Source organism: Perissodus microlepis, chromosome 20 (genome assembly GCF_051167445.1).
Source record: "Perissodus microlepis isolate ML-2025 ecotype Zambia chromosome 20, ASM5116744v1, whole genome shotgun sequence".
Taxonomy (NCBI): Eukaryota; Metazoa; Chordata; class Actinopteri; order Cichliformes; family Cichlidae; genus Perissodus; species Perissodus microlepis.
The window spans coordinates 5,965,806-6,191,689 of NC_140480.1; the positions used below are offsets into that span (position 1 = coordinate 5,965,806).

General features: G+C 40.4%; 13 protein-coding genes across 28 annotated transcripts; 7 read left to right on the forward strand and 6 right to left on the reverse strand.

Annotated features, from left to right (window-relative positions):
• Positions 1–2,789: 2,789 nt before the first annotated feature.
• On the reverse strand, positions 2,790–24,939 carry LOC146363935 (N-terminal EF-hand calcium-binding protein 1-like). Its single transcript, XM_084917104.1, has 12 exons — positions 24,635–24,939; positions 19,774–19,798; positions 13,490–13,598; positions 11,933–11,958; positions 11,556–11,653; positions 7,187–7,445; positions 6,988–7,067; positions 6,068–6,121; positions 5,856–5,968; positions 5,617–5,694; positions 5,375–5,466; positions 2,790–3,967 (listed from the first exon to the last, which is right to left on the reverse strand). Exons 1-12 carry the CDS (start codon positions 24,749–24,751, stop codon positions 3,939–3,941), a joined length of 1,080 nt encoding a protein of 359 aa, XP_084773230.1. The 5' UTR covers positions 24,752–24,939; the 3' UTR covers positions 2,790–3,938.
• Positions 24,940–26,841: 1,902 nt separating this feature from the next.
• LOC146363936 (5-aminolevulinate synthase, erythroid-specific, mitochondrial-like) lies at positions 26,842–33,655 on the forward strand. Its single transcript, XM_084917096.1, has 10 exons — positions 26,842–26,991; positions 27,988–28,342; positions 28,479–28,571; positions 28,710–28,932; positions 29,919–30,103; positions 30,212–30,391; positions 31,249–31,413; positions 32,233–32,501; positions 32,987–33,149; positions 33,411–33,655. Exons 2-10 carry the CDS (start codon positions 28,009–28,011, stop codon positions 33,572–33,574), a joined length of 1,776 nt encoding a protein of 591 aa, XP_084773222.1. The 5' UTR covers positions 26,842–26,991; positions 27,988–28,008; the 3' UTR covers positions 33,575–33,655.
• Positions 33,367–43,302, reverse strand: ttc34 (tetratricopeptide repeat domain 34). Of its 2 annotated transcripts, XM_084917092.1 has the most exons (8): positions 42,940–43,302; positions 39,488–41,234; positions 39,097–39,319; positions 38,449–38,641; positions 36,654–36,820; positions 35,562–35,835; positions 35,173–35,387; positions 33,367–34,821 (listed from the first exon to the last, which is right to left on the reverse strand). In XM_084917092.1, exons 2-8 carry the CDS (start codon positions 41,203–41,205, stop codon positions 34,276–34,278), a joined length of 3,336 nt encoding a protein of 1,111 aa, XP_084773218.1. In that variant the 5' UTR covers positions 41,206–41,234; positions 42,940–43,302; the 3' UTR covers positions 33,367–34,275. The 2 variants fall into 2 exon arrangements, with proteins under 2 accessions (XP_084773218.1, XP_084773219.1); XM_084917093.1 differs by having other exon boundaries at positions 39,488–43,302.
• Positions 43,303–44,369: 1,067 nt separating this feature from the next.
• On the reverse strand, positions 44,370–56,988 carry LOC146363938 (tumor necrosis factor receptor superfamily member 1A). Its single transcript, XM_084917103.1, has 11 exons — positions 56,737–56,988; positions 54,888–54,984; positions 54,656–54,781; positions 53,846–53,971; positions 53,680–53,716; positions 51,965–52,038; positions 51,355–51,480; positions 50,997–51,143; positions 50,302–50,339; positions 49,976–50,084; positions 44,370–46,152 (listed from the first exon to the last, which is right to left on the reverse strand). The coding sequence occupies exons 1-11, from the start codon at positions 56,749–56,751 to the stop codon at positions 45,812–45,814; spliced, it is 1,236 nt and encodes a 411-aa protein (XP_084773229.1). The 5' UTR covers positions 56,752–56,988; the 3' UTR covers positions 44,370–45,811.
• An 11,021-nt stretch (positions 56,989–68,009) lies between these two features.
• On the reverse strand, positions 68,010–71,805 carry LOC146363939 (zinc finger MYM-type protein 1-like). The gene has a single exon (XM_084917095.1). It carries the CDS (start codon positions 70,648–70,650, stop codon positions 68,248–68,250), a length of 2,403 nt encoding a protein of 800 aa, XP_084773221.1. The 5' UTR covers positions 70,651–71,805; the 3' UTR covers positions 68,010–68,247.
• A 1,468-nt stretch (positions 71,806–73,273) lies between these two features.
• LOC146363940 (tumor necrosis factor receptor superfamily member 23-like) lies at positions 73,274–80,051 on the reverse strand. Its single transcript, XM_084917105.1, has 5 exons — positions 76,698–80,051; positions 76,010–76,106; positions 75,791–75,916; positions 74,452–74,580; positions 73,274–74,325 (listed from the first exon to the last, which is right to left on the reverse strand). Exons 1-5 carry the CDS (start codon positions 76,710–76,712, stop codon positions 74,258–74,260), a joined length of 435 nt encoding a protein of 144 aa, XP_084773231.1. The 5' UTR covers positions 76,713–80,051; the 3' UTR covers positions 73,274–74,257.
• A 258-nt stretch (positions 80,052–80,309) lies between these two features.
• On the forward strand, positions 80,310–92,104 carry znf362b (zinc finger protein 362b). 4 transcript variants are annotated; one of them, XM_084917098.1, is made up of 9 exons: positions 80,310–80,429; positions 82,624–82,687; positions 83,365–83,623; positions 84,064–84,168; positions 84,371–84,689; positions 86,211–86,435; positions 86,768–86,846; positions 86,967–87,125; positions 89,876–92,104. In XM_084917098.1, the coding sequence occupies exons 2-9, from the start codon at positions 82,625–82,627 to the stop codon at positions 89,990–89,992; spliced, it is 1,326 nt and encodes a 441-aa protein (XP_084773224.1). In that variant the 5' UTR covers positions 80,310–80,429; position 82,624; the 3' UTR covers positions 89,993–92,104. The 4 variants fall into 4 exon arrangements, with proteins under 4 accessions (XP_084773224.1, XP_084773225.1, XP_084773227.1 ...); XM_084917099.1 differs by having other exon boundaries at positions 83,392–83,623; XM_084917101.1 differs by lacking the exon at positions 80,310–80,429 and adding an exon at positions 80,514–81,290.
• A 4,535-nt stretch (positions 92,105–96,639) lies between these two features.
• On the forward strand, positions 96,640–99,284 carry emp3b (epithelial membrane protein 3b (MAM blood group)). Its single transcript, XM_084916416.1, has 5 exons — positions 96,640–96,754; positions 97,711–97,798; positions 97,890–97,992; positions 98,087–98,227; positions 98,776–99,284. The coding sequence occupies exons 2-5, from the start codon at positions 97,721–97,723 to the stop codon at positions 98,937–98,939; spliced, it is 486 nt and encodes a 161-aa protein (XP_084772542.1). The 5' UTR covers positions 96,640–96,754; positions 97,711–97,720; the 3' UTR covers positions 98,940–99,284.
• Positions 99,285–99,377: 93 nt separating this feature from the next.
• zmynd12 (zinc finger, MYND-type containing 12) lies at positions 99,378–106,368 on the forward strand. Its single transcript, XM_084916414.1, has 8 exons — positions 99,378–99,625; positions 101,148–101,277; positions 101,642–101,813; positions 101,904–102,073; positions 103,197–103,319; positions 103,395–103,482; positions 104,027–104,172; positions 105,986–106,368. The coding sequence occupies exons 1-8, from the start codon at positions 99,498–99,500 to the stop codon at positions 106,127–106,129; spliced, it is 1,101 nt and encodes a 366-aa protein (XP_084772540.1). The 5' UTR covers positions 99,378–99,497; the 3' UTR covers positions 106,130–106,368.
• Positions 106,369–107,766: 1,398 nt separating this feature from the next.
• On the reverse strand, positions 107,767–123,702 carry rimkla (ribosomal modification protein rimK like family member A). Its single transcript, XM_084916413.1, has 5 exons — positions 122,922–123,702; positions 115,135–115,365; positions 113,372–113,458; positions 111,372–111,575; positions 107,767–110,716 (listed from the first exon to the last, which is right to left on the reverse strand). Exons 1-5 carry the CDS (start codon positions 123,082–123,084, stop codon positions 110,196–110,198), a joined length of 1,206 nt encoding a protein of 401 aa, XP_084772539.1. The 5' UTR covers positions 123,085–123,702; the 3' UTR covers positions 107,767–110,195.
• A 3,416-nt stretch (positions 123,703–127,118) lies between these two features.
• Positions 127,119–196,326, forward strand: LOC146363945 (forkhead box protein J3-like). Of its 7 annotated transcripts, none has more exons than XM_084917052.1 (14): positions 127,119–127,520; positions 128,552–128,587; positions 136,455–136,578; positions 136,898–137,387; positions 159,255–159,329; positions 164,046–164,129; positions 172,161–172,262; positions 175,072–175,230; positions 181,482–181,698; positions 184,292–184,549; positions 187,096–187,197; positions 191,911–192,183; positions 192,926–193,054; positions 194,505–196,326. In XM_084917052.1, the coding sequence occupies exons 4-14, from the start codon at positions 137,019–137,021 to the stop codon at positions 194,621–194,623; spliced, it is 1,887 nt and encodes a 628-aa protein (XP_084773178.1). In that variant the 5' UTR covers positions 127,119–127,520; positions 128,552–128,587; positions 136,455–136,578; positions 136,898–137,018; the 3' UTR covers positions 194,624–196,326. The 7 variants fall into 7 exon arrangements, with proteins under 7 accessions (XP_084773178.1, XP_084773179.1, XP_084773177.1 ...); XM_084917053.1 differs by having other exon boundaries at positions 136,458–136,578; XM_084917051.1 differs by lacking the exon at positions 128,552–128,587.
• Positions 196,327–196,421: 95 nt separating this feature from the next.
• pdpn (podoplanin) lies at positions 196,422–207,987 on the forward strand. Of its 3 annotated transcripts, none has more exons than XM_084917691.1 (5): positions 196,422–198,133; positions 204,826–205,287; positions 205,402–205,510; positions 205,810–205,852; positions 206,493–207,987. In XM_084917691.1, exons 1-5 carry the CDS (start codon positions 198,070–198,072, stop codon positions 206,547–206,549), a joined length of 735 nt encoding a protein of 244 aa, XP_084773817.1. In that variant the 5' UTR covers positions 196,422–198,069; the 3' UTR covers positions 206,550–207,987. The 3 variants fall into 3 exon arrangements, with proteins under 3 accessions (XP_084773817.1, XP_084773818.1, XP_084773819.1); XM_084917692.1 differs by having other exon boundaries at positions 204,826–205,260; positions 206,493–207,986; XM_084917693.1 differs by lacking the exon at positions 205,810–205,852.
• A 6,463-nt stretch (positions 207,988–214,450) lies between these two features.
• prdm2a (PR domain containing 2, with ZNF domain a) lies at positions 214,451–223,228 on the forward strand. 4 transcript variants are annotated; one of them, XM_084917606.1, is made up of 4 exons: positions 214,451–214,576; positions 215,974–216,036; positions 216,747–221,026; positions 221,111–223,228. In XM_084917606.1, exon 3 carries the CDS (start codon positions 216,813–216,815, stop codon positions 220,992–220,994), a length of 4,182 nt encoding a protein of 1,393 aa, XP_084773732.1. In that variant the 5' UTR covers positions 214,451–214,576; positions 215,974–216,036; positions 216,747–216,812; the 3' UTR covers positions 220,995–221,026; positions 221,111–223,228. The 4 variants fall into 4 exon arrangements, with proteins under 4 accessions (XP_084773732.1, XP_084773735.1, XP_084773734.1 ...); XM_084917608.1 differs by having other exon boundaries at positions 214,467–214,580; XM_084917607.1 differs by lacking the exon at positions 214,451–214,576 and adding an exon at positions 214,607–214,951.
• Positions 223,229–225,884: the final 2,656 nt, after the last annotated feature.

Sequence of the window (225,884 nt, forward strand, 5' to 3'; positions counted from 1 at the left end):
TTATGTATGTTGCATTTAGAGCACAGTTGTTATTTTTGGCATTTCTGTACTGACAGCACCGTAAAATAGAGATGTCCACAAACATTTGGATATTTCCTCTATCTCATAATGTTTCATTCGAAAGGTTTCATGTCCTGTTTCTTTACTCATTTATTTTCCTCCTGTCTTCATCACTAATTTTTCCCATATTTTCATCCCTCTAACACTTCAGAGCACAACCACCTCCAGCTGCCATCACCCGCTGGCTTTCCTCTCTGTTTCACATTTCTCTTCATGATGCTTTTCATGAGCCCTCCTCCACCAAAAGCTCTCACATTTCCCTCCGATAACCCCGCTCAGCCTCTGGAAGATAATGATGTTCCAAATTGGATTTACTTTGCCGCCCCCTTTCTTCTTCTCTTCAGTGCTGTACTGTGTTTTTACCATTTTTTTCTCCCAGTTTTTCATATAATATGTCTGTGAGCGAGTGGGCTTTTCACTGCGGTGCTCTGGGCTCTCGCTTCCTCTTGAACTGCTCCATTACTGTGAGGGTGCTCTTGTATATTTTGTCTAGGCAAACTGTCCAGCTTGTGACTCAGTATATAATTAACACACTGTGATGCTGCCTCTATTTCCACCCCAAAAAATACAATCACAAATATCTGAAGGTAATTTTTAAGTGATGTGAAGCTTTGTTAGACAGATGTAATTATATGCTTCCAGGATTGTCTCCACTGGCATCTCTGTGGTTGCAAAGCCCTTTAGCAACCCAATATACACACTCCGCTGCTTGCAGTGAAGATTAATGATTATGATGTATAAAATGAAATAGCTCTGACTTAAACCTAATCACGTTGTGTTTTGCAGCTCCACAGCACTGAAAAGAGAAAAAAAAATCCAAAAAGCTACATGGCTTTTGTGTTTATGAGCCGCTATCCTCCTCCGTCTTTGTTTGTGTCATCTGCTTCTAATGTAAATGTGTGACCAATGAAAGTAGGCAGTAGAGCCCATCTGATAAGACAGATCAAACGCCTTCTAATTCCAGAAATATATCATCTGCCCTGGGCTGTCAGTAATCCCTCCTTGATCAGCCGTCACTAAGCAGGCCTGGAAACAGCAACATGATATGTAACTGTATCCATTTCTGTATTCTCTCCTTCCTTCTGTTATGCTACAGCTTAGCAGACGTCTGCCCACTGGTCTGTGAGCATATGCGTGTCGAATATGAAGGACTCAGAGATCAGGCTTTCTACTTGACTTTGCTTTCTTTCAGCCTCACCGCTTCTTGACAGTTGACCCTGATTTTCCTCTGCCAGTCTGTCCCAGTCCCTTCTCGTCATGTCTCCTTAGCCTGTTTATCCTTCATCTGGTGCTCAACAGTTTTCCCCACTAATTTTTTAATGATATGCATGCACAGACACTTGCAAATAAGCTCCTAATTGATCAAATGACTGTGTAGTGACACTCGGGCACATTAGCGTCATAGATGGTCTGCTAATGGTTGCCAAACATCACAAACAGAATTCATTTACAGGCAATTAAAGCACTTCCCGACTTGCCTACTTTTGCGTCTGCAGTACTGTCTAATAGATATTTGTTATCTTTTGCACAATTCACACATGGAAATTTTTAAAAGACCATTAATGTGCTTTATATAGGTTTCTGTGGAAACTGAAATCCATGCTGCCTGAGTTTATGTCTGAATTCATGCCTTACAGACACAGTTGAACATATATATATAGGCCACATAGCTGGTGGTTGTTCTGTCCCTTGCATCTTGCAGAAGTCTTGCAGTCACCGGGGAGAAAAATAGCAGCAGGGAAGGACTGTGGCGTGAGCTCTGAAGTGAAAGAACGATTTCTTTCCAGCTGTAAAGGACCTCCTGGCGTCACCGTCTTCCTTTCCTATAGTTTAAATCAAAAAAGGAACCTTTGCTTTTTCTCAGGAAGCAGACATCGGGTTTCATCCCATCCACCAGCAGGGCATAAGATTCATATTTTATTATAATCATGTGAGAAACTCAGACTTAATGTACAAGCCTTCATTTCTTACAAATGATCTGAGTAATGCTATCATGAGAGACAACGTGCTACAATGAACCTTCTCAAAGCCAACCTATGGATAATAAGTGTAATGCAATAAAACAGTGTCAGCTCTCAAAGGAAATCCTCCAGTGTGAGGTTTATTGTACATATCTTAAGCTTAATGATGATTAGCTCTCGAACACAAAGTGCAAAAGAATCCACAACTTAAACAGCTTATTTGCTGTACGAGTCCAATGCGACCTGCTACGCGCTCTGACGAATGAAAATAGACGGTGAATGAGAGCTATTAGCTGCTTGGTGCAAAGTTGGGGCTTAAACTTCCCAGGTTGTTTCAGGTTGTGCGCCGGGGGAGGGATTTTAAAGAGTAAGAATGAGCTAATTGCCCCAGTTTCAGTGTGAGGTGGGCTTGAAATTGCTCCGCTGCTTTGTAGACGTTTCTCAAAGGTTCTGGCTGCAGATATGACAAGCTTACATTTAAAAGATATTTCAGTCTGTCAGTCTTACTCAGGCGCGGAGAATGTAAATAATTTCCTCTTTTTTCCCCGTTTCTTTGATGGCTTTCTCATATGAATTCTAATGAAATGTAATGCTGAAAGTCTTATTTTTTTTTTTCCATTTTAAGAGCAAAGAAGAAGCTTTTATTTGCTTCTTAGGCTGTATAACACAATGGAAGGACACCTTGAGATAAAAATATATAGTGTTCGATACATGGAGTGTGCAATAACAAGCTATAATATTGACCCTTAAATGACGCCTCTCTCCATGTCAGCAACATGTCAAACTTTAATTCATGCCGAAAACAAACATAGCATCCACATAACAACTGTACAATCTACACAAAAGAAATGAGAAACACTTCAAATGAAAGATCCAGCACATTCGTTCCTCACATTATCAAAATGTAACGTACCGAATGTCTGAATATACATTTACCAGTGATTTACAACAACTACCTACAACCTACAGCTTTCAATAATTACTGTACACGGTTCAATACACAGAACAGATCCTGCCTAATTTCTGTACTCAAAATATAAACTTATATTTGTTTGTACTGTACCATTAAACTCTTCAGATTACATACTGCAAATGTAAAATAATGGCTTTTATGTTTTATATCTAGAGTACTGCTCCTAGGCGCAGCTCGACGCCTGTTATTTCTATATTTTCAATAAACAATCTACTATAAGTATCAGTTCTTCACAATAAGGTCCATTTTTTTCTAAAGTGCAGGAGTGACACAGATGATCAGATTTCTAGATGCAGACTGTGACTGATAATTAACTATTTAATGGCTTGTCTACACCATAAGCAAAATGAGCGCTTGGTAGCAAAAGCTTTGAGGGAGACAGCAAAGCACAATACCAGAGAGAGAGAACAAAAGGGGAGGTTAACCCTACCACGATGTCTGTTTTCATCTGTACTGAGGGACAGGTGTTGAGCATTGATGGGTAGGATCAGTTATTGGTCATATGTTGACAATTATAGCTACTCTAATATGAAGCTTTGAGTGGAAAAAAAGAAAACTAGCACTGAGAAATAAGACATCATGCAAATATATTCTTTTTTCTCTCTTTTTTTTTTTTAAATATTTGTTAGTCTATTAAATCAGCAGCAGGAAATGTGCCCGCACTGTGAAATGACCATCAGCACAGATCCTGATCACACAATAAAACGTTGCATCGCCTCAGTTCTTTCTTTCCAAGGTTTAGGTTTGTTTCACTGTGGACTGATTTAACTGACCTGCTGTCTTTTTTGTTAGAACCTTGCAGCATAGCTTCGCTGAAACAATCCTGGTCATGCCATTAGGAAAAAGTTAATATCAAATAACGAACAAAAAAAAAAGAAGACGCGATTGTACAATCGCCTTGTTCTCCTGCTTTCAGGGTGTAGGTTAACAGCAGCTCCGCTCCATCAGTTGTTGTTCATAATCCACCAAGAGGCTGTCAAATGAAGCAATAATTAGACGTCAGTGCTTTATAGCCTCTGCACGAGCTAAACGCATAAGCGATGGCAACAGAAAGAGAAGCTTACAATTCATGATCTAATATGGCATGGGGTAATTTACATATTAAAGCGCCAATGATTGGTTTTATTGCCATCGGAGGGCAGCAGAAACAAGCTGCAAACACAATAACAACGTGGCCAACTTGTTAACGAATAATTGGCTGCCAGCACATGCAGAGTAATAATTTGTAGTCCTGTTTCAGTTCGGTTAAGGGTAGCATTGACTCTGCTTTCACCTCTGTTAAACCTGTGCAGGATACAGACAGTGATTATGTGAGATTTCTTTTAAGGAAAACATGGATAAATAAAATAGGAACTACAATGTTGGATGGTGATCATTATCAGACTTCTTTCAAATACTTCAATACTTAATGAGATACATTGTTGACAAATATTATTATACATGAATTACCTTAACTCTACAATTTTCTACAAAAAGAAGAATTAAGCTGATGGACAGAAAGCCTGCATTAACTATGTGGACCTAAGTATCAATATTTTTACATAAGTCAGTGCTTATTTTTTAGACTCAAAATTTAACTACGAATAATTGATGATTAAGAATAATTATCAATTGCTAAGCTTAATTGGTTCATAAATCAGTTCTTAAAACGATTCATTAATGGCTCAGTCACACTAGAGAAAAACCTGAGGTTTCCCAGTGATTGCACTTAATTTTTTTTCATATTTGGAAACTGATTGCAAATACTTGCAGTGGACCGTAGACTGCAGGGTGACACCACAGGTCACCTTGAGGGAGGCCGTCTGTCTCCAAACAACTGTGGCCCAACTTGGACTGACTGCAATCACTCTCAGACAGATTGGCAACGGCTTCCAAATAATTGCTGTCTAGATTTCCAACAAGCTTCCATCAGTCTGAGTCAGTCAGCACCAATAAAAACAACTCATCTTCAACATGCATCTTTGCAATAGGGGACTTGTAGTAGTAGTTAATGTTAATTTCTCTTTAATGTGACTTTCTGGTTGTGTAGATAGCGACAGAATGAAACAGAACTGCCAATTTATCACAGTTAATCGTATTATCACAAATTGCATGCAACTGTCAAGTCGGTCCCATTCAATTGCAAATTTAATTGCAGACTGACTCTACCTCATTGCTTTTTTTTTTCCCCACTATCTTGACACAACAAAGTTGCTTTGAAGACAGCGGTTGAGCTAGTCCCTGTCTACAAAGCGACCAAAATCACAAGTTGATTGCGGATGGTTGCAGTAATTTTTAATTCCTCTAATGTGACTGTGCCATAAATAATTTGTGATTTCTGTTTATTGAATGAGCAGCTTTCAATGAGCTGCAATAATCAATTTGTTGTTTTGTTGTGTACCTGGGAGAAGCATGGTCGAGACCATTTCTGGCTCTTCCAGCGAGTCAATAACGCAGCCCTGGAAGGTCTTACTGATGGACGACTGCAGGTAGCTGACAGGAAGAAGGGATGAAAAGGATGAGACTGCCAATTTGCACCCAACAAGGCAGCAACACTTTAAAGTGAGTTTGTGAGCAGCTCAGTGTGCTGATCGAATTTCACTTGAGCACTGAAATTCTCAAAAGACATCCTCGAGTTCCTACCTCATCCAGGAGAGACGGTCCTGCCAAAATTCATACATGATGAAGCATGATCTGTCTGGCAAGTTCTGGACTGACACGCTAGAAATAAAAGGAGACAGAGTGAGAGAGGGAGAGAGAGAGAGAAAAGAGGGCAGTGGGGTTATCCCATGTCTGGGAAAATTGAAGCAATTTAAAGCAGCTGCATCAAATCACAGAGAGATCCTGAGGCAAACGGCACAGAGGCAGATAAAAGGACATACTGCAGGTTGTTTGGCTGGATGGTAGTGGCATCTGTGTAGATTTTGAGAGCTTGCTGAAACTGCTCCACGTCTCTCTCCTTCACAGACATTTGTCTCTGGACCAGAAGTATGTTCTAGCAGAAATATTAAAGTGGCATCAGTGTTTTACATGCATATACATATAGTATCTATGTGTATATAGTAAATCTGTATTTGGCACACACTAGACTCACTGATTTATATGTCCCTGCCAATGTGTCTTCTTTGAGAGGTTCAAGATGTGGACTCTGAAAATGGGGTCATAAATATTTCAGTCAGCCACGAGCAGAACGAGAACCAGCAGCAGAAATGGCTCAGCCTCCAGTTACAGCCTGTCACAAACCATTGGCTTCCACAAGGAAGAGATCACCATGTTCATATTAACCCTCCTCCAGCCCTCACTTGTTCATTTTCTTATCTTGGGTTTGCAGACAAGAATTTAGTACATGTTAACATGCTATTTTAACATCCCCGAAGCACTGACATCTGTCCTACCTATATTATCACATGACAATTTAAATTCTAAATGAACTCTCACACCTCCAATCAAAATAATGGCTTCCTATTGCAAACTATAAGTAATTCGAAACCTTTACTTAAGCACCATTGGCTGTGAATTTAATCAGTGTTCTCCCTGATTGGAGCCCAACACATTATATATGTATTCTCAGGCTGATGTATTATGCATGCTTTCCATTGTGGGTGCAGAGTCGCTCGGGTCTGCGCTTTCTACAAACTGACTCCTCTGTCAACAAGTATCTTATGCTTCAAGCAAAATTCTTTATTTGCAAACACACAGTAGGCCTTGAATGGTGTGCTCAACATTTCTATATGTAACAGCTAAGCCTGTGGTGAACTTTGATCCTCCCAAAAGCAGACAAAGCCTTAATGCATCTTACACTCTCTCTACCCAGCTTAGCTTCATACAGTTTATTGTTCTCTTAGGTTCAAAGCAAACCGATAAATCAAGATTTAGTGGAACATTTTATTTGCTTTCCCTCTGAGTTGATTCTGCTGTCAAAAATAAAATGCTAAAAATAAACCCATGACACAAGATATCAAGCACATCTTTTGAAAAATGGAAGAAAGTGACAAAAACTTCCGTTACACAAACCTCACACTCCATCTTGTCTATGAGCTGCTCCAGCTGGTTGATCTGGGAGCCCCAGTGGTTGTCTGGCTCCACACTGACCCCTGATACCAGAAACATAACATCAGCCCAGCCCACGGAGATGACAGTTCAATCTTATTTTTTTAATCAAACTTTAAGAGAATGACCTCACACATCCTATTCCCGTTTCCCTGAAAAGTACCTGTGGTGAGCATGCCAGAGTAAGGGTCTGTCGGGGAGAGACACATGTTCTTCTGGATGCGTCGACCAGGCCTTTTGGCCATCCTCTGGATGGGCAGGTCAGCGGGCTTCTTCACTATCCTCCGTCCTGTGCAGCCCTGGTCGTGAACAGCCTCCATAGCACAATCCAGCGATGACTGAAGGGACTGCAGCTGGGTGGTGGTTTCCCTCAGCAGGAAGCGTGTCACAAACTGACCCAACACTGACGAGCCCTGATACTCCTTCAAATACAAACGAAGAAAAGGAATCAGCTGTGATAGAAGTATCATTTGTGAAACAACTGTTACCGTAGTCCAACAATTTTTTATTTGGTCTGCTCCACTGTTGTAATAGCTGGTTCAGCCAATTCAGTTTTTATCTGAACTGGTAAGCATTGAAAATTGCTTCTTTAACTATAGAATGCAATTTCTAGAGAAACAGCACTGAGCCTGTTTTTCTGCAGGGCGTGGTTTGTGGCTTGCTGCTAAAAAAGTTAGAGGTACACAGTTTGGCCAGAAAAGCTGAAGGGAGAAAGCATCTCAAAAATTGTCCAGCAATTTTATTAGGCCATAGCTCTACCTAATAAAGTGGCCACACATGCGCTTAGTAAAAGTGGCAGCAGTGAATGTAAGAAAATAGGCCATAGGTGTACCTAATAAAGTCAGAAGAGGTGTACTTAATAATGTGGCAAAAGGGGTACCCTATAAAGTGGCTGGCCATAATTATCAGGTTAGGCCATGACCTAATAAAAATAGGTTGCCGGGTAAACTATTCGTCTGAGAAAGACTTGAGTGTGTGCTTGAAAACACATGAAATATTTCTACCCATCACAGAGAGACATAATATTCAAAGTCTTATCCAATCACAGTGAGAGACGAGATTTACATTAGCCTGTCAAACGATAATAGACCAACGAAGCAGCTCATCAAGTGTCCCTGCAGTGAGTAACCATGGCGATGGCATGAGTCTGAGTAACCAGAGGAATCTGCGTTAATCTGTGCCGAGTTTCACGCAGCACTACTCGATCAATTAGTCCACTCTAACTCTCTCAGTCGGTGGCTCCAACTTTTAGTGGTTACACATTCACTGAACAAGCAAAAGCCCAGTTTGCAAACCCCTAAAAGATTTGTGTCAGGAAGTGTATCCAGTGTAGAAATCTGCAAATATATGGAGCTACACGCTGTGACGATTGCTTGTGAAAAAGAAGCAGCCAAAAGCAGCGTTTGGGGATTTTTTTTTGCAACTATGTTTTTAAATGATTAATAAGCTCTCACCCACCACTGAGCCAGTTTAGTGTGAGAGCTGTGTTTCTATGACAAACCAGATCTGTGCTGAGTAATATGAAAACATCATTTAGCCAACAACAACATATAGTGGGATGTGTTGCTTTGCAGCTATCTCACCAATAATGTAGCCTGGGGCTGATTTTCAGACATCTCTCTGAGCACTGTGAGCTTTAGGGCAGTGTCTGCTGCATTTTAGAAATCTATAAATCTTTTCAAGCTCACTTTTTGAACACAATGACCCTCAACACACTGACCATCGCACTGTGCCGTTTCCAAATTGAATTCAGGAGAAGTGACAGCGAGACATGATAAATGTTGGCCAGTCTTGTTCAAATCCGTGTTTCTGTACGCATGATTTATCGGCAGAAGACGAGCTGTGCTGCACAAGTAACCTCTGTCTTTTTTTCTGTTTTTCCTTTTTGATGAGCAGACAGATGAGCTGCAACGCCACAGTGGATGTGTTCTTTTCACCCCAGGAGATGGTAAAAATGATAAAAATAGCTGTACAATTAGTAATATGTTTGGTGTAGCAATTTATTAAGTAACCCTCGTCGTAGGGAGGGCTGAAAAACGCCTCGCCTTTTCAGGGAAAAGAAAGCTTTTTGACCAACTTGAAATATGAAAAATGCATGAGCTATAAGCACGTGTGATGCAGAGAAGAGAGATGAAAAGCCAGAAAGCAAGGCTGCGCTGAAGATGAGAGATGTAGAGAGAGAGAAAGCCGAATATCCTCCCGAGTGAATAATAAACCTGGATACTGAAAGAGGAAGAGCAAAAGAAAGAAATGCAGTCATGTGGTTGTGGTGCATTTGCGCGACGTCACGTCAGTTGGACAGCTGCGGGGTTTGTCAGCCTTAGTTACTGTCATCTACACTCCACTACTGCCCAAGCACAGTCATCAGTCACTGCAGAAGCTCCAGTGAAAATAACCTCCTGTAACCGCAAAAAGCAGCCTCATTATAAGTCTGAGTCCACGTCCATTCATACTCCACCTGATTCTCATCGTTTGCCAAATACAAAATAAATATTCACCAGTCGGCTTAACATAAAGGGCTACTCGAGATCAGTACAGACTGAGCTAAGCTATCGATTAAGTCTTAGTGGAAGTTCTCTGTTGCTGTTCTCCAGTGTGCCCGCCTAACACAACAGGATTACAGCCCTACTTGTCAGGGCAGGACAATTAAATCCCTGCTACATCTCTTGCAATATTAAGCGTGCTGTTCTGCTCGAGCAGGTCTCAAAATAAGATTTTATAACTCTCTAATTAGCATGTTTCACAGTCCAAGGCTACTGTTTCTGTGAGATACTGTTTCTCTTTATCTGAAGGCACCATTCTACTTTGGGGTAGAAGTATGTGAACGAGCCAATATAAAGCAATACTGGTTGCTAGATATGAAATAATGGTGTTAAAAACAAAAACAATGAAGAAATAATGTGCATTTTAATGCTGCAGCTCACTGATGTGTTTGTAAAAAACCTAGACAGGTGGATGAACACACAGCAAGCATTATAATTCATATTTAACTGTTTCACAGTATCTTTGCCTGTGTGCTCTGTTAATTAGTTAGTTTACAACTCATTGCATGTTTTCATAATTAAATTGATTATTTTAGCCATTTTAAAACTGTCATTTTAAGCCATCTGAGCCAATCATGTGTCAAGGATGTTGTTTTTTTTTTTTTTTTTATTTAAACTTAGTACTGCCCTTCAATTTGTAAAATCCAGGTCACAGTAGCATATGTGATTTGCCTCTGCCTTTTCTTTCTTTGCCTCCTCCATATGTGTCTTCTCCGCCTCCAGTATTTCTGCACTTGCTTCAGCATCTTTTCCTGACATTCATTATCTTGATGGTCCATCATATTCTCATTGCAGATCTTTCCTTCCATTCCTCACTTGTCGATTTTCCTATTTCAGATTTTTATTTTGTCGCTTCATTTTTTTGTAGACTGTCTCCTTCCACCTTCTTTTTTATTTATTTAGGCTGTATTTAGTCTTAGCTCCATTCTTCTGCACCACATTTTCTCTCTCTGCTATCTCTTTTCAGAGGTTCTTCTCCTGAGAGCTGCATTTTGCCATCAAAGCCTTTCAGTGAGCCTGGCAGAGAGACGCTCCTTCTCATGCACCAGTTCCTGTATTTTACCGTCCCTATGCCTGAGCTGGTCCTTCACTTCCTTTACCTCCTGCTGGTATTTTCTTGATAGATTTTCTCTGTGTGCCTCCAGCTGTGCACAAATAAGTGCACACATTAATATTCCCATCAGCCTCAGCTTTACTTTCTGTTTTATACTAGTTAGACACTTCAGCCATGGTCATATATGTACAGCACCGGCCACTTTATTAGATACGCTGTTCAACTGTTCATTATTGCAAATATTTAACCAGCCAATCACATGGATGCAACTCGCTGCATTTAGGCATGCATTCTGATGCAAAGAGAGCATCAAAATGGAGAAAAAGGCGAGTAAAGTGACTTTGATTATAGCATAATTATTGGTGCCAGGCAGGCTATTTCAGAAACAGCTGATTTACCTGAGAGCTTGACAGTCGCCAGCTCTCAACCCAACAGAGCACCTTTGTGATGTGTTGTAACAAGAAGTATCATGGATTCAGTTCTTTACATCATTAATATTTATATATTCATCTGTGTGGCCATCTTTAATAAGTACACCAACTCTAATTTGACCATCTGCAAATGAGGTCAAAATGTTGAGGTTGCATGAAAACTGCTTTACTCCCACCTTGCTGGTTACCCAGGTGATTTACAACATCAACAGCTGCCATGTTTATCACGTCTTGTAAGAGAAAGCATCTTTTAAAGGTCTTTGAGCTCATGTTTGAAAATGTACTGTCAGAGTCACTCACGATGGGAAATATTCACTGCAACAACACACTGATCGCAAAGACCGTGGCAGCGTTTTAAACTGACAGCTGAGACAGTAACAGGAAAGTTTTAACACATCAAAGGATCAAGGATGCTTATGGATTACTGGAAAGATATTGTGCTGTTTATATGTCTTGGCATGCAAAAATCCACACAGCACAGGGGTGAAAGGAACCATAACCAACCTCTTTAGTTTTATCCATGGCCTTCAGAATGGCCACATTCAGCTTTTCCAGAGCAGACAGGACGTTGACGTATTCTCCCAGGTGTGGAGTGAAGTACTCTGGAATGGGAGAAGACCTGTTACTTATTATAATCTGGTTCGTGTTGGACTAGCACAACATAAGTAGTGCTTTTCACAAGAGGATCAGTATCTGGCAACAAATCAGTCAGCAACACTGATGCACACACATCTTTGAGTTATTGTCACTATCAGACCAACATCAACAGCTAAAAGCATCAAAACTTCCCCCGGTAACGATACACACAGTTAAAGTGATCTAATGCACCACATGAATTTTAAAGTAAAGTCGGTAAAATAAAATAAATAAAAGATAGTTACCGGAGAGTTTGTCTATGTCCAGGTTGCTGTGAGGGAGTCACAAAGAGACAAAAGAACCATGTTAATGAAACTTGTCTATCACGCTAAGGCCTCGACTCTTCCTGTCAAAGACCACAAAGACTCTTTTTTTAATGGAGTTTGCATGTTTTTCCCATTCGCCTGAGTTCACTCCAGGTACTCTGACTTCTTCCTACATTGTAAAGTATGGTAGGAGCTGATGTTAATTCAAATAGTAGTTGGTCTCATCGTGTGCAAGTCCTTTGATGCACTGGCATCTTATACATTCTATACATGGAGTTTCTGTCGTTTCTTCTACTGAGACAGACATACTCTACAGCAGCGGTCCCCAACCTTTTTTGCGCCACGGACCGGTTTATGCCCGACAATATTTTCACGGACCGGCCTTTAAGGTGTCGCGGATAAATACAACAAAATAAAACTAGTACCGGTACCGAAAAAAAGAAAATTTATTCATAACACACGTGAAAAGACCCAGGAAAACCGAGTAAACGATAAAAACGATAACAAAATAACGCTGAAAACCGATAAAAACCCTGAAAACTATACATTTCACACCTGAGCCTCAACTCTCGCGGCCCGGTACCAAACGACTCACGGACCGGTACCGGTCCGAGGCCCGGGGGTTGGGGACCGCTGCTCTACAGGAAGCTTTTTGAAGGACCAACTGTTTTTGTTGAATGGTTCTGGTTACCATCTTGGTGAGCAGTTGGAGCTTTGGCACAGGGTGTAAACATGGTGACACCTCACTTAAGACGCTTAGTTTAAAAGCTCTCGGTGTGTGACTCTTACAGTTTGCGCAAAATCACTACTCCTCTTAATCATCTCTTAACCACAGACACGATAAACATACCTGTAGATTCTGACACTCTAAGATAATTAATACTGAACAAAAATAGATTAACTGCCCACTGTTAGTAAATGTTATAAAAACACCAGGAATAAAGCAAAATACTCCTCATATTTATATATAGCTGTCCATAGATTCGTAACTATGCTGAAAACAGAAAAAGCTGTTATCTCATTCAGTCACCTTTCACGGATGGTTATCTGATTGTGTAACCTTATAAAACATTTTCTTTTGTCATAATTTGTTATAAATTTGATAATTTAGCGTTTCATTGCGATGCTGTGCAACCCTCTTGCTAACAGTATAGCAATGAAGTTGAGTAGCATAGATTAAACCACCTGAAATGTCTTCACTGTGATTGGTTGGCATATAAGTGATGCCAACAGCACAGAGCTTCCATCACTATTGTTCTCTCAGACACAAAAAAAGGTTTCTTGGGTGTTTTTATACCAACAGGCATTTTACAGGTGAATGTTTATATATCTTACAGACATATCTTTGCTAATGAGCTAATCAAGCAGGCTGCTGAAAGCCCTCTGACTTTCACACAAGAATTAAGGCTTTATGAAATATTAGCATCATATTATTTGAAGCGCAGTATTGACATTTCACTGCCAGACAGCAGGAAAGCAGGAGGGGCTACAGATGGCAGCAGAATTGGAGGACATCCAAAAGGAAGACCAGCTTACTCTGTCTGCTGCCTGTCGATGGAGTAATACAGCTCCTGCATCTGCTCATCAGTGAGGATGCCATCGGTGAAATATGACTGGAACTCCTCCAAGTTCAGCTTCCCATCATCTGAAAGGAGAGATGCTTGTGAAAGTTACACCTAGCTGAAGCCTCAGTGTTTCAGCATCTGAATGAAGAGTTTGCCTGTAATCGAGTGTAAAAGAACAAAGACACTTTGTCTCTGTGATGCAAACAAATTACTGATGAACTCAGAGGTGTTACTGCAAAAAAATACTTCTGATGAACTGCCCTAGTCCTAAATTCTGTCTTGGTTTACTGTAATGTAACCCTAAAAAGATGGTAAAACTTCCCCTTAACTATTGTTACAATAAATCATCAGGTTTTATTCTTTTAATACTGATAAGAGCTGGATTTCCAACTCCAGAGTAATAATAATCTAACTGAGCACCAGATTTTCTGTTCAAAAGTTGACTATTAACACTGTCTGATTTCTTCACTGAAACGAGAGAAGAAAATTGGCAAGCCAATGTACCCGCTGTTTCAAGTTCTGCAACAGTTCATTTCCATCACTCCAGTTTCTGGACAATCATCACATGAGCACAGTTTGTAACCAGTCTGATACCAACATGTTCAGCATCTGATGCCTTGTGCCGCACAGCTTGCAGGGTCCAGACCTAACCAGTAACAAGAAGTAAACGCAGAGCTCACAAACACCACCACCAACTTCTTTCTGTAGGCGCTGAAACCTTCAGAGACCCACATGCCAGCCCTCGCTCACAGCCCTGAGCCAGAAGTAAATCATGTCATATTTTGACTTCGCATCAGCTCGCGCTGTGGATAATTCTGGACACGATCCACTTGCGGGAAAGTCCTCCCAGCAAAATGTATCATCACTGAACATTTGTTGCAGTGTGGCTAAATAAACGCCAGCTGGAAGATGAAGCTATTAAAGGAGAAAGAATCGCAGTGAATTTCTCAAACTTTCCCTGTTAAAAAAAAAAAAAAAAAAAAATCTCCACAAGATGTGGGAGTAAACACAATCTGTTGCACCTCTGAATCACTCTCCAGCCTTCTCCATCGGAGTTGCTTTGGGTTTGAGATTCACACCACATTAAGGCGGCCGAGTGCAGTGCAGTTCAGATGGCGCATTATGCAAGTGCAGCTTTAAAGATCAAAGCGGCAGTGGTATAACGGCTGATTTCCTGGCTCTCCGCAGTGTTTATCTAGCAAACTAATAGAGTATATTCATGTACTTCATCTACAGGACTCCTGACCTGCGCTCAGTTTCACTATTTAATGGGCAAAAATGAGATCTAAAGATACTAAGTAATTATAACTGATAGCTCTTTTAGTTGTCCCCCCAGAAAGGATAATCAAAGGAAAGCATGGGAGAAAGTACTGGATTGGTGCATCTGGAATAATATTAGTTGATCATATCAGTGACAAATTGCTGTTTCCACCTTCAGGTGTTTGATAATTTAAAAAACGACTACAAAATAGACTTCATAATTACAGATATTCTAAATGTACATGCATGTATTTCTCAAACTATAAATACATGCTGTAAATTCAACATAAAAACATAGCAGGCTATGACAGCAGTCTGCATATTTTCCTCCATAACACCCAGGAGCGTGCACAAAATGCACAGCGGTGCATTGCACTAATGCACAACACAAACGTCTTTCTCTGAGGCTGCACACTGTGAGAGCGGCCAAATTTCCTCTCAAGAGAATACTGTGAGTTATTTTATTATGAAGCTCGTGCAACACTTTTTCACACCGTTTAGGGTGGATCTATCTTATCATGAACGTGACTTTGTTGTAATGTGTCTTCATTCTACTGTTAGTTAAAGCTGGCTAATGTCACCTCTAAGACAGAGATTTTATTAAAAACTATTCCTGTTTTGCGTCAGTTTATTCCAGGGCTTTTCGACAAACTAATGTCAATAAACACCTCCACAGGGAAATTTAAAGAGCTACTAAGACAGCTGCAAAATCTCATGACAGAAGCAAAGCAGCTCGCTGGCTTTAATTGTCTCACTTCACACTGACTAAAACTGCAGCTCTAACTGCAACCTAAACGACACGATCGCCCCCGTACTGAAGAGCATTTCTTTCCAGGAACACTTCCCTTGAGGAAATCCTGAACCTAAAAGGGCTAAGACTGCAGCACTGCTAAAAATTCATAAAGCCCATCGGTGAGAACAGGCCGGAGATAAAAACATCCTGTATGTGTTGCCTCAAAGAGCAAGTGTATGAAATCGATTACCAATCAGCAGAGGAGCGGAAAAATGAGTGCGCAGCAATATTTCCCAAAGTTCATTTCCAACCATGAATGCCAAACAATGCCAACAACAGCGGGTTTATGATATCTTTAGACTATGAATTATTGGTCATTTATTACTAAATAGACTAACTGATAGTTAATTGCAGACCTACTAGTTTATTGAATTTGTTGATAGTGATTTTTGACTACATTTGCATCTCACAAACTGATACAAAGGTGATGTAGCGATGCAGCGAGCGCGGCATCACTTTTGCACATCCCTGCAATTCTGCTGCTCTTGGCACCTGTCTCTCTGCTCCAGCACCAAATGCCTTAACAATTAGACAACTGCAAAAGATCATGTATGTGCAGCCAAAACCTTACAAAACACCCTCAGATATCAGCCTTTTTCATATTTTTTTAATCTACTAAATGCATTTGAAACTTGGTTTTGAAATACAAAAAGAACAAACCAACAACAAAAGGAAAAATGAATGAAAAGAAGCGTAGAGAAAAATCCCTGGGTTGAGAATACACCTCATCATATAGAGCACATCTCCATGAGTTGATTTGTTTTTTCATCTCAGGACCTAATTGCTGATTTGTGCTTTTCATGCCTGTTATTGTTTTTTTCCTGGTGATAAAAGTGAAACAAATTAGATTGCTAAATTTTCATTTTCACATTGCTGCATCCTTGAATGCACATCTCATCTCAGTCTGCAGTCACAAACATGTTAGGGGCTAATCTCAGCAAACAGCCTGTAGATTAAAAGCATTTAGCATCTACTTCATATTTGTTCAGTTGCATTTTTGGTCTATTAAAAATGTAATTCCTGATTACAATAGCAAAGAGGAGTGTAGTGGGCTGGCAGACAGCCCTCATTAAAATCCACAGTACAAGAAGTATATCATGGCAGCCTACTCAGCACTGATTGGAAGGCGGTGTGACAAAGTGGAGGAGCAGTTGTAATTCTCTCCATTTGTCCCATATGTGTTTACCTTTTTTTTTTTTGCACATTGTACACATTATTCTGTTTCTATGTATTTGCTATGATTTGCTATTTGTCAAGCAACATTGCTTCACTCACTAGCCCGGGTTTGTTTGTGTAAGCGTTTTGTTGCCGGCAAATCAAACATTCTGCAAATTAAGACAAATACTAAGTTATGTTTCTTTATACTTTATTATGTTACAGATTAAGTCATTTGTTCATACTTACTTTGTTTGTCTTTTCAGTCATCATGAGGGTCAGGTGTGGGGAAACGCCTGCCTGGCATTTCCTCATTTTAAAGTCCTGATCATGTCACACATGACATCATCATGTCATGTCATGTCATGTCGTTTTGTTAAGTTACATTAAATTAAGTTCACTATAAATTGCTCACCTTGGAAACCTAAAATGTCTGCATAGTCTGCTTCCCTACCACCTTCCTTGACGTTCGAGTCTGACTACTTCACAGGCGGCACTTTCCTCTTCAGTGCACAGCTCAGTGAGTTTGAGGAAATAAGAGCCAAGCAGAGTTTAGCTGCAAAATGAAGATAACGAACACAAGAATGCAGCAAAGTTTTCATTCTTTCTACAAAGAGTGTGAGCGCCGGGGCGTGTCAGGCTGAAAACACAAACCATGAGGAGCAGACCTGAACCGTCACAAAATGCTGTCACTGCACTATACATTTTTATGCTCATTAACTTCATTTTCTGAAGAAAAAAAAGGCAGAATTTTTGTAGTTGCACTAGCACAGTGAATTTTAATTCACATATTTAAGTGCAGACATTCAGCTTTAATTCAAGGTGTTTAACAGGGTTTTGCATTTACTTTTAAGAATTGCAGTTATTTTTATTCACAGTCCCCTATTTTTGGAGGGTCTAAACTAATTGGACATGCAAATTTTGAATTTAAGGGCTGATTTTATAACTAGGATGAAAATGCCTCGCAGAGAATGACTGCCTGACTGTCATCACATACCATGGACATCATCAAATGCTGTGTTTCTTCCCTTGACATACTCTGCTAGGTCTTTACTGCAGCAGCCTTTAGTTGCTGCTTGTGTTTGGGTCTCTCTGTATTCATTTTGTATTTGATAACTGAACTGAACTGACTCTGCCTTTGAAGTATATCCCATTTCTTTTTCTTGAGAAACTCTTTGGTTGCTTTTGCAGTATGCTTTTGGGTTGTTATCCTTTTGGACTGTGAAGAGCTGAATGATCAGTTTTACAACATTTGAATGAATGAATCTGAGGAGAGTATAGCCCTGTACACTTCACAGTTCATCCTGCTACTTCTATCAGCAGCTACATCGTCACTTAACGCCAGTGATCCACTGGCAGTCATTCACACCACACCATAACATTGCCTACACCGTATTTGACAGATGGTGTGGTATGCTTCATGAGCTCTTTCTTCATCATTCTGGTACGAGTTAACCTTGGTTTCTTCTGTCTAAAGATTTTTTTTCCAGAACTGTGCAGGCTTTTCTAGAAGTTTAAGTCTAAGTTCTTTACGTAGATGTTTTTTTGTTTTTTGGGGGGCAACCAACCAACAGGGGGTAAAGTTGTTTTTAGTATCCAAGGAAATAATTCTGTCATCATGCACTTTACTTGTCTTCTGTGGTCTTTCAGTCTGAACTGGTCAGTTAATTGGTTCCTTGAATAAATGTACCAGATTACAGATTTGGCCGCTTCTAAAATTTTTACCTAATAGGGTTGTATTGGGGGGGGCTTAGTTACAGTGAAAAGCCACTTACGATATTATGTCATGAAACTCCTCCATGAGCCTCTGGACATGGGGGATTGTGCATTAAATTGGCTGCAGTTCCCAAATAATTGATGCATATTTCTTGTTCAACCCCTTGAATAGAAGCTTAAAGTCTGCACTTCACATATTGAATATTTTATTTGTAATTCACTCTGGTAGTGAACAGAAGAACTACAAAAATTAGGTCTCTGTCCAACAAATTATGGACCTTACTGTACGTTCCCACCTTTGCTGCCTTCCAGCTGCTATGCTCTTCACTTATTATCACCTAACATTCAGCCTCAAAGAAGAAAAATCCACCCACCCTTTATTTCTATTTTCATAACAGACCCAAAGAAAAAAATTCATCTTTTATGTGCCAATTTATAATTCACAAACTGAAGGGCTGTTTTCACATCTCAGTATCTTCACACGAGCTGTGGGGCACCCCAGAAAACCTCTGCTCATGGCGGCACGTTGCATCATTAATCCTGCTCTTATGCAACACGTTCAACGTCCTCCGGAGGGAACCGATCAGAGTCCGTAGATACTCTACACGCATTAATAACTCAACACTTTTGCATTTTACATTCCATTAAATGGAGATGCAGCGCATGAATACAAAATTGAGAACAGAAACATTTCCCTGTTTCTCAGCTGTGTTTTTCAAGCAACACTAAATTCTCTGCGTTCTCCTAGGACACAGTTATGTAGCAAATTCCCTTTGAAGTAAAGAGGTGAAACTGCATTGCTTTAATCAAGCGAAACAGGGACACGTTTACGCAGTGAAAATATTAAATTCACATTTATTGCAATTCTCAGGTGAGTTTGCACCACTCGAAGTCAAAATGTGTTTTCTACAAAGGAGAGCAGAACCAGCCAAGGCAACAGTTTTTCTATAGTTAGATCATTTGCATATGCATTACCTCACAATATGTGTTATTTATATCCATGAATATCACTGAGATGAGCAGTGCATTGCTGCTGGCAATGCACTGATATAAACAATGCTTTTAGGGTGAACCGTAGGAGTTCATCCTGTCAAATCCAATCCCATCACAAAACCAAAAAATGAATAAAAATGCAGCTGGACCTGACCCCAGTTATTCAAATCCTCTGCATCTCACAAGGATGGCGATACAATTAAATGATTAAATGGAAGAATAAGTTCCACCAAGGCCACTGTCTGAATGAAGCCACCAAAGCTACATCCACCAACAAAATTTTAATTGAGTTTTAATTAACCGTTTAATCCAATTAGATTTGCATTTTGCTTACTCACCGTTTTTGTCTGCACGGCGTAAAATCTGCAAGAAAAGAGAAAAGTTGTGTTTAGGTGTTAAGGTCCGCAAGCACAAAATTTTAACACGGGCAATTGAGATGTGTAGCACTAGGCTGACATTAACCGACACAAGGATTTTTGTATTTTGAAGCCATCCAGTGAGAAGTTAAAGATGTATGAGGCAATTTATTTGTGTGAGATGAAACTTAGCCCATTCTTCTCTTTCTGTATGATCAGCAAAATGTTTAAGGGGAGATGTAATTTCCTCATTTCAATAGCAAAAGAGACATGAAATATCTCAGGAAATGCAATACTGACATTTGTGTGGCGCCCAGAGGAGTTTCAGAGTGAAACCTTTCATGCTCTTTTTTCCTCCGCAGGAGCTGTCATGCTTACAGTTTTGTGAAAAGACTGCAGAAGCAACACTCCTTTATAGTCACTATTTATACCATGAATAGTAATCCTTCTTATCTTAAGCCTTATCATCAATAACACCAAATCTTTTTTTGCTAATCAGTTACCGTGTGTGGATCAATAGAGTCCAGTGTCTGACGGATTAACCGCATCATTACACTGGAGTGGTGAAGCCGCATCAAGCTGTCACTTTTCAAGCACATCGGAGTGTGAAGGCTTCAATACACTCTGCTGACATTGAGCATTTAAACAGAATCCCTCCTCCATTGAAGACACACTGTACTGTGCAAAAGTCCCAAGCTTCACTTCTTCTTTTTAGCATTGAAATATGTGCAACCACACACGGAAATACAACATACAAGGAAAACACAGAGTGCACAGTTCTAATAGCTTGAAAATCAATATTTGGTATGACCACCATTAATAATAATCAATACACCCTAAACTCTCTTAGACAAGCTTTCTCGTAGCCTTCAGGAATAGTTCTCCAGGCTTTGAAAGTGCTGTTTTTAAAATTCAGTCACAGAGCAGATAATCAGTAAGCAGGCAATCTTTGGTACATCCCCGAAAAAGGTCTAGGGGGTGAGGAGAGGCAACATAAAAGTGGAAAGAGGTCAGTTTGAAACGTTTTACCGCTGAGAGGTTAACAGAGGGAAGCATCAAGCATACTTAGCTTCAGGGAGACCCAAGGCCAACACAACAAACAAAACAGCTCTAACTTAAAGCGAAACTTAGCCAAACAAAAAGACTACACTTCAACTTCCTATCACCCGAGGAAAAACAGGGGAAAAGGGTGGATATTAAAAAAATGGCAGCTCTCCCCTATAAGCTTCCTCCAGGCACTGTAACAGAAGGTAAACAAAGGTCAAACCAGCTGCAGTTTACAATCGACATCAAGCTAGCCAGCCAGAGTCCGAAGTGTCTCTAACAATCAACAGTTTCAACTGTATGACCATGAAGGGTTTGGACATGGTGTGTGCTGGATAGTTTAAGGTTCCCTTGTAAATATCTTGCATTTATTTTGAATCAGACTTAAAGTCATGTTTATGTGTGATAAGAGATTTTTGAATTTAAGCAAAAGCAGGCTGTAGATTTGCAATGGCCAGATCATGAGAGGACCCAGCTACATAATAAATTATGTCATCTATATAAAATTGCATAAAATTGTATAAAATATTGTATAAAATTCTGTCTCCCTATGCTCTCTCCTTTTCTCCTCACCCCAATTGGGTATGGCAGCTACTCCCTGAGCATGCTTGTACCAGAGGTTTCTTCCTGCTAAAAGGGAGTTTTTCCTTCCCACTGTCACCAAACACTTGCTTATATGGGGGAAGTGTGGTTGTTGGGGTTTCTTTCTAATATTCTAGGATCTTGACCTTACAATATAAAGTGTCTTGAGGGCACTGTTGTTGTGAATGGCTGCAATATAAACAGAGAACTGGACTGAATTGAGTTTTCTGAAGTGGCAGAAACAATATTGTTTTTGCAGCTCTGAATATTTAGTGGAGGATATATAGACTCAGAGATGCTTTTTTTGTTACACAAAAAAAGTCCAGTAGAACTGTAGGGGTGATAAAAAAAAAAAAGCCTTGCAAATATCTGACTTCCTAGTTATGTGCCGATTTTCAAAACAGGTTTTTTTTAAAGAAGGGACGGAGGCAGACGTTTTGAAGGCTTTCCAGAGATATTTGTGTAAAAGTAAATCAGATTTGGCTTTTCTAATGAGTCTAATACAATACATGCATACTTTGTACTAAAAATGTTGCCAATCAGATTGATGGTTTTTGCCAACTTCCAGACTGCATCTGAAGCATTTTCTTTAGATCAAAACTAAAGAAAATGGAACAAAATGCTTAAAGATGGAATTAAAAATATATCCTATGCTAAGCTGTCTGTTATGTGTAGACACAGGACTGGTTCATGCCTTGAGCAGGGTGCCTTTTATATGCTCAAATGAGTCACAGGTCAGTGCTGGGTGACTTAAAAAACAAACAAACTAAATTCCTCTGAAAAATGTTGGGTACAAGGACTGGACTGAAAAACCAGGAGAAATTTTGCTCAACACCACATTTAAAAAATTACAAGAAGGTCTGGCTCATTGGCAGGAAAATATTAAAAAATGAGGGGTGTCTCAAGACTTTTGCACAGCATGCACACAACAAAAACTGTACTCACGATTCAATCCAGTGAGACCACATAAGGGCAATGCTTGAACAAGCATTGAACAAATCATGTATTTGCATTTATTATTGTTGAGTGTAATACCAACAAAATCATGTTGTTACATTGTGTTTTCATCAATAGGTACACTGTAGTGCCTTACATCAAAACAAGAATGTAACAGGGACAAAGCATAATACAGACCTGATGTTCACTAATGATGACATGTCATTAGCTGACTGGCTAAAGGGTTACTTGTGATAAAGCTAAGATGGCATAAGGACTTGAATACAGGTCTGATGAAGTACAAGAGCTAAGATTTACTGCCCTTCTGTGGGAGGCTGGTGGAGTCGATGGTGGTGTTGTTATCCCACAGAGCCAATGAAGACATTCTAAAAGTAGCAGCATGGATGCTACTCAGTTAAAAAAAAATCAGTCACTGCAGTAAGCTGGTAAGTGAGTCCTTAGTAAACTACAGAGAGTTACATCTTCTTATCTCTATGACATCCATTACACGGACAGCACTGAAAATAATTATTATATCAAAAAGACTAAAAAAGAGAAAACTCGGGAATGTGAAAGATTGAAGTCTGAGTCTGTTAAACAGAGTCCTTCAGTGTATCTAATTAAATAGACAAATGGTATAAAACACAAAAAGCTCCCTGAAGCCAAACGGAGCTGTGAAGTGACTGTGCAGAAAATGAAAAGCATAGATTTAAAAGTAACATATTACGCTAATTTCTGACATTTTCTTTTAGCCATGCATTATTAAACCTTCAAAATAATCCGTATTTCTCTTATAGTGGATCTTGATGCTGCACCTCATGACCTCATGATTCAAATGCTTGTCCATGTTAATTATGAACATACATGCCTGGAGTAGTAATCAAGTATATTAACATGGCAGAAAATAAGGAAAAGCTTACAGGATCTCTTACTACAGATGTAAGTGTGTGTAACAGCATTAATTATTTGTGTGGAAGACAGTAAATAAAAAGAGGGGACTCACTGCAGGTTAATGACATGCTATTTGGAGCAGGGATGTATAGAGATCATGACAGTAAACAGAGAAAAGATGCTTTAAAATGAGATCCAACTCTTATTTCCTACAACTAGAATACATGTCATTCATAAGCCTCAGCATTAGCAATGCCCACCACTTGGCTGCCACCTGGAAACACATCTGGGCACTGATTTGAGCAGTTATTTTAATGCTTAGTCTCAATGAAGTGTAATTTCAAGTGAGCCAAATCTAATCAAAAATACTTTTGTTAATGCAAGTTAACACAGGTGTGTGTTAATGCAGGCTTTAACCGCCTTTTCCCCTCTGAAAGCTTTACTTCTGCCACTGTCTTAGATTTTCATTTCAGAATTGCTGAGTCCCATGTCTCTGTTATTATATCTCTCATACTGGGTTCATTAAAGAAAACGCCTACTTGGAGGTAACGCAGTGCTGGCTCGAGAGAATGGCCGCTAACTGCGTTTAAACCAATCGTGCACTCGCTGCAGTCTGATTTCCCCGTTGCTGGCCAATGATCTGCCTTGAGGAAAGTGAATTTAATTTGCAGCCTGCTGTCAGAAAGTCTAACACTGGGAAATGATGCTGCTAATTCGCTGTCTTCTTATTTGTGGCTAACTACGGAGTCATTGTGGCACAAAACACAAAGCATTTCTTTAAGCAGCTTAGCTGGGGCACATTTCTGTAGTAGGATATTGTAATTTCCAGAGTTAGTAATTAAAAATGTAGGATCTTTTTACTTGTGAAAGGCATTTTTAATTATTATTTTCAGAGTGAGGGGGAAATCATATCATGCAGTAATAACATATTTGATCTAGTGCATGACCCTTAATATTTTGTTAGAAATTTGAAATAAAAAGGCTGCACTGCATTTCTTAGCAGGTAAAATGTCAGTCCCATCAAAGAAAATATGTCAGATTGCTTCGTCCGGGATATCTGTGTTTTGTAATTGACGCAATGATGGGCATGCATTCACCTTTCTTACATAATAGTGCTGCTGCCAAACTCACACGTGAATAGTAGACTGGCATGCATTAATTCAGTATGAACCAAAGAGAAGAATGAAGAACAGTGGATTACTCATCCTGCGCTTTTGTTAAACGACCCCCAGAAGGTGGACACGAGCAGAACACGTCCAAATGCAATCACACACAAGACTACTGAGAAAAATACGTTTTTTTAAAAAAAAAAAGATGTATTATTAAGAAATGACATATGTGTTTCTTTTAAAAAAAATCTTCCAACTATAAAAACACACAATGTACTTACATCCTGAAATAAGGAGATCCCTTGATTGCGCTTGTGGTCAAGCTCCTGCCGCTTTCTCAAGTGTTCGTGCTTGGCAGACTGAAGACACATGGTGATGAGCTCTGTGCAGGCCAGCATCTTGCTGCTTCCCTTCAAAATTTGATGCTTTTTCGTCTTCTTCTTGTTGGTGTCTTATGGAGAGGTTGCCCTTGCCAGGGAGGATGATGATGCTGGTCCTGTGATCCAGTCAGGGATGAGCTCAACCCTGCCTGCTGCCCTCTGCCTGCAGCCCGCCGCCTGCGCGTCTACGGCACCAGAAAAACTCCGCCTCTACACGACCCCGAAGCAGCGATTCATAAAAGTCCGAGGAATGCATCATCTCCACCTGCTGGTGAGAGTGCACAGACGCTGTCACGTGATCGGGTAATTATAGGCTGGCTGAAGGAGGATAAAGAGAGAAAAAACAAAAAAAGAAGCTCCTGATATATTGATTTATTACTCGCGCTGTGATCAGTGATGCGTTTAAGAGAAGTGAAGAAGAGAGTCCAGGCAGGGTGGAGAGTACTGTCGTGGTAGAGGTGGGGTATGTGACAGAAGGATGGCAGCAAGAGCTTTTCACTCTTGCTGAGACCTGCTAGATGTGTGGTTTGGTGGAGACGGTGGCTCTAAAAAAAGACAGAACGCAGAGGTGGAGGCGGCAGAGTCAAGGTTTCCATTGGGGGTGACCGGGATGGAGAGAAATAGAGATGAGTAAGCTGGGACAGCTCAGGTTGAGCGGTTTGGAGAGAAAGTTCGAGAGGCAAGGTTGAGATGGTTGGGACCATCTTAACTAAAACTAAACTTAAAACTAAATCTGAAAAAAAAGTTAGTTAACTAAAATAAAAATAGGAGGTAGAGTTTTGAAAAAATCTAACTAAAACGGTAAAATTTGGAAAACAAACTAAACTCATATTAAATTACAGAGGAAATCTGCTTAGTTAGTATTTGTTAGTTTAGTTTAAACATTTTTTTCTAATGACAACTTGCCTGATGAGGCATTGATGGAGGTGTTTACTGAGACTTTGGATGTCTACAAGAAACTGTCAGCAGTTAATGGACTCTATTGTTGTTTATTATGAAATATTCTCTATGTAGTTCTTAGTTTGTTTAGTCTTTACTTTTTCATCTTATATTTCCTTATTATTTTGAACCTTTGTTTCTTAGTTGAATTTGCTGTTAGTATTAGAGCTTATTAGTTCCTTTCATCACTTTGTCCCCATTTCAGGTTTATTACAGTCTGTGTTTACAGTCTGTCTACAGAGTCTCCATTTGGGTCATCTCATTCAACAGTTTCCGACTATAATCAGTATGAATTGAATGCTCCAATTATGTTTTTAAATAAACCTTTTAAGTGGCAGTGCAGTGCCGTTGTAAAGTAAGAAATGCCACAATTATTTGTGCTGTTTATGCTCTAGGTAGCCCTTAACACACTTTTAATGCAATCAGCCAAAATTATAATATTTCCAAAGCCTTAAATACACCAAAACCTTTCCTATAGCCAAACCATTGTTTTTATTTGTGTTCTGTAAAGTCTCTTTATAGTCACGATGGAGATAATAACACTAGCTCCCAGAGTATAAACACCCAAAAATACAAGTATTTAAAGGAAAATTCAATACATTTGCAAGTAGAGCAAATAATTTGTGAACATTTATTTTCTCTAACCTTCATCTGTTCTGTACTGTGCTGTACTGTATAAACTGTTTCTGTGTGAATACATTACAGTATCACAGAGACAACTTTTGCTAGGTTTTTAAAAAAAAAAAAAACATATAAAACTGTATGTATAATGAACATTCATAAAGAAACATTAATCATACAATGTCCTCATTTCTCTGTTAAAGTAAAACACAAAGAGCCAAAAGAACCTGATAGTGTGGTTTATTATAGGAGATGGCATTGCTTTCTATATTGGTAGAAAATTGCAGTGTGACTTGAACATGACATCATGTCATCTGATAATTTAGGCTCATCATCTGCGGTATCTTCATGCACTCTTTGTTGTGGTGTAATAGATCTCATATTCACAAGCTGTGGAACATGAAGATATTGAGATTGTTACCGCAAACTTGTTCTCACCATTATTTTAAGTGGCAGTGCGTGCCACAACACAGCGTGTGCCGATAGGAACCCTATCAGCGTCTTTGCACCTCCCACAAGCACAAACAACACCCTTTTGTGGCCCCCCCCCCCAAAGCTGAGATCCCCACGACACCTCTGATGGGTGGGAACTGAGCTGATTGCATAATGCTCCTCAACATCTGACCAATAACTGTTGACACTTACTGACCCTCTGCCTATTTGCTGTTTGGAAGTTCGTCCTCAGTGCAGGTCAACAGGTGAGCTTTCTTCATTATTAACCCTGCTCCAATCAATTATAGTCATTGTTTTTATTTTATTTTTGTTGTAATTGTAGATGTTTGATTTAAATATTCTTAACTGAGATAAAAACATCTGGTGTGGATACTCCATCATTAATAAATAAATGAGGATGTATTCATTTTTTGTTGGTTAGCTGCCTTCTTCTTCTTGTTGCTTTGTGTGTCAGTATTTAAATGTATTTAAAGTAATTAACCAAACAATCATAAAGTGAAAAGATAATCTGACCTACTTTTGTGGTTTAAATGGAAGTAGCAGTTAAAGATAACATCAGACTTAAAGAGAAAACCCAGACTTCACAACAACTGCTTCCCACACTATTTCTGCTGACTACAAAAATAATGTGGGAAATCATAGAACCTGTTCCGGTAGCCAACTAAACTACACATACAGGTGCTCACCAGCAAATTACAATATACATCAGTATATTTGTATGGTAGAGTGTGCTTTAGCGAGTATTTTTCCTGAGTCTGAAAAACTTTTCGGACTCAGGAAATAATGGCCATTAACCAAAAAGAAACGTCTGTTTTATCGGATTATTTGAAAGCTTCCATGGTAATCAGACTCAGCTGATGATGCAAGTAAGGGTAGCTCTTACGTGCCTGCAGAGTTAAGATAAGCGGCTGCTCCATGCCGCACCCAGGAGGAGGCACCTACTGCTTTCTAAGCTGAGCCATTACCAGTCAAGTTGCCATTACCAGTTAACATCATTTTGCATTTTTGCATTTTTTGCATTTTTTGCATTTTTTGCATGTTAAGCTAAGGCATGAGCTTTAGATCATTTGTGAAGGGAGTTAGGGAATTACCATATTGTATTTGACTAAAACAGGCTATTTTTACCTAAAGTAATTAAATAAATAAATCTGGGTTGTATCACAGAGACTCTATGCTATGTAATTTATAACCTTCACCCACGTAAGGCAAAATCTTCTGTCCCATCTTCTGTCTTAACCCAGAGTAAGAACAGCTTCAGTATCATGGCTGCCTTCCTCCATCACTGCCCCTTCCTCAAGTTGGCTCCAAAGCCGGCTTTAAGGAGAACCGGAGCCGCCTTGCTGTCTCTTGCGAATCACTGCCCCCTCATCACTCGTCAGATCACCGTGAGCGGCCCGGGCTCTCTGGAAGCCAAGCTGAACGTCTCGGCCCACAAACCCCAGGATCAACAGCTTCCCACAGCTGAACAAAGGAGGCTCTTTGCTCAAACTGCTACTCAGGTGGCTGTGTCCGTATCAAAGGGATGCCCTTTTGTCAGCTCCCAGATTGGAATGGTCCGAGCCAGCCCTGAAGTACAGGAGGATGTCCAAGAAAGTGGTAGGAATTAAGTACCTGCAGCGATGCTGCCATCAGAGTAGCAGAATTTGAGCTTTAATAGAAGAAAATCTGACGAATTACAAAAATAGGGGACAAATATTTATAAATTTGACACAATCACACTCCTCTCTGACAGGTTTGATGGCTTCTCTGAAAGGTGTAAAGGATTCTGCGTGCCCAACTTCAGCTCAACCCAACACTGTTACCCACCTCCTCAAAGACAACATGGGTATGTTATACAAATAAAAGGGCTTTACCCCTCCAGTCATTTCATTGTAATATTCTGTGGTAAATATTCAGCAATAAAAAGCTGTCTATTGAATGCTGTAGAGTAACTGAAGCCCAGTCAAAACTATTCTTCCCACAGCTGGCCCCAGCTATGACTATGATCAGTTCTTCATGGAGAAGATTGCTGTGAAAAAGAAGGACCACACATACAGAGTCTTCAAGACAGTGAACAGGAGTGCTGAGGTCTTCCCGTTTGCTGAGGATTACTCCATTTCTGGGCGGGAAGGCTCCCAGGTGTCCGTCTGGTGCAGCAACGACTATCTAGGAATGAGTCGGCACCCACGGGTCCTCAGCGCCATCAGGTAACAGGACCCAGCAAATATCATGTCTTTGTAAGCTTGCAAAGGCATGTCTAATTATTTTGGGTGTTTTCATGCTATGAAAATGACAAACCACGTAGACACTGTGTTTATAAAATATATGATATTAATAATAAATGTTAAAGGTGCAATGAGGAAGTCAAAATGTGAATGTTGTACTCAAGCAGTCAGGCATGTATTTGGTAGTCAAGTCATGGGTCTGAGCAAAATTTGCTGACAGGTTTGAAAATTTGTACAAATATGATAGACTTTTCACGTGGCTCAAAATTTTAATCTATGCATTACTTGGTTTTGGACCACATATCTGCAGATACTGTTTGGATTTGAGTAATTAATTATCCTTACGCCGATACAAAGCAGTAGACTGGCTTGGGTAATCTTATGTTTAAATTGCATCATTCTTGCAAGAAGTGAAACCAAATAAACTCAAAGGACTCGAGAATTTGATGGAAAAACATAAGCATACTGGGCATAGTGTAGAAGATATGCGATTTACTTCAGTTTAATGCAGTTTTATTTATCTATTTTAAGGTATGGTTATAGAGAGAAAACCCCAACAATCAGAAGGCTCCCTTTGAGCAAGCATTTGGCAACAGTGGGAAAGAAAAACTCCCTTTTAACAGGAAGAAACTGCCAGCAGAATCAGACTCCGAGATTTCCATTTGCAATGACTGGTTAATGGTGAGGGGCAGAAGACAGGCTGTAGAAGAGAGACAGAGATGAATAATAACTAATGACTGAATGCAAAGTGGTGTGTAAACACACAGAGAGTGGAAAGAGGTGAGTGAAGAAGAAACACTCAGGGTCACCTGATCCACCCCGGACTATAAACTTTATCAAAAAGGAACATTTCAACCCTACTCTTAAAAACAGAGAGTGTGTCTGTCTCGCAAGTCGAAACAGGGAGCTGGTTTCATTGTTTTGTATCTGGGCTTGATGTTGTACCTTTTTGTTGTGGATGTCCACAGAGATGCTCTGGACAAGCATGGTGCAGGAGCTGGTGGGACGAGGAACATTTCAGGCACCAGCAACTTCCATGTGTCTCTGGAGAAGGAGCTTGCCGAGCTACACCAGAAAGATGCAGCGTTGGTCTTCTCCTCCTGCTTTGTGGCAAATGACTCCACCCTCTTCACTCTGGCTAAGATGCTGCCAGGTAAATAATTACCTGAACATTAAAAATCAATGTTAACTATTTATTAGTTATTTAGCAGTTAGCAGTTGTTTTTTATTTGTTTAATGATCTATTCACTGTTTTGTACAGGGTGCGAGATCTACTCCGATGCTGGGAACCACGCATCCATGATTCAGGGCATCAGGAACAGCGGAGCCAAGCGTTTCATCTTCCGCCACAATGACAGTCGACACCTGGAGGAACTGCTCCAACGCTCAGACCCTACGACACCAAAAATAGTGGCGTTTGAGACTGTGCACTCAATGGACGGTGAGAACCACGAAGTCAAATGTTTGAAAAAGCACTTTTTGGAAACGAGACTCTTATTTTTCCATTATCTCTTTCTCTCAAGCTGCTTCAGGGGGTCATCAGCTGGAATTATAATACCTTGAAGGAGTTCCCTTCTAAGCAGATGCTGGGTGCACCTCCTTTAAAAAAGTTCAACAATTATCACCAGTATAAGTTTAGAAATTATATTTGATAAAGAGTAAACCAGAGGAGGAGTATTGTATTGTTCTCAGCTCAGTTTTTTTCAGCATATTACACCAGTGACAGCTCCATAAAGCACGAGCTGATCATACTTTTAAAAGCAAAAACTGATATTAATCATGTTTTTTTTAATTCTTTTATGTGTTCTTTTATGTTTTAAATATTTGTTTCCAAAATCTGTGAGAATAACTCACCACATACTTCTTAATCACACATTTTGGATGCGGTGGTTGACAAATTAAAGGAAAAACACCCATCCTTTGACCCTCTACAGTTGAGGGATCTGGTGTCTCTTTTTCGTAAAGTTGCTGTGAGTGATTAATTATTCTTTGCTTAAACATTTTTCTCCAAAAGGGAGTGACCTCTTTATCAATGAAAACTCCCCCGTCTACAGTGCACTAGTCACTGAATGGTTTTATGACTCCGAAGATTACATAAGTCATAAACCATGGCCTTGAGATTCACCAGTTTTCAACCAAATTTAGCATCTTTGTGAAATTTTGGGCTAACATGTTCTCCACCTCCATCATGAAAACATCAGATCAAGGATTAGCTATTGGAAAAGTTGTGCTTTTTCCTTCAGTATGTCACCTGTTTTAGACCCTGTTGTTCACCTAAACACCGTTCTAATTTTTCAGGTGCCATATGTCCTCTGGAAGAGCTGTGCGATGTAGCCCATCGTTACGGAGCGCTGACATTTGTTGATGAGGTTCATGCCGTGGGCCTGTACGGAGCCCACGGAGCTGGAGTGGGCGAGAGAGACAACATTATGCACAAGATTGACATTGTTTCTGGAACCTTAGGTGAGTTATCCACTTCTCTCACACCAGCAGTTTTGTCCTTTTATCTTGAGCATAAGCGGGACAAGGTAAACAGCTTCAAACTCTCACAGGCTCTGCTACTGGCCCAACTCCCATTTACAGCCTCTGCTGCAGTAACTGTCACTGTCGCATTGCCAACAAAGGAGCAATAACTTTTAACAGCCATGATACTGCTCCCCTGTTGGTTCAATAAGGTCAGGAGAGAAGTGAGCTCTCATCACAGGAAGCAGAGGTTTTATCAGCTGAGCGTCAGTTCTACTCCCTCTCTGGCTGTTCTGATAAAACTGTCCACAGGCAGGCTGCGTGGTTGAAACTTGATGCAAGGCTTTTGGTAGAAATCCTTGTGAATTAATCCTGGATTACAACATCAGACTTTTTCAAAGTCTGGTTACAACAGTTCACATGACAGTAAATGAAAAAAATAATGATGAAACTTAACTAAGAAACTGATACAAATTGACATGGGAGTGTTTTAGCTGGTGTATTAGAAATATTAAAATTCATTTGATTCAGACTTGATACATTTTGTGTAAATTTTTTATGCAGTCTGCTTTTTTCAATGTTTATATATTGGTGTCACAATAATCATATTTTTACAATAAAAATGTAAATAACTTAATAAAAATATTATTTATTAAAATCCCTGTAATAAATTTACACCTGTGAAATGTATTAATGTAGAAATAATAACGTTATACAAAATGGCAATGTAAGAAAAAAAAAGTATGTCATTTTTATTTACACTTAATAAATGCTCTCCCCACCACTTTACATAGAATCTGTCATTTGTTACTATTTCAGGTAAAGCCTTTGGCTGTGTGGGAGGCTACATCGCCAGCAGCGCTGCCCTGGTGGACACAGTGCGCTCCTACGCAGCCGGCTTCATCTTCACAACGGCCCTTCCCCCGATGGTCCTGGCCGGAGCGCTGGAGTCTGTGCGGGTCTTGAAAAGTGAAGAGGGGCAGGCGCTCCGCAGAGCCCACCAGAGGAATGTCAAACACATGAGGCAGCTGCTCATGGATAAAGGCCTACCGGTGGTCAACTGCCCCAGCCACATCATCCCCATTCGGGTAAAAAGATTTAGCACAGCTAAATGGACACTGGATTACAGCCACCGCTATTTCAGTATCACTTGTTAGTTAAACCTGATTTTACTTATTATATATATTATAATACTTATTCATTTTATAAACCTAGAAAGTACAACGTAGGTCAGATGAAGTCGGGAGGGTAACACAGACTTAGTTATAGTCTTTAATCGTGATTAAATTGCACAAATAAGTAAACAATTAAGTAAACTGAGTCTTTAAATTTTATAATAGGCTTGAACAACTGCATACCACTTTATTTAATTAGTTTAGAATTTTTTATTATTTTTAACAGATTGAAATTTTGAGTAGAACTAACCAATTAAGCAGCCCATAATTATCCCAGAGATCTAATCTAGACTCCACAGGCTGAGTAAAATGAGTCATCCATGTATGCACTACCTAACTGTGCAGAATAAAAGTTTCTCCTAAATGACACGTGCCATCTTTTATGATTTATTTTCCAGGTGGGCAACGCTGAGCTGAACACCAAGGTGTGTGACATCCTTCTGGAGAGGCACAACATCTACGTACAGGCCATCAACTACCCCACAGTGCCTCGTGGTGAGGAGCTGCTGAGACTGGCTCCATCTCCTCATCACAACCCCAAAATGATGGAGTACTTTGTGGGTGAGTGTAAGGCCACTTGCTGTAATTAGGTCAGAGGTGTTCTGCTAAATATCTGGCAAAATATGGGGATAATGGCCAGTGCAAATGCTTTCCCACAAGACAATGTGGATCTCTTGACATTGACCTGCTCCCCTAAATGACCGTGTTCTGTGGGGAGCTTAAAAAATGGCACGTGCTAGAATAATCAGACCAGAACTTTTAAACGAAAATAAATATCAACATTTAACTGTTTATTCTTACAAACACTTTTATCATTCGCAGGGAAACTGGTGGATGTTTGGCAGGAAGCAGGTCTTCTGCTCAATGGCCCGGCGACCGCTTCCTGCACCTTCTGTGACCGCCCACTGCACTTTGACCTCATGAGTGAGTGGGAGAAGTCCTACTTTGGCAATATGGAACCACAATACATTACTGTGTATGCATAATACCACAGTGAATGTTTCATCTCAGCTACATGAGCAGTATATGCATAAATCTAATGCTATATACATCATACAATGCAAAAAGTCCAAGAGTAGAGGCACAGTGAAAACTACTTGTGTTTTTACATTATGTTTTATTCTCCAATGGCAGCAGTGTGAACTAAATTTCAGTATTTATAGTCACATGTACTTCTGCGTGCTAAATTGTGTTTGCCACCATGGATATGATTAAAGATTTGTCTTCATTTGAAAAGCATAAAACCTGCACACTTGGCACTTTCTTAAATCACTTATCTAGGTGTGACAGCATTGAACGCTGAATGATTTTGCTTATACATTATGGTAGCATAGTTATTGTTTTTTGTGATTATCATTACATTGCTAATGTTTTATGTCATAAGTGTTTGTGGTGTTAAATATTAAGTCACTTACTCCTCTTATAATAAATATTTTGCTTTGATGTAATCATAAAGACACTGATGTTAATCCTGTAAGTTTAAACTGAACTTTGAGGGAATAATATGAACAGTAGCAATGTGTGCTCTGGAAGCACCAAACATCCCATGAAATTTAGGAAGCTGAGCATAACAAAATGATTGGGATTAGGTTTTTCTTTCTTTGTTTCTAATTTTGAGGTAGGACATTGACCTGATTGGAGCTTTTGCAGCTCCACTGGAGATTCTGTGTGCAGTTCACAGTCAACACTAGTTCACGTTGCAAGGATTGGCCACTTCTCGTTTGACTTTTGCCCTCAGTCTGCGGAGCTCTGTGTTCTCACTGTCCAAAAGGAGGCCACATTCAATCAAGGTCCAAGCCTTACTGAGATGTTGCTCCCCATAATGCTGCAGCGCCCCCCGCAGGAAGCACTCAGCCAGAGGCAGTTTTCCTAGCCCAGCCTCCACACACTTGATGGCCTGTTCTCTGTTGAGTTCCAGGGCCCGGATGAAGTCCTCCAGAGCTGGCCCTTCTTTGGAGCAGAGCACCAGGCTGCGACCTCGCAAGCACAAATCCTCCACCCGGACTTGAGGGTGGTCTGAACAGCTGTAGTCAGGTCCATCGTGTTTCTGTATAACTCTGTCCAGATCAGATATAGCCCGCTCATGGAAGCCCAGCTGTGCCAGGCACACAGCCCGCTGGTGAAGATACTCCATTCTCTGACTGCCCCCTGATTGTACTGCCACAGTCAGGAGGGTGAGCGCCTGCTTCCACTGACCACATGATGACACACTGTTGGCCTCCCGAGCTGCTTCCTGTCCCAGTGTACAGTTAACATGTAGTTTAGAGTAGATATGTATCAGATTCACATTATTGACTTTGCCATCTAATTTAGGCATCTAAGATAGTCATTGTGAGATGGTGGACCCGCCACATGTTTGTACTGTATTTTACCATAAATGAAAATACATACATAGAATATATACATACAACTATAACACCCATTGGTTCAATAGAGAGAAATGATATGGGGTTTTTGTAATATCATGGAAATATCCTGACATAAATGTTATTTTTTGATGAAAAATAACGCTGACAAAGCCAGAACAAACAACTTTGGCAGATCTGCTTATCTGGTACTAAATCTGGGTTTCCTGTGCACTTACCTGTGCCATGCATTTCCGCTGATTAAATGGGATGAGAGCCAGCAAGAAGTCAAAATAGGATGAATCCTTCTCAGCCAGTTTGCTGAGCCTGCGAGCTGCGCTGCAGTACTTCTTCTGCCAGGCATCCACCACACCCACCCGAGCCTGGGCCACTGCATCTCTTGGCTCCTGGCCAAATATCTGGCACAGATGAGCGCCTGCTGATTTAACCTCACCTGGAGCAGATGGACCATAACAGAAGTATGGATTACTGAAAACAGGGGATGACAGGTGCAATAGTGCTTTTTGTCAAATTGGAAACGTCACACACCCTAAGCCATAAGCTGCTAGGCAGATGATTTCCAATCCTAGCAAGGATCCGGCTCAGAAAATTTCCCCCACAATCTCACCTTTTGCCAAAAGGATGTCCACATAGAGCAGATGCCATCTGGGGTTTCTACAGTCAGCCCTCATCAAAGCTCCACCAATTATGAAAGCCTCTCTAAGCTGCTCTTCATGGCAGGGAACACCATGAGTGGCCACAATATCTGACAGATTGGTACGACAGAACTGATGCAGCCAATCACAGACCAGCTTCTGTGCCCTGTCCTTGAGTGAAAGAATGTCTTTGGTCACTATGTCAGCATTTATCTGAAGTGCTGCCAGGATATCATGAGTACATTCCTAGAGGGAGAACAGAGTTCAAATGTTATGCTTTATTTCAACATGCATATCATACTGACTGGTATATTTATAAAGATCACAATTCTGTGGCAGCCCTTTTTCAAACAGATTTCACCAGAAAGCCACAAGGTGTCGCTTTATGTTTAGGGGAAAACTCAAATTAGGTTAAAGGGTCAATGATACAAAGAGAGAAAGTAGCCTTGGAAACCTTGCCATTAATTTTTATTCTTAATTCAACATTAGGGTCCCTGTGGGGCATTTCATCAAAAGTGATTTTATTATTACAATATAATAAAACTGAAGCAATTTCTCTAAATACAGACTGATAAATTAACATTTTAATATCAAGGAGGCAAGGTGTAAGAGCAATATGATATACGCTCTCCAGGCTACACCAAAAGGGCTATAAACTAGCTACCACTGTTACATTTAGTCAGGTCCTGGGGTCATTTTCTGCAATTACTGAAAATAAATACTAAAAATGTCTTTTAAGAGACATTTCTCAGGTCCACCAGAAGAAAAAAAACATATGTGGTGAGGCTTTATCCCATTATATAATTGTATGTTTTAAAGCTATGATTGTTGTTTAAATTATTCGAATGCTTAAATTCCTGTTATCAGGAAAGCCCAGAGGAGAACATTTTATTTAATAATTGTACATTAATTTAGTTTGACTTAATAGTAAGGAATCTCAGGTTGTTTTACTCTACAGCTGTTTCACAAGCAACATATCAGTCAAGCACTTAGCAGTAATCACCTGAACAAAAAGGGCAATAGTATCGAGTTTCACTGATAGATAAGACTAGAGGGAAAAAAACCTTTTGTTGATTCAGCATGAGATATGTGAAACCTCTTCCACAGAGGGCATGCACGTGTTTCGGATGCTCCTTCAGAATAGCACTGAAGTCAAATATGGCTGTTTTTCGCTGACCCAGCAAAGCATAGCACCTCGCTCTTTCTAGTAGTGATTCAGCTGCCTCGCCACCTGAGAAAAACAATGAATTGACTGTTTTTATAGTATGTGTAATCTCATTTTAGTTTCAGTTTCAATATTTTTGTAAAATTAATCATAGATTCAAATACACACAGTAGAAGTGCTTTATATAGGCTGGTTTCAGGTCTTATGTTTAACCACAAAAGATGTGTGGTTAAATAATGCATAGCTAATCTACCTACGGATGAGGACACAGTGCTCAATTCATTCATTTCTCCCAATGATATTTAAAATTTCAGTTAAAATTATTTCTATTTGGACACATTAACAGAATTATTTCAGAAAGAAATGAGAATTACCACAGTCAATATAATTACCCCCCTTAAAAACTCAAAGCACAAACCACTGATGTGAAATAATGTACTTTAACATTGTAATGCTCAAGGCTTATAAAAATGGCACACAGTATAAAAACTTCAGCAAGGCTTTGAGCTGTCACTTGAAAAACCATCATGCCAAAAACACAAAAATCAGTTTAGCTTGAGAAAAAAAAAAATCTTGATGCTCATAAAGCAGGAGATGGAGTGGACTGGAGTGATAAGCATCATTAAGAAATTCTAAGAGAGCCACACAATACAGAACAAGCCTGGTAGAGGTAGGAAGCAAACGATTTCAATGACTCTGGAAAGAAAACTACTGAGAGAGATATGTAAAGACACTCGTGAATGACTTAGCCAAGTTGGGAAATGTAGTCTCAAAAAAGACAGTCACTGCAGCCCTGCACAGGAATAGACTGCAAGAAAAACTCCACCACTGCACAAGAGACACTTTCAAATAAGACTGTAGTATACTAAAGACACCCTGCAGAAAGAATATGCTGCCTGTAAACTAGAGCTCTTTGGCCAAAGAGACGCTGCTGTATAACCCAACGAACACTATACCCACAGAAAAACACAGCGGTGGGAGTAATATGCTGTGGGGATGCTTCAGTGTGGCTTGAAATAGGAATCTCGTCACAGTGGAAGGAATCACAAACTAAGATGGATTTGTGAAGATTTTAAAAGAACACCTCAACCAATCAGGAGCAAAACTGGGTCTGTGTCATCACTTTGTCTGACATGATAACGACCCAAAATATATGGGACTCCAGGTGAAGAACTAATTCCAGGAGACCAAAGTGAATGTTATTGACTGGCTTGTAAAAAGCCCTGATTTGAGACTTGTTGAAAACTATAATAAACGACTACACACTACACAAAAAGGATGCACAACTGACTGTTAGCATCATGGAGGCTAATAATTTGACTCTGGCAGTTATTGTGAATAATTTCGTTTCTGTGTCCAAAGTAAAATCAACTAATCATCCAAAATAAAAATAGGATGTTTGGAAAAGCTGTGTCAAAAAGTTGTCCCTCTGTTTACCGGCATCTGGAAATACTTTTTAAAAAATGAAATTTTCATAGTGGGCGTGATTATTCTATCCTCATCCTCATCTGTAATTTGTGTTATGTTCTGCAAGACATTTTAAAGTGAAATCTAAAAAAAAGCTTGGGTTTTGTGCTGAATTCCACAAGTCATTACTCCAGTCTGCATGCAACAACCAACAATGTTAATACTATCAATAGTTAGCAACAGATCAGTACCAAATATCAATAACTCATCAAACAGATTCTATTCACCACTGGCCATAATAGCAATGGAGAGATATGCCACAGCCTCTCTGACAGCGCTGTCCTCGCTTGCTCGGTCCAAAATGCGTTTTGCAGCTGAGTGGGAGTGTCCCTGCAGCAGTGCTCTGTCTTTCTGTTGTGCCACTGCCAACAGGGGGCGCAAGCAGCTGGTATCACCACACAAGATGAGCTTTTTCAGCAGCTACAGGAAAAATTGACAGACATGAAGAGTAAATCAGGACTATTCCGTGGTTAAAATCATTGTTAACATTTTTTTAAACTCATAGCTACACTTTTCAAAACAAAAATGTAGCTACCGCACACTGAAATCAGACATTTGGATGCTTATCAGGAAATTTTAGAAGTGAATTGATCGCTGAAGATTTTTTCACATTTGAGCCCTCATAGCTTCTTATATCATGAATGTAATTACTTTAAAGGTGCATCCAGAAATTATTCAAAGGAAACTAGTTAAAAGAACAAAGGTGTTTCCCCAAAACTACTAATAATGAACTACACTCTGCTTTCACTCAGCTTCCTGCTTTATTTATATATGTTTTACAAAATAAGCAAGTGTGAAATTAGGTTTCCTAAACAGGAAACAAAAAATCTTGAATCCGTTTGGACATGAAAAATTGGTACCTCAAACTTATATACCTGATTGGTGTCATAAAGAAAGCCTCTGTGCAGCTGCAGCAAAGCAAGGCGAGCCAAGATAGGTGCCCGAGGATTGGTGGGCCCGATGGACAGCAGCAATCGGTAAGCCTCCTCCACCCGACCAAGCTGGTACAAGGCATCTGCTGCCAAGATCTGAGGCCCATCGGCACTGGGCTGGAGCTCCATCAGCAACAGAGCAAGGGAATGGACACCAGTAGGAGTCCTAACGTACAAAGCAGAAAAAAAAAACACAACGGGACAACAATCACACTGAGAAAACACACAACAGAGACCATACCATGCAATAAAGTAGACTTTTCCTGCTGTGACATGCCAAAATATTTTCTCTGAGAAAGCATTGCTCAGTAAACCATATCTAAAACAAACATACCTTGATCTGTGGTTGTCCCTCTTTGATAGGGTCTGCATATGTTCCTCCTTTTGGTGCTGTTGGGAGTCTTCACCAGAACTGGACTTGGGTTTGTGATCTCTAGACCCTTCAAGCATGAATCGTCCCTGCTCCAGCAGAACAGTAAACAGCAGCCCACGGTAGTTCCAGGGTACCAAGCAGCGCACAGCAAATGCTGTTTCCTGAGGATGCAGCCTGCTGGCTGTCACATAGTCTAAAGCAGTCAGGTAGTTTAAGCCACCCATCATTCGCAGGAGGCCCCTGCCACAAAGTGCTCGCACACAGCTGGATGGGTGGGGGGCATTGTGTTCAATCACAGCCTGAAAGTCTTCTAATGCACCCTTCTGGTCATCAGAGAGCAATCGTGCATATCCACGAAGGACGTGGACCGTGTTTTGATAGCTCTGCTGACCTTGTGCGGCAGCTAGCTGGCTGCAGATAGAGAGGGCCTCTTTGTGCTCTCCTCTGAGGAGAAGACAATCAGCCAGTCGGACCCGCAACTCTCTGTCTCCCCCACCAGGTTCTAAATGGCACAGGGTCCGTAACTGAGTGATAACAGGGTCCAGAAGTTCAACTCCTTCAGTAGATCGCAGATCTGCCCGGACAAGGACCTGCTCTCTGTAATCAGACAGGCCTCTCTCCGCCTGCTGACGGAGATGGTTGCAAGCTGCCACCCCAGTTCCCTGATCTGTGAACAGCTTTTGGAAGTAAATTCGGGCAGTGGCTGGGTGAGTCTCAAATGCTTTCCCCAAATCTGTGCACTCCTCTGCAATCTTTCCACCTGCTGAAAAGCAAGCAGCTGCTCGGCTTGTCAAGAGTCTGGCTGTCCTCTCAGGAGTTTCCTGGAGTAATTTTTCTATAGTACTCTCTGGTATTTTCTGACCATGAGCATACTGCAAGAGGGAAGAGTATGCCTCTGCACTGTCCATAAACCTGCCCATCAAAAACAAATATGCTGCATTGAGTTCCCGTACTTCTTTGTTACTAGGTGAAATAGACAGCAAAAACTCAATAACAGTAGCAGAAGTTTCTTCTTCAAGCTTGTCATTGTCCTTTGTTCCCACTCTCCACTTGTTGTCAACTACCAGAGTGGGATGTATGAGCATGATTTGTTCTGCAAAGGCCTTCACTATTTTGGGTAAGTGTCCCGCTTGTCTGCTCTTCACCAGTGTGACAGTTTCAGACTTGCTATTCCGGTAAGCTTTGAGGTAAATCTTTAGTCCCTTTAACCTGTGAGATTCTGATAACAAGCAGGCGAGGGCTCGAGTTATCTCTAACAAAACATGAGTTGAACCCTCTGGAGGAAGGTTCCGCTTCCCTTCAAGCATAGCTGTGCAACGAGCAAGAATCTCCTCACAGGCATGCGTGTCACTCTGAAGAAGAGACTCCATTTTGTAAATGGTGGCTAACAGATTGTTGGGACTGAGTGTGGAGAGGAAAACAGCAGCAAGACCTTTATTAAGACCCTCTGCAGGCTGATTCTTCACATGACTGTCAAGCCAGCCCTCTAGAGTAGCGATCACCAAATCCAGACCGGACTTGTCCAGTTTTCTCATGTGGGACACCGCAGAGGTGGCGTGAGTCCTGAAGGCAGACATGTACAAGGAGGTGGCTCTCTCCAGCTCACCGCTCCGAAGGAACTTGTCTCCTTCCTTACATAGCTCTGAAATATTGACTCCAGGTCGAACCAAAGCAGTCATGGTTGCTCAAATGGCTGGATTATTCATGGCTGTTGAAAGCAATTACAACATTGTAGTCTAATGGTTAACGGAGGAAATGAGGATAAAATATATCTGTCACATGTCGAAATGTAAAAAAAGAAGAAGAAGAAGAAGTAATAAAAACAAGCAAAAACAAGCACCTTTACTCTTCAACATAGAGTTCATTATTCCATCAATTTCGACAAGATCCCCAACACCATTATTTGAAATACAGCACCAAACCACGACAGAGCCTCCATCATGCTTTACAGAATGCTGTAGAGACTCATTGTTGTATTCTCTAGACCTCTTCTGCACATACTGACAAAGATTTGAACCAAAAGATTTGAAATTTGGATTGATCTTCTGATCTTCAGTCCAGTTCTTGTGTAATTTGCCATATCTCAGCCTTTTCTCCTAGTTTCCCTCGACAGCCTCCCATACACAAAAGCCATTTCTGATCAAGCTTTGGTGAATAATATCATATGAACTGAAAAGCCAGATCCATCTCTCAGTTCCTGTGACAAATCTATGGTGGATCCCCCCCTGTTTCTTAATTCTTATCTTCTTTCTTAAGATACTGTTCATCTGCTTTAATTCTTTTAGACCTGCCACTTCTTCTTTTCTCCTACTACTAGTGCGGACTCCTGAGTTTTTTATTCAGGATATTTCACATAAATACAGATTATTCAGGATTTTAGGCAAGATGTTGTTATACTGAGTTATACTGATTACTCAGTATGGAACATTTATGACATAGTTTTCAACTAATAGCTCTTTGAGAATCACAATTGTTGGTGCAAAAATACAATTGTTTTATTTTTGGTGTTTTTAAAACTATATTTAACTAAAGAAAAACACATTATGTTTTATGACAGGCTGCTAGTAAAAAAAAGATAAAATTGCTCATTTTTCTGTTATGTGTAGACACAACACTAGTTCAACTCTTGGGTTAGAAGACTTTTTATGCTTTTTATTGCATTGTTAAGTTGTTCAAAATAACCAAAACAAACAAAAAATTATTTATCTGAAAATTATCAGGTACAAAACTGGAGTGAAAAGGTGTGAAAAAGTAGCCAACATCCAAAAAGAAAAAAACTTTTAAAGACCTTCAGAAAGCCTGGAGAACTATTCCTCAGTAACACTGTAAAAATGAAAAAGGAAAAAGAAAAAAAAAAAGTCTTGTATGAAGGTAAGTATGTTGCTTAAATTTGTTACTTGGATGCCAAATTTAAAGACATAAGGAGTGGCTTGAAACTTTTGCACAGTGTTTTCTATTATTTATAACTATGTATTTGTATTGTTCTGACTTGATATTAGTTTGGTGAAATTTTACACACACACAAAATAAGATTATCATTGACAAAAGAAGAAAGCCTTTATCTACTGCAAAGGGAACTGGTAAAATAAAATCGACTTGACTGGATTTGTACCAGTGGCTTTTATTGAGCCATTGTTAACCTACCTGTTACTGCGGCTTTTTTGACAACAATAGTACACTGAATCCCTCAAGACTTAAAAATGTCTTTAAAATTCTATTTCACGGGTAGCGTCAACTTATTGTCTTGAATTAGACGTCTCGACAAAAGAAAACTGTCCTCCATGTTTGTAATTCAATAGCTATCCAGGTCAACGCTCACAAAACAGAAGCTGCAGCGGAATTTTTTCAAGTGTGTAACAGGTGGCACTGAGACAGCATAATATATATATATAATAATAAAAAACCGCACATACACAAACCACAAAAACCTTTTTGTCTCGACAAACTCCTCCAGGCTGTGTCGCGTCTCTTCTCAGGACGGGACAGTTTACGTTGCCAGCTGTTGTTTTTGAGAATCCGGGTCCGGTTGCCAATAGAAACCACTAACCCTCGTGCTTACTTGAAAACCACAGAAAACGTAGGAAGCCTGCAGCTTCCTTATTGGCGACACTGCGTAAAATTGTTGATAAAAATCTCCTGCTCCTTCACGCTAACTCGGCGTTAGCGCTTAAAGATATGCTGCTGGGAGCACGAAAAACGGTGCGAAAGGGGGAAAATATGTCATTTGGAAATACCTCCAAAGAGCCGTTCATTTTCCTACAGACATTTTAAGAGATTTTTTTTTTTTTTTTTAAAAATGCTAAATCCGTCTTTAGTTAGCCTCTAAACTGTGCTGTAGCTGGTGCTCCCGGTGGTTAACTGTCCTTATTCGGTTCATTTATAGCACACGAAATGATTAAAAGAAAAGAAGAAATCATATGACAAATCGAAAAGGTGTAGGTTGAAGCTACAGCGTATATAACACCTACCCAAGACATAAGGAAAATTAAATTAACTTCATCTTTAACCTCTTATTTAAAAAAAAAATTAAAGCCATCCCATGCCAAAAAGTGATTTTCTGTGCTTATATTGATAAATATAAACTGATAAAAAGGCAGTAGTCAAGAGGGTTTACAAAGCCTTTATATATATATATATATACACATACATATATAAAAGAAATGACCTGTTTTGCAAAGATCTTTATGACTGCTTTATTGTGCCTACTCTGTGTTCAACATTATCATCTGTCCAAACTTTTTTTTTGGACACTTAAAATATCTGCTGTGTTCAACTTCTTGCGCTTTCTACTGCCCTCTTTTCACCTGGTTAAATAAGTACAAAACCTTTACCTTGTAAAAGAAGTGTTGCTTACTCTGCATAGCTTGTTATATGACGTGATATCATTTGCGAGATATAGGTGACAGTAAAGGCCAACAAGTTATTTAGAGCAGTTTCAGTTCTGGTAATCTTTCATTTATTTATTTATTTATTTATTTATTGAGAAATACTGGAAATCCCTTTTTTGGCAGGTGACACTGGTGTGGTTAAAAACAAGGCAAACACATGCAGCCTGACAGCATATCTACATGACAGCAGAAGAATAATGCTATAAATTTTGAAGCTGTCGTGCTGCATGTAAACACATAAAGTGAATTTCGTCCTGTAAGGGATCTGTTATTTTTCCATCCAGTAACTATGAACAATATAAGGCAGCTGTTCTTTGTGCTTTTAGCACAAATTTGCAATTCATGCGATGGGTGTAATCCAACTCAAGAATAAAAGCTCTTCAAGTACTGTGCTCCTATTTTCTTTGTAGGTGGGGTGTGTGTGCGCTAACAAATGCACACCAGCTGCTGCGGTTCAAACATACAGTCCATACTCCCACCTTGTGGCCAAACATTTTATTCATGACATATACATATACAGGTGACATTTTGACTTGGGGTTTTACAGTAGCACGTTTTCATAACAGTGTACCACTAAAGACCACAATGAGATGAAAAACATTAAGATTTTCACTTTCAGTTTATTCTGCACCACACAAATATTCATACAAATGGATCATAAATAAAAATTAAAAAAAACAATTATACTTTAACCTGTAAAACATATACAAATATTTATATCTCAGGGAAAGTGACCTACATTCCCATTAAAACTTTCTTAAATAAACATCTTAAATGGGAAAATCCAAGACCTTTACTGTCAATGAAGTATAATGATACACACACATAGACACACAAAAAAACCTCTCAAAGTGAGATACCCAAACACCACAAGTGAGAACCATCCGTTCAAATGGAATATGTGTGGTGAGGAAAAACCCAGCATGCTGAACACTGACACCATTTAGTTGCAGGAAACTGAAAAACTGACGTCCTTTGGGGATTTCAGTTTTCTTCCTTTGCGAGGGTGCACAATAACAATCAGTGGCTGAGTTGTTATACCAAACGAGGGAGACGTCTGCAGCTGTGCTGCACAAACATCCCAGATGTGCACGGAGTGATCACGCACACGCACAGTTTAAAGATTCAGACTGAAAAAGTCTGTCCTTTGACAAGTCAAAAGGGGGGGAAGAGAGAAATCTCAAGCACAGACTTGTGGAGGTAAAACAATCACGTACACTACACTAAGGAAGTGCAACTTCCTTGCTTACCCTTTAAGCACAAACACCTCCCAGTTATGCATGTACATTGCAGTACTGCTGTAAAACCGCAGCCTCCATTATTGGCATTTAAGCGGCACCACACAAAAAACTGGAGGTTACATTGTTCTAAACAACTTTTTGGCAGCAGCCATTAGTTAAGGGAAGGGGACTTCCCTTAATATTTTTTTTATTTATTTACTGTCTCCACCTACTGTAGGCTACAAGAATATTACGAGTGTGTTAAGAGGTGTTATGTGGTTCCTAAAAATGCTAATGATGCTCTTGAGGAAGTAACCCGATGTTCGAAACTGCATTTTGCACTGCTACAAATCCATTATTTCATATGTTTACATTCAACATTTTAGGTTTCCGTCTTAACATGAAATAAGGGTCCACTTTTTTTTACATTCCAGCTTATCAGATGTTTTTATTTGGCTTTAATCTACGTCTGCATTACTCAGTACAGGATATTTACGACATTGTTCCAGGTTTCTAGGGTTGTACTATATGGCTACAGATCATAATGTCCTTTCCAGCGAGTGTCTAGTCTTTCACACCAGCGTCCATGGCTGAATAATTTATGTTTCCAGTCGTGTTATAGATAGCATTACACTTGTGCCGCCAGGTACAGCCTCAGTTGTCCCGCACTGCTCCATTCAAATGGCTGTGAGCGCCTGTCTGTGGTCAGGCGTCCACTGCAGCTGTTCCAGGCTTTCCTGGAGCAGCTGTGCACAGCCGGATAATTCCATGTAGTGTAAGGCTGAGAAAATATCACTGAGTTTGGAGGAAGAGTGCTGGCTCCACAGCCTCAGCATCTGGTACTGCTTCTCCATGGAGCCAAGACTGAAACCAGTCTCCATCTCGACTCGTGCCATCTGCTGGTCAGTCACCTTAAGCAGACGCAAGAACTCCTTCCACCTATGCAAGGGCACCTCCTTGATGATCGAGTAGAGGACGATGGCTGGCCAGCGATCTGCGTGGTCATTTCGTCTGGCAACTGGAAGGAGAGAATAATTAACAGTCAGAGGACACAGGGCACTCAGCTGCTTGTTTTGCATTAGTCTGAGGTTAAAATAATCTGTATTTATGTGAAATAGAGCATTTGCGCAGCAGTTCACCTCCTGTCTCAAACAAGTCAATTTTGCTGCTTCTAAGAGCTTCCTGTTTGTGACCACCCTGTTAGGATATCTGTGAGTCACTGACGTCATCCATTTCCACGATTAGAGAAACTAATGTGAAATCAAGTGATAAGCAGTGATAATAGCAAGTGTTTTTTTAATGTTTTTTTCCCCTTACACTGGACTCACTGGAAAAAACTTTGGTCATGTTTAAGATCAGCATTGTTACAGTGTGCAGTACTGTGCAAATGTCTTGAGCCATCCATCATGGCTCAATATTTTGCAAAGAAAATAGCAAAGAGGTGCAAATATCCACAGAAATGCATTAAATAAGGGCAAAACAGAGTTAATTTGTTCTAATGAGCTTGAAAGTCAAGATTTTGTGTGACCACCTATATTATCTAACACAGCCTGAACTTTCTTAGGTATGCTTTACTGCACTTTCCTTAACTAGTCTGGGAATAGTTCCCCAGGCTTCTTGGAGCACATTTAAAACTCTTCATTGGTTGCTTTTCATTCCGTTCTCTGTCACTGCTTCAATAACTTTGATGTTCAGGCTCTAGGAAAGCCGATCCATGACCGATAGCCTTCTACTACGTGTTTTTCTATCCAGTATGCCTTTATTGCAATAACAGCGTGTCAAGCTGCGTGGACAACAACTGAAAAAAAACGTTGTCTCTAATGTGTTAACACAACACTGATTCATTCCTTGAGTGAGGTGTCTTTTTTATGCTTGAGTGAGTCATAGGTCAGTGTGAAGTAGCAAAATAAACAAACCAAAAAAAATCCTCTGAAAATGATCAATGATCAAGGATCAGAGTGAGAATGAGTGAAAAAGCAGCCAATGTCCAAAGACAAAGCCTGGAGAACTACTGGTCAAGACTGCTTTAAAAGTCTGGCTCCTTGGAAGCAAATATACAAAGAAATTAGGCATAATTCAAGACTTTTTTTAATGATTCAGTGTACACCTTGTAACAGTAACAATTGTGTGGTGTCTCTTTAAGACAATTTAAGTTAATGTTTAGTGATGTCACAAGTATGCGTCACTGCTCTCTGTAGAGTGTGGGAGAAACGTGCTTGCGCATAGACGTATGGACTGACATGGACCTCATATATTTACCTTCCTAATTCAAAGTAATGTCACAGGTTGTAGGAACACTGTGTTTCATGTATGATAAGGCAGCAGCTGTTCAACCGGGCCTTGTAAGGTAGGTGATGTGTGTGTCAATTAAAGGACACCACTGTGGAATTCCCATTACCAATGTGGTCGTGAGTTTTTGACTATCCTGAGTGTTTCTGCCGCCTCCTCTCAACCACTGAATACAACCCACGTTATAACCTCCAACCAGCATTATGGTATACTCTGGAAAACTAATTAATTAAGTAAGTAATTACTAATTAAGTAATTCAGAAGATATACAGAGAAATTGGACCACATTATATCAGCACTGGTCTGCTAAGTGGAAAAGCTTTCTCACTTTGTAATAACAGGACAACACAGTCAAGAGACGTAATGATACAGAATACACAACGCAAATAAAAGTCCCATCTCAAGCTTATGAAGAGGAGAACAGAGCATAATCCTCACCCCAGTTCAAACAGCACAAAACTAAAAACAGGTTTTGATCTTAGCCGTGAATGCCAACAACAACATGACCTCACTAATGACTGCAGTTGTATTTAAAGCACACCTACAGGCTTGAAAGACTTACATTGAATATCAGGAGTTTACCATATGACACAGTTAACAGGCACATGTGTTCACTATCTGACTTGCCATTTGACTTAATGTCACATTGCTGACTGATGCGAAAGAGTAAGAACGCTCTATTTCCTAGTTTCCACCTCCACAGATGTGGTTCTGATAAACACTATGGTGAACAAGAAGAGATGAAAAAGTAAAAACAACAGCACTTATAGATAGTATACCGCGCTTCTATCAGATGGAAGAAACTGCAACAGCAACATTTTTTAATTTTACTAATATAATTAAATTAAACAATTTATCAGTAGCAAAATAGCGCTTCCTTTTAACAACACAAGCAGACAAGCAGGTATTTGAAGGGGTAGCTATTCTCCTTAAAGCTTTAGAAATATTGCTCGTTTAATGTTGATGATATTTGATATTTTTAGTTTTTTAAAGTTTATGTCTTTTTCATTCATTGTAAAACAACTGAGAAATTTCCCCTGGTTTTATTCATCATACACTATAATCGTGGTATCATTATGTTTTGAAGGTAATCTGCTTGGATCACACTTTATCTGAAAGCATTTGTTAAATAGTGAAACAATGAAATTGAAAAAAAAAAAGTATGCCAAATGCCACTTTTTCTGGCTATGACCTGCTGTCTACCACCTATTTAGGTGCGTCATAAAAACATGTGTCACTGACCATAAATGCTAATAACTTTACTGGAAAACTCAATGCTGAACACTTCCTCTTCTACAACTTTTCTCGCAGTTTTCACATCACTTATCTCAAACATTTACAGCCAAGCCCATCACACCCTCCAGCATTCAATACCTAAGTCTCACTTCGGATGAAGTCCACAGTCATTTAAATGAGGGGAGAAAGTTGAAGCGCTACCAACAATAGGTTTCACCTCCTCTCTAAATTAACACATTTCTTAAGTAATTCAGTGCAGCAGCATGCACCATCTCTACTGCTCACCACAGAAATAAAAAAATCACACTGTGGTGTGTGTATGGGAGCAAGTTCTTAAGCAACTACATTATTTACCCAGCTTGTGCTGATTGGCCTGTTTTAAACTCCTAAGTGACCAAAAGATAACTCAGCCTTATAGTGTGTACCGTATAGAACTCATTTTGACTTGTCCTGAAGGACGTGATGCAATGACCCTAATCTTCTATCCATCTATCTAAATCTATAGCAATATCTCTCTCTCTCTCTCTCTCTCTCTCTCTCAATATATATATATATATATATATATATATATATATATATATATATATATATATAGGGAAAGAGAGAGATATTTTTTTTCCTGCCTACTTAAAGGATATAATATATACAGAAATGAATAAATGTTGAAAGTTGTTTATCCTTTTATGAGTCATATTGTCTCTGAAAATATGGCAAAAGCTTCCTTTGCACTTCATGTGTAAAAAGATCTATAACACCACTGAGTTTCATTTGGTACGTGGTGTTCTTCTTAGCTGATAATCCCATGATTCTAGTAACATAACTAGTATTTCCTGGGATCGTAGTAGTAGAAGTAGTAGCAGAAGAAATTATTTCCTGCTAAAATGTTGCAGATAAAATCACATTTATCAGTTTTATATTACCAGTTATGTCTTAAACCATAAATGGTTACATTTACCCTAAAGTGCAATACAATGGAAGCCTGTGCTGAAGGACAGAGAAGGATTTCGTCTTTGAATACTTAATACCAAATGACAGAAAAAGAAATGCAGACTGTTTGATTGTTGGCTGTTCTTGAATTTGAGGTTTTTTATCCTTCTTCACTGAACTCCTATTAAAAGTAAGGAATATTTTAATCACTCCTTACATTGGGAATGAGGAAATGACTTTTGAGACTAAAATAAACTTTTCCGAGAATTCTGCAGGGGGTGTTTTTGTTTTGTTTTTTTAATTAGAAATCATCAACACATAATTAACAAAGTCCAGTATTTTGCATGTCGTGCATGTTAGCAAGAGGTCAAATACTCAGATAGTCTTACCTATCTGGCCATTGACTGGCACGAGAGGGTTGATGTGGGTTGGATGTTCTGACATGGCTGGACTCTGATTGAGAGTCAACATGGGAGTTTCCTCAGACACTGTAAGCGTCTTGAAAGAACAAACAAGACAGCATGAGTACAAACTTTGAAGTGCATGACAGGGATGACCAAAACTTTCTGCCTTTCTTGTGTGCTAATTATAAGCTAATGAGCTAATTATCTTGATGAACTATGTACAAGAAATTCTTACTGTGCACCTACAGTAAGTGTTCCTGCCTAGATTGCTATCTTTAAAGAAAACGAAGTGCATGAAACTGAGCACAAACCAGTGTGGTCGGGTTACTGCCTTGATGACTGGGTTGTTCTGTTAAAAAGGAAAGGAGATATTATCATTGAGTTTCCTGTCTGTTAGTCAAGACATGTTCAGTCACTAAGGCACATTTTTAAAACAGAACAAAATATGGATATTCTTCTATTTAATGCACAACTGGACAGTGCATTTCACATTGTGAGGAGTAACATGAGAAAATTTGTCCTTGGTTGCGAGGTGTCATAGTATCTTAACTTCCCAAAGGTCAAGTAATGTAAAGTGTAGTACTTTACATATTAGTACTTTACATGTCGTACTTTACATAACTTTGATATTAGCCATATGAAAACTAAATGAATGTCCCCAGTCAATATCTACCAAACCGCTGAGTGCCTGTACTGTTTACTCTGTGTACTGTATATTAATGCTCAGTGGTAGTTGTAGAAATACTCTGATGAATAAAAGTGATTGTTCAATTCAAAGCACTTGAAAAATAGTAAAACCCTGCACTGAACAAATTACAATTAGGCAATAGAAAAAAAGGACTGACAAAAGTAACAAAGGTAACATTTAACCTTAAGGGTCAAATTTGTGCCATTACGTTTTAAAGAAGATAAAGTTACACAAATCTCATATGAAATGCAAACACTTCAAATGTGTACTTAAATACAACGCACAGGTACTTTATTGGATTTATTTACTGCAGATTACCGTTCTGGGAGACTTCAGCCTCTTTCCTCCTCCTCCAGCAAAAACTGTCTTTGTGTTTGAATATCTTCATGGTGCAGATCAGCAGGAACCATGAGAGCAACACAAAGCTAATCACGAGAATCGCAAGAAAAATTCCTGCATTCCCCGCTGTGGACACAAAGACACACTCCACATCAATAAGTTCTGACATAAGCATATTATGTCTTTATCCTCTATGTAAATTGGATAACAATCAGAGGCTGCTAAACCTGCTAAAATGTCCTTAGCAAGTGTGATACGTTATAAAACTAAACTACAAAACCAAGGGCAGTAAGTTAATGTATCAAATGTGTTGTTAAAATATAAAATGAGCACTAACGGTTAGGTGGAATTTGTGTTATATCAGGATTTGATGGTGTCGTGAAAGCCTTGGATGTTGAAACAAGAGGTTTGTTTGGAGAGGGAGTTGAAGTTGAGGCTGGTGTAACAGTTGTAGACATCAATCCTGTCGTACGATTAAAAAAAAGAAGCAAGTTTGGAATTACTTCTCAACATTAGTGGGTTATATAATGTGATGTAATCTTCTGGTATACACGGATAGACAACACAATGCGTTTGCATTAACATACTTTAAGAAAAATACAATTTTAAACTTTATTATTTATTATTCTTGGTGCTGGTGCATTTAGTAATCTGGCTCCGAGAGCCTCAGTTGTGTTTTTTAAGTAGTTGCAGATCAAATCTGAAGTACGGTCAGGAGGAATTTTTTCCATTCTTCTAAATAGAGCTGCTTTATCTCAGCAATATTTTTGGGGAGGTGTGGCCCAAAAAGCTTGAAAAGCAAACCCACAGTATCACATCTTGTTTTCAAATCTCCTTTTCCTAAAGATCTACTTGAATGTTTAGGGCTCATTGTTTTTGCTGGCTCTCCTAACCTTCAGAAGAAGTCAGTCAGACAAAATGACATACATAATTAAAGATTCACTTACTTTTGTTTGCCACTGTGGTTGGAGACACAACTGGAGTTGTAGATGGATTTGTCGAAGCCATAGTATTCGTTAGCCTATAACATAAAAAAACAGTATAGAAATCATCTGACAACACATATTTATCCTGACATTAAAAGCTAATGAAGCACCAACACAGACAGTTATTTCTCCTGTCGTGTGTAAAAATGCATTCCAACATTAATCTGAGGTCCAGATTCAGACTGCATAATTCAAATGAATATATCTGCAAAAGTCAGTCTGTTAGTTGAAGTTCTCCTCTGTGTGCTTGCTTGCAGTGACTTATAGAGAGACTAAAAAAACTAATCAAAGATTTTTCCATTGAAGGTTGACGTTTTCTAGTAGCATTGGGAAAACATTCAAACATTTTGCAGCTAGGATGATCAGACCCCAGTTTGAGGAAAGCAATAATATTTGTGTGTGACTCCGTGGGGACATGTTAGCAATGTTTTGAGGTAGTCAGAAATTTTCATTACCAATAACAGGTTGCCAGATTTTAGTTTATTATGTAGAGGCCAAAATAATGACACTTAAAAGTAACTTTTCCAACTTTTCCAAGTAAATGTAAGGATAAAGGGAAGGCGAAGCTATGTTCTTATCATGTAGTCCTTATATGATCCCATATTTCTCTTTATGTTATTTCAGCTGATGTTCTGTCTGGTTGCATTTCAGTAGTAGGGATGAACATTGATTTTTGAGTGGGTTTTTTTTAGCTGACAATTCTATCATATTGTTTGCCAATTATGTGTCATTTCATGCTATATTCTTCCTAGTACGAACCTGAAGCATAATTATATCCAAAGAGACAAAAACGCAAAGTGAAATAAACTTCCCTTTATTTTCTTTGTGGTTGTTTTTCTTTTCCACTAAAAGTTGGATGCCTTGTGACTTTTTGATGGTGTCTTTCCCTGATGGGAGTAGCATTAGAAATTGAAAAATATTAAAAAGCCTTTCCCCCGTTTTTCACACAAGCTTAGTAAAAGCCAGACTTTTGCAAATCCTTTGCACTTGCACTTTCACTCAGTGCAAAGGACAGTCCCACATAATAAGAGACATCTTGTGACTCAATTTGTATCCTTAAAAAAGACATTATGGTACAGTGATCAGAAGAAATGGTTATAGAAATGTAAAGGTGGATGTCCAGGGGATCTGTCTATTCTTTAATACAAATGTGTAAAACTGGAAAACAGTGCTTGAAAAGCAACTCTAACCTGCCTATTATCAGGACTTTTGTCATCTGCAGGCATGTTATTTAGCACAGGTAGTCAAGGCCTCAGTCAAACCACAGGAAATATGGGAGGGGGAGAGAAATTTGTAACCATGTTTCCTCCATTCTAACAAAAAGCCAACACGTCCCCTGCTGAAATCAGGCCATGTTTAACTCAACCACAAACATATTGTAGATCACATTTTAGTTAGCACTGACAAATAGTTAGTGGCCCTCTAAACGTCACCAGAAGTTGATACACATTAAATGAACAAACATCACTGAACAAACACTGCAATTTTGGTGCATACCTGTAGACTGTATTCACATACAATACAGCGTAAGCTATCACCACAGTAAGTATATGTATTTTATATCATTGGCACTTTCATTTGCAGTTCTGTGTTCTTGTCAGTCTGTCGCGAACAAAATTTAAGCACACTGTCTATGTTTTTTTGTTTATTTTCTGTTACATTGTAAAGTCTTCTACCTCTGGGGCAGGCACTTCGTGTTGTAGTCAGCATTCCCTGAAAGGAACATAAGAGTAACTGTGAATGTAGGAATTTAAAGTGAGATTGTTATTATATTAGAAAATGAATCCGTTTGGCTGCAGTGAATATCAGTCTAATGCTTTAAAATCCTTTGAGGTTACTTACGTGGGCAGTGCGGGCAGGAACATTTTGAACATTGCCGTGAATAAGATCCTGAATTGTAGTATCCCTCCATGCAGCCACACACTGTGCTCCTGTTAAAGGTGCAGGGCTCTATTACCACCTCATCATCTGGGGGAAAAGCAAAATACAGTGTTTCCATCTCAGTCCAAATAACTGAAAAACGCAGTCCCGACAAGGCCATGAGACCACATGTTGTTTTCTACTGTCACATTCTTTTCATCAATTAGCACATGAAATGATTTTTCCAAGTTCTGCTTCAATATTTTATGTGAAACTCAGTTGAAATGTAAACAGAAGGAATCAATATGTTAACGGCACGCTCAAACTGGTACGCACACAAATTCACGTGTTGTTGTTACAATGCTGGTCTCCATGTAAAGTGAATACTCAAACTGGCACTGATGCTATTAGTGAAATACAGTTACTATTATATTAGGATTTCCCACACTAAATATTTATTTCATTCCACTGCATCAAACTGGTTTAACAGAAATATTAGATCATTATAATTTGCTCATCATTAAAAGAGATCTTAGATGTAGCGAAGAATAGCATTGTCTTTTATATGACCAAATAAACAGAAAATACCAGTCTACTGTTTAATTTTAGTCCACGTTTCTCTCTGTGGTTTTCCAGTGAAGGTGCCATCCTCACATGTTTTATATTTTGAAATAACCAGAAAATATCCATCTGCTTTATTCTAGTCCAATTTGTACTTGAAAGCTCCTTAAACTTTATCACACGAGCTGACAGTATGTGTAGCAGCAAACTGAAAATGAGCAGGATACTTACGCTTACATGAGTCACACCTACGACATCTCTCTACGAAGTTTTCTACCTCTGTGAATGTGCCATGCTCACATTTCTTGCATTTGTACTTTTTAACTTGATCATCACAATTACCAACTTTATGATATCCTGGGAAAGACAGAGAGAAGGAGAAAGGTAACGAGTTAATGTGATATTTCCACAATGACTTCACAAAGGACAATAATTGTCAATAATAATCCTATGTATATCTTACCAGCTGGGCATGAATTGTAGCACGAATCATTAGTTTGTTCGATCCCCTCAGTGTGACTCTGTCCACAGGAAGTCAGTGCAAGCATCAGTGGGAAGACCTGAAACAAAAAAAATGAGGTCTGAAGATCTGAGGTGTTAAATGAGGGTTAAGGTGCTCGTGTGTGAGCAGGACTGACATTTGATCACAAAAGCTGAAACAAAATGACAGAAAGAGTAAAAATAATTGACTCTCATCAAGTCACTGGAGAGGAAAAACTTTTTCATTTGCATATATCATCAAAGAGGAACATGTTCATTGAAAATGTAAATGTTCCACTGCCATTAAAAGTTCAACACATTTTCTGAACTCTAGCATGCACATCGTGCAGCAGACAGTTGTTGTTCTACCAAAGCAGAATGACAGAAAAAAATATGCCAAGCAGATCAGTGGAGACTTGGTCCATTTTGAAGACAGAACGGAAAACATGTCAGAGTATTTGGACCATCCTCCACCCAGAGCTAATGAACTAAGACTCTTCTTGACCATCAGAGTTCTCACATACATGACGCATATTGCAAACCTCAGTCCAAAAACATCCTCATTTCCGAAACTTCCCCGATACATACTGGTGAGATATGAACCTGATTGATTAATAACACTACTGTTAAATGTATAAGTAATGTTCGCACACATCTGCAGTAGGTGAATATCCAAGCAGCTGTAGCTGTACTGCATGTTAATATATATATATATATATATATATAGTGAAAAAAATATTCTCTCTACAGACGTCCGACACAAAGGTCAAATATTTCTGACTCGTAGGTGAGTGAGAAAAGTTCAGAAGAGGAAAACAGATCATATAAATAATATAATACAACCCTGCCCCACAGATTTGGCCCCACAGAAAAGAGATAAGTTGGAAAACTGTTGAGCGATAGGAAATGACAGGTCAGGGAGCCCGGTACTACCAGCTTACCGGACTATTCTTCCAGTTTTACACACTGTGGGCTTCTTCATCTTCCTTTTCCTAAACCCCAAAACACTTATATTTATGGATGCTGGCTGCCCAATAATAACACATAAAACAAAGGGAATCCTTCTGCTAACTTTTCCCCTACATTTGTGATTATTTAGATCCCTGAAATATAGCTTGCAGTATTGTTAAAAGTTCTTCATCTGTGACTCTCCTCTCATTGTTGTGAGTTATTGTCTATTTTCAGTTGAGTGATTTCAGTCTCTCAAAGGTAAACCTTAAGAAAACTATTGGCCGTTGTCTTTACATTTATTATTTATTTATTTATTATGACAAGAACCTTGCGATCTTTAAGGTGGGTAAATGTGAATAATGCAAAAAGAGAAAGTAAATAATCATTAGATACAGCTCATGTAAATGTATCAAGTTATTAAACGTCACGGTCTCACTGCACCCAGAGCTGCAAGACCACAAAAGATAATCCCAGTAATCTACAGAACTTCTTCCCTTCATTCATCCACATACAACTACATGTCACTACAGCCTTAACGATTTCGCAGCAACTAACGTACATACGCTACATATGGAGCTCTTATTACCAACAATAAAAACAGAAGCCACATCAGTGAGGATGTACACTAGCTGTAGTCATGGCAGCAATGAGATTTACGGCCACTCAAGAATATACGCAGGAAAATATTACAAATAATCATAAATATTTATCTCGCAGTCATTAAGACATAACATTTGCTTCCTCTAATCCAAACATAATCTTTTCTGATAGTTCCCATCACAATGAATAATGAAAATCCACTCAGAGGAAACTGCATCAAAGCACCCTTGAAATTAAACACGCAGATGATCCAGATCAAACCTATGAACAGAATTACTTACCAAGACAAGGTTCATTTTGGGAGAGCAGGCAGTGTGGAAGTTAAACAACCAACTTATGCTGAAATTCACTCATTTGAAAGCAAAACAATGTCGTTTTCAGCAGCAGGACGAGGCACTCTGACTGAGCTGAGGTGTAGATTTCCTTTAAAGCTGACTCAAATTAACGGTTTTAGGAAGGCTTTGTTTGTGCGAGTGTGTGTGTGTGAGTGTGTTTGTGGGTCAGGGCTTTCAGTTCTTTGGAGTGTTCAGAGAAGTGTTGCGAGAAACAGGAAACAAAGTCAGATGTATCCACCCACCCCTTACAGACACACACATACGCACATAGTGACAGTGTAATTCCACTGAATCTCAGTGATAATGATGTGGTTCAGACAAAAGCCCTGGTGACATACATGGGGATATTTCACAAGCTGGACAGTGTGGTTAGATCTGATGGTGGTGCGGAGTGGGGCATGTAAGAGGAGGTGTTGTACACCGTGAAGGTGTTGGCCATGTTACCGGCTCTAAAACAACCTACTTTTCATTCAAACTTCAAAAGAAGAGAGAAAAAAGAAGGATGGGACCACAATGAGAATCAAACAAATGCGGTTAACTCAGTTGTTTATCATATCAGAGGAGAGAATATTGACTCTTCCTCTTTTAATCCGACATATAAATCTACACCAGTCACATTTTATTGGTTCGCAAATTCTGTTCAGCGTGTGTTTTGACAATTTAACTGAACGCCACACTTATGTAAAGGACTGAAAAAATACACCAAAAAGAAGTATACAGGTTTAAAAATAGAATTTATAATCCAAAGGAATACATTGTTCATATGGCATGGAGTGCTGACTAAGACTTCAGTGTAATCAAAAAACACAGCCAAGCCTTTTTCAAGTTTGAGAAAGAGCAATGCAATGTCAGGCACAGAAATAAAACAATGCTTTCCAAAATAAATCCAGGAGCTATCAGTGCATCAGGCATTTGGCTTCCTGCTGTAGACACAAAGACACACTGATGTAAGGATGCTACATTCAAAAAGGGGGAAATTTGAGACTTACAAAAATATCCAAAAATATCCATCTCTTTTATAATGTGTCAATACATTTGATCTAATGAGTCCTAAAGCCCTGAAGTGGGAGTTAAAAAAGACTACATGAGCAGTAATAACGTCCAGTGGTTTTTAACTCACTAATAGTCATACGAAACTCGATTAATCTGAAGATCTGAAGCATTCATCAAAGCTTTTGATGTTGAAGCTGGAGCTACAGTTGGAGCATCCATCCGTCTATCCATGTACTGCCCAAACCCACAGGTACATGGATAGATGGATAGACACCTAGGTGTTGTCAACCTAGTCGAGAGACTTGTTGGACCAGTAACAGAAAAAGAAAGCCAGCAAACATTGTGTAATAATGCGATCTGACTACATTATACTCTTTTCTGTATTTATTGAACACACTGATTTATCATTCAAGATGCTGGTTGATAATATTCTTTGCCTGCAGGACATTTTAATCATTTCCAGGTCAGATCTGCACTCTGAATTTGGATCCTTCTTTCATAAAGATCGGCTTTAGCTCAGCAACAATCTTGGGATGTCTGGTGCTAAAAGGCTCTTAAAGTTAATCCTCAGCATCACAATGTTTTTTAAGTATCCTTCATTGTACAATTTATATTTGAATGATTAAGATCCATTTTCTTTCATCTTACCTGCTTTCTACCAAATGTCAGAAATCCCACTTAGACACTCTCCAAGTTCTCCCCAGTGATGGCAGCAACAAGTACTGTTAATGTCTGAATAACATATTCACTATAGAGAAGAACAATGCAATGGGGTTTTTTTTGTTTGTTAATCCATAAAATAAATGATGTTTTGTAATTGTAACTTAGATAAAGATTTGGCCATGCTTTAAGAGAAACTGTACAGCTGTGGATAGATATGTAAATGATGCGTTAGCACATTTCCTCCTGCATTCTGGCTCAATCTGGTTCAATCTGATATGCTGTCCTATAAATAAGGAAAGAGACTGGTATTGTCAACACAGGAAGCTGATGGCATATCTAAAAAGGTGTTAAGAGATAGCAAAGCCCTGATATGAAGACTCGAATGGTTACTGCTCCTAGAATGGAGCGTCCTCCGAGATGCAGAGGAAGCAGAAGATCCGGGGAGCCTGTGTACTCTTTAAGAACAATGTGTGAAACTAGCATTTCACATGCGCTTTGTGAGTTAGCCATGTAACCCATAACCTTCTTATTATTAGACACTGTTGGCACTGCTTGTCACCACGGTTAATCATGCCCACAGTCAAACCACAGGAGCAGTGAGTGCACAAGAGATGTGCATGGAGGTTAAATTTGCAAATGTGTTTCCTCCATTTTGACTAAAAAGCCTAAAGAAAACATGAAATGCTCAACTCAACCACAAATATATTTAGATCAGAATTTAAAAGCAATTAAAAGTGTTTTTCTAGTTCATGCAAACCCTTTGAAGTCATAAAACTTTGCCTGTACCGTCTTCTACCTTTGGAATTGCTGGCAATTCTTTCTTTAGTCAGCATTCTCTGAAAGGAAAATGAAGGTGGCTGAATTCATGTAATCATTAATTAATTCATTTATTTTAAGTTACTGCATTATGTAAGCCAGCATATGAACATTAGTTCATTGGACATTTTGGGTATTTTCTAAATGATATAATTACACCGCAAAGTCTCCAGCACGATACTCTGCCTGTTCATAATGAAACACAAGTCTGACAAGATTTCCCAGACTCAACAGATTTCATTCAAGAGTTCTGACTTCATAAAACCGGTTGAATGAGATCACCAAAATATCATTGTGAAAGGTTGCAGGAACAAAAGAGCATATTATACTATGTGTGTAGTCAGATTTAACTCCAGATCCTCTTACATTTTCTCACACTACCACATGCGTCTATTCACTGGAAGCAGGATACTTACAAACACATGACTCACACTTTACATTTCCCCGTAGGGTTTTTCATTTCCATGTAGGTGCCATCTTTTGCCCCATCTTTTGAATCTGTACGTTTCAATTGGCTCGTCACAGGTACCACCTTTATGACAACCTGGGACAGAGAGAGAGAAAAGAGGAAATTTGTAATTTGTAACGTGAACCATTAGTTTGTTCTGTCCTCTCAGTCCATAAACAAATGCCTACAAATACAGAGCAAACTGAGCAGGCACTGTTAATAAAAGTGGGGCAAAATTCTCCCATAATACTGACAAAGGTTTATTTTGTGTTTTTATGACTGCAGAGTCCTGTGAAAATTCTTTCAAACGACTGTAGAAATTGTTGTTTTTAGAGCAGTGAGACTATGACAGAGGATCCCAATAATTAAAAAGCCTTCTTAGCCTCAGTTACCTACATGTGTCTGCTGTCTCCTTTAAACACTGCAGCCTTAACATTTAGCTGCCAAATGCAGTTACATAGGAGGCTTCATATTAACACTAAAAACAAAGAAGATAACAGTGTGGATGTACACTAGCTGTTGTAATAACAGCAATACGATTTACAGTTACTCAAGAACAGACAAAATAAAAATATTACACTTAATACACAGAAGACTTTCATTTACTCATTAACACATATTTTTTGTTGCGTGTCCCATGACACTGAATATTAAAACTCAATCAAGATGCAGTTTTTTCATCTTAGTCCAAATAACTGGAATACACAGCTCTGACAAGGCCACAGGACTACATGTTGTTCTCTCAGTCAGTGTCTTTTCATTAGTTTTAGTTTTAGTGGAGAAAAAGGTCATTTCTAAATGCTGTGCCAATATTCATGTGGTCAAGAATCTCAGTTAGCATCCTCTCAAAATGATACTCTGCGGGCTATTTGTAAAATACAATATTAAGGCCATCATAATATACTCATCATGAAAAGAGATCATACGCTTTCATTTGGTCAAATTTAAATTTGATCCCCCTTCAGCTTTATCACACATACTGACAGCACACATCACAGTTAATGGAAGATGAGTAGGATCCTTACACTCACAGACACTACACCTGAGATATTTCTCTCTGTGGTTTTCCTATGAAGATATTTTATATATTGAAATAACCAGAAAATACCTGTCTGTCATATTTCAGTCCAATTTAACTTGAAAGCACCTTAAACTTTATCACATGAGCTGACAGTATGTGTAGCAGCAAACTGAAAATGAGCAGGATACTTACAACTACATGAGTCACACATCTCTCTATGATGTTTTCTACCTCCGTGAATGTGCCATGCTCACATTTCTTGCATTTGCACTTTTTAACTTGATCATCACAATTACCAACTTTATGATATCCTGGGAAAGACAGAGAGAAGGAGAAAGGTAACGAGTTAATGTGATACTTCCACAATAACTTCACGAAGGCCAATTATTGGCAATAATGTTCCTCATTATATCTTACCGGCTGGGCACAAATTGTAACATGAACCATCAGTTTGTTCGATCCCCTCAGTGTGAAATCCACAGGAAATCAGTGCAAGCATCAGTGGGAACATGCGAAACAAATATTTGGTCACAAAAGCTGAAACAAAAAGACAGAAAGAGTAATAATGATTGACTCTTGCCAAGAAACTGGAGAGGAAAAACTTGTTTTTTAATTTCAATAACTTTTTAGGGAGACTGAAATATGGGAAACATATTGCATAAAACTCTAGACTTTCCACTGACAATCAAAGTTTAACATATCTTCTGAACTTTAGCAATAACGTCCAAGAAACACACAACACAGGGAGTTTTTAGGACATCCTGATAATAATGAATTACAGTAGTCCAGCCTAGAAGTAATAGATGCATGAACCAGTTTTTCAGCATCACTCTGAGTTTCTAATTTCAAAAATATTACACAAGTGGAAAAAAGCAGTCCTACATATGTGCTTATTATGCACATTGAAGGACATACAAACAGTACTCTAATATCTGTACACTTTCACAGTAGGTGAATATCTGGTAGCTGTGCTGTGAGGCCTCAAGAGATTAAGAAAGCTAAAATCTATGCAAATACATACCAGGGAACACAAACCCTTGTCTAAAGTGAAACAATGCTATTCTCTCTACAGAAGTCCATCACAAAGGTCAAATATTTTCAGACACAGGTGAGAGAGAAGAGTTCAGGAGAGGAAAACTGATCATACAAACAATATAGATTTTTTTAAAAAACCCTTGTGATATGGGCTGCACTGTTGAGTGATAGGAGATGACAGGTCTGAGAGTCCAGTGATACCAGCTTACTGGAATATTCTTCCAGTTTTACTTTTCTTCATCCTCCTCTTCCTAAACCTGAACACTTATATTTATGGATGTTAGCTGCCCAATAATAACATATAAAACACAGGTAATCCTTCTGCTAACTTTTTACATTAGATACAGATTATTTACGTCTCTGAAATATGACTTGCAGTTGTACTGTTAGAGGTTCTTCCTGTATTACTATCTTCTAATTATTGTGACAGATTATTGTATATTTTCAGCACAAACGCACCAGGTAAAATCTAAAATTTGAAATAAGCAAACAAAAGATGAATCAATGAATCAAAACTCTGGCACAACGGTAAACTTAACACAAAGGAAAATGAGACAAAGACTGAACATCAAGGAACATATTAGAGAAAGGATAAACTGGAACTCGTGCAATAACTACAAACAGACACTGAAATGTAAAAGGTGACAAACCAAGAAAACCTGTGAACAGAAACATGGCAAAACCAAACAGCGAACATCAATTAGAAATGAAACTCGTAGCTCCAAAAACACTACATGAACTAAAACTCAAGCAAAAAGTATTTAACAATAAACACAACCTAAAGGTCTGCTAGGTCCAGGACCAATGACAAAAATATGCAGTTACACTTGGAGCTTCAATAACAACACTAAAAATGGAAACCTAAACAGTGAAGATGAACTAGCTGTAGGACTGACAGCAATGTGATTTACAGTCACTCAAACTCTCAAATTTAACAATTAGTCACAATTAACAGATAAATACAATAAGTTATAAAGACATAATGTTTGTATCCGCTTATTCAATCACAATCCTTTCCAATAGTTCCCATAACAATTAATAATTCAAAAACATTCAGATGAAAACTGCATTTAGAAAAACACTGTTTTTCTCAATCCAGCTCAAACCTATAAAAAAAAGTATTAATTACCAGGGCAAGATTCATCTTTGGGGTTTTAGGTTTGAGGAAGACTCTGATTGCGTGAATGTGTGATCATGTTTGGGGGTACGGGGTTTCAGTTCCTTGGGGTGTCTTCAAAGAAGTGTCGATAAAAGCAGGAAATAAGGTCAGATCATGTGACAACCCACCAGGAACAGTGGTGGAGTTAGGTAAGCAGTTAGATCTGCGGTGGGGTAGTGTTGGGGACTGTTGAGTATAAGAGGGCTGGTACACTGTGAACATGTTACGTATCTTATTGGCTTTAAAACAACCTCTTTCTCATTAACCTCTTTTTATTATAGAAATCTATTACATTTACTATATTGACTCTTCCTTTTTTATTCCAACATAAAAGTCTACTTTGCTGTTAGCATTCGTCTGCTGCAGTAAACCTCAACTATAATCCAAAAAGTGCTTCACTGTTCATTCAAACACAAGAACATATGTGGGTATAGTTGTCATTTAGTTCCTAATTTATTTATTTTTTTAACTGCAATCACTTTCAGGTAACTTAACACTCTCTCCAATCAACTTTTCATTGTTCCAAAAATCTGTTTATAACCTCTTTGACAGTTTAACCGAGCACCACACTTTTGTCAAGAGGTGTGAAGTTACACCTTCAAGAGGCATATATTCAGAATTTATATTTAGAATATGAATAAATATAGTTTTTAAATGACATGAGGTGCTAGCAAGATGTCCAGTACTAATAAAAAGATGGTACACATCTTCAAAAAGACATGGTTTTCTTTATTTTCTGCTAAATCAGGTTGAAAAGCAACGGTTTTTTAAGCAATTTGAGCCCTAACATAATGCTTAAAGTCATTTCAATGTTTCTGACTACATTTCAGTGTAAATTACACAATACAGCATAACCTCCTTTTTCAAGGCCAGTTGTGTTGCAGTTTGAGAAAGAACAACATATCAGGCACAGAAATAAAATATGACTTTTCAACATAAAAGCAGAAGCCATAATTACACCAGTCACCAAAACATGTGCAAGAAAAGGCATTTGGCTCCCTGCTGTAGACACAAAGACACTCTGACATATTAATTAGTTAGTAAAGCAACCTTAACCTGCCTGTTATGAGGACTTCTGGTATCTATCAACGTGTTATTCACCACAGGTAGTTACATCCTCAGTCTAACCACAGGAAGAGTGAGTGCACAAGAGATACAAGACATATGTGGGGAAATGATGTTAAATTTGCAAACGTGTTTCCTTCATTCTAGCAAAAAGCCAACATGTCCATTGCTGAAATCAGGGCATGCTCAACTCAACCACAAACATATTTTAGATCAAAATTTAAAAGCAGTTAATAGTCAAACAGTGTTTTTGTAGTCAGTGCAAATGTTTCGCTCACCAAAGATATTACCTGTAAAATCATAAAACACACACAAAACGTATAGTCACACTTGATAGACAGCAATAACAAATCGATCCAATTCATTTTGATTACACTGTGGTCAAGTAATCATCAATCAGCAATATTAATGACGTGTGCTTAACATTCATATACAATACTGTAAGCCATCAATGCAGTAAGTACAAATATGATTGCTGTCTTCAATTGCAGTTCTCTGCTCTTTTCAGTCTGTTAAAAAAAAAAATCTCAACATGTTCGATATTTTTTCTCTGTTACATTATACAATTTTCAACAATCAAATGCATATAAAGGTGACTATTCACTTGGTCTTGTGTGTTTTAGTGCTGAAAGTCTGACAAATTCTAATTTATATTTTCATACCCATGCAACTGCATGCTTTACATAAAAAAATTGCAAAATTTAATATGATCCAATTTCTAACAATGGGATTTCAGTCTGTCAAACTACTAAACTTTAAGAAAATGCTATTCTGATTTTGCATTTATTTTTCATTATTGTAAACTAAACATGTATAAGTAAAAACAAATACAATTTAAATAATTACCTGTAAATTTATAGAGTGATACTTAAAGACACTTGATTAACAGATCATTAGAGTTCCTCTGTAAAAGCAGATGTTTTGGCATTTTGCAGGTCTGGAGCGTTAACATTAACAGGATAGGAGGAAAGAATCAATAATTGCAGTTCATCATTGTGGGCAGGGTTATAATATCATATCCAAACAATCTGAAGCCCATGCTTCTGCAGCATATCAATACTAGGGCTGCCACGATTAGTCGACTAGTCACAATTACATTGACTATTAAAATCGTTGAAGACTAATTTAATAGTCGATGTCGTTTGAAGCTTTGTAAGATCCTTCAGAGGCTGCATTTGTAGGCCAATTACGTTACATCGACGCGGTGAAGCCTGCGCAAATTCAAAGACTTGCCCAAATGCGTCCAAAAAAATCGTCCTTCATTTCCCCAGATTTGAAGGATGGGTCCTTCGTGGCCCAACCTATCCCAGAATTCATAGCGCGGCCCAGCCGACAGACCACGTAACTTTCGCACATTGCATTGTGGGTACGAGTGGCAGCAAAATCAAAACACTGCATCAAGCACTAGCATTTCCAGCACCAGTAATCATTAATTCTGCGGTTTTAATCCCTACTTGCATTTTATTTGTCCCAAAAACAGTTATGTACAAAACGAAGGAGAACACGACAGGTCCGTACAAAGACAGACTTGACAAAAAGGCGAAAAACAAAAGGTATGAGGTAAAAATCAAAGGAGTGAAGGGGTTATACCAGGGGTGGGCAATCTCAGTCCATGAGGGCCAGTGTCCCTGCAGATTTTAGATGTGTCCTCGAACCAACACAGCTGATTTAAATGGCTAAATTAGCTCCTCAACATGTCCTGAAGTTCTCCAGAGGCCTGGTAACGACCTAATTATGTGATTCAGGTGTGTTGACCCAAGGTGAGATCTAAAACCTGCAGGGACACCGGCCCTCGTGGACTGAGATTGCCCACCCCTGGGTTAGACCCATAAGAGCATACAGAGTGGACTAAAGACGTTAGCGTGCTGCCCAACTTTCATCACGCACATATTTATTATTATATGGTCCTAAGTGTGAGTGCATACACTCACAAAATGTTTAGTAACTTCAGATGCCTGCAACAAGCCCAGGTCCAGTTTACTTTGGTGATTTGGACTATTCCATTTCACAGCTGTTGTTACATTTTTTTCCCTTTATCTCCTGTACAGACCAACGCAATCTATTTGTCGTTTCAGGTTGTAGTATTACACAACATTTTCAGATCCAATAGAAATAAAATAAGTGTTTCATAATTCTTTCAATTTATTGCCTTTATTTATAACTGGCATGTTTCATTCTATTATAAAACCTTACCAGAAAGAGGCAAAATTGTATTCCATTGTGCTTTATTAGCTGCTTTGGTGAAAAACAAATCAACAATACAAAAAAAAAACATTTCAAAACATACTGGAAAACAGTTATTCATCACTTGATTGCTACAACACTTGGGGACTTTCGTGGCTGTTTTGATATCGCTCTCCCTCTTAACCGATCAAATCTCGCTGTGGTAGCAGCTTTAAACTCGGTATGACCCAGGTTGATAGAGGGTGCCCAGTCTGGATCGCATTCCAGCATTTTGTAGGCTGGTTTTCCAACAAAACACAACAAACATTAGCCCGCAAAGCCACCGCGAACAAAGCAGCATAGCGCAACGAATTCAATTCAAATCAATATAAGACTTATTTGTAACCTACATCAATAATTATGTTATGATAAATTACGTAATAACAACGACAAAAGGCTCACCTTTGTGGAAATGCTTGGAGCAGACTAACAAGTGAGCTGGAGTGTTCTGGAATGTTATATTTGGTCTTTGAATGGCTGCAATCCAGGCCATCCGTCACCTCGTTGTTACTTCAGAAACATGGCTTGAACAATTTTTCTTCCACGACGGAATCCGATAAAAACGTATCTCTGGTCGGCTTCCCGTGGCTGTCATGCGGTTAATAATACAACAGCTTCTTGCCATTCTTTGTGTTTCTTTTTATCGCTGTGTGACTGTTTTCTTGTGAAAGCCTGCGTGCGCTAGTACCACTTGCCACTCGTACCTACGATCCTTTGCGGTTTTGTCACATTTTCAAGCTCTATTCCAGTTTTCAACAATGGCGGCAGCTACTTAGTTTTAATATTACTCTAATTACTCTTTCTGGGTCACAAAATAAACTTTTAACATATTTTCAGGCGAGAATGTAGCTGTGTAAACTTCAAATATCTGTTCGGTGTATCAAGACATGACATATTTGCAAAAGTGCTCCGATTTACCCTAGAACTGCTCCAGCTCGATAGCTAGAGGGTTCAAGGCTCACTAGAGCCGGTGAGAACAGTGAACTCCTGGCACATCATTTTTAAACCCCCTTGGGTCTAGTGATGGTAAATTTGATTCTTTTTTACTGAATCGAGTGTTAATGAGTCACTCACCAAAGTGAATCGGGTTTTTTGAGTCATTTGATTCACTGAGTCAGTTGACCAGAGAGTGCAAAAATTTTACATTTTCACTCAAACTTAATTTGTTTCCCTTTTCATGTAAATCCCACTGCTAAGATGAATGATTCAAAAAAAAAAAAAAAAACTATTTTATAGAGAAAAAAAAGAGCAAAAACATTTCTAAAATTAAGCAATTTCCTATCAAAATTGCTTAATAAACATTTATTTTGTTTATTTGTATTTTATTAGTATTTTCCTTAAGTGTGTCAAATATATATTTTCTAATCTAAATGTCCACTGCGCTGTGAGCCAGGGGGCGGTAATGCGCCTTAACATTGGTTGCCAACCAAGAAGAAGAAGAAGCTGTGCGTCAGGAGGGAGTGATTCGTTCGCTCGCTCTATGATTCAGCACAGGAGGGAGGGGGTGAGTGAGTGAGTGATTCGTTCGCTCGCTCTATGATTCAGCACAGGAGGGAGGGGATGAGCGAGTCCTGAGTGATTCGCTTACGCTTACGATTCAGCACAGGAGGGAGGGGGTTAGTGAGTGAGTGAGTGATTCGTTCGCTCTATGATTCAGCACAGGAGGGAGGGGGTGAGCGAGTCCTGAGTGATTCGCTTATGCTTACGATTCAGCACAGGAAGGGAGGGGGTGAGTAGCTCAAATGTGTTGTTAGCATGTTAGCAGCGCGATACTACTCTGAACCAAGGAGCAGTGGCGTGCACAGACATTTTGGGGGGCAAGTGCTCCAGGGGGAAAAAAGGGCACTTTTTGCATATGTGGAAAACCTTTTCTTTTTATAATAAAAAAATCGCACAGGTTAAATGCAATTTGACTTTTATTTCAAAACATTCTCTAAAAATCAAAAATCACACCACAAAAAGATAAAATCTGTATCCAACTTTAAACTATATACATACATATTCTCAAGTGTCCATTAAATGGAGTGTACTGCTCTAAAGAAGCATCCTTCTTGGTGCCATGTCTTTGTAGATGTTGATGACCTCGTTGTAATTGATCTCCACATCTTTCTCAATGGCCAACAAGAGGAGATCAGACAACCTTTCTTCTCCACACAAACTTCTTAGTTTATTTTTGATTATTTTTAGCTTTGAAAAGGATCTTTCAACTGTCGCAGTTGTCACTGGTAGTGTTGCGTAGATCTGAATCATTTTGACAAAGGCAGGAAAGATCAGCTGGCCATTGTTTTCCCTCAGTATCAGAAATATTTCTCTGAGGTCTTTTGAACTAAAGCTGGAGTGGAAGACCTTTAATTCTGTTTTGAGCTGGTCCTCATCTTCTCCATAGAATTCACAGAGGATGTGGACAGCTTCAATGGCTTCTGGGTTTGGTGGGCCTACCCAGTTAGCATGCACAGTTAAGGGCTGGAAGGACTGAATGATTCTGGCCGTTGGGCTTCCAGTATTGTCCCCTTTGAACCTCCTGTTCAGTTCCCCAGTCATGATGTCCAGAAAGGTGAAATATACACCACTCCTGAAATATGCCTCCACTGACTCAAACTGAGCACCTACTTGAGACACTGTGGTGCTGTGTTGGAAACGCACTGGAACTTTCCGCTTTCTCTCCTGACCAGGCACCACGGTAGGTACTGGAATGTTGAAACTCTCTGCCTTCTCTGATGCACATCTAAATATCTCTCCAAATTTCTCCTCAGACCTCATGGTTTGCAATGTGTGAAGCACACCATCAATTACCTTGTAGGCAGTGGAATGGTCCAACCCTTCTTCCTGCAGAGAATCTGATGCCAAAGCAGTGACTTCGAATACTGGTGTGGTGATTTCCATGCAGAGAATGAACATAAAATTAATGGCATTTCTGTACATCTGAGCATCACCTTGGGCCAGGTTAGGTGGGTCACTGTCACTGATGTCATCAAGGAGCATCAAAATGGCTTTCAAATTTCTCTGAAGTGCCTTCAGTGCTTTTTCCCTGCAAGCCCATCGAGTATCTGACAGCTGCTGGAGCTCCATAACACGTTGTCCACGAAAGAGAGACTCCTGAAATTTGACCAAGGCAGCATGACGCTTTGGGGAGCCTGAGCAAAAGGCATACAATTTCTCCACCAAGTTGAAAAATGTCACAAAATGCTTGCTGGACTTTGATGCCTCCACTAGTACCAAATTGAGGCAATGGGCTTTGCAGTGCACATAGAGGGCCTTCTCATTGTGTGCACGGATTCTAGCTTGGAGACCTTTATACATGCCACTCATGTTGGCTGCTCCATCATAGCCTTGACCATACATGTTCTTCATCTCTAGGCCATTCTTTTGCAGAAGCAAGAACACTGTATTCTCCAGCTCCTGGCCTGTAGTTGTATCAACATTGCACACTTCGATGAATCTCTCCTTTATTTGCATATGATGAAAATATCGCACAACAAATGACACTTGCTCTTTGTGTGAAACATCAGAGGTTTCATCAAGTAGAATGGAATACATTTCAGCCTCTTTTATTTCACGTTGTATCTCCTTCCTGATGTAAGTTCCTAGTGCTGCAATGATGTCATTTTGACTTCTGTTGGAAAGCAGTGACACCTGGGGCCTTGTCTTGGTGGCTTTAACTGTGGCAATTTTTTCCAAATGCATTTTCAGCACACTATCGTAGCGGGAAAATACATTGACTAATTCACGAAAATTGCCACGGTTATCACTGGACTCACTCTCATCATGACCTCGGAATGCTTGTCCCTGACGTGCAAGATACACTGTTAGGTCAATTAATCTTGTCAGGATTTCTTTGTTTGTCTGCCTCTCTCGCTCTCTAACTTCCACCCCTTTTACGTCTGAAACATCAAATGCAGACTGAAGGGCCTCTTTCTGGAAATTGATCCATCTAACCATGCTTGTCATGTGCATCTCTGCGCTGGAGTGTTGTTTGATTTTTTCAAGAGCAGTACTCCACTTTCTGATGCCATCAGTTGTCCAGGCTGTTCTGCTTTTATATTTTTCATCCGAGAGGAAAAGCCGACAACTAAAACAATGCATTGAATTAGCAGTGGGTGAGTATTCCAGCCACACATTAGCAGAAAACCACTGTTTCTGGAATGATCTCCCCTCAGTTTTTGGGTAAGGTATATCAGGCTGACATGGGCCCACATTGCAGCACATTGAAACGTATCTGTCATTGCGCTTTATTTTAAATGTATGGATGTGTGTTGGATCTGTTGGGTATTGTAAAGCTGCTAACTTTGACATTATGTGATCGATCTGATCTTCCTCATTGTGGTCTTCAGAGAGCACTACATCAGTGTCTGTAGGCCTAACTGAACCTGTTGCTGCATTGGTCGCGGCTTCATCTGTTTCTATATCTCCCTCTTCTGCTATGCTGGTAGATGGCATAGAGCTGCTTCCCTGCTGTGACTGACTACAATGGAACAATAATAATAATAATAGTATTATTATTTATCATAATAATAAGCTTAAACAGATAGTTTTAATAATAACCCATACTGCAAGTCTTGTAACATAGAAATAACTTTCGTAGGTACAAAATAATAGTTAGCTCAATGCCTGCTGATTAAGTTCATTAAAAACTAAGTGTGAACAGCTTTTAAGATTTTTCAATAGAATTAACTGCAAGGAGCAGGTTACATTAAAACATTAAAATAGAACCTGACTCTGCCCTTGACTCTGACCTTTCATCTTCATTTTCCTTTGCTTTCATCCAGGAGAGCAGAGAACTGCTTCCCTGGGCTGCCTGTTGTAGATCCCTTTCTTTCTCCTTTCTCAGCCTCTCTTTCCTAGGCATTATGCTTGCTGAAATTAGTAAATAAATAGACCAAAATGTATGAGAACGAATAAGACTGACTGTGGTCATTACAAGAACAGGGCAGAATGGTCGTTTTCACAGGCAATTGGGAACTGCCTATTTTTCCTTTAGCAAATTAATGTGTTAATGTTGCCAATATGTTACACCAAAAAAAATTAACATGTCTAACCAGTGCTTCTCAAAACTTTTAACATGCACCACCCCCAACACCGTACCCTTCAAACTACCAATAACAACGTCACTGTTCTGTCACAATCAGGTCACAACACAGTGCGTAAATGTCTGCGAGCATCGCTGAGTCAGTAACAACCAGTTAGGCTAAAGACTGCATCTTTAGACAGTTGGACGGTGTTCTAACTTTCTCACAGGAGACACCTACTAAAGACAGTCAAAGACATTAATTTCAATCTTACCAAAGTAGGACAGTAGTTGACGTTAGTTATGGAAAGGCTAATCCACAAAAATGGAGAAACGTCCATAATTCTATTATTCATAATCATGTCAAGGTTTTAGGTTTTTCTGCAGTTCCATCTCTAAAAAGTGTGATGTCTTCCCGTCACTGACTTCAGTTTGAAAACTTTGTATTTATTCACAGATTTCCGTGAGATCATCCTAAAATTTGTAACGAAAAATGGGCTCAAAAGAGCCCTCTGCCTAACGGCATGTAGCCTATAGCATAACGTGATATTTTCAATAGTGTATGCAAAAAGGTCGGAATTGATGGAGAGTGAGGTTGCCTAAATGGTTTAGGTTACATTTTAAATGTGTCCTTTTTTTGTTTATCCATATGGATGGATGGAGGGGGCAAGCTGGCAAAGTTTGTCATGTGCAGTTTCTGACAGGCTACTTCACAACAAAACAATTGCAGGTTGGTCTTAGAGGGCAAACAGAATAATTTCACTCGATTCATGGGTTACCTGACTGGTTGGGAAGGGAAAGAGCTGCCGTGTTGTCCGCCGTGGCTCCCAGTCGCTATAGTTAGCCTACTATGCCTACTCCAAGTAGTCCTATGTCATGCCGCTGCTACACGCCTCACAACAAATGAACTGCAAGCGTGTTTACGTGACACGGTGACAGTGAAAAAGCGACAGGGTTCGGGTGTCTTTGAAGAAGGGGCACAAATCAAGCCATTATTTTCACACCTTTTTAAATCGCGCAGCTTTAAAAAAATAAAATAAAATCACGTCTTTCAAAAGGGCACTTTTTTGGACTGAGGGCAAAAGGGCAAGTGCTTCAGCACCACCTCGTCTCTATCTGTGCACGCCAGTGCCGAGGAGCTATTTTCTTGATGTGAGCTTCTACTCAGGGTTTTTTCTTCCAGTTCAGAGCAGAAATGCTTTTGTTACGAAACTGGCTGTTGTTTTTTTCCCCCACAATTTTAATTATAAGCTAGATATATTTCTACTAATGGAATTAGTTTGCTAACAGCAACAGGGATGAGTCAGTGAGTCAGTTGGGCTTGTGAATCATGATTCACGAGTCAGTAAAGTGATTCTCGAGTATTGAACGATTCGTTCACGAATCGAACATCACTACTTGGGTCTTTCGCTACTCAGGTTAAACATGATATATAAGTCACTCAGATAATTTAAAAATGTTATTGTTTGGCTTTTTTCAGTGTTTTATTTGTTCCTCAGTAAATTGGTTTGGCTGAGATTAAAGTTATAGTTTTTACACAGCTGAATAAATGTCAAACAGAGAACTGATTAAACAGAAGTGTGAAATGGTAGAGAATTTACTCCAGTGTCCTGTTGTATTTTACATAGAAAGAACAGCTGGCCGAGTTTATTAAACTCCACCGAGACAATCTGAAAATTTCATTAAAAGTTTAATAAACTGTCATCTTGTCTTTATTTTTAGTTAGCACATACCTTAAACACTTCAAGCTGTAAGCTAATAATAGTTCTATAAGAGCAGACGCATACTGGTGCAATAAGCTATACGTTTTAGCTTTAGCATGATCTGATTAGTCGACTAATCAGAAAAATAATCAGTGTCTAGTCGACTATTAAAATAATCATTTGTGGCAGCATTAATCAATACAAACGTCTCATACCAACAGGCAGCACAGTGGTGGAGGAGTGATAATCTGGGCTTGTTTTACAACCACAAGACCTGGTGGTCTAACATAAAGAGAAGCCCTAACATAAAGAAGACTAAACAGTACAAGATGGCAAAGAACAAAAGCAGGGCTATTTATGCACATTTTAATCTAGATTGTGATTCCTAAACAAAGGAAACCAGAGACAAGTAAGATACCAAATTACCACTAAATGATTAGTGGATGAGCGAGGGCACTGATGAAGTGTGGAAATCATTGGAACAGCGAATTTCAGATTATCTCAAAATCTAAACTTCATAAATCAAATTTCTGAGACAATAACTCAAAAATGGAAATAACTCGAAATTTTGAGGTTTTTAAGTCAGAGCTTTCAGATAAAACCCCCAAATTTTGACTTATGATAAAAAGGGTCATTTCCAGTGGCAGAAACAAACCATTAAAAAGAAAAAGAAAGGAAGAAAGTTATATAATGTAGTGCTGTGTAACAGGCAGGTTGTAGACCCAAATCCAGGACTAGAGAAATGGAAAAGAAAAGAAGAATCTCTATTGCTGGCAGTTTAAACTAGTTCAAAACAAACTACAGGAAAACACACTTTTAAGGAATTTGGAAACTCCCAGCAAGGAGCACACGTCTGTGAGGGAGGGCGTGATAATGAACAGTGGATGACGCAGACAATAAATATTTACAAGATAACGAGTCAAAGGGGAAAACTAGACAAGGGAAAACCCAGGGATCCTGACAATTTAACCAGATCTGAAGACTCAAAATACTAAAAAATAACTGAAAATCCAAAACAGAGTAAATTCAAAACAAACCCTAAAGATAAAAATAAAAATACAAACAAAAATTTTAAAAATCAATCTTCAACTCAAAACCCTGGAACCAAACAGTGATTATGACACATGCAGTTGTGCAATTTTGCCAAAACTCAGTAATAACAATGTGGTTTACACATACATGAGCACATTTTATAAGCCAGACACTGTGTTTAGATTTGACGATGGTGCTGATATACACTGTAAGCTATCACTGCAGTAAATATATGCATTCTATATTATTTTCTGATTGATTTGTAGTCCTGTGCTCTTGTCAATCAGTCACAAACAAAATCTAATCACAATTGATATGTTTTGTCTGTCCCAATCGTCTGCTTCAGACACTTCCTTTTGTAGTCATCGTTCTCTGAAAGGAATAAAGGTGGAGGTGACTGAACAAATTTACACAAATTTGTTATTATGCTTGATAATGAAAAAATGTGGCTGCTGTGAATACCAATCAAATGCTTTAACATTCTTTTAGTGTACTTACTTGGACATGTACTACAGGAACATTTCATGCATTCCCTCAGATGGTCAGACCCTAAATTGTAGTATCCATGTTTACAGGCACACACTATGTTGCTATTGAAGGAGCAGGGCCTTAGTACAATCTCATCATCTGAGGAAAAAGCAAAGCACAGTATGTCCATCTATGCCGTACTTCCAGCCATCATCTATTTGTTACTGCTTATCCTGGAGGCAGCAGTCTAAGCAGTGATGCCCAGAACTTCCTCATTCCAGCAACCTCCTTTAGCTATTTTAGAAGAATTCCAAGCCATCCAAAAGATATAGTATTGCCAGCATTTCTGCCCTGCAATCTCCTCTTAATTAGAGATGCATGAAACACTTGATTTAGGAGGAACCTAGTACCCATTGTAGCCCAAGCCCAGATCTGTAGAAGCAGAATTTCTACTATGAAACTCCTCTTGGATTGTCGATACTTGAATGAATTCCTCTACTTGGTGCAGCATATCACTACCAAACCAAGGTCTCAGAATCGGAGATACCAGTTGTCAGCCCAGCGGCTTCTTAGTCAGCTGCTAAATGACCCAGTCACTCAATGAAGTCAGCAGGACCATATCGTAAATAGCAAAGACATAGACAAACCAAAGCATACCGACTCTGAACTCATGGCTACACCTATAAATTCTGCTCATATAAGTTATGAACAGAACCGGCGACAAAGGGGAGCTCTGGTGGAGTTAAACAACAGCTCAGAATAAGTCTAACTGATCACAGGCAATGTGACCTAACCTCTCACTACAGCCGTACAGGGGCTGAATAGCTTGTAACAACAGACCTGATACCTGATATCAGGTCTACATGCAAGCGCACATTCAGGGGCTTGAAGGACTTAAGGCAAATCCCCAAAGTCCAGCCACCAAATAGATTGTTTTAATTACCTTGGTGACCTCACCAACACTAACAGTCACGTTAACCAAAAGCAATGACAATTAATAGTTAGATAAAATTGGAGTGCACATAACATCAGACGTTGCCTTTGCACTGCAAAGTCTCTAATCTTAGTGCGCACAAGCTCAAACTGACATTCTGAAGGGTAAGAGTGACACACAATGTTGAAAGGTTCCCCATCCTAGACAGACTTAAGTCATCAAAGTGTTTCAACTTCATCACATTGGTCGGAAACAAATATAAGATCGTCAAAACAAGATCACCACAAAAAGAGGTTTATGCTGAAATATATCTAAATATATCTAAATGACAAGATGATAGCAGTCTGTTTTTTAGTCCAATTTAACTTTAATCGACCTTAACACACAATCAGAAAACATGTGTAACACTAAATTGAAACTGGGCAGGATACTTACGATTACATAAGTCACACCGAAGACATTTCTCTATGTAGTTTTCTATGTCTGTGTAGAAGCCATCCTCACATTTCTTGCATTTGTACTTTTTAACTTGATCATCACAGTTACCAACTTTATGATATCCTGAAAAAGAGAGAAAAGGGGGAAAGTTAATGTGATACTTTCGCACTGACTTTATACCAATAATTGACAACAATGTTCCTCATTATATCTTACCAGCTGGACACAAATTGTAACATGAACCATTAGTTTGTTCAGTCCCCTCAGTGTGACTCTGTCCACAGGAAATCAGTGCAAGTATCAGTGGGAAGACCTGAAACAAAGGAGGTTTGAAGATCTGAGGTAAACTGTTGAGGAAACAGGACTGACATTTTTCATTAAAACAGCCACAAAGAGACAGCAAGAGTATCATAGAAATATATAAAAATGCATCGAAATACCACACAAATCAGGGCTGAAAAAAACTGTAGTGAAGCTAAAAGTATTAGCCATTTAAGTCGTCGTCCAGACAGAACACATAAGATGAAGTTTGTTTGTTTTTTCCCCCCCCATACTTTCCTAAATGTGACCATCAGAGGGTTGGGAGCATAGACTCTGTCACATTCAGGAAAGTATTTCAGAAACCTCTTTCTAAAGCTGCTCTCCTTACAGAGCTCCTTTTTTTTCTGGCTCACAGGTTCGATACAAAAATCAGATCATAATAAAGAAGACAGAGAAAGGTGTTGTAAACAAGTGAAATAAATCCCAATCAGGCCCCGCAGAAAAGAGGACAGTTTATAACAGCGCTGGATGATTTACAATTTTGACAGATCTGTTTTCATGACAGTTGGTCTAATAAATTTTTTAAGCAGCATAAATCAATAAAATCAATAAAAAGATAATCAATAAAAAAATATAAACTTACCAAGATAAGGTCCATGTTGTGAGAGCAGGCAGTGTGGAAATTAAATAACCAAGTTTCACTGGAATTCCCTCACTCAGTTTGAAACAGCAATGTAGTTCTCGCCCAAAGTGGACAGCAGCAGGAAGAATTCTCACTTCAACTGATATGCAGGTTTCCTTTAAAGCTGACTCAAATAAAACATTTAAGGAAGGCTTTGTTTGTGAGTGTGCGATTGTGTGTCACGGTTTCAGTTCTTTGGAATCTCCAGAGAAGTGGTGCAAGAAACAGGAAATTGACATCATGTAAACACTAACCCCTTACATGCAGACTCCTGCACAATAACATTGTAACACTACAGAATTTCTGCAGTACTGATATGGACAAGGGTGGCCTGGATGCCTGCCTTAAAGTTTTAGCCAGAACAATGCACAGTAATACATCAAATTTATGGACTTTATGGAAAAATGTGATCAGTTAAATGCTGATACAGATTAGAGGATTCAAAATCTACCAAGAAGCTGTATTGCTGTGAAAAGCAGCCTAACTCAACTTGCTGACTTTGGAAAACATCCCTGACATTACATGTACTGAAGGTCATGATGAAACTTGAACACCAGCATTCTTGGAATTCATTTAAGATTTCGACATATCCTTTTACTGCATTGGCAGTGTGTTTGGGATCATTAGCATGTGGAAAGAATAAGTTGTTGCCACTCACATGCTTTTTAGATGGTATTCCACAATGGATCGAAATTTTATGTTACTTTTCTGTGTTCGTAATTCCGTCACTTTTGGCTGGGTGAAATGCATCTCCAAACCTGGCTGTAAAGGAGTGACAAACTTTTGTACCTCACTCCTGACTCCCAGACATATTGAAAACAATTTTAAGCTGAAGTTTCAAGTTTGGATTCATCGCTCCATTAGACCTGTTGGGGACGATTGTCAGTATAGTTCTTGTGTAATTTATCATACATCAGGCTTTTCTCCTTGTTCATCTTTCTTAAAAATGGCTTCTTGGCAACCTTTCACTGACTATTTCTGATGAGGCTTCAGTAAACAGTAAGTATATGAAATACCTGAAGGGCCAGATGCCTCTGTCAGATCCTGCATCAGGACCTTTTCCTATTCAAAAACACTTTATCTGTGAAAATTCCTTTTGTGTTTGTTTTCTTGCAGCTGGCTGCTAGTAACAAAGTTCCTGAAGACATCATTTCAGATCGGTTCTATGTAATATGCCTGTTATGTGTAGACACAACACTGACTCATCCCTTGAGTTACGGGCCTATTTAAGGCTTAAGTGATTCATAGGTCAGTGTTAAGTGGATTCAAAAAATGACCATGAAAATTCCAGGGTACAAGTTAAAAGAGCTGCATCTGATGACTTGAGAGTTATAATAGGGTTACAGACACAGAGTACACCAGAAATGAACTGGGGGCCAAACCACTGAGAGCTTCACTAACTAATAGAAGGACTTTAAAAGGCAGTTCTCTGTTGAACTGGAAACCAGTTCAAACTTCAATCCAGTGACTTAAATATTATGGTAATATTTTCAAACTTCCACGTATGCTGCATTCTGAAGAAGATGAAGTCCACGTCTGTGAAGGTTCTCAATCAGTTCCCGGTCACTCTTTCAAGGATGCCAATGTTCACATTTTGGACAGATGGTTTGAAAGAGTGAAAGAAGCCATTTATGTCCACTGTGAGCGACCATCTTTGAGGCGGTGGTTTACGACACCAACTGTCTGCCATCTATAGTCCAGTTTTGAGATCCTTTCCCAGATGCCTTAAAGCCCACTCACACCCTGGGCCATCTGACCCCAGGAAATCACATGATAGGGTGGGGCTAGGTTTCACAATGAGCTCACCTGAAACCCTGGCTGATTGTGACCCACACCCATTTTCACACCTTGGCTCATGTGATTAGGTAGAGGATCATCAGGGGGTCCTTTGTCCCTCCTTGGGGGGATACTCCCACGGGGTTTAAATCTGGGACTCTCCACCATTTTACCCTAGAACTGAAGAAGCTTCTCGGATGAGAGGTGAAACGTCTTCAAGCAACTTAAAGAAGTCCAGACGCTTTTCTTTCCAAGCTCCTTAGACTTCAAATAAAATCAGCTCCTTAGACCAAGATGAAGTCCACCTACTGATAATTTGGATAATCCAGCAAGTAGAGCATTACAGTAGTCTAACCTGCTCGATATGAACGCTTTTGCACATTTCTCAGTTTGCAATAGGAATTTTCAAGCTTCTGATATATTTTTATGTTGTGGAAAGGAACTCTGGTGACCTCATTAATATAATTATCAAAACTGACATCACTGAACAAAATAATGCCAAGGGTCCTGACTTTCTTTCATGTGTAATAAATATGAACACATTTTCTTTATCTGACTTTTTGGAACAACACGAAATACTTTCATCTTGTCTCTGTTCAGTTTGATCAGCAGTTAATGTCATCAGTGCAGCTTATTACATTTTAAATAGAGATTAGCTCATCAGATGAAAATGACAGTTAAAAAACTGTGTTTCATCTTCATTATGATAACACCAAGCAGGGTCCTGTAAAGGTTAAATACTAAGGGACCGAGGACAAATCCTTGAGGAACCCCTAATTGAATTTTTGTTTCTGCAGATTTCAAACCACCAAGTAAAACATTAAAACTTCTACACTTTGGGTTTGATGAGAATCTGACCTGATAAACCAACAAAATCATAAAGGCTTTGAATTAAAATGTTACCATCAGCACTGTTGAAGGAAGCAGAGAGGTCTAAGACTGAAACGCTCGGTGAATCACTGTTGGTTTTTAGGTCATTGATGACTTTAGTAAGAAACATTTCCATGCTATGATGGGTTCGGAAACCAGACTGGTACCTTACTTACTTATCTACTGCAAGAGTAAGTAAGTACTGTTTATTTACAACGTGCCTTTCGCAGACAAGTGGTAACAAAGCCCTGTACAAAAATTGGAATAAAGTAAATGATAAAATGAAATGCCATAAACCACAATACAAATACATGTTAACATGCTATTAACTAATACCCTGTTACCTGTAATATTAGAAATTTTACTGTGGAAGAAAGTAAGAAAATTGTTACATTTTCCTGCTTTTGTTACATTAGATTGTTTTCTGATTTTGTAAATATTTCACAGCTGGATGAGAATAAATGATTGTTAACTAGGAGATATAGGATTATCTGGCTAACTGTATTTCACTGTAGTAGGAAAGAAGTGCATTTTTAAATATATACTTTTAAAAATGCACTTATATATATATATAATATATTCTTTTCCTTTTTTAGTGTTTCTCTTAAGGTGCTTTGGGTGGACCGCCTATAATAACAGTTCTGACAGGGCAGCAAATATGACTGTTTTTTTTTTCTTTCCTTTTCTTTTTTTAAGAAATGGCATCAGAGAAAAACTGCTCGTCGTCTCACCACATGATGACAGCACCGCTAATGTGTGCACTTTGAAAATTCACTAACGCATGTATCGGCCCTGCTTGCGTTGACGTAGCTTCTGCTGAGATGCTGTTAAACGCGAATAAAGTGGGTCGTGGTATGAAAATACAAAAGCAACATTTAGCACAATATTTCCCCTCTCGACTGCACTGTGCTGAGCCTTGCAGCCGCAGCAGCACCCAGAAGTGAACAAAGCGACCCGGAAGCGGTGGTCCGACCGGAGGCAGAAAGAACATCAACCTTTTATATTATAGCTGTACTCGCAAGACAATATCTGCAATCAGGACACAAGGTATTTGTGCATGTCTTTACATGTTTCCGTTGCTGTGCATTTCTCTAATGAGCGGTAGCCTCTCGGTGCGTGCATTAGCACGAAAATGCAATTTCTCTGCTTTGATTCGTCCAAAAGTTACAGAATGTAGAAAAAAGCAGCCCTAAAAAAAGTGAAATTTGCTTAAGATGGCACAGAGTCTGTCGGGAGATGAGGCGTTGTGCACCGGTTCCGATTTTGACCTTAACGAATCGCTACGGTTATTTTTAATCGGCACTGATGAATCAAGCTTGTCCGTTTCCGTGCTGTGTGTGTGTGTGTGTGTATGTGTGTGTGTTTTTTTCCTCCTTGCAGGGCATGGTTGTTGTAGGAAGTGTCAGTTTTTTTAAGAGGTGGGGAGGCCGGGCTATTCAAACCTGCAATTCGCCGTAAACAATCATTCATGCCTCCGACATGATAAACACACCTTTGTGTTGGTCTCCGGCCGCTTCTCATTCCAAACACCCGCCACACGACAACATGTTCATGCTCCTAAAAAATTTGGGGTCTGCAGAATATGGCGTCCCGCCTTATAAAAATAAGGCTGCCATTTTTGTTTCTCTTTTGTCTGGAAATGTTTTAAGAAAACTGTCTGAGAATGTGTCGAGTCGCACCGGGGAGGATCGATCCGGACAATCCTCCGTCGGTGCGAGTCCGGAGCTGCTCCCAGACAGCCGACACGTCCGAAAAAGTCAAAGAAGTTCAAGTTTTGTTTTGTCTTGTTTTTTCACGGCGGTTTTTGTGGAAAAATTGCAAAAGCGACGTCCACTTATTTGCAGGAATTCAGACAAAAGGAGCAGAGGGGCATCAAGCCCGAGCTAAACGGCGCAGGATCATGCTGATGTGGGTTTTTTTTTTTTTTTTTTTTTTTTTTTTAGAAGTGAAGGCATATTGTAGGTGGCATTTAGATGGCAGAGCTGCGTGGATTTGTGGCACTTTTACTCTGTAGGCCTGATTTACACACATCGACTTCTAAGCGTGAGCTGACATCTAGCGAGTTTTTACACTGTTACATTAAAAAAAATCGTATTTACCTTTTTAATTAAACTTATTTTTCAGTTATCTTAAAGCATTTATTTCATTTTATTTTTCAACAAAATAAGAGCCCTAGTTCTAAACTACTAGCTTCCACACTTTCCCCCTGCCTTTCAAAGCCTGTCTTAAAGGTGGGCAGATCGATCAAATATTGATAGTATTGACACCAGTGCTGGTATTGGTATAGGATCGATACTAGAGCCACGTGATCGATACTTTATTTATAGCTTCTAAGTTTAGCATGTAGCCCACTGCATTGTGTGAAATAGTGGAAATTTTTTAAAGGAAAAAATATACATCCAGTATGAAAAATATCTGAACATTTTTGCATTAACTATTTATAGGCTTTAGCATATTTAAACAACAGAAATTGACCCAAAGTGGTTTAGATGATCATTGATGATGATTCATCTCATAAATCACGGCACACTGCTCTCCCCTGCATAAGCCTTCTTTTATAGGGTAAAAGTATAGGTATCTGTATTGGCAATACCGGCCCTGTATTTACTTGGTATCGGATCAGTACCAAAATTTTTAATATCGCAGAGCACTTGCGGTCATGATCAGACTCAGGTCTTCTATATGAAACCGTTTCAAGGTCAGCTGTTACACATCTTAACTTAACATGAGGGTCATTCAATTGTCCCCACAGTTTTGTTTTGTTTTGTTTTTTCAAACAATCACAACAAACAAACAAAGTGCATTTATCCATCAAAAGCAGCAGATTTAGAAGCCACTTGTTTAATGCTTACTACATTTGTGCCTGTGGTGCAAACAGTCCGGAGAAGTAAATGCAGCAAATTCTCTGCAACTTTAACCGTCTAAACAGCTGATACGTGGCGTTAACTGAGTACCAGAAATGGTTCTCGACACCTTAAAGTGACATCAAAGTGGATGCAGAGCTAGGTGGATGCGAATGTGATCAGCACAAGGCCTGAAAGAAAATTCAAGCATGACATATGAAACTAGCCACATGCAGCGTGTGGTTAAGGTGTCAGATTTTTCAGCTTCACAGTTTAAGCCTGCCTGTTTGTAAGCATTAACTTACTCTACGTGCAGTTTTAACAACAGTGCTCTGTAAGGGAGCACTTCATTATGTGCATCTTTGAAAAGCGACTAAAATAAATGTCACACACTTCAGGATGGCAGAGCCTCGGTTTAACAACCCATACTTCTGGCCGCCGCCTCCGTCCATGCCAGGCCAGGTAAGTCCGCTCAGCATGTAATTACTGTGATGTTTCCACCTTCCACTGCCATGTGTTTCCATGTGTGAATGTCTTTTCAGCCTTTCAGCACGAGTCCATCACTGTTACGCTGAGAACCGCTCGCAGTTTGTTCTCGCAGATAAGGGGGGTGCCTCAGACTCCTTGGAGTTCGTGGGTACACACGCAGCCCAAATTGATCTCAAGCAGGCCGGACCAAAGAACCGCAAGTGCTTCCTGAAAACGTTTGCATTACAAAATAGATAGCAGCAGACTGACTAAATGTAGTCAGTTTGCTGCTGTTACAAAGGAATACTGCTGTTATAACTCAAAGTCAACAGTATGATGACTTCAGCCCCCCCACCCCCCCCCCCCCACCCCCCAGCTTGGATGAAGTTGCTAGTTCAGACGATCACTTTTAGGACACAATCCATTCTTAACAACATTACAAACGCAGTGCTTTGTGCTGCAAAATACAGTGAACAGAACTGATGCTCCTCCACCATGAGTGGGCTGGATTAAAGCGTTTGGTGGGCGTTACTTTAGCTCACCTCTGTCATAGGTAAAAACTAACCGTGTGCTGATCAGTGTTTTCTGTCCTGCGATATGTTTTGATGGCATGAATGACATTCACACAAGGCGGCTGTTTTCTGTTGAGCATGACCCGTTAACCCTTTCAGCTGGATAACCTGGTCCTCATTAACAAGATCAAGGAGCAGCTGATGGCTGAGAAGATTCGACCCCTGCACCTGCCACCTACCTCCACCCCTTCTCAGCAGCTGCTGGTTCCCACCTCGTCCCCGGACGGTAGCGCTCAGCACGGTATGCAGGTTCCAAAGCCTCAGCCGCAACAGGTTCCGGGCCACCACCAACAGCCGCAGGGCTCTGGACAGCCGGACATCGCCCTGCACGCTCGTCCCGCCTCCAGTTCTGGACCGGGTACGTTCTTCTGAAATAGTGTTAAATATGTCCAAGTGCTGCTAACTTGTCTCAAACTGGCATGGTGGCCTGGTGAGTTTAAGGTGATAATATGCAGATTGTGAAGGTAGAGGCCAAATAAAAATCCATAATGAAAAGTGAGTGATGCCTGCACAGCTACTCCAAAACCCACAGTTGCAAATTTATCTTATTTACAGAAATGTGGAAACGGTTTAAAATGATACCCAGCCCTAGAGTAACCTTAATTAACATGAAGTTATTGATGTAATAATTGCTACAGATAGGCCTGGTTTTCTTAAATCAAAACATTTTTAATGTTATTCTCCAGTTTTGCAGGCTAATAGTTGATGTAATGAATTTGTAGACGTGGCGTAGAATCAGGCCTGTGCGGATTACGAGACATTTTACTGACTGACACACCATCACCTTATAAATTCCAGATGGAAATATGGATGACAAGTCAGCGGTGAAGGCCAAAGGATTATGGGAGGACTGGCAAATGAGACACCTTAGTGAGCAAACTGGCCGGGTCAACCATCGCTCAGGTACAGCCGTCACGCCATCCGTGAAGCTTGTAGGAGAAATGCAGCAAGGCAGCCAGCCTCTGGTCTGATAATATAAAGAAAACTGTCATGGAAAAGTGACACACACATGGTGTTTACTGTGCGGTACACTGGTGTGGTTCTGTAGAGTGTGGTGTTGAATTAGTCATACCTGCTAATGCAGTTTTTGTTCCAACCTTCTCAGGTCTGGCCCCCTCATCTCGACCCGACAGCCACAGCACTTCAGAGGCCCTGACCCCGACGACTCCGACCTCCAGCAGCCAGAACCGCTTGGGTGGCGCCCCCTCTGTGAACATCATCTCTGGACTGGCTAGTGGCCCTGGCATTGACCACATGAAGGCCGGAGGCCTGGCAGGACTGTTGGGCCCCCCGCCAAAGGCACCTCGGGGAAGAAAGAAGATCAAAGCCGAAAACACATCTGGTCCTCTGCTGGTGGTGCCCTACCCCATCCTGGCTGATCAAGGATGTGTCACCGTTGCACCCAAAGAGGGCAAAACCTACAGGTTGGATTCAGAAAGCAGCTCCTATTGTTTTCAGGGGTTTTTTCTGTGCTGATCTTGCAAAGTAAATTGACAGCTTTATGAGGTCTGCAAGCATTGATAGGTATTTTCCTGAGAGAACTTTGAGAATGAGAGAAGCGCTCTATACCGAGGCTTTAATATGAGCACAGCTTTCACCTGAGTAGACAAAAGGTTTACTAAAAAAAAGGTCGGTCAAACATACTCCAAAGCAGCGGTCCCCAACCTTTTTTGCGCCACGTACCGGTTTATGCCCGACAATATTTTCACGGACCGGCCTTTAAGGTGTCGCGGATAAATACAACAAAATAAAACTAGTACCGGTACCGAAAAAAAGAAAATTTATTCATAACACACGTGAAAAGACCAAGGAAAACCGAGTAAACGATAAAAACGATAACAAAATAACGCTGAAAACTGATAAAAACCCTGAAAACTATACATTTCACACCTGAGCCTCAACTCTCGCGGCCCGGTACCAAACGATTCACGGACCGGTACCGGTCCGAGGCCCGGGGATTGGGGACCGCTGCTCCAAAGGACTGAACCCAAAAGAGTCTGAGCACTGGTTGCAATGAGGTAAAGCTAACGGATGGAAGATTTGAACTTGGGTTGACCCTCCCAGAACATCCAGGAGGATGAGTTGGTGTTGGGGAGGAGAGGAGGGTTTGTTTAATAGCAGGTCAGAAAGGCAAGGTGGAAAAAAAACTCCCATGATATTTAAAGAACAGAGACTGATGGTTGGAGAAAGCATGTAGAAAGATCACTGGACAAATGTAGCAATGCCGAAATTGCTAATAAATTGTCAGCTAATATTTACCTCCTCTTGCTACCTGGGAAAACTTTTGATATTTTTTCTTATTTTATGTTAGTTTATGATAACCAGGACTTTCCAGAGGCTGCAATGAAAGCCAGCTGACAGGCTCGGCAATTTCTCATTAGTGTTCAGATTTTACGTTTTTATGACAAAGATATAAAAGCTCTTTTTTTTTTTATTGTGAGAAAAAACCCCATTTAAGTCAGTCAGCTGGAAGTTTTAGATAATGAAGCTAGTGGCTCCATAGTGTAGTGGTTAACACACCCACCTCAAACACTCTTTTGGAGATTACATCATGGTTGTTCAGTGTAAATAAAATCAGCGAAATCAGATATGCAGAGGTACCTGCTGTGGGAATTCTTTGTGAATAAAGGAGCAGTCAAAAGTGGCTTTTTTCTTAAATTGTAAGGTTAGCAATGCTGGTGTTGTTGCATTTTTAAAATCATGTGCTACTACTTAGTTAATCAACTATAGTTGATTTTCAGTTTTTGTTGCTACTTTTGACATAAAGTGTGATTAAGACTCGATGATTTTCTTAAATTATTGTTAAAATTATTGAAGTGGTCTGCGTACTGGGGTGGGGAAAAAATTGATGTTATGCTACGTTTTCTAGTTAGTTGTAGGCAGGCGGATTTTAATCTCTCAAAATTGTTTTGATCTGATCTTTTTTGTCTCTTCTTGTCCCCAAGATGCAAAGTCTGCCCACTTACCTTCTTAACCAAGTCAGAGATGCAGATTCATTCCAAGTCCCACACAGAGGCCAAACCGCACAAGTGTCCCCACTGCTCCAAGACGTTCGCCAACGCCTCTTACCTGTCCCAGCACTTGCGCATTCACCTAGGGATCAAACCCTACCACTGCTCCTACTGCGAGAACTCGTTCCGTCAGCTGTCACACCTGCAGCAGCATACCAGGTTGGTCAAACTGTGAACATGAAGCGTGAGAAATCAAGTTGATCTCAGCTGCCTCTCTGGCTCTACTGTTGCCCATCTCAAATCTGATTGGTGGTCACACATTACTAATATTTAATGTTTAGAATTTACCTGAATACCTGTCATCCCCTTTACAGCTATATCTGTTTTCTCCAAGCTGGAACTCTTTTTATGTTTCATATATAGACCACGACTGTGACTTATATGCAGTGAAAATCTGCTGCTTTGAATATACTTTGATGTTTCTTTGCAGGAGTTCTCTTGCAGTGGCGTCTGTCATAAAAACATTTTCCCGTCTGCTTCTCTTGCTGCAGAATCCACACCGGCGATAGGCCTTATAAATGCGCCCACCCTGGATGCGAAAAGGCTTTTACCCAGCTGTCTAATCTCCAGGTCAGTCAGAGATTCTTCTTGTGACCTGATCCTGATTAAAAGGTTCAGATGCAAACCTGCAAATGTTCAAATTACGTGGACTTCTCTACAACCTCTGTCCGTGTTTTCTCTCCCCCACAGTCTCACCAGAGGCAGCACAATAAAGACAAGCCGTATAAATGTCCCAACTGCTACCGTGCCTACTCAGACTCTGCATCGTTGCAGATCCACTTGTCAGCGCATGCCATCAAAAACGCTAAGGCCTACTGCTGTAGCATGTGTGGCCGGGCTTACACCTCAGTAAGTAAACCACAAGCGAGTATTCACTATGTCAGGTTTTCCACACCTGTTTTTTGCATCAATGACATTTGATAATATTTTTTTCTCTCTTGGACTAGAAGTCAGTGTGTTTCCTGTTTGAGATATTTAACACCTTAGTGTGTCCTTGCTTCTGTTCAAATATTCAAAAAGGACTAAAAGAATATGTTTAAGCTATAGCTGAGGTCCGGAAGCATTATGTTTTTGCATTGTATGTCTGTCCCATCCTGATTAATATAAATATGTGTATTTCATCTACTCCTCAATGCACATCCCTCCAGTTTCCTCTAAACCTGTCCAAATAGGTCATTGGGCTGGCCGTTTCTGTGTGATCATTGTTTTTGATAACATAGTCTTATTTAACTTGTATTGTTCTTACCTTTACATAAGTCCATGGCAGTTTCACTTTTCACTTTAAATTCTTGTAAATGATAGCATTAACTAATGTCCCTCAAGCTGGATTATGCTTTGATTAGTTTTGTTTTAACACTAGGAACTGATGAGCCTCTAGGCATTCAAAAACGTCAGGAAAATGACTCAGCTGTGGACTGACAAAATACTTGGCCAAAATAAGGCTCAGAGATTACATTTTGGTGCTCAGAGGTCAAGGTCACAGCCATAAATCATAAATTCATGGACTAATTCTGATAAAATGTAATTCACATATAGGATACAATGATGACATATCCTTTTGGCTGAAAACTCAAATGTAGGAACAAGTAAATTGACTGGTATATAGTGCTTTTCCACTCTTTTTGAGCACTCTTTACTACAGGTGTCATTCACCCAATCATATAGTGTTTTATTGTGTGCCTAAGCCCGTTGTCTAACATTAACACACTCACGAATATATCAAGGGGAATTCAGGGTTCAGTGTCTTACCCAAGGATACTTTGACATTGACAAATTACTCCTTTGTTTCTGTACAGCACTTTGGGCAAACTTTCTGTTTTTAAATGTGCTATATAAATAAATTGGATTTGGATGCAAATTGAAGGAGCCGGGGACTGAACCACTGACCTTCTGATTGGAAAATAACTTGCTCTACATCCTGACCAACAGCCGAGAGCTTGTGATTATATTTGAAGTCTAAGGAGCTTGGAAAGAAAAGCGTCTGGACTTCTTTAAGTTGCTTGAAGATGTTTCACCTCTCATTCAAGAAACTTCTTCAGTTCTAAGAGTCAAATGGTGGAGATTCCCAGATTTAAACCCAGTGGAAGTTTCCCCCCAAAGAGGGACAAAAGGACCCCCTGATGATCCTCTACCTAATCACATGAGCCAAGGTGTGAAAACGGGTGTGGGTCACAATCAGCCAGGGTTTCGAGTGAGCTCATTGTGAAACCTGGCCCCACCCTATCATGTGATTTCTTGAGGCCAGATTATATTTGAAGTTTGACTGGGTGTTGAAATGCAGGCACTGGTCTTTGATATCCTTTACCAGCTATCTTAAGAGGATCTGGGCAAACATAAAGTTGTGGTCAGAAGTTTTCTTTTCCGGGGTGGAAGGATTGTGCAACATATATCTTTAACAACTTTTAAAATCAAGAATTTGTTGGTTTCCCGGTACAGACCTGTATTTTAGAAGAGAAGAGAGCTTTATTAATCCATTGGGTAGGTCCCCTCAGGGAAATTAGGGTTCCAGCAGCGCACAAGCTAACCTTAAATACAAATAAGAAAAAAAATTGTTTTAAGTGTAGTACACAGATTTTCAGTAGGGTTGAGGTCAAGGCTTTGGGAAAACCATTCCAGAAGCTACTTTATCCATTCCAAAACCAGCTTTGATGTATGTTTGGGATCATTGTCCTGTTGGAACACCCAGCTGTGTCTAAGTTTCAAGCATCCAGCTGTTGATTTAAGGCTGAGTTGAAGAATTTGGAGGTATTTTTTCTTCATTATTCCATAGACTTTGTGCATTGTACAAGTACCAGTGGCAGCAAAACAACCCCAGAGCATGATGCTATCACCACCATGCTTGACAGCTGGCACTCTGTTCTTAGGTTTAAAAGCCTCACCTTAACTCTTCCACACATTCCTCATGTCATTGTGCCCAGATAGTTCAGTTGTTGTTTACCAGCTGCAAATTTTCATTGAGCTTGAAGGCATCAAGTTTAAAGAACGAGCTTCTGTCTTGGTCAGCACCGTCTAAGTCCAAGGAAATTAAAACCTTACTTCATTGTGAACAGTGATGCTGATGTTCCAGCAGTTTCCAGTTCATGGCAAGCTTGAGCCTTGGTGGTTCCTGTCTTGTTCTTGAACACCCTAGACAATTTAATCTGATTTGAGAGTGCCCGTTTGGGTCTTCTTCCAGACCTTGGCAAGGTAGGGACAGAGCCAATTATTTGTACTAATGTACAGTTGTTTCAAATGATGATTCTGGACTGCATTTGGTTAGAATTGGCCCATTAAGCCTCTGGAATGGCGTTCCCAAAGACCTTACCTCAACCCTATTGAAAATCTGTGGACTATGCTGAAATGCTGGGTTTGTGCCAGGAAACCAACTCATTTAAATGAACTCTGAGTGTGCAAATATTCAGCCAGCATTATGCCAAAAGGATCTGGTCAAGGAGCAATTTTCCAAGGGAGATTTCATTAAATATTAGTGGGGGTGTGTGTATCCTTTTGACCACAAATGTCAATATCAACTTCAGCTGAACTAGTTGGAGTAGAGGCACTTTTAAAATTACTGTAGCAGTAACCTTTATGCCCTTTGGTGTGTTTTCCTGTTCTTGTAGGAGACCTATCTTATGAAGCACATGTCCAAACACACGGTGGTGGAGCACCTGGTGAGTCACCAGTCGCCCCAGAGGACAGAGTCCCCCAGCATCCCCATACGCATCTCCCTCATCTGAGCTCCGCGAGCGTTCAGCATCAAGATTCAGAGTCAGCGTTCGGCTGGAGCTTGTGAGGCCCTGCACCCACGGCCATCTACATAAGGCTTACATTAGCATTATGACAGCTGACATGAGCATTCACTGTTAGATTTTGTAAGCAGACTTGCCTCCATCCGTCTCGACACAGGCCGTCTATCATAAAGGAGCACAGCGTTATTTTGTGAATGTAAAAATACAGCCAGATATTGTCCAGGGGATCGAGTGGCAAAGAATGTCTTGCGTCAGATTAAATAAGCACTTTCGTAAGCATCATGTAAACCGCCGGATGCATTGGCCATTAAAAAAATGTTTTAGTTGTCTTGTTTTTGTTTTTATTCTCTTCCATGAAATGGGTTTTCAAAACGTGCCAGATGATATTTGCCCGAATATTAAATTGAAAAAGCAGGGGAAAAAAGAAAAAGTTTGCTGGGTGTATTCTGGAGACATCCAAAGATAATCTTAAAGCACTTTTAGGCCTTGTGGTTTTGGTCAAATTGTTTCAATCTCGTTGGATGGAAAATGCCAAATGGCATTACTCGTGGCAGCTAAGAGTACCGACTGTGTACAAAAAACAGTCTCTTTTTTTTTTTTTTTTTTTTTTTGTGCAAACACAGGGTCATCAAAATTTAAAGAAAAGCAATCGGTAGATGACAATTGAAATATTTCATGATTGTATTAAGAAGTTGGATAATTGGCTCGTGGAGGCAAAGCAGAGCTCGATGGAAGGGAAGGAAGTTTTTTTTTTTTGTAGTTATTATTTTCAAAAAATGTTCACTCCATATTTAACATTCACCTTTATGGCACCTTTATGATCATAACGTATGATCAAAAAACACTGCTTTTTTTCTGGTGTGTTTCTCGTTCCACTAGTTAGTGCCATATAATGAACTTTGGTGAGGTTCGAAGCGAAAGCAAATCTTGTAAAAGTGTTTGTCCGCTTTCCCTGCTCCATTAAGCTTTGACTTATACTTTCAAAGAATTAAAAGTATATGTTGCACATGTATCAGTGCCAGCTCTACTCTACTCAGCCCACTTTTTCAAAATATGCTTCAGCTTAAATTAATTTTTACTTGAGCAGTAAATTTTACAGCTAACCATTGGACCAAAATGTGAAGTTATTGTACAGCTACTCCAACCCAGTAACTTTTTTTTAGCCTCTAATAAGCTTTACCTACTTGGAATAAACTGCAGTATGATTCATATTCAATAGGCCTATTTTATGAGTTTACGCAGGGGTGGATCTTCTCCGTTTGTTTTTGTTTCTCTCTCTCTCTCTCTTTAATATTCTTTTTATTGTACACAGTATTGTTTGTTGTATTTTTACTGTACCTGTAACCTCTGAATGGTACTAATAGGGTACCCTGTATTCTTCAGGGCACTTCAGAAAAGGTGCTACGGCTAGACGTTACATTTGAGATGGAACTGAGAATAATGTAAAATACATATACAGTATATAGTATGTTTTCAAAAGAATAAAAGCTTATTACTCAAGCCACTGGCCTGAAAACAGACATTTACGCCAACAACAGACCCTGCCTCTTCAACTTGCTCTCTCTCTTTTGAGATAATGGGAAAATGTACATGTTGCTGTACTGTAAAACATGTTACTCATTTATAGTACCTATTTTTAAGTTTTCATAAACATGTTTTCTTTGGGTTTTTGTAAAGGTTTATGTAAGAGCTTACTGTAATTATTTTAGTCTACCTGTATGTTATTAATATTCATGTTTTATATCAGTTATTTACATGTAAGCCTTAACTGTTTTACCATCCCATTTCCATTACTCTGTATTGTGTTCTGCAGTATTCAGTCGTGTAAAACATTTTTTTTTTTTCCTTCCGCATGGAGTTCCTGAGCTGTAATCTGTATAACTGTTTAACCCACGTTCTCTATGAAATGATATTGCGTAGATTTATTACACTTTTTCCTGTCTTGCATTGTGGTTTCATATACAGTTTCTAGACAACTAAATATGCACAGCCAAGACTGAGAAGTTAAACTAAGGTTATCAGTGTTTAAAAAAGGAAAAAAAAAAGGAAAAAAAGCTTTGTATCTTTACCTTGTTTAATAAACAGACTGTTATAAATCAATCACCGATTTTGTGATTTTTTTTTTTTTTAAGATTCAAGATCCTTTATTTGTCACATGCATAGTTATACGAGTACAACACGCAGTGAAATGTGTCCTGACACGCTCCTCGACTGTGCAAAAAGAGAGAGAACATTATGTACATTAAGTGAATTCAATAAAATAAAACAATCTGGAAATTTTTAAATTGAAAATCTGAAAATGTACATTGTGTGAGTGGGTGTTAAAGTGTCTAGTGCTGTAGTGAAGCTGAGAAGAATGAGGCTGGGATGTGTCGCTTATGGATGCTGTGTATGGGTTAGGACGCGGACTGCCTGAGGATAGAAGCTCCTCTCGAGCGTCTCTGTTCTTGCCCGGATGGTTCGAAACCTGCCTGATTGCAGAAGTTGGAATAGTTTGTTGCCGGGACAGGACGGGTCCTCCAATATCTGAGCTGCTCTAAACCAGCATCTCCTGGTGTAGATGTCCTGTAGGGAGGGGAGAGCAGCCCTGGAGCAGCGTTCTGCCATACGGATCACTCTCTGAAGAGCTTTTTGATCCTTAACACAGCTGTTCCCGTATCAGGATGCGATGTTCTGTGTAAGGATGCTCTCCACAGCGCCTGCATAGAAAGTCTTGAGGCTCACTGGAGAGACCCGGAACTTCCTCAGTTGTCGGAGGTGGTACAGGCCGTGTCTAGCCCTTTTTGGACTGGACCTGAATGTGGGCAGACCATGTCAGGTCTGAGGAGAAGGACCACACCCTCTCCATTGGATAAAAAGTGCCTGCTTTGAAAAGTGACATATAGGTAATAAAACACACATCATCATTTCTTTAGTTGTTACTTATGCAAAATATATATTTATTGCCATCTAAAAGTGCTAAGGCACAAGAGCACTACTAGGGTTAACTTTAACCACTACTGCGTTACTGCTTTCATCTTCATTCCACAAATGTAAACACAAGCAAAACTTCTTATAAAGTGCTCGGTTTAAACTAGCATTACTCAAATATTCCTCAAGAAAACACATTCACATCATTACTGTGAAATTCACAATGCATGTATAAACAGCAGCTGCAGTTCAAAGAAAAGCCTGCTAATACATACAACATAGGCACCACCCTGGGCACAACTGTAGTGGAATCTCCCTTTCATTATTACTCTTTTTCTTTTTATCGAGAATCATTATGCAGTCATGAAAGAAAAAACGTTTTCACACAATTTAGTAGTGTGTAGTAGCAGCAATAACATGACATAATGGTTTTCTGTATGACGTTATCTGTGTCTAAGATCATTCTGGGGGAATTTCACCCCACTCTTTACAACAATGCTTCAGTTCATTGAGGTTTCGTGATGCCAAGCTGAGGTCAGAGGTGAAAGAGCAGACAACAGTAACTCAAAGAATCCACTTGTTACAACCAAGGTATGCAGAAGAGCATCTCTGAATGCACAACGAACCTTGAAGCAGATTGGCTACAGCTGCAGAAGACCACGCTGGGTGACACTCCTGTCAGCTAAGAACAGGAAACAGGCTGCAATTCACACGGGCTCGCCAAACTCAAGGATCATGTGAAAACGAAAGTCTTCGCATGACTCAGTAGCTTGTAGTACTACCTTTAGCAGCAATATCTTGAAGTAATTGTTTTATGTATTGCTTTATCAGTCGTTCACATCATTGTGGGGGAATTCTGGCACACTTTTCTTTGCAGTGTTGCTTCAGTTCATTGAGGTTTGTGGGTATTTAGTTTTGCAAAACTTTCTTAAGGTCACACCACTGGGGCATTGCAACACAATAATTCTTTTCTTTTTCGGCCACCGTGTTGTCAATTTGTGGGCGTGCTTGCATCATTGTCACCTTACAGACTATCTGCATGGTTCCCAGGTCTGGTGACTGCAACATCAAAGCCCAAATCCTCACTCCTCCACCACCTTGCTTAACAGTTGGTACGAGGTGTTTGTGCTGATGGTGTGCTTGGTTTTCCCCAAACTTTGGGCAGTGCATTATGTCCCCACTTTAGTCTAATCTCGCCAAAGGACATAGTTCAAAAAGTCCAAATGTGGTTCAGATGCAACACTGCAAACCTAAGCCCTGCTGCCATGTTCTTTTTAAGAGGTCAGACACTTTCCACTCTTACAAACGAGCCATACTTGTTCAGTCTTTTTCTAATCGTGCTCTCACGAAGTGGAGGTCTGTAGAGTCTCAGATGTAGGGTTTTTTTTGCTAATTCATGATATAGTCTGACTTTGCAGTGAATTTGCTGGTACTTCCACTTCTAGAAAGATTGGCAGCAGTCTTGAATGTTTCCACAGCTAAATAATGTCTGTCACCTTAGAGTGATGGACTTCAATTCCACTATTGCCTCTCTAAAACATAGCAACAATTGCTTTTAGAGCTGTCCTCTTGGCTCTAAATAAAAGTGTACATCGTTGCATAGAACAAAACTCTGTTTTCAAACCAAGTTCATTGTTTTCTTAACAATAAAAGAACGTTACACAATACAGGCCAAATACTTAACCAGTATAATATAAATCATAGCTGGTTTAACGTAAGCGGCCCTGTTCTGACTGTGGAGCTATGAGTCATAGCGCAACATCGCCACCTACTGCTTTGGGGATGAAAGTTCAGCAATGGGTGACAGCAGAGGAAAGTGCTCACTTAGTGTCGTGTTAAAAGCATTGCCATCCAAAGAATCTGCCAAAACCAAAGCCTAAAAAAAGTTGATGATGATTAGCTAGTCCAAACGTCATCAACAGAACAAGGAGAGCAAATCCAAAAAGGCTGATCATAACATTCACAGGAAAAATAAACTGGATGGTCATGCTCCTTGATTAATCCACTTTTATTTAGAGCCCAGAGGACAGCTCTAAAAGCCATTGTTAGGCCAGCAACCCTCCAGACTTTCCTGCAGCAGTAAAAATTTATTTTACTCCAAATTTATACAAATCTGTTGGGGAAAATAGGTCTTTGTTATAACTTCCACAAACTGCAGGCCTGGGGAAATGCTGGGATTTGTTTAGGTGCAACCTTTCAATCCTAAACTGTGTTGCTATGTTTTGTTTTAGGGGTTTTTTTAGAGAGAGAAGAAACTTTTCTCTTGGCAGCGCTTTTAAATTTCCAAACAAACCGCCATACTTGTTCAGTCTTTTTCTAATTGTGCTGTCATGAACTTCAACTTTTAAAGTCTTTTTTGTGGCCTGTAGAGTCTCAGATGTAGCTCTTGGGTTTTGTGGAATTTCCCTAAGCATTGCATGGTTTGACCTTGGGGTGAATTTTGCTGGAATGTCCACTCCTGAGAATATTGTGGCATTGTGTTAACATCGTGTGCATGCAGCTGAATGCTGCCAGAACTTCAGCTTTTATAGAGCTATCATAGTTGTTCATGGATCTCTTAAATCAAGTGCATTTGATAGGCAACACCTGGCCCTACTTATCAACATCTGGACTGGGTCACAGTCAGATCCACCCGCTCTACCACCTGAGCCCCACGGTAAATTAATAAGGCCCCACTCACTCAGGCGATGGATAAATCTATATGCCCAGCCTGGCTGACAATGGTTACCAGAGGGCAGTTGCAAGTTGAAATTGGTCACAAAGAGGTATCCGTAAAATCTCCTTGACATTACTTTGGTCGCTAGCAGATTGCTGCAGTCGCCCAAATTTTGCACAGAAGACGATAACTTGTCTACAAACACTCTGCAACAACTCTGCTCTCTCCCTGTGAAACTTTGGAGAGGGACACCACTTGCCTTCAAATTAAAAATGTCACCTTTTGAAAAGTGTTGGCTGATGGGCTGAGGCACTACTTTTGCTTTGAAGCTGAACAGTCTCTGTTTTGTTGGCTGTTTTGTGTTTTATGGCTTTAAAAATGTACTGAATAGTTATGTGGTTATATACCACAGGCTATCATATATGTGTGCAAAATTAAAATGTTTGTAAAACATTAATCACTCAGAGACATCCTTACTTAAAAACTAGATTAGAATGTCTAAAAAATTATTCTGTCAAACTTAATTGTTTTTCTATTACTTAATTACTTTTGTGTAGTATGAATGTAGAAAAAGATGTCAAACTTAAGAAAATATAGTTTAAAGTTCAAAACTGATCCCTTCCTTCACATTTTCCAAACTCATGCTGTGGGCTGGATTGGAGTCAGTTTTGGCTCCCGTGGCCTTATGTTTGACACCCTTGCTCTAAACAGTGTTTTCATATTAATATAAGGGCCTGAACAGTCCATGCCATTTGTTTTATCGCGCCCACGTTTTCTATGTGCGACAAGCGCAGTCTCTACTGGCTGTTGCAGCTGAGTGTTTATTTTTCATGTCTACACCAACATGAATGAGTGAGGTAGGGCAGCACGTACACCGGAGAGCACTTTAAGTGGTCTGTTTACTGAAAAAATCTTTTCATGTGGTTGTGTGTCTCCACTGCATATAGGCGGGTCTCACTTGAGACTTTTTTTGGATGGTGACGAGTCAGGGCAAAAGGGAGCTCTGTGCTGCAGAGAGGAAATAGGCGTTCACCCTGGAAACTTTGGGAGTAAGTGACCAAAATAAAGGGGGTGTGGCTAAGCGAGAAAAGAGTGGACCACCAAGAGGGGCTACTATAGTGTAGAGCGGGGAAGCTGCTACTAAGCTGCTGAGATCTAGTTCAAGTGAATAAGCCTCATCCAGGGTAAGTAGAGCTTTCTTTGAATTTTGATGCAACTTCTCTAAATATCTTGTTAAATCATTTAATTTAACAAGGTACCAACAACATAACATTTCATCACATTTAACAATTTGTAGACCACGTCAGTTATCAGCCTGGCTAAAGGCAGTGATTGTATCACATGCTGTGTTACTGTAATGCCTGTATTTGAGTTTTCTCGCACAAAAATGATCGTTTTCAGTTGATTATTTCTTTGCACTTTAATGCGATGGGTGAACTCAAGCGTAATGACATAATTTGAGAGTAATTGTGACTCCACCGCCCATCCAAATTGTCCTCTCCTTCAGATAAAGATCTTTACAGGCAATTTTTCCTGCTTCTTCTTTTCCTGTAAGCCTCCTTCTTCCTCCTCCTCTGCTTTTTGTCTCCGTGAATTTCAATTTATTATGAAATTAAAAGAACTCTAAACTATTAGCTGCTATGACAGCCAGTTTAGCAGTTTGGTACACTAAAGTACAATGTCAAATCTTTTTTCCTCTCAGACTGATTTACTCCAAGTTTACAAGTAGATTTGGATTCAATCCGCGTTTAAATGTGGATTAATTACAGACCATTAACCCTTTCATGGTGAAAGAAACCTTCAGAGGAGCAGAGAAGTTAACTGAGTAATTATTTTGGCGCCATTTAGATTTCACTGGGTCCACACAGGTTATTTTGCTGTAGTAGGCTGTAAACAGACATGCCCAGTCAAAGAGACGTTTTAGAAATCACTTCTCTGTGGTCTTATGTAATACAGAGAAAACTCTGTTCAGCTCCTCAGATTTTTCCATTTAAAGTTTCAAAAACAGGAAAGGTGCCCAACACTGGCTTTCACTGTGGAACCAACAAACACATTAAAAGCTTCACACACAATTTCCTTTACTGCGCCGGATACCATTCGCTCAGGAAACCAAAAAAAATGTTGTGTTTGATTTTGGCAGGTAATTAAAAATGCCGTACCTGCTGATGTTTGTCACCCTGCTGCATCTCATCACTCTGGCAATCCTGATTATTGCAACCATGGAGAAGGTAACAGTCAACTTTAGGAAGTGGTGAGTGTTTATTTTTCGTATGTGTGAAATAGCTGACTCTGTGTGTAATGTCTGATCTCTTTTTTAAGTCTTGGTGGGTGTGGGAAGGGATGGAAACCTCAGACCTATGGCACAGCTGCAGGTATGACAACTTCACAGAAAGCTGGCTGTGTTCACCCAACACTGAAACTCGTAAGTTTTTGTTCCAGATTGTATATTGCTGTAAAATGAAATAGCTCTCCCTCGAAGGTAAAAATGTGACTCAGGGAATGGTTTACTTCTTCAGAATGGCTCCAGGCAGTGCAGGTCTTAATGGTTCTCTCGGTGGTCTTCTCATCGGTCTCCTTCCTGGTGTTCCTGGGTCTGCTGTTCACCATGTCTAGGGGCGGTCTCTTCTACTTCACCGGACTGTGTCAAATCTTTGCAGGTAACAGTGGAGTGAAGTAGCTTGCAAAATATAGTGCCACTGTGTGATCAGGGCATTTGAAAACTATGACAAATTAAAGAGTGCTTATTATTATGCTACTCAAGCCTATTACAATAACTTACTTGTGGAAAGGTATCTGGTAGATTAATGCTGAAGTTTCTTTTTTTTGTAATCATATGACTTATACTATTAAAATAATAATTAATAATGATAATAATATATCCATCTATTTTCTGACACTTATATGGAAAGCAGGGGTGGGAGTCTGTCACTTACAATATGTGCATTTATTTTTTTTAAACATGTCATCTGAAATATTTGAGATCACCCCTGTTTTTAAATGTCTTCTTTGAGGCAGTAACCACTACTCCTGATAAAATATGAATGGCATGGATCTGTGTTGGTCATCCAAAGTATATGCTGTTGTTGCTCCCACTATACTTTATGTGACCTAATTAGTAGGTACTAACACTACAAACGTTTCTACTATCTGACCCATTAACCAATTATTATTGTGTGTATGTTTTTTTTTTGTGTATGTGTTTTAGGCCTGACAGCCTTTTCTGCAGCGCTCATCTACGCAATACACAACAAGGAAATCCTTGAAAAACAGCTGACAGGACACTTTGGCTACTGCTTCATCCTGGCTTGGGTGTGTGTCCCATTGTTGCTGTGTAGCGGCGTCTTATACATCCATCTGCGCAAGAAGTAGTGATCTAAAAAAAGGAACACAATGTCAACCCCACCTATTGTTGGAAAGAGGCACGTGCCTATGTTATGTTTCTTAAAATGTTGCTGTTTTTATTTGTATAGACATGTATGTTGAGAGGAAGAAAAAAACTTAGGATTTAAAAGGTTTAATGCTTGCCTATTTTGAGACATTTTCACTGCAAAAAGTATTTTGTTATTCACTTACTGTTCACTGTCATGTGCTAACCACATAAAGTAATCCATAAGTAAGTGACACTGGCCTTATTAAGAGGCATTTGAATTTATTTTAATTTGCCTATTCCCCTAATATTTTTTTTTATGTATAAATATATATATTCTTAATAAATATCGGACAAAACCACAAAGCGTTAAGTCTCTTTTATGTTTTCAAACCAGCTTTACATCAGGGAGGGAAACTGCTGAGGCTGTTGCCATGTCAACCATAAACTAAACAGGGAAACCTAACTGGTACTAGCTTTGGAAGCTAATAGCTTAAAAGCTGCTTTTTATGTTGCAAAATTAAGCTCATATCGACTCATAAACGAGCTTCGTAGCAATAATGGAAGCTGAATCTCAAGCGTCCGCGATAATTCCTCTTGCCTTGCCCAAAGGAGCGGAAAAGTTCTGCGAGCTTTGCCAAAGAGAAGCCCGCCTGCAATGTAGCAAGTGTCGAGTCACTTTTTACTGGTAAGCTCAGTTTATCCGAGCTGTGGCAGGGCGATGCCCGTGTTAACGACTGACCCGTTATTCATAGATAGATAGATATATTTTTTAAAGGCGTGTATTGTGTTTAGTTTATATGGTTTGGTCAGAACCGTGTTTACGGGTTGGACGCTAGGTGGCAGCGTTCGCCATGTTTTTCCCCCCTCCCACGCTCACACATACATAACACGTCGGTAAGGAGGGCGTTTTAGTGTGATTGTCATGAGGAGGGAGCGGAACAGCTGGAAAATACATTACCACAACGCTTATTTTTGTTCTGTTGCCTGCGTGTTGTTTTCATAATATAATTTGCTGAGCTTCAGCTTTTATGTAAACCCGACGTTACCTTCTTTGACACTGTTTTATATGCGGTGCCAGACCATAACATGGTGCTGGGCAGTTTCCCCGTTGGCACACACTGTGGGTAGTGAAGAGGAGCATGTGGCGAGATCACTCCCTGTGGGGATTTATGGAAAGGGATGAGCAACTAAAGCCAGTCTCAGGCAGCTTACAGATACTTATTGTGGCTGCCATCCTTTCAGTCTTTAAAATGGGTGAATGAGAGGCACAATTTTTGGTTTTATTTAAAAAAAAAAACATAGATATAAATATAGATACATATATATGTCAGACAATAAGAATCAGGTTCTCAGGATTCTTAAAATCTTTAATTACACGTGAAGCAAGCATACTGAGCTATTCCCAGTCATGGATTGAGCCAAAGTAATACACATGGAATAGGGCTTTAGGGTAAAATGGTTAGTCTTAAGTCATCCTACTTTGGCATGCGAGTCATGTGTGTGGTGATTGTTTGGTGTATTTTGCATAGAAAACTCAGCGGGGACAAGAGAGTACATCCTGAAGAGACCACTTGATTTGTGTTTATCTCTGTGTGTGCCTTTCTGTCTGTCTCTGTACTCTCACAAGCACAAGCTGTGTCAGTGCTACTGTTGATATGACATGGTCAGATTTCCAGCTCGCTGCTTCTCACCACAAGTACACTGGAATGAGCGCACATTTTTCACAGTAGGGGGGAAAAACCCAGCTGAAAAGCAGGACAGTTTCCACACAAGTGTGCAGAAGAGGAGAGCCAGATGAACAAAATTACAGATCAGTTATGTAATGGCATATAATTTAGTATGCCCTCTGTGTACTCAGATGATATCTTCTGAATCAGAGAGACTCTGCCCTGAAAATGTTAGCAGAATCCAAACAAGCTGTTACTGCACAGAGATTTTTACTGTCAAGCACACATAATAGTATCTGTCTGGACAAGAGAGGTGAGCCTGATCCATATGTTTAAATCATCCACAACAAGTATGAGCTGCAGCTCAGCTTATGTCATAAATCGTGATTCTTTATCAATAGCTTCATTGCCAGGAAAACATCAGCCTCAGTGTGCATGGGGGAGACTTATTATGCATAAAAATGCTTCTCACAAAGTCCTGAGGTGGCTTAAGAGAATATAAATATGACCGAATGACCTGTAGGTTTTTAAACCATCCAGTGCTGCAGAGCACCAGCAGGCTGACTGGGTGGGGATCCACCAGAGAATTTGTCAGCTGCTTGTTCCCATCCGCGCCCTGACACTCCGCAGTCTCCAACAGACCAGTCACACTGAAACACAAATTAAAAAGGTGAGGATGCGTGGAAATCACTGGCACCACATATTAGGAGAAAAAAAATATGAAGTTTTGAAGTTTGAGTCTAGGTTGCATTTCTTACTGTCAAAGAAAATACAAAAAAGGACTATATTATTATTCCTTGAATGGTTTATTTTCCCTTTTTCTTTATATGATTTGTCATTATGGTGCACAAAGTCCAGGTCTAGGTTGTAGCTCCTAATTTTGGAATATAGATTCTGGAAAAAATATGTGTTACAGCTGAGAGGAACAGTCAAATAGAGGCATTAGTGTATAGACAACTGAGATAGTGTTTTATTTTAAGAGGAAATAAGATATTTTAATTTGATGCCTATCTTGGATTTGATTTCTTATATAGGCAGAGCTTATTGAGATTTGCAGGTTGGTGGCTCAAAGTAAGCTATCTGAGGGAAAACACCAAGAGGCTCTGCCTGCTGCTCAGCTCTGCCTGCGCTGTTCCATAGACGTTCATGGCCCTAACACCGTCCAGCTGGTCCCTGCCTACCTGCTGCTGGCTGAAGCCAACATGGGTGAGAAACAAGCACAAAACAGCTTCTCAGTTTAAATGTTCTCTTATCGTGTGGTGTTTCATGCATGACCATGTGTGTGTGCATCTCCAGGTTTGGGTAATCTAGACCTTGTGGCAGATTTCCTGTCTCAGGCAGAGTGGGCAGTGTTGAAGAGTCCAAAATGTGGTCTCACAATCCACCACCAGCTCCACAGGAGCCTGGGCCGCCTCCATGTGGCGACTGGAGACCTGGATACTGCGTTGCATAACTTTGCAAATGATGTCTGTGTCATAATTAGCACATTAACTGTTTCATAACTTTATTGATATTGTGAGGAGCAGAAGCCATTTGCTAACCAAATGAAATCCATAATGGCTTGTTTATTGCTCGAGCATGTTTTTTTGAGTACGATACAGTATTGTGTATTGAATTAGAGTTTCTTGGAATTTTAAAGGGGTGATGAGCAATAGTTTTCAAAGTTTTCTTTTTACTCATTTTAATCCAGTCCTTGTACCTGACTCTTCTCACAAGAATGAGGGGTTTTTTGCTTGTTTGTTAAGCCATTTAACATTGACCCGTGAATCATTCAAGCATAACAATGGCACCTAACTCAAAGATATGAACCGGTGTTGTGTCTACACAAAGACACAGACAACTTAGCAAAGAGCCAATTTCATTGTCCAGGTACTTTGTTACTAGCAGCCTCTCACAAAAGCACATCATTTTTGAAGCTATGAAAAATGCCAAAGACAGCACAATGTGGGAGGCACAAAATAGTATTTTTGCACTAACAAAGTGATTTCTGAAGAGCTGAAAACTTGGCATATCTTGTCCTGATGTGCTGTGTGTCCTAAAAGAAAAATTAGGAAACTGGAAAAGGGGAACTCAAAAGAAGAAGTGGCCTAGAAAAACGATCTACTTGTCACATATCCTAAGAGAACCATCTGGCCCTTGAGTTGATCCATCTACTGTTTATCAACCATCAAAAATAGTTGCAGTTGAAGGCTGACAAGCAGAAATTTTTAAGGAAGGGAAACAATGAGAAAAACCAGAGGAGTGTCTACAGCCATCTGTAAAACATGGTGGAGAGATGATTTGGATCTTGTCAAAATTGATGGAATAATGATAGCAGTCAAATACCACCATTCAAAAGCATCTGGAAAGTGTCTGATTAGTTTATCAGCATGACATTGATGCTCAAACACACTGCAAGTGCAGTAAAAGCAAACCTGGTTAGAACAACAAACAATGGAACAAGATCAGTTACGGACGAGCCTCCCCAAAACCTGGACCTCAACATTACTTAAGCAGCGTGAGATCATTTTAACAGAGAATGGAACAACAAGCATTTTGCGCATGTTTTGTGTCGTATGCATCAGTATGTATATAACTTGATTTCCCCAGATCTACTTTGCCACTGAGGAGTATGGTCTGGATAGCACAGTCACCTCTCGGGGCTACTTTCTCATGGCTGATGTGTTTACCAAGCAGGGGAAGATACCCACTGTTCGTTCCTTGTACTCTGAGGTCAGTTATGTTCTCATTGCCCTTGAGACTAAATTTATCTTCTATGCCTTTTACATTCTTTTGCTCATATTGTAGGTGGCACGTACTTGGCACAGTCACCTGACCAGACTTCTCGAGACTCGCAAAGAAAGCATCCAACATCCACCAGTGGACTCCTTTTATGGTTTGTTGCAGCCACTCTGCATATATGTTTTGTATATATGGTATAAAAAGGTTATAAAACCAATCTAGTCGATTCAGCAGTTCAGCAGAATCAGACAATAACATCACCAGTCCATCATTCATGCTCCAAACTGTCAACAGCCAACAGCTCCACTGGAGTGTCACTGAAAAAATAAGGTCGACACTTCTATATTTGGAGTGTGTCTTGCTGCGCAATGTGAAAGCTAAACCCCAGATTTATGCAAGCTTGCTTAGAGCTGACTAGAGACCCATGCTGACACTACTGTGGCTGTGCAGCATCCATGTCACTGCCCTGTATCACAGCTGCTGCCCTACATATAATGCTAAGCCTGTCAAACAGTTTCCCATGCTATCTGGGATGTTTACAAGGGACAACACAGACATACAGACAGGCGTTTGTTTTGATCAAACTTGAACACATGCATGTCACTTGCTTTCTTTCATTGTTTGAGGTGGTAAAGCATGTTTCAGACCACAGTAAACTAGACGACATGCTTTTTTTTGTGTCCATGCCTTTCAATCAGACAAAGCCGAGCGAGTTGAAGTGGATGAGATGTTGAGAACTATGTTGGAATTTGAGCAGAAAGACACCAGAAAAGACCCAGCACGGATTGCAGTGGTGGCCCACTGCCTGGCCATGTTGTCGTTCCTAGGAGGAGACTTCCTCAAGGTGAGCCACCTGGTGAGGTATTAGAAGTTCAGTTTGCCACCGTGACCCATTTCCCCATTTCCCTATTTCCTACTTGTGTTGTCTGAAGATGGGATTATCTCTATTTGTCTACTGCTAAGTCTCACGATAAGGTGGGACTTAGCACTAGCTAATGGGACTGTCTCAACGCTCTGACTGCGGCCTTGATTTCCAGTCTCTTCTTAAAGCTGCAGCTCTTTGTGTGTGTCAGTTCTAACTTTGAGATGTCAGGCGACAAGGCAGATAAAGCCATAGCGGTCTATCTGCACAGCAAACAGCAAAACACGTTATGCATCAGGCTGGTACGGACCTGATGGGATCCTACTTCTAAGGTCAAGTAAACATAGGATAAAGCATGTAACAAGCAATGATACACGTGGATTTTTTTTTCCACAGCATTTATTTTTATTTTGTGGCTTATAGGCAGGGCAAGATCCAGTGCACTTAGATATTCTTTTACTCAATCAACAGCTACACCAACCATATATATATATATGTGTGTGTGTGCACGTGTGCCATGGTACCCTGGTTAAATCATGATTTTTCTCCTTGTATTCACTACAAAGTGATACTGTTTCACAGTTGCTATTGTGTAAAGTAATGTTAAGGTTACAGGTCTCTGGGTTTTTTGTCTTAGTGCTGTACTTATAAAAGTACATCAGTGTAAGAACAGGGAGGTATCACGATTTGGATGCATTATTATTTTGAGGAAAATATAAGTAGTTTCTCTGAACATTAGATAACAGAGCCTATCTGTAGTCTTATCAGCTTTTGTATATGGTACCGAGGGAGCTGTGGGTAGATGCACTTATGTCCAGGTTTTTGGATAAGGATACATTTTTAACTTGCTATTTGGTTTAAATTAGGTGACTTGACTTGGCCACTGAGTAATATCTCATTTCTTTGAGTTCCTTTTGCAGTTTGCTTTGGGGTCATTATCCATTGTGAGCTGTCTGATTGGTTTTGCAGCATTTGCCTGAATCTAAGCAGAGAGTATGGGCAAATACACTTCACAATTCATCCTGCTCCTTTTATCAGCAGCCACATAAACAATGAAAACCAGTGACCTGGTTCCACTGGCAGCCATACATGCCCATGCCATGACATCACCTACACTGTGTTTGACAGACGATGTGGTATGCTTCAGGTCACAAGCTGTTTCCATCTTTTTCCATAATTCTCTCCTCTCATCATTCTGGTTTATCTTGGTTTCATCTATCTACTTTTATATATTTTTTAATTTTTATTTTCAGAAAAATCAGAAAATCAACTTCAGATATTTAGATCCAGAAAACATGAAAGAACACAGGCCTCACCCAGGCATGAAACTGTTTGTCAGTAATTTGTCCAGTTACTGAGGCTCTGGAAATGGGGGGACTGGGTATAAAAATGGCTGCAATTCCATTAAAACAGTGAATGCAGTATTTGGGATAAACCCCTCAATTTAATGCTGAAAGTCTGCACATCAGTCACGTCTTCATTGTTTGCTTTAAAAGTCACTGTGCTAGTGAATGGAAGCAAAATTACCAAAAAAAAAAAAGTGTTATTGACCCGGCTATATAATACTGAAACCCCTATTAACAAATTGCAGCTATTTTTATGAATGCTGCTCAAAACGTTCCTAATTATTGGGGATAACATAACAGCCCAGCAGACCAGCTTACTAAAGGGTAAAGTGGGGTAAATAAGTCAAGTGGGTTGCGGTCCAATTTCAGTGATATCATTATATAAGGCAGATTTACTCTCTCTGGAGGGTTTAACAGCTGCAGTTGCTGTGTTTGTTTCTGTGTGCCAGGCGCAGGGATTTGGCAGCACAGCCTTGCAGGCCAGCCAGCTGATACCAGACCATGACCTGACAGAGCCCATCCAGGCCCTGCTGCAACTGGTGAAGATACTCCACACAGTCCCACATCCTGGCTCTGCGGAGTCACAGTACTAAGCCCTGCCCATCGCTCTGCTTGGAGATCTGCTCTTTAAGGATATTTGTGCAGCCCCACAATGATGAAAATATACAATCAAATGCAAAATTTTCCATATGCTGTACAGTATTATTGAGAGTGGATAAAAAAAATAGATGCACAGATGTAGTTAAAAGAAAAAAAGACACATTTTCACTTGTTCTGGATAATGACTCGTCTTTATTTTGATCTAAAAAAAAAAAAAAAAAAAAAAAGAGGGATATATATACATCATTTTGAACATTAGTGAATTGCATCTTTTTGGGATCCATTTCTTAACACTGTCAAAATGTTATGGAACACAAAAATGGTCAAGGGCATTTGCTCAAACCTTTGTGATGCAATGTTTTTGCTTGTTTTGTACCTAGCAACCCGGAGTCTCTACACCAATTCACCAAATCCAGACATAATTAAAGATTTCCAGTGTCTGCGTTTTGTCAAGAGAGCTGCACTTTTAGAGGCAAAAACATTGCATCGTCCTCCTGCAATGGAAAGAGTGTTGTAAACCTGTTAGCAAACCCAAGGTTCATGTCAGAACAGACATTTAATTGCTGAGATCTTACACAATATGTACAATTCTGAAACAATCATTCATATAAAAAAAAATCAGTTTTAAAATCATCTCACTACTTGTGTTATTTGCACTGAATTTATACAATAAAACATTTGTTGTTGGTCAATTTATTTGGCATTCAGTTTCAAACACGGAAACGCTCAGATTTTCCCATATTCCCTTTTTCAATTTCTGAATACATTAGCAGCAGTTCGGAATTAAATATTAAGTTTGTGCACTGTTGTTATATACAGTGACTCATCCACAGGTCCCTACATGTTTGTTCCAAACTGGCCAACTTTCATGCAGGCCAATCAGTTTGCTTCCCTGTTTTGCTAGCATGTGGTACCCCTGTTCCTTTCAGTAGCTTCCATGCCGTTTATTTACTTTATAACAGTAATCTATACAGACCAAGCATAAAGAAATCAGTCAGAATTGGGACCTTGACCTCAAATGATCCTTAAAACAGTGTTCCCAAAGAAAACCAGATGATGAACTGGCATTCTTAAAGTCAATGGAGCACAGTTAAGTGAACCTTCATTGGCTAGATGGATCATGTATAAAATACAAATTCAAGCAGGGGCCAGAAGAGAGAAATTAACATTCCACTCTTTCCTATGGCTAGCTAATCATGTCTTTTAAAGATATGTGATCTTTATATTTACACCTATGAACACGATGTGGAATGACGCAGGTTTCGATACAAGGACAAATACTTCAAAGAATGGGGGACGACAACTGGAGATAGTTCACCAGACAAGCATTTATGTCAGTATGTGATTTGATGAGCACACCCACCAGCCCTCCCGCATCAGGAGGGTGGACATCAGCGGATTTCACAGTTTGTCAGATACTTTGATCATATGGATACTGGACAAACATCACAGTAGAGTAAATGATGTTGTTTTCCTCAGTGGAGACACTGTGATCATTTGACAGCAGACTTAAAAGCTTCCTTTTCTGGTTGTCTGGCAGATTTAGATTTGGCACCCTCCAGCAGGGGCCTGCCGTTAAGAGTCCAGACAGTTAGTAAATTGGGCCCACAACACAAGGAGAAAAAAAAAATCAAGCTTCACAGCGGTTTCACTTTATTGACACAATATTAGTGCACACAAACCACTTTTTTTTCTTTAAAAATACCATAAATTAGGAAGTAAACGAGGAACAATATAAAACAAGCAAGGAAAAAAAAAGTGCATGTTAACCATGGTATATACCATAAAGTCTTACACTGTAGTTTACAACCTTTTTTTTCATTGTTGTTTATGTATATTTTGTCTGCTTGTAGGTATGTGTTATGTTTTAGACATGTCTCTAGCTTGGATGGATGTGTCATGCCTTTTTGGGGGTCAGGGCTGAGATCCAGGCTGCTTCCCTGAGTTGTGTTCGGCACAAAGCGTTATACAAGCCTAACAACATGACCGTCACCATGTGAAACAATTTTGGGGTTCATTTTTGTGCTTTTGATCATACCTGTAAATTAAATCTTAGTGAATGGTTCCGCAGCACAGCCTACAGCTATGTTATTCATTTAAGGAGGCATACAGGAGGTAAATTCAAAGGAACAAAAAAAAAAGTAAACACAAAGGTCTTAGCTGCTCTAATCCCTGGATTTCCTTTCTTTTCTTCTCTCAGGAAAGGAAAAAACCTAAATTATATTTACGAAGACTTTAAAAATATAGGGTTCTTTTTTTTGTACATTATGCCAACATTATTTTGTGGGTTAGGATGCTTAGTTCTACATATAATATGGCTGAGAAGGCTCATCTAACCAAATTCAGAAAGTTTAGCACCAAATTTCACTCTTTGCCTTTTAATATTGAAAGTCTATACACAAGAGTTACCCCACAACTTGTTAAAAATATCACTGTTGATTGTTTCAGCTATTCCAGTCTAATCTGTCTGGGTGTAAATATATGGTAAAGTTAATTGACTATCTAAATATTTACATAAAAGATAAAAAGAAAAGAAAAACATAAAGCATGTCAGGGGCCATTTGAAACCACAAGGATCCTGGCTGATATGTATTGTATGTCTGAATATCTGTTATCCTATGGCAGTGAGAAGTCACTTATTTGAGGTATATTTTGTTTGCAGGTGTAGATGCAGCTTTCACACTCTGTCTAAACTTTCCTAAATATGTCACCTTAGCAAGAGAGAGAGAGAAAATAATAAAAGTGCTAGGCATTTAGTGGCCTAGCAGCAGCAGACTGCTACTGCTGGTAAGGCTAAACAAAGATACTATGTAGGAATGTCAAATTAAAATTTGAGCAGTTAGTTCATTTTTATATTCCAGTTTTGCCACCCAAACACATCTGATGCTTGTTGACATGAATCTTTTACAGCTCCTGTTAGTGCAGGATGGTTGTGGGCCCTCTCCTGTGTCCTCAGTTTGAGCACTACATCACTGCACTGGAACTGACAGAGTAGTGCGCCTAGCATCCCTACTACTTGAAAGCACTTCATGTCACCTCCAATTCACCAAACCTGACAGCAGTCTCAGCAGAAAACCTTTTATATGACAACAAGAGACTATATGTAAAATAATGTTATTATAATATGATGATTAAAAACATGGCAGGTGTATGCTTTCACCCATCCACAAACACCATGCAGGAACTCATAAAGGCCAGTTTGGCACTAATTTCTGTATCCCAGTCTAACCTCATGCTGCAATTTAAGTTTAGATTGTGGGGTTTCTGGTTTTGGGAATAGAGATGCAAAGAGAGGAGAGTCAGGGGAGCAGCCTCAGATCTCTTTTTGTTTGTTTGTTTTCTCTGTTTCTGTGTAAGCACGAGATGTCTTAGTGTTTGTGTCCATGGATGTGTCAGGACAGCCCCTTTTAGATATGCACTTCTTTCCATTAATCTGATAGCAAATGAATGTGTCACCTTCAAGTGTGAATGAGCACCCTCGTCACTTTGACATAAAAACCTCAACTGTAACCGGACAAGCTCAGCCCTTGTAGCTTTACATCTTTATGACTTGCTCAGCCTTCTAGCAAATGCCCCATTGGGCAAAAAATTGTAAAAATCTAATTTCCATGAATATTAAAATATTGTTCTACGATTCATTTTGCAATTTCCAATCCGGAGGAGCAGAAGAGAGCTCTCGTTTTTGGCACCACACACTCACCTGCTGTTAGAGATAACATTGAAAAGAACTAAATGATCAGAAGAAAATGGCAGGCCTTTTGTACTTCTCTATGGCAAAAATATCTAACACACCATGGCTCTGTCTGAATGAAGCCGTGAGGAGTGGTTACGTAATGTCTAAATGACAGGGTGCCATCACTTTAACGGACTGATGAAGCCAGCAGTTTTACATATTGCATGTCTGAAAAGGGCTAAGTTTTAGTTTTTTCTTTGCTTTTCTGTTTTCATGGTTTTTGGACTGATATGAAATTTTAAAAGGAATGTTGATGCCATTAGTGTGCGTGTGTGTGTTTGAAATGCATTTGTGGGGTTCGTGTGAGAGCATGAAGATGTTTGGGCTCACTCAGTCAATAACTTGATCTCATTGGCAAGGAGGGTGTTGAAGTTGTAGGCTGGATCAGCTAGGTCTGGGAGATCAGGCAGGCTGGGGGCTGTGGACTGGCAAGGTGACGACTGGGAGGGCTCGGCCAGCTCTGGGTCGCTCTCGCTGGAAGTTGACCCCACGCTCATGTTGCAGACTGCTTCAGGCAGCGAGCCACCGCCAGAAGGCACGTTGCACACTTCGGGCTCGCTGCTGGTCTCGCTGGTGCTTGACACGACGGACAGCAGAGACATCTTGCGAGTGAGGCGGTTTGGGAGCATTGACAGGACATAGTCAGCAACAATGCCTGCTACGTCCATGCCACAGGCCTGGTCGAAAGCAATGAAGCCCACATTTGCGTTGGCCTCGCAAACCACAAACGAGCCATCGTTGAGCTGCAGGAGGTCAATGCCGCACACATCCATGCCCAGGATGTTAGACACCTTGATGGCCAGCTGCTTGCCCTCCTCACTCAGGGGGCACATCATGCCTACACCACCTGACAAGAAGGAACATCAGGCTTATTAGTACGAACCACAATTTACAATTCTTTCACGAGACTTCATGATAGTCAAAAAGCAACTAATCTTTTATAAATCAAGAGCAATTATATAAAAAAATGACGTGGGGACAACTTAGGATCCTTTAATGTTTTCTGGTTATTTTCAATATTTAATTTCACAATTAAATATCACATCAAATTCACCCTAGAAGTGTCAAAGAGATTTGCTACAGGAATGCAGAAGACTGTGATGACTGATGTCCTAAATATGTCACAGTATATTACAGCCTCAGCTAAACTAAAACTTTCATCCTCTGACAGTGAAGATCAGTCTCCTCAGCTGGAACGCTCCAGGGTTGATTCAGGACAAGCCTGTTGATTTCGCACTCTTTCCCAAAGTTAAGTTCTGAAGCATTTCTACTCGTGTATACTTTACTTATCACTAAGTTCATATTTTTTTAAAGATAATTTTTCCATTGGGAACCTAAAAGATAAAAATGATCTTTAAAAATTACGCCATATCTAAATGTAAATAATAAATAGAAGAGCTCTTGTTCTCAAACAGTGATACCACTTAACCACATGATTTTCAAACATGAGGAGAGTTTTACCATGACCGTGGAAATAATTCAGTAATTTAATGTCTGCCTACCCAAGGAGCAGTTGCTCTGCATGCGACCATCAGTGGAGCAACGCAGCATGGAGCCGATGATACGGCCGCCCACTAGGACAACCCGCACATCACGGCCGTGCGACTCCTTGACGTACTCCTGAAATAGGTAGGGAGTATCGTGGCGGATCACGTGGCAAAGGTCCGTCAGGTGGTGTTTGTCCCGTGCCAGGAACACAGCCTTGCCTAAGCAAAGGGGACACAAGATTAAAGAAGGAAGGAAGGAAGGAAGGAAGGGCTAGTTTTTAAGGTTTATATTTTACTAGTCTGTCCAATCTAAACAGATCTATGTCATGGCGGCCTGAAGACATATAGCTGTGTTGATATTACCACACTAAAAGAATTTGCTTGCTGGGTCTGTCATTTGTGGTGTGCTAGCTGAGGGTGGAAAACCTAAAAAGCTTGGCTAACAAGTAGCTGCTTCTGCTGACCAAGTCTCATGCCAGTTCATGTCATACAAATGACAGGATACTCCTCTGAGCAGCCACAGAACTGCTTCTCACACAGGATAGAAGTTGCCTCTCTTAATTAGCACTGCTTTGCACTGTCTTCTTATTTTCAAGACCTCTGACCCCTGCTGAGGGAAAAATCATGTGGTTGCTGTGTGTCTGTGCACACCACGCAATAAAAACACAACATCAATAACAGTCTTGTGACTCTTTTAGACATGTGACCATTACTTATCTGAGAAAATACTGAGAAGGTCAGTCAGTACATCAGGCCACTTGCCAGTAACACCAAAACATCTGCTGAGACCCTTGGTGTCATCTTTGACCAACACCAGGATTTTGAATCTTTAAGCTCATTCATTTTTCTCCTGACTTTGACATTGCAGCTCACTTTTCACATGCATCTCTCAGTCCTTCATAACCCACCTCCAGTTGCTGCAGATTGCACCAAGCAAGGCTGCTAACAAAAACTAGCTGTTGCTCTCATATCACACGTATTTTTGTTTACCTTCACTGGCTCCCAGTGAAACTCTAAATCCACTTTACAATCCTATTATTAACCTATAAAGCCCTACTTGGACAGGCCCCTGCTTGTATAGAAGAGCTACTGAGACCTTGTCACTGCAGCCAACTTCTCAGATCATCAGATCAGGGTCTCCTTGTCAGTAGTCTTAAATGACTACTGACAATTCCTTTTTATAGATTAAGAGAAAATTAATCTTTTCCTCATTATTTTTGGGACTTTTTTTTTCCAGGTCTATAGCAGTGTGCATGCTGGAATGAATGTGTGACCCTATGGTTGATTATGTGTCTGTATGTCGGAATGTATATACTCATCTTTAGTCTGTGGCTTTTATTCAAACCGTGAAGCAAACTCTGTGTTTTGAAAAGCGCTATACAAATAAAGTTATTATTAATACCAGTGATTCATAATATTTTTAAAAAGTATTTCCTTTATGTGTGCTCTTGAGAGGGAAGGGCAAAGTGGAATTCATTCGTGTCAATGGTCAACCACAGAGAGAGTAAAAACAGCCCTCCAGACGCCTAACGCCATAAAAAGGGTCAAGTTAGTGGTTGACCAGTGACTGCTTTCCTAAACAATGTGCTGTGATGGCAGCCTGGGCCAGCAAAGACCATTGTTATTCCTTCACACAATAGCAGCGACTGTCAATAACTATGAATAGGAAAGGGCTAATGGTTCAGACCGGGGCTGATCTCTTGGAAGCACAACATTAATGCCAAAGCTTCAAACCTTCCCACACAAGCCTCTTGTGTATTCAGTCTAAAAGAGGAAACTGAGATCAACTTGTTAACCATAAACTAAAATAAGTGACCGGATGACCACACTGCAAGCATTAAGAGCTTCTGTTTTGTGTTTGATGCAGCACCGCAGTGCTAATCATTTAACAGTCTGCCAGAGAATTTCATATAAGAGTGGACTGAGCTCCCATGAGGGAGTTGCAGTGTACAGATTTTGAGTTATGGCGTTGTGACCAGAATGGATGACAGGAAGTACTGGGCTGATTGTTTTACCTCTGTGGCCACGTGCATTCTTCACTACCACCGGGTAGCCCAGTGGCTCAGCCTCGTCAATCATCTTCCGGAAGTTGTCGTGCCCACCTAGGAAATTTTCCACGCATGCACACACATACATAAAAACGGAGGACACACGTAGAATATATTAAAATGCTGTCCTTGGTTTGATAGCATGGTTCACACGTTACAGCCAACTTTGCAGGGCAGGAGAGCGAATGTAGCATGTTGCTATGGAAACAGAAATGACTCAAAACAGCGAGGCTGTAGGAGGGCTGTCCTGAGCGTTTATTTGCTGCTTGATTCATAAGAGTGGAACAGAGGAGTCAGTGAAGGAGGCATTAATGTGAAGCAGCTGACCGTATCTGACACTGATTTATAACAGCAGCCTGTAGCAACAGATGTGCTTAAGCTTTCTGTGCTCTGGCGTGAGAGGTGATTAAAATGTGTTAAAAATAATTTTTTTTTTAAAAAATGTAGAAATCTTTTTAATAATATAGTCTTCAATGCTTTTCCTGTGTCTCTATGCTCCATTCAGTGAAGTTAGCAGATGTGAACTACCCTGTCACGTGGCTTTTTTCCGATGCACTGCTTCACATGTGCTTTCAATGACAAGGGGTGAAAGAAGACAAAGTTCAGAGTAGGAGAGACTGGACACCAAATGTTGTTCCGATCATAAGCTGCTGAGATAGAAGAGAAAAGGAGTGAGGGGAATTTACGTCTTTTATTTTGAAAAATCAGAAGGGGAGTGTTAGGTGGGGTGTGTGCGTGTGAGTACGGTTGGGGGAGGGGGGGGGGGTGTTACATAAGCTCTCCAGCTGCTCTGCATGCATCGCCTGGCCTACTGTGCAGAGAAACGGATGGAATGTAGGCCAAACATTCCCTCCGCTTTCTTTCTTTTTTTCCTTTCTCTCTCACTCAGTCTGTGTCCTTTTTTCTGCTCTCACTGTGGATTTTCTTGCAAACCGCGGAGAAATATATATATATACACCTTTTCGTCTGCTGTTGATTTGTCCGAGAAAAAAGAACAACGACTAAAACCGCAGCCTGTTGTTTTTGTTTGGCTATCCTGTGTTTCTTAGCACTAGTTTAAACACTGTTTTCACAGATGTTGTGAGTATTAAAACAATCAAAAGGTTTGAAGGACAACTATGTGGATTCACCCATATATGTCTGACTGCTCCACATGTATGTGGACAGAAGCCTGTGATGCAAATCATGTGATTTAAATGTAAAACACACCTGATAACGACATCACTGCTGCTTGAACAAATGCCGATTTGACTGTAGATGATGCAGTTTTACTACCTATGTGTGTGCATTTGCGTTTACTCAGACAGTATCGGTTTTGTTTTCCATTAAACTTCAGTTTCACCCGGTTTTAACATCACCGGGCAAACAGTGATGATCACTGTGACCGACACGTCACCTGGTTATCTGTGTTTATTTCTGCATTTGTCTTATATGCAGTGTGGACATAGAGTCCCTGCATTATATATATGTAAGTACTTCCACAAACAATAAAGTGGGGTTCGCTGCACATGTATTCGTGTTATACTTAAGCCATTTTCACACACGCTGAACGAATGAACAAAATTTCTAGAGCTGAAATTTTGTTCATTCGTTTATCCAACAAAGGTGTAAGTGTGACCTAATCACACTGCACTGGAGCGCTTCTTAGCTAGTCTTTAACATGTTTGCTACAAAGTCTATGTGATGTTCATGTGTGAAAATAGCTTAAGGACAGTCAACTACTGATTTACCGTAAGAGAAGGTGTCAGGAAGAGGCACCCCATGCCCAGCTAGTTCTTGAAACGTCCAAAACTTGTTGACACAGTTGAGTATGGCCTGGGGCCTGTTGATCAGCCGGCAACCCATCTTCTCCAGGTGGCGGAGCACAGTGATGTCACTATCTGACTGAACCCAGGGCGTGGGTACTCGCACCATCACCACCTGTGGGTAAGATGTCACCAATTCCTGCTCTGCTCGCAGTCCTGTAACGGTGGAGAGGAAATGACAGGAGGGGTAAATAGAGAAATGTATATTTATAAAAACACTCCTGTGATTTGTTAAAAATTAATTCATTTATTTGATTGTTGGTCAACAACCTCATACATATATAAAGTTCTTCAGATTATTGTTCTGAGTTGCTGTACAAATGTTTGATAAATACCGTTTTCTCATCTGTTTCTGAAACTCATGGAACCAGAACCAGCAGCCGACATCTGGCCTGTTTTTTCTATTTTCAAGACAACAAATGAATGTGTCACTGTTAATAGCTCCAAATTCTTCCTGAAAGTCATATGCAACCCTAGGAACAATGTGAAAGTTCTCAGTAAGACTCCATCCATCATCTAAGTGTTTGATGACACTTTTCCTTTAGTCATCACACAAATCTAACGACACCGGGCCATGTGACCAGGCCAGCCACCTCCAATGCTGGTAAATTTAAGCCATTTAAACCTGCAGTACCTACTGATATAAATATGTACTTCTTGCCCATGCACATTTACAGTTACATTTACACTTCTTCCTCCTAGACTGAGTGACAGGTATAGTCACTAACATACTGACACTTTATACTATTTTGTCCCTATGTAGGGCAGTGGGCTCGCAAAAGAAAGCTCAAGGGTAATAATCTTAAATTTAATCAAGCATAAGAAAACTGTGCTTAAAAACAGCCTGAGAAATCTAAGAGATCTAAGATCTTAAATGTGTGGTGCTCTGTCCTGCTGAAAGTCAAAATGACACTGGTTTTCATTAACTTGACATCACTTTTATTATGCAAATGAGAGCTAAGTAACTACAATAGGCTAAGTGAACGCTTCTGAATGGGTCATTTCAATTCAGCTCTGAAATCATAAGCCATAAAAAACAGGGGAGAAATAAATGAAAAGGCTTGCATGTTGTGATGGGGACAATAAAGCTGGTGTTAGGCAGACTTCAGAATTTTTTCTATAAATGCTACAAATCCGGCTAATTTCAACATTCATTAGCCTTCTGAAGCATAGCCAGGCTGTCAGATTTTTTAGGCTCAATTGCAAATGGACAGCACACTGAACAATGACAAATGTGTACCTTTGTGCTATAGCAGGAACTTCAAGTACAAAAAAGAAGCGAGGAGACACACTGAACACTAGCCCAGCACTTAGCCTCAACCATGACGTGAATTTCAGCCATCTTAGGCTCACAATAGCGGTAATGACCCTGGCTAAGATCATCAGAGGTCAAAAGAAGCTGCTGCATGCATGATAACAACTGACACCTAGCTATTAACATGCAACCCGCCTGCACAATGCACATCTTACATACACTCCTTTAGGGTCATTGTGTCCGCAGACGGGTAAAAAGAAGTGAAACAAGAGAAATGTAGCTGGTATGAAAGGGCTAGGTATGTTCTAGCAAACACAGAGAAAGGGAACAAGGGGAGAGAGAAAATGTGGCGCATTAAAAAAGGAGTATGAAGCCATGAAAAGAACCCCACCCCTCCCTTTCTCTCCTCCTCCTCCTCCTCCTCCTCACAGTCTCAGTGTTAAAGCAGGAGGATTCACTATCGCTCCAGCCCTATTTAGCGCTTAAGACACACTGCTCTTATTGTGCAGCCACTGAGTGCAATGTGAGTGGTGTTACAGTGAGAAGCGTCAGGGGATGTGGTCTCATGGTTTTCGACAGACAGTATCCACAGTGCTCGTCTCCATCTCCAGGGGGACCAAACAGAGACCGGCGAGGCACCCGGATGAATCATTCCTATTCATCTGTGCAATTGCTTGCGCGCGCCGCACTGACTGTCATGTGACCACTGCAAAAACTATCCGAAATCCTGGTGTACAATAATTACAGCATGGGTTTTTGTGATATATGTATATGTATGTCAGCACTTCAAGCTTTCAGATGTTTCTGTTTGCACCTCCTCTTTTTCACTACAGACAAGTAAGGACAGGTTGAGAAGGAGCAAAGACTCATTTTGTTCAAGATGATTGTAATACAAAAAACAATTTTAAAAAAACAATAACATTATATATTTTCAGTCCGCAGGACAAAGCTAACAAGCATTCTATGCATGCAACTGCAACATCACAAAGCAGGCTTACAAATGCTGTGAAAGTGTTTGGCTGTTTGTCCGGAATGCAGTCTGTGCATCCTCTTGCATTAGCCCACTGAGACAACAGTTTCTTGTGGTCTGGTTTTGGGGTGACCATGCTTTGTGTCTATTTGCAGATCTTTTATCAAAAGCACAGATCAGACAAGAATATTTAGTGTAGGTCCACTGCAACATTTGGATTGTGCAGCACTTGAGGCAGACAAGATGAATCATGTGACTTACATTTTGACAAAGACAAGGCCAAACAGTTTGTCAGCAAAAACATGAAATCTGCTACTGAGAAATTCTCACACGAATTATGCCATATCTATTCTATACTATCTATATAAGAGCTATCTTTTCAATTTCTCCTTCATTGCCATCCGGATGTGCTGATAAAACTAGAGCAGTTTAGATCTGGCTCTTTGTTGCTCTAGGACAGGGGTGGGGAACTCCAGGCCTCAAGGGCCGGTATCCTGCAGGTTTTAGATGTATCCTTGATCTATCACAGCTAATTTAAATGGCTAAATTACCTCCTCAACATCTCTTGACGTTCTCCAGAGGTCTGGTAATGAACTAATCATTTGATTCATGTGTATTGACCCAGGGTGATATCTAAAACCTGCAGGACACTGGAGTTCCCCACCCCTGCTCTAGGCACTGCTTCTTCTGCATGGCATGCAATGACTGTCTTTGGTGGCATGTCAGTCATGTTGTATGTCAGACAAAAATCAGAGGTGGTGGTAATGCCTCACCACCATTTCATTGTTTTTGGCTTTGTTCATCAACATCTATCAGGATCAGAAAGTATGAAATTGGAAGGGTAAAAAAAAAACAGTAATCATAGAGCAGACAGTTTTCTCTTTGGCTACTGCAACCATGCAAATTACACAGACAACTGCCGATTTGCAGAATGACCATATATAAAAAGAAAAGCTAAGCCATACTAGTCTCTACCATTCGAGGAATAACGTTTTCAGGTAGTTTTTAGGGTGTGTGTTACACAACAAGCCATAACTAAATATCTTAACTCTAGCATGTGACATAAAGATGTTGCCATATGTTGCCATGGAAAAACTGTGAGCCTTTTTGTCAAACCTAATAAAATGCAAATTAACCCTTTCCAGGCCACATGCAAAAACCTGCAAATGAGATCCTGTTGGCTAATTGACAAACAAGCCGTTTTCCTGGAGGAAAACATGCAATCATGCAACACACCAAAAATGTTTATGCACTGTTTTTATTATCTGAAAATGCATTTGCTAAACACTGATAAAGTGTAACTGTTAATTTTTGCACTAAGATTCTATGAGGTAAGCACCAGAGATATGCAGCATTTCTGTGATAAAGAGCCATCACATAGCCCTTATTTAGTGCATGAACTCACTTCTTTTATCAAATGTACAATAATTAACAACCACTCTGTGATGCATATCAAGTAAACAGCAATACTGTTCATCAAAAGGACTCTTTTCCCATAAAATGTAGAGTCTGTGCTTCATAAACAGCCACACAAAAATTCTATCCAAACCCTAGTGTCTGTTGTTGCTCTTGCTCTCAGTTGGTAAATTAAGATACCGAACCTGCCTTAATGTTCCAGCTTCACTGACATGGAAGTGTTGCATTTTTCATCTCAGTAAAAGTGTGCCCACTGGCATGGATCACGGATCCAGTCTATCTTTAATTTTTTCAATCACAAGATGTGAAATGCCTCCAGTTTGCTAAATGCTGGGTTTAGCTGTGAGGGGCCACCATTCCTCATTAAAATATAATGACGTGTATGTTGGGGTGGCTCCACTGATAGCTCCTCCTAGGGACACACTGAACTCATTAACTTTAGTGTGGAACGTGGACCTGAACCTGACCTAAAAACAAAAAAAGAAAAATGACGCAGAAATGAAGCAAGAAAACCTTTAAAACTTCTACATGTAAAGGTGTTATCAGTTTTATGATTTTGACATTATTATGACCTAAGCTAAAAGAAGAAATGGTTTATGCCTCCTCACAGGTCAAAGCTCATCCCTGGATGAGTTGTGATATGAGGGACTTTTGTTTCTCAAATGTTTTCTGTCACACAAATTTTGCTGAAATAACTTCACTGGATTTGGAGTAGGATGTACTAATATGTTCAATGTAAACTGCACATACATTTTGCGCAAATGTAAATTTGATCAAAACAACACACAGAAATGGAGGAACACGTAGTACTAATTACACTTGCAGTGAAATATCACTTGTGTTTCCAGTGTAGAAACAAGACCAACTGCTTTGCTCTAACTGCAAATGTAGCTGTATATCCTTAAGCGTTTGTTCCACATTTGCCTATGGCACTGCTGTGTAGGGCTGGGCCATATTATACCGTTCACGGTAATACCGGTACAATGCTAGGCAACGATAAGAAAATGAAATATCCCGATAGATTATGGGTAAAACGTGCATGCGCAGTGCCAAAAAAGCACGGCAGTAACGGAGAATGAGAATGGGGAAAGCAGATTGTTGAGTGAAACGGATGAACCAGAATTCGTTTGTAAAAATGGTGCAACCTAACTGGTTTGGTGTTTGTCTGTCAGATACACAACAAAGCACATTTTTTTGTAGAACATGCAAGCGGGCCGCCGTATTTGTCGGACTAAGATGCTCGTAAATCTGGGAGTAATCTGGGTCCTACAATCCGTCCTTTAAGGTCCCGAACATCACTGAGAGTTAAAAACTGTCTAAATTCTTCCATCTTTAATAAAACGATCAGCGTTGCTGCTTTACCAGGTGTAACTATGATGTTTAACATCCAGACATCCATGAAAACAGAATTCATTACATTTAACGGAGTTAGAAGTTAGCAGGAAGTTAGCGGAAGTTAGCTCGCTAGTTTCGCTAGTTACCTAAGCATGATATAGCATGTTCTGACTGAGAGATTTCTGAAAAAAATCAAACGTACAGCTCTGCTATCACTTCCAACATAAATGAAGACAGGAAACTAAACAGCAGTGACGTTTGTAGGGTTACTGAAGTTGGGCTAGCTGGTATTTAATGATGTGCTACGTGATCGCTAGCGACACAGCTGTGTTAGCATAACATAAACAGTGAAGCTGGAGGATGAACGCTAACACTTTTCCACTCCGTGAAGGTTCCTGATGGTTAGAGACAAATGCAATCGCATGGCAGGATGCTGTAAACGGACCAAACTTCAGTCAGGAGAACAACTGAGATAATCCATTCACAATAGAAGGTTAGTGATTAATATACTGCAACAACATGGGAATAGAGCAGCTGTGACAGAATACAGCATTAAGGAATCAATGGTACAGAAGTGGAGGAAGAAAGAAGAATGAATTGAATGAAGTTTGATTTATCTGACTGCTTTGTTGCCTTATAATCCCGTGCACCTTATGGTCCGAAAAATACATATTTGGCACACTGCAGTTTAATGTAGCAAAGCATCTCTTTTTAACTTCAGTGGATATTATACATGGTTATGCTCAGGATATGTCAGCCCATTTCTACTGGAAATGCCTTTTGGTTAAACTTTCAGCAAGGAATTTGCATTTGCACTGTTAAATGTTTATATAGCTTTAATGCACATAAAAATACAGCTGCTTGTTTAAGTGAAAATAAATGGATGGGGGTCTTTAAAGTTGTGGAGTTGTATTTTGTCTCGCAGAAATTATATCGTCAGTTATATCTTTATCGCAAATTTTCAAATCTATATCGTGATAAATATTTTTGGCCATATCGCCCTGCCCTACTGCTGTGTTATGCTAACACAAATGACAGCCCATTCTGCCTGGGAGGATACAAAAAACAAGCTATAGATACAGATATGTTAGCAATTACAGTTTGAATTTTGTGTTGCAACTTCAGAGAATCTGTAATCCAGTGAGCATTAATCCATATCTTTTTAAAAAAACAAACAAACAACAAAACTGCATTTATTGCCAGGTGCATACAGAAAAAATGCACTACAGCATCTGGCCATGTATCCTGAGGCTTCCTGTGTAGAAATCCCACAGCACAACCAATCTGTTCACTGGCTGTTAATCTGTGATGTCAAGCCAAGGCTCAGAAGACATTTACTTTAGGCAGATTACGAACTACAAGCCATGTTAACTGCCTTGCTCATGTGAAGCTTGTTAAGCTATACAGTTGGACAGCTGTCCACCTGCATTTAAAAATGTGCAGGGTACAGAGTATATATGTCGAAAATTGTTAGCTCCAGGCTATATTTATCTTGGTAATTATTCTGTGGGCTGTGCTATAACATGTGTGATTATTTGTAACTTCTTAAATGTAATGCCTGCCACTTAAATGCCCATCTGTTTGCATGTAAAATCCTATTTAAAGTGTAAAGCCTGGCTTGACTGAGCCGTACAATACAGCGGTTTAATGTAACAGTGCAGTAAGGGACACCCTACCCACATTCTTAACCATTGCCATTTTTCAACAGGCACGAATGTCAGCCTAAAATTATGTTTTTAACATAGTCTCAATTAACATCTGTGTGTTAATTGAGACCTTCACACATCTCCTCTCATCTTGTGACATATCCCCACTTCACACCAGCCTGACAAATTCCCTGTTCGTCTGTTTGTTAGGAGCTCCTGCTGTTGCCATCACTTTATTGAGGCCTCCCTAGTCATTTCTATGAAATGTAATCCTTACATGACACTCATAATCACGTGTGTTTCGGACAAAGCAGCTCAAAATGAAAATAAAAGAAGAAAAAAAGTTAAAAATAGGTGATCACGTTGGTTGTATAAATATTGTAATATGTACAGAAAACCCTGAAATACCAGAACAAGTTGATGCATGTTTATATCTGGTGGCAGTTTTCACCCTCACCGTTTCAGTATTAGGTAATAACAAAAAATCCCGATATGGGCGCCATAAAGTTTTGCTTGTCATCTACCTGCATTTAGTGTGAATGTCCTATTCTTTTTCTTTTTGTTAACTATTACTCGGGGAGTCAATTTTAACTATTTTAAATGATCCAATGTTTATATACATAAAATAAAAATAAAATAAATAATAACACAGAACCTACAGCCTGAGCTATCAAGAGACGCAATCTGTAGCAAAATTACAACAGCTCACTGATGAATGCCTCTTATCTAATAACTAGGTCTCTGTGGTATTTAAACACATTTTTCTTTTAGCTTTTATTGCCCGGGTAATTCAGATAATTTGCAATTGCCGGGATTGCAGCGAATTCAGCGAAATTAAATCAAGCGTCATCCTTCCCCTTCTGGAGGCAGTCTAGCTGGAAAAGTAGGTTAGGCGGTCACGGCCATGCTTACACTCCGCTTCCTTGCAAACAGGCAGACCGAGCCAACCCCTCGCTCTGTATTCAAGCTGTGTGCAACCCCCTCCAAACAATTAAAGTCTACCATCTATACGGAATACCGATCTCAAATAAAACAAGAAAACCAAACTGTATATCGTTTTACGACCGCGCATCGATTGTGTGGTACTTGCCTAGCTGGCCCTCGCAGATCGTCAGCACGATTTGATCCATGAGGAGGTAGCGGAATTCTACGTCCTCGTCGGCGCAGTGCTCCTTCAGCGCCCGGAGGATCTGGACTTGTGGATACTCCTGGCTGATGCGCCGGTCGGTCAAGAACCAAACTCGAGAACACATTTTCACGTTGTTTGAAAAAGAAATCCGTTTGAAAATACAACAGCTGTGGGCGTGGAGGCAGTAGGTGACCGGTGGCAGCGCGGGATTCGAGGGTCAGGCGGAGATGGTCACACAATGGAGCCTCGGCGGCTACAACCGCTGTTTGGACCGAACCGACTTGGACAGATAGTCTTCTTTATCACCTTTGTTTCCTTTCACTTCCTGCCATTTAGTCTTTCGCTGGTGCAGTTTGTTGAGCCCACACCCAGCTAATTCGACGAATAGAGAACGACGGTTTTACCCGCAAAAATGTGGGGATGCAGCTCTTGCCACCAGGGCAAACAAAGCACGAGCTTTGGCGCTTTGTATTTCCGTTAGCCGGGTCAGAGCTGCTAGCAAAAAAAATCCCCGCGTTCACAGCGGCTGTTTAGTGCTGCAAACAGCAAAGCTGTCGGCTTTTTTACAACAAACTAACCCGAACAACTATTTTTTTCTATAGGTTTGGCTGCTATCCACGAGGTATTGGTGCTGAAAAGTGCACACGCTTCGTTTACAACTCCACTTATCCGCATGCCCGTGCACGGTTATCGGGGCCTGCCCCAAAACAAAGGTTTCGAGAGGATGTAACCAATCGCAGCTCGCGAATTGTATCACTGCCCAAAAAGCACGCGGAAGATGTGGGCGAGCCGCTATAATGCCAACCAATGAGGGAAGACTAGGGGGGCCGAGCCTGGAGGGATCGCGCGCTCCGCAGTTCAGCAAGAGACGTCTGCAGAGCGCACGAGACCGCGCACTTTCCGAACCGGTTCAGACCAGACCGGCGAGGGGGTCTGGCGAATGCCGACAGCGCTGTCTCTAAGCTGAAGTGGCAGGAAATGAAACAAGGTCATCACAAGCTACTACATTCTCACCTTCCCTTTCTTTTATCCCACACTCGGGAGATTTCTAAAGACTCCTTTTTGACAGACAAATAGTATTAAAGAGTCGCTATTGTTTACCAACGCTGCTCAGGGAGCGCCAACAGCTGAGAAGCGGAAGAACACCTCGGCGTGACAGGAGAGCGAAATTATGCGAATGACCCACTTCTCCTTCTCTCCCTCACAGCTCTTTGTGCTTGTGCTGTTCGTGACTGTATTATTATTAGTAGTAATATTCCTGGAGCGACTGGATAATACAAAGAAACACAAACAAACAGCTTTCATAGGCATTGCTTTTTATTCAATAGTCCCTACAGATTCCGATGATGTCATTATTCCCGACATCCATATTAAATAAAACACAGAAAGGGGGGATTTACAAAAAGGGTTGCTCGAGAAGCCCCCAAATTAAAAACAAAAACAAAACAAACTTAAATATGATGATAATTCAGTGAGAATTACTTATACACACGTACATACTGTAACCAATAACCTCGGACAGATAATTTGGCATACTTTTTACCTTTTTAACAGTGAATATATAAAAAAATGCAATCATGATCTTTATAAGAACACAGTGGCGTGTCAATACATCAATATATAGTTTCCTCCCCACCACCACCCTCTTTTCGCGGTGGCAAACAGCTGGAACACTGATGCCATGACGTGATCGAGGCTCTGTGGGAATAAAGCTGTGCATGATCTTCTCTCAGCATTTTCGGAGCACGTTCCTTTCCTTACTGTTTGTTACATAACGACGTGTTATTGTGTTGAAGACGTGTGTGACACGTTAACAATTTTGCTTTCAATGATGAGTTTAATGAAACAGAGCACACCCAGTTAGACTTTGAGTAATCGTCTGTGCAGTCATTCAGAGAATCAAGCTGTTTAATACTAGGAAATCCAAAACATATGATAATCAAAGGTCGTCAAAGGTTAACATCCGTGTTTCCTCGTCAGTTTCTATGAGGGCACATGGCTCTCGACAAACGCTCTAAATCTCTTTGCACCTCTATGAAACGTCACATAAACATACACGCGTGAATATTAAAGATAATCACGAACGCTAACAGCGTCATTTCAGCGTCCTTTCTTGGCCACATGTCAAAGTTTCACCAACAGATGTAGCAGCATGAGCTCTCCTCCTCAACTGAACCGATGTAGGCTTGCTCTCGCGAGACCCCCTCATGCACCGGTTACGTCACACACCAGTGACACAAAAATCAGGGTTCAACAATAGAAAAACTTCACACCATTTTATAATTGTTAATAAATTCCCCTTTATGCCACGTAACCAAATTTAAACTTATGATTCCACATAAATTGATTATCCACCTGTGTGCTTACACATATATATTAGCTTATTTCTACCCCCCTTAGTAGAATTTTTTATATAAATGAATTCCACATGATTCAACCATATTATTAAGGCAGAAACAGACATTAATCCTGAAAGAAAGAAGTGGCACAGTCTTTTTTCCCCCCTCATCTCCTTCTTTTCAGCCTCCCCCGAGCACAGCGCACAATAACGGCGAGCCAACAGGATCAAACCGGGTAGAGCCAGTCGTGCTGCCCTATCGTCACAAAGTAGGCGGAAGGCAGCGTGGCAGACACATCCCATGCGGAGTCAGCAACAGACGTATTCCCTACCAGTATCCCACCTTAACTGTCATACCATTAACCGCAGCAGATTTACTGTGAAATCTGGTTTCATTTGTTAATGCAAATAAATAAATTTGCATTATCTGGAAGGAAATCCGAAGTAAGGGACACACCACGAGAGATGTTTCATTGGATTAAAGTAAGCGAAAAGGATACGTGAACTTCACATTATACACAGGTCATGTCCACGCGGTTGGTCTGCTCGCCGTTTAGGCACAGCTGATGAAATGAATACACTTAAGAACACACACACACACACACACACACATATATATTTCAAGAAAAATAAATACATCTATTTTATTTAACTATTGCAGCGCATTGTCTTAGGATAGAGAGCCATCTGGTGGTAGATTAACACATTACATTCGATTAATTTAATCATCTATCTATCTATCTATCTATCTATCTATCTATCTATCTATCTATCTATCTATCTATCTATCTATCTATCTATCTATCTATCATCCAGACACATAAACGGAGTAAACGGGCAACAGTGTACAGCCGCTGCTCCTTCACGGTGCCCAGGCTCTGACAAAATATTCCATCAACCATTGCAATCAGCCCCATCATCCAGAGGAGTGCAGCAGTGAGTCGTTTATAAGCCCGGCGCTGATCACTCTCGCAGTGTCCATAAGGGAGCAAGAGTGTACAGTTGGATGGAAAATACCATGAGGTACTGTAACAGATAAAGCCGTTGTTCACAGTGATAAAGAAGCCTGGCTGGTGTTTTGAGTCTCAGAAGTGAGGTATATGTGACCGCACAGCTGATGGGCAATGTCTCAAACAAACATGTTGGGATGCTGGTAGAAAATCATTTGTGTAACTTGTAATCGCTGTGTATCTGCACTTATATACGCGTAACACAACAACATAGCAGCAGGAAACTGAAATTTGAATGAAAAGATGGCAAACATATAAATATGTATATATAGGTATAAAAGATTCAGTTTCAACAAATTGCTTTAACTGTTGTCCTCTCCAGGTGGGTGCGCTGTGCCTGCATGCAAGCCTTTCTCATAATCAACAAATTATAGGCATCCAGTCTAAACTGGGGAATACCTAGTATCACAGATAAGACATGACCACAAAGCCCCAAATTTGTTTCTGGAGCAGAACAGCGTGATCTGAAGTGCCACTAAATGCAATTATCTAGCTCCTGCACTGCCACAAAGTAGACAGGGAAACATACTGAAGCATGTTTGCTTGTCTAAGATAATTTGGAGTTTTGTGGCGTGTGGAAGGTGCGGGCAGCCTCTTTCTTTAGTTGTATCCAACCGGAATGAAAGCGTCAAAGTCACTGGCGTGCTCCTGTATTAACGATAAGAACTGTATCCCACAATGACAGGCTCATTTAACAAATATACACGGCACAGTGGGCTTCTATTTTTAAAATCATATGTCTATTCTAATTATATGTTAGGCGTTTATTTTAGTCATAGCAGTGGTAGGCATGTCCTGGCGGAATCTCATTAATATTAAAACCGGGAACTAGTTAAATGGATCTGATTTCATTTTTTTCCTATTGTGGTGCATGAATTTATCTTCAACGTGCTCCGGCTGGCGTTGGAAGTAGTTCCGGTGGTTTAGCAGCCGAGCGGAGCACTGAGACCCGGGATCTTTGCGTTGATGAGCGCAAATGCGAATAGCGGGTCGAGTCCTCCAGTCTTGACTTGTCGACTGACCACAGCAGCGGTCAGTTTGACGCCTGCAGAGCGCCGTGCGCACGCAGCCAGAGTGACAGCGCAAAGGCACCACAGGAGCTTTTTTTATGTGTGTGTGTCTTCGAAGGGGATTTTCAAGTGCAGAACAGCGTCTGGAGCTGCTTGAAGCAGAGTGCACAAATTGAGCCGGTTCTCGTATTCGCGTGCGACGGTGAGTAGTCCGTTCACAAGAATGTTTGAATATGTTGCTCATTAGGATTTGTGACAAATGATCGCACAGCTGTGGTGCTCAAAGCCAGCGGTTTTTGTTTTTTTTTACTTAACGGCAGGCCGTGACAAGTTCGCTGTCTGTGACAATATGAATGCATGCAAGCGTTGCATTGTGCCGTTATACCACGTCTGCTGGATAAAGTCAACTTCTCTAAGTTATTATCTCGATGCTACCGTCGGCACAGCCAGGCTGTCTGCTTACAAGACTGTTAGGAAAGTGGTGCTTAATGGAACAATCATCCAAGCAGTGAATTGTACGGGACGCGCAATACGCGGAGGACAGTGCCGGTCAGAGATTTAAAATAAAATACTTTTGAAGTGATAACAGGGGAAGCATGAAACCTCGCAGCAGAGGCTTACAGAAAGCTGAGCTCCACAGTGATGCAGTGGTCTATCCATAAAGCAGTTCAATTGCTTTATGTTTGATATAGAAATATATATAATAGCGAATCAGTTATGCATTAACAAAACACATTAATCTTGTAGCTCACATAACAATGGAAGGCAAAAGTAGTATAAGGAAAAATGAGCATTTTTCCTTGTAATTGGCATTGTTTAACAGCGTGAGGTATTTTATAAAAGTTTAGATTATATGAACACTGGCAGTGTGTCAGTAAGAAGCTGTCTGTCAGTGTTTGTAGATGCTGATGTCTTTGTTCGGTCGTGGATTTCAGAGCCTCTCCGTGTCAAGTTTAAGAGAATGTATTAAGGATATTTAATGTATATTGTATTAAGACTTAAAAAAAGACCTAACCCTGATATACACTTTATATATATTGAGAGAGAGAGTATGAATTTACTGAATACTTTCAAATAAATGATTTGAGCTACTTGAAGATTTTAACAGTTTAGCTGATGCAGACACAGCTGCCCTTGAGCCATGCATGCAGATGACTTTTCTTTAGTTTTCCAGCGAGCTGAGTTTGGTGATGGTCCAGTTTTGCTCATTCACTGTGGATTTCTTTTCTATAGGCTGCCCATGAAGACACCATAGCCTTAACATCAAAGGTAACCGTCTAATACCGACAGGACTCTTTGTCTTACATTATGCTGCAGTATCTTTAGCTAGCCAGTACTATACAACTTCATCTCGCCAAAAATATTCAGACAAGGGGAGTTGGGGTTTGTGTGTGTGCGCGCGTGCTCGTGTGACAGACTGAGGAAGCGTTAGAGAGAGAAAGCCCTGCTCCTGATTTGGATGCGTCTCTAATTCCTATCAAGATGAGAGCTGTCTGAACAGATTTCTCTCATCATTATTTGCTCTGAGATTTACTTGTGCTTGTAAATGGTGTTGATTGAGGGTAATTTGGCTTTTTAATTGCTGAACAGCTGCCACACTCACTGCTGATTGCCATTGTAGACTTTCTCAGTAGATCACTCATAGACCCCTAAATGCCTCATTAAAACGTTATGCAGAATCTCATGAAACGTGGCGAGAAGGAACCCTTCATAATGTTTTACTGATTTGTGTTTTATCATCAGAAAGGTCGTTGTAATTATCGTCAATGTCAGCAAATGCAATGCCAAGAACCGAGTGTAGTAATGACTTTTTGAAAGTTGAATTAACGGGCTATTTGTGGATGCACTACAGGCGTTTCAGTCTCTTTGATAAAGATGAACTCCATATGCCAGTTTTCAAATCGTATATGCCTGTCAAAATTTTGATGTTGTCTCTCTGCATATTCATTATGACTTGTAATATATTCTTTTTACGTGACTTCACAAGACGTGTTGAGCAGCCAGGCTTTCTTCTCAGTGTCTGCCAAGAATGATTTGCCTCCCAATTAAAACGTGATGGAGTTTGAGACGCAGAACTTCCCACAAATTTGCGACAAAAGTGGGCTTTGTTAAGCAGTTTATATCTCTTAAGAAACCTACACTTGGTCTTTTTGCGTCACCCTGTTGAATTAAAAAAAGAAAGAAAGAAAAATTACAGTACACATACACACATCCTCAGCATTAAAGCTGCTGACAGAAAAAAGTGAATAACACTCATCGCAGTGCAGTATTGTGCTGGGAAACCTTGAGTCCTGGCACTCCTGGTGTTGACATTACTTTGACACATACCCCACACCTAAACATTGCTTCAGACCGACCACTGCGACACAGTGATGACTCTCCCTGACAGCAAGCGCTTCTCCCAGCAGCACAGTCGGCCCAGAGCACAACCCAATCCCAAATGGAGGTCCCAGTCCCATCAAGGGTGAGCGGGATGTTGGGGAGCAAATCATGGAGAGGCCCCACATCCGGCTGCGAGACATTACAGGGCAGCTCAAGAGAATACGTGTCCAAAGTGGGCTGTTAAGTTGAATCTTGTCTCATCTTAACATTTTTATTTGAATCTTTTCATCCATTCCACCGAAAACCACCATCTGTGATGTACTCACTGCTCTGATTTCAACAGTTCAGTCACTGCTAACCAGTTCTTCCCATTTCATTTTTTTCCCTTACCATCAGGGTGATGATGTCGCTGTTGCGGCATCTTCGATATCTTTCAGCTTCTCTAGTGAGTTTGTCCTGCGGTCAGATCTACTCCGACTCCACCATCTTAGACCGCAGCCGATGGTTCTCCTTGTTCTGCTGCGAGCTGGAGAGCCACACCAGCCAGAGTCTGCTGCAGGCGGAGAACTGCAAAGCAGAACAAGAACTACGATCGACAGCTGGAGTCAGAAGAGTTGGGAGTCTGTCAGTGGGATGAAACGCTCTCTGGAGAGGCAGTTAAATATACTGCTTCGATATTTATTTGTCAGAAAGCGGCAATTAAAGTGTTTGCGGAGAGGCACCTTATATGCGCTATTAATTAATAATGCATTAACAGAAAAAGAAAAGCCCCGCTGCTACTGCCACAAATAGAATCTGTGGGAAACGCTGTGTCGGGACAAGCGGCAACTTTACGCATGAGGCAGGTGGTTTTATTGTTCTTGCAGATTGGTGTAGAATCAATCCCAGCATCCCGGTGCCTGGGCGGTGCTCATATAGAGTTTTGCTTTATTGATTAAACCCAGCATGATCAGTGTTAGCATGCATTATTTCAGTCTTTTTTTTCTCTTTTTTTTGCAGCTCATAAGTAAAATCCAATCTCTTTGACATGCCGTGGAAAAATGTTTTGCCTGAATTTACAGCAGCATTGACGCCTGTAAGCAGACACACTGTGTGCTCGCCTTATTACACATGTGCTGTTAAAGACGGTCTGTGTTTAACCCTGGAAAGATCTGTTTGCTTAATGAAGAACTTAATAAGTAACAATATGCTTTTAGCAAACACAGACACCCACGCGCCTCTGTTACACAGATTGATCCCTGAGAGCCATCTTCCACTCTTTATCGTGGACACTTCCGCTAGAGGGGTTGTTATTTAACTGCCTTGCTCGAAGATAGCGTGGCAGTAGCTATTAAAAGAGGTGAGGAGGTGGTCTCGTTTGGTTTAGCAAGAAAACCCTTTAATCTGCCTCTGTAATTACCAGGCCATTACTGCGTTACTAGGGCATCAGGTCACTTTAATTACCTCTGGTCAAATCAATAATCAACTGTTTAAATAATTAAAGTGATTGTTTAGATGACCCGATGTTACCCGTAGATATGAAAAGCGTCATTCCCTGACTGCTATACATTGATTAGCCACAAGATTAAAACTGGGGTGACCCCCACCCCACCACCCCATCAGCCTTGTACCTGAGCATCCTGCTTGATCTGATTTGGATCTGGGGAGCTTTGAAAGCCTCGGGGTCTCTGTGGTGTTCCTTGAGCCGCTTCTGAGCTCTTATGCCGATGTGGCGAGGCGTCATGTGCTGATGTGCTGTCTTTTGCTGTAGCAAAGGGGAGGGAGCATGGTCTGCAATCATTTTTAAGTGGGTGGTATATTTGAAAGTAACATACACATGAATGCAGGAACTGAGGTTTCCCAGCATTACGCTGCATTGTAATGAGATGATTATTAGTCATACTTGATAGCTGTTCATTTCCCCTGTTAGTTGTTTTTATGTTTTGGCTGATCTACGCATCCACGCAGATGATGTTTGGTGATCTAACGCGGCGGTCTCCGTCGTCTGGCTGGGAAGGCGATATTTTCGACAAGGCATTAGAGCAGACTTTCTCTCTTTTTAAGTCCCTCTAAGTTCCCTGAGTGCTCCCAGTCACTGTGATTTTTTGTCATGTCCCCAGGAAAGTACACATAATTTGAATTCGAATGTAGCAAATCCTTTTATCTTGTCAAAATCCTCTTTGATTCTGTTAGTAAAAGCATTGCTATGATTTGGAGGGGGAAAGAAAAAAGAAAGATAAGTAAAAGATAAGATAGGGGATGATCACTTTTAAAGGGCCGTCATTTGGATTGAACTCGCCAGCAGCGTTGCCTGCAAGACGAGAGATGCAAAGCTTCCACTGCTAACCTGATGTAAAGCTTGCATCTTGCACAAGCTGAGAGCGCTCTGCTACTCTGGTTAGGTTTTAATGAGTAACAATTGTTAGCCAATTTGCATGTAAAACAATGCAATTATAAACAAGCATCAAAAAGCTGTAATACTTCTAAAAAATGTAAATGACTCTCCATTATAAAGTGCAACAAAACCTAAGCCATGCCTCCAAGCCAGGGCCTCTAGGTTTTTGGATGCTTGTTTCCATTATTAATGCTATTCACAAGCCAAACTTTTTAGGTTGGTGCAGTTGGGCGCTTTAATCTATTTTTGCTGTAAATTAATGAATTTTTAAAGAGGACTAGTCCTCGCTGAATAGGGCTGGATGTGGGAATGTAGTTTGAGTCGTGGTGACGCAGTGCTATAGCCCTCTTTACTGTGCGAAGCGTGAGTTCACAAACAGCATCCCATCGCTCTCTCGGGACCTTTCGTTGGGGGATTTTGCCGAAATGCTGCACTCCTATGTTTTATTTATGACAAAATATGCCTTTTTAACTTTGCCGTTGTCAGAATCTGGAATTTTGATAGCTCTTTCCTAGTTGGTGCTAGTAAGTCTTCTGGGTCGCTAACTCCCTCTACCTTGGCAGATGTTTTCAGGTGTAATGTTCTGTGTGGGCTTAGCGAGTTAAATATTTTATTCTAGGCCTTGAGGGATTCAGTGGAACCTACTGATTTTTCTTGCCTTCTTTCAGTCAGGTTTTCTTTCAGACTTGAGAAAAACAGTGTGAGTCAGTAATGTTCTGTTTCAGTAGCGATGCCACCGGATTGACTCGGTTGACACGAGCCAGCCAGCAGGTTTCATACACACACACACACCCAGAGAAAAAAAATGATTAAAGTGTTGTTCTGTTATGGATAAATTATTGTCCTTGGTATGAATGTATCCACTTTTTTTCTTCTTCTTCTTCTTTCTTTCAAACTTTCATTTTCCTGACCACTCTCTTCTTTAAAGACTCAATGTATCTCACTGTGAAACAGTGCGTTACATCGATGCCTCTCCAGGTCTCCTTTTAAAAACAAGTAGACAGTATCAAGTTATAATTGCTTAACCCAGCTCCATTGAGGGATAAGGAAACAGCCACTGCGAGGGCATCTGATTTGCCTTGATATCTCATAATTGAACCTTTTCAGGGGTGTGCTTTCTGTGCTGAAGCAGAAAGTAATTAAGATGTTCAATACGGGTTTTTTGGACCTTTTCCTTCTTCCTTTGAATGGCCCACACTTTGAGACATGACAGCGCTCAGTGTGCCTACAGACTTTTCTTTTGACACATTAGCCTTACCCTTGCCAAGGCAGTCCTTCCCAGAAACCCCCTCTGCTCTGCACGCTCCGGGTGGGTATTTTGTCATTACTTCATTTTCCTCTGAAAATATTTTGATGCCTCTTTCCTTTTGGCTCCCTCCTCCTCCCCCTAGCCCACCTCGCTTTCTCTCACCCATCCCCCGTCACTCCATTCAAAGTTCTCTATTAAAATGCAGAACTGTAAAGCCTCTCTCAGTCTAAAAGCCTGCTAGCAGCAGGGGACTGTTAGCTGTTAGTGATGCATACAGCTGAGTGAGTGCATCACAGCTACAAAGTCTAATGGGTGAATACATTCAATCACACACATACCCTCAACTCTTTTAAAGGGACAATGTTCACAGTCATGAAAGCTCTATCCACAGTGCAGAGAGTGATGCGTTTAAATTCTTAGGAGGAAAGAGATTTCTTGTTCATAAATGTCTAAATCCTTGCTTTTTTAAAAAAAAAAAAAATGCTTGTAATCTCTTCTTTAACTGCCAACTAATATATCACAACTGTCACACTAAGAAAGTTAATATTTTACATTCTTTTTTTTTGTTCTTTGATGGGTGAAAGATAAGAAATCTAAAATATCTTGTTTTTAAGCGTAATGTAAACCGCTTCTGTCTCTGAATATGCACGTTTCTATGCACAACCATACTGAAACCCTGTTTAATGAACCCGTGCCGTTTCTGTGTGATCCTCTGCCAGAATCTTCTCATTTCATCGCCACCTTTATTTCCTCTTCAACAACAGTCTCTTTGAAATAGATCTTGTTGTATGTTGTTTTTGATGTTTCCTGAAGAGGGATGCAGAGTTCAGCCTTGTAAGGTTTTGACAAGTATCAGCAGGAATTGTGTTGTTTGCATCACTGCCCAGTCACCGCATTAGAAGTAATGCAACGAGAAGAACCTCTTTTTTTTTTTTTTTTTTTTTTGGGGGGGTGCTTTTTCTGATGGAGAATATTATGCCATCATCAAAAGGCAGACATTTTCCCATGCATAAGTGAACTATATGGGGTTTTTTATTCAAGTATTTGAACCAAAGGAGCATTAGCAATACTCAAACTCTGCCACTGTACATCATTTTAGAAAGTATGCACTGCTTTTTCAACATAGAAAACCATGGACAATTACTTTTCATGAATAAACTGTCCTTTCTGATAACATATTTGGCACTTTTTAATAGAGTCTAGCACTCAAACATGTATGCATTCGGTGTAGTATAGTGTATTTCTACAGAAGGCTGATGTCTCCCTGATCGGCAGAGATATACAGTGAGATCTCTTTTCTCCAGTTATCACTTTTCTTCCTTGATCCCTGTTGTGAAACACAGTCGATATCATAAAATAAAAGGCACAGTGCTGAGGTTAGCTTAGTCACCGTGGGCCCAGTTGACTGAGCCGACTAGGTAATTGGTTGCGTCTACCCGCCCAGCAGGGCTCCTCTCCCCAGAAGCCAAGTCAAGTCTTCTCTCTGTGCTCTCTTCTATTACTCATCATCCCAACACCTCACTATGCTAGCGGTGCGAAGCTACACCGTGCAGCCAGCCCACGCTCCCAAAACTTCTCAACAACAGCAGCCACGGCAGGTCGAGGCTTGTGGCAGGCTGATTTGCAGCTTGAGCCTCCTTTTTAATGAGGGGAAAATAAGTACTTGTTGTTCTGTGTCTTGTGTGTCACCACCCCCTTCCCCACATACCCTGCACCACTGCAACTAGTAATGCTACATTCCCTTTAGCAAAAAAAAAAGAAGAAGGTGCACTAATTAAGATAGCTTCCTGGGATTTCGAAGAGGGGGTTGGAAGAAGCTTCTCCCACAGTGGCAGGGCCTTGAGGAGGGGGACAGGGGTAGTTTTGTGCAAAAAGCCTCATCGGGCACATCTCTTCTGTCAGTGCCGCTTTCCTTGCACTAGTCCCCCCCTCCACCCCTTGCCTGGGTTGTTTAGCTTGATGAGTCTGGTGCTAAATATGTATTTTTTTCCATGTGTAATTAAGCAGGGTTTTGCAGGAGCTGGGCATTTCACTTCTTTTTCTTCCTTGTATATTTTGCTCTCCAGGGGGATTGGTGAAAAGACAGACAGAGGGGTTTGTGTTCGTCTGTACGTTTGTGGTGGTAGGCAGGCTCATTGAAGTTCTCCCACCTTGATTATATACAGCATGAATGGAGACTGTGCGTGGGCCAGTGGGCTCTTTGTTGTTCAAGGACATTGGAAGGTTATTTCACAGGATGTTGATAAAGGTTTGGCTGTAGATTTCTGTATTAATAAGAGATTGAATTCATCCAACCATTATTAACTATTCAGACTCTGGGCCTCTGAGATTTACCTGTATCTCTTAGAGCGTATGTCGTTCGTTCTTGGTGCTCGCACAAAACGAGAAACTGATCTTGAATCAGAGCGAGGTTTGAATGCAGCATCTTCACTCCTGTGATGAGTAACAGTTACATGACATTCTCAGCCCAAAAGTGACAAATCTACAAATGTTCTGTGACTGATTGAAGTACAGAACAATTGGTGAGTAATTTCTCTTGGGTGTACCAAATGATTCCCTTTGTTTTGTCCTGAATCACGCTCAAAGTGCCCACTTCCAAAAAATAGTTCAGTCTCTGTGTAACAGAAGGTACAGTTTTAGGTCCAGTGTCGCTCTAAAAATAGCTTCGAAAATCAAATGTTGAGGGTTATTGAGGTTTCATTTTTTGGGTCTGCCTGGCAAGGACCTGAAACCCTGAGGGGGGAGGCAGTGGGGTGGTTGTGGACTTGACAGAAGAGTGAGGCACGTCGAGAGTCGGAGAATTAGAACACCGAGTGTGTGTTTCCGCGTGCGTGCGTGTACGCGTGTCTGTGTGGAGGGGTAGTCAGAGAGGGGAAGGGGACGAGCCTTTCGGCTCCTCCAGAGGGTTGGAATTCCTCCCGAGCTGTTCCCCCCATTTGGCAGGCACTTGTGAAAACAATTCCCCAGCTTTTAGTCACTCGGCAGATCCAATTGCCATTTCCACTTTGGAGGGAATGAGAGTGCGAGGCAATCCAGATAGACAGAACACAGAGAGAAAAAGAGGGAAGAGTTTTAATCGGGTTGGACAGATGCCGAGGCCAGTTGAACGGTTGTGCGATATTAATATCTTATGAAGGATGTCTGGCAGTCCAAGCTCACCGTCTTGTGTGGTTTGTGTTTGTACGTTGCAGCAGCGGCCATTACAGAGGCTAAATGAAGATCTTGTGAACATGCACGAGGGACGAGCTCTACCTTTCACTTCGGTGACTTCCTCAGATGCTGTGGCCCAAAGAAAGATGGAAAGGAATGGGAAGAGTAAGAAACTTAACTCTTACCTTGTCCCCCATGCAACTTTGCTTATCACTGTATAATTAATGCAATGAAACAATTTGATTAAAGTTTTTGTTTGTTTGTTTTTTTCATATCCATAGCTCACGGTGCATATCATATTTATTCACACTGTGACAGAACAAGTGAGCAACATGCCAAAATATTTAGTTTTCCATTCTACAGCGCTGCACTGTATGCGGAGAATATTCTGCAAGTTAACATCTGTGTGTGTCTGCCAAGTGTTCTTTCTGCTCCAGCTAAAGGAGATGAATAGGCATAGTAAATAAACCTCCTGCTCTTCTAGGCTTGAGCCAAGACTGCTGCACAGAACCCATTCAGTGAGCCAACAGGAGATCCTCCATACGCCAAGTCGCTGAGCCGTGCATCTTTCCGTTTGACCCCTGACCCCTGACAAGGCAAACACTATGACCTCTGAGCTGGAGAGCAGCCTTACTTCAATGGACTGGCTTCCCCAGCTCGGCATGAGGGCAGCCATTCAGAAGGCCGACACGGGACACCACCATGGCCACCACCACCACGGGCACCACCACCACCACCATGGGCACCATCACGGGCACGGACCTGGCAAGAAAATGGTACATTTGGACCCAGGAACCACACTGGACCAAGAGGAAGCAGCACAGCACAGAGATGGTAAACCGCCCTACAGCTACGCCAGCCTCATCACCTTTGCTATCAACGGCTCACCGCGCAAACGGATGACCCTCAGCGAGATCTACCAGTGGATCTGCGACAACTTCCCTTACTACAGAGAGGCAGGCAGCGGATGGAAGGTAGGACAGGATATAAAAACTGTGTTTTGTTCTTGTTGTCTGCAGGTGAACTGGTTCTAATGTGAGTCTGATTTCAGAATGGGAATTTTTTTTTTTTTTTTTTTACAAATTATGACGGCTAACAGTTTTGTAATATTCTATTTATTCAGTGATTTATTTAGGTCTGTTTTTCAGCATCTTTGTATGTCAAATATCCAAACATGCTCCAGGTCTGATCATGTGGTACATCACCAGCCTAGTATAAAGATTAAACTGGGTGGTTCATCGAAATGTACTTTATTTTGGTGAGTGATTTACTATTAAACAATCTTCGTCCTCTTATTTTAAAGGTTCATTCGCTGTTAACCAGCAAGCTCCAGTCTTTCCTGTCTCATAATCATCTGTAGGCAGACTCCACAACCTTGAACTGCGACAATATACAATGTTGTATATATACACACTACCCAGTGTGTTAGTTTTTTGTGGGTTTTTTTTTAATTTAACCTCTATAGTACAGTTAGATGGATGTATTGACATTTAGTCAAGGCTGTTTTTTTACGGCGAAACTTTTCTTGCATTTTTACATTTATTTTTCGATTTTAGTTGTTTGCCTCCTTTACTATTCAACTGATTAAATGATTAACTGTCAAATTGAAGATTTATATACAGACACTGATGAAGTTTATCATCTGTTAGGACTGGAGATAATCGACATTGTTTGGTCATTGTTAGATGCTGTAAAATAAACCTCCAGGTAGAAGTTTGTATTTTTATTCTGGAGCTCAGAATACTGCCCGCTTCTATTAAGCATCAGTCCAACGTGCTTCTTTAAATGCTGTATCTTATATCAGTCGAATCGATTATATGTTTTACATCTTAGACACTTTAAGCTAAACCTAGATTTGCTAGGGGATTTGTAGGGGAATAGATTGGACTGAAAACGGAAACTGGATACTTAATTCAGGTTTCCATGCTATTTCACACCCATATCCTACAGAACTCATAATGCTAGTGATCAGAATGCATAACCCTGAACCAGTTGTAACCCAGAAGAGCACAGAACCCTGTTAGTGAACCAAGAATGATTGACAGATGCATTTCGTCTCATTCAGATGACATTATTAAATCCTTATGCAAATGTAGCTATGCAAATCCTGGCTAATATGAGCAGAAAGGTGGCTGTGTTATTGGAGACAAATGAATAGATCCCTGCGGTTGTGTCTTGGGGATTCTCTGCCTTATTAGCAAAGAAGGGAATGGATATAGTCCTTCTCCTGACACTGGAAAGGCTGTCTGCAAACTATCAACCAATTCATCTCTCTGAGAGCAAGAACATTTTTCTTCTTCTCTCATTATTTCTCACTCTTACGCTTTCTATCTTCATCTCCCAAACACTTGCTCTCCACCAAACCCCCTCTCCCCTATTCTCCTTCACTCTCATATTCACTCACTCACTCCCCTCCTCTCTTCTTTTCCCCGCGTCTGTTCCCCGTCTATAATCTTCAGCACACCGTTCCCTGAACGGAGGCATGCCAGGTACGGAGACAAAAAGGTTATGATAAAAGCCAGGTTGTGTTGGAAGAGCTTCTTACCAGTTAGCAGGATTCAATCAATTAGTTTTCTGTTCGGATAGAGAGAACGGGGGTTATAGAGACCATCCAGGATTTCTCTCGCTGCAGCTCATGACTGCCTTTCCTGCTGGTTGTATTTGAGTGCCAGTATGTTTTAGTATCCCGTAATTATACAGCTAGATTAATTGATTTGTGTGTGTAGCTGCATTCTAGTAGCATCATTAAGGCGCTATGCTGATGCCGTTGCGGTTTCCTTTTCACACGTTCTGGCATTTGTTCACTACACTCGTGCAGGGAGTTTTTTGCAAGACACATAACCCAGAGTTTTGTTGGATTCTTTCTAGGCCAGAGCTCTATAAAACTACACAGTGTTTTCATTTGTCAGTATAGATCGATTTAATAAAATATATTGTAGACTTTTAGACTGTTATGTTAGCTAACGTAACGCTGCATTTCACTCTTTGCATCCATCTGCTGATTGGCAGCTGTTCACATGCCAAGAAAGATTTCTCTTAAATATGGAGGAAGCCAGCAAGAAGGAGTTGTTGTAGTCAGGTCGAGTGTAAGATATATAGAGATTATTTTGAACTGTGAATCATCCAAATCGACTCAAGTTGAGTGCAAGAAAATAACTTTTACTGTTGTTTAACTAACTTCATTTTTTATCACTGTTGTATATATAAATTCCTGCAGCTTATAGCATAAGGCCTTAAAAAGGTGCCTGTAACTATACTGTTTTTACACTTTATCGTGCTGCTGTAACACAACAATTTCCATTGTGGGATCAGTAATGTATCTATCTATCTATCTGGAAATGAGCATAATTGTAACTCTCTAAGAAAAAGGAGTTTCTGCCTAAAAAATGTATCGGTGTCCACCTGCTTTCAACGTGAAGGGAAAAGAGCACGCATATATTCCAACATGAGTGCACCAAATCATATTTAATGCTATTTACATTTAGCAATGAATGACATACAATTTGCCTACTTATTCGTAGAAGTGAGCGATGTAGCCTCAAAATTGTATCAAAATATACAAATTTGAGATAATTGTATTTATGAAGATACAGGGGGGAAATACTGAACAGCATTTTGTAGGTGATTGCTGCTTTCTGGCAGCAGCATTTGAAAGCCATTTTCTATCCTTCTTTTCAAATGAGCTGCTGTCATTGATGACAATCAAATGTACTATACGCAATGGCGTTCAACATAAAAAGGTTCCGCCATTTTTGTTATAGTGCATGTTTGAAGTATATTTTTTTATTTCCAGAAAAAGAATCTATATAGTACAATTAAGTGGGCTACATGCTGAAGTTAAAGGCTAGAAACAAAGTATTGGTATCAATACTTGTGGATTTCAGAGAGCACCAGTGTCGCTGTCGCGTTGTGTCTGAATGGCCTTTTCATAGTGCAATAGTTGTGACACTGAATAAAATAAATGTAAGCACAAAAGCAGCCGCAAGTGAAAGATAATACAAGTGCTTAACACTTTAGTTACTGCTTTTGCTAAACTAAAGGATTTTAACCTTGTATCTCATCAAGCACCTGCACAATATAATTGAAATTGAAGAATATTTTCTATCTGAGAACGTTGAGCTGAACTTTTTAACCAGTTGCTTAAATCTCTCCTTTTTTGCACAATTCGCAAAAATGATGGAAACCATCATTTGGAGTGCAAATAGCGAGCACTACATTTATTTATTTAGTTTTGTTGCACATCAATAGCTGCTAACATCTTCTTACATGCCTTTTTGGGCTGGTTGTGCTCAACGTTTTTTATATTTTTGCCTCAAGGTTTGTTGTTTCCACTTCCACTGAGAACATATTTATTGCACATTTTGCAAAGTATTCAGCTTTGTTGGAGGACGTTGAAGTAGCTCCCTTTTTTAGGTACTAAATTGCCATTGGAAGCTGACAAGCTGATCTGGCTCTCAGACATGCCAGGGCTTGTGTTCTTGTTGCTAGGAAACAAAACACATGGTGTCGCTATGTCATTGTTATCAGGATTTTCTTACTTCTTTGTTGTTCTTTCTAGCAATTTTTAAAACAAATGTAAAGACAGATAACGAGATTAGTAGGCTGATCAAATCACTTTCCAACTTTTTACAACTAATTGTTGCAAATGAGGATGCTTCTGTCCAGTATAAGATCACCTTAGGGCCAGAAAGCCACTTGTAGTACGCTGGTTGAACTCTGATATGTCTGAGAAGAGAAAAAATATTTCAAAATCATTAACCTGCAGATGAATTAGAACTATAGATGTAAATGTAAGTCACCATGATGAAGCTTTTTTTCTCTCTTTTCCCCCCCCTATATTCATCTTTGAGGAAATGGCTATAAACTTTTGCTTCCTGGATGACCCAACTCCTCACTGTCAGGCCAGCCATGGCTTTCACAGGGAAAGTTACGTAAGTCTGGTTCATTCCAGTTCAGGTGATTGCTGTCAGCTGTACACAGTGGGAGACAGACACAAGGATTGTCTTGGAGCCACGTTCGGCAGACAGTGCCGGGCTCGCTCGTGCACACGTTGCAAACGCTCGCTCTCAAGAAGCGTGTTTTCTGCATGTACTGAGCCAAGCTTTCAGAAAGCACCTCATACGTGGTCTCTCGTGTTTGCCGTCTCCTTCACCCTCTGCCGCACGTGCATGCAGATACACACACGCACACAAGCTTGTACACTTGCAGAGAGAGTCCCACTCAGGTAAGCAATGTACGTGTGCAGTCTACAGATTACACACAGGGAGCTCAGCAGGAGACGAGATGGGAGGTGTGTGTGTGTGTGTGTGTGCGTAGGGGGGAGTGCTGTCAGAGAGCAGAGGAGAGTTTTACTACCCAACACACGCACTCCGTCTGCTCTGTATGATAATGTGAGAGTGCAAGAACGGCAGAGTTGAAACCAGGACACACACACACAGCCATACACACCGTAAACACACCACACCGCACATCACAAACGCAAACACGTTTACCAACTTCAGCATACAGTCGTCGACCGCCGTGAGATTATCATACGTGTGGCGTCTAGACTCGAGCCATGCTTGCGAATGCAGCACGTTAAAGAGAGGAATAATTCGCTGTTATAATCATGTAAATTTCCAAGGTCATGAGATTTTTGTGTCTTAGCTGGAAAAAAAAATGGAGCGCTCTTTTACATCTGAGAAGTAATGATGACAGGCTTCCTCTGGAGCTGTGGAGGAGATTGAGAATGTGTAATCAAAAAAAAAAGATGAAATTAAAAAGCACATGCATGCATAAGCGATTTGTTTACGGACCTCGTTAAAGCTTCTAAATTCAGCTTGTGTAACATGCATGCGTAGCATTTCCGTATTTTTCTTTTTCTTTTTTTATTTGGAAGCGGAGGAATAAACTGGAGTGGAGATTGGAGGGGAATGCAAACGGTGTTGCATCAGGCTGCGTCATATTATTTTGTATCACTGCAACAGCATTATCTCTCTTATGTTATCTTTACCAGCCTCACCCTCTCTCCCTGCCTGCGTCCCACACCATACACTGCTCTACTTTCCCATGCCCTCTGTAGCCCCCTCGCATCCTTTTCACACCCACGTGTCCCTCCACTGTTGAATCTACCTTTGCCACAACTCATAATGACGACGCAGCAGGAAACCGAAGCCACACAGGGGTTCTTTTATCTTTTCTTCTGCCTTTTTGCCTCTGTTCACTTTGTAAAAGTAAAGTCATCTGTAATTAAATACTTTTTTTTAATTCCAAGATAGATAGATAGATAGATAGATATGGGAACGAGAGCAAGTTAATGAAATGCAGCAACTAGAGGCAATGGACAACTCAGCTACTGAGGGCATCTTTGATCACAAGGTGTGCGCCCTGACCGCTTGGCCATCAGGTCAAGCTGTGCAGTCAGGATTTTAAACTTACTGCTGACCTTCAACATGTGGCCCACAGTGTTTTCTATTTAGTGCATTTTGTTTTATCTTAATTATCTTTCATTTTATGCCGTTTGAATATTTTTAAATTGCACTGCCTTTGTGTTGCCAGAGGTTGTTTTCCTCACAATATTTTCCCACAAAATAATGTTTTCTAGCTCGGTGGATAATGAAGTTCTTCTCTTTGTGTTAAATCTTGAAAGGATTAGTCAAATAATAAGTCATTTTGATAGTGGATTAATAGTTTATGGTCTTTATCGAGCAAATCAAACTGGAACATGTTTCATTGTGTTCGCTGTGGCAGTTTGTTGCGTGTGAAAGCTTCATGGCATTCGAAGTAGTTTATCTTTATCTATGGTTTCCAGACATGAAGCATGGCACTATACTGGCAGACCAGCTAATCTTAAAGCCAGTTCACACAGGCTGATAGCTCAGATGATAACTTTCTGCACATCCAGTTGGCTGTATGATAAAGCTCACACTATTTTGCACATTTAGTTTGCCACCTGTTGAATTGGCAAGCTGCTTTGCAACCCGCCCCCACCCCATCCATTGTAATCCATGTCATATCTGTTGTTAACATAGCATGTCTGCTGTGTCCTGCGTGCTGATTCTAACCCCCTCTTCCAGCTTTCTGCACATACACAAGGAAGGACAGAGAAGGTCAACGCTGGCAAATATAAGTTACTTCAGATAGAAATCTGCTTTTGATGATAGCGGTCCTGACTTAACAAGCAAATTAAGATTGCTCTGGGAACCAGAAAAAGCCCTTCCTCTTTTCTTTTGTATATTTTTGTTTATTTTAATGGAATTTATTAAGTAAATTTCTGTATTCGCTATGATTTTGTATTCTGAATATAATGCTAGAAAAATGTGACCTACTCAGACCTCATCTTAACATTATATTATCTTTGAAATGTGAAGGTCTTCCTATTACTCACCGCTTAAGAAATGCCGCCTAGACCTGTACCTTCACCAAATGGCAGTCTGCACTTACTCACCTGCTCTCTTGCAACCCCTGTGGCCTCAGGCTAGCTCCCATGCAGCCAGGCTAATTGGCTGCAAATTAGCAAGGCCTAATGTGACGTTGTAAAGGGCAGCACTGGCGCAGTGGCCTTTGGCCTTTGGCTGAACATTGTATGTCATAGACAATCACCTGATATGAATCAGCACCAGGCCATTATTCTGAGTCCCGTCCTTTCATGCCTGCTCCAAGGGAGATCTGCGGCTGGGGGCAGTGAAGGTTGATGCTCGATGTCAAGAGTACTTAAGTATGTGGAGGAACTCCAGTGTTGTCATTGGCTGCAGGGAGTCATTTTGTTGCTGTAGGTGCACTGAAGCACCTAAGTTTGTGTTTTATGAGCACATCTCCATTTTTGTCACTGTACAGTCAGTGTGTCTGCACAGCTCCAGTGGTGTAGTGGTACGTGTGTACAGGGTTGGATGTGGTTCTACGGCCGCTGTGTGTTTCTCCCCCACATTACTAAGCGACATAGAGCTACAGAACTGTGTCTTACTTACCTTAATCATGTACCTTACTATTCTCAGTTTGCATGTCACGTTAAACCAGTCGGCTGTACAGATGTGTGTCTGTGCACATCTGCACTGCATCATAATGTTAGTGCATGGGCCCGCATGCTCTGCGCTCATGGTTAACTGATGAGAGAAGCAGCATTGGAGTGTTACTTTTGTTCCTGGCCGAGGCTTTCGCTTCACGGAAGTTGTTAGAATGTAATGTGTTATGGGAAATTTGCAGTGATCGTGCATGAAGTGGCTTAAGCCACAGGGAAGTGCATTGCGACGGTAGTTGTTAAGCTATCATAATACACCATGTAGTGTTCAGTCTTCAGTATAGGTATGCATACGCTTCAGTGCAGTAACTATCTGAAATTTGAGCGCTGTGTTCATTAACCTTACAAGGAAAAAACAATAAAGGCTGACAGTGGCTCTCGGTCCTTTGCCTCGTCCATGTAGAGTTGCTGTAATCAGTGAAGTTTATTAGGGAGAGGGGGGAAAAGGCAGCAGTATTTTTATTGTATGAAATACTCTTAAAAATGGTTTTTTTAAGCTCTCTAAACTGGAAAAACCGTATCATGTCACGAAAACAAACACCTCAATCTCTTGTAAATATATAAGAATATGAAATAAATGTGCATTGGCCGATGCAGAGAATTTTGTTTTGTGTTTCAGTTGTGTATACATTTACACGCTGCATGCTTTCAAGTGACAGAAATACACCTGAGCTCCTCATTATCCTGACAGATCCATTTGTTAAAGAGGAAAAAAAGAGGACAGACTATTTGAATCATCCCACTGAACTGAATGGTGTTTGATTGCATGAGTTTCTTCTTTGCGTTGACACCAAAGTAGAACAAAAGCACGGGCTGACCACTGTGGGGCACTGCAATAAATTAAATTAGTGTTAACAGACTCACTTTTAACTTCACCCTGATGTAGGGGAAAAAAACAATTTATTTTTGGTGTCTGTGAAGGTTCTCAGTCATCCAGGTCATCGTTGTCAAAGGAGCTTGCAAAGGAGCTTTGGTGTAAAATGTTCCTTTAACTTGGACTTTGACAGTTCAGCTTTGATGGTGAGCTGTGAAGCAGTCCTAGCCCCTGTTCTTTTTATGAGACGATTTAAGCCATAATATATATAAACTTCCACCACAATTGTATTTAAATATAAATTGCTGCTATTGATTGAAAGGCAGATTAAGATAATTAGTTTTTTTTCCCGTTTTAAGCTGTGTCCATACTCGCACACATGCATAGATGCAGCTATTAATTATACTTGTGTACGAAACACTGCTAGAGCTTTTAATTACATACTAATCACTAATATGAGTCTCACTATTAAATTCTTAATTAAAAGCCAGGAATTTCTCTTGCTATCTCCTCGAGCATTTGGCGCTCATCCAACACTGTGTTTCCCTCTCTAACCAGTCAGGCCTGCAGCACTCTCCATATGGCTAATAATAGGCTTTAGGCCGGTTTCCCTAGCACTTTGGAATGCAACAGTTATACCACAGAATGAGCTTCTTCCCTAGTTATGGGGTTTGTTTCCTGTCTGACACGAGCCTGTTCTTTATCAGACCCTGGGTTGCGTCAAAGCGTGTCCTAGAACAAAAAAGCAAATGGCTGATGGTTTTCTGATTTACCAAAGTTAAAGCAGCCCTGCTTAGGCACAGTTTTTAGCAAGTAATACATGTGTGGTGCTTTTTTTTTTTTCTTTTTTTTTTTAAAGGCATTCAAATGAAATTGACAGCGGTGTCAGCCTAAGCAGATTTAGTAATTTTATTTTTAGATTTTTTTAGCTGAGGTATTCAGGGAGAAAATAAAAGCTACCTAACTTTAATGTAGATGGAAATACAACATTCTTAAAAACTAAAAATCTTAAAAAATTATTTCAAGTCAGTACAGTAATCTGAAAAAAACATTTTCATACTATTCTTTGCAGGCCCATAGAAAAGCTCAGCACTCCCTTTCTACTTCCATGTGAATTAAGAGGGTAAATGGAAGCCAGGTGCTGCTAATCAAATGCACATGATTAATTGATCATCAGCAAGTGTGATCACTGGTATAAATTAGCATTTTTGCCAGTTTGCTGGTCTGGAGCATTCAGTTGCATGCCACAATCTTCCCAGGAGTGGGTGTCCCAGAAAATTCACCCCAAAGGTCAGATGCAGTGCTCAGAGAAATTCCTAAAAACCCAAGAGTACATCTTTGACTCTGAAGGCCTCAGCATGTTAAATGTTAAAGTTCATTTTAGTACATTTAGAAAAAGGCTGAACAGTTATGAGTTGTTTGGAATGGTTACCAAGAGAAAGTCTTTTCTGTCTTAGGAACATGGCAGCACAACGTAGGTTTGCAAAGTTGCATCTGAGCAAAGCACTAGACTCCTGGAACAATGTCCTTTGGACAGATGAGGCCAAGGTGGAGATCTTTTGGAGAAAAACAACCACAGCATATCCGCACACGTCATACTAATGTCATACAGACAGTCATACAAACTGTAAAGCACGGTGATGGAAGAGTGATGATTGGGCTTGAACACCTTGCATCCACTGAGTTAACCATGAACTCCTCTGCGTGCTAAAATACTTTAGACACAAATGTGAGGTTGTCTATCTAAAACTTGGCTAAAATCGGGTCCTGTAACAGGAAACTGATCCCAGCCACAGCAGCAAATCTACAGCAGAGTGGATGAAAAAGCAAAGACTCATAGAGTTGCAACAGTCCAAGCAGACTGAAATGTTGTGGCGGGACTTTAAGACAGATATGAATAAACGAATGAAGTGATCCAAGAAGAGTGGGCCTGAAATCCTCCACAACAATGTGAGAGTCTAATAAAGCCATAAAGAAAGTTATTGCCGCTAAACATGGTTGTACAACCTAATTTTTTTCACATGACTATATTTTTTGTGGCTGCATTTCAGCCACATTGACATATAACCAGAAATAATTTTTCATGTACAAGGGAGTGACACTGAATCGGAAAAAGAATAAAAAACTAGATTCCTGCTTCTCTTTGCATCAGTAAACAAGAACTTGCAGACTACAGCCGGTATTTGCTAAAGAGTCTGACAGGAGTTGTGCTTATTTACAAAATCTTACATTATTAAAGCTCTAAACTCAATAAACAGCCACATAATATATTTGTTCAAGGCTTATAACTGTGTTAAAGATCATAAAACAGCAACAGTGCTGATAACCGCGTGGCATTGATCTCTATTTTATCATCTCAAAGCAATCTGCCATTGGTTATATTGACACGTGAATCACAGAAAGCCTGAACAGTACCAGAAACATGGCCTTTACACTGTTCTGGACGGTGTTTGAGCAGATAAATAAAGTTTGTGAAAAGGCTTCATATTTGAGTGATTAAAAGTCTATAAAAATGAAGAAAAAAGGGAAAAAAGTCATTTAGATGGATGTTGTTTGAAAAGGCACCACGTTTTGGTGATTAAAAATCTGTAAAACTAAAGAAAAAGAAGGAGAAAAAAACAAATTTAGATGGATGTTGTGGATATTATCTATACCCACAGGAAATCCACTGCAGTTTCAGTAGTCATGAACCACGCAACCTCCCAAACAACTCAACACAACCCACCTAATTAACAAGTTTAGAAATCAGACTAGAATAGCCTTCATTTCTTCACGTAAGCATGATAGAAAAGGGCGGCTGTCAAACGGCATTGGGATGCATAGTACAACCAGTGCACTCCTTCCTGCCTGTCCTCCTACCCCTCCTTCCTCCTTCCCTGTTCACTCACCTCCTCTCCCGGAAAAGCTGGTGACAGAAGCTGTCACTTCGCACACAGCCCTCTGCTTGAAACAACCAGCAACAGGAAGTCTGCCACTGCGACCTACTTTGGTCTCTGTGTTATTTTTGAAACACTATATTAAAATTACACCTGAAAGGATTTTGTCTTTCTAAATTAGTTGTGAGAGCAGAAATCCTGCTGATGTGACACAGGAAGGAGTATAGCGTTCAACGCAAAGGCTGGGAAAACTGGGATGATCTCTTACTGTTGTAGAGTATTTCTGCTGTTTATCTCTTGAAAAAAAGATAAAATAGTAGCACCATAATCATCGACCTGCTTTGTAAAATCCTATCTGTGAATATTAGAAGGTGTTTTGGCATCAGATAAGCATAGAATACATTAGTCTTCTGCTCATTCTTCTGCAATTACCACTACAGTCTTCATCAAAGACCCTGTAAACACTTGGTTTTAAAATGTGTCTTGTGTGATCTGATCATGGGTGGACACCTGAGACACACTGCTGTTTGCAACTGTGTCTGTCATGTGTCTCTAAGGTGTTCGGCTGATCACTTTGGCAGTCAAGTGGCAGAACGGCTTAGCAAAGACAAGCAAAGAAAAAAATGTTTCAAGAGCTAATAAACATGCATGTTCCTTTTCAACTGGTTAGATAGGGAGGATCAAGTCATGTCTAACTTGAAAAATGGTCAAATACAAGACTAAAAAGGACCACTATGATGACAGAGTAAAAACACGTATTTGCTCCCTTCCTGATTTCTCAGCTTTTTGCACATTTGTCACATTTAAAAGTTTCAGATCATTGAACAAATCTTAGTATTAGACAAATAACCTGAGTAAATGAGATGCAGTTTTTACCCCTCAGTCATGTCGTCCCTCCGCTGGACACCAAAGTTTGTGAATGTGGTAACTTGAGACCAAGGTAACGTAGGATTTTTTAAATTGATACCACATATGCCGTCTACTAAAAATCTCAAATGAGTTTGAATCCTGGTGATCTTGATTTCAAGCTCTTAGGTCAACCTTTTTTGAAAATGTGGTTTACACACATACATATACCATAGACATGATTTTTCTGATTGAACTTTTTGGAGAGTGACAGTACTAATGAGGTTCTTCTAGTCAATTGCAAAGTCATTATATTTCATGAGGCTCCTCCACAATAAAAAAAGAATCCCACCAGCAGATATGGGATCTGATAACTTGTTCCAGTTCAGATCCGATTCCAAGTTGGTAAAATTCCCTGATTCGTGAAGTTTTGCACCAAGTGAATCCCTTACCAAATCTTTTATTCATATTCTCTGTTTATTTAGGCTTTTGTGCATCTTTGATGCTACAGCATCAGAAGAACAGACAGAGCCGTCTATCCATTTTTGTACTGCCTACCTAATTCAGGTTTATGGGGGCTGGACCCCATCTTAGCTATCACAGGGTCAGAGGCAGGGTACTTCCTGGACAGGTTGCCAGTACATTGGAGGGCTAAAGCAGCAAAGTGAAATAGTTTTTTCAAGCAAATATATTTCTAACATGCTATGGTAAGAATTTATTGCATTTTTGCCACAGCTTGCACACAATCGTAAGCTTTCAGTGTGCAGCAGGAGCAGGTTTACATCAGCAATAGCTGAACTGGAATATGACAGAAAGCATCCGAGAATTAAGCCTTTTGTCAAGTTAGTGGTGCAGATCCATGTTGTTTGAGTAGGGGTGACTGTGTTGGGTTTGCTGCAGTCAGTCAGCTGCATCAGCGACAGAGGAAGTGCGTGTCTTGATGCAATAATTAAACCAGACTGATGTGAGCCTCTGGAAATGCAACACTAGATTAGTATAACCTGCAACTTGCTAAGGGCATCCAAGCAGTCTGTGTCTAAAATGACTCTAGACAAAATGATGTGGCAAAGCTGGGCCTGCTGGTTGGATGATGAACTGCGTTTTTGAATATTTTTATTGTTTTGGAGCAGCTTGCTAGATCCCCAGAGACGGCAGAAACCCTGCTTCCACCTTGTCTGTGATGTTGTTGTTGTTTTTTTTGTGTGTGTATGTGTGTGTGAGTCACAAGTATGCAGACTCACTTAGGCCCTCTCCTTCTCTTTCCATCACACACAAGCAAGCAGGTTATGGTACATTCTGGAAACACACACACGTGTAGACACATTAACGCAGATGAACAGGTGCATGCATATCTGCTCACGTGCACAGGTACACCCACACACACACACGCGCGCGCTTACATCCAGATGAACGAACCAACAAACGTTGAAATGCACACACCCACTCAGGCGCACACACTTGTGTACAAGCAGACGCTGCACAGCCGCGCATACCTCTCATCTTATAGATGACTTGTGTGAAGTACTTGAGTGAGGGAGTGAAGAGGGTGGGGAAAGAGTCCATCAAATGAAATGAATATGTATCAGATGGAGTTTGAAGTAGTGACTTGCATTCAGCCCTGCATACTCACCGAGCGGCTGTCACTCCGTCACCATCAGGATATAATAAGGTGTCTCAATGATACTCAGAACCCAGGAGACTTTCACATCTAAGACACCTGTCCGTGTGCGCTTGTACCCTACACTCCCTCATCCAGCCGACTTCAGCTCTTTCTTTCTTTGTGCCTCTTGCTCTCTCCCTCCTCCCAGCTCCTACTCCTGTGCCTTACTTTCAAAACTTACATTTTACCCCCTCACTGTATGTGTTCAGCTGAAAGTTAATAAAAATCTATTCTGTCTTTATTTTCTCCCAATATCCTCTCCTACTCTGGCTTCTTTCCTTTTTCACTCTTTCTCTAGCTGTGGTTCTGATTGTGCCTCTGTACCTCTCCGACACAACAATGCATTCATCTTGAAGGGCATGGGAGTGACTCTCGTGAATACTGTTGTGTGGGATTGCATTTGTGTGTGCACATCAGACCGAATAAGCTCCCGCCATAGGTTAAAACCCTGGCCAGCAAATACCCTTGGCCCTTTGGCCTTTGGCCTCAGCCTCCTGGCAGACAACAACAGATGAGCAGAGGTTTCTGTGGGACTTATACCTTGCTTATTAGAGCTTTCCCAGGCTTTATACTACAGCCTGCTGAAGCACATTAATGAATGTATTTTCAACCAAAAATGTAAAGATCTACAGTTTTTCCCCAGGCCTCAGTGTCTCAGTATGCTGGATTTCATCCATTTTTTAAATGTCGTCTTATAAACTTTTAGTGACTGTAATCAAACCCTCCCCAAACTGCAGACCTGATGGGGAATCATTTAGTTTAGTGTGCACATTAATGCTTCAGCTATAACTCACCTCAGTGTCTGTGCATGAAATGAAAAAGATTGTTACAACAGGAAACCTGGGGAGCAGGAAAATATTAAAAAGTTTTGTTTCCACCTTTATGAAACATCTCTTCTCAGGAGTGTTCAATTCTGTTGAGCAAATGCCATCTAATGTTACCACTTTGCATTTAACTCTGCTGGCATGACCCAAATCTTCCAAACCTACCACTTATGTAACTTCGCTCTTCTCTATGTGACCTGCTTCTCTGGCATGTCTACACCAACACAAACACACGTTCACAAAAGCAGGAAGCTTCCCGCCTATGGCCAGAATATCTTCTGGGGCCTTTACCTTGCACTTTACCATATCTAGTCACACACCCACACATGCAGACAGGCTTTTTATCCTGTTAAGCATCTTTCTTTGATCATTTATCTCTTTCTACGGCTGATCCACACACATGCACAGCCTTATATCCCTCTCCTCTCTCCACCCGAAAGCATGTTTCCAAAACCTGACTTTTTGTCACACATCACATTATATCACATTGCATTTTGTCAAAAAGTCATCCATGCCTGTCAAGCCCGCCTTATATAACTACCCTCGTCAAGTCCAGGATGCTGCAGCCTACATTAGGCAGCAGCAACATCCATTAACCACATGTACACATAAACAGTAATTACAACATTATATACTGTGCACATGCAAACATCCACAAGTCTCTGTCATTATCTAATAATAGTGTGAAAGCCGTAAACTGCATATAAAACATGGATGTAGCCATATGACGTCAAACAGCCAACAAAATAATCAGTATAGAGTATTATGCAATGGTCATTTCTTTATGCTTTCATAACAGGCAACTTTTGTTGCTAGAAGCCTGTTGCGAAAATACATGATCTGTTCCAATTTCTTTAGCTGAATATATGAAATAGATAACACAGTTTTACAGACATAAAATAGTATTTTTGCGCCAGCAAAGGATTTCCGAAGAGGTGCTGTGTAAAAAGTTGGCATATCTGAGCATGGTGTGCAGTGCGTTGTTAATAAAATTGAGGAAAGTGAAGAAAAGAAGTAGTAGGTCTAAAAAAAAAAAGCCTGTCCGAGCAGATTGACACTATCTGAAAGTCATGCCCTTACAAAATTGGGAAAAAAATACAGCAAAGACCTGAGAAATCCATCTGGAACTTCAGCTGATCCATCTACTGTTCATAGAAACCAAATTAAAGAAATGGTCTCAGTGGAAGGATGGCTGTCAAGAAGCCGTTCTAAAGGAAGGGAATCAGGGAGAACAGGCTGAGGTATGCCAAATTATACAAGAAATGGACTTAAAATGGGAAATTTTTGGTTTAAATCTTTGTCAGTGTGCACGCCTCCCAGTGTCTACTTCATTTATCTCCCTGACTATTCTATTTTCTTGAAAAACGTTTGCCTGTGAGATCCGACTTGAAGAAATGGTCAAATATCAAATACTGATTTTCATGCTCGTTAGAGTTGTACAAACTCAGTTGCCTTATATATTGTATATCTATGTATGCTTGCACATGTTTTGCTACATTAGTTTCCCATTTTCCTAGTAAAATATAAAGAAATGAGGGGTGGTTTAAGTTGTGGCTTTTCACTGTACGGCGGCTGTAAATCTGGACCGGCAGAATTGCCAGGAAGCACTATATGAAAATAAAGACAGTGAGGCACACTTTTGGGTTAGCATATTTACTGTAGACAAAAAAAAAATATTCCAGTCAAGTTCCATCACCTCTGTACTTTAAGAAGTGCAACCTCATAAATTTTTCCATGGGAATTGTTAGTCTTTGCAGTAAAGGAATCAAAAGGAAGAAAGTCTGTCATTTTTAAACACTCCCCAAACGCTGGTTTGGACTGACTCTTCCAGTGATGACAGGTGATCCTGGAAGCAGCAACAAAAACCTGCTAGTAAAAATCTTTTTAGAGGCTTTTTTTTTTTTTTTTTTAATGTGGAGGCAGTAAGCGTCGTTAAGAAAAGTCTGTAATTGGTTTGTGTAGCAAATTACTGATATTTTTAATTAGTTATTTACAGAAGGCGAGAAAAACAAAACACATTTTCTTTAATATGTGTGTACATTTCATTTTAACATTTCTTTCAAACTGTCCTATCATCTTATTCTAATTATCTAGTTCCAGAGATCAAGCGATATATGATTTTTAATACTGATAATGACACTTGCTGATTTAATTGGCCTATTGTCCGATATATCGGCCAATCATTTTGTCTTCTAAACAGACAATTGAAGCATGTATGGATTTCCCTAACATGTTATGTGTTTTTTATTTATCTTCTCTTATACATTCTGCTTGACTTTTTTGTTACCAAAAAGGAAATTGCCCTCTGCTGGACTATGCAACACTCATATAATTGGAGTGGAGGTTGTTTCTCCCGTCCCTTCTTTGCTCTTTGAATTTTCATTTATTGCACAGATACCAGTAGATTAATAGATCGATCCTTAAATGGCTAATATTGGACAATAATGTCGGCCAGCTGAACAAACTTTCCGTGCTCTGTCTCGTTCTATCGGATTTTTTTCTCCAAATTTCCTCACAGCTTTAGAAACACCTCACAAAGCTTTCTCCATCACAACATGAAACGCATTACATGCTGATTGTGAGCACCTGTGTGAAGGCAGATGCTTTGCATGCATTCAGGTGTAGACACAATGCCAGTCTGGCGTGTTTGGAAGGTTTAACCAAAACCAATAGAGATCAGTATTGTTTGTCTTGCACTGTGATCTGCTTGCATTGATTAAAATTAGGCTGGAGCGGATTACTATGGATGGAAAGAGGATTTTTAACTTTTAAGTTATGAGTTATAAAGCCCGGGCGCCTGCTGACTTCTTTATAATTCAGGGAGAAAGGCTAGTCTCTCTCTACATGCATATATTGTGTGGACAAGTAACTAAATCGTGGAGCCATATTGCATCTTGTGCATTCAACTTAATCAAAACTGTAGCCTGTACTCTCCAAGCGACTTCAGGGCTTCGTAGTAATTAGATAATTATTAAGTAACTCTCGTGTAGTTTGGATGGCAGAATTGTGCATTATAATATACTCACAGTAACTGGTAAGGTATGGAAAACATGCATCCACAGACATACTTATTATGCCTTTAGTTGGTCTGGACTGCTGCTTATGGAGAGAGCAAACACTGATTTACTGTGTTTACAGACATTTTTTTTCTTCCGTTGAAATGGAGGTTGTCGATGTTGTGTATATAATTTTGTTCATGCCAAAGGTATGGGACTCAACCAGTAGTCTTATTCAGCGCCTGCATTTCACACAAACACGCAGGCACACACTCGCATGCTCTGTGATCCTTCAGCTACTGGGCGGGAATGGCATGGCCTCAGCCTGGTCAAAAAAAGCTAATTAATCAGGCAGGGCAAGGAATGTGTGGGAGGAAGATACAGCATTGACTCTCATTATCTTACTTCACAGCGCTGCTAATCAGTTCATCTATTGCTAATGATTATTCAGTGAAAGATTACTTTTTATTTCTTTAGCATTTATGAAAGCAGGCTTTCACACGTACTATGTATTCACAAATGACACACAAACAAGCAGGCACAGAATGAAGGACGGTCTTCCTCTGTGTGTTGTTACACCGAGGAAGAGACGCACAAACACACACAGCATCTTTATGTCCTTGTAGCGAGCTATGTGGAGAAATCATATTTAGGTTTTTTTTGTTATTCTTTCTTTTATCCAGGATGGATGTGTGCATGGAGTTCATAACAGCCTATTAAATGTTTGAAATGAAATCTTCATACTATTCGATAAAGAAAAATTACCATACAGTGATGAAAAGGCTGATAAAATGAAGAAAGTATAGAGTAAAACATATTGAGAGGTAAATAAAAGTTAGGGGAATTCATTCACTTGAAGTTAGACGAACCAGGACGAACCTTGCTAGGGGTTTGATGAGGTAAGTTTGAGTTTTCGATGTTGGAAAGGTGGTTCATTTACCTTGTTGCATCGCCACAGTAACTTCTGCTGAATACCTTACCTGCTCTGGAGCTGATTAAGTTTGCGATCAACACATACTAACTCAGTGCCTCTCGACTTTTCCTGGAAAGCATCATCACCATTCCTGGAAGAGCTCGCGGACGTCGACGCACCAAAGTTTTCTCCCTAACGAGCTCAGCCATCTGCCGTGACAGGTTAGGGGTGAGAGGGAGACAGGACAAAAGAGACGCTGTGGAAGGGAAACAGAGATTAATAATAACTCATGGTTAAATGCAGAGTGGTGTATGAATGCATAGAGTGTGAAAAAAGGTGAGTGAAGAAGAAACTTTGCTCAGAGCAACATGGGAAGACCCCAGCAGCCTAGGCTTACTCCAGCGTAACTAAGGGAGGGTTCAGGGTCACCTGATCTGGCTCGAACTATAAAAAACAGCCTCATCTTAAAACTAAAGAGGGTGTCTGTAAAGATGTTTAAATATTTTTAAATAGGCTTTATTAATATAGCGCTTTTCCCGTCTTTGTGACCACAGCAAGGAAAGTGCATATATAAATTCATATAGCATTTTTTTTATCACTATACTGCTGCACAGACCTTTCCTATTATGCTCATATCACCTCTCAGACATTGTTGCTTTGTTACAGTGCTGGCATTGTTGTACTTGTGTGTTTAACCTCCTATATAATGCATTGCTTTTTGCTTTGTGAAGCATACCATTGTTCTTCCAGTAGCTCTGTCATAGACCATATTTGTGTTATATGCTGAAAATAACCAATATATACATGTACACTGTATATGAGCAATGTGGAGGGAAATGCATTACAAATGAGCTCATTAGAGTACTCTGGTTACTTTGTTGTCCAATCAGCCTCAAAAACTGTTACTTTTTCATATTAGCTATTTGTAACTGTTGCACCATATTTCCTATGTTTCTTTTGTTTCTACCTCCCAACAGCATGCACAGGTGCATTTGTACTAGTGTTCAGTATTCAGTCTTAACTTGTGACATTGTTCCACTGAGACACAAGTGTAAGAGAAATGAAGATGTATCCCTGGCCGATAATGAATGTTTGTCAGCTGCGGCTTTACATCAAATATGTAGAAGCACACCTGCAAGTCAAGCACAGCTCAACAAGACTGGTGGGGGAGCCCACTGAGGAGGAGGAGTGCTGCACCAAAGGCTAGTTAGCTCAGCAAAGTTCAGCTAAGGCTGGAGCTCAATCTGCTCACTCTACCACCTGAGCCACCAACATTACCTAACACTGAATATGAACTATTATATAATGTAATATAACTTTAATATAATGTCCATATCCAAATGATAGTTTGAATCATATAAAGATTAAATACTGACCTGCTGGTTGTTACCTTTACCATTTAACCTCAAATATATTTTGTTTAATGCCGCTAAACAAATGTCTCATCACTGTGAGTGCTGACAGCATACAGAAGTTAAGATTACGCCATAAGCACCACGTTGGTTTTGTATCACCGCTTAGAAGGTCACGTAGTCTAGTTTTATACACTAAATTTTTAATTCAGTTAAAAAATATATTTTGCTCATCTGTTATTACTGGGCACTCTAGAAAATAAGCAAAGCTTAGAGGATCACCACTCTCGCTCCTTTCCTTTCACCCTTCTCTCACATACAATCAGCACAGATACAAAAGAAAGAAGGGTATGAAATTAATTAAGCAATACAGTGTAGTGCAAGTTTGCAAGCTTCAAACAGCACTGTACATGTCAGTCTTTAAATTCAGCATTTGGCTCATTTTATTCTATCTATTCTATCCTAATCCAACTGTATCCTCGCATGCTGATTGGTTTGGGCTACGGGCTGTTTTTGTTGATATGTGGATCATAAGGGACACACGCACATGGAAGAAAAGTCCCGTGCTCCAAACCATCTGAAAAATATTACAGTAAATTCTCCATTTACTGAAAGGGGCCGACTTATCATTATTCCACATTGGAAGATTTTTTTAGTTAGCTAAATGACAGGAACAAATCCAGGGCTGTACAAAGGTTTTAAAAGCCACCGTGCAACCATGCGGGCTCAGCAACAGACACACATGCCCCAAAAGTGAAATTTGCCAGAGTGTACAAAGTCTGAAATAGATGGGGTTGTGCAGACATAGCAAGTAGTGCACAGATGTTCCAAAAATTGCTTGAGTCATAAAATATAGTGTGTGAATAAACAAATAACAGGTAGAGGTTAGCAAAGTTAGATGGGCTGGCTCCTGAAGTGATGGGACTCTGTGTTAATGATCTACCGCCACCAACTGCAGGAAAGTTTTTGGAACAGATGGTTACCGTAGTGTGGTAGCTGGTGGCACTCCTTGCCTTTTTTCATCTCCCGACTGCCACATATTTCCTTGATGGACGGCCACAAGCAGCCAGTGACCCGCTAAGCAGAGAAGCCAAAACCTGCTCGAGCATTTCTTCTTCAGCAGAGATCGAGGGGAGGCAGAGGTGGACTAGGCTGTAATGGTATACTGGAGACAGAAAGCGAGAGAGAGAGAGAGAAGGTGTTTTTCTTTTTCTGTAAGAGAAACAAAGCTGCTGCTGAGCAGTACGAACCCGAGAGAAGGAGACGAGAAATTCCTCCCATCCCTCTGTCTTCTCTCCTCCTCCTCCCCAGTGGTATTAATTAGCAGCAGCAGATGAGTGGAGAACGGGAGCCTGCAGGGAGAACAGGTTCATGTCAGGTTAGCATAAGCTGTTGTGCCCCCCCCGTTTCTCTCACTCTCTCTCTTTCTTTTCCTTTTCCTACCCTCACAACACACACACACAAATACACACATAAACAATAGGGATTGTTATAAATTTAAGAAATATGATCTTCTCGTCTTTATGGCTAAAACCGAACGTGTACAAAAATGTGAGTTTTCATTAAGCCCAGCTTAAACTCCTCCTCCTCCCTCCAGTTTTACTCTGAACACAGCCTCTTGACATATTCAAAAAAACAAATCCAACCCTGTAGCACATCAAACGCACAACCACTGACATTATCACCCACCTCACGGTCATGGCGAATCATTGCCCTAGCATCCCTCTGTCTCGCTCCCTATCTTCACTGAAATGCGCTCCAGCCTCCTGTTTTCAATCATCAGTTTCAGGAGCGTCTGGTACGCTTCGGCTTTAATCAATGGAGTTGTCTGCATCTGCACCGTAGCAGCCCGCATTTCACTCTTGTCTAACCGTGACCCGTAGTGTCTGTTTTTATTCGACACGGTACGGAGTAGAAAGCAGAGAACTCCTTTTGAAGGCCTTCGCTAATGTCGAGACCGAGGTTCTGGAGCCAGACCTGAGTGAAACCCAAGCTAAAGATAGTAAGACCAGATTCTAATCTGAGTGAAGAAAAACTTGTACTTTGGAAGGAGATGAAGGACATGGCAAGGTCCCATAATGGTTTTGCATTGGTTCCCAACAGTCTTGACAAAGGCTGGAAAAAGATAAAAGCTTCTGTTGCAGTGGACACTAATGAATAAGGCTGGCTGATAAATGGTGTTTCATCCTTAATGCAAAGCCAACATACAGCAGACATTTATCCTTGTTCAATAAGAGCATGTTTAAAAAGCATATGTTTTATTTCTCTGTTTATCTATCTGTGCATATTGGTGCGTCTTTGTGTGGGTATATGTAAAAGAAAAATAATAGGAACTGTGGAGCAAATATGTAACCGTCATTACTATTAATGTTATCACACAATTCAGACTTTTCTCATATTCTCCAGTCCTTACTGTAGAATGAAAGCAGATTCAGAAAGTAACTGTAATATAGTCAGCATATTACAGTTTGCTTATTTAAAGAAAACGTGTAAAAGTGATGCCACTTTGTTACTACTTCATAATATTCTCTTCTTTTCTTCCTTTTTTTCCTCTCCCTCTGCAGAATTCTATACGACACAACTTGTCCTTGAACAAGTGTTTTCTCAAAGTGCCTCGCTCCAAAGACGACCCTGGAAAAGTAAGTATTTTTTCAACCTTATTGTGCGACTTAAAAAAAAGAAAGCAGGGCGGCGCACGGCGAAAATGTCGAGTGGGTTTCAGCAGGCTTTGCAAGTACGTGGCGACTTTTGACGTGTTTAGTAGCACTCGTGTCACATGTGTGAACACACTTGTGCGAACACACTTGTGCTTAAGTGCTCACTTGCTCTGCTTCTTTGTCACACACACACACAGTGTCTGCGGTTAAAAGCAATTTGTAACTCCATAACCGGCTGTGCTGAATGCCTAATGCTGCTTTCTCTGTTTTCTGTGGCTCCTACGATATTGATTCTGCCAAGTAATAATGTGGTACAGGGAGTAATGAATAATAAGTATATGTAGGTACTCTCCCTCAGATGCAAGGCCTTCCATGCATCTGTTATGCTTTATTAGAACTGCTTCTCTCTGTGTCTCGCAGACACAATCAGAGGAAGCTTTAGATACGTTTCACTCCTGCTGCTGCTGCTGTGGTTAGGAAGCAGCGTTGCCACGGCCACTTCAGCAACTCCAGTTTGATAACAACAATTTGTCAAGTGCTTGGTTGTGCTGAGATCGAAGGACATGCTCAGATGGGGAAAGTGTATAATTGCAGCTGATCACTGAACCCTGTCCTTATGCCATATTTTTAATACAAGCTCAAACTCGTCACAAGGTTAATGTTGGAGGCGATCCGCCACTTTTACACAAAACTGAGGAGCCAAACTTTTCAATGAGCTCTTAAAAACTCTGCTCGTTTTGTTTAGGGGGGTACGGTTGAGGTGGGGTTGGGGGAGTGGAGAGTTTCTCCCGGCTGCGGGGATTTTGGAGCCATTGAAAAATGAATTAGGGGGAAGGTTTAAATAATTCAAACAAAATCCTTGGGCTTGAGTGGAGGCCTATAGTCTGCAAAGACACAAAGAGAAGGGCTCCCCCCTGATTAGCCTGACTTGGACCTGACCAGCACCTTAATTCACACCGTGGATCGAAGTGGTCGATATCTCGGCGTAGTGGTGGTGGGGTGGGGGGTCAGCTGTGTGCGTGTGTGTGTGTGTGTGGAGAAGCTGAATGTACATGCTCTTTTTGAAGCCACAGAAAGAGAGGAGAAGCTAAATCATGCATGTGCTAACGTTAATTGGCTGTGTACTGTTCAGTGATGTGGGACTGAGAGACAGGGGGAGGAGAAGAGGAAAGAATATGAGAGGTGGGGGGGAGATAGATGTTGAGAGTTGAGCTGTGTGCATGTGTGGCCTAGATGAACCTCCTGAATTCAGTCTGCAGCTTTGGACCTCCTTGGGAGGGAAGAGGCAAAATGAAAGGCTGGAAAAAAAAAAATTATACCGGAAGGAAATCTAGGAGCTAAAAGCAATTGATTTCCTCCTCTCTTATTGTATCTGTTTATTTTGGAGACTGCTGTGTTTTAACATTATGTATCAAAAGGATTTCGGTGGATTTTCTGGGGAAAGGATGCAGAAACGTGCACCACTGGAGAACTAAACCTAGAGAAAACTAATTTGATACTGGAAGAATAACAGATAAGTTGATGCTTTTGGATACTGTGGATGCGTCCATCTCACAGCACTTACTTTCTATTTAGTGACACTTACTGCCAGCTTTATTTTGTAGAAGTAATAAAGAAGAAGCAACTAATAGATTCAGAGAAATAAATCCTGATTTATCTTGTAAGACATTGTGTTTTTGAAATCTAACATAATCTAAAACAGTTTGGGGAAAAAATAGGTGTAAATAGTGGCGAGTGGATCATATTTAATCCATGAGTTTTTGAGACTTCTCTATCATCAGTGTGATGTTTTATTAAGACTAACCCCCTTAAATGTTTTGTTTGTAAGATTAACTGTGAGCAATAAATTTCAGTTTAAAAAAATTATAATTTTCTTGAAAATATTTCATGGTTTAGACTTTACAGAGTTAATTATCAGAGCAATATAAAGATTTCAAATTCATAATAAAATATCTTGGCCTGCAGCAGCAGTTCAAATGTTTTTGAGCCAAAATCTTTGAGAAAATTAAAACTACAGTTCACTTTGGTTTGAACATCAAACACTTGTTGGCTAGGTTGTTAGTCTAAAGCAGGCGAACTCCAGGCCTCGAGAGCCTGTGTCCTGCAAGATTTAAATGTCCTTGATCCAACACAGCTGATTTAAATGGCTAAATTACCTGCTCAACATGTCTTGAAGTTCTCCAGAGGCCTGGTAATGAACTAGTCATTTGATTCAGGTGTGTTGACCCAAGGTGATATCTAAAGCCTGCAGGACACTGGCCCTCGAGACCTGGGGTTCTAAAAAGTTGCTTAAACAATAAAAAGTGTATTAACCAGTCATATTTACCAAGATTTAAAACTGATTTTGTAGCCACATCTGTGAAATTGTAGGTATTTTTCAATATTTGGCTTATTGATGGAGGGGTTTGCTCTTTGATCAGTAATTCAGCATTATTAGGTAGGGCTGTTCGATATAACGATATATATCAGATGATGATATAAAAACATCTGTTTCATTTTACGCTGTTGTTTGTTTTGTGGTGTCGCAAAATAAACTGTTTACGGCAATATTTTTTCATCGTTTTGATGGTCACTGTAGTGGCTATATTAATTTCTTAAAGTTCTCTCTTTCTCTTATATTTTATATAACCACACTACAGACGGACAAGCGCCTGTTTTTATGCATTGTGGTTAGCAACAACGACGGTAACAGCATCGCGTGTCCGCTTGTTTATGTTCCACATAAACCTTTCACAATAAAGCTCAAGATCCTGTTGAGACTTTTCAAAATAAATTGAATCACGTGAAAGAGCAGATTATTTACGGATGAGAAGTAAAAAAGAGCCGCCAGGTGCTAAAAAATAAACCTTAGACTCAAACGTTAGAACAGGCTTTTCCCCGCAGCAGGCCGTGTAAGAAATACTCACAAAGAAAACGGCGGCCTTTACAACTTATGTCTAAAAATGTATGGTTTCATGCATCGGTTAAAACACTCGACTCCAGGTACATGATGCGCAGCTGGAAACACTTCCCGCATGACAAGCTGCCCGAGATTCACAGAATTTACAGAAAATGTTACATTTTTGTGATTTATATCGTTATCGGATGATAGAATTCTTATATCGGGATATGAGATTTTGGTCATATCGCACAGCCCTATAATTAGGGCTATATTTGTTGCTGCTTGTACTGACTACATAACTTATGATGGGATGTTTATGTATAAATTAATCACTAATGTTATTTGCTCTGTAAGCCGGATTCTCAGCTATCCCATTCTGTTTTATAAGCATGTAGAATATAGCATTAATATAATACTTTTGGCCACTAGTATATGATCAAAAGCATTGGTCTGCATCTCTTAATCCTTCAGTTGAAGAGGTTTCACTTTCTTTGCCACTGGTGCATAAAATCAAGCACCTAGCCATGTAGTCTGCATTTAAAAGCCTTTGTGAATGAAGAATGCTGTTCTAAAAAGCTCACAGAATTCAAGTGTGGTACTGTGATAGCTACCACCATTGCAAGAAGTCAGTTCATTTAATTGACTGCCTCCTAGATATTCTACCACTAACTGTAACTGGTGTTGAAGAATTTAGGAACTACAGGAAGTGGCAGACCATGTAAGGTTACAGAGTGCTGCCTGCTGAGTTGCACAGTGTGTAAAAGTCTCAACGCTTTGCTGATTCACTAGTTACAGAACTCCAGACTTTCTCTGGCATTAACATCAGCACAAAAACTGTGCACTGGGAGCTTCGTGGCATGCATTTCCATAGACGAGCAGCTTCTGCAGGTGAAATGAGAAGGTGGCCCAATACCTTTGTTTATATAGTCTGTGTTACTGCTATTGTTATACTTTATCTTTCATAAGTTGTCTGCTGTAACCTGGTGTTTTTGTCACTGTGCGTGGGAGACTAATGTAGATTTTTCCTCATTTCATTAAATAAAATTATCTCAGGAGACATAGAGTAAATAATTACATTTACCCAAACATGATACTAAAGGACAATTTTGAGTTTAAATCTTAGATTCAAGTCAAATGTATCAACTTTCCTTTCCTTTTTCTGCCCAGACAAAAAGACCTAACATCAACATCAATACTAAAAACTTGTATTTCCAACTCATTTATTGATCATTAAATGAATACTTCCTTTTTTCATGTCAATTCAGTTCAATCCATTCTATTTATATAGCACAAAATCATAACAACAGCAGCCTGAAGGTGCTTTATATTGTATAAGGTAAAGACTCTTTACTAATCCAGAGAAAACCCCAATAATCAGATGACCCCTTATGACAGGGGTGTCCAACTCCAGGCCTCAAGGGCCGGTGTCCTGCAGGTTTTACATATCACCGTGGGTCAACACACCTGAATCAAATGATTAGTTCATTACCAGGCCTCTGGAGAACTTCAAGACATGTTGAGGAGGTAATTTAGCCATTTAACTCAGCTGTGTTGGATCAAGGACACATCTAAAACCTGCAGGACACTGGCCCTTGAGGCCTGGAGTTGGACACCCCTGCCTTATGAGCAAGAACTTTGGCAACAGTGGGAAAGGAAAACTCACCGAAAAAACCCAAACTCAGGGAGGGGCATTCAAGACAAAGTTTGAAGCTTTGGACAAACCTACAAAGCAACCAAACCACTGGAGAAAAACACAACAAAAAAAACATTCCATCAAATATGTTTCTAATGTTTGTTTTACTGATGTTGATATTCAGGGTTCCTACTGGGCCATAGACACCAATCCTAAAGAAGACACGGTACCCAGCAGGCCAAAGAAGAGACCACGCTCTGGAGAACGAGTAAGTACACAAGTATTTTTGTATAATCCTGTTTTACCCACAAAAGGCTGATGGGGTATTGTTGTCACTCCGCCGGGCAGATGGGTGGGTGGTCGGCGTGCAGCTTTGTAAAGGTAATACTTTGAGAATGAGGTGACAGAATTTGGAAATTGATGCTTTAGGTGCATCTGCTAAAAGTCTCAGTGACATCTAGATCAAGATCAGAAATAAAGTTTTCTGAAAATCTTGTGAAGACAATAAATCGCTAAAGATTTTTCAAATCATACCATAGGTGCATCTACTAGGAGGCTGAGGGAACAGCTGGATGCCAGTGTTTCTGTTGTTGTTGTTTCGCTTGTTGTTTTAAAAGTCGTACCAAATGACTTCTCTAAGGATTTATTTCATTCCATATTCTCAAACCTGTGACCCCTTTAAGGTGCTAATATCAAAGTTAGACATCATCAGAGGAGAAGAAAAATAGGATTTTGCTGATGATTCGAGCATTGTTGTAAAATGTCTGAAAAGAGAATTATATGAACAAGAAAAACAAGGCATTTGAAAAAGCTTCCCAATACAAATGAGGTGCTACAGAAATGTGTGAACAGATTTGCAGTCTTTCTCCTGATCCCATGCTATAATGATGCATGGAAAGACTAGCAGTCCAAACCTCCCCTGAAAGATGAGTGTAAGAGCCCTCAGCGGTACTAGTAGCTCTGTGAGAATTGACGTCTCTTTAGCTTGTTAGGAAGCTAACATTAGCTTATTTGCACAAAAAAGCATGTCAGTGTTGGCTGTCAGGTATCGTGTGGACCACGTGATAGGAGATTACCAAATGTCAAATACAGCCATATTGTGCCAGACCATCAGGTTGTACTTCAGACATTTCTCTCAAAACCACATCTCACTCAAAGGCCAGGGGATCATCGCAGGCAGCAGGCTTCAACATCTGGTGACCATAAATCACTGCACAGTACCGCAGAGACCAAAAAATGTGGATTATCTTGTCATCGCTTGCTTTACCTCCTCCTAAATGCAGCCCAAAGTATCTTTTTACCCTTCAAGTCAATTTTCTTCTTTCTGCTGCTCATAACTACAGTGATTGTGCGCTGTGCTCGAACGCCTAGTGTCTACTCACAGATGGAGGGCTGAAGCTGCTGAGTGGACACGGTGTAACACCTTGTCTACACAAGAGGCACAGCATGAGCAGCATAGTCGATGCCGCAGCAATGTAGGAAAAAACACACTTTCTTTTGTGTAATTATTACATTTTAAAGCCACAAAATACCAAACTTTATCCGCTTTTTGTTTTGTTTTTTCCTCTGTGGGTTATTCTTGCTGTGCACTGCTCGATTGTTATTGACAAACTTATTACTGGGCTCTAGCGCAGGAGACTGCCCGATCACCGGTGCGCGTGCCTTCTTTGTAACAGAACCAGAGCCTATGGTTGCAATTAAACAACTTTTTGATATTCATCCTCATATTCATCCAGGTTAATCCCACAGGCTTTGGGGTTAACAATTTTCAAGATGCCATAAAAGCAGCAGGAACAAGCTACCGGATAGATGTGAGAATACAGAAGCAGGAATGAAAATTGGTTTTGGGAAATTGATTGACAGCAGCTGAGGCTATAAATATATGTAACCCTGCATCAACTTGGCAGAATGCGGCTGGTGTGCAGTCATTAACCTGGGGATGTGAATACAAAAGCAGTGCGGAGTGAGCTCCATCGTGTATTTCAAGTCTGCTTTCACCACTGTCTGCCATCATCTCTCTGTTTTTTGTTTTTTTCCTGACTCTGACTACAGTATGGCGTGCATTTCAATGTCTGTTTTCTTAGCGGCTGATTAGCACGCTCATAAACTAGTGTCGGCGGTTAATGGCCAAAATTTTAATACGGTTCAGATTCAGTATTCAGCACATTAAACAGATTGAATTCCTCTCTGATTATTACCTCAGCGGCTTAAATGAACTGTGCTCCCCTGGCAAAGGGATGCGTACTAAAACTGCTGCCGTATGACACAAAGACTTGTAGTCAGTCACAAACGAATACAAAATAAAACATTTAAATGGCTTCAGTTCAGTGATATGAGATCTGGTGACATGTAATATCATTGCTAGGCTCTGGATAACATGGCATTACTTCTCCCCGAAGCCAGAATGAGGCCACCAATTAGTGTAATCAGCTGGTGTAGTGGACCAAGCAGAAGATCTCCCAAAGTCTATTTCACAGGGGTGAGGTGTACCTCCAGTGTGCAGGTATATATTGTATTAAGCAGATGATCCTCTGAATGTTGCATTAAAGAAAACAGCGTCTTTTATCACGATCATCCGCCTCCCTTTCTCATCCAGCCAGTCTCTGACTGTTGGCGCATCTTGATCATTATCTTTCGCTTTGTCCGTCTGCATTTCTGCTTTAGCCATCTTCCTCTCTGGGGAACTCTGACAGGCGCAGCGCGACAAAGTGCACAATCACTGTAAGGTGTCGCTCATTGGAGAAAGAATCGAGGCAAAAGAGACGGAAAGGGTTGGGGAGGTACAAGAGAGGGGAAGAGCAGAAAGGAAGCGTGAAAGGAAGGTTGCGGAAAGCAGGAAAAAGACATCAAGGTAGCGAGAAGAAACAGTCAAGTTTAAGGGAAGGAAAAAGAGGTAAGAGGAGTAAGTGGGAGAGGAGGGAAAGTGTTCTAGGCTTGTGTTCCAGTTAATTACCACAGAAGGCCCCGGGGCTGCCGTTAGACATATTTTCTTCACCAACGATTTTTTTTTTTATTACAAACATTAATTAATTCAGAGCCTTGTCATCTCGTCTTACATGGATGGGCCCTTTGACCCCTTTTCTTACGCCTCACTTGCACTGCTGGCAAGACACACTGTGGGCTGTCACATGGGCTAAGGAGAAACAGGGAGGTTTTAAGTGCTAAGATTTATGGTGGCATTACCATCTGAAAAAAAGAAAAAGAAAGAAAGGTGGGCTAAATACATCTTGTGTGTTAACTGGGATTTTGTTGCACCTCGGTTACACAGTCAAATATTTTAAGTTGGCAGGAAGGGCTAAACGTCAACCGCATAAATGCATTGTATAAATGTGTAGACAGGCAAGTGTACACGTAGTTTAGTACCTGTGTCTCCAGTGCCCTTAAGCATAATCACTCTCTTTCATTTCTGGTAGATGCTTCTCTGTTTGCCTGTCTGTCTGTCTGCCCGTCTGTCACCACTCAATTATCTCCCTGCCTATTCTTCTATTCTGCTCTTCCTCCACAAGCCTTCCTCCTGCCTCTCTTCACCTCTCTCTTGTCTTCTTTTTAAGTGCCTCCACCAGGGAACCGACAACCCGTTTAGCTGGGAGTTTATCATAAATTAAAGATTGCATTGTTACCAACCAATCCTCTTACTGTAAGCAGTTTGGGAAGGCAGGCAAGCTGTCTTGAACCCTGAAAGGAGTCAGACAAGGAGAAAAAAACATCTTCCCCGGGTATATTTTTTTGTTGTTGTTGTTTTTTTTTTCTCTCTCTCTCCTTTTTTTTTCTTCTTCATTTGGCAGGCATCAATTTAGCCCCTCATCGATCTTTGAATAGTTCCTCACGTCCTCACACTCAGTTAACCCTACTTTAGCGCTTTGTGAGGACAGCAGCGGAAAATGAACTGCTGCTGAATGCATTATAGGTACGTGAATAATGCATGAGGATGGCTTGATTCATCTTATCAAGTGCAAGTGATGTGTCCACTTTCCAGGCTGTTTAAGTGTCCCGCAATTTAAATGAAGCGCGCCTCGACTAGTTCACACAGTGTGAGCCTGGGGCGTGATGGTGATTCAGGAGGCTCAGTGAAGAATCATGAACTTGCAGCACACTCAGATTTCTCATAACCTTTGTCACATTTCATTTCCGTCCTCATTTTCAAACTCCTCTGGACATTTTCAATCAGCGGAGAGCATCCACAGATGATTTCTGCATAATAACTAGAAGGCGAGACTCTACTGTTTAAAAAAAATATTAGTGCACCCCTTTATACTAATTTTTAACCACACTAAACTCTATATGAAAATTTAAAAAAGGCTATTTACTGCTTAAATCTAGTGACGGCAACAGGAAAAAACACTATAACCTTTTAGCATGTTGCAATTTAAGTGGTCTGAATTGAAGTTAGCCAGTCACAAGTCCCATCATGCTATCACAGGTGAGTAAAGTAAGATAAGGATTCACCACATTAGTGTCTCATCCAGCCAGAACAGTTACTGTGTTCACATTATGATTGAAGTAAGTACTCTTAGGGCTACGTGCACACTAATGCATTTTCGCTTGAAAACGCATCATTTTCTCTCCGTTTTGGCCTCCCGTCCACACTGAGACTGCGTTTTCGCTGATGGAAAACTCAGCATTTTGAAAACGATCTTGAAAATGCATACATTTGGAAATGGTGCTTTGGCGTCGCAGTGTGGACTGCAAAAATGCCGACTTTCTAAAACGATGACGCATGTTGGTCATATGATGCAGTCATGTGACCAATTAAACTAAGATAGCAGAGGGCAGCAATTGTTTTGTTTGCTCTCAGTTTGGACAGCCCTATTAAAGATTAATATCAGTCTGTACATCAGTCTGTACATCTGTACTTCAGAAGGGGTCAGCACAGAGACTACAAGCCCATTATCATCAATGGAGCTCCAGTGGAGAGGGTGCAGTCCTTCAAATATCTTGGTGTCCACATCTCCTCAGACCTGACATGGGCTGCCCACATTCAGGTCCAGACCAAAAAGGCTAGGCAGCGCCTGTATCACCTACGACAACTGAGGAAGTTCAGGGTCTCTCCAAAGATCCTCAGGATTTTCTATACAGGCGCTGTGGAGAGCATCCTCACACAGAACATGACATCGTGGTTTGGGAACAGCTGTGTGAAGGACCAAAAAGCTCTCCAGAGAGTGATCTGTACAGCAGAACGCTGCTGCAGGATCGCTCTCCCCCCGCTTCAGGACACCTACACCAGGAGATGCCGGACTAGAGCAGCGCAGATACTGAAGGACCCGTCCCATCCTGGCAACAAACTGTTCCAACTTCTGCAATCTGGTAGAAGGTTCCGCATCATCCGGGCAAGGACAGAGAGACTCAAGAGGAGCTTCTATCCCCAAGCCATCCAGGCCCTAAACACACACACACCCGCCCTCTCACATCATCTATAATTGACTGAGACAGGACTCTCTTCCAGACACTCTAAACCAAGGCACAATGTACATTTCAAATTCCTTTAATTTTAAATATGTTTATATTGTCTATTCTGTAAAATAGTCAGATGTCTATTCATATTAATGTACAGAATTCACCTGCTTGCTGCTACTACTGCACATTCACCCAATGTATATACTATTTATATATATATATATATATATATATGTTCTTCCTCTACCCCCCCCCATTTTTGCACATGTCGAGGAGCATGTCAGGCTACATTTCACTGTGTGTTATACTTGTATAACTATGCATGTGACAAATAAAGAACCTTGAACCTTGAACCTACATGCTCCAGATAGCTTTTCTTCAAATTCTTTAACTCTCACTTGCTTTTGCAACTTTGTACTTTTGTGTTACTCGCAGCAACAACTCCACCTCATTGTTAGTCCATTTAAAAAACTCGGTGCTTTTCCTCAACCCTTTGCCGCGACGTTTCAAAGAGCCGGAAAGTAAATAAACAGCAGACAGAAATGAGGCAGGTCGAATCTTCTTGCGTTTCACTCATGCGCAGTACTGGAACGTAAGCGTTTTCGGCCGTTTCCCCAACGAAAACGCCGTTTTCAAATCCATCCGGGCTAGTGTGGACGTAGCCTTACTTACATGTTTAATCAAGATTTAAGTAAGAGTAATTTTTAATAAGGCAAAAACAGAGTTTGTACAATTGTACAGTTCTAACAATCTTGAAATTCAGTATTTGGTATGACTACCTTTATTCTTCAACACAGTCTAAAGTCTCTTAGACAAGCTTTCTTATAGTTTCTTTAAGTAGTCTTCAGGAATAATTGAAGACTAGACAAGATCCCCAACACCACTGGCTGAAACGCAAACCTGAACCTTGACAGAGCCTCCACAGTGCTTTACAGGTGACTCTTTTACCTGTTGTACCTGTCTGCTGACCTCCTTCTATTTGGATCCATCACCTGTTGTCATCAGTTTCCCTTCTTTAACCCTCAAAAACCTAACCTGTTGCTGGGATCAGACTGGTGTTCTGCAATGTTTTTTCAACATCTGTAACTCCTGAACCATTTGCTCAATTGAAAGAATTCCAGCATTTCCTAAAAGCAGCATTTTTCATTGATATTAGAGTCATTACGGTAATCACAGGCACGATGTCGCAGCAGCCCAGCGAAGACGAAGATTGGTTGAGAAAGGAGAGACGCTAATATCACTGAAAAAGCATAGAGTTGCTGCTTTCAGAGGAACTCGCCCGAGCTCCCATCGGTTTTAATGGGTTAAGATGGCTTGTCAACAGCCACCGTTCCACTGAGACCATTTCTGATGAGGGAAGGGAAGGATGCATCTCTCAGGCTCTTTGCCTGGTCTTTACCCCACTTTATTTTCAGATACTTTTCATCAGCTTTATATCCAGTTTCCTCAGTTTTGTAATTGCACGACATACCATGCCAAGATTTCAGCTAATAGCTCTTTTTTTCACCTTGTTGGTGAAAAAAATATTGTTTTATGCCTTTTTTGTGTTTAAGTGATTCATTGGTCAGTGAGTGAAAAAGCAGCCAGTGGCCAAAGAAAGAAACTTTGAAATACCTTCAGAAAGCTTAGAGAACTGTTGTTTAAGACCACTTTTAAAAAAAATGACAAAAAGCTCAAAGCCTTTGCTCAGTACTGTACCTGCCACAACACAGTGTAACGTGTGGTGAACCTGAAAGGGGTACAACCGGCATCTTTAGTGTTAAAGAATGCTTCACATATCTCCACCTTAAAAAGTTGCTTTCCTCCTGCAGTTTTCCATTCTCTGTTATAACCCCCTTTCAAAAGATGAGCACAGGCTAGAGATAAGCCAGGGCTGACTTTTGGCTTCATAGGGAATTCAAACCCATTGCACCAACGCTGGACGTTTTTCTGTTTTTTGTTTTTTTTTTGCTCTTAAGACTACTTACCTTTCCTGGTCAGAAAATGCACGATTAGCCAAAGTCTCTTGTGGGTGCAAGATTTTCTAAAGCTTAATAAAGAGTATTTGCAGAAATTCCCTTCACTTACAATGCTGCAAGATTGATGTAGCTTTCTTTTTTGCCCGGTGACACCAAAAACATGTTGCCCACCACACCTTAAAATTCCCCAGCCAACCAACAAGGTTCACTGACATTGCTGCTTTTATTTTATATTCTTAGTCTTTTATTCTATAGCACAATTATAATAGAATAGAATACGATGAATTAGGTGTATTCAAACTTTATGCAGGGGGATATCAGGCAATCAGTGATGTATTTGCTGCACAGTGGTTTTTATGTCTTGTAATAGTCGCCACATTAAAGTCTTAAGGAAACAGGAAAAGCAGGGTTTGCTACGTGACTGTTTTTAGCCTGTTTCCTGTAAATGTGATCAATCTCCCCAGAGTGTACTTAATCACTGATTTGAATCAGTTTACTGGGCTTATTGTGGAAGTTATAGCCAAATCAATAAAAACAGCTGGAATCTGGCCACAGATGAGAGGGAATCACTGTAGAATAAATGCGGAGACTTCAGAAAAGACATCATACGCATTACAGATTTTATAAAAAGACCTTGTGAAGTTTGTGCAAGTTTACGCAGGTCAGTTTGTGCTCTTTCACTTTTAGTGCCTGAAGCCACTGTTTATCCTGCCTTTTTTCCTTCATTAGGAAGCATTATTAGTTCAGTCAGAAACGAGTATTCTAGGCAATTTCACAACAGACTTTTTGGCTTGTCATTGTAAGAAAACCCCCAAAACATTATTAATAAAATAATAATGTTTAGTTGCCTTCACGTGGGTCGTGTTACCAGGATACTGAACCCAAATCCGCACTTATGAACATTTTCTATGCCCAGATTTTTCTCACACTGTCTCCTGTTCCTGCAGGCATCGACCCCTTACAGCCTGGAGTCCGAGTCTCTGAGGATGGACTGCATCATGTCAGGAGGGGCGTCTCCCACTCTGGCCATCAATGCTGTGACCAACAAGGTAGGGCACCAGCTGTTCATCAGCTGTTTCAATACAAAACAGCGCAACAGCGCAGGCATACAAAGTTTATATGACCGGACGTGTGGCTTCCATTCTCAGTTAGATACAGACAGAGGTTGGTTCGGCATTTGGCGACTCTCCTTTTAGAAAGAGCTTTTCTTCCATTTTGGCAAATTCAACAAATTCAAATAGGGATCCAGAGCCAGCAGAGCCAACATCATAACAAAGAAACAGCAAACAGTCAAAAAGAGAAGTGAAATCAGCGTGTCACTGTTCATTTTGACATGAGTTCATGAGGCTTGAGTTCTTTTGTTATAGCAATATCATCTACAACCTATTATCAAACATATCAGAATTGTTGTACAAGGTTACTGGATAACTGTGAGGTTGGAATTCATGCCGTGGTGGTGGAGGGGGCGTGGGTCAGAGGAGATTCATTAGCAGTAGGTTGGACTCTCTGGATTGGGATTCATTTAAATGCTGTTAGCTTCATTGACGATGACCTTATATGCTTCAGAAGCGACAGATGTTCCATTCAGAGCTTTAAAACACTGTAGTAAAAATCTTCAGCATGATCATAGCTAGTTGGCATTTATATGAATGAATATTGATTTCTTAGTTCTGTGCAATGATTAGTCATTTGTACTTGCTTGTGAGGAAAATGTGTCAAACTTTGTCACAACATATTTATAGTAAGACATAACTGCAGCAGAAGCAGCAGAAGAAGTTTTTCTTTTTCGCCTCTTCTTTAGAGGCTGAGACGCCTTCGGAACAAGTCTTCACTTCTAGCAGAAAGCCTTATGCGACACAAACACACACAAGCATTTAAACACTAAACTGCGTGTGATCATCTATGTGAGGGTCAGAGATCAAGCAGAGACAGGGACCTCTGACACCTATCTGATCTGACGCAGACACCCACACAAACACAGTAATTATGCGCAGTGGGTGATCCTTTTCGTCCTGTCCCCAACCAAAGAGAAAATTTGTCCCGCAGCAGCTCGCATTACTCTGTTTGTTCTGGATGGGATGCGAAGGTCTGGACTTTGCAGCACGTTACAGTTTTCCATTCTGGACTTTTAACAGACCCTGACTCATGCTTCCCAGAATTTGTCAATATGAGACACGAGGATGAGAATTTCTGCACTTTTTTTTCTTATCAGCGTTGTAGCCAAGTACTCATGCAATTTTAATTATTATTATTATTATTATTATCTGGAATTCAGTCCTTTTTTGCTGTGAGACACGGCAAACAACAGAGTGCAGTGGATTAACTTGCCTACCTGAAAAAGTAGATACTGCAGATCCTTCACATTTTCCACCATCATTCTTATAACAAAGCCGTTAATAACGTTATTAATCAATGCCGCAAAAGGTATTGCAGTTTTATTAGATAATCGCTAAGACAAAACAAGGACAGAGCTTCACAAGCAGCCAACTTGGTGCAGATCATCAAGCGATTATTGTTTGGCGTGTTTGGCGTGCCACTCGTGCAGCAGGTGGAGAAACAAAAGGATTTTCATTTGATTTCTTTAAACGTGTCAGGTTGCACTCAGTCCACGCTACCCCAGGAAAGACTAAAACTTGAGTCGTCTCAGACGTCAGTATACATTTTGAAACAATGATTCAGAGCACGGAGACCTTGATGATAATGATGCCGATACCGGCATCAGTGACATCCGCCCACATCCGCACAGGTGGCGTCCTGCAGGCACAGCAGTGCGTCAGAGCTTCTTCTATAACACGTTTGCTCTCACCGATGTTCTGTTTGCATTGGACAAAGCCTGCACTACTGAAGGAAGGCGTTCCTATAATTTGATACTGCGAATTTAGGATAGCAGGGGTCGAGGGGGTGGAGGAGGATCAGGATCAGATCATTGCACTGAGTTACTGTAATGTTTGCATAATGAAAAAACAAATCTTTTATGATCTGTCGTGTTTAGTGTTTCGGTTCTTTTCTTCTGTGTAGATTTCAACCTAAAGCACCTCATTAAACCTAAAAAGAAATCCCTGTTCCTTTACTTCTACAGTCAGGAGAATTAAACTTTCACCCAGTGCCGATATTACCAAAACTATTCAAACAGGAACAGTTCAGGATTAACACTTTAACCCACGACTCAATAACACTTCTCTATCCTTTCTTTTTTTTACCACTACAAGATGTTCTGCAGTGTAGAGCACTGCCCCAGAGAGCCTTTAATGTTGTCTCACCCGAAGGCTGTATTTTCGCATTTGTCTATACAATTAAATGTTGCCTGGAGGTAATGTTGGCGCTGCGCTTCACAAGTCCTGACAGTCAAATAAAACAAGAGAAACATGATTCAACGTAATCCTGAGGCATTGCTCTTGAACGCTTTGTGATCTGCTACAATAAGATATACAGCGTAGTTACTTTGAAGCGCAACTTGGTGTCTTTATCTAATCAGAATCAACAAGTTCAAGGTGGCAAAAAAAAGCAAAATCACAAGCTTAGGGTCGGTGAGTCTATTTTTTTTCTTTCGTTTAACACAGCAAAAGGACAAATTTACATAGACCAGAACTAATATTTCCACATTTTCCTCATAACTTGTTCCATCAGTTAATGGTGCATGGGTAACTCCTTGAGTGGCACGGCACTCACTTCAGTCTGGATATGAATTGGCGCGTGAACAAATATGAGGCAGTGTAACAAAATAGGCTACAAGGAACAATAAAGTCATGAATCACTGCCTTTGAAGGAGTTTATGTGGTGCGTTGGCTCAAATTGTTGGCCCCGTATAATAGCCTTTATTGTCATATTAACATCAACACTGTGTGTGTGTGTGTGTAGGTAGCGCTGTACAACCATGAGGCAGAAGGCAGCGAGAGTCCTGGGAGCCTGGGCGGCAGCCTTAGCAACAGCCTTTCAGAGCAAAGTTTGGCATCTGTCAACCTCAACAACCGGAGCACCGCGGTCAGCAGTGGCAGCAACGTGCACGGATACACACCAGTAAGACCTTTGCTTTTGGTTGTTGTTGCTGTTTAGAGTGATCGCTTCTAGGTTTTATGTTTCTTGTGACAATTTTCCACTCAGAATTCAAGGACACTGCCACAGTGTCTGTTTTTTCATTCACAGCTGACAAATTTTAAACAAGCAGCATTAAAACTATTTTTACGTGTTCTGTGTTGTTTTTGGTTTTTTTCCCCTGGATTCACTCGAAATAATCTGGATGATTCAGACACCGGTCGAGACACCAGATCAGTACAGAAGGTGTCTGCTGCACCCTTAGCAGACTGAGGAGGTGGTAACCAGCTAACAACATGTACGCTGGATCTACAGTACACTGCTCGCTCTCATTTTGTGTTTGATGCTCATCTTTAGCAGAGCACATTCACTGTGCGTAGAAGCAAAGTAATGACACTTTCTTTGGTTTTTCAAACAATTAGGCCTAATTGTGGTCACCTATTAAAAAAATCAAGGGGAAATGGATTATCTCTCTATTGTAGTGCTACTTTAACATGCATAGAAAGATTCAAATGGGCAACTTCAGTCATCGCTTCTTATGTGCAGAATTTATTTGTGCTCAGACAAGTGAAGCTGACCCAATCCAAAGAGACTTTTATAATTCCTTCCTTCCAGAGGTATGGAAATGCAATTCAGAGTGCAGATTGATTGAAAACTCAGTTGCTTGTTGTTGAACATTGCATTCATATGGACTGATTATTTAGCTCGTGAATTGAATTTTGTTTTGCCGCAGACTATCAATACTTTTTGCAGCCGCTCGCGCCCCTCAGGGCCGAACACCACAAAATAAATTTCAAACCTGTGGGAAATGCTTTGATAGCGGCTTGCTTCTGTCAAAATAAAACAAGAAGCAAGTTTATCTTTGTTGGTTTTGCTGTTTTTAGATGAGTGTGAGCCAGATGCTGTGTGTGTGTCTTTTGAAGATTATTTAATACTGCTGAACTTATGCTCTGAAAGCTCTTCACGTCAAACCTCTTTCGACTTCAGACATTTTTGTAAAGCGCCAACATGACATTCCTACATTCACACCCACTTAACGCTGTGATTGGCCAGCTGTGTGGAGGTGAGAAAGGAGCGAAGGACTACACTCTAGCTCTAGCTCTTTTTTCCCCTGGTGGTTATGTAACTGCAGTACTGAGCAAAGAGTCTTGAGCCACCCCTCTCTTTATGTTTCGATTTTAAAAAAACAGTCTTTGTTGTAATTTTTTGAAGTGCTCTTGAGCAACAACTCTCTAGGCTTTCAGAGTTGTTTTTGGACATTGGCTGCTTTTTCACTCATTTACAGTCTTTGTCCCTGACCGTTTTCAGACAAATTGGGGGGTTTTTTGTTGTTGTTTTTTTATTAAGCCACTTAACACTGAGCTACCATACCCCACTAACTCTATTATTTCAGCAGGTCCCACACACTGTATATAGAGGACACAGTGATGTTGTCCGCTGTTAATGTTCCTACAAACTTGGATAATACAAAGTAGAGAAGGAACTCTGACTGTTTGAACTATTCCTTGTGCCTTAAAACAAGGTCCTATTTAATTGAGTAGTCTTAAATAGCCCGACTTACATGATAATGAGCTGATAATGAGCTGATAATGAGGAAACCAATATGTCAGAACATAAACTGACCCATGATGAGCTTTTGAGATTCAAAACAACATATTAATGGAGTGATTTTTTGGACCCGATTAGGAGTGACCTCATGTCTGAATAACTGAAGCAGCTCCCGTTAGTTTTCCTTTCAAATCAAGTCAAGTTGCTTTATTGTCATTCCAACTATGTGCAGTGGTACAGTACACAGTGAAGCGAGACAACGTTCCTCCACGGTGCTAATTATAACATATAAGGAGACAATCAACACAGGACTGCATAAAGTGCAAGTGTGCAAAAATTTCAAAAATCTCCCCCCAAAAAACCCCCAAACAGTGCAACACTAGGCAGAACAGAACGATACAGACACAAGACAGTGCAGACACAACAGTGCAATAGCAAAGTGCAACAATGACAGTGGGTTGTGCAAAAGACTGATTGTCTTTCACTACTAATGTAGTATCTACAGGCTTTAAAGAAGTGATGCTCAAATGTTTTTGGTGTCCTCGTGACCTTTATAAGGTACACAAAAAGGGGCGGTTCACTTACACATTCTTGCTTTGCAGTCCACGAGGTTCCCTGCTGTGTTAACTGTCATTCATATTTTCACCTGTATATATTCTTGCTCCCAGTGGATAAACCTTTGTGAGCAAGTGTGCCTTTTGGAATCTTTCTATTCAGTCCATTTCATTCTCCAAATCCTTGTAGTAATGTAGCTACAACAACGTTTTTTCCCCACTGCGATCACTAAAGTTCCTTTCGGTCAAATATAAATATGGGAACTAGACAGACCTGCATTGTGTTTGATGTATTTGTGATAGTTTTCACGCTTGTGTCCCTCTAAACCAAATGTAATACAGTTTTAAAGGCCAGTCTCTGTTCAAAAACAAAATTACAGGAGGGCTAAAAAATCCCAACTCTTCATTATCTCTCCCTTGTAACAGCTGCTCACCTTTTTACCATCAATCACTTTTCCCTGCTCACCTCCCACCTGCATTAGCAAAGGTCAGTGCAATCTCATCTCGTTAACCTCTCATTTCTAGAGGCCATCTTTTGTTTTCTTCCTCCCTGCATCGGCTCCTCCACCTTTCGCCCTCCTCTTCCATCGTTTCAGACCTCATCTGCGGTCTAGTCCGGTGGGATCGGGTTTAGTTCTGACTCATTACCTGAAGCAGGTGATAGCCCCCTCCCCCCGCATCCCTTTGACTGACGGTGATTACTGGTGGCATTGCTGGCAGAGATCTCAGACACCGAGAGAGTTTATGGAAAGGCTGGCATTATTGGGGTTGGAGGTAGATGTGTGGGAGATGTGTCGTCGTAAGTTGGCTTATATTGGCAGAGACACACTGATCACAGCAAATTGCTTGAGTTCTCCGGGTGGATGGTGAGGAAGATGACAGCTTGGATGAAATGAGGGTGGATGAAGACCGGCTGCATTCACAATATGCGGCAGATATGTGAAGCTTCGTATTTTGTTTTTGCTTTTATGTGAAAAGAAATGAGAGGCAGCAGCGATTCCATTTTAATTGTGTGAAATTGAATTTGGTATGATTATCACTGTGAATGGCTGAATTATTAAATGATTTCTGGCAGTAATTTATATTAAAAAAAAAAAAAAGTGTCCAGGGCTCGGCTGAAGTTTTAATTTAATTCATTTAAATTAAATCGTATTATTATTGAATTTTACTTTTCTGTCTGCCAGTTGAAATTCAGGTGTGTTCACTTAGGTTCAGCCTGTAGAGACAAAGAAGCCAAGAGGTTTGTTTCTAATGCATTTTGACTTAAAGGGAGAGGTGCTCTCCACTTGAGGCCTGTGCTAGGAAGCTGGATTTGGGATTATCCAGGTAACTTCAAGGTTAACCCTGGGTTTGCAGTATTACAGAGTCCGTTCACTTCTTACCTCTACTTACTTGTTATTGTAGCCATGGTAACCTATCCTGCAGACCCGATCCAGGTTGTCGATCAGCAGGTATGAGATCACTGCTTACCAACCAATCAGTTATCTGGGAAATAGAATCACCATTTGTGGAAAAGTCCTTGGACTTTTGTGCATGCAGGGTCTAAAGTTTTTCATCTAGACTCTTGCTGTTTCCCCGATGAGCATTAGACTGATTCTTAGACACAACTTCATTCCCTGATTACTTTTTTTAAAACAATGATTTTATTGTTCTATAGCCTATAATATATGATCCCAAAACAGGGCATCTATTCATACATGTGGACCTTAGAGTCTAAACCTACATTATAATTATGTTTTTATATTGAATCTTTAGGCTGTTCTCAGACCCTTAGACAAAATTGAGGCTACAGCTGAAAGAATAACAACTAAATCTATCTCACATGCATCTAATTCATCAGATTCTTACAGATTTCAATGTTAGCGTGTTGATACTTTTATTTTGCTGACTATTGTACTGTGATTTTCTGTTACACGCATTCACACCGCTGATTTCTCTACAGCAGGAGCATTTCTTTCAGTTACCCTCACAGTTTTATCATTCTTTGTGAGATCAGCGGCTCGACTGCCAGTGGAGACGTCCATCTGTGTGACTGGCCGGATGCTGCCAGCATCATCCCTTTAATGTGAACGTGCTCATAGCTGGATTAATCAATCATGAGTTAAGTTATGAAGCTGATAACCACCTTTGTGTGACAATTTACCCTGATTGCTAATGTTAGGGTAAGTGAATAAGTTGCTAATATAATCTGACCAGATGTGCCTGATTTAAGGGTTAAAAAGCAAAATAATGGCCTCACAATAGTATTCATCAACAGGCAACAGGATCTGAGCATGCTCACTTAAGACTGGTCTCAGAAAACTATGAAGAATAAGTAATAAAAATATAACAGCAAAAGACAACGCTGGTGCTGCAGGTAAGGAACGAAATCGGTGCTGCATATGTAAATACACTGAGGTGTGGTTCAGCTTTAGTGCAATCTCACTGTTGTGTTAGAAGCTGTTGTTTCTAACACAACAGCTAAACTTTACAATACATTTAACCATTCAGGAAATCACTTTTTGACCAGTTCAAAGTGAAATTAATTGTCTTCATGTAATATTCTTCCTGATCCAGGCCCACAAATACACTGAGCAGTTTCTATTCTGCAAACTGTAATTCTAACTTTTTAAAATCAACAGGGCAGCAGAGTAGGAGGATGTACGAAAACGTTGAATTTCTGAATAACTAACCCCAACGCAGAGCTCCTTTCTGCTGTGTTTGATCAAAAGAATCTGTGAAAACGTGTTATTTACAGCTGTTTTTAAACTGGAGCTACAAGATAACATGCTCCAAACCTCAGGTTATGCGTTTCCCGCTGGTTGCTATGGTTACCTAGCCAGGTAAAATGGGAACGACTTTTTGAGTTCAAGCTCAAAAAGTGTAAAAGAGTGTCATAGCTAGCGCGGTGTAACCCAGGTCTTTGAAGCCTTGATTGTTTTTTGCTGTCGCCATCTTGGTCTCTTAATTATTTATATAGTACTAACCACAGTGTGTCACTGAGACCATTAACACAAGAGGAAAGTGTTTACAGAGGTCAAGTCAGAAAGCTGTTTCCTCACAGACTTCTATTGGACCCATGGCATTTAAGAAGAACTCGGGTTTAAGGCACTCTCACACCAGGTTAACCCATTAATCTCACTTCAGATTATACAGATGTTAGAATTAACCTTCCAAAACTGGAGGCACAGGTCTTTGATGTGCGGAGGTGTGGAGTTGTAAAACAAATAATTTTATGGTGATAATTTGTTTTTTTACATAGTGTCTATATTGTGTTATTAGAAATATGTCTGTTGTTGCTATTGAGTTTATATTAGTAACAAAGCTGGATAAATACTAGCTGATAATTTATGGAGAAGGGGTGGGATTAAATAAATGTGCACTTCCTCCCACTTTTTTGGGGAACCTTTGTATTTTGTTTATATGATCAAAATAAATGGAACATTATAGGTGTAACACATACGTCATCTACATGATCCGTGCAGTCCCGAGTCACCTTTTGTGCTTCTGTTTTGCATCCTGTCTTTAGATTGACTGACACAAGTTATATTATGTCACATTAGGAGCAAATATCTGAATTGTGAATCTTCTCTCTGGATACAAATTGCTGTTGTTTTGTAGCCGCGCACTGCTGCTGCAGGTGATGGAGGAAGATGGTGATGAAATACAATCCACTTAGGAGTAATCCAATAATTTTAAGCAGTTTCATATGCGGTGAGATTTTACAACTGAATGGCAGTTCCTTGACAATTAAAACATTTTAACTGAGCCTTGGTTTAATTCGGGGAGGCACAGAAATTCTTGAAGTCACTAATATGCTCTCTAATCCTTCCGTACATGCTCTGTGTATGACATCAGTAGTCAATAAAAGAACTAGGTGCCATTAGGTGGTGTTTTTTGTGTATTTTATAAACAGTAGAGCCAAGAGTTGGTTATGAATGAGCCAAAAATTATTACTATTTTTGATGAACCAGTCAAGCACATAAAACATATGCACTTGAACCTGCAATGCCTCATCACCTTGACGAACTAAATATTTTCAATCGCAGTGTGAATTGAGCCTTTGTCAGGCGTTTTTCTGAAACCACGACGTTCTCTGATCTTCCCCGTGCCTTTTAACAGTCGGTCTGTCTCTTCTTTCTATCCGCCTCAAAGGTAAGCAGCCACTCGGAACCTTCGTCCCAGTCCTTGAGCCTCCAGCAGCCCGCTCAACCTCCGCCGCCGCCTCCTCCTCCTCCCCCGCAGCCCCAGTACGGTTTACCTGTCCCCGAGTCACGGGACAAGCAGCTCTGCTTCTCAGACTTCGAGGACCTCAGCTCTTCGTTCCGCAGCCTTTACAAGTGCGTCTTCGAGCAGTCCTTCTCGCAGCAAGGTGGGTGGTTTTGTGTGCGGATTAGTGTGCCTGCTCATGCGTACCTGTTCGACACCTATAATAACACGTGTGTTCACGGGGAAATAAAGTAAACTTCTGTGTGAGGCTTTGTGCACATAATTAACTGACAAGAATAAGCCCCCCCGCCACCACCACCTTTATAAATTCAAACAGTTTAACACTGGTTTCATAGCCGGCATTCCAGTATTAACCTCCACCACACACTCCTACTCTGTTGTGTTTTAATAAACAAACAATCTGTTGTTCCGCATATCTGCGTTTTACGGCTCGCTCAGTCAAATGAGTAAAGGCAATTAAGAGTAAGAATTCAACAGAAGGGGGGGGAAAAACTCTCAAACACATCTGTAGTCGAGCAGAGCAAAGGGTTCTGCAGCTTTGATAGCAGCTAATTAGATTGGTTCTAAAGTTTGCGAAGCATCTCGCTAATTGCTTCCTGACGCTTTCAGGTCACTAGGCCTCCTCCCTCTTGGACACCCCACCATCGCACCAACCTCCTCTCACCTTCTCTCTTCTCCCCCTCGCACTTTCTCTCTCTCACTTTTTACTCCTGATGCACATCAACAAATCTTCTGTAACCAAGGAGATTGATACGCTCTGTTGACCCCCGCAACTGCTGCCTGGATTCACCCTCTGACAAGGTCCCCTTCAATTTGTGGTCAGGGTTGTACACAGAGTACAGATAAGACAATGAGAATATAGATGGTGGGGAAGAAAACGGCACTGCGCTGAGATCTAAAAGGAAAATGAGGAAGAAAATGGATTTAGCGGATGCTTGAAAGGGTCCCTTAAGTGTGAGGCTTAGCAGGAAACGGTGTCAGTAGTCATTGTATTTGAGAATTTGAGTCATCCAGACAGAGGAGCTCATCGTATCTACAGCGAGTCCAGGACCACACACCACATTGCTACGGGCTCAGGCAGTGCCACCATCCTGAATTACAGGTCACAGTGAAGCAAATATGAACCTTTTCTAAAGAGCAAACGAATGAATCAACAGCTGGGTCAACTTGTGAAGTCTCATTTTACAATCTGGCTTTCAAAATTATGCTGCCCTTTCCCTTTTTGCCATCTTAAAATCTTAAAGAGAACCCTGTTATTATTCCCTTTAAATGCACCCGTACGGTAAATTAGGAAAGAGGAACACAGCCGTGGTAAAATCATAGATAAAAATGGAGCTTTGATTTGCAGTACTGTAAATACAGTTAAGGCAATGAAAGCATTGAATATACGCACAGCAGAGGGGAATAAAGAGACTGAATGAAAAATACTCTGCACTCGGTGGTGCACTCATCGATTCGCTTTTTATCGGTCACAAAAAGTTCTGAAGAGATCTTGGAGTGATAGCAAATAAAGGAAAAGGTAAACACGACTCAAACAAATGTACCAAAGGAAGGTAACCTTCGAACAGTCCACCTTACTTTATAGTTGGACGTCCTTGGAAGAGCCTTTTACATTTAAGTAGTCACAAAACCAGGAAGCGGACAGCCAAGGTCCAGAAACGCTGCAGCATCATTTGAAAATTTAATGAGGCAGCAACCGACATAAAGCTTCTTCAGTGTCGATGATGAAAAGGAATTCATAGGTAGAGGTGAGGGAGAGTGTGTGTGTGTGTTTGTGTGTGTGTGTGAGGGATAAGTCAGAGATTCATATGACAAATCAGACAGGAGAGACACCGGGTGACGTAGCCAGGCTGGCTCGCCAAAACCTACACCCCCAATCAGAGATGATGGGTATCACCAATAGTGATTATCCTTGTTAACCCAGGCTTTGTGTTCCACGCTCTGTGTGTGCCCTCATAAAAGGGCTTGTTTGAAGCCTACTTAAATCAGAAGCATTATCAGATGAATGGCTGATAGAGATCTATAAAGAATATATCAAAATATAAAGGCAGAAGCCCGCACTGGTGCTGCAAATAAGGCAAGAGAGCAGCTGGCAGAAAATCGTTAATCTTGTGAATTCATAAGTGAATCTATTTATTTTACCACCCAGTGCTGACATTTATGTCTAAAGTTACAGCTGCAAGCTACAGGGGTGCCAGTGCATTCACCTCTGATGCCGTCCCACAGCCTGATGGCAAAGATGTGGAAGTCTGCTGCCAGATCAAAGTGAAATCAAATTTATTGATACATTATTCTTGCTGATAAATAGCCTCCACATAAACTGATCAGTTTTCTGATCCAAGCTGCAATTCCTGCAGTGTAAAATGGACTTGGATTCAACAAACCCGTATAATTCCTTTGGTGGTATTGCGATGTATCAAACATATTCCTGCTACTGAGAATCCATAGCAGTGGTTGTGCATGTGTGATTGAATAGGAGGCTAATAGCTGTGGGTGATATACCAAGGCATGTAGGTGGTTTAAACAATTGACTGACAATAATTTAGAAATGGCAAGCTGAAAGTAATCCACATCCACTTTAAAATGAGTTCAAGAGAGCAAATCTGAACGTGTTGTTGAAGGAGAATCTTTGGCTTTATTTGATTGAGGTGTTATAGTGGGGAAAAAAGGTGTCTTCTCCATCATTTTTGCCCCGTTTTTTAAAGTTTCATGTGTCTTTATGTTTTTTTCCCAAGCAGGTTTGATGAGTATGCCCGGTGACTCGGGTCAACAGGCCCGCACCGCCTGCTCCTACCAGCACTCTCCTGGTGCGGGAAGCAGCAGCGGCCACCACCACCAACACAACCATGGCCAGACATCGCACCACCCTCACCACTCTCACGTCTCCCCTCACTCCACCCACGGTCAGCACCAACAGCACTCTGGTCACTCCCAGCAGCACTCGTCTCTCTCCCACCAGCAGAGTCACGCTGTGCAGGCCTGCCCCACAACAGGTGAGAACTCTGGTTTACAGACAAAGGGCATTACAGCATGTGTAGGATCTGAACATTTTGGACTTTGGTGTCGCCTACTGGTGCACAACATCAGGAAAAACATGGGCAGACTTTAGCAACTTTCTAACAGGGATTGAATAATACTTTGCCAATCAGAGTAATAATACTAACATCAATACATCAGCTTGCACTGAACATACCAGGTCTTTAAATTTGAATGTGAAAGCTTTCCTTTAACGATAGCACGAATGTTCACTAACAAAGCAACACGAGAGTCCCTTTGATTGTAGTTAATTACTCTGGGAGAGAGGTTACAAAGGCACAGATACTCATTGAGGTGAAAGGCAATTCATGTACTTTAAAAAACCCTTATCCTTAATTACTATAATTTGTTTCAAAATCACAGAATTCAGTCAATTCGGAACAAATTTGCATAGAAACCACAGACAAAAGATGCTTTATATCCCAGTTTCCATCAACATCTGGGGAAGTTTGTGCAGACACTGCACAGGAGCAGGAACTGCTTATATGATGTGCTTAATATACACAATATAGACCTGACCACTGGTGTTTTACCTTGACAGCCCCCTCATTTAGGATATGGATAACCATAATTCTTTTTAAGATCTATTTCTGGCATTTTAGCCTTTATTGAAAGGGCAGGAAAGCAGGGGGAATGACCTGAAGCACATGGTCTCGGGTGCATTCAGACTCAGCTTCTGCAGCAGCCTTTCGGCATGAGGTCCTGCTCAACCAAGTGAGCTATGCTGGCATTGAGTATAAGCGAAATTCTTCTGGCCTGGCGAACAAGTGGTTATATTACACCAAAAGCAAACCTTCCTCACTATTACCGTTCACATTATGTTTTCCAAGAAACAGAAAACCAGTAATCTCAGCGTCCTCGCAGCAAGAAAGTTCCCCCTGCTCCCCTTGTGCCCTCGGCTTTCACCTACATCCAGAGTTATGCTTGACAGGTTAGCTGGTGATTTTAAAGTGGCTGTAGGTACGATTGTATGCCTCTGTGTGCAGGGTGTACTCTGTGTCTTAACAGCTGGGGATTAGCTCCAGCGCCCCTTCAACCCTAAATTAGATAGACAGTTAAGAAAGAAATGGATGGCTTGATGCTTTTAGACATGGGGAAACAGACAGTTAAAGAAATAATAAAGTTGTTTGCTTATCATTTGAAAATGGGTTTAAAATGTAAAACATGTGCAACAGTAAAAGAAAAATAAAATCAAAATATGTTTCTTTTTATCTGGCGTGACTGTGATTAGCAGTGGGGGAGACCACCTTCAGGGTTGAAATGACAAAATTATGAAAATATTGTCCGGTGTTCTTTTCATTCCGATGCCGCTGTAGAAGAGAAGACCTCCTATTACCGAGACTTTCACTTTGAAAGCCCCAATGCTATTTCTCCAGTTTCTCTTCTTTTCTAATTCTCCTGAAAAGACCATACAAAGCTCAAAGTATAGCTTCACATATATAGGCGCACCAAAACACTGATTCAACATTGCGATTTCCAAGGCCACATTGGTGTAACTGCAGTTCACCTAACACATCAGAATGGCACGTCTGTGTACGCGGGCATTGGATTTGTATTGTATTCTTTCCTCTATAAGGTCCCAGAGTGTTTGATTTTTATGAGGCTGAGCTGATACAAACAGGCTTCTCCAAATCTTCACGAGGCTTTTCCTACTCATATTCCCAGTCTTTGTGTGTGTTTTTTCTCTTCGTGTCTCTGCAAGAGAGCTCTCAGGCCAGTGGAAAAGCCTATTTAGACATTATTTATCTAGGTTAGTATTCCCCACAACCAAGCTGAGGATGAATGAAAGCAACCTCTCTGTCTTTGATCCACGGCCTGAGAATGTATTGTTGTTTGGGTTGTGGTGGTGAAGGCGCTGAAAAGAATCTTCTTTCTTTTGCCTCACAAGCAAAGCTATGACTGGATTTTTTTGTCTTTCTTTTTGTGTGTAAACTCATGCCACCTTGTGGCTGTTTGCAGAACAGACAGATCTTTTTAAAGTGAATTAGTTTACCAGTTTGGGATCATCTAACAGTGTTGTGTTCTTCAGTATCACTGCAGATAACCAATGCTGTTTTATGAAAAAAAAAATCTGTGATCTGTGATTTTTTTTTTTTTGGGGAGAAATCTTTTGAAACACACAATTTAAAGACACCATATTTGGTTTATTTTGAAAAAAATGCATATTTTATCTATTAGATGTTTTAATTCTGAATTTGATTCCTTTTTTATTTTACAATGTAATGCTCCAGAGTAAGAATAGTGTTTTAGAACAAGAGCAAATAAACACTGCCACCTTGCAAAGTCAGTTCAGAAAAGCTAAAAAAGACATGCATGTTAAATGACATTAATATGGGACATTATTTCAATTCTTAACCTCGTTGCTTAGTGTGAAAATCCTTTGTTTTTTCCAGGTTGTCTTTTGCAACATTTGGAAAAATGTTTCTTTAAAGAGATGTTTGTCTGTCTGTGTGTGTGTGTGTGTGTGTGTGTGTGTGTGTGTGTGTGTGTGTGTGTGTGTCAGTCATGTCATCAGACTGGTACCCCAACCTGGACTGGCTGAAGGAGAGCTGCCGCATCGCTACCAGCTACAACTGGGCTGACGTAGACCTCTCCCCATTCCAAGGTAACGCAAACACACAACTGCCATCAGTGTGGACAAATGAAATGAACACTGACAAAGCTGTCTACCGCAGCCCGCCTAAACACGGGGAAAATTGATAAAATGCGTATCATGTCGATCAGCTGCTTTGATTAAACCATTGTGATTCCTCTCTGTGCTTTCATATGCGCTCGCTATTGAGGCTCAGTATTATAATATCCAGTGTGGTAATAGTACTGCCCTAATAAAAGTCATTATCCTGCATCTGAGAGGTTCCCACTCTTATTCTCTCACACACGCACATACACACACACACATAGACACACACAAGCTGTCTCGCTCCCTCCCAATTGTATGATGTGAATAATCCAATTAGGTCCCGGCTCAGTAACAGCCTCTTATCACGGTCAGCGCACAAAGCCGGCAACATCCACACACGATTGATGACGACGGCTGGTCCTGTAGCTCACAGGCCGCTGCTGTCTCTCTCTCTCTCTACTTCTGCAACGCTTGACCTCTCTCACACCGCCTTAATGCCATCCTCTACTCTCTCTGGCTCATCTCCAAACAGCAGGGACCGAGCCTCTTGTCTCTGTCGGCGCCACATACGAGCCATACAAATGTGTTTTTGGGCAAAATATCCGTCTCCACGTTTGATAAATGGAAGCTTGAGCTTGTCTTATGTTGGAAGCGGTAAATACCAGAGGAGGTGATTTCAGTTCAGCGTCTTCTGCGTTGTTTTAAATGTGAACAGGCATCCCGTCAGAACAAAAGACGGTTTGTAGTTTCAAGGTTTTGAAACTTACGGTGACAGTAAACCATTGTGAGATTCTTGTGCTGGATGTGTCCTCACGGTGATGGATGATAAATAATTTATTTCTTATTCAACCTGTGATTTGCTGACGCTGGTAAGAAAAAGTTCTGCAGAAGTTGTCTGGGAAAAGTCATGAAGGAGGGCATGTTTTTTTGCTGTAATGTTTAGCATGTAGAGTGACACATATTAAGGAGAAATATCACAAAAAAATGATATGTTAACTACAATTTTAGATGCTGCAAATGATATATTTAGAAGGGGAAAAATACAGGGTGGGCCATTTATATGGATACACCGTAATAACATGGGAATGGTTGGTGATATTAAAGTCCTGTTTGTGGCACATTAGTATATGTGAGGGGGCAAACTCCTCAAGATGGGTGGTGACCATGGTGGCCATTTAGAAGTCGGCCATCTTGGATACAACTTTTGTTTTTTCAATAGGAAGAGGGCCATGTGACACATCAAACTTATTGGTAATGTCACAGGAAAAACAATGGTGTGCTTGGTTTCAACGTAACTTTATTCTTTCATGAGTTATTTACAAGTTTCTGACCACTTATAAAATGTGTTCAATGTGCTGCCCATTGTGTTGGATTGTCAATGCAACCCTCTTCTCCCACTCTTCACACACTGATAGCAACACCGCAGGAGAAATGCTAGCACAGGCATCCAGTATCCGTAGTTTCAGGTGCTGCACATCTCGTATCTTCACACCATAGACAATTGCCTTCAGATGACCCCAAAGATAAAAGTTTGGGGGGTCAGATCGGGAGACCTTGGGAGCCATTCAACTGGCCCACGATGACCAATCCACTTTCCAGGAAACTGTTCATCTAGGAATGCTTGGACCTGGCACCCATAATGTGGTGGTGCACCAGCTTGCTGGAAAAACTCAGGGAACGTGCCAGCTTCAGTGCATAAAGAGGGAAACACATCATCATGTAGCAATTTCAAATATCCAGTGGCCTTGATGTTTCCATTGATGAAGAATGGACCCACTATCGTTGTACCCCATATACCACACCAAACCATCACTTTTGTTGTTCCAACAGTCTTGGAGGGATCCATCCAATGCGGGTTAGTGTCAGACCAATAGCGGTGGTTTTGTTTGTTAACTTCACATAAAAGTTTGCCTCATCACTGAACAAAATCTTCTGCGTGAACTGAGGGTCCTGTTCCAATTTTTGTTTTGCCCATTCTGCAAATTCTGTGCCCCGATCTGGGTCATCCTCGTTGAGATGCTGCAGTAGCTGGAGTTTGTAAGGGTGCCATTTGTGAGTAGCTAATATCCGCCGAAGGGATGTTCGACTAATGCCACTCTCCAGTGAGATGTGGCGAGTGCTACGCTGTGGGCTCTTGCTGAATGAAGCTAGGGCAGCCACTGATGTTTCTTCATTAGTGACAGTTTTCTTGCATCCACATTTTGGCAAATCCAACACTGAACCAGTTTCACGAAACTTAGCAAGCAGTTTGCTAACTGTAGCATGGGAGATGGGTGGTCTCGTAGGGTGTCTTGCATTAAAATCTGCTGCAATGACCCGGTTACTGCGTTCACCAGATATCAACACAATTTCGATCCGCTCCTCACGTGTTAACCTCTTCGACATGTCAATGGCTGTGAACAAAGAGAAACTTGTAAATAACTCATGAAAGAATAAAGTTACGTTGAAACCAAGCACACCATTGTTTTTCTTGTGACATTACCAATAAGTTTGATGTGTCACATGGCCCTCTTCCTATTGAAAAAACAAAAGTTGTATCCAAGATGGCCGACTTCTAAATGGCCACCATGGTCACCACCCATCTTGAGGAGTTTGCCCCCTCACATATACTAATGTGCCACAAACAGGACTTTAATATCACCAACCATTCTCATTTTATTACGTTGTATCCATATAAATGGCCCACCCTGTACATTTTGCTCAATATAATTAGCGAGTCTAAAGAAAACTTGTAACTTATTTTGTGGTCAAGAATTTACATCTAATTTTAAAAAACTGTTACGATCCTGCAAATACCAAATTTCCTATTTTCAGAATTAAAAATGTCACAATCTACAGTGATGAAACTCGATTGCATTAAATGATGAAGCTACAAGGATGTCTGAGATACTGATGCAAGAATTATTAAAGAATTGACATTTTGTAGGCTGTCAAATCAGCTGATGAAACTATTAAAAATACATTTGTATTTTTTTCCCAGCAGTGACTTAGTGGTGTCTACACCTTTAAATCATAGACCCATTAATATCCTCCCATAAGCATCCACATGTATTTATTTATCAATGTTTTAGTCCACATAAATATTAAATAATGTATTTGGTGAATAAATCAAAGGCTTCTGACACAGTTGTAAAAATGTACTTCTAAAGCTTTTAAGGCTTAAGGGGAACAGTATCATAGCTGGTATACACTGATCAGGTCTAACTTTATGACCTTCACTACCCACATGCATCAGTGAGCATTGGCCACCAATGACCGTGTCGCTGGTTCACCTTGGACCCCTTTGATAGATACTGACCACTGCAGACCAGGAACACTCCACAAGAGCTGCAGTGTTGGAGAACATCTGACGCATGTCAAACTCACTCAAATCCTTACATGTGCCCATTTTTCCTTCTAACACATCAACTTTGAGGACAAAATGTTCACTTGCTCCCATCTCCCACCCACTAACAGTGGGTTAGTGATGATGAAGAAAGAATGAGTGTAACCTCCCCTGTCAGTGGTGTATATGGTAAATGGCCTGTATTTGTATAGTGCTTTACTTAGTCCCTATGGACCCCAAAACACTTTACACTGCATTCAGTCATCCACCCATTCACACACTGGTGATGGCAAGCTACATTGTAGCCACAGCTGCCCTGGGGCGCACTTACAGAGGGTTAGGGACACTGGTACCACCAGGCCCTCTGACCACCACCAGTAGGCAACAGGTGAAGTGTCTTGCCCAAGGACACAACGACCGAGACTGTCGGAGCCAGGGCTCGAACCGGCAACCTTCCGATTACAAGACGAATTGCCAACTCTTGAGCCACAATCGCCCTATATGAAAGGTGTGATCACCCCTGCAAGATCAATTTCTTGTGCATCTGTACCGACACTTCTTCTTCTTCTTTTGGATTACTCTATAGAAGTCCCGTTATGAGCCCTGTACCTGTGCCTCTGTGATGATCCGGTGTGTCAGGCTGGAAATCCTTTGACTTTTTTTTTATTCATGCAAAATTTGAAAACGCATGCTGTGATTTTTTTTTTTTTTTTTTTTTCTGCAGGTGCGACTACAATTGAGCCTGTATGTTCAATCTATAAACATATTCCTAATTTATTAGATAAAACACCAAGGGAATTACACTACATCACAAAAAAATACAATTTACTCGATTTGATAAGCACTAATGCATGCCTGATGTTTAAAATTATTCATTAGTCAATCACCACCCACTTAGAGGATGTCGGGTATTTCTTGGCAGTGGAAGTGCAGCTAAGAAGAAAGCATCTATTAGAGAACAGCAACGTTTGGTCTGCTTTTTCAGTAAAGTAGTGAAGGAAGCGAAATTTTTGTACCCACAGAAATGAGAGACTCATTTTTGCCGTGTTTAAAAAAAAATAAAATAAAATAAAAAAATCACAGAAACCATGGCTGGCCTTGCATCCTTTATATTTAGCATATTGATTTAATTTAATAATAGGTTTTCTCTTATATCGCTTCTTTTTCTGTTTTTTGTTTGTTTGGTTTTTTTCCTGTCTGGCAGAACAAGCTGAACAAATTCAAATTAACATCTCGGTAACTCGTGCATTAATTTACCTGTAAAAAAACAAATCAAAACAATAAAATAAAGTACATGAAACGATGTCACATCTTGAAGCAGTAAAAGCTCTGGTGCGTGGCAGTCACAGCACTTTGCTTCCTCTCTCTGTCAGGTCTGAAGGAGAGCATGCGACAGGCGGAGCTCAGCAACTGGTCTCTTGATGCTGCCCAGATGGCTGACCTGTGTTCTTCCATTAACCAATTCTTCATGGCGACGGGGGTCATCCCCCCTCAGGGCGCCACCCACCCACAACCTCAGGTCCAACATCCAGCGCCGCCGTCCGCTCCTCAACACCCGGCTCAGCCGCACGGGGCCATGCATCCAAAGCCCAGCCATCACAATCAGCATGGGCAACACAACCCACATAATCAACACATCAGCACAGGTCAGTCTGCCGGGCCAAGGATCCTGTACTATAAGGATAGCAGTATATTAGATTGTTGCATCTGGGACCAGAGGCTGAGATTTCTGCTAGTAACCAGCTTAGACCTGGAAAGTAATGGGAAACAAGTCAGCTGCTTTATATGTGCACAGGGCTTTACACACATGCACACATGGCAGCATCGTACTCTGGACTGCTGTTCTTTAATATTAATAGTGAGTATTTCATTATTAACACCGAAGTATCCTGTTAAAAAACAAACAAACCTTAAAATAAAATGCTGTTATTTATTTTTATCTGATGACTCCACTCATGTGTCAGAAGAAAAGAAAAGCGTGAAAAAAAGTATGTTAACTTAAAATAACATATGGAACCCAAAAAACTCTCCATTAGCAAAATAATGGTTCCTGCTGTTAGTTGATGGGATGGAGGCAGGAGCTCAGCTGACTGCCAGTCTCTCCGCTCGCTGTGTCATTGTTGGCTCGTTGTCTATTTACAGCGAAATTATGGAGTCTGTCAGTTTAATGGCAACTGAAGTAAAGATATGAAGATGGGGGAATATTTCACCAGAGGGAAATCCACTGAGTGGCAGCAGAATCTATTGGATTTCTCTGGCTTAGCATAAAACGACAATAAAATTGTGTGCGCCCATGATAACAGCTTGTGTTCTGCAAAGACGAGTAGTGTGAAAGCCGGGATACTAATCTGACAGTTAGTCATTGCCCTTTTGTCTATTCTCCCACAGGGAACATGTACATGGACTCGAGACAAAACCTTTCTTCTCTGATGGGCCCACCAGGATATCCTCACATGCCTCCCATGAGCAACACTGCTCCCACCATGACAGGTGACTCTCCCATCGCTCTCTTAACAGGTCAGGAGGAGCCTGGAGAAATACATGGTGTATATACAGGCTTACACAGAGGCAGTGTGTGTGTGTGTGTGTGTGAGCAAGAGAGAGATAGAGATTTTTGGCAATAGCACACTTTAAACTGGATAACACACTTCTCATTGATTAAATAGGGAAGCTTGAACTAAAGTTAAATGTTGTATTTCTCTTCATAAAGTTAGGAGATAGAATTAAAAAAATACATATAAATCAGCCAATCACAGATCAGCAACTCAACACAACCTGCTGAAGTTTAAACTGAGCACCAGAAATGGAGGAGAACGGTGATTTAGGTGACTTTGGATGTGGCGTGGTTGTCGATGACGATCTCCTGATCTTTTTGGATGTTCCCATGAAACCATCTTGAGAGTTTACAGAGGATGGTCTGAAAAAGAAAAAAGTATCCAGTGAGCTCTGTTTATCCCTTGGTCATACCAGAGGTCAGAGGAGAATGGTAGGAAGGCAACAATAACTTAAATAACCACTCGGTACAACCAAGTTTTGCATCTCTGAGGGCACAGCAAGAGATGACCACAGCAGTTCCCACTCCTATACGTCCTACAATGAGGTTTTTTTCTGGAACAGTTGGATGGTCAAAATCGATCCATCCTGCCTTGTATCAGTGGTAGGGGCTGGTGGTGATGGAGTGCATTAGTGTTCAGGATATTTTATTGGCATACTTTGTGAATCTTAGCAACAAGTGAGCATTATTTTATCACCATAGTCTTCCTAACTGATTTCTTGAATGCGACCATGAGCTCACTGTACTTAAACGGATGTGCAGCTGCAGGATTTGAAGCAACTGTATGATGCTGTCTTGTCACTTTGGACCAGAATCTATGAGGAATGTTTCCAGCACCTTCTTGAGTCCATGCCATAAAGAATTAAGCCAGCTCTGAAGGCAGAAGGTGGTCTAACCGAGTACTAATAGATATACCTAATGAAGTGAACCAGTAGAAAAACTGGTATAAATTTTCTTTAATTCCCCAGAAAATGATCCGTTTATAGCTCAGAATATTGTTGTGAAGGCACTTAATGCAGCACAATGCTGCCACATACTGAAGTATCTCGTCATAAAGTTGCATCAACACCTCTCTGATACATTAATTTTATAATTTTCTTAAGATACACTGAGCGTTTTTATAGTATCCAATATGCATTTTAGTTTCAAAGTAACCATTAAAATTCATTGCAGTGACTCACTAATATGAGTCACCATGTCATGATCACCTGTTGTTTAGGGCACTTTATGTAGATGACAACTTAAGACGTGGTGTAATGTGCTGACAGTATATTTCTCTGTTTTTGACTTTTTCTGGTTTTTCCAATATTTTAGCTGTGTTTTAGACACTTTTAGTTTCAGCTGTTCTTTGTCCTACTCACATATTTAAAAAGAGATAATTCAGATGTAATTATCATCTTCTTATACATCCAGGTCATCACAGCCAGCTGAGCCAGCAACAACACACGCTGCCTCCGGGACACTTTCAGGTGAGGCGCATGCTCGCTGCTGACGACATCCAGGATGATTTTGACTGGGACTCCATCGTCTAGACTGAGCCGTCAGTCAAAGGGAGCGACGAAGGAAAAGACTTGAAATTAATAAGGAGATGCAGGCAAAGTGTGATGATAGTGACATAAGGTACGAAACTGACTGACCTGCTCCTTTCGCCTGTGTGACAAAACAGAAGACAATCCAACAGAAAACAAGATGGGAAGTGATTTTTCTAAACGCGCTGGCCTTTTTTTTTCTGATAAAAGTGGTCTATTAAATCTAAAGACAATCATGGAAAAATGGAGATGGGACAGACTGAGACTGTGGCTATATATATATATATATATATATATATAGCCAAGATGTAAACACGTTTCGTCCAAAGCGACAATGCTCCGAATCTCTCCGAATTGTCTCTTGTTGTGTCCCCGTTGTGCCAACAAGGGTTGCAAGTCGCCAAAGTGTTGTCAGTTCTTCTTTGAATTGCTTTCTTTCTCTTAAATGTGCATCCCGCTGCAGCTCGTGTCCCATGATCTACAACGTTTCCCAGCCTGTGACTGGAATGAACAAAAAAGATGTCCTCTCCCCAAACTGTCTTAAGAAAACCATCAAATTTGTTTTATTTTTTGCACACACTGAGCAAATCCAGACATTTCGTCCTTTCTTCACTGTAGCATTGCTTTGCCCATTGTTACTTTACATATGTGGTGAGAAGGATAATAGTTTGGGGACAAAATTAAGGATGTTTCAACCTAAATCATGAGTCGGGGCACCACCTGCTGGTTAAAACAGGTATTTTTTGCTTCTATCCATCTATCACAAATTGTTCCTCCCCTATCTTTTTTCTGTCATACAGGACACTAGCTGTAAACTTCTTCTGCCTATTTTATCGCAAAATTGTTATCAGTATGCGCTTTCAACAGCAGGTTAGTGTGTCATGTTCTCAGGGTGTTATGTCCACATATGTCTTCGCACCTCTGCCCTTTACATCTCCTAAATGTGAGGTTAACTGTGTGTCGTGTAGTGCTGTCAGTGTTCAAATCCTGTTGGCTAAATGTTAGCGTCACCCAGGACTCTGGTCAAATGGATAAAAGTCTTCATTTGTCAGCTGTAATAAGCTGAGTAACAGAATGAGCCTTTTAGTAGAGCCAATAAACGTCACTGATCAAAAAGAAAATCAGACCGTCGCGTGACTCAGCATTAACTTATATAGTTTTCAGAGATAAAACTGAAGGGGTGGCAAAAGCGCACATCATTTATGACCCTGCGGATCAGCTCGGTCTTGATTTCTAACATGCCTCATTTGGGAAAAGGCGAGCAGTTTTTTGCACAGCAACAAGTTTGATAGCATCTAGTCTAAAATAAATGATAACCGGGAACGTTTTGATGCTTTGTCTAAGTAAAGATCAAACAAGATGCTCAACATCATTTGTTTTGTTTTGCTTTTGTTGTTAATGTTAATTTTGTGTATGTACAGGTGTGTGTATAGTCCTCTCCAGTTTCCTTTAGCTTTATATGGCTCAAAAAAAAAGAAAACACACATGGGAAACAAGTGAATTTCATTGTATTCACACTTTAAGGTCTCCTATTTTCCACGGTGAAATATTAGACCTTAAAGTGCTTTTTTTTTTCTTTTTTTTCCTCTTTTGGAAGATCTCAGTGATTGTTCAGGTGGTCTAAACAAGGTAATGTTTAAAAAAAAAACACAAAAAACAAGATAAATACTCTTTATTATTGCCATTAAATGCTGTATTACCGTGACCAGCATATATATATATATATATATATATATATATATATATATATATATATATATATATATATATATATATATACATATATATATATATATATATATATATATAAATTTATCTTGTATGTCTGCGTGTAATTGTCCTTGTAAATAACAGTATGTCACTTCTCTGTTTGCCCTGGAAAAATGCAGACTGGAAAAAAAAAAGGAAATGGCAAATGGAGATGGGTATTTTGTTATTTGTCTTCCAGGAGAAACATTATGTACATAGCTTGAGTATAATGTAAATAGGTGATTTAAAGAAGGGAAAAAAAAACGTTGGCATTTTTGTGTGTCATAAGTAACCTGTGTATGTACGGCGGTTCAGCGGTTCAAATCTGTTTCAGTGTTTATTAAAATGTCATTGACCATTTTTACTGCAATAACCTTGCATCTGCTACTGTTATTTTATCAGCTGTTTGCATGTTTGAACTCTTGAAATAATGCTGTGTGCATGTTGCTGTGCTGTGCAGGAAGATGTGACAGTTGAGATTGGCTTCTGAGTTTTTAGTTTGAGCCTATTTGTGCTGTTTTGGCCCTCGCGGCTTGTTGTCCAACAGGTGTCAGCCTAGCGCCGGGCGACCGTTTGTTTGCTCTCCTCTGCATGTAAACTAGGCAGACCACCCATGCTTGCCTGCGACACACCGTCACACAGTGTTCTAACTGTATTTATGGCCTCTTTTCATTGGAAAGCGGTCCAGAAAGCGCTCTTTCCTCCCGCTGTCTATCAGCCACCCATGTACACTGCCACTTTCTTTATAAATAGAGCAAAACTGATGTTTTAGAAGATCAGCACAAATTAATTCCAGGTGTTTGCTCATATTTATTTAAATCCTGTTAAACATTTGACAGGTAGTATCTAGTCAATCCAAGGATTTGGCTCCTAACTCCTGTGATTAAGGATTATTTGAAACAACCCAAACCTCTGTTTACATCTCTTCCATTCATTCATGTGGAAAGTTTGTTGCTTTAGCTTTCTAATTGTAAAAGACAGCCGGTTGCAGTTTAGTGTGCCTGTCTTGTCTAGATAAATAAGTCAAGTGTGTATTTATCTGTATCACCTAGTGCATGTGTTGGCGTGTGTGAGTGTGTGCATGCTGCTGATATTGCAGGGTTTGCAAACAGGAGTACGGCTGGCTGTGGACCAAGAGGAGGTTTACATGGGGCTGGGCCACGAGGGCTCAAACCACCTTACTGCCCCTATCCAGACACCCTCCTCCCAATCCAACCTGCCCCTTGCTCCTCAGCCCGCCCAGCCCACCGCCACCACAACCAGTACCAGCACCCCTCCTCCACTCTCAGCCACTCACATGCACCCTCTTTTCTCTCTCCTTCCTGCCGTGTGCCATTCCTCCCTCTCTCTCTCCCTCTCTGCACTCACCCAAAGTGGCCAGATCTCTCCTCTCTTTTCTCTTGTCCTGTCTGCATCCCTCCACCACTCTTTCTTTCTCTTCCTCCACGGCGACCAGCCCGAGTCTGTTCACATTCACCTCCACAAGTTGAAAGGATCTCAGCCCACCGCTTTCCCAAACTTCCTCCGGCCAAAGACTTTATTTTCATTCTTGACCTTTTTTGGGTCCCTCAACATTTTACTACCGTAGACGCCGGTTGGTGTGTGTCTGGTGTGTTACGTCTCCGGTGTTGTGCCCCTGGGGACGTCTCTGTGGGTTTTGACTGGCGAGAAGAGCGGAGAAGAGTTTTTTTTTTGACACAATGAAAGTTCAGCTGCTGCTCCTGTCGGCCCTTGTTGGCCTTTTGTGCGCCTTCACAAGTGCAAGTAAGTGAACTCTCAGCTATCACCATCCTACTGTTAGCACACTATGTCCTCTCTCTCTCCCTCTGCCTCCATGTGCCCTCACCACACTTCTCTTTGTCTGCTTTAATCCCTGCCGATTGAACAATAACACTTTGCAGGCTGGATTCATAAGGGGGGAAATGGTCCAGGTTTCATTTGTATTCATTAATAAGTTAATGCAATTGTTTGTTTACACGCAAATACACAAGTGTTAAACACATACTCACATTTTAAATCTTTTTTTGTGTAATATCTAAGAATATTTCTTCTAGCATCTGCGGTTAATCCACCAAACTTGGCCAAAGATCAGTGATTGGAAAAGCGAAGGTGTTAATTTAACAAAGAGGGATCAGCTCATATGAATGCTCCGTGTTCATTTTAACAAATTACCTCATCCTGCTTTGCTGTATTTTTCCCTCACTGTCACTGTTGTCTCCTTTTTTCTTTTTTTTGCAAGCATGGGGGGAAAAAATATATGATGTAATAGCAAGAAGCTCTGGTGCCTCGTGTCTGTAGTTTTCTTGGCACAGCCAAAAGAGAAGAAAGCAATATCCTTTGGAAGCGTCCCAAAAACTGTGGTCATGTGCAGGGGGGGGGGGGGGGGGCTGTAAACTGTAACATACACCGTACATATTTATCCGAAAGCCTATCCTGTGCTTCCTCTCGTTTTACTCCTGATTCTCCTATTTCTCTCTCGCTGCACTTGATTTTGTTTTCTCCTTTTTCCCTCTGTTTTTTTTTCTCCCCCCTTCATCTGTGCTTTGTCTCCAGTCGTTCTCACAGCATGTATCATTTAACTTTCTGTCTTTCTTTGCCTTGCTTTCTTCTTTTGCCTTGACCAGCCACTCTCTGCCCAGTGGTTGTGGCTGAAGCCCGAGGAAAGTGCAGGGCAGGGCAGGGCCGTTTTGTGTCTATGTGGGTGTATTAATAGTGGGAGGCTCTATATTTAAGAGGGTCATATGGATGAGAGAGGAGCAAGAGACGTGATGAACTTTGAGAGCTGCCCCACCCTCTTTTACCCGTGTGTTGTTAGCATGTACAGCACACCAGCCCTTGGCATTTACCCATCTTTGGTGGGGTTGCAAACTTTACCACTTAAAATAACCCCTTCCTTCTCCACCCCCAACCACCACCGTCTCTTAACAGCCCTTCAGCTTTCTCAAGCTCTCTCTCTTCCAGGTTCATGAGTGTAACCCTCAGATTTGGGGGAACACAGGATGCACAAAAAGCGATGGGTCTATTGTTACACGACAAGCTTTTCCTGGTCTGTGCGTCTGTCCCGTTTTATGGCGGGATTTGCTTCTTCTTCTTTTTTTTAACTGAGGAAGAAACTGCTGAAGTTTTCAGAAAGTCTTCCCTGTTCTTGTTAAGAAAACAAAGGAAATCAGTCATTCCCCACTCATACCTCACAAATGGAGCCTTTCTAACTCCCATCTCCATCCTGTACAATCATCCACCACCGCCCTCTCGCTGCTACTCCCCCCGCCCCTCCCCTCGTCTCCTTCTTATGAGTTTTGTCTGCAGTTGCTTGGCCAGTAACATCCCATTCACATCTGGCTGCCGAAGGAAGAGGTTAATGCCCTTTGTCCGAGCCCGCTTGAAGAAATGACCCAAATGTTGCGCTCCTGTTCCAAGTATGAGACACGCGCGTAACGAAAGACCACGAGGTCCGAGGACTTCTCACACCAACTGAATCTAATTAGGAGAAGAAAAAATGTAAAAAAAAAAAAAAAAAAATCCAGCCATACTTCCAAAAATTTCCCTAAGGAGAAAGATTCATCTGTTTAAGGAAAGGGGAGGTGGAGACTGTTTTATCCCAGACCAAGCCCTTATCCTGACGAAACTGAGACAGTAGCAGCTCCTTTATGATTAGAAAAAACACCAAGATTTATGTGCATATCCTCAACAAGTAAAAAGGCACAAATGCCAGCCTTGCACTTCCTCTGTGAGACATGGAAAACATGAGAAAGGAAATAAAAGCCTGGATGTTCAGCATGATAATGCACCGTAACTTGTTTATTTGTGTTCCCTTCATTTAACATCACGCCTGTTCCAGTTCATTGTGCTGTGGCAATGTAGTGAGAAACTGTAATGCCCGAGATTAAAGGCCAACTTGATGTAGTGCCAATTTCTGCCCCTGGTGATAGAGTCCAGATGGGACCTGCTGCATATCTTTTTTATCTGAGTTAGAGTGGGAGGAGAAAAACACGAGTGGCTATAAAATGAATGTGGACACACATTCAACGCACATTGTGTTGCATCTGCGATAAGTCCGGCTGAGAATATTCCACTCTTGCTTCAAAAAGTCCCCAGCGTGCACTGCATGGCACGGCCCGGTGTTTTTAGAGATGACTCCCACTAGTTTAGCAGGGGAGTGTACGTCATGTGACATCTCATGTTGGTGTGGTGAGATGGGGAGGGCGTCTGTATCGCTCACATTTTACTCCCTAAACACCACGAAAAACATTCCTGAGATTCGAAGATGAACACACACCCTCACATCTCGTGCACTGATCTTTTCTCTCCCACACAGGACTGTGAATTAGCAACTTACGTGCACGCACACACACACACATGCACACAGGGGGCTTCAGTGACAGCTAATTGAGATAATAATGAATGGAAGCCTGTACTCCCACTTTTGCTGTCTCTGGCTGTATATTATTGTGTCCCTCCATCACTCTTGTGTTTTTTCGCTTATGTCAGAAAGGAGTGAACTTCCCCCCTCATTTCTTTCTTACCTCATTTTGCCCAATTCCTTTACAGCTTTTCACTCAGCCCTTTTCTTCACCTCGCCCTCCCTGTCCTGTTTTTTTTTTTCTGCGTCATTTACAGTTTTTTAGGGGAACTTGTGGGAACAAAATACCATGGTGGACCAAAATAATTTATTAATGTATTAATGTAAGCTTATGTTTTACTAAGTAATAATTGTGTTTATTTTTTTTACTCTAAGTTAACCCTTTAATGCACAAGTTCACATACATGCACAGAAACACAGGCGAAATGTTAACCCTCACTGGGTGACATGAAAACCGATGCAATGATGAAGAAGGTTTTAAAAGAAAAGAAAACTGCTTCCAAAAAAGTTTAGTTATGTAATGAAAACTAACTGGAGTTATTTTTTTGACCTTAAAATTCAAATTATATATAGATTGGAGAAATATCCTTAGTTTAACTCTTTGTCAGTTTGGTAAAATTTGTTATTACAGCTTGCCTGATGAGGGGCTGATGGAGGTATTTTTCGAGGGTTTGGATGTTTACAAGACTGAGTCAACTGCTTTCAAAAAGTTCTGTTTTAAAGTAATACCTATAATGATTTGCAGAAACTCTGCCACTGGCATATGCCCTCCACGCAACAATAAAAACCGACTAAAACTGACCCTGAAAGTAATAAAAACGAAACTAAAAGTAAACATGTTCAGAATGATAAACACTGAACTGAAATAACCAGAGCAGCTCCGGAAACTAACTGAAACGTAACTAAATTAAAAAGGAGAAAAAAGTCCAAATTAAATCAAAAACTGAAACTCGTAAGAAAAAGCAAAGCATCCAACTTTGCAGTCATCGTTTAACTGACTGAGAGTCAGACTAAAACTAGTTGTAGAAACTGTAGCAGCGTCAGGCTTCCTGTTCTAGGTCTGTCCATTTGCCCCCTGAGGATGAACACAAGCTCACCTACGTGTTGCACACACGCAATACATCTTGCTGTAAGCGGACACACCATGTTCACAGTGAAATCAAGCATTCTAGTCGGGACACGGGGTGCTCCCTGGCGTCTCACTTTTGAAACATGCCATTCCCTCAGAGCTCCCCCTCCACCCTTGCTGCTTTCCCTCCCGCCCCTCCCTTTCTCTCCCCCCTTCTCTTTCTCTCCAAGGATTCAGCCTTCTCAGCGGTTTCATCAGCAACAAACCTATCCTCAGGGAGTCTGGTTTATGAAGACGACGATAGGGAAGAAGTAGATTAAAAGGAGAGGAGGGGAGAGTGTATGTAAGCCGTTAAAAGTCACTGTGTTACTCACTAATGCAGCTGCATTAACCCAGAAGGGCTAGCACGGTGGGGAGGAAATACTACTCAGAGCTAATTGTGGGAACTGTACACATAATGAAACAATTGGTAGTGGAGAATGAGGGAGTGATTACACGTAGCATAGAGCCACGCTCAGTGGAGCACAGACCATTTTATCATCGCTTACAGACGTTCCAAACAAACAGTCTGAGTCGCCATTAGTAAACCCCCTTCTCAATAGTCTTCCTCAGTGGGAACAAATGTTTTGTTATATTTACCCCCGCCTGTTGCTAATGAACACACCAGGCAGCACAGTGCTGCACCGGTTGGTAGACTAACCCCAGCCATTCAAGAGTTATTTTTACCCTGGGTAAAGCATTCTCTATTATTTCAGGTATTTAGAAGAACTGGACAAAAACGGAGCTGGAGAGAGCATGATGTCAGGAGCTAAGTTTGGAAGACTCGCACAGAAGCTCATTTTTGCTCTCTGCAGTAAGGAGGCTTTGTGCGATGAATAGCTTTAAATCGGGGTTTTTTTCCAAAGAAAAAGGCGCAACTTCAGGCCAGCAGCTTGTCAGTGGAAAGTTAGGCGCAGACTGTAATTTTGGTGCCACGCTGAAATCTACCTCCTTAATTTTGAAACAGTGCTGTCCAGGCTAGAGTTTCATTTGTGGCTGGGAGGATGTTGAACGTGGGGAGATGGAGCTCTGGTTATTGGTGGGAAATTATCATGTTGAGCCCAGGCCGGCTCGTGGTCCAGACCCTCATGAAAGAGGCAAAATAAACGCTAAATACATGTTTTTTACAGTTAGGACAAAATAAGAGCCTACCATGACACACAGATGGTCTTCTGAGCTCTGACAAAGTGCGTTTTAGATATTAAACATCAGTCAAGAAAACGTATGAAACTACAGAAATACAAATGAACTCAGATGTTTTAAACTGCATATCGTCTTTTTTTTTTTTTTACCTTTTCAAAGAAACTTTCATGCTTTCTCCCTGTGACCCCACCCTCCTGTGACTGCACGGATTAAGTGTCTGATGGTTAACAAGCCTGCCTGCGCTCTGCTTACACATACGGCAGTGGCTCCCTCCACAGGAAATAAGTCAGAGCATGTGGCATGCAAGTTCGCAAACACGAGGCCCTGAAGACCGGATAGAGGGATGGGGAGGGGGAACAGAGGGAGGATGCATATTATATGAAGTCAATGGGTGGGGTGTGCATGCTGATACAGTGCTGATGATGGGAGAACCTGTATGAGACAGACGAGGAGTGTGAGAAGGGGGGAAGGTCAAGTAATGACATCATGTTGTGAGTGAAGAGTCTAAACATTAACGCTGTTTATTTTTCACATTTTCACCCATCCCCACAGACGGAGGCAGATCTATTGTCCATTTATTTACTGGTATTGTTATAAACTTCGCATTTTGACTCGCAACGATAAAGTTCGTCATTGTCTTAGACCGGGTATTATTTTTCTTTTTTTAGCTAACAATGATAAAGTGAAAGGCCACAGATAGGACGATTGAACTGAAACATTGCTGAATTATGTCAAACAAGAATTTGGTTGAAACGACAATGGCCTTTCAAACTTCCACAGCATGAACATGCCAATCAACTGTGCTCTGAAGTTACAAAGAAAACAGAGCTTAAACAAACAACATTTAATGTCCACTTTTACTTGAGCTATCATCTTGCTGAGTGTTGGATATGTACTAATGCACAGGTTAATGATGAAGGTATTATGACATAGTATTTGCATTTATAATCGGCCAGTAAATGAAAGCAAGTGACATGAGAAACACCCTTCAACCATGAGTGTTGATGTTGCACGGTTTGTCCATCAGAGGGCATGCTTCAACTTCCCTTTTGCGCTCCATGTTTGGTGCGCACAACCAGCTGATCCACACAGAGTATGTCAGAGCGTAAACGAGTAATTTACTCAACTTGCTGAAAATATAAAACAAGATTATTTTCAACTGAATTGTAATATTATCTTAGTAAGCACTCTTAAATAACTGCAGATAATAAATGTTAGGGAAACCTGCTTATGTTTTGTGTGTATCAAATATCAATATCAGTCTCAAAAGTGTGTCAGGGTTCTTTTAAGTGCACAATCACGGTTTTAAAATCACCCGTCCTGAATATTTAATGCTAGGGTCCATCAGGCTAATACTCAGTGTTAACAAAAGCCAGATGTTTATCTGTTAGTATTCAAAGCGACATCTGTAACATGTCGTTTTTTATCACTGAAAAGTTCGTGATCAGGTGGAATTGCATTAGCAGTACAACCCCAGTACCTGGGTGCATTTTATCCAGCTGCACCAAAAACATCCTTTCTTGTTTTTCAAACTTGAACTTACTTTTAACTTAACTGGGAAAAGATCCAAATAAAACAAAACAAAAAAAACAAAACAAAAGAAATTATAATTTGATGAGTTTTGAATACTGGGAGATTTTCACAGTTAAATTAAAGAAATCAGCAGAGACATCGATATCACAGGGAGAAAGCCAAAAATGACCCATCAAGAAAGCACTCTGTGATAGTGAAAAAACAAATTTTGATAGATGGAAACCTGTGACCTGGGAAGCTTGGGTTAAACAGCTTTCTGCCTTGAATTTCTGGCCTGTTTGTGATCCTATATTTCTTATTTCCTCCCCCCAGATCCAATTACAGACCCTACAGAACTTCACTCTTCATCTGTGGTCATTGCAGAAGGAGAAGCCACAACTGGTGTTGCTCTAGGGGCTAATTCTACCCCTGTTGTCACCGGTCATCCTCCATCTGAACCAACTGTGGTCCATTTCGAAATTACAACACACGTTTTCAATGACCATATGAGTGTGCCTGTGCCTACAACTGAAGCCCTAGTCACTGAAACAGAAGCTCCCAATACACCTACCCAATACGCTGAATATACGTCTGAGGAGACCACATCGTCCACTGAGCAAGTACTCAGTGAGTCCCAAACAGACGACCTCACTGAGACAATGGGCCCTACTGGGACAGTGATCCCTGCTGACACAGAGGGCACTGCTGAGAGAGTGGGCCCTGTTGGGACAGAAATCACTGACCTGATCATTGAGGAGGACACAGAAGGTGAGGAAAGTGTGGGAGAAAGGAGAGGTCAGTTTGAATAGATATAATGGTGACACTTAATAAGTCTAACATACACTTAATAACCATTGCTGTTTAAATATATTAACTATGGATCTATATGCACTAACTCTCATCTAACAGAGGCCCTGAGCTCTGGACAGATTGTGGGCATTGTAGTCGGCGCCCTGCTGGCAGTGGCCGTCATCACAGCAGTGGTGATTGTTGTCTTGAAGAGGATGGGCGAATACTCGTAAGTAACTCACCACCGCATGTACATAAGCACAAAGATTAAATCCATGGCAGTGCTACATAGATGTTGGGCATTGAGTCATCACTGAACCATCCAAGAATGAAGTCACATAGGAAAGAAAAGGAAACTACGAATTCTCCCAAACCAGCATTTCACTCAAAATTGTTCCTGAGCGCATCTGAACACAGACGTTCCTTCCTGAAAGTAGATCAAGTCCATATGAAGTGACAGTTTTCTGTCCCCTGTGAACATATGATGATAATTACTGCTAATAATGATGGTGAATTTTTGTGTCACAGGTCTGCAAGGAACAAAAAGCCTGGCAGAAAGCAGAGTGTTATGGTCTTTGTAAAGTTCTCTATTTTACCCCTTTAGCTAATCATTTTAACCCCTCACACACCTATTTACAGCCGTCTTTTTCCCAAGAGCTACTGACAAGGCTCCATAGTTGTTCCTCTGTCTGCTGACATAGAGTCCCATGCTTCTAGGTGGAAAATCCAGCATTCATGGTGACAAGTGGCCTTAAAATGAGCTTGTTTATTGACTTAGTATCGGTCTACATGGCCCATGGCCGTCAGCTAGAGGGGTTTTGTGTTAACAACTTGATTTGATCCCTAGAAACACGGGGGCTTTGTGCATTAGAAACAGGGTTGCTAACCAGAGCAATCGCCATCTGTTTGTTTTTTTAATAAGTTAACCAATAATCAGATTTTCTTTAGTTATTGTTCTGTTTGAAATAAAAAAAACCCACAAAAAACCTTTTTCACAGAAATTGAAAATTGTGTATTTTTTTTTAACTCCCTTCAACTTTTGAAGCTGCATAATCTATGAATTATGCATAAAACCCAGCTTTGTTCACCATCTAATTTTACTTAACAAGTCCCCCGATGAATTAACTTTAAAATAATATAAACCCTAACTGCCAATCATATAAAAAAAAATCTTTTCCATCTCTGACTGGATCTCTCTTTGTATCCCACAGACCTTGAGGAAAAAGCCTACAAAGCAGCGGGACCGTGCGAAGTTCTGGAAATTCTGAACTACTGAACTGTGACGTCATTTCTGATTATTAAAAACAAGCACGCGATGCCAGAACTAAGCAAACCTAACCAGCACTCTGGACTGTGTTAACAAAAGCAAGGGGCGAGGGGCACGGGGTGGGGAGGGTGGGGGTTTATTTTTTTAATGTATATATTGCATGTAGGTGAGACAAGAGGGGTACACGAGCCAAAATCCTCACCTGCCCCTGCAAACTTCCTGATCCCGAGGAGCTGTTAAAGAGAACAAAACAAGGTGACAACAGGATGTCAGGAAGAATTTCAGGCTTTTCAAATGCATTTTGTAGAAAAAAGACAAGACAGGGGTAAGTCCTCCACATAAGCGATTTAGTGACTGACTTAGATTAATATCAAGAAAGAAAAATGACATAAAAATTAGAAATACTTACAAATCAAAGACAAAAGGAGGCTGGGATTAGGAAAGAAAACAAGAAATACTGTTGCCAATTTTGCTCGATGTATATACAGTGCTAGACAAAGACTATACTGCATTCAGTTACTCTCATATGTTGCACTCGCATAGGCTAGGCATTTGATATTATGGAATATGCAGTACACTATGTACAGGCAGCCTTAGGCTATTGTTGTGGCTAAAGCACCCACGAGCACCGGTACAGAGTATGCTGTCATGCAGCCCCTAATATGTTGGCCAACTGGATGAAGCTTCTGGCCCTGGTGAGCTCTGAGGGTCATCGGACACGAAAAGACACCCCTCGTTTGCAAGAGTAACGTGACATTCTGCCCAGTTTAACACTTACATATAAAAACCTAATACATATCTGTGAAATTTAGCAGAAGGGTTTGTGCCACTGTCTCTGGTATTCTCTAGCTAGCTAAGAGGATTTTTTTTTTTTTTTTTTTTGGAAGTGCATTAAAAATGTGAATTGAATGTACTTTTAAACTGATACCCATTCCAAAACAAACAACTTGGCCCGTTGGCTTATAAAGGCTCGCACTTTTGGTTATCAGATATAGCAGTGACATTGTCTTGACAGTGCTTCTGTTAATACCAGAACAGCCATCCAGTTCTTTCAGTTGACCTGACCCTAGATCACATGCATAGGATGACAATTTATAATTGCACTTTGTTTTAGTGCAAAGTGTTTGGCAGTTATGCCTTTTTTTTTGCAAGAGTGTGTCACATGGATGTAAAAATAATGACGTCTCGGCTTACCCCTGCTTGCTTTAAAAACATATTTAATATGTGCACTGAATGAGTGGTGTAATATTTAATGAACAAGCTTCAGACACTGCAAATGTTTGCAACGATACATGTCCCCCGTCCCACCCACCCCTTCTGCTTTGCTGCATATTATCACTTCTGAGTCTTTAATTTGTGCCGTCTGATTCGTTCAAAACATTTATTTAATTGCAGTGCTTTTGGTCATACTGTTTCAATAAAAAAAATTTAAAACACAATATTTTTTGTACTAAATTATTCTCTAAAAGCTGCCCTTTGTCTTTGGAAAATATCTCTTTTCTGTTTATTGTCCCGTTCAGATCCTATCAGTTGCAGACGATCATATAGATGGCTTGGAAACGCCTCCGAGTGAATTTACTCTTTATCAGAGCTTTATCCACTCTTAACTTGGAAAAATACTTGCGACAGTTAAAATCACATGACACTTATTTTCTGTTTCCACATTCAAAATGCCAACGTTATTATTGACCCTCCCGGGGGCAGTGTCCAACTGCCCCCTGTGATTGGCCCGTTTAAGTAATGCTTCAGATTTTCAAAAAGAAAAAAAAAAACAGCCCCTATTAGCAAGCACACAAACAGAACCAAATATGGAGTACCATACGGCCTTGAATCATTGGGTCTGTTGAGCCCTCTGACAGTTAGGTGTGTTTTTTTGTGCCGTGTTGCGGGGCTTTTCATACGGTGCTGTTAAGCTGGGGCAAGGCTCCAACAGTAGGCTGTGAGCCGCACAGAGATGCTCTGTCTCTGGCAACCTCTCCTCCGTGTGGTTTTAGGCAGCGGCCCAACACCCACCACCCCAGCCTCTGCCCCAACGGCTACTTCATAACTCTCTTTAGCTCACTCTCTCGCCTCAGACTTCTGGGAACAATGGAGTCTTTTGAGAAGGGCAAATGGAGACCCTATGGGCTGTGGCTGTGAAGCTGCTCTCTTCTTCAGCAAGGGAGAATTCTGTACATCGCTACAAGGTGGAGTCACTTCCTGGGTGGGCCCCTGCCCTGATCATGTGCACTCACACACACACAGAGAAATAACAGAGATCTAAATCACCAACTTTGTGCCGATGAACACATGTTAGAAGCATTATAACAGTCATCCAACAGCAGAATGTCTCAGGGAAGGCAGCTGTTAAGATCACCAATCAAAGTGTGTCATTTACAGAGAGAGTCCAATTCAAAGTCATCATGACGCATGGTTGAAGCAGCACACGCAGGTCTGTGTATCATTCGACTGTTTGTATGGCGTGCAGGCATAAATGTGAGCTTTATGTTTGTGTGGGCACACGGCGTGCGTCTGGACTGTACAGGTTTCATATATTAACCAAATCCAAGTAATGTGGTCATCAGATTTTAGTCACTACAAAAAGTCCCCCTCCCACTCCGCCTCCCCTTCCTGTACACGTCTGGGGGGATAACTGAAAATCTGTCTGAGAGGAAGGAGGAAATCATTCGTCTCTAGCGGACAGATGGATACGGTGATATCTTTCACCTAAACTTAAGACTGTTGGATGTGAGTTTGTTTTTGTGACAGCCAGATCACTCCCGATCACTCACAGCTGACTGTGAGCTGCCTGTTTTTGCGACGTAGTCCACAAAGGAGAAAACTGATTATCTTTATTATTTGTGGGATCATGTTTGGCTCGGTCAGCAAAATGTAATCCTAACAGGACAACTGAAGCACAGATGGTATAACAATAAAAGAATTTCTAAATACAAACCTGAAAATCAGCACCAGGCTGATTCTGTTAGATTGGCTGTTTACAAGCGAAGCTGCTTACCTTATATGGCCCCAAAAGGTTGATTCTGTTCATCTGGACGTACCGTTTTCAGTGGCAGAAGCGTTTCATCACTCATTGTTCATTCAGTGGGCTGCTTTCAGTTATTGTGCAAATGTGCTGTTTTTAAGGTTGGGGAAACCTGCAGTCAGCTGAGACTCAAGAAGTCACTTGGATGAGTGACGAAACGCTTCTCCCACTGAAAACGCTACGTCCAGATGAACAGAATCAACATTTTGGGATTCACTTATCTAAATAGTTAAATAACACAGCACGCCACACAGAAAGACACGGAAAAGGAAGGGAACTAATAAAAGTGTTTAGGTAACATTAATGAGATTTGACAGCTCTTTTTTTAATATAAAACACTGTTAACGTATAACAGTTTATTTTTTTTAAAAAGATGTCACTATACTGTTTATAATTGCGGGCAGCATGGTGGTTAGCACGCTTGCCTTGCAGCAAAAAAGGTCCTGGGTTCAACTCCACCATCTACCTGGGGTCTTTCTGTGGGGAGTTTGCATGTTCTCCCCATGTCCGGGTGGGTTTTCTCCAGGTACTCCGGCTTCCTCCCACAGTCCAAAGACGTGAGTGTGAGCGGTTGTTGTCTCTCTGTATTAGCCTCTCACAGCTGGGATAGTCTCCTGCTACCCTGAATTGGATAAGAGGAAGAAAATAGATGTTTATAATTGGTACTTACATGATACAGTCTTGCAGTAAAATGTGTTGTGGTAATGGTGCACAGGTTTCAGTTATCCTTACTGACCACTAAATTTTTACCAGTAGTTAGTTGAACTGGTTGGCTTGTTGCCCTGTGTTAGACTGGTGACCTACCTCTTGCCAAATGTCAGCTGAAACATGAGCGTACTCTCAGATAAGTGCCTGTGCATCTGCAGTGTTCATCTCTTGGAGTTGAATGAATACGATCCTACGGTTCACCAGTGTTCAGGGGTTTGTGATGTCATGAAAAAATGTCAGCCTATAGACCTTTGAGTGGCACAGACAGCTGGGCCCACAAGTGGGGGTGGAAAACTAAAGAGAGGGTGCTCAAAGTTGAGTGACATGCAGAAACAGTGTGTGTGTGTAGTCAGATATATTATGGATAATGCAGGAGAAAACTGAATTTGCTTTCACAAAGAGATGGAGATAGTAGAGCAGGTAGAAGATTGATGCTGTATGTGCCTTTATGAGTTATATACGTGTGTACGGTGTCTATATATACACAGCATGCTCCTTGATGGGGTTTAGTGTGACCTCTGAATGTGTGTTTGCATGCAAAAGCAAATCGGGGCTGTGATTTTGAAGGGCACATGCTTTATATGGACTTTAGGGGATTATTAGCATGTAAGTGTGATGTGTGCAAGTACAAGATATAATACAGTGGGCTGGAGTTACATGCACATGTGTGCAGGATCAAGTTTTTATGCTGCACAGTTTGTACTTGTGTGTGACATTTACATATTCTTCACTGAACATCTGGCATGGCACAACACAAAGCAATAAAATTTTTATTTGGTCCGAGTGACGTGACATGTTGTCTGATTACAGGCAAGTCTTTGTCTGGGTGTGTGGCATGCATCTCCTATAAGAGACCCTTTATTGTTTTTGTACCAGTGTTCTGCTCAGTAATCTGTCTGATACATGAGAATGTTGTAGGACACGTCTTTCTCTTTCCTTCTTTGCCTTGTATGATGGTGAAGGTTTCATTGTGCACAGTGTTATTGGCACAAACTGGCTCCTGCTGCACAGGACACACTTTTCTTTAGTTTACTTTCTTAATCGCTCATCAAAAATATTAGCAAATGTTCAACCTTTTGACATAAAAAAGTATTCTATTCTATTTTTTGACCATAAGAACTTAACACTCAACTAATTTTCATACTCAACAGAGAATTTGCTGACCTGAGTTACCCCGTAGACAGAGGTGTTGTTATTGTGGAAAAAAGCTCACCTTATCAGGATAGAAATTTTTCCTTTTATAATCAGGACCACACTGTACAACTTTCATATGATTTATAGTACTCAGACATTCCCAACAGCATAACATAGCCAGTGGATGCCCTAACTTTAGGGTCATTGATTGATTGAAATTATCATCAATATGTCAGAGAAGATCCTGAGAGCGGTACAGCAGTGAGTGTCTGCAAAACTTGTTGGTGCTTCTGTCATTGTTTGAGGCTTAATTTCCGTCAGTGGTGTTGGTGATCTTGTCAAAATTGAAATTATGAACACAGAAAAGTACTGTCAGAGTTTGATCCACCATGGAATACAATGGCTTCATTTTTTTAGTATGACAAATGATTCAAAACACACTACTAATGTAGTAAAAGCCTACCTGATAGAAAAACACACAGTCATGGATTGGTATCACCACACCCCAGACCTAAACATTATTGAAGCAACGTGAGATCATCTTGACAGAGAACAGAACAAAAGACAGCATCAATCTAAAGAAGCCTGGAGAATTACTCATGAAAACTACTTACACAAATTACAAGAAAGCTTGTCTAAGAAAGTTCAGACAGAGTAGTTTTTGGTCATAACAAACACCAACTTTCAACATTGCTAGAATCATGCAAACTCTGTTTTTGGACAATATATACACTGTATTTCCTTCCATATATGTTTGCATTTTTAATGAACTGCTCCATCTATTTCCCAGTTTTCTTGCAAAATATCAAGAAATGAGGGATGGATCAAGACTTTTGCACAGTAAATTTAACAAAGACTAACAGAAAACTGTATTTAACAGTAAAGGAAAAACAAAACATGCAAAAGAAAATATTTTTCAATAATTTTAGACTAGGATAATAGACTGGCTTACCTTATAGCTCACAAACTAGCTGTTACATTTACTATTGTCACATGAACTCATTTAAGTATCCCTTGTTTTAAATACTGTCTCCAAGTTTAAACCAATGAATAGAGTCATGAAACATGTTTATCTTAAATGTATAAATTACAAAATCACTTCACAATTTAAATTATTTTTCTTCCCCGATAAAATGTCTGGAGTGGAGAAAGTATAAACTCAGGGATACAAAAGCAACTTTAAAAACACACTTTATCTTTGTGTAAGTCAGCACACATAAGGGTTTTTTTTGTATAGTGTCACTGCAAAGATTTTCTATGTGTAAGCTAACATTTTTCCATGAGTTAATAAAGCGATGATGTGACAGTACAGCTTGATCACTCATTGTGTTCTACATTTTATGTGCTCATTTGCATTTTTATTTCCAAAGCTCCTCTCCACATTTCCAACTGCTTAGCCATGTGTTTGACGTAACTTCCAGGCACTCAGCACCTGCTTAGATGATGACTTGACAGATGTGTCTGACCAGCAGACTCAATTGGAAACTTTTCATTATAATTCCACAGCTGGAATTGCCATCAGCTGTGAAAGGCATGCTGGAGCTCTGGGTAAGTTTCGCTATGACAAGCTATAAATAAACATCATCATAGTCAACTTGCCATTAAATGAGCTATGTGCCACCTAATGCTGTTTATCCCTAAAGAGCCACTGCATATCAGCTCACCATACCACACTGTACCAACTACTTCAGGTTTTCAAAGTTGGAATTTACAAGTGGGAATATAGAGTAGAAATGTATATATAATAGATGAAGCTTTGCTATTTATGATGAAACACCCCTTAGAACATATAAAATTAAAAGAGACATGTCATGCATGTGCCATGAGAGCACCACCCTTGTTCTGCACAAAGAGTCTGGTGAACTTGTTCAGATGCTTTCAAAATCCTCTACGCTAAAGTGGACATGATGCCAAGTGTCTGTCAATGTAGATGTGAGCTTAATATGAGCCAGTGCCTTGTCTAGTAAGGGAAAACAGAGAAGTGCTCAGTGCACATCGTGAAACTTCAACTTTCCAGCACACTGGGAATTCTGTTTTCTTGACACAACATGACAACTGTAATGAAGGAGACCTGAAAATAATGTACTAATTCAAGTGGAAACATCTATTTAACAGCTAACTGTCAATGCAAGTTGTAAATGAACCAAAAAAATATGTGCCTATTTACCTTCCATCCTTAGAAACGTTTTTGTAAACAGTTATATTTATACGTTTATCAATTAAAAACTGAAATTACGCTTCTACTAAACACTGTTAGAACTAGGATGAATTACTCATTCTAAATGTCTAAAAACGCGCTGGTCCTACTGTCCATGATCAAAGTTTCAGAATTACCCGCATGGAAGGTGCACCCAGAGCCCACAGAGTTTATTATATGCCGCCCTCTACAGGTCAAATCCATACACTGCACTGACTGTTTGGTTTTTGTGTTTTTTTAAGAAATTAAAATATCCCCTCTTGTTATCATTCATTATGAGATTCAGCAAGATTGAAATGGCCATTATCCCCTTTCACTCTGGGGGTCGGATGCCAGCACATTATCCAAAGAGGCTGTTTGGTACCACTGTGTCTTTTTGTAAATATTGCACTCTGATCTGGCCATAAGAATATAAGAAAGAAACGACAAGGTGGGCGAGTACCAAGCGCTGAGAGAAGAGCACTCGATACAGTGCGCAGGACCCTCAAGCTCCCAGGCCTCCGGTTGAGGACCATTTTTTAAAGCTAGCAATTACAATAATAAAAAAAAAATTTAAAAAATATATCAACAGAGGATTTCTCACACCTCACAACCACAAACATGAAGATGGGACTTTGTGTAATGTGCTTTTGTTTTTAAAGAGTAAAAGTCAGCAGAACTGGAGCTGTATGTCTAACATTTATTAAAAAATAAATAAACAAGCTCCACATTAATATTCACATTTAAATCTGAAGCGACAGTTTGGCTGCCTCTCGCTTATAGAGTGTATGTGCTTTTGCTTTCAAGTTTTTTGTGGGCTTTAACAACGCTGCTTTTGATTGGACCAATTTTGACATCCATTTTGTCTGACCAATCAGAAAGCCAGAACCTTGTTGGTGCATTAAGGAAGGGGAGAAAATACAACTGTCTACTAGCAGCTCAAGAGGAATATTAAAGTCCATCTGCGGCGGTTTGTCTGCAAACACGAGTATGTACGCGAAACCTTTACGTGCACTTTCATTTGACTTATTCTTGAAGGTTGTGTCGCGAACTCGACGATACATTTAGCCAGGGCTTGCGAGCTAGCATTCATGCTAGCAGCATATCGTTAATACTTTAATGGACGATAACAGCTGATTTCTTTCACTTTGCTGACAGCATTGTCACGAGACCTTGGCACTTACAAGTGCATAATTTGCAAGCAACTTTCTTGCATCCTGGGGGTAGTTAAATGTGTGTACTCAAAAAGTGAGTTGACCTTTCAGTGGACAAGCTAGCAGCCTGTGTAGCAAAACAGTAATGTGACGACGTGTTGTGTGACCAGTTAGCAATGGTGCAAGGACGGGGAGCGTCATCAAACCAGGTGAAGCAGATGTGCGCGAACGCACTCCAAAGATATTACGAATTACAATTATAGTAATATAAAATATTCACAAATGTGTGTTATAATTACATTTTACGTGATATATGTATTAAATAAATGCGTTTCAGCGCATTTAATGAATATCCTAATTGAATGTTTGGAGACTGCCTCTAATTATTCAGTGCGCAGGCCCTTGAATGGTGCTGGAACAGTTTTTGTTTTGTGAAAACGGCACGATTTTGATATATTTGTGCTACAGAAACGCACCACGGGATTATCTGCAATATGGGAGAAATAGTCTGTGCATTAGTGAGTTTTTGTTTACGTTTCCTCTTCTCGGTGCAAGTGCGCTAGTAAATCAACAGTGATGCTGAATGAATAAAAATACATGTTTTAAACGGGAAAACTGTTTAAATAAACGTAACGCTTGGTTTATGCTAATTTTGATGCTGTTTAGTGCGATTGCAGTCCTAAGAAGCTACGACAAATCAGGGACACGATGGGCCTGCCATTTTGTTAAACTAACAAGAAGATGAATGTCCAAATGCACCAATTTATTTCTCAAATTAAAGGCAGGAAAAACAAAAGCTGTGCGGAAATCACCAGGTGAATTGAATGTAATAAGTTTAACAGGTAATTTAAGGCACCCAGGTTAAATGAGGTCATCATTGACAAAGATTGAGTATTTTTGGACTTGTAATTGAAATTAAACATTTACAGAAAATAACTTTGACATGGCAGCTTTTTTTCCTTAAGTGTCTTTTATCTTATGTTGCATTTGATGCTTCATGATCCTTCTCACATCAGCACAGCTTAACAAGACATTGAAAGCATAGTCAGCAGTCAGTAAGCCAGAAAGATAAAAGCATACAGCTCAACTACTCTCATGCCACTTCTGCTTACTTTGATCACTTCTCTCTTCTCACCCATTAGCAGTTTGAGTTTGTCTGTCATCCAGTGTTATGGAAGTGGCTTGATAGTTTTTTTTTTTTTTTTCCATGTGTTTTGTCTTCTTCCATCAGAAAGAAAACTCAGTGCGATCATCTGCTAAGGAAAACATCTGCTCTGTACTAAACGTGAAAATGGTAAGATGCTGCAATTAATTTGGGTTTTATTTTACAAAAATTGTGCCCTTGAACGCACTCTTTTAATTTTAATCCAGAGATGCTGCAATATTAGTGTGAACCTCAACAGTCAGACCACCCCTGATGTGTAAGCAGATGGTGACATTTGAGAGGATATTCTAGTAATGACTGATCTAGATATTATTTTAATTATATGTTGTCTGTCTGTTTTGTCTTTAAATACTTTTGAATCCACGAGGGATTTCCATGGTTGGAGTTATGTACGGTCCCATACAATTACAATATAATGAATCTGAATACCCTGATTGCTAGTAATAATGCTTCTCTTGAGGTAAATCAGGTGTTAAATCAGGCAATTTGATGTGTGTTTATTAATAAATAAAAAAAAACACAACAATTTGTCTTCAACAGCTTTACATCTTTAAAATTGAAATGACAGATATGTCAAGTAGAAGTTAAAGGGATCTGCTATGCTATCTTAACTTTTGTTCAATGTATACTGTGTCTGAGGTCCATGTTCATATTAAATATGGCCAAAGTTTCAAATAACAAGAGCCAAAACCTCATAGTTCAGACCACATTAAACACTGCTTTTATCTATTCTTGGCTGTGTTTGGTGTCAAAGAAAAGGAATGTCCCTCATATGGTTTTCTGAGGCATATTTACTGTCAATATTTCTTTCTTTTTTTTTTTCTTCTTCTTTTCAATAGGTGTGACAACTGCTGAAGTTTTGTCACAGAAATACTTAAGAGAATTGGATCAAGACATCACAGAAGATGGAGCACTCTCCTCATGTGTACATACCAGAATTTGGAGGCAGTGAGGAGATAGGGGAGGAGGAAGAAGAGGAGATCTACCAAGTCAACTCCAACATGGAACCTGACATGATGAGGTCTCATTATCAGGTTGAGAAAGATGGGAGCTCTTTCCCCTGTCAGCACTGTGAAGGACAGTTTGCCAGCAAGCAAGCCTTGGAAAAACACATGGAGGTCCATGCTTTGGCTAATGACGAGGCACATTTATACAAAAACAATGCAAACAAAATGTCTTTTCCGTCAAATTTAAGTCACCTGCCGCATGAAAAGTCAAATGCTCTGGATTCAGAAGATTCAGTCACGCAGCTTCATACGTCATCCACGACTAGCTCTAATACTTCTCTTTTGTCAGCTGGAGATCTCACTGATCAGCCACACACATCAGAAGTATCAGAGGGGCATCATGCGTGCAAGTACTGTGAAAAAATATTCACAACCCACACCAACAAGAGACGCCATGAGCGTAGAGTTCACGAGAACCAGCTGCAGTTCACACATGTGGAAAAAGCTCAGCTGCCTCAAGAGGAAAACCTTCACAGAACAGTCAGTGAATCATCTCAGCAGCAAACACGGCTTGGTGACAATACACCGCCTGCAGCTGTTGTGGAGAATGAAGGGGAACATGAAGAACATTACATGTTAGATGTCTCTAGCAATATTTCAGAGAATCTGAGTTTTTACATTGATGGAAAGATAGTGTCAACAAGTACAGTCAGTAAATGTGAAGCAGCTGAGGTCCATTCTGGGTCTTCGACTCTAGTTGGACTGGATGCCCTGATTCTGGACCCCTCTCATATCAGCCAAGTATTAAATGCAGATTTAGTTATAAGCAATGACATACCTGGTCAACCACTTGCCAAGAGGAGAACTGCAACACCACCTCTCTTACCACAAATTAAAACTGAATTGGAGTCTGAGGTAGTTGTGTCTTCATCTTCATCATCACTTGTATCTTCGTTAATAGAGAATTTACTTCCTCAGAATACAGAGTCTACAGTTGTGCAGAAAGAAAGAACAGTGTTTCTGTCGCCAAAGCTAAAACAGCTCCTAGAAAAGCAGGATGGCCTTAAACCGACACTTGCACTCATTACAGATGGCCAGAAGCCATGCTCACCTGTCTCTATCTCTGTCCTACCTTCTGGAACAGGAAAGTTTAAGAGAAGAACTGGCTCTCCAACAGGCTCTCCACAACAGACTCCAACATCTAATGAAGAGTCATCATCGTCAGATCCGGGAGATTTTGATATTGTAAGTACAGGGCAGATAGAAAACCAACATAGTTCACCTGTGAACCAAACAGTCAGTGACAATGATGACGTTACTACATCCGTAACGGAGACAGCAGTGAAACCTGTTTTGCCAGACAACTGGCCCCCTGTGACAGGCGGTAATTCCTGTAACCAGCAACCTCTGGATCTTTCTAATACAGTCAAAAGACAAGAAGATGTAGCTTTAGCTAATGCTGTGCTTGATTTGAGTTTGCAAAAAAAGAGCGTTTGTGAATCTGAAACTATGTCAAATTCAGGTTCACAGGCTTTTTCCAATGAAGCAGAACAAAAAGCAGCGATGGAAAAATCCTTGATAAAAATCGGAAACCAAAACCTAAGTCTTGCAAATTCTGAGGCTCCTTTAGTCACAGACTTCACCATAGTAACGGGTTCAAACATTGTTACCCCAGTGGAGCCTGTTGCAGATGGACTTGTCTATGGACTTACCCTACCCCACAGTTCTCTCACTCCATCATCTGCCTCCTTGACTCCTGTCGCCTTGCAACCAGCTTCACCATGCACTATAGCATTTGCTTCCCCAGCTGCACACACCATGCTCCCTACTGCTCCTTCATTAATCACAGTTTTGGCACCACCGCCACCTATCTCCACCGCTTCGAGCCAACCAATCCAGGTATTGGGCCCAAATATAACTACTGAACCCTTGGTACTCTGCGCAGAAAATGCATTAAATTCTTCTGAGAGTGATTTAACACCTACATTTGCCACTACAAATTCTGCAAATCTCGTCACACTTTCCCAACCACTTGACCCAACACTAAATTTACCTGGCCATGTGTTTCTTACTGATCAAATAGCTCTCAACCCACCAATAGTTGATTCAGCACCTGTCACAGAAGTGCCGTTCACACCCACTGTAACTTTAAGTGATTCCCTACTCAACTCTTACAACATTGCCAGTAACACTGTGTTAATAGAGTGTACAATAGCTCTTGAAGCCCCAGGGAATGTAGTTCCTGCTGCAATTACCTTACAAGAAAATACAGCTGAGCCTCCAGCACCTACACAGATGGTTGTTAATCACATAGAACAGCAACAGATTGTATCTGTTCCCAGTGCTCAAACTGTGGAACCCACTATTCTTGTGTCCTCCATCGCAGAATCAGTAACTCTGTCCACTTCCACCTCAGTGGTATCAGATTGTCCTCCTCTGGGTGAGTCAAACTCTGACCCAGAGCCTTCAGTTGGGACAGGGCCACCAACCACAAAACCTGAGGAAGCCACTGACAGTTCTGCTTCCGCACCTGAAATCTCATCTGAACCCGCTCCCTCTCCTGAGAAAGTTAATGAAGATGAATCCTCAAATGATCCAGAAAATGATGTCCAAGAGCAGACATTCACCAAGAATTTCATCTGCAATGTGTGTGATAAGCTTTTCCATTCAATGAAGGAACTTAGTCATCATGTGGCTGACCACGCTGATGACTGGCCCTACAAATGTGAGTTCTGTGTGCTGCTCTTTGGCAAACCCTCTGCTTTACTTGACCATCGATCAAGCCTCCACGGTGTTGGGAAGACTTATGTTTGCAGTGCTTGTACAAAAGAATTTGTATATCTTTGCAATCTGAAGCAGCATCAGGAAGAATTGCATCCAGGCCAGCAGTGTACTCATACAGAAGAAGAAAAAGGCAAACTAAGACCTCAGAACTACAACAATTCAGCTAAAGTCAACACAGATGCTTCAGGACCTGAAGCTCAAGAGGAACTCAAGAAATTGGTGAAAAAGGAAGAGGGTGAAGTAGACGTGGGTGCTGAAGAACTGTTTACAACAATTAAAGTCATGGCTTCAGATGGAGGCAAAATCAAAGGGCCTGATGTTCGTCTTGGCATTAACCAGCACTATCCCAGCTTCAAGCCCCCTCCATTTCCTTACCACAACAGATCACCTGCTGGTTCGTTGGCTTCAGCCACAAACTTCACTACACACAACATCCCACAGACCTTCAGCACAGCCATTCGGTGCACCAAATGTGGAAAAAGCTTTGATAACATGCCAGAGCTCCACAAGCACATCTTGGCTTGTGCCAATGCCAGTGATAAAAGGCGATACACACCCAGAAAGAATCCCATACCTCTACGTCACTTTGCAAAATCTCAAAATGGAGTGCTGTCTACTACCAATTCTACAAATGGATTAAATGCTTCAAACAGAGTCAGTCAGTCAAACAGGACCAAACCTAGCCAGGAACCACCTGTAAAGTTCAAAGTACTTAACAAAAGGAAGAAAAAGTTTGCCCAAAGGGTCATGCCGCAGAGGAACAAGTCCGTGCATTCATCAAATAAAATGTCACCTGTACAGGTGGGTGAGCAGCAGGAATTATTTGTGTGTCCACACTGCAGCAGGGAATTCACAATGCGTCGCAGCAGAACCAAACACATGGCTGTTTGCCCCAAGAAACCTAAAGAGGTAAAGAAAAGGAAAGAATGTGGGATCTCTGTGACGAAGGAAAACGATGGACACTTGCATAGAGGGGTTCCTCAAGGTGAAGAGCAACAACAAGGCTCACCTCCACATAAAACGAGACTCCAGACGTCCGCCTCTGCAAAGAGGCCTGCCATCCTACCAGTGCAAACTGTCTTTTCAAGCAAAAGAAGTAAAATCATTATAAAAGAGAGCACGCAACCAAAACAAGAGACGCCCACCTTGAATGAGCTTCCCATTGTTCGCACTTTTAACCCCTCCATGCGGCAGTATAGCAGAGTGCAGCACAGCGTCAAAGGAGTTCCCATTAAAATAACTATTGTCAAACCTCGGCAGACAGCACCGCAGAAGGATGAGTTGCCTCCCACCCAGAGGAGAGAAGAAGCAACCGGATCCGTTACCAGCAGTGCTAAGCAGAGCGCTTCAGCCTGATGACTACACAGCAGGCGATCGGGGATCAGCAGGTAGCAAACATAGTAACACATGTAGCTTGTGTGTAAGTTCTCGGCACGGCTGTGTTAAGAAATCTGTTTTATTTTTATTCTCAGGACTCTGCTGTATGGATCTCCTTCAGTGACTTTAAAGGGAGAAAACTGGTAACGACACTGTAAACCCAGCAGACTTGTAGGCTGCAGAATACTGTATAATAAACTGAATTCAGGACACTTACAACAGACCATGAAGGATTCTGCAGTGAGTAGGTTTGTGTATAACCAAGTCTTTGAATGCTTTTGTAGTATTTTTGGAGTTTTGTAGAGTTATCCTTCATTGCAGAAACTTTCTGTCAATGGCTTGGATTTGCACTTGAAGTTAATCTGACTGCTACATGTCACAAACTGAAGAGGAAGTGGGGGGGAAACTGAGCTGGAAGGGCTGCTCTGCTCATTAGGTTAGACGATGGCAGGTGGCAATCATTTCCCGCATGCATTTGCACTTTTTCTTAACTGTTGTCTGTGGCCTTTTGGTTTAAACTCTTAATGCATGCTGTCTGTGAGCTTGTGATTTAAGTTGCATTCATTTAGGATGGATTTTTTTGTTTTTTTTGAGATGCAGTTAGGCCTTAAACACTGCCTCTGATCATTTGTTGGCCTGTTAGGAAGTAACCAGCGTAAGTACCCAGAAGACATGCCAGAGATAAGAAAATGTAAATGTGTATGATTGTTACTGAACTTCAGCCTACAGAATCATACAAAACCATAGTGTAATGTAATACTGGTGACAAGCATCATGATAAATTGCAACTATGAATTTGAGCAGCGTCACTTAATACTTGGGAAAGTCCATTTTTCATCATTAGAATGTAAGATTAAGTTGATTTAATGTTACAGCCTTCTCAGTACAAAACCGTATTTTGTCATTGGCCGAGCTGCTACTGTAAATACATGTATGGGAGTTTTATTAATAATGCTCTATGTGCCATCTAATGTATATAATATGACTAAATGTGTCATAAAAGTGGTGAAAACAAGTATTCTGTGTTTCCCAAGTAAAGAATTTACTTAGGTGGTTCACCCAAATACAGTCACCATCACTTACTGTAGCTCAATTTGCATATTCAGGCCTTGCAGAAGTTGCTTTGAAATATTGCATTGATGTGACATTTCTTGTCATAAAAACAAGATAAAAAACGTACCTGGAAAGCTTTTGCTTGAGAACGCAGCGCTGCCTTTGCAGCCGTTTTGAATGTGTGACACCACAGATAAATTCTTAATGTCTGGGGAAGCTCTGCAGTTTGGTGAATTTACAGTGCACTCCCAAACAGAAATACTGTGCTAATATTCTGATGCACCACTGCTGGCTTTACATTTAAGTTCATGTCTAAAGAACACTGACAGAGCCAATCTTTGTTTTGGCTTCACTGTCTTAATTTGCTCACCTGATTTTGCACTTATTCTACAAATGGTTGCTTTTTTGTGTTTTTGTTCTTATTTTTTTTGTGTGTTTTTTTTTTTTTTTTTTTTTTTTTTCCTTTCTTTTTTTTTTGTAGTGTTGGCCCCACTTAATGTGCAGTCAGTTAAGATATTTCCATCTGTAACATACAAGCATTACATCATTGCTTATAATCTGTGCAGCAGTTGTCAACAGTTTAATGTGTGAAGTGCGTAAAATGAAGTCCAACATGTATCAATCACAGTATGGGAATATGATCATTTTTTGGTTGGTTTTTGTTTTGTTTGGGTTTTTTTGTTTTTTGTGCAGCAAACCTCTAGTGGCATATAAAATGTTTGTGGCATCATGTCAGTAAAGTATCTGTTTATTTAAAAATTTCTAAGCTACTAGTTTGCTCCAGTGCTATACAGGGTAGTAATTGTGTTATGACTGAACTGAGTGCTATTAATTTGCTCAAACTAAAACTTGACAATGGCCTGTATCTGAGAGACAGTAATGGTACTTATACATTTTTGACTTTCAAACTCATTATTGATAATATTGCTTTCGTTCAGAAAGTCTTCAACATCTTGGATGTACAGAACGGTTTGGGAGACTGTTATTTTACTGTGAAAAGTGCTTGTAGCATTTCGTAGTGTAAATTGAGTCATGTATATTTATTAATAATTTAAAAATCATGTTATCAGTCTTTGAACAATTTCTCTGTATGATTTGCACTAAAGTTTTGTTTCGTTTTTCGAGCAAGTGTTCAGAATAAATTGAGAATGTTAAAGATTTTTGTGGAGTCTATATGAAACTTTATCTAATGGATCAAGTTGAGTTTAAAGAATCCCAGTAAAGAGCTGCAGCCTTTGGATTGTGTTCTGAAAGTATTTAACAATGGCCAGCTGGTGGCGCACTTTCCTTACTTTAACTTCAGGAATGGCAGATAACTGAGGAGAACGGTAGATAATAATGTAATACCACTGCATCTCTACCACACTACCACATTCTGTTTGAAAAATCCATTCATGTTTTTCTGCACTCTAAAAGAGAGGGGGGGGCACTATTCGTCTCTGGTGCATGGAAGAATATCCACAGTTCCCATCCTAGGACCCAATTCTTGAAAAAACAGTTATGTAGTATAGCATTTTTAATTTTACAAGATATATAATCAACAGGAGCAACTCACTACCGCACATTCTTCATGCTGTTTTACTTTACTGTGAAGAAGTGTTGAGAAACCTCTCAATTCTTTATATTTTGCTTCCAAGGAATCTGACTTCTTCTATTCTTGTGGTCTTGAGCAAGAATTCTCAAAGCTCTCTGAAGGTCTTTCAAAGTTTTTCTCTGGACATTGGCTGTTTTTCCACTAATTTTCAGTTTAGTCCTTGTACCTGACCACTTTCAGAGAAGTGTTTTTTGTTTTTTAAGCTCCTTAGCACTGACCTATGAATCACCCAAGCATAAATAAGGCACCTAACTCAAGGGATGACTCAGTTATTGTGTCTTCACATAACAGACAACAAAGAACATATTTTAAATTGTATTTTTAGGTACTTTTGCGACTAGTACACATCTTGACAAAAATTGCCAAAGATAACAAAGTTTGACAGGCTTAAAAAAATATCTTCAAACCAATAAGGTGACACCCAAACACTTAATTGCTAAAAACCTGGGAAATATCTGCATAATGCACACTGTCCTTACAACAACTGAGGAAACTGGACAAGTGGAGGATAAAAGAAAATGTGGCAAGCCTAAAAAACAGCTTGGTGTTATCATTGTCTGCTACTAATTACTTACTATATATATAGCTTTTTCATGCTCTATTTGTATGCTTGCACATGCTTAAATCTTGAAAGTGGAGAGTATTTGTATGATATTTAAAAATGTTGAGAAGCCATTTGATTAACTGGTCATTTTCCACATTTCCACATTCTTTTGGCTTGTACAGAAAATTTTCCACGAGCATCAAAGCGGGCCAGTACATTCTTCCTGCAGACTGATGATAGAAGTAATCTGATGACACAAACAAAATTGAGTCTTGACAGATTCCAACAAACTCCTCCTTGTTCTTCTATACTAGAGGCTACTCAGTATGTGCCACTCTTTGCACCACTGTTAGTCTTTCAGCTCCACCTACAGCTAAAATTGCTAATTAGACTTTTCCCATCAAAAGCTGAGATTGTGCAGATTAACACTTGAGAGACATGCTAGGCTGCTGGTTAATATGTACCTTTTGGTTGAGCCTTTCTAGGGCATTACACAGCTCAGTCCTTCTGTGTCTGTGTCAGTTAGATGAATAGACTGGCCTGAGTGTATTAAAAATATTTCTTTCAGTTAAGGCCAAAGCAAACATTATCTGAAGAGAGTAATGGCATTTCTGTCACTTTTAACTTATCACTTCATTCTAAATGTGTTTTTATGTGAATTCACAAATACTGGTTAATGTTGCATGAGAGCCACAAACTGATTCTTGGTGTATTGTAGCTGAATTACAGCTGACATTTCAAGCTGCAAATGTCTACCAATTTCATCGAAAGGATTTCAAAGTTGGAAATGCTCCTATTAGGATTTTTGAAAAGCTGTAAAATATCACATTTAAACATGCTCGACGACTATGTAGAATTTGTAGTGAGAGTAAATAACAATTATTTAAGTTTCTATTAAAAAGGAAAAGGAAAGATTGAGTGCTCGTGTTGTTTAACGCATTGCCATGTTCAAGAAATCAGTTTAAGATGATTTAACTTTGGTGAGATGGTGCGTTTTTCTGCTGGAAGAAGCCATCAGAAGATGGGTACACTGTGATCATAAAGGGATGGACATAACTGCAACAATACTCAGGCAGGCTGTGGAGTTTAAAGTTTGATCATTCTCCAATGACTTCTCTGTAAACCCTATAGATGATTGTCGGAGACTCTAAGAAGATCAGCAGTTTCTGAAATAGTCAGATCAGCCTGTCTAGCACCAACAACCATACTGCCAGCTGCTTTAAGCTTTCCTTTACCTGTATGTAACCACACAAGTAATTTCCATCGACCAATTGGTCTTCAGGTCATATGCAGTACAGTTAATGAGCATTCAGGCAATGCTCGGTGGAATCCTACTTTGTTGTTGCACATTATCAGCTGCTAGTTTCTCCTCCTTCAATGCGTTGTTGTCCTAAACAGTGTGTTTTTGCCTCAAGTAGTGAAACTAATTTGTCATTTCCGCCTTTAGCGAGAACTGTTTTCTTGCATATTATGAGAAGCATTGTGGTGGAAGTTGTTTAACTAGCTCCCTTTTTATTAAATCTTCATTGGAAAGCCACACAGAGCTCTCACTGTTAGATGTGAGTTGTATGGGCTCAAAATGTGGTCATAAATATTTTGTACTTGTAAAAAAGATTTGTATGTGTAAAAAAGATTTGTGTGTGCGTAAAAAAGATTTGTATGTGTAAAAAAGATTTGT

Excerpts from the sequence above, each read along its gene's own strand:
- prdm2a (XM_084917606.1), top strand. The coding sequence starts at position 216,813 with ATGGAGCACTCTCCTCATGTGTACATACCAGAATTTGGAGGCAGTGAG.
- LOC146363940 (XM_084917105.1), bottom strand. Across the intron at positions 75,917-76,009 it reads TTACAATTTGTGTCCAGCTG|GATATCATAAAGTTGGTAAC; the intron begins GTAAGATATAAT and ends TCTCTTTTTCAG. Across the intron at positions 74,581-75,790 it reads TCGGTGTGACTTATGTAATC|ATGATGAGATTGTACTAAGG; the intron begins GTAAGTATCCTG and ends CTTTTTCCTCAG.
- emp3b (XM_084916416.1), top strand. The coding sequence starts at position 97,721 with ATGCCGTACCTGCTGATGTTTGTCACCCTGCTGCATCTCATCACTCTG. Across the intron at positions 97,799-97,889 it reads TTATTGCAACCATGGAGAAG|TCTTGGTGGGTGTGGGAAGG; the intron begins GTAACAGTCAAC and ends CTCTTTTTTAAG. Across the intron at positions 98,228-98,775 it reads ACTGTGTCAAATCTTTGCAG|GCCTGACAGCCTTTTCTGCA; the intron begins GTAACAGTGGAG and ends TATGTGTTTTAG.
- znf362b (XM_084917101.1), top strand. The coding sequence starts at position 81,046 with ATGTGTCGAGTCGCACCGGGGAGGATCGATCCGGACAATCCTCCGTCG. Across the intron at positions 82,688-83,364 it reads CTCCGTCCATGCCAGGCCAG|CTGGATAACCTGGTCCTCAT; the intron begins GTAAGTCCGCTC and ends TAACCCTTTCAG. Across the intron at positions 83,624-84,063 it reads CGCCTCCAGTTCTGGACCGG|ATGGAAATATGGATGACAAG; the intron begins GTACGTTCTTCT and ends TATAAATTCCAG.
- LOC146363945 (XM_084917052.1), top strand. The coding sequence starts at position 137,019 with ATGACCTCTGAGCTGGAGAGCAGCCTTACTTCAATGGACTGGCTTCCC. Across the intron at positions 137,388-159,254 it reads AGGCAGGCAGCGGATGGAAG|AATTCTATACGACACAACTT; the intron begins GTAGGACAGGAT and ends CTCCCTCTGCAG. Across the intron at positions 187,198-191,910 it reads AGACCTCTCCCCATTCCAAG|GTCTGAAGGAGAGCATGCGA; the intron begins GTAACGCAAACA and ends TCTCTCTGTCAG.
- rimkla (XM_084916413.1), bottom strand. The coding sequence starts at position 123,084 with ATGTGTTCTCGAGTTTGGTTCTTGACCGACCGGCGCATCAGCCAGGAG. Across the intron at positions 113,459-115,134 it reads TCCTGACACCTTCTCTTACG|GTGGGCACGACAACTTCCGG; the intron begins GTAAATCAGTAG and ends AAAATTTCCTAG. Across the intron at positions 111,576-113,371 it reads GAATGCACGTGGCCACAGAG|GCAAGGCTGTGTTCCTGGCA; the intron begins GTAAAACAATCA and ends CCCTTTGCTTAG.
- LOC146363938 (XM_084917103.1), bottom strand. Across the intron at positions 51,481-51,964 it reads AACCACAGTGGCAAACAAAA|GATTGATGTCTACAACTGTT; the intron begins GTAAGTGAATCT and ends ATCGTACGACAG. Across the intron at positions 50,340-50,996 it reads GGCTGAAGTCTCCCAGAACG|AACAACCCAGTCATCAAGGC; the intron begins GTAATCTGCAGT and ends CCTTTTTAACAG.
- pdpn (XM_084917691.1), top strand. The coding sequence starts at position 198,070 with ATGAAAGTTCAGCTGCTGCTCCTGTCGGCCCTTGTTGGCCTTTTGTGC. Across the intron at positions 205,288-205,401 it reads AAGTGTGGGAGAAAGGAGAG|AGGCCCTGAGCTCTGGACAG; the intron begins GTCAGTTTGAAT and ends CTCATCTAACAG. Across the intron at positions 205,853-206,492 it reads GCAGAAAGCAGAGTGTTATG|ACCTTGAGGAAAAAGCCTAC; the intron begins GTCTTTGTAAAG and ends TGTATCCCACAG.
- LOC146363935 (XM_084917104.1), bottom strand. The coding sequence starts at position 24,751 with ATGCTGGCCTGCACAGAGCTCATCACCATGTGTCTTCAGTCTGCCAAG. Across the intron at positions 19,799-24,634 it reads GGATCTCCTTATTTCAGGAT|ATTTTACGCCGTGCAGACAA; the intron begins GTAAGTACATTG and ends CTTTTCTTGCAG. Across the intron at positions 13,599-19,773 it reads ACGCCGTGCAGACAAAAACG|ATGATGGGAAGCTGAACTTG; the intron begins GTGAGTAAGCAA and ends CTCTCCTTTCAG.
- ttc34 (XM_084917092.1), bottom strand. The coding sequence starts at position 41,205 with ATGACTGCTTTGGTTCGACCTGGAGTCAATATTTCAGAGCTATGTAAG. Across the intron at positions 39,320-39,487 it reads AGGGACAACCACAGATCAAG|GACTCCTACTGGTGTCCATT; the intron begins GTATGTTTGTTT and ends TTTGTACGTTAG. Across the intron at positions 34,822-35,172 it reads AGCGGAAATGCATGGCACAG|GAAGCAGCTCGGGAGGCCAA; the intron begins GTAAGTGCACAG and ends ACACTGGGACAG.
- LOC146363939 (XM_084917095.1), bottom strand. The coding sequence starts at position 70,650 with ATGCCATCTACCAGCATAGCAGAAGAGGGAGATATAGAAACAGATGAA.
- zmynd12 (XM_084916414.1), top strand. The coding sequence starts at position 99,498 with ATGGAAGCTGAATCTCAAGCGTCCGCGATAATTCCTCTTGCCTTGCCC. Across the intron at positions 103,320-103,394 it reads TTCGTTCCTTGTACTCTGAG|GTGGCACGTACTTGGCACAG; the intron begins GTCAGTTATGTT and ends CTCATATTGTAG. Across the intron at positions 103,483-104,026 it reads ACCAGTGGACTCCTTTTATG|ACAAAGCCGAGCGAGTTGAA; the intron begins GTTTGTTGCAGC and ends CCTTTCAATCAG.
- LOC146363936 (XM_084917096.1), top strand. The coding sequence starts at position 28,009 with ATGGCTGCCTTCCTCCATCACTGCCCCTTCCTCAAGTTGGCTCCAAAG. Across the intron at positions 28,343-28,478 it reads GGAGGATGTCCAAGAAAGTG|GTTTGATGGCTTCTCTGAAA; the intron begins GTAGGAATTAAG and ends CCTCTCTGACAG. Across the intron at positions 30,104-30,211 it reads TCTGGCTAAGATGCTGCCAG|GGTGCGAGATCTACTCCGAT; the intron begins GTAAATAATTAC and ends TGTTTTGTACAG.